Below are 288,358 nucleotides of genomic sequence, written 5' to 3' on the forward strand. Positions count from 1 at the left end.
AAAGGGTCAGTACGCTCATTAGTGTAAACCACCTTTGGCTTATTTATAAATTCCTCCACCCTCCTCCGTTCTCTGCTGGATCTTTGCTGCCTTGTGCCCTAGAGAAACATTGTATTGCCTTGCCGTGTACCAGATCTCCTGCTCTTGTGACTTGAACTTGCTCCTCTGCCGCATGCCTGCTGAACTCCTGCTATGTCCTGACTACGCTACTGTGCCGCTTGGCCTTCTGCTATCCAGACTATGAGTTGCCTCATCCCTCCTGTGCCTCGCATCTCCTCAGCTGCCTGTGTGGTCGAGCCATGCCAGGGGTAGCGACATGGGTGTCACCTGCAGCTGCAAGCCCATCCCGCTTTGCGGCACCTTAGACTCAGCTCCCTGGTACTGTCCAAGTCATCTGCCACACGGGTCCAGTGGATCCACATACACCGGAGTTCCTGTCTTCAGAAACGTGAGTGTTACACTAAGATCCGGCTGAGGTACCCCTGCCTGAAGTTGGGGATCTTTCCTCCATTGTGATACGTCAGTCGCAGCAGTTGGCCCAACAGGCGCAGCCTGTTGGCCTTGCAACAGCAGCAGGTACCACAATCAGGCCCACTCCCACCTTCAGCTCCTGCATTGTCTCCTGGCTCCCAGCTGCACCTGCCTTTGCCTTCCAAGTATGATGGGGATTCCAAGTCATGCAGAGGCTTTGTTACACAGTGCTCCATGCATTTGGAGCTCATGTCTGAACTGTTTCCGACAGAATGTAGTAAGGTGGCCTTTGTCATTAGTCTACTGTCCGGAAAAACCCTCGCTTGGGCTACACCCCTTTGGGACCGTGGTGATCCAGTATCCTCCAAATTGTCGGCATTCTTGGCAGAATTTCGCAGTGTCTTTGAGGAACCCGCACGTGCCTCTTCAGCTTAGACGGCGTTGCTGAACCTCTGTCAAGGGAATTCTACCGTTGGTGACTACGCGGTTCAATTCCGCATTCTAACCTCTGAACTTGCCTGGAGTGAAGAGGCCTTGTGTGCCACATTCAAAAAAGGACTGTCAAGCAGGATTAAAGATGCCCTTGCAGCACGAGATCCTCCATTTTCTTTGACTGAACTTATCCACTTGGCCACACGCATTGATGTGCGTTTTGCTGAAAGACAGGAGGAATTGTGCTTTGAGAGGGAATCTGCCTGCTTGACACCTGTGTTCCAACATCCACCTCTTCTGTCCCTTGCGCCTCTTGCCGAAGCGGTTATACAAGGAGATCATTCTGGTCTTACGCAGCAGGAGAGGTCACAACGACGCAATGAGAATTTGTGTTTGTACTGTGCTAGCCCGGAGCACTTTCTCAAGGACTGTACAGTTCGCCTGCACCTAGGGTACGTGGGAGAGGCATCCCTGGGTGTGAATACTACCTCTTCAGGCTTAACTATTCCTGTAAAAGTCTTCGCTTCAGTCAAGTCTTCCTTCAGCGCTACAGCATTTTTGAATTCCGGATCAGCAGGTGACTTTATTGATGCGGCTTTAGTCCACAAGTATCATCCTCCCCTTACTCGGCTTGCCAAGCCCATGTTCATCTCCTCTGTTAATGGACAAAATCTGGACTGTAAGGTTCACTTCTGTACTGAATCTCTCGTCATGCAAGTGGGAGTATCACATAAAGAAAAGATTGAATTCTATGTTCTGCCACACTGTACTTCTGAGATTCTTCTTGGTCTTCCTTGGCTGCAACGCCATTTCCCGCAACTGCATTGGAGAACGGGAGAAATAATTCGCTGGGGACAATCCTGTCAAAATTTTTGTGCGGCTGATAAGTCATTTGAGGGGGGAGGGGCCCAACCGGTATTGCGGTATGGGAAAAATTCATATCGTGCAGGGAAAAAATGTTGGTATTCGGTAGGAACCGGTATAGCGCCCAGCCCTATTTGAACCCCCACCAGGCAAGATGGTCACTGTTGTTTTCGAGGTTCAACTTCTTCATTCACTTCCGTCCAGCAGACAAGAACATCAGCGCTGATGCTGGTCCTCTGACATCATTGGTTTGGACTTCACGCCTAGGCATATTATTCCTCCTGACCGTTTGATTCCTGCTGCTTCTGCCGAGATTCAGCAAGTTCCTCTGGGAAAATCCTTTTTGCCCACCAGATTGAGACACAAGGTCCTGAAATGGGGTCATTCTTCCTTGACAGCAGGACATCCTCCTTGGTCCCATATCGCCATGGATTTAATCACCGATTTGCCACCTTCTCATAATAACACTGTCATCTGGGTCGTGGTAAATCGGTTTTCCAAGATGGCTCATTTCATTCCTCTACCAGGTCTTCCTTCTGCCCCGCAGCCGGTGAAGTACTTCTTGTTGCATGTCTTTTGTTTACATGGTCTTCCACAGAATATCGTTTCGGATCGAGGTGTGCAGTTTGTCTCTAAGTTCTGGCGAGTCCTTCGTAACCGTCTAGACATCAATCCGGACTTCTCCTTGGCCTACCACCCTCAGTCCAACGGTCAGGTGGAGAGGGTTGATCAAATCCTTGAGACTTATCTTCTGCATATTGTTTCAGCTCGCCAAGATGATTGGGTCAACCTTCTCCCCTGGGCTGAATTCTCATATAATCTTAAGGATTCCGAGTCCACGAGGTTGTCTCCCTCTTTTGTTGTCTACGGACTCCATCTCCATCCTCCTCTTCCTCTCCTAGTCTCCTCCGGTGTGCCTGCTGTTGATGAGCTGGTCCGTGACTTCTCCACCATCTGACAACAGACCCGACAGTCATTGTCCCAGGCTTCTTCACGCATGAAGGCGCAAGCGGATAAAGGTAGAAGACCTCCTCCGTCCTTCTCTCCTGGTGACATGGTGTGGCTTTCATCCAAATACATCCGCTTCAAGATCCCCTGTTACAAGCTCCGTCCCCGCTACCTTGATCCCTTCCAGATTCTACAAAAGATCAATCCTGTCTCCTACAAACTCCGTCTACCTGCTACGTAACGTATTCCCAATTCCGTCCCCGTCTCTCTCCTCAAGCCTCTTGTCGTAAACTGATTCTCTCAAAAAAAAACTTTCCCAACACCTGTCTCCGGCTCATCTGACGTCTACAAAGTTAAACAGATTCTTGCTGCAAAAAACTGTGAAAGGTAAACAATTTTTTTTGGTCGACTGGGAGGGTTACAGTCCTGAGGAGAGATCTTGGGAACCTGAGGAGAATATCCTAGACCGTGACCTTCTCAGGAGTTTTCTCTCTCATAAAAGGAGGGGGAGACCAAAGGGAGGGGGGGGGTACTGTTAGGCCATGTGCTCCTGCCTCACACGCTGGCTGTGAACGCATGGTCCCCTTACCTTCTGCTGCCGACGGGGTTGGGACCCAGTCCGTCACTCTCTGGGTGTTTCTCCTGCCTCTGCCTCCGCCTCTCTGCTCCGCCGCGTGTGTCCCCATCCCCTAGGGCGTGCACGCACCGGAGCTTTAAGATTTAAAGGGCCAGTACACTCATTAGTGTAAACCACTTATTTATAAATTCCTCAACCCTCCTCAGTTCTCTGCCGGATCTTTGTTGTCTTGTGCCCTAGAGAAAGCGTTCCATTGTATTGCCTTGCCGTGTACCAGATCTCCTTCTCTTGTGACTTGACCTTGCTCCTCTGCCACCTGCCTGCTGAACTCCTGCTACGTCCTGACTATGCTACTGTGCCACCTGCCCTGACCTACCGCTATCCAAACTACGAGTTGCCTCATCCCTCCTGTGCCTCACATCTCCTCAGCCGCCTCCTGTGCCTCTCCTGTGGTCGAGCCATGCCAGGGGTAGCGACCTGGGTGTCGCCTGCAGCTGCAAGCCCATCCCGCTTTGCAGCGGGCTCTGGTGGAAATCAGCGGCACCTTAGACTCCGCTCCCTGGTACGGTCCGAGTCATCTGCCACACAGGTCCAGCGGATCCACATACACCGGAGTTCCTGTCTTCCGAAACGTGAGTGTTACATCAGGCATGGTAAATTTCAACCCCTATTTATTTTGTTCTCACTAGAGATAAACTACCAGCAAAGTAGCCTGGATGTAGATTTTTTCCACTCCCCATTCAAAACATAAAGCATGCTCGGCCAAGCTGAGTGTGTAATAAATGGAAGGATCAGAAGAAAAGCTGTCATTAAACAGCGTGCCTATCCACTGGCTAATGGGGGGGAACTTATTATTTTGATATAGAAAGTACTGCAGGCTAGATGCAGCAAGGGACCACACAGTGATATGCATGGGCAGGCAGGTGATACTGAGCACCACAGTGGTTAAGCCTCAGCCAGTGGGATAGCATTGAATTAGACATTGCCCGGACCATTGTTCGTACTATCTCCCTGTACCCCCAACCCTTTGTTTCCATGAGTTTCCAGGAGCTATGTCTGAAATCCCAAGTTGAAGGACCCTCTAATCATGACGTCACACTAACATTAATGGAGACAACAGCAGGGACTGGGATTGCAGCCACTGATCCAACACTATTGACAGGACAGCACAGCTTACTGTAAGTGCACATCAGTGCAAAGTTTTTGAGTTCCAATTGAGATTCTAATGGGATTGGCAAGGGAATACTTTTTAGATTAAAATGTAGGGCTCAAAAAAACATTTACTCATCATGCCCCTTTCCCCTGCCATTCCGATGGAGCGTCATTCTGCTGCGCAGAGTTTACTGTCTTAGTCCTGACACAAGGATGTATCCACTACACAAATCGCATATTGCGCTGTGTGCAAACGAAGTGAAGAGCTTTGGGCTATGTATGATTGTATTATTTTAGCACTGCTAAGGCTATGTTCACATCAGCATTAGGAGCTCTATTTGCTGATTCCATTAAAATAATTGGACTTCAGTTTTTGTTTGTCTGCTAAAATCCTGCAAAATAACACATATCTAACAGAACCATATCTAATATTCAAAGTGAATGGGACCTGTTGGGGTCCATTGGTGTCCTGTGTCACACCCGCCATCCATCCCCATTATCAATGCATGTGATGGAGCTCCATTTTTTCTGTAATGTATTTCGGCACTTCATGGCAAAATCTCATGTTTTTAATTATTATTTAGATGATTTCTTGAAGTACATGAAGACATAGGCCCTGTGTCCTGTTGGGCAAGTGAAGCCATGAGCTCACCCACAGCCACTTTCCCTGCCTACTTGAGTATTTGCCCTAAGCAATGGATCTTCAACTGGATGGCCATCCCTGTTCTGAGTAAGTGCAGGGGCATAGCAAAGTCCACAACAAATAAACAAATGTGGTACCACAGGTGGTGGAGGGAAATACCTTATCATTTCGTGACGCCAGGGCACCATTATCCTACACACGGTCCGAGGTTGGAGACAGCTTCTCCTGGGCCAGACACGGGGAGTAAAGGAACACACCGACATTAGGTTATGGATAACTGTCTTTACTGAGCAGGGTTCACTTGGTATTACACTGAGAGTATGGTGAAGAGTGAGAGGATGCAGCGTAACCCCTTGGGACCCCTGTTGCCTTGCTGAGACTTGTGGTGCTTTCACCCAATAAATTGAAATTGACTTGAAAGAATTGAAGATTGATCCTGGTAGCTAGGTTTCTGTCAAGTTCTTGTAGCTTCCTCCGCCAGGGCATGAACTTCCACCGTGCGGGTGATCCTTGAAAAATGACCGGATAAAGTAGATTTAAACTGGGCCTTCCCTTGAGTCTTCTCCACACACAACACATTTACTGTACTTGTGCTCAGCATGAGCTCTCACAGGAACTGGGGTAACTCTTCCCCCACTACACTATATGAGCAAGAATTTAGAGGTTCTCATTGGCAGGCCATGTCAAATGGGGTGCACTGCTCCTTTATTGAAAGGTACAAGAACACATTTAAATAACACATAGGAACCACATAACAAAATAATTATAAAAATATATTAACTCTTGGTAAAGTGCTGACACATAATTAACACTGCAAGAAGTCAGTGGGCCCAACACCGGTGCTGCAGGTCTCCCCGGGACAGTCTGAAGCCACAGGACAGCCTTTGGTACTGGGACAACACACAAGCACTGTTAGGAATTGAGTCTGGACACAATAAGTATAATACAATAATACAAATTATAATACAAAGCACAAACTAGGGAGCACAATACCACAAACAAACAATAATAAAGGAATTATTCATAGATCAGCTAGACAAGGTTAAATGTGTATAGTCAAAAAGGACCAACTACTTACAGACCATCTTGTGAAGAAAACGTAATATTTCTTTTTTATTTTGTTTCTTGTACGATTTCATCATAACAACATGACATGAAATATTCATATATCAAGATGAGATGAAATGACCCCGGTCAGATGGAGAAACGACCTGAGCTCCAACCTGCTGCGCTACGTTTCAGGGGCGGACCCCCTTAGTCATGCGCGTCAGTCTCACAGGATCCTGCTGACCTTGTTAGAAGGAAGCCAGTGGAACATGTCCTGCATGGAAGTAACGTATTCAAGGCTCGGCCCTATAACCCACCCATACCTCCAGTGCATCATAATTATGCATGCCCCATTCGACCGATTCAGTAATTTGTCAGATAGAAATGAAACACCCCATAACTCCAGAAGGGAAGGGGGGGGGGGTGAATCAACAAAGAGTAAAAAGGTTGGGGATCAGCCTTAGAATGAATCTTAGAATGATGGCTATTAACCATGGCGGATGCCTTCTATTTCTTCATTACGGACTTCATAGCTGTGGGATGACGAGGACAGACATTCTCGGGGTGCTCAGAGGCTGTCTGCACCTGTCTACATCTGTCTGCACCTGTCTGCTCCTGTCTGCACCTGTTTACACCCGTCTATACCTGTCTGCACACTTGTCTACGCACTTCACAGTGAGATAATAAAATACAAGACCATCAGGTTAAACCTTTTCTAATTGTCCAGGAACAGAATCTCAGAACTGATCACTCCTGGATTCTGACCCTTCTCCTGTGTCTGACCTAATCTCCGGAATATGCAGCTCATCAATCCACATCTATAGACATCACTTTATGCGTCTAAAACCCTTCTGAAGTGTCACTGGTCGCATTCTAATAAAATACTGAAGCAACTTATCTGAAGCATGGAGGCTAGAAGTAAATTGTGCACATACATATATTCATGGTATGTACAGACACAGACTATTAGTATATATATATATATATATATATATATATATATATATATATATATATATGTTTCCGCAAGTGGAAATTCTGCCGTGCAAAAAGACTTTGAGGCTATGGTCAGACGGTGGAATCTCTGAGCATAATTCTGCGAAAATATTCTGATTGGAAATTCCACTGCATAAAGGGGTACTCCACTGGAAAATATATATATTTTTAAACCAACTGGTGCCAGAAAGTTAAACAGATTTGTAAATGACTTCTATAAAAAAATTTTTTTAATCCTTCTAGTACTTATCAGCTGCTGTTATGATCCACAAGAAGTTATTTTCTTTTTGAATTTCCTTTCTGCCTGACCACAGTGCTCTCTGCTGCCACCTCTGTCCATTTTAGGAACTGTCCAGAGCAGGATAGGTTTTCTATGGGGATTTGCTCCTACTCTGGACAGTTCCTAACATGGACAGAGGTGGCAGCAGAGAGCACTGTGGTCAGGCAGAAAGAAAATTCAAAAAGAAAAGAACTTCCTGTGGATCATAACAGCAACTGATAAGTAGTGGAAGGATTAAGATTTTTTTTAATAGAAGTAATTTACAAATCTGTAGGAATTAACTTTCTGGCACCAGCTGATAAAAAAATAATAATATTTTTTTCCAGTGGAGCGCCCCTTTCATTTCAATGGGACTCTGCTGCACCGTATACGTAAAATTTCCGTGGCGGAAACATCTGCTGCAGAAAATGATTTCAGCAGAGTCCGCTCAGAAATGCATTGCTGTCTATGGATGCGGTGCATTTCCGAGGGGTTCTAGCGCCGTCAGAACATGCAAATTTGTGGAATTTTTACCCAAATTTTCCGGTCGGACATTCCGTAAATTTTCCGGTGTGAACATTATGGAATTATATGGAATTGTGCCATTATACACTTGACAATTATTATTCTTTTATTTTTATTTTTTTATTGCGTTATACAGTACAAGTGACAGGACAAATGGAAGCTGAGAAGCTAGGTTTCCACACAGGTTTTTTTCTGCTGTTTTTTGGAAAACTGTCAATGCAGTTTTTGAGCTAAAGCCAAAAGTGTATTCAAATAAAATAAAAGGCAAGGATTTCTCCTTCCTACTGGATCCACTTCTGACTTTGGCTCAAATACTGCAGTGGTGGTTTTCCCCAAAAATGCCAGAAAAAAACTGTTTGGAAACCTGGCCTGACTGGACTGGAATTTCTGGATTGCTGTTTTTTCTCATATACAGTGATCCCTCAACTTACAATGGCCTCAACATACAATAGTTGCAACGTACAATGTTTTTTTCTGGACCATTGTAACTTGAAACCAGACTCAACATACAATGTACAGACAGTCCAGATCTGTGAAACGTGTCAATGGCTGGAAGAACTGACCAATCAGAATGGGCATTCACTGGTAAATCACCTGTATTACTGAAGCGTATGCACTGACTGGTGTCTGGTAGCGCCCCCTACAGTACAGAGAGGTATTACATGTTCTGTACTCTTTACCTGTATTACTGAAGTGCATGCACTGACTGGCTATCTGGTAGCGCCCCCTACAGTACAGAGAGGTATTACATGTTCTGTACTCTTTACCTGTATTACTGAAGTGCATGCACTGACTGATGTCTGGTAGCGCCCCCTACAGTACAGAGAGGTATTACATGTTCTGTACTCTTTACCTGTATTACTGAAGTGCATGCACTGACTGGTGTCTGGTAGCGCCCCCTACAGTACAAAAAGGTATTACATGTTCTGTACTCTTTACCTGTATTACTGAAGTGCATGCACTGACTGGTGTCTGGTAGCGCCCCCTACAGTACAGAGAGGTATTACATGTTCTGTACTCTTTACCTGTATTACTGAAGTGCATGCACTGACTGGCTGTCTGGTAGCGCCCTCTACAGTACAGAGAGGTATTACATGTTCTGTACTCTTTACCTGTATTACTGAAGTGCATGCACTGACTGGCTGTCTGGTAGCGCCCCCTACAGTATAGGGAGGAACTACAAGTTCTGTACTCTTTACCTGTGCTGGGGTTAGCTACTCCTTTGGACACCAAGTAAGGGTGGCTCCATTTGGGACACTGTGTGTACTGTATAGGACCCTGAAGAAGCTCCTGTCCTCTACTTAAACCATTGTTTCCCAACCCGGGCGCCTCCAGCTGTTGCAAAACTACAACTCCCAGCATGCCCGGGCAGCCAACGGCTGTCCGGGCATGCTGGGAGTTGTAGTTTTGAAACAGCTGGAGGCACCCTGGTTGGCAAACACTGACTTAGTGATTTACAGTTCCCAGCAGAATTACTTTTATATGTAAGGATTTGTTTTATCTGTATTAGTTATCTACTTATTTTTCTTTATTCCTCGCATTTTCCTATTTTTGGGTGAAATGGGGCTTCAGAACCAATTACCAGGTTTCCATAGAGTTATGGTCTCAACATACAATGGTTTCAACATACAATGGTCGTCCCGGAACCAATTAATATTGTAACTTGAGGGACCACTGTACTTAGGCAACTTTATGATTTTTTATTTTTTATTTTTGTGGTCAGTGGCATCTAAAAAGACAGCATGCTCTAGTATGGTATATTTCTGCAGTTCTCCCCATAGGATACTATCCATAAATGTCATTTTCTTTCTAATTCTGTCCTTTTAACTTGTCAATAAACAAATTTGATAAGTGAGAATATAATATAACATGTAACCATTTAACAAATTATTTTAAGATATTGAATTGCTACTATAGTCACCAATTTCCTCAACTACTCCCCACCCACCCATAGAGACTCCCAGGTGGCATTTAAAAGCAGTATATTACTTTCCCCCTACTATAAATCTTATCCTTGAGAAAAGTCTACCTTGAGGGATATAAAATAGTCATCCTTAAAGGGGTACTCCCATGGAAAACTTTTTTTTTTTTTTTTTAATCAACTGGTGCCAGAAAGTTAAACAGATTTGTAAATTACTTCTATAAAAAAAATCATAATCCTTCCAATACATTTTATGGGCAGTATAGTACAGGAAATGCTTTTCTTTTTGGATTTCTCCGATGTCACGAGCACAGTGCTCTCTGCTGACCTCTGCTGTCCATTTTAGGAACTGTCCAGAGCAGCATATGTTTGCTATGGGGATTTTCTCCTGCTCTGAACAGTTCCAAAAATGGACAGCAGAGGTCAGCAGAGAGCACTGTGGTCGTGACATCAGAGAAATTCAAAAAGTAAAGCATTTCTTCTGTAGTATACAGCCCCTAAAAAGTACTGGAAGGGTTAAGATTTTTTTTTTATAGAAGTAATTTACAAATCTGTTTTAACTTTCTGGCACCAGTTCATTTAAAAAAAAAAAATGTTTTCCACGGGAGTACCCCTTTAAAACCTTTACTGACTAGTTAAGTGACACGGTATTGAGTCATATGCAATGGAACCATGTCCTCCATAAATGTCCTGATATCCTTAAAGGGGTACTTCACTGCTAGACATCTTATCCCCTATCCAAAGGATAGGGGAGAAGATGTCTGATTGCGGGGATCCCACTGCTGGGGGCCCCCGCGATCTCCCGGGGTTCTAAACAAACAGCGGGTTCTTGCGGCAGTGGTCGTGATGTCGAGGCCATGCCCTCTCCATTCATGTCTATGGGAAGGGGCATGTTGAACATGAATGGATGGGGAGTGGCGTTGCGAGGGGTGTGGCCGTGACGTCACGATCACGGCCTCCGGCTCTGAACGTTCTGAACAAAATGTTCAGAATGCTGAAGCACCGGAGTACCCCTTCAAATGTCTTCCAGTACACCTACAACAGTACAAAAAAACTAGTTCACTCCATTATCCCCTTCCTATGGCTTTAATCTGACGGAACTGTTGAAACATGAGCATTAGTGATCCAGGGCGATCTATCTGGCCCACCACAACCATCTGAGATGTCTAAGGGTGCGTCCCCATGGGTCAATTTAAGCTGAATCCCCGCTAGCGGAATTCAGCCTGGCAGCCGCCACCAAAATTCTTCAGCAGTAGGACCATGCAGTCCTGCGCCGTCACCATTGATGGCTATGCAGAACTTGCGGACTTCTGCGCAAAGAGTGAACATATTCCTTCTTTGTGCGGAACAATTTCAGTGGTGGAATTGTCCACCACTGAAATTGCTCAGTGTGAATGGGTCTCGCGGAAGACCCATTCACTGATGTTAACCCCTTAAGGACACATGACGTACTGGAACGTCATGTGTCCACTCCCGATCTATAACGCGGGACCCGTGGCTAATAGCGCACGGCATTGATCGCGGTGCCGTGCGCTATTAACCCTTTAGACGCTGCGTTCAAAGTTGAACGCCGCGTCTAAAGTGAAACTGAAACCATGCTGGTTAGCTCAGTCGGGCTGTTCGGGATAGCCGCGGTGAAATCGTGGCTTCCCGAACAGCTTACAGGACAGCGGGAGGGTCCCTACCTGCCTCCTCGCTGTCCGATCGCTGAATGACTGCTCAGTGCCTGAGATCCAGGCATGAGCAGTCAAGCGGCAGAATCATCGATCAATGGTTTCTTATGAGAAACCAGTGATCAATATAATAGATCAGTGTGTGCAGTGTTATAGGTCCCTATGGGAGCTATAACACTGCAAAAAAAAAAGTAAAAAAAAAAGTGAATAAATATCATTTAACCCCTTCCCTATTAAAAGTTTGAATCACCCCCCTTTTCCCATAAAAAAAAACCAGTGTAAATAAAAATAAAAATAAACATATGTGGTATCACCGCGTGCGGAAATGTCCGAATTATAAAAATATATCGTTAATTAAACCGTACGGTCAATGGCGTGCGTGCAAAAAAATTTCAAAGTCCAAAATAGTGCATTTTTGGTCACTTTTTATATCATGAAAAAATGAATAAGTCCTATCAATGCAAAAATGGTACCGTTAAAAACTTCAGATCACGGCGCAAAAAATTAGCCCTCATACCGCCCCATATGCGCAAAAATAAAAAAGTTATAGGGGTCAGAAATGACAATTTTAAATGTATAAATTTTTCTGCATGAAGTTATGATTTTTTCCAGAAGTATGACAAAATCAAAGCTATATAAGTAGGGGATCATTTTAATCGTATGGACCTACAGAATAAAGATAAGGTGTCATTTTTACTGAAAAATGTACTACGTAGAAACGGAAGCCCCCAAAAGTTACAAAACAGCATTTTTTTTTTCAATTTTGTCTCACAATGATTTTTTTTTCCGTTTCACCGTAGATTTTTGGGCAAAATGACTGATGTCATTACAAAGTAGAATTGGTGGCGCAAAAAAAAAAAATAAGCCATCGTATGGGTTTTTAGGTGCAAAATTGAAAGAGTTATGATTTTTTAAAGGCAAGGAGCAAAAAACGAAAATGCAAAAACGGAAAAAACCCCGGTCCTTAAGGGGTTAAAGTTCACTGAGTTTAATCCTGGGGGCGGAATTCCACAGGAATTACTTCAAAAATCAGACAAAGCCCAGCTTCACACAGTGTTGTTTTATGGCATTTCACACCCTGTGAAAAGCACTTTTATTCCATTTAATTTGTAGATGTAAGGGTATGTTCACATGGGTAAAAACCTCCTCAAAATCCACATGAAATTTGCTGTATGGCTTTTGGTGGTGATTTCGATACAATTTTTCCAGGTGCTTTTTTTCACTCTGATTGGTTGCTATGGGCAACTCAGCAACTTTTCCGGTTTTTATAAATTTCCCCCATCATGTCCATTCACAGACAGTAGCATGATATGGATTGACCAAATATTTCCACATATGATTACCGTATTTTTCGCCCGATAGGACGCACCGGCGTATAAGACGCACCCAATTTATAGGGGCAAAATCTAAAAAATTTAAGATTTTGAACCCAATAGTGGTCTTCAACCTGCGGACCTCCAGATGTTGCAAAACTACAACTCCCAGCATGCCCGGACAGCCGTTGGCTGTCCGGGCATGCTGGGAGTTGTAGTTTTGCAACATCTGGAGGTCCGCAGATTGAAGACCACTGCATAGGAGGTAATAATCAAGTGTCCACGCCGCTCCGGACCCGTCACCGCTGCCCTGGATGTCGCTCCATCGCTGTCGCCGTGTCCCCGTCGCTCCGGAACGTCTCTGCTGCCGGCCGGGTATCCTCGCTCTCCGTCGCCGTCATCACGTCGTTACGCACGCCGACGCACGTACGCGACGACGTGATGACGAGGAAGGAGAGCGCCGGCCATACAGGGGATCCCTGAACGGAGAAAACACCGAGGAGGTAGGTAAGGTCCCTCCCGGTGTCCTGTAAGCACTAACCCGGCTATTCAGTCGGGCTGTTTGGGACCGCCGCGGTGAAATCGCGGCGGTCCCGAACAGCCCGACTGAACAGCCGGGTTAGTGTCACTTTCCCTTCAGACGCGGCGGTCAGCTTTGATCACCGCGTCTGAAGGGTTAATACAGGGCATCACCGCGATCAAAGCTGACACTTTCTTCCCGGTTAATAGTCAAACAATGGTGTCTTAGAGGAAGCTAAAACTCAGACATTGAACCATTTTTTAACTCCTTACATGCTGTAACATTATTATACCCATACAAATATCTATTTGTAGGACTAAAATATTATATGTAATATTATATTTAACCCTTAAGTTTCCCTGTCTTCTAACAGGAGACTCTTTTAAGACAAAATGGTTTCTTATTTAAACATGTCCATACCTACTTTAACAAAGTCAATGGGTAATGTAAACCACGTTTTTGAGGCGTTTTTGGTGTGTTTTTAACCCGTGTGAGCATAACCTAATAAATGTTTTTTGTTTTTTTGTGATGTTTCTTTAACTCACATGGGAAAGCCTATGAAAAAATGATACCGAGAGCATGCAGCATTTTGGGGGGGAAAAAATGTCACAAATACCACAAGACAGGCAAAAGCACTATATATAAAGCATTTTATGTTTCACTAATGGAACCAACATATCAGTATACCCTGTTAGCCAATAAATAGAAATGGTGAAACTTGAGAGATCTTCGTGGTTGATACCTTTTAATGGCTGACTAAAATAGATGATGACAACAGGCGAGCTGTCGAGGCGTGTAACAGCCACAAGCAGCATATCCCGGGGCCATTCAGTACGCAGATTTGTGCTTTTATGGTGGACCTGAGGAAGACATATACGTGAGCACCGAAACATGCTGTCCCTTTTTTTTTTCAATGATATAACCAGTCCTGTGCAACTGTGGCTGCTGAGTTTTCTGTACTACCAGACAGTAGCACTTAGTATGACCTCTTTTTTTTGCTCCCCGTTCATTTACACGTTTTGTGGTTATAATATGTGGTCATGCTGCGGTGGTATTATTTGGCCTTTATAAGGTACTGATCTTACCGTACTGGGTTTTGTTCAGTAACTGTAGGATGATAATATGAATGGTAGTATTATTTGTGTTTTTGTGGCATTATTTGGTAAATGTATGGCTAATTATTGGTGTATAGTGATGAGCGGCATGGGCCATATTGGAATTCGCAATATTTTACGAATATATGGATGAATATTTGTCCTATATTCGCAAATTTTGCATATTTGTTAACTTTTTTTGCATGCAACATTCGTAATGAAATTCGCAAAATGCGCATGCACGATTATATCTTTGAACTAACTACTTTCCTATTGGTTGCTAGGGATGTGGCTAACCTCTGACAACTGTATTTGTATCCTTCTCACTGGCCCACGAGCTAAAAGAAGGGAGGGATCAGTGTCCTTTGGAAGTGCCGATATTCACAAATTTTCGCATAATATTTGCCTTCTTTGGACCACAAGCTGGAAGCAGGGAGGGATGATCACTTTTTTATTTAGACAGTACACATCATTGTGATGTGTACTGTGAAAAAGCAAACCAAAAAAAAAGGAATATTCATCATAACGAATATATTCAACCATATTCTAAATATATGCGAAATCGCGAAGTGCTGATATTCGCGATAAAAATTTGCTATTCGAATTTTCTCGATCAACACTATTGGTGTACATTGCACTTTGCTAATACTTTTATACAATGCAGTTTTTTTTTAATAAAGATTTTATACTATTATACACTGCACTGTAAGCAAACCTGCTCGTAAAATACTCTTGTGTGAACGCTTGGTGCAGATGATTATGGGGTTATCTGCATCTATGTTGTTTATAGTAAAAAAAGTTCTTGCTCACTTCTTCCATCCGCCACCAATCTGGCACAGTTACTTGGGTGACAAGATTGCCAGTAATATCACTAGTACCGGAATGCAGCAACTTTATTGCTTAAGATGAAGAAAGTTGAAAGAGAACAGGTAGCTCAACTCTTTTGAATAAATACATAGGGCCATAGGGAGTCCTGGTGTTGGGTGTGATTGTGTACCCTATATGACCTAGGGAAAGGTTCAGAGATAGAATATACACTGTCCTCCGGTCTGGTCACAATATTATGTGTAGCTTTTCGGTGCTGCCCTCTACCCAAACAATCGTGAGCAGCCACTAACGACTGGCAGTGGATCACACGGTCTTTGGAGTAGATATGGTGGTAATAGGCAGTAAGCGATATGGGAAACAGTCAGTAGAAACTCTTTTAGATGGTACAGAGATGTAAACTTTCTAGACGCATTTCGAAGCACCATCAACTAATCGCTCATGAGTCCCAGGGTGGACTAAACAGAAATTCCAAAACCCTTTGGAGGGCTAACCCTACTCAGGGACTAATACCCTTCTCTAGGGTCTCATTAAAACCACTATTTTATTGGTACACTTTAAAACCATATATTCATGAATGGATTGACAGTATTTAAAACTTTCAGAGACTCTCTATGGTATTGAATATGGAGAATGTTGTACTTGACTACTGGGCACTACTCCTGATTTTTATGACAGTTTCTGCTGGTTTATTAGGGATTAGGGATAATGGGATTTGAAGGCCTCTCACGCCTTCTTAACTGTTCGGGGGTCTTACTTGCCCTCCGTATTATCCCTATTAAAATATCCCTTCCCCATGGACTAGTATCATATTGTTAGAAGCACGTCACACTTCTTTGTGGGGGTCTTGGGGATGTATTTGGCACTTCTTTGCCTTGGGGGTGTAGTAATCAGCTATACAACCCATGTGCAGTTCAGGATTGAAAGTCTAAACTTGGCTTAGGAAATAGGAAAAAAAAACTGAAAAAAATTGCGCCATTACTCAGATAGACAACTGACTGGACCTGATGAAGAGGGGATCCCACCCTTTGAAACGCATAGTCCTAGCGCTGCTTCAATAAATATATTTTCATATTCAACATTCCTTGGTCCAAATCCTCTCATTGATCTGGCTCCAATCTACTATATTATGGGGAAGCGCCCATCGGAGCGTTTTTTTCTCTGTCCACTGCTGTGGATCTTCTACCATAAACTTGCCTTAAAACAGAGACCAGCAGAAGGCAATTCAAAGGAAGCTTAGCACCAGGGTGTAAAAAACTGCATAAAATAAACGCCTGCCCATCTGACGGAGACTTTCTCACCTAAATTCTAACCTATTGCACTATACATTTTCCAGTTAGTCTGTTTACAGCAGCCATCTGTGGCTACCTACAGTCTTCATTACACAGATCTCTCTTTACAACCCAGCAATGTTGTCTGGATTTCACCTGGGCATAAGTCCTGTACTGGAATGAGAAGAAATCAAAGGTCCCACTTTCAACATACCTGCCGTTCCATGACACTCCAGGTCCCACATTCTTAAAGGAGTAGTCCAGTGGTGACTCAGTGGTGAGCAACTTATCCCCTATCCTAAGGATAGGGGATAAGTTGCAGATCGCGGGGGGTCCGACCGCTGGGGCCCCCTGCGATGTCCTGTACGGAGCCCCGACAGCCCGCGGGAAGGGGGCGTGTCGACCTCCGCACGAGGTGGCGGCCGACACGCTCCCTCAATACAACTCTATGGCAGAGCCGAAGCGTTGCCTTCGGCAATCTCCGGCTCTGCCATAGAGATGTATTGAGGGGGGGTGTTGGCCGCCGCTTCGTGCGGGTGTCAACACCCGCTATCTGGGCGGAGAGCCGGGGCCCCTTACAGAGAGATCGCAGGGGGCTCCAGCGGTCGGACCCACCGCGATCTCAAACTTATCCCCTATCCTTAGGATAGGGGATACGTTTTTCACCACTGGACTACCCCTTTAAACTAATGAAAGGCTCAGCAGACAATGGTCAGTTTCCCACAAGATGCACATGCATATTCTAACCTCAGTATCTAAGAAAAGGGATGTTGGGGTCATTATTTCAGAAGATTTAAAGGGGAACTCCAGTGGAAACAAGTAGAAAACAAATGTTTTCAAATCAACTGGTGCGTGAAAGTTAGATTTATAAATTAGTTCTATTAAAACATCTTAATCCTTCCAGCACTTATTAGCTGCTGTATAAAACAGATACATTTGGGAATTTATTTTCTGTCTGACAACAATGCTTTCTGCTGACACCTCTGTCCGTTTCAGGAACTGTCCGGATTAGAAGCAAATCCCCAAAGAAAACCTATCCTGCTCTGGACAGTTCCTGACACGGACAGAAGTGTCAGCAGAGAGCACTGTTGTCAGGCTGGAAAGAACTTCACAAATTTCTCTGTAGTATACAGCAGCTGAAAAGTACTAGAAGGGTTAAGATTTTTAAATAGAAGTAGTTTACAAAATCTGTTTAACTTTCTTGCACCAGTTGATTTGAAAACATTTTTTTCCACTGGAGTTCCCCTTTAAAGGAAGGCAGACAATGTATTAGAGCAGCAGGAAATGCTATCAGAATGCTTGGGTGTATAGGGAGAGGTATTAGCAGTAGAAAGAGGGAAAGGCTCATGGGTGTATATGAAGAGGTATAAGCAGAAGAGAGGGAAGTGCTCATGGGTGTATAAAGAAAGGTATACGCACTAGAGAGGGAAGTGCTCATGTGTTTATAGGGAGAGAATTAGCAGTAGAGAGGCAAATGCTAATGGATGTATAGGGAGAGGTATTAGCAGTAGAGAGGGAAGTGCTCCTGGGTGTATAGGAAGAGGTATTAGCAGTAGAGAGAGAAGTGCTTATGGGTCTACAGTATATAGAGAATATTAGCAGTAGAGAGAAGTGCTCATAGGTGTATAGGGAGATGTATTAGCAATAGAGAGGGTAGTGCTCATACAGTTTAAAGCCTTCCCGGTACTTCTGACCCACAAGCGCCATTCTGATTGGCTCAGCTTCCATAATAATTTAACCAATCATGGATACCTCACGGCAATACGCCATCTGCTTAATAATACACAGCTTCCTTCAAAACATGTTATGTCAATTCGTAACTTGCTGGCATTTCACAGTCTGGAGGAGGCACCAATCTGATTGGCTCACCCTCCATCGTACGCCCACCTATAATGTACATAGCGGGCATATACGTCAACAGTCTCTGAACCTCCCTCCATTGAATTCTATTCTGAAGTAGGCACATCTCTGATTGGCTAGCGGTGAACGCATTTTAGCCAGTCATAGATAACAGAATGCAATCTCCTGATTGGTCTAAATCCCATCACTCGAGAAAATCCTTGAATTCATATTTACCGCCCAATGGGGTTCTTCTAGAATATAAAGAACACGCTTGATTGGCCGTACATGCATTCCACAAGCTTTACTGATTGGTCGCCTCCCAGTATCACGTGACCATATATTTATATGCAAGAATCCTCCTGTACTCCAGCACGTAACGTCACACCTGGCCCGGAATGCTATTGGTTGCTCTCGTCACGGCGAAACCAAGCCTCGTTCTGAGAAAAAAAATCCCACACAGTCATCACGAGAAATATCTCCTTTTTGTCATTTTTATTTAATATATGTATTTTCCTTATATGTTGCACATCACATTACATGTTCCCTCCATATTAGCTTTACGTTATCTATATGACATTCACACAGATGACCATCTATGTAAACTTTGACCTTTTTTGGCGCCTCTCACATCTTTATTTATACTTGTGCCCGATACTACTACACCAGACAGCCTTCTCCTACAATTGAAAAAGGGAGAAGTTGCTCCCGAAACGCGTCTTGTACTCTGTCATACCCTGTCCTAAGTGTTTTTGTATCAATAAACTTGATACTTTTCACCTCTGGACTCCTTGTGAATTTGACCAGAATGAGCAGCGCCACCGCAAAGGTTTTTTTCCTGCCTGAATTCTCTTCATGAACTGCCGACCCGCTCTGAGGACATTGGCCCCGCACCTGCAGGCTGCAGCTCCTGTTCGCACATCTGTACCCCAACATGGAGGGGTTATATCCCTGAACCCAAGGTTCACCTAAAGTGAGCACATTACCACCCCAAGGCCATTGGGAACCCGATTTACCACACAGAATTACACGAGGCGCTGCCCTCCATTTTTTTCCCTATTTTCTCCATTTCCAATTTCCATGTTTACTACACTCAGAGTTAAATGATAAAATTCTAAATTTCAACTTTGACCTTGATTAGGTGTAGATCTGTTTAACTACACATCAGCTGGAATTACAGAGGACATGGCCACTATTTGGGGTCTTGACTTACTACCCTCCCAGGATCTGTTATCACTCAGTTTGGTTTTATCTCTATACAATCTTGGTCTGCAGTTGGCAATGCAGTAGTTTCTTATGGTGGAGGACACTAAATAATTAAACACATGTCTGGGCTGCCTGGTGATAAAAGATCATTGAGTTTAATTTGTATATATTATGCATTAAGTGGCCAGTTTATTATGACCATCTACTTAACCCCTTAAGGACGCAGCCCATTTTGGCTTTGAGAACACTGGAAATTGTTATATTTGTATTTATGTTTTTCCTCCTTGCCTTCTAAGAGCAATAACTGTAATATTTTTTTTTATCCACAGGGCCATATGAAGGCTTGTTTTTTGCGCTACAAATTGTACTTTGTAATGACACCTTTCATTTTACCATAAAATGTAGGGAACAACCAAATAAATATTATATTATGGTATACTTTTGCAACAATACGATTTATTATTGTACAGTGGTCCCTCAACATCGTTTGTCGAATCCATCGTATGAATCCATCGCCATCGTTTGTCGAATCCATCGTATGTTGAGGGATTCATGCAATGTAAAGTATAGGAAGCTGTACTCACCTGTCCCCGCCGCTCGAGATGGTGTCCCCGGGCCTCCGCTGGGCTCTCCGCTGTCTTCTCCGGTCCTCCGCCGTCTTCTCCGGTCCTCTACTGTCTTCTCCGGTCCTCTGCTGTCTTCTCCGGTCCTCTGCTTTCTTCCACAAGGCCTTATTGGGCCTGCGTAGCGACGTCATTACGCCGCTGCGTACGCCATTCCTATTGGATGATGTGCGCAGCAGCGTATTGACGTATTTGGAGAGGGCCGAGAAGACACCGGAAGACCAGCGCTGGACCTGGAGGGCACCCCGGAGCATCGTGGAGGGGTAAGTCATACTTACCGCACCACACGGGGAACATTAAGCTGCTATCCGGCAGCAGCTTAAGCATTTGGCGCTGCCGGATAGCACTTAATGCGATGGCCCCGACATAAAAAAGCATTGTATGTCGATGCTGACATCGACATGCGATGGCCTCTGAGAGGCCATCGTATGTCGATTTCATCATATGTCGGGGCCATCGTAGGTCGGGGGGTCACTGTACTACTTTCTTCCATATACAAGGCTATATGAGGGCTAATTTTTTGTGCGGTGCTAGTTTTTATCAGAAAAACTAAAATAGAGAAGAAAAAAATAACACAGCCGCACATCCACAGTTTGTATTTTGATCTTCTTGCTTCTCAGCATAAATTCAAACAGTAACAGGTTGTCAGTATACATTTTGATCAAAAAGAACAGGCCCACTCGCCACGTTAAGGCCACCTTATCAGAGTGGGTCCCTAACCCAACATTGGCGTAGCGCCGGTGCATTGCCGTGGAATGAGATTTGCCATAGAATGAGATGGTCCGCCTCCATCACATCCTATTGGCTCTCTCTTGTCACGTGACATATTTAAACGTCACGCATCGATGCGCACAGCAGTGTCAGTTTGGCTATCACAGGGAGAGGATCTCCACACCCTGTGATAGCTGAAGGTGTACGGAGCTCTCGTGGCCCGACAGAAGTTCACACATGTACGCAGCTCATACGGCTGCCTCATATACATTTACTGTTGATCCACAGCGCTATCGGGATCCCTATGCCCGATGGCGCTGTCATCAGGATCCCCACGCCCGCAGCTCTACACCCCGTCCCCCGCATCTCTACTCCCCGTCCCCCGCAGCTCTAGTCCCCGTCCCCCGCAGCTCTAGTCCCCGTCCCCCGCATCTCTACTCCCCGTCCCCCGCATCTCTACTCCCCGTCCCCCGCATCTCTACTCCCCGTCCCCCGCAGCTCTACTCCCCGTCCCTCCGTAGCTCTACTCCCCGTCCCGTTAACGCTCAGGGAGCGGGGAACAGAAAGTAGAGCATCGGGCGCAGGTAAAGTAGTACTGCGCATGCGCAGCACTACGCGAATAACTTAACCTGCGCCCGATGCTCTACTTTCTGTCCCCCGCTCCCTGAGCGTCAACGGGACGGGGAGTAGAGCTGCGGGGGGCGGAGGACGGGGAGTACAGCTGCGGGCGTGGGGCGCTCGCGGGGACGCACACTGATGACAGCGCCATCGGGCATAGGGATCCCGATAGCGCTGTGGATCAACAGTAAATGTATATGAGGCAGCCGTATGAGCTGCGTACATGTGTGAACTTCTGTCGGGCCACGAGAGCTCCGTACACCTTCAGCTATCACAGGGTGTGGAGATCCTCTCCCTGTGATAGCCAAACTGACACTGCTGTGCGCATCGATGCGTGACGTTTAAATATGTCACGTGACAAGAGAGAGCCAATAGGATGTGATGGAGGCGGACCATCTCATTCTATGGCAAATCTCATTCCACGGCAATGCACCGGCCACCACCACCGCAACACAAGGGGAGCGTCCCAGTGGCCAGGCAGCTAGTTTTTATCAGTACCACTTTTGCTTATATGTGACTTTTTGATCATTTTTAATTCCTTTTTCTTCTGGGATGCAATGTGACAAAAAATCTGCCATTTTGCTCTTTGGTTACGTTTACGCCACTCACCATTAGGGGTTTCATTAACATTATATTTTAATAGTTTGGACATTTTCGCACGTGGTGATATCAAATATCGTGTTTTATTTTTTTTATTTGTAAAATGGGAAAAGAGGGGAGTTAATTATTTTGTATTTGGGCGGGGGCTTATTCATTTTTATTGAAACTTTTTTAATTTATTTATATTTTTTTATTTTTTAAGTCCTATCATTTATAGCAATCTTTTGATTGCTACTACAGTTCAGTGCTGTGAATTGGCATAGCACTGATCAGTATAAGAAGGCAGACCATAGCAGAAGACCATCTGAGTGGCCCTGAAGGCAAGTGAGGTGGCCTCTGTCCGCCATTTTGACTCACTGCATCCTGGCGATTGCATGTGTTCTCTAGGGATTAATGGGGTTTTCCCACAAATGTAAGTTATTCCCTATTCTCAGGATAGAGAATAACTATCTGATCGCAGGGGGTCCAATGGGGTCCAAAGCTTCATAATTAATTTTTTTTTTACATTTTCTAAGAAAATCAACATATTTCCTGCCTTCTTACGCCAAACATTGATCTGATATCAGCAATGTCTATGTAATAACCACTTGTTATATACAATTTTACTGGTCACAATAAACTGGCCCATGAGAGTATTATACAATGATAAATAAAAGTGAATGAGTAATTATTGTCATATCTAATTGTCAAAGAAACTACGACTTATCAGCAACCAGTGGGTGACAACTAGAAAAACTTTACCTGATATGTGACACCAAAGGCTGTCCTGTGGACTGCGGATCTCCTCGGGCAGACCTGCGACACAGGTGTTGGGCCCCCTGAAAGACTGACTGTTATAGTTAATATGTTTGTGCACTTTACAAAATGTATAGGCTAACGGTGCCCTGGCGTCACAAAGTGATCAGGTATTCCTTGCACCCCGTGGCACCACAGATATACTATAGATCCTTTGGATAATGTAATGAACCAAGGGAGTGAACCCACTTGATGTCTTATAGACTTGGCTGCCTATGTTATTGTGACTATCCATTTTTTACCTTTAATCACTAAAAACAAGTATGACGAGCTTCTAGAATAGTTTCCAAAAGAAAGAGTTGACCAGAAGGTGAGACAGACCGGAACATACTAATAGTAAAATATAGATTTGTGACTGTGATCAGAGTCAAAGTCATGCGCAGCAGAAGGTCAAGACAAGCAGGATTTGTTCAAGGATGGTAGACAGGCACGAGTAAGACCAGATGGTATTGTTGATTCAAGTATGTTGAATCTCATATAAGAGACTGGCTTGACAAGGTCAGACAGGGCACCTGTCCAAATCATAAAGGAATATAATGACATTTGTTTGCTTAGACACCAGAGTGATGTCTGAGCCAAGGTATATAGGGGAAAATTATCTGGATCATCGACCAGTGTATCCGGATTTCCTGTGAGATTTGCCTAATAAGCATTGAAGGTGGAAGAAGGAAGAAAGAGTCAGTGCTGAGCAATGTCTTATAGTTGGAGAACAAAGGTAGCAATTTTTTAGGAAATGGAAGGTGCAAGTGGGTGAATGAAATGGATTACAGGTGGCACCAATACATACATAGATAACACAGGATATACCATTCACAATAGGTGATGGTTACAGCTCCCCTCCTCCACTCCCTGTTTAATGGCCTCTGCACAGATCACAGAGCATGGTTAGAAAACTCTCCCATAAAAGTCAATGAGTCGGCACTAGACTATTGATTCCTATGTCCACGAGGCTGCTGTAAAGCGCATCTCTAAACCCTATAAACAGAACGGAGCAGATGCTCAGGCAATATGGCTGCCCCCATAATAATGTATGAAAAATGAAAATCAGAAAGTAGAAGCAGATTAGAAGAGAGCAAACAAGTTTCAGTATCTAACCAAAAGGAAAAAAATCTAGGGTACAAATTCCCTTTAACCCTTTCCTGCCCCGGATGTATGAACATGTCCTAGCGAAGGTAGAGGTGTTTGGAAACAGATCCTGATGTGATCCCGATCTGTACATTGCGGTCATGTCTCAGATTTCTGAGCGGGCCGTCACTAATCAGCATAAGGAGGCTGTCTCGGAAGGTGGAGGCCGGCATTGTGGGGTGCTCAGTGGGGAGAAGCAGAGTTTAGAGGTGAAAGACAGGACTCTATTTAGGTTTAGATTGGAGGGGGTCACAACAGGTCAGAGAGAGGTCTTGTGTATAGGGGATACCTTTATCTAAAGTGGAGTATGTTTAAAGTTGGGTAAAGTGTCATTATTATTAACTTTTGATATGCCGTTGAGCCAGGTCCTATGACCCACTGCCATTGTGAGTAATAGCCACTAAAGTGTCAAATCCAACTAGCCGGAGATTTCAGCCGGCTATTAAAGGGGTACTCCCGTGGAAAACTTTTTTTTTTAAATCAACTGGTGCCAGAAAGTTAAACAGATTTGTAAATTGCTTCTATTAAAAAATCTTAATCCTTCCAGTACTTTTTAGGGGCTGTATACTACAGAAGAAATGTTTTTCTTTTTGGATTTCTCTGATGTCATGACCACAGTGCTCTCTGTTGACCTCTGCTGTCCATTTTTGGAACTGTCTAGAGCAGGAGAAAATCCCCATAGAAAACATACGCTGCTCTGGACAGTTCCTAAAATGGACAGCAGAGGTCAGCAGAGAGCACTGTGGTCGTGACATCAGAGAAATCCAAAAAGAAAAGCATTTCCTCTGTAGTATACAGCCCATAAAAGTTTTCCACGGGAGTACCCCTTTAACTCACAGTTGAAGCAGGTCTCATACCTGCCATCTTAACTTTTGATACATCTAGAAAACATGTCATAAGTTTATATAAATGACTCTAGGGCCCATTTACACTATGGAGTATCCACAGGAAAAATTCCGGAGAGGACATTGTGTGCAGGAATCAATAAGTGCTAGGACCCATTGACGGCAATGCAGTGCTAACAGAATTACACTGCAAAAATGAACATGTTTAATCTTTCTGCTGCATCCAGAATCTGGAACTTCTGCAGTGTGAATGGTGCAACAGAATCTCATTGAAAAAATGGAGAGGCTGCTGTCTGAGCGAAATTCCACTTGGAAATTCTGTAGTGTGAATAGGCCCTAATGATTTAAATGAGTTGTATAATCGCTTAGGCTATGTTCACACGGCAGAATTTCCGCATAGATCTCCGCATTGAAATCCGCATGGAAATCTGCATGTGTTTAAAGCCTATTCACTTTAATAGGATTCTGCAGTCCCATTCACACAGCAGAATTTTAGCTGGGGACGTTTCACAGCAAAAATTCTGCAATATAATTTATGTCTTATACTTTTGCAGAATTTGGCTGCAGAAGCCCATTAAAGTGAATGGGCCTTTTTTTTTGTCTCCGCTAAATGTGGATTTTGTGTGAATTTTGTCCATAATTTGCGCAGAATTTAACTTTTGCAAGGAATAAAGGCCCATTTTTTAACATGCACGGTGGGTTAATGTGGACATTTTGCATAGATTCCACAAATTATTGAAAGCTGCAGAATTCCGACCAAATGAATGCGGCCAGTGGAATTCATGAATCTATGTTGTGTGAATTTCATGAATTTCTGCTGTGTGAACATAGCCTTATTGGTGCAGTCTTATTTGCTTTTTCAGGACTTTTCCCCCATTTTTTTTTTTTCAATTAGTTTTTTTGTAGCCAATCATTTAGAGGTTTATGTAAAATCATTAAACATTACAAGATAATGGAAGGGTTAATAAAAGGATAAACTGTACTACCGTGTTTGTCCGAAAATAAGACCGGGTCTTATATTAATTTTAGTCACCAAAAACACACTAGGGCTTATTTTCAGGGTAGGGCTTATTTATTTACATGTGATGGGCGCAGCTCTGCCCCCCAACATCATCCCCCCCCCGCCAGTTTATCAGCCCAGCACTGCACCCCACATCGGGGGGCTAATCGTACCCTATGTCAACCGCGAGCGCAGCTTCTCTCCCCCTCTGCCAAATACTTCTAAACACTGGCCAATACCTTTGCGCCAAAAGAGCAGTTAAGTATTCCTGTGCCCGGGCTGCAAATATTAAAAAACAATCTTTAACTTACCTTCGACCTCCGTTCCCGCGTTGCTAAGGAACCGGCCTCATGGTCCCTCCGCTGTTCTTGCTGCGGTCCTGGGGATGGGAACGTCACAGAGCCTCCAGCCTATCACCCACCGGCCGCAGTGATGTCCCGCCTCTGCCGGCCGACTCCTTACATGACAATGCGCTCAGCCTATCATCGGCAGAGGCGGGACATCGCTGCGGCTGGTGATAGGCTGAAGGCTCTGTGACGTCACAACACCAGAAAGCAGCAAGAGCAGCAGAGAACAGTGAGGCCGATTCCTTAGCAACGCGGGAACGGAGGACGAAGGTAAATTAAAGGGGTATTCCAGGCAAAAACTTTTTTTTTTATATATATATATATCAACTGGCTCCGGAAAGTTAAACAGATTTGTAAATTACTTCTATTAAAAAAATCTTAATCCTTCCAATAGTTATTAGCTTCTGAAGTTTTATGTCTAACTGCTCAATGATGATGTCATGTCACGGGAGCTGTGCATGATGGGAGAATATCCCCATAGGAGCTAGACAGCTCCCGGGGCGTGAGTCATCAGAGAGCAGTTAGACAGAAAACAGCAACTCAACTTCAGAAGCTAATAACTATTGGAAGGATTAAGATTTTTTAATAGAAGTAATTTACAAATCTGTTTAACTTTCCGGAGCCAGTTTGATATATATAAAAAAGTTTTTGCCTGGAATACCCCTTTAAAGTTTGTTTTTTAATATTTGCAGCCCGGGAATTGCCTAGATCAGTGGTCTTCAACCTGCAGACCTCCAGATGTTGCAAAACTACAACTCCCAGCATGCCCGGACCGCCAACGGCTGTCCGGGCATGCTGGGAGTTGTAGTTTTACAACATCTGGAGGTCCGCAGATTGAAGACCACTGGCCTAGGTCTTATTTTCGGGGCAGGGCTTACATTGCAGCCCACCCTGATAATCCAGCTAGGGCTTATTTTCGGGGTAGGGTGTATTTTCGGGGAAACACGGTAGAGTCAGTAGTAAATAGCAGAAACCAAGCTCATGTGGTTGTGGTGTATATTTATATCTTAAACCAGATAAAAGAAAGGACTGAGACAAAATTGATCTGTACATTTATTTTATACGTGTGCTTTGACAAGGACATCTCTCGCCATTTATTTATTCATGTTTTGGCAATATCGGACTTTCACCTGAAACACTCGGAGCGTCAATGGAGTCTTGCATCCTAAAATAAATCAGAATACATTGGAAAAGTTGTGACGTTTCCCGTAGAGATGAGCAGATAGGAGAACGATGCTTCTGAGTAGACTGTTCTATGTAAATTCCTGTAATGGTTTGGATGAGTTACCAACTTTCAGCCACCTAAAGTATAAAATAGAAAAAAATTCCGATTAACATATTGGGCCTCATTTACTAAGAGTGTCGGGTTTTTATTAGTGGGAAATGAAGTTTCAGACTTGCAGGAATCCTCTCTATTCACTATGGGGAAAAGTCGGGAACATTTCCTGACCTGCTTTTTCTAGGTGGAAATTTCCGGCCATTTATCCACAGGATTTTCAGTGAATTCAATAGTAAATAAGTTGGGGTGGGGAAACCACGCCCCCTTTTGGCCAGCCACGCCCTTTTGTGACAGACCACGCCCCTTTTTCGGTTTTTCACGGTGCAATGTCGGGTTTGTCGGATCTTACTGGCGCAGATTTTCGCACACTGGCGCAGGCATGTCGCAGACACTCTGCGCCAAAATAACCCGACAAAAACTGGTCGGTTTCAGCTTAGTAAATGAGGCCCATTATGTCAGTAGATATGTAAAAGAGGCGGCACAACCGCAAGGATGCTGCAAATACAATGGCGCTCTATACTTTTTATAACACATACACTGTATGTAACAAGCAAATCTATTGTGGTGGAGCTGTGGGGACACAATACGGGTACAGGAAAACCTTCAGAACAACTAATAGCGAACAATAAAACCATGTGAACTGGGGTTATCATCATGTTTAGAGATGATCGAACTTACAGTAAATTCGTCACGAACTTCTCGGCTCGGCAGTTGATGACTTTTCCTGCATAAATTAGTTCAGCTTTCAGGTGCTCCGGTGGGATGGAAAAGGTGGATACAGTCCTAGGAGACTCTTTCCTAGGACTGTATCCACCTTTTCCAGCCCACCGGAGCACCTGAAGGCTGAACTAATTTATGCAGGATAAGTCATCAACTGCCGAGCCGAGAAGTTCGTGACGAATCGAATTTACTGTAAGTTCGCTCATCTCTAATCATGTTATAAAGCGGATGAAGCTGATATATCATTTTTCGGATAAAGTTCCAGAATAACTTGTTATTTATTCATGTAAATCTCTGTTCTTTCTTTGCTATGTAGTCAAGTGGGCGGTGCTAATCAGTGACCGACAGTTATCTGTACAGTGATCCCTCAACTTACAATGGCCTCAACATACAATAGTTTCAACATACAATGGTCTTTTCTGGACCATTGTAACTTGAAACCAGACTCAACATACAATGTACGGACAATCCAGGCCAGAAGAACTGACCAATTAGAATGGACATTCACAACAGTACTACTGAAGTGCATGCACTGACTGTCTGGTAGCACCTCCCTACAATACAGGGAGGTACTACATGTTCTGTATTACTCTTTACCTGTGCCTTTAGCTCTTTAGCTGCTCCTTTGGACATAGGTAAGGGCAGCTATATTTTGCATGTACTGTACAGGACCCTGAAGAAGCTCCTGTCCTCTATATAGATCAAACTTTCCCAACCAGGGTGCCTCCAGCGGTTGCAAGACTACAACTCCCAGCATGCCTGGACAGCCTTTGGCTGTCCAGGCATGCTGGGAGTTGTAGTTTTGCAACTGCTGGAGGCACCGTGGATGGGAAACACTGACATAGACAGTGATTTACAGCTTCCAGCAGCTCTTTCTTTCTTTTATATGTAAGTATTTGCTTTATCTATATTAGTTATCTACTTATTTCTATTTAATCCTCACATTATCTTATCTTTGGATGACGTTTTGGTGGCTTCAGAACCAATTGCCAGGTTTCCATAGAGTTATGGTCTCAACATACAATGGTTTCAACATACAATGGCCTTCCTGGAACCAATTAATATTGTAACTTGAGGGACCACTGTATAAGTGTGCATATAGCTCGAACTGTTAGTCACTGAGTAGGACCGCTCACTTAAAGGGGTATTCTGGCTTTATACATCTTATCCCCTATCCAAAGGATAGGGGATAAGACGTATGATCGCAGGGGTCCCGCCACTGGGGATCCCTGCGATCTCAGTGCAGCCCCCGGCATTCTGTGCCGGGCGCTGCCTCCGAGATATCACATCACGATCAAGTCCCCTAGTGATGTCACATACCGCTCCTCCATTCATGTCTATGGGAGGGGGCGTGATGGCCATCACGCCCCCTGCCATAGACATGAATGGAGGAGGTGCACAGGGACCCCTGCGATCATACATCTTATCCCCTATCCTTAGGATAGGGATAAGATGTATAAAGCCGGAATACCCCCTTTAAAGCTCAGAATAAGCAGAGATTTAGATTAATACATTTTATGGATATATTCACACATATAGTTTTTTGCACATATTTGTTACGTAGGACTTGAAGCTGCAGATTTATAGCTGTGTTCAGTCATTTAGTTTACATCGAACTCTGCAGCATAAAATCTGCAGCTTCAAATCCTGCACATTTAATAATTGATGCACAGGATTTGTAGCTGTGTTCAGTTATTTAGTTTAAAGGGTACCTCTCATCAAATAAACTTTTGATATATTTTAGATTAATGAATGTTGAATAACTTTCCAATAGCATGTTAATGAAAAATATGCTTCTTTCTATTGTATTTTTCCCGATCAGTCCTGTCAGCAAGCATTTCTGACTCATGCTGGAGTCCTAAACACTCAGAGCTGCCAGCCTGCTTTGTTCACAGCCAAACAGGCTGTGAACAAAGCAGGCTGGCAGCTCTGAGTGTTCTCCTTTGTGAACAAAGCAGACTGGCAGCTCGTAGTGTTTAGGACTCCAGCATGAGTCTGAAATGCTTGCTGCCAGGACTGGTAGGGAGACCCCTAGTGGTCATTTCTTCAAAGTGGAAAATTAAATAGAAAGAAGCATATTTTTTAATAACATGCAATTGTAAAGTTATTCCGCATACATTAATCTATAATATATCAAAAGTTTTTTTGATGAGAGGTACCCTTTAAACTGCTGCACATCATATATGCACAGAATACTGTACATGTACAATAAATAGACCCTAAAAGAAAAGTTATTCTGGAATGCTTGCTATAAAACTATCTATCAATATGCTCAGCTCTTCCTGCTCTATCATATGCCACCTGCAGATCATATGCCGCCTGCATACATATATCTAGTCCAAAATTTTACTTTAGTTCTGTTCAAGATGGAGCCTTCTATATGCAAGTCACTGTCTTGTTTCAGTTGCAAGTTCCCTAATCTAAGATAGATCCTGGTCTTGTGTACGTTGGTCACAAAACTGTATGGAGTTTGATGGATTTTGCCCGAAGGGTCTTCTCCAGTCCATGCTGTGAAGGTAAAGTGCTCAAGTCTTCAGCTCCATGAAGAAGTATTGTCTTAACCAGAGGAGAATAAGCTGAACAAGGGTCCCTCTGCACACACTAAACTCTTCAGGTCATAGTTAGTATTGTGTGGCTCAAACAACACGTGACAGAAGTTTTCTGAGCAAGACCTACATACTGGGTAATGCACCGCAAAAATCCATAAGTAAATAGTATCAGTGTCTGCACCACAGAGAGCCAACCAGAAAGCCCTGGAGGGGAAAGAATTGGATGGGAGGGGCCCCATGACAGAGGGATTCTCTTAGGCAGTGAAGGGGTTAACAGGCAGGCTAGGTCAGGTGGAAGGGGGAGGAGTTACAGGGGGAATATGAGGTCAGGGCGGAAGGGGAGGGGCCAGTTGGCCAGAAAGGCAGTTTCTGCACACACGCCCTGTATGGGGTCTGTCTTGTTTGTTGCAGCAGCGGGGTCAGGAAGGGCATCTGGAGGCACCTGTGGTTATCATGGTGGTGTTAGAATAGAGTGTAGCATGAGCCCCTGGATGGGCTTTGGGCCTCCGGATACCGATGCTCCTGGTGGTAACGCACGGTTAGGAGTAAGTAGGGAGGCCCAATACTTGGATGATGGTGGAGAAAAAGAAATGGTACCTACATGTTCTTCTCCTGCTCTCTCTTGTGTCAAGTCTTCTTTTAGGGGAAGTGGGTAGGGTGGGATGGGAGTTGGTCTTAGGGCCAGCAGTAGAATATCCCCCAGTCATGTGTAGACCTTCCATAGTAATGCATATTTGATTGTTTCATGGCTGTATCTTTTATGCACATTAGGTCATTTACTGATTTTCCACTCAGTATAACTGTGGTAAAAATGTCCTAATTTTTATTGTGCTTTTTAAAAATAGTGGTAAAATTGCGTTTGTGTCGTTTTTGTCGGGGTATTCCAGGCAAAAAAATGTTTTATATATCAACTGGCTCCGGAAAGTTAAACAGATTTGTAAATTACTTCTATTAAAAAATCTTAATCCTTCCAATAGTTATTAGCTTCTGAAGTTTTCTGTCTAACTGCTCAATGATGATGTCACGTCATGGGAGCTGTGCATGATGGGAGAATATCCCCATAGGAACTGCACAGCTCCCGGGACGTGAGTCATCAGAAAGCAGTTAGACAGAAAACAGCAACTCAACTTCAGAAGCTAATAACTATTGGAAGGATTAAGATTATTTAATAGAAGTAATTTACAAATCTGTTTAACTTTCCGGAGCCAGTTGATATATAAAAAAAAAGTTTTTGCCTGGAATACCCCTTTAATGATGTGCCCAGTGTAAATACAGCCTGAGAATGTGACAGATTTATGGAAGAGCCTGATCCACTGTGATAAGCCTGGCACATCTGTAGAATGTCTAGTTAAAGGGGTTGTGCGCTGCCCTGCCTTTCGGAGCTCCGCTCGCAGCGTCCGGAAGTTCATTACTCCGAACGCTGTGTGGAGGCTTCCGTGTTCGCGGGCGCCCCCTCGTGACGTCACGCCCGGCCCTTCCCATAGACTTTCGTTGAGGGGGCGGGCGTGACGTCACGAGGGGCCGGGAGTGACGTCACGAGGGGGCGCCCGCGAACCCTGTCTAAGAATAAGATTAAATCAGAATGAAATCAGAGCTATTGTACACTTATTTTTTTCTTATAACCACTTTTAGTCTATGGACAGTTCCAATAACTCTTTTATATCATCAACTATCACATCCATTTCTTACTTACTTTTCTGGTTATAAACGATCATCAAAGACGCCATCATCCTCCACCTGCGGATCTTCTTCTTTCAGCTCTAAACCACAGAAAAGTCTTTGAGTGATTATCTGCTCCGGAATCCATTCTTGTATAATGAGTTTATGCTCAGGAACAATAATATATGATGCCGCAGCCAAGGTTAACAAGGTTAAAGGGGTTTCCAGTTTCCTCTGTATAAAGGTTATTGACAGCATAGGGAAACTTTTGCAGCTTTCTAATATAGGGCTGGATTTACATGCTGCATTTATATAAAATGTTTATGTTATGTTTTCAGTTCTTAAAGGGGTACTCCGGCCCTGAGACATCTTTTATCCCTATACAAAGGATAGGGGATAAGATGTCTCACCGCGAGGGTCCCCCCGCCCCTGCTATGCAAGTCTAAGGGAGGGGGCGTGACGGCCGTCACGCCCCCTCCCATAGACTTGCATAGCGGGGGATGACGTCACATGGGGGTGGAGTCGTGACGTCACCATACTCCGGCCCCGTGGTCGCCACCCGGCTGTTTGTGAGCTGGCACTGCTGCATGCCGCTCAAACAGGTGGGTGGCGAATACAAGATTGCGGGGGTCCCCAGCGGCCGGACCTCCGCAGTGAGACATCTTATCCCCTATCCTTTGTATAGGGGATAAGATGTCTCAGGGGCGGAGTACCCCTTTAAAGGAGTACTCCGCCCCTCTTATCCCCTATCCAAAAGATAGGAGATTAGATGTCTGATCATGGGGAGGCTCAGCTGCTGGGACCCCCCACAATCTCCAGGCCGGCAACGCAGCATTCTGATCATGGAAGCTTGGAGCTTCCGTGATGGTGACGTCACACAACACCCCCTCCATTCATGTCCAGCTTGATGGTTAGTACATAGCCGTCACGCCTCCTCCCATAGACATGAATGGAGGGGGCATGATGGCTGTGGTTACCAGTCTTCCGGCACGGAGCAGAGTTAGCTCAGTGCACCGGATGACTGGGGTATCGCACCGGAGATCATGGGTGGTCCTTTGGATAAGGGTGTAAGATGTTTGGGGGCAGAGTACCCCTTTAATAAAGCAGCATCTAGATTTTTGCAGCAAGGTTACTACACACGAACATTCTGCCCATTTGAATAATTACACGGGCGTTTGGAAATGCACCATCTCATAGACAGTAATGCATTTTCGAGTCCAGACACCGGAATCAGGATTTCCGCGGCAGAGTAATCTGCCGCAGAAATACTGCAGTGTGCGCAGCACAACAGAATTCTGTTGAAATAACTGCTGCAGCAAAATGTCCGTGCGGAACATTCCTCTGGAATTTTACCAAGTGAACATAGCCTAAGTGGGAATTCACATCACAGATTCATCTTAAAAAAGAGACAAATGGACTTCAAAGGTGCCTGATGAAGCCTGATGAAGCCGCGCATGTGCATTGAAACGCGTTGTATTTTAATAAACCTTTTATACTCACCTGATGTGCCTGTTCCGAGTCAGCGCCGCAAAAGACTCACCGCACCTTTGAAGTCCATTTGTCTCTATCTACTTGGTTGGGAGGCTGCAGACCGGGCTCTAACAATCCTTACACGCTGTCCATTGTTGTGTGTGAGCTCACACAACCACCTGGGGTAAGAGACTTTAAAAAGAATCCTTCTACCAATACCTACCCAGTCGGTTTTACGCTATGGAGCGCTCTTTTATATTTTTAGTCATCTTAAAAAAGACTGTCACGCTGGGGCGCTTTGAGCCTAGAAAGGGAGGTGGAGCGTGCTGCGAATACAAGCTGCTGGGCAAGACATGCAGGATAATAAGAGCCGTACACAGCTTCTGGGGGGGGGGTTGAGTATACTGGTATACAGTTTGAGTTTTTAAAACACAAGAATATTACAATATTAAATAGATTTGGGCATGGGACTTATTTAGCTGTTAATTATTCTCACTGGAATACTCCTTTAGAATGAGGTCACAAGTCGAACATCCGAAGAGATTTTTCCACAGCTAAAATCCTGCAGTATAAATTCTGCAAGCAGAACCCTTTGAATTCTGTGGATGGCAACATAATCCGCTGTGGATTTTCTGCTGCGGATGTGATGCGTGTGACCCTCCCCTAAATGAAGGGATACCAGTGGCATAAAATGATATGGGTTAGGTATGGTGAACTACCTGCCGGTAAAGAGGATCTCTTGAACGATCTTGGAAGAGTGAAGGAAAAATGTCGCCCCTGGTGAGAACTTTCCCGCTTCTCATTGACACTTTTAGTTCTTTTCTTGCACTCTACAGCGAGACGATCCTTACAGTGCTTGTGACAAGTGACCCCACAGGCTGCAAAAGAAAGGAATCACAGGAGTAGATTAGTGTTTTCTTTTGCTAGGCTGCAAACTATTAAGTCACAAACACCCACAAACTCATACCATATCTCTGGATCTGTCGGCCAATGATTAACATAGGAATAAGATGCTCTGTATCCCAATATGACACTATATATGCAGATGAGACACTGTCGAACTTAAAGAGTACCTGTCATATCCCACAAAAAAACAAAATTTTATATATTGCTCAGTACCTAATCCTGATCATGAATTTATAATTTGTATGTGTCTATCACCTATATTTCTTTCACAAATACATTCTCTCTCTTGCTCACTTGGTTTGTCAATCTGTGCTCTGGAGGGGGCGTGTTCTCACTCTGCATGACTCATGTTCCTCCCTGAGTCTGCTGTACTGTGCTGGATCTATTTATCCAAACACTGCAGGCTGCTCTGTAAACCCCTCCTCTTGGATTTTATGCTGCAGTCTGATATGACAGGAGTGAGCACAGAGGAGTGCTAGCCCACCCTCACTTACTGGACTTTGTCTCAGGCTCTGCTTCAGCTTGGACAAAGATTGTGTTGCAGCCAGAAATGATTATGTTCTGGACAGTATAGGAACCCCTAGTGGAGTTTTTCGTATAAGCCATTATTTATCTACAAAAAGGAAATAAATATGTTTTTAAAAAGTATATAAAAAAAAAAGGTTAATGTTTTGCAAAGATGTACAACATATAAAAACTTTTTATATCTGATATTGTCCAGTGATAGGGGTATTCCCATAATGGAATTTACCTATCTTCCCTGCAGTGTTCCCAATGAGGGACGGCCTGATAGACGGATCAGGCAAGCATTTGAATGGTGACATTAACCATTACCCCTCCAATTAAGGTCTATGGAGAAAGGATGGGACCTGAAGAGCACTTCATGACACAGGCACACTAGCTCCGGCCAGGAACACAAGACGGGGCTCTGCACAAGCGCTTCTATCACTGCAAGTTAGCAGCGATGGTCAAAACTCCAGGCAACCAGCAGAAAAAAAGGAAGATGGACTGAGAAAAACTACAGGAGCAGATAAATAGGTTTTTTATTTTTTGAAAAATGTACATCTAAACACTAATATGGGAATACCCCTTTAACAATATACAGTACGGTGCACCTTAGGTAACAATACCAGTCAGGATTTGTTCGTATATTATCATCATAATAAACTCACAATATGAAATAGTCCTAAAAAAAAACCTCTGGGATAGGTCGCAGTAGTAAGTGGGGTTAGAGGTTAGACTTTCATAAGGTTTGTACCGCCAGAAGACACAAATGTCTACTAAAGGTGCTTTATTTTATCTGTGATGCATTGGAGCAATAACAAATTGTTGTGTATGTTGACGTTCCTGACACAAATCTGATTTCTAGAAAGTACAGACCCAAAGCATGGGGCTACACTACTGAGGAATTTTGATGACAAGCCCAGATGAGATTTTTGTCAGGTGCAGCGTTCTCATCCTATGTTAATGGGGTTACCCAGCATAAGGTGACTTAAAGGGGTACTCCACTGCTCAGCGTTTGAAACAAACTGTTCAGAACGGTGGAGCCTGACGTCATAGCCCTGCCCCCTCATTATGTCACGCCTGTCCCCTCAATGCAAGTCTATGGGAGGGGGCATGATGGCTAGTTTTCCCAAGTGAAAACCAATATGGACTAAACCCCTTTGTAAAAACTAGAAATTACTGCTTTTCCCTAGTGAAAACTAGTTTTGACCAAACGTCTTTGTAAAAACTGCTTTTCCCTAGTTCCCTAATTTTTTCTGAACACTTTTGTTTAAACTAGAATGTTACTGCTAAGACAAAAAGCTAGTGTTGTCTTCTATATGTTATACCAAATACTGTTATATCCTCAACAAATGCTACATCATAGAAATGTTTTCAATTCTTTATTAACACTTAATTACGTTTTCACTGATTTGTTTCACTCAAACAGGTTTCCCTAGTTAAAACTTGTTTTAACCCCTTAAGGACCGGAGGTTTTTCCGTTTTTGCATTTTCGTTTTTTGCTCCTTGCCTTTAAAAAATCATAACTCTTTCAAATTTACACCTAAAAATCCATATGATGGCTTATTTTTTGCGCCACCAATTCTACTTTGTAATGACGTCAGTCATTTTGCCCAAAAATCTATGGTGAAGCGGGAAAAAAAATCATTGTGCGACAAAATTGAAAAAAAAAACGCTGTTTTGTAACTTTTGGGGGCTTCCGTTTCTACGTAGTACATTTTTCGGTAAAAATGACACCTGATATGTATTCTGTAGGTCCATACGATTAAAATGATACCCTACTTATATAGGTTTGATTTTGTCGGACTTCTGTAAAAAATCATAACTACATGCAGGAAAATTAATACGTTTAAAATTGTCATCTTCTGACCCCTATAACTTTTTTATTTTTCCGTGTATGGGGCGGTATGAGGGCTCATTTTTTGCGCCGTGATCTGAAGTTTTTAACGGTACCATTTTTGCATTGATAGGACTTATTGATCACTTTTTATTCATTTTTAAATGATATAAAAAGTGACCAAAAATTCACTATTTTGGACTTTGGAATTTTTTTGCGCGCACGCCATTGACCGAGCGGTTTAATTAATGATATATTTTTATAATTCGGACATTTCCGCACGCGGTGATACCACATATGTTTATTTTAATTTTTATTTACACTGTGTTTTTTTTTTTTATTGGAAAAGGGGGGTGATTCAAACTTTTAATAGGGGAGGAGTTAAATGATCTTTATTCACTTTTTTTTTTCACTTTTTTTGTGCAGTGTTATAGGTCCCATAGGGACCTATAACACTGCACACACTGATCTTCTATGTTGATCACTGGTTTCTCATAAGAAACCAGTGATCAGCGATTCTGCCGCATGACTGCTCATGCCTGGATCTCAGGCACTGAGCAGTCATTCGGCGATCGGACAGCGAGGAGGCAGGAAGGGGCCCTCCCGCTGTCCTGTCAGCTGTTCGGGATGCCGCGATTAGCCGCGGCTATCCCGAACAGCCCGACTGAGCTAGCCGGGAACTTTCACTTTCACTTTTAGCCGCGCGGCTCAGCTTTGAGCGCGCGGCTAAAGGGTTAATAGCGCGCGGCGCCGCGATCGGCGCTGCGCGCTATTAGAGGCGGGTCCCGGCTTCACTATGACGCCGGGCCCGCCATGATATGACGCGGGGTTACTGTGTAACCCCGCGTTATATCAGAAGAGCAGGACCAAGGACGTACCGGTACGTCCTTGGTCCTTAAGGGGTTAAAGGGGTACTTTATTGGAAAACTATTTTTCATATCAACTGGCTCCAGAAAGTTATACAGATTTGTAATTCTCTTCTATTAAAAAAAAAATAATTTTTAATCCTTGCAGTACTTATCAGATGCTCTATGCTCCAGAGGAAGTTTAGCATTTTTTTTTCAGTCTGACCACAGTGCTCCCTGCTGCCTCCTCTGTCCATGTCAGAAACTGTTCAGAGTAGGAGCAAATCCCCATAGCAAACCTCTCCTGCTCTGGGCAGTTCCTTATATGGACAGAGGTGTCAGCAGAGAGCACTGTGGTCAAACTGAAAAAAATTAATCACTTCCTCTGGCGCATATAGAAGCTGACAACTACTGGAAGGATTCATATTTTAAATAGAAGTAATTTACAAATCTGTTTAACTTTCTGGCACCAGTTGATTTGAAACCCCCCCAAAAATGTACTCCTTTAAAGGAAAATTGTCAGCCTGTTCACCCACACTAAACCCACACTAGACTGTGCTATAGTGTGGGTGAACAGAAGTCCCAGGAGGGGTCACTTACTTAAATATGTCCAAATATGTTTTTTTTCCTGAAATCGTGGCATTTTTCTCCCATACAAGTCTAACGCCAAGAAAAACAACATGTGGGTTTTAACTTTGGTGTTTTTTCAGACGGTTTTTATTCTTTTTTGGACTTTAGCGATCCAAAAAAGTGATGGAGATACCTTTTTTAATAACATTTTGTAGGGTACAATAAAAAAAATATTTAAAAAGATACAGTAGTGATGGAATTTTTTTTATTTTTATCTTAATTATACATTTTTTTTTAAATTAATTTTTAAACAGGGATCAATTTATGTGGGCGGGCAGGGCACTAAAAATGTAGCGACAATAATAAAAATGTAGTGTGTGTGTGTTTTTCACTTTTTTTTCTTCCATTTGTTAGGTAGTACTACTACTCCTAGCATGGAACACACTGATTCATGATGGGAGTAGTAGTACCTGTACTAGTTGACAGATCACCCGTGTCACTTCTGACACCCACTATGATCCTCCTTTATAATGTTTAGATGTGGGCGGCCACTCTTCTATGGTCCCCTTCACTGACATACATAAACACTTATTAATATTTCCCACAGAGAGTTGTGATTGGCTGGAACCATCTGGCCAATCACAGCTCTATGCGGTAAATATGAATAGGTGTATATATATGTCAGTGCAGAGGACCATAGAAGAGTGGCCGACTGCATCTATACATTATACAGGAGGATCGCAGCGGGTGTCAGAAGTTACACTCGCTGCTATCTGTCTATTAATACAGGTAGTACAGCTCCCAGCATGGAGCAGAGTGTGCTCCATGTTGGGAGCAGTAGTACCTGCAGTTAAGGACAGATCACATCGTGTGTCACTCTTGACACCCGCTGCGATCATCCTTCCTCCCTGAGATGCTGAACCAAATACAGTGTAAAGTATAGGACAGTAATCTTCAACCTGTGGACCTTCAGATGTTGCAAAACTACAACTCCCAGAATGCTGGGAGTTGTATTTTTGCAACATCTGGAGGTCCGCAGGTTGAAGACCACTGGTATAGGAGGTAGTACTAACGTGTCCCTGCCGCTCCGGATCCGTCACCGCTCATCACCGCTGCCCTGGATGTCACCCTCCACCGCTGTCACCGCGTCCCCGGGGTGTCCCTGTCGCTCGGGAACGTCTCTGCTGGCCGGTATCCTCGCTCTCCGTCGCCGCCATGACGTCGCTACGCACGCCGCTACGCATGCCGCTCCTATTGGATGACGGGACGGCGTGCGCGATGACGTGATGACGACGAGGGAGAGCACCGGCCAGGGATCCCGGCACGGAGCAGACACCGAGGAGGCAGGTAAGGTCCCTCCTGGTGTCCTGTAAGCTGTTCGGGATGCCACGATTTCCCCGCGGTGGTCCCGAACAGCCCGACTGAACAGCCGGGTTAGTATTATTTTCGCTTCAGACGCAGCTTTGAACGCCACATCTGAAGGGTTAATACAGGGCATCACCGCGATCGGTGATGTACTGTATTAGCCGCGGGTCCCGGCCGTTGATGGCCGCAGGGACCGCCGTGATAGGTGTGTGTATTCGCCGTATAAGACGCACCAACTTTTCCCGCCCAGTTTTGGGGAAGAAAAAGTGTCTTATACGGAGAAAAATACGGTACTTATTAGAATATAGATCCCCATATGAAAAAATCACCATATTACATATTGTAAATCAATGTTTTATTACTGGATCTGTAAAAAAAAATACAATTAATGATTTCTAATGTATAGAATTCATTTTCATTTTATACTAGTAGTAGCCTGTTAGAATGCGGAGTATAATATTGAACATTTTTACATCTTGAATAAGATTTGTATCAGAATGCTTTGCTGCTGAAAACCAGTTGCCTTTGTGTGATCGTTGTTTTGGTGGCAACATGGATTTCTGCAAGCAAATGAGTTGGACGGCTATGGAAATTTTTCCTATGAATCTGCCTATAATAAAGCACTTTATGACCTGTTATAGCTTCCATGTTGTTAACTAGAGATGAGTGAACTTACAGTAAATTTGATTCGTCACGAACTTCTCGGCTCGGCAGTTGATGACTTATCCTGCATAAATTAGTTCAGCCTTCAGGTGCTCCGGAGGGCTGGAAAAGGTGGATACATTTCTAGGAAAGAGTCTCCTAGGACTGTATCCACCTTTTCCAGCCCACGGGAGCACCTGAAAGCTGAACTAATTTATGCAGGATAAGTCATCAACTGCCGAGCCGAGAAGTTCGTGACAAATCGAATTTACTGTAAGTTCGCTCATCTCTATTGTTTACAAACTCTGGTGCAATAGTTGTTATTTATATAGCAAAACATATTCGGGAAGGAGCCCCTTCCTTCCTCTAGGCATGTCTCCTCTCTCCACTTTTGGGATTGAAAGGGTCAATAGACCACAGTGGGGAGGATATTGTAGTGGGTTTACACTGCGGTTCTTTCACAGTTTCCTTTTTTTTTTTTTCAAAAAAATATTGTGTGAGCTAAAAAAAAAAGTATTCATTATTACTTATTTTTTTTATAATGCAAGGCACGTTATGGCATAGAGCATCATCAATTTTTAGCATCTGTTAACAAACGTTTTTCCCATAAAATGTATGCGTGAAACCGACAGCAATAACAGTGTGAATGCACCCTAACTTAAAGAAGCAGTGTGTGATTTTTTTTTTTATCCGCTTATATTGTGCAGCTTGGGATAGTATTGGAGACTACTGTAGAGGTTCTTGTGCTTACCAGTTTTAGCTGATGTAGCATGCATGGGTTTGCAGCCATACTGATTGCTATTCCCTACTGAAATTATTTCCTAATCCTCGCTACAGTTCTCATGAATCCATTGCCTTTGCACTTTGTCATATAATTAGGCAGTTTTGATGAATGGTCTTACTCAAGGTGCTAAATATTTTTGGGGGGGGGGGGGCGAAATATCTGGTCCGTGAGCAAGCAGGACTGATTTTATCATTTTGTAGTTAACAAGAAGTCAGCTGATCCAGGATTGACTTATTGCTCTGACACATTAAATTAGTACTCTTGCGATAAGTAGCTGATATCACGGGGGGGGGATTGGTAAGATCGCTACCGGTAGACGACACGTGCTCCTCACTAAGAGCACCGGGGTCCCATCCTAGATACCGCAAGCGGTCTAACCGATGCGGCCCTCTGCGATCTCCAGGGCGGGACCCCGGTGTTCTTAGTAACATAGTTTATAAGGTTGAAAAAAGACCAGAGTCCATCAAGTTCAACCTATAATCCTATTGAGTCCCTACTGAGTTGATCCAGAGGAAGGCAAAAAACCCTCATACTAGATGTAAAAATTCCTTCCCGACTCCAAATATGGCATCAGAATAAATCCCTGGATCAACCCTCTGTCCCTATAAATCTAGTATACATAATCAGTAATGTTATTACTCTCCAAAAATGCATCCAGACCCCTTTTGAACTCTTTTACAGAGTTCACCATGACCACCTCCTCCGGGAGAGAATTCCACAGTCTCACTGCTCTTACAGTAAAGAACTCCTATTTGTGCTGGTGTAGAAACCTTCTTTCCTCTAGATGTAGAGGATGCCCCCTTGTTATAGATACAGTCCTGGGTATAAATAGATCATGGGAGAGATCTCTGTACTGCCCCCTGATATATTTATATAAAGTTATTAGGTTGCCCCTAAGCCTTTTGTTTTCTTAACTAAATAACCCTAATTCTGATAATCTTTCTGGGTACTGTAGTCCTCCCATTCCCCGTATTACCCTGGTTTCCCATCTTTGAACCCTCTCCAGCTCCACTATATCTTTCTTGTACACTGGTGGCCAGTACTGTACACAGTATTCTATGTGTGGTCTGACTAGTGATTTGTACAGATGGTAGAATTATTTCCTTGTCGTGGGCATCTATGCCCCTATTGATGCACTCCATGATTTTATTTGCCTTGGCAGCAGCTGCCCGACACTGGTCACTACAGCTAAATTTACTATTAACTAAGACTCCTAAGTCCTTTTCCATGTCAGTCGTCCCAAGTGTACTCCCATTTAATGCATAATACCAGCCTGGATTATTCTTCCCCATGTGCATTACCTTACATGTATCAGTGTTGAACCTCATCTACCACTTCCCAGCCCAAACCTCCAACCTATCCAGATCCATTTGTAACAATGCACTGTCCTCTATTGTGTTCTCTGCTTTACAGAGTTTAGTATCATCTGCAAAGATTGCTACTTTACTATTCAGCCCCTGAACAAGGTCATTAATGAATATATTAAATAGGACAGGACCCAAGACGGACCCCTGTGGTACCCCACTAGTAACAGTCACCCAATCAGAATAAGTACCATTAATAACCACCCTCTGTTTCCTATCACTGAGCCAGTTACTTACCCACTTGCACACATTCTCCCCCTGCCCAATCCCTCTCATTGTATGCACCAACCTTTTATTGGTACCGTATCAAATGCTTTGAAAAATTAAGATATACAACATCCAGCAATTCCCCCTGGTCCAGTCTGGAGCTCACCTCCTCATAAAAGCTGATCAGGTTAGTTTGACAGGACCGATCCCTCATAAAGCCATGCTGATATGGAGTCATACATTTATTTTTATCAAGATATTCCAAAATAGCATTTCTTAAAAAACCCTCAAACAATTTACATACAACGGAGGTTAAACTAACAGGTCTATACTTCCCGGGGTCACCTTTTGACCCCTTTTTAAATATTGGCACCACATTTGCCATGGGCCAGTCCTGGGGAACAGACCCTGTCACTATAGAGTCCTTGAGGGGGGTGAATGCCATCTGGGCCTGGTGATTTGTCTATTTAGATTTTTTGTTGGCGGCACTGTACTTCTTCCTGGGTTAGACAGGTGACCTGTACTGGGGAGTTTACCTTATCTCGCTGTATTTTACCTGGCATTTAGTTTTCCTCTATGAATACAGTGGAGAAGAATTTGTTTAATATATTTGCTTTTTCCTGATCCCCGTCTATAATTTCTTCCTCATCATTTTTTAATGGGCCTACACTTTCAATTCTAACCTTTTTGCTATTTATATAGGTTAAGAACTTTTTGGGGTTAGTTTTACTCTCTTTGGCAATGAGTCTTTCTGTGTCTACTTTTGCGTTTTTTATCAGTTCTTTTACATATTCTAGATATTTCTCTATAATTTTTTAACCCCTTCCCGCTATAGGACGTATGCATACATCCAAGCATCCGACACGTTCGCGCATTTGGACGTATGCATACGCCCCAGCGATCTCCAGCGCTGCCGCAGGCAGCGCAGGAGATCAGCGACGGGACCTGGCTGTTAATCACAGCCGGAGTCCCACCGCAGCTGCCGGAGCCGCGATCACGCCGGTCCCGGCAGCATTAACCCCCTAGATGCCGTGATCAATCCTGATAACGGCATCTATGGTGTTGACAGGGGGAGCGCTCTCCCCGTGTTCACCGACGGTGGCGCCGCGATACGATCGCGGGTCGCCGTTGGTTGCTATGGCAGCAGGAGGTCAGATCATGACCTCCTGTCTGCCTGCTACGAAAGCCTGTGAGATCCAGCCAGATGCTGGATCGCACAGGCTGTAGTGTGTGCAGCTCATCAGGTCATACTGTGCTAAAATAAAAAAAATGCCCCTTTCCCAATAAAAGCCCTGTATTATCACCAAAAAAGATCAAAAACACAAATCAGATACATAATAGGTATTGCCACATCCGTAATGATGTGTACTATAAAACTATAATGTAAATTATCCCGCATGGTGAATGCTAAAAAATTTGCCAATTTTGGTACAAATAGCGGAATAAAAAAGATAAAAAGGAAGCACGTAGCACAGAAATGATATCAATAAAAAGTACAGCTCATCCCACAAAAAATAAGCCCTTACTCAATGGCGTCGGACGGAAAAAAAAAGTTACGGCTGTTGGAAAATGAATGGCAGAAAAAGAATTTTGCTCAGAAAAGGAAAAAGAACATAGAAAGTGATATACAATGGGTATCGCCATAATCGCACTGACCAACAGAATAAATATCACTTTTAGCTCACAGTGTACACCATAAAAAAAAAAGTTTTTCACAAAAAATTCAGCATATGTCAACAAAAAAGCACCACTTATATAAAGTACAATATGTCACGAAAAAACAATCTCTGAATCGCTCCACTCAGAAAAAGTGTTCTAAAGTTATTGCCATTTAAAGAGATACATGTAGTTTTCCTCTATGAATACAGTGGAGAAGAATTTGTTTAATATATTTGCTTTTTCCTGATCCCCGTCTATAATTTCTTCCTCATCATTTTTTAATGGGCCTACACTTTCAATTCTAACCTTTTTGCTATTTATATAGGTTAAGAACTTTTTGGGGTTAGTTTTACTCTCTTTGGCAATGAGTCTTTCTGTGTCTACTTTTGCGTTTTTTATCAGTTCTTTTACATATTCTAGATATTTCTCTATAACTTTTTAACCCCTTCCCGCTATAGGACGTATGCATACATCCAAGCATCCGACACGTTCGCGCATTTGGACGTATGCATACGCCCCAGCGATCTCCAGCGCTGCCGCAGGCAGCGCAAGAGATCAGCGACGGGACCTGGCTGTTAATCACAGCCGGAGTCCCGCCGCAGCTGCCGGAGCCGCGATCACGCCGGTCCCGGCAGCATTAACCCCCTAGATGCCGTGATCAATCCTGATAACGGCATCTATGGTGTTGACCGGGGGAGCGCTCTCCCCGTGTTCACCGACGGTGGCGCCGCGATACGATCGCCGTTGGTTGCTATGGCAGCAGGAGGTCAGATCATGACCTCCTGTCTGCCTGCTACGAAAGCCTGTGAGATCCAGCCAGATGCTGGATCGCACAGGCTGTAGTGTGTGCAGCTCATCAGGTCATACTGTGCTAAAATAAAAAAAATGCCCCTTTCCCAATAAAAGCCCTGTATTATCACCAAAAAAGATCAAAAACACAAATCATATACATAATAGGTATTGCCACATCCGTAATGATGTGTACTATAAAACTATAATGTAAATTATCCCGCATGGTGAATGGCGTAAGAAAAATTGCCAATTTTGGTTCAAATAGCGGAATAAAAAAGATAAAAAGGAAGCACGTAGCACAAAAATGATATCAATAAAAAGTACAGCTCATCCCACAAAAAATAAGCCCTTACTCAATGGCGTCGGACGGAAAAAAAAAGTTACGGCTGTTGGAAAATGAATGGCAGAAAAAGAATTTTGCTCAGAAAAGGAAAAAGAACATAGAAAGTGATATACAATGGGTATCGCCATAATCGCACTGACCAACAGAATAAATATCACTTTTAGCGCACAGTGTACACCATAAAAAAAAAAGTTTTTCACAAAAAATTCAGCATATGTCAACAAAAAAGCACCACTTATATAAAGTACAATATGTCACGAAAAAACAATCTCTGAATCGCTCCACTCAGAAAAAGTGTTCTAAAGTTATTGCCATTTAAAGAGATACATGTAGTTTTCCTCTATGAATACAGTGGAGAAGAATTTGTTTAATATATTTGCTTTTTCCTGATCCCCGTCTATAATTTCTTCCTCATCATTTTTTAATGGGCCTACACTTTCAATTCTAACCTTTTTGCTATTTATATAGGTTAAGAACTTTTTGGGGTTAGTTTTACTCTCTTTGGCAATGAGTCTTTCTGTGTCTACTTTTGCGTTTTTTATCAGTTCTTTTACATATTCTAGATATTTCTCTATAACTTTTTAACCCCTTCCCGCTATAGGACGTATGCATACATCCAAGCATCCGACACGTTCGCGCATTTGGACGTATGCATACGCCCCAGCGATCTCCAGCGCTGCCGCAGGCAGCGCAAGAGATCAGCGACGGGACCTGGCTGTTAATCACAGCCGGAGTCCCGCCGCAGCTGCCGGAGCCGCGATCACGCCGGTCCCGGCAGCATTAACACCCTAGATGCCGTGATCAATCCTGATAACGGCATCTATGGTGTTGACCGGGGGAGCGCTCTCCCCGTGTTCACCGACGGTGGCGCCGCGATACGATCGCCGTTGGTTGCTATGGCAGCAGGAGGTCAGATCATGACCTCCTGTCTGCCTGCTACGAAAGCCTGTGAGATCCAGCCAGATGCTGGATCGCACAGGCTGTAGTGTGTGCAGCTCATCAGGTCATACTGTGCTAAAATAAAAAAAATGCCCCTTTCCCAATAAAAGCCCTGTATTATCACCAAAAAAGATCAAAAACACAAATCATATACATAATAGGTATTGCCACATCCGTAATGATGTGTACTATAAAACTATAATGTAAATTATCCCGCATGGTGAATGCCGTAAGAAAAATTGCCAATTTTGGTTCAAATAGCGGAATAAAAAAGATAAAAAGGAAGCACGTAGCACAAAAATGATATCAATAAAAAGTACAGCTCATCCCACAAAAAATAAGCCCTTACTCAATGGCGTCGGACGGAAAAAAAAAGTTACGGCTGTTGGAAAATGAATGGCAGAAAAAGAATTTTGCTCAGAAAAGGAAAAAGAACATAGAAAGTGATATACAATGGGTATCGCCATAATCGCACTGACCAACAGAATAAATATCACTTTTAGCGCACAGTGTACACCATAAAAAAAAAAGTTTTTCACAAAAAATTCAGCATATGTCAACAAAAAAGCACCACTTATATAAAGTACAATATGTCACGAAAAAACAATCTCTGAATCGCTCCACTCAGAAAAAGTGTTCTAAAGTTATTGCCATTTAAAGAGATACATGTAGTTTTCCTCTATGAATACAGTGGAGAAGAATTTGTTTAATATATTTGCTTTTTCCTGATCCCCGTCTATAATTTCTTCCTCATCATTTTTTAATGGGCCTACACTTTCAATTCTAACCTTTTTGCTATTTATATAGGTTAAGAACTTTTTGGGGTTAGTTTTACTCTCTTTGGCAATGAGTCTTTCTGTGTCTACTTTTGCGTTTTTTATCAGTTCTTTTACATATTCTAGATATTTCTCTATAACTTTTTAACCCCTTCCCGCTATAGGACGTATGCATACATCCAAGCATCCGACACGTTCGCGCATTTGGACGTATGCATACGCCCCAGCGATCTCCAGCGCTGCCGCAGGCAGCGCAAGAGATCAGCGACGGGACCTGGCTGTTAATCACAGCCGGAGTCCCGCCGCAGCTGCCGGAGCCGCGATCACGCCGGTCCCGGCAGCATTAACCCCCTAGATGCCGTGATCAATCCTGATAACGGCATCTATGGTGTTGACCGGGGGAGCGCTCTCCCCGTGTTCACCGACGGTGGCGCCGCGATACGATCGCCGTTGGTTGCTATGGCAGCAGGAGGTCAGATCATGACCTCCTGTCTGCCTGCTACGAAAGCCTGTGAGATCCAGCCAGATGCTGGATCGCACAGGCTGTAGTGTGTGCAGCTCATCAGGTCATACTGTGCTAAAATAAAAAAAATGCCCCTTTCCCAATAAAAGCCCTGTATTATCACCAAAAAAGATCAAAAACACAAATCATATACATAATAGGTATTGCCACATCCGTAATGATGTGTACTATAAAACTATAATGTAAATTATCCCGCATGGTGAATGCCGTAAGAAAAATTGCCAATTTTGGTTCAAATAGCGGAATAAAAAAGATAAAAAGGAAGCACGTAGCACAAAAATGATATCAATAAAAAGTACAGCTCATCCCACAAAAAATAAGCCCTTACTCAATGGCGTCGGACGGAAAAAAAAAGTTACGGCTGTTGGGAAATGAATGGCAGAAAAAGAATTTTGCTCAGAAAAGGAAAAAGAACATAGAAAGTGATATACAATGGGTATCGCCATAATCGCACTGACCAACAGAATAAATATCACTTTTAGCGCACAGTGTACACCATAAAAAAAAAAGTTTTTCACAAAAAATTCAGCATATGTCAACAAAAAAGCACCACTTATATAAAGTACAATATGTCACGAAAAAACAATCTCCGAATCGCTCCGCTCAGAAAAAGTGTTCTAAAGTTATTGCCATTTAAAGAGATACAAGTCAAATAAAAAAAAAAAAGAGCCTGATCATAGAGGTAAAAAATGGGTCCGTCCTTAAAGGACATCTGCAGCGTTACAAACACTTATCCCCTATCCTCAAGATAAGGGATAAGTGTTTGATCGCGGGGGGTCCGATTGCTGGGGCCCCCGGCAATCTCCTGTACAGGGCCGCGGCTCTCCCGTGCAGGGGGCGTGCCAGCCGCAGCATGACGTTGCAGCCGGCACGCCTCCTCCATACACCTCTATGGGAGAGGCGGGGAGGCAGCATTCGTGCCTCCCCGCATCCCCCATAGAACTGTATGGGGACGGGGAGGAGACGGGGCATCACCGTCGACCTCTAGGTCGACGCTACACGCCTTAGCGCTCACCATGAGCGCTTATGGCGGCACCCCGTTAGGGAGATCGGGGGGGGGGGGTTCCCAGCGGTCGGACCCCCCGCGATCAAACACTTATCCCCTATCCTGTGGATAGTGGATAAGTGTCATACCGCTGCAGTTGTCCTTTAAGGGGTTAATGCTTCTTCACTGCCATCCTGTTTTAGTAGTTTAAATGCTTTACTTTTGTCATTTATTGCCCCCTTAACATTTTTATTCCTCCACATTGGTTTTCTTCTATTCCTGACCCTTTTATTCCCATAAGGTAAATACATCTTACAGTGAGAATTTAAGATATTTTTAAAAGTCTCCCATTTAGTGTCAGTATTCTTGTTTTTTAGGACAATATCCCAATTTATATTGTTAAGGGCTTCTCTGAGTTGATCAAACTTTGCCTTCCTAAAGTTAATTGTTTTTGTGGCCCCTCGAGAGATTCCCTTATTGCAGGGAGTGGTAGATGGCACATGCTCCATTCATTTCTAAGGGAGCGCTGTGGATGCCTTAGAGCTGTACTCAGGTCTTTCCGGTGCTCCCACAGTAATACATGGAGCATGTGACAGCTGCCGCAAACGCTCCTTACTGAGCACTGGGTCCCGTCCCGGTGATCGCGAGAGGCCCCAGCGGTCGAACCCCCTGCAATCACCTACTTATCCCCTTTACTGTGGATAGGATATAGGTTAATTTTCACCAGAGATCTCCTTTAAGCACTGTAATCAAATGTGGATCAGACGGCTGATCATGTGACACAGTTACAATAATGATTAGCATGGATGCAGCTGTGCTGGAATAAAACAGATGGTTCTGCAGGACTAGTGATGGTGAATGTGCATGGGCAAAAATAAAAAAAACATGGCATTCTTCTTTAAAAGAGAGCCATTAGATTTCCATCCTGAGTAACAGACATATTATAGGGCTAAACATTATGATATCAATTTAAATGAATAGGTTATATAAGTATTCTTCTTAAAAGAGTGTATATTTTTTTAGTCAATGTACTTAATATGTCTTTGTTGCTGCTTATGCAAATATTGAAACACGTGACTGAGGGCGGTTTTCCTGTCTCAGGTTTAAATATTCACTGCAGCCTCATGCTTCAGGTTAGATAATGAGTAAGGACTATTAAGCCAGAAACCCGTCGATTTAGACTTCTTCTCCCTGTAATCCCTGTGCTCCCTGAGTGCTGGCTACAGTTATTTCATACGACATATTTGGGATTCAAGCCATGTACAGTAAATCAGAGCAGGTGAGCAGATTTCATTTACTTAGTTTTGCCTAAATCTTACCTCGACATTTCAATCCTTTCTTATATATTCCAAGTATCTGAAAGAGAAAAGTTTAATAATAAAATATAACTGGATTCACACCACTATTAATAAACTTCTAAAAAAAAAAATATAATTCAAGGTGAGAATTTCCATGCTAGCATTACTTATAAATAGTAAAAATGATCACATATAGCCAAAACTCTGAGGAATTCACTGGTACCCCCCCGCCCCCCCCCCCCCCCCCCCCCCAGGGCAACCAATTAGATTGCTTCTTTAAAGGGGTACGCTGGTTGAAAAAAAAAATTCATATTACTTCCATTAAAAAAAATCTTAATCATTCCATTACTTATCAGCTGCTGCATGCTACAGAAGAAGTTCAGTTGTTCTTTTCTGTCTGACCACAGTGCTCTCTGCTGACACCTCTGTCCATGTCAGGAACTGTCCGGAGCAGGATAGGTTTGCTATGGGGATTTGCTCCAGCTCTGGACAGTTCCTGACATGAACAGAGGTTTCAGCAGAGAGCACTGTGGTCAGGCTGAAAAGAACAACTCAACTTCCTCTGTAGTATACAGCAGCTGATAAGTACTGGAAGGATTAAGATTATTTTAATAGAAGTAATTTACAAATCGGTTTAACTTTCTAGCGCCAGTTGATTTAAAAATAAAAATTGTTTTCCTTCCACTGGAGTACCCCTTTAATTTTTAAAAAGGCCTTTGAAACATAAAAGAAGCAATCTGATTGGTTGGTATGGGCAACTGGTCAATTCCTCCCCAGCACAGGTATTTTTGAGCGCCCTCCTTTCCCCCTCTATAGATTTGCATTGGCTTGTCTTGCAGACACAGAAGAAACCTGAGCTGATTTTCAGAGTGGAATCCAGTCTCACAGGAGAGGAAAGAAGCTTGATAACAGGAGAAAGAAGCATTTTTGTTAAATAAGATATATCACAAAGTTTCTTATATGCACTTGAACTATTGATCTGTGCAAAGTTTGTTCAAATGACAAAGTGCCTATTTAAATTGTAAGCGGGTGGGGAAGTCATGTTTTGAACAAATAATGAACACAGAAACAAGTTTATGTAAGGGGCATACACATTTAAGGCTATGAGTGGTCCTTACTCTCAGACTTAAAGGGGTACTCCGGTGGATTTTTTTTTTTTTAATCAACTGTTGCCAGAAAGTTAAACAGATTTGTAAATTGCTTCAATTAAAAAATCTTCATTCTTCTAGTACTTATTAGCTGCTGAATACTACAGAGGAAATTCTTTTCTTTTTGGAACACAGAGCTCTCTGCTGACATCACGAGCACTGTGCTCTCTGCTGACATCTCTGTCCATTTTAGGATTTTCTTCTACTCTGGACAGTTCTTAAAATGGACAGAGATGTCAGCAGAGAGCACTGTGGTCATGATGTCAGCAGAGAGCACTGTGTTCCAAAAAGAAAATAATTTCCTCTGTATTCAGAAGCTAATAAGTACTGGAAGGATTAAGATTTTTTAATAGAAGTCATTTACAAATCTGTTTAACTTTCTGGCACCAGGTTATTTAAAAAAAAAAAAAGGTTTTCCAATGGAGTACCCCTTTAAAAAAAAGTCTGTTTTTCTGGAATTTTTGCCGTTTTTCTGCCACTTGCTTTGTTTTCTGTGTAATTTATGAAATGTTTGTCCAATATTTTTGGACATGTTTTTGTTATCCACTTTTCATGCCACCGCCAAAAAAACGAGCTGTTGCAAAACTACAACTCCCAGCATGCCAAGACAGCCAAAGGCTGTCTGGGCATGCTGGGAGTTGTAGTTTTGCAACAGCTGGAGACACACTGTTGGGAAAACACTGCTTTATGGGATGAAAAAAGCCCCTTAAGGACCAATTTTTTTTCTTTGTCATTTCCTAATAATAAACATAAAATCTACAAACATACTAAATATTCTAGGCGAAGAAGTGTTGATTTTCCTTTTTTCCCCCAAAAAAAAAAAAAATAAAAAAAAAAAAGAAGCTGTATCCTGACTGGTTGCTAAAGCCTACACTGACAAATGTATTCGTTTTGAACAGTTTTTATGCATGAGCGCCTTTGTTTGGTCAGAATACTGCTGGAGCTGGAAGGATTTTAACAACCTGTTAGGTTTCCTTTAGTGTGTTACAAATGCAGCAAACCTTCCACGTTTCAATCCTTGCTCATATGTCGAAATTTCTGAGCTGCGCTAGAACTATTGAATTGGAACATAGGATAGAACACTGCCTGCTGCCTTTCGAAGTGTTTTCTAAAGCCATTCTGCACTTAGTCATATGCTTCTGATCCATTTTTTTCTCTCCCTAAGTTGTTTCCTCAACTCACAGAGGTCTTCTGGGAAAGTTACTTCAAAATGAATGAGCATCGTCCCCTCTTTGGATATAAGGTGCTCTTAAAGGGGTAGTCCAGTGGTGAACAACTTATCCCAGGGTCTCCGGCCAGATAGCGGGTGTCGACCACTGCACGAAGCGGCGGCCGACACTCCCCCTCAATACAACTCTATGGCAGAGCCGGAGCGCTGCCTTCGGCAATCTCCGGCTCTGCCATAGCGATCTATTGAGGGGGCGTGTCGGCCGCTGCTTCGTGCAGTGGTCGACACCCGCTATCTGGCCGGAGACCCTGGCCCCCGTACAGAGAGATCGCAGGGGGCCCCAGCGGTCGGACTCCCCACAATCTCAAATTTATCCCCTATCCTTGGGATAGGGGATAAGTTTTTCACCACTGGACTACCCCTTTAAAGGAGAACTTTTTTCAAAAATGAACCTATATCCTATCCAAAAGATGGGGGTCCGACTGCTCAACAACCTCTTTAAAGGGAGTCTGTCAGTAGATTTTTGCTTCCAAAGAGGCTCACTCATCATGAACAACGCTGTGCCGTTTCAGAGAAAAAACTTGTTGGGGCTTGGGGGTTGTTGTCACGATGCCGGCTGGCGGGTAGTGGATCCTCTGTGCCAGAGAGGGATTGGCGTGGACCGTGCTAGTGGATCGGTTCTAAGTCACTACTGGTTTTCACCAGAGCCCGCCGCAAAGCGGGATGGTCTTGCTGCGGCGGTAGTGACCAGGTCGTATCCACTAGCAACGGCTCAACCTCTCTGGCTGCTGAAGATAGGCGCGGTACAAGGGAGTAGACAGAAGCAAGGTCGGACGTAGCAGAAGGTCGGGGCAGGCAGCAAGGATCGTAGTCAGGGGCAACGGCAGGAGGTCTGGAACACAGGCTAGGAACATACAAGGAACGCTTTCACTGGCACAATGGCAACAAGATCCGGCAGGGAAGTGCAGGGGAAGTGAGGTGATATAGGGAAGTGCACAGGTGAAGACACTAATTGGAATCACTGCGCCAATCAGCGGCGCAGTGGCCCTTTAAATCGCAAAGACCCGGCGCGCGCGCGCCCTAGGGAGCGGGGCCGCGCGCGCCGGGACAGGACCGAGGGAGAGCGAGTCAGGTACGGGAGCCGGGGTGCGCATCGCGAGCGGGCGCTACCCGCATCGCGAATCGCATCCCGGCTGGAAGCAGAATCGCAGCGCCCCGGGTCAGTGGATCTGACCGGAGCGCTGCAGCGGAGAGAGTGTAGCGAGCGCTCCGGGGAGGAGCGGGGACCCGGAGTGCTCGGCGTAACAGTACCCCCCCCTTGGGTCTCCCCCTCTTTTTAGGGCCTGAGAACCTGAGGAGCAGACTTTTATCTAGGATGTTGTCCTCAGGTTCCCAGGATCTCTCTTCAGGACCACAACCCTCCCAGTCCACTAGAAAAAAAATTTTCCCTCTGACCTTTTTAGAGGCTAAGATCTCTTTGACAGAGAAGATGTCCGAGGAGCCGGAAACAGGAGTGGGAGGAACAGATTTGGGAGAAAAACGGTTGAGGATGAGTGGTTTAAGAAGAGAGACGTGAAAGGCATTAGGGATACGAAGAGAAGGAGGGAGAAGAAGTTTGTAAGAGACAGGATTAATTTGACACAAAATTTTGAAAGGACCAAGATAGCGTGGTCCCAACTTGTAGCTAGGGACACGGAAGCGGACATATTTAGCGGAGAGCCATACCTTGTCTCCAGGGGAAAAAACGGGAGGAGCTCTTCTTTTCTTATCCGCGAACCTCTTCATGCGTGATGAAGCCTGTAGGAGAGAATTTTGGGTCTCTCTCCATATAATGGAAAGGTCACGAGAAATCTCATCCACAGCGGGCAGACCAGAGGGCAAGGGGGTAGGGAGGGGGGGAAGAGGGTGACGGCCGTACACCACGAAAAATGGGGATTTGGAGGAAGATTCAGAGACTCTGAAGTTATACGAGAATTCGGCCCATGGAAGGAGATCTGCCCAGTCATCCTGGCGGGAGGAAACAAAATGTCGCAAATAATCACCCAAGACTTGGTTAATTCTTTCTACTTGTCCATTGGACTGGGGATGATATGCAGAAGAAAAATTTAATTTAATCTTGAGTTGTTTACAGAGAGCCCTCCAGAATTTAGACACGAATTGGACGCCTCTATCCGAGACGATCTGCGTAGGCAATCCGTGAAGACGAAAAATGTGTACAAAAAATTGTTTAGCCAACTGAGGCGCTGAAGGAAGACCAGGAAGAGGGATGAAATGTGCCATTTTGGAGAATCGATCAACGACCACCCAAATAACAGTGTTGCCACGGGAAGGGGGTAACTCAGTAATAAAATCCATACCAATCAGAGACCAAGGCTGTTCGGGGACAGGCAGGGGATGAAGAAAACCAGCGGGCTTCTGGCGAGGAGTCTTATCCCGGGCACAGATAGTGCAGGCTCGCACAAAGTCCACAACATCCATCTCCAGAGTCGGCCACCAATAGAAGCGGGAGATGAGTTGCACAGATTTCTTGATGCCCACATGACCAGCGAGATGGGAGGAGTGACCCCATTTGAGGATTCCGAGGCGTTGGCGTGGAGAAACAAAGGTCTTTCCTGGAGGAGTTTGCCTGATGGAGGCTGGAGAAGTGGAGATCAGGCAGTCAGGTGGAATGATGTGTTGCGGAGAGAGTTCAACTTCAGAGGCATCCGAGGAACGAGAGAGAGCATCGGCCCTAATGTTCTTATCGGCAGGACGAAAGTGAATCTCAAAATTAAATCGGGCAAAGAACAGAGACCACCGGGCCTGGCGAGGATTCAGCCGTTGGGCAGACTGGAGGTAGGAGAGGTTCTTGTGGTCGGTGTAAATAATAACTGGAAATCTTGATCCCTCCAGCAGATGCCTCCATTCCTCAAGTGCTAATTTAATGGCTAGAAGCTCTCGATCCCCGATGGAGTAGTTCCTCTCCGCCGGAGAGAAGGTCCTAGAAAAGAAGCCACAAGTGACAGCATGCCCGGAAGAATTTTTTTGTAAAAGAACAGCTCCAGCTCCCACTGAGGAGGCATCAACCTCCAATAGGAAGGGTTTGGAAGGGTCAGGTCTGGAGAGCACGGGAGCCGAAGAAAAGGCAGACTTGAGTCGTTTAAAGGCGTCTTCCGCTTGAGGAGGCCACGACTTGGGATCGGCATTTTTTTTGGTTAAAGCCACGATAGGAGCCACAACGGTAGAAAAATGTGGAATAAATTGCCTGTAATAATTGGCGAACCCCAAAAAGCGTTGGATAGCACGGAGTCCGGAGGGGCGTGGCCAATCTAAGACGACAGAGCGTTTGTCTGGATCCATTTGTAGTCCCTGGCCAGAGACCAAATATCCTAGAAAAGGAAGAGATTGGCATTCAAACAGACATTTCTCAATTTTGGCATAGAGTTGATTGTCACGAAGTCTCTGAAGAACCATACGGACATGCTGGCGGTGTTCTTCTAGATTGGCAGAGAAAATTAGGATATCGTCCAGATATACAACAACACAGGAGTATAGCAGATCACGAAAAATTTCATTGACAAAGTCTTGGAAGACAGCAGGGGCGTTGCACAGGCCAAAGGGCATGACCAGATACTCAAAGTGTCCATCTCTGGTGTTAAACGCCGTTTTCCACTCATCCCCCTCTCTGATGCGGATGAGGTTATAGGCGCCTCTTAAGTCCAATTTAGTAAAGATGTGGGCACCTTGGAGGCGATCAAAGAGTTCAGAGATGAGGGGTAGGGGGTAGCGGTTCTTAACCGTGATTTTATTAAGACCGCGGTAGTCAATGCAAGGACGTAGGGAGCCATCTTTTTTGGACACAAAGAAAAATCCAGCTCCGGCAGGAGAGGAGGATTTACGGATAAAGCCCTTTTTTAAATTTTCCTGGACATACTCAGACATGGCAAGAGTCTCTGGGGCAGAGAGAGGATAAATTCTGCCCCGGGGTGGAGTAGTACCCGGGAGGAGGTCGATAGGGCAATCATAAGGCCTGTGAGGAGGTAGAGTCTCAGCTTGTTTTTTGCAGAAAACATCCGCAAAGTCCATATAGGCCTTAGGGAGACCGGTTACTGAGGGAACCACAGAGTCACGGCAAGGGTTACTGGGAACCGGTCTTAGACAGTCCTTGGAACAAGAGGGCCCCCAACTCTTGATCTCCCCAGTGGACCAATCCAGGGTTGGGGAATGAAGTTGAAGCCAGGGAAGTCCAAGGAGAATTTCCGAGGTGCAATTGGGGAGGACCAAAAGTTCAATCCTCTCGTGATGAGATCCGATGCTCATTAGAAGGGGCTCCGTGCGGAAGCGTATGGTACAGTCCAATCTTTCATTGTTTACACAATTGATGTAAAGGGGTCTGGCGAGACTGGTCACTGGGATGTTGAACCTGTTGACGAGAGAGGCCAAAATAAAATTTCCTGCAGATCCAGAGTCCAAGAAGGCCACGGTAGAGAAGGAGAAGGCAGAGGCAGACATCCGCACAGGCACAGTAAGACGTGGAGAAGCAGAGTAGACATCAAGGACTGTCTCACCTTTGTGCGGAGTCAGCGTACGTCTTTCCAGGCGGGGAGGACGGATAGGACAATCCCTCAGGAAGTGTTCGGTACTAGCACAGTACAGGCAGAGGTTCTCCATGCGGCGTCGTGTCCTCTCTTGAGGTGTCAGGCGAGACCGGTCGACCTGCATAGCCTCCACGGCGGGAGGCACAGGAACAGAGTGCAGGGGACCAGAGGAGAGAGGAGCCGAGGAGAAGAAACGCCTCGTGCGAACAGAGTCCATATCTTGGCGGAGCTCCTGACGCCTTTCGGAAAAACGCATGTCAATGCGAGTGGCTAGGTGAATAAGTTCATGTAGATTAGCAGGAATTTCTCGTGCGGCCAGAACATCTTTAATGTTGCTGGATAGGCCTTTTTTAAAGGTCGCGCAGAGGGCCTCATTATTCCAGGACAATTCTGAAGCAAGAGTACGGAATTGTACGGCATACTCGCCAACGGAAGAATTACCCTGGACCAGGTTCAACAGGGCAGTCTCAGCAGAAGAGGCTCGGGCAGGTTCCTCAAAGACACTTCGGATTTCCGAGAAGAAGGAGTGTACAGAGGCAGTGACGGGGTCATTGCGGTCCCAGAGCGGTGTGGCCCATGACAGGGCTTTTCCGGACAGAAGGCTGACTACGAAAGCCACCTTAGACCTTTCAGTGGGAAACAGGTCCGACATCATCTCCAGATGCAGGGAACATTGGGAAAGAAAGCCACGGCAAAACTTAGAGTCCCCATCAAATTTATCCGGCAAGGATAGGCGTAGCCCAGGAGCGGCCACTCGCTGCGGAGGAGGTGCAGGAGCTGGCGGAGGAGATGACTGCTGAAGCTGTGGTAGTAACTGTTGTAGCATAACGGTCAGTTGAGACAGCTGTTGGCCTTGTTGCGCTATCTGTTGTGACTGCTGGGCGACCACCGTGGTGAGGTCAGCGACAACTGGCAGAGGAACTTCAGCGGGATCCATGGCCGGATCTACTGTCACGATGCCGGCTGGCGGGTAGTGGATCCTCTGTGCCAGAGAGGGATTGGCGTGGACCGTGCTAGTGGATCGGTTCTAAGTCACTACTGGTTTTCACCAGAGCCCGCCGCAAAGCGGGATGGTCTTGCTGCGGCGGTAGTGACCAGGTCGTATCCACTAGCAACGGCTCAACCTCTCTGGCTGCTGAAGATAGGCGCGGTACAAGGGAGTAGACAGAAGCAAGGTCGGACGTAGCAGAAGGTCGGGGCAGGCAGCAAGGATCGTAGTCAGGGGCAACGGCAGGAGGTCTGGAACACAGGCTAGGAACATACAAGGAACGCTTTCACTGGCACAATGGCAACAAGATCCGGCAGGGAAGTGCAGGGGAAGTGAGGTGATATAGGGAAGTGCACAGGTGAAGACACTAATTGGAATCACTGCGCCAATCAGCGGCGCAGTGGCCCTTTAAATCGCAAAGACCCGGCCCGCGCGCCCTAGGGAGCGGGGCCGCGCGCGCCGGGACAGGACCGAGGGAGAGCGAGTCAGGTACGGGAGCCGGGGTGCGCATCGCGAGCGGGCGCTACCCGCATCGCGAATCGCATCCCGGCTGGAAGCAGAATCGCAGCGCCCCGGGTCAGTGGATCTGACCGGAGCGCTGCAGCGGAGAGAGTGTAGCGAGCGCTCCGGGGAGGAGCGGGGACCCGGAGTGCTCGGCGTAACAGTTGTTTGAACTCTGCTGCCTATACCTAATGTGGGGGAACTCTGCTGCCTATACCTAATGTAGGGGAACTGCTGTCTATGCCTAATGTGGGGGAACTCTGCTGCCTATACTTAATGTGGGGGAACTGCTGCCTACCGATTCATAACAGTAGCAAAATTGCAGTTATGGTTGGGGGTCACCACAATATGAGGAACTGTATTAAAGGGTCACAGCATTAGGAAGGTTGAGAACCACTGAAACGAACGGAGCTACTGCATGTTTCTGCTGGTTATATCTACAGAGATTGGTCCTCATCATTGAGTCACCCATTGATTTTGGCATCAACATCTGTTTTTTTAAATTGCAGTAACACTTTAAGAGACTGAGCTGTAGCACTTGGTAAGTGTTTTGAAAGCAGTCTTCTCAGCTTCTTCCAGCCTGGCTCGGCATGATGAATATGTTTCTTCTGTCTTTCTGTGTATAGGGAAAGACCTGTCAATCAAGCTGACCCTGTGTGACAAGAAGCCACAAGTCTGATTGGATACCGGATACTTCCCTGAGACCACGACTTGGGACCACAACTTAAGTTTTTTCTCTGAAAGGCTGCAATATTAGCTGTTAATGTTGAGGGACCTATTCAGGATTGGATGCTGCCTGTCATTTGGGCAGGGTAAGTCTACCAACAGACTCTCTTAATGGGGTACTCCGGTGGAATTTTTTTTTATTTTTTTTTTATATCAACTGGTGCCAGAAAGTTAAACAGATTTGTAGATTACTTCTATTAAAAAATCTTAATTCTTCTAGTACTTATTAGCTGCTGAATACTACAGAGGAAATTATTTTCTTTTTGGGACACAGTGCTCTCTGATGACATCATGACCTCAGTGCTCTCTGCTGACATCTCTGTCCATTTTAGGAACTGTCCGGAGCAGCATATGTTTGCTATGGGGATTTTCTTCTACTCTGGACAGTTCTTAAAATGGACAGAGATGTCAGCAGAGAGCACTGTGGTCATGATGTCAGCAGAGAGCGCTGTGTTCCAAAAAGAAAATAATTTCCTCTGTAGTATTCAGCAGCTAATAAGTACTAGAAGGATTAAGATTTTTTAATAGAAATAATTTACAAATCTGTTTAACTTTCTGGCACCAGTTGATAAAAAAAATAAAAAAAAACAGTTTTCCAAAGGAGTACCCCTTTAAGGCTGCAGGGAAATTGTTAAGTATCAGTCATACAAACAAAACTATAGCAACTTTCTAGCTCTTGTACTTGGTCCTGGTTCTTGCAACTTGAATATACAGTGGTCCCTCAAGTTACAATATTCATGGGTTCCAGGACGACCATTGTATTTGGAAACCATTGTATGTTGAAACCATAACTCTATGAAAACCTGGTAATTGGTTTGGAAGCCCCCAAAATGTCATCCAAAGATAGGAAAAAGTTAGGAATAAAGAAAAATAACTAGATAAAGCAAGTCCTTGCATATAAAAGTAAAAAGGAGTTGCTGAAGGCTGCAAATCACTGTCTATGTAGAGGACAGGAGCTTCTTCAGGGTCCTGTACAGTACACAGTGTCCTAAAAAAGTAAAATTGAGCTACCCCCATATAGTGTCCAAAGGAGCAGCTAACCCCGGCACAGGTAAAGAATAGAACATGTAATTCCTCCCTGTAGACAGACACCAGTCAGTGCATACGCTTCAGTAATACAGGGGTTTTACCAGTGAATGCCCATTCTGATTGGTCAGTTCTTCCGGCCATTGACACGTTTCGCAGATCTTGACTGTCCGTAGCATTGTATGGTGAGTCTGGTTTCGAATTACAATGGTCCAGAAAAGACCGAAAATATTGTAACCTGAGACCTTTATAATTTGGGGGACCACTAGATAGGCCCAGATTTATCAATCTTTCTGGGACATAAATGTTTTTTGATATTTGTCTCACATATATCTGAGCTGTGATTGGTTGCTATTATATTTGTTTCACACAGATTCATAAATCTGGGTCATTGGGGGGAGATTTATCAAAATCTGTGTTGAGGACAAGCGGTGCAGTTGCCCATAGCAACCAATCAGATCGCTTCTATCCTTTTTAAAGAGGCCTGTGGAAAATGAAAGCAGCACGCTGATTGGTTGCTATGGGGCAACTGCACCACTCTTCCTCTATAGGGGTTTTGATAACTCTCCATAAAGTATTCCTTAGATGAACGTTTCCTAACCGGGGTGCCTCCGGCTGTTGCAAAACTACAACTCCCAGTATGCCCGGACAGCCTTCGGCTGTCCGGGCATGCTGGGAGTTGTAGTTTTGCAACAGCTGGAGGCGCCTGGGCTGGGAAACACTGCTCTAAATGCAATCTCTGAGTTTTAAAGCTTTTATTGTTCTCGCCGACCTATCTTACGGCACAGACACGCACCAGATTTCCGCAGTGCTGACATGACACAGGCCGAAGGAATGTCCTCTCGCAGAAATTGTGTATAAATCCCATTTTACAATCCAACACCGAGCTGGCTTTCAGAAAATATGAAGTCATCTCCTGTTTACTGATTTTTCCATCCCTGTACACGAAGACACGAGAGATAAAGCATTATTTTTTACAGCGAAAAAGGGCCTGCGGAGAAGTTTCACATTTGTCTAAATACGATGCATGAAAATACATATAGGGTAGAATACTAAGCAGAGGAACAACACAAAAATAATAACAAAACCGCCGTACGTGGTTGAAAATAGAAACGGTGTCTTTTTTTTTTTTTTTTTTTTAAAAGGAGACATTTGTTAGGGGCACCCGAAAAGCCTGTAATGTCATATCTGAGCTGAGATGAACAAAAGAGGGATACACAATAAAATCTGGATGTTATTCCGTTTTTTTCTTACAATAATAATAATAATAATTCTTTATTTATATAGCCCACACAGATTCATCCAAAAATATACTAATGGCGCCAGGGGGAAAAAAAATACATTGTTTTTTTTTAACATAAGTGCTCGATAAATTAGACAATGAACACATGTAAAAAATAAATAAATATATATATATATCTATATATATATATATATATATATATATATATATATATATAAAACCTAACATGTGTATGTATGTGTGTATGTTCCACAAAAACTTTCAAACGGCTAAAGTTACTTATATGTCAACAACAAACATAGGCTAGGTGATTCCAAACGGCTGGAGATATTTCGATAATACTTGGTCACATGTTACTTATATGTCCACTTAAAATATAGGATAGTTAATTTAACCCTTAACTACCCCCATTTGTGAGGGTTGGGGTTTTTGTTTAAAGTACCATGCAAATCAATGGGAAATGTATGTTCCCACTGATTTCCGTAAGGCTGGAGCTATTTCAATACCTGGTACACATATTACGGGTCGGGATATGAGGTCGGGATGGGAGGTCGGGATAGAAGGTCGAGATAGGAGGTCGGGATAGGAGGTCTGAATAGGAGGTCGGGATAGGAGGTCGGGATGTGAGGACGGGATAGGAGGTCTGGATAGGAGGACGGGATAGGAGGTCGAGATAGGAGGACGGGATAGGAGGTCGAGATATGAGGACGGGAAAGGGGGTCGGGATAGGAGGACGGGATAGGAGTTCAAGATAGGAGAATGGGATAGGAGGTCGAGTTATGAGGACGAGAAAGGAGGACGGGAAAGGAGGACGCGATAGGAGGTCGGGATAGGAGGTCGGGATAGGAGGACAGGATAGGAGATTGAGATAGGAGGTTGAGATAGGAGGACGGGATAGGAGGTCGGGATAGGAGGTCGGGATAGGAGGTCGGGATAGGAGGTCAGGATAGGAGGTCGGGATAGGAGCTTGAGATTTGAGGACGGGATAGGAGGTCGGGATAGGAGGTCGAGATAGTAGGTCGGGATAGGAGGATGGGATAGGAGGTCGAGATAGGAGGACGGGATAGGAGGACGGGATAGGAGATCGGGACAGGAGGTCGGGATAGGAGGTCGAGATAGGAGGTCGGGATGTGGGGTTGGGATATGACAACAGCTTCCTCAAAAGCTTCCTCCTTTGTTTATTTTCCTCCCCAACAAGGATTAGGAAGGAAAAACCAGGCAACGCCGGGTACTCAGCTAGTATATATATATATATATATATATATATATATATATATATAAAAAAAGAACATTTATAGATTTAATAAAGACTGATGATAAAGAAAGAAATAGATTAAGTAGATTAGGGCCTAGTGGGAATAGACAGAGTAGGTGGTGCATATTATGGAGTAAATGATGGAGATTTATCAAAACCTGTTCAGAGGCAATGCTGCCCATAGCAACCAATCAGATCGCTTCTTTATTTTTGAAAAGGCCTCTGAAAAATGAAAGCAGCGATCTGATTGGTTGCTATGGGCAACTCAGCAGCTTTTCCTCACGACAGGTTTTGATAACTCTCCCCTAATATCTTTCTAGAGCCATTCGGACATCTTGTAGAGCCGTTTGGCTGATAAGGCTGTAGGTACCTCACAAAGAGGCAGACCACGGCAATTGCTATGAGGGGCTAGACTATGGTTATGTGGGCTACTTCTATAGCGGTGCTGGGAGCCCACTCTCTGCCACCCTCTTCAGGAGTGCTGCTGACAGAATCCCTTGCCACTCCCGGTATACTAAGCCTGGCCTGGCTGAGCTGGGCCTGACAACGGATTTACCAGGGACTGGCTATGGGGACAGCAATGTCTGCTCGGTCCTAGCATCGACTGATTCATTCTGGGTGGCCGCACTCAGAAGCACTGGACGGCAGATTTCCATCCGGAGATTCTCAAATGTGAACCTGGCCTAAGTGGAGTCCTGAAGCATTTCCCGATGCAACCAACACAGTTTTTCAGGGGACTAATCATAGGAAATAGAAGGGGGGAGGGGGCTAAGATCACGCACATAAGGCAAAAGGTGTACCTCTAATGTGTCATGTCACTGGTCCCAGATATTTTGCCCTCAGATAAAGACCCAGGTATAAAGAATAAACTAGTGGTCTATAATAGAGTTGTCTTTTCCATCTCCTTCATATGAATCAAAGATGAGACCTTCAATTCCCCACATCCCAAGATGGAATAAAGAGAGGGGTTTCCCTCTTTACTCCCATTTGTATATAAGAGGCTATTATTGTATTCATTCACTTAGTAAGGGATTTTTTGTAGGAACATAATGATCGTCTATCCCTTTTTGGTTTGTTGTTTGTTTTTGGGACTAACATCAGGCAGGTGTTCTTATGAAGGTGCACAACATAATTTTTACATAAGGGTCAATATATAAGGGCCGTCCTCCTTGTAGCCTTGTCAATCCCTGCCCCCTTGTCAATCACCAAGCAGGACCCCCTACTTGACTACTTAGCCCAGAATGAATAAAGATATTAATGAATAAACATTGAATTATTTTGTTGATTTTATATACGGTATATATCAATCTTCTCGGCATCTCCTACCCAATAACAAGCTGCCTACAGATGCATTTTTTTTATATGAAAGGTTTGCTTTATATTAATGCTTCTTTTGGGCACTTTTCAACAAGCATGCACAATCACTAAATGGGAAGATGTTACATTACATTATCTTCCTTATAAGCATCTCAGCTGCACATGGTTCCTAATTCTACAACTTGTTCCCTATTCTCCAACACAGAATCACCTTGTTCATTTTCATGGCTTTGTTCAATTTCTGCTACCATTTTTATACTTCAGTGGTAAAAAAACAAAAAAGTTAATTTGTTCTTACTGATTTTGGTCTATCTCATCAAAGGCACAAAGGTAAGGGAAGTTGCTCCGAACACTGCAGAACTCTTCTTGGGAGATGTGTCCATCGCCATCTTCATCAAAGAGTCGAAACACAGACTGTTGGAAGAAAATCAGTGGCTTTTGGGGTCACTAAATATTATGTATTCAGCTGACAAACAAATATGTCTCTTTATAAGGTAACAGAATGCAAAATTGTTTTGTTATATTTACAAATTTACCTTTTAGTCAAGACTGTCTTTAGAGACCTGGTCAAAAAGTCTTCTCTGTCTACTGTGGAAGTATGTGTCTAATCTTAACTCCTTAAGGACCAGGCCAATTTTCACTGTAGGACCAGAGTGTTTTTTGAACATCTGACCACTGTCACTTTAAGCCTTAATAACTCTGGGATGCTTTTACCTTTCATTCTGATTCCGAGAATGTTTTTTCATGACATATTCTACTTTATGTTAGTGGTAAAATTTTGTCGATACTTGCATCATTTCTTGGTGAAAAATTCCAAAATTTGATGAAAAAATTGACAATTTTGCGTTTTTCTAACTTTGAAGCTCTCTGCTTGTAAGGAAAATAGACATTCCAAATAAATTATATTTTGATTCACAAATAAAATATGTCTACTTTATGTTTGCATCATAAAGTTGACATGTTTCTATTTTTGGAAGACATCAGAGGGCTTCAAAGTTCAGCAGCAATTTTAAAATTTTTCACAAAATTTTCAAAATCAGAATTTTTCATGGACCAGTTCAGGTTTGAAGTGGATTTGAAGGGCTTTCTTATTAGAAATACCCCACAAATGACCCCATTATAAAAACTACCCCCCTCAAAGTATTCAAAATGACATTCAGTAAGTGTGTTAACCCTTTAGGTGTTTAACAGGAATAGCAGCAAAGTGAAGGAGAAAATTCAAAATCTTCATTTTTTACACTCGCATGTTCTTGTAGACCCAGTTTTTGAATTTTTACAAGGGGTAAAAAGAGAAAAATCCTCTCAAAATTTGTAACCCAATTTCTCTCGAGTAACGAAATACCTCATATGTGTATGTCAAGTGTTCGGCGGGCGCAGTAGAGGGCTCAGAAGTGAAGGAACGACAATGGGATTTTGGAGAGTGAGTTTTTCTGAAATGGTTTTTGGGGGGCATGTCACATTTAGGAAGCCCCTATGGTGCCAGAACAGCAGAAAACCCCCCACATGGCATACCATTTTGGAAACTACACCTCAAGGCAAGTCACAAGGGGTCCAGTGAGCCTTAACACCCCCACAGGTGTTTGACGACTTTTTGTTAAAGTTGGATGTGTAAATGAAAAAAAAAGTTTTTTTCACTAAAATGCAGTTTTTTCCCCAAATTTTACATTTTTACAAGGGGTAATAGGAGAAAATTACCCCCAAAATGTTTCACCCCATTTCTTCTGAGTATGGAAATACCCATGTGTGGACGTCAAGTGCTCTGCGGGCGAACTACAATGCTCAGAAGAGGAGGAGCGCCATTGAGCTTTAAGAAAGAGAATTTGTTTGGAATGGAAGTCAGGGGCCATGTGCGTTTACAAAGCCCCCATGGTGCCAGAACAGTGGACCCCCCACATGTGACCCCTCACAGAATTTAATAAGGGGTGCAGTGAGCATTTTCACCCCACTGGTGTTTTTCAGATCTTTGGAACAGTGGGCTGAGCAAATGAAAAATTTAATTTTTCATTTTCACGGACCACTGTTCCAAAAATCTGTCAGACACATGTGGGGTGTAAATGCTCACTGCACCCCTTAATACATTACATGAGGGGTGTAGTTTCCAAAATGGGGTCATATGTGGGGGGGGTCCAGTGTTCTGGCACTATGGGGGCTTTGTAAACACACGTGTCCTTTAATTCCGGACAAATTTTCTCTTCAAAAGCCCAATGGCGCTCCTTCTCTTCTGAGCATTGTAGTTTGCTTGCAGATCACTTTACATCCACATATGGGGTAGGGTCTTACTCAGAAGAAATGGGGTTACAAATTTTGGTGGGCTTTTTTCTATTTTCCCTTGTGAAAATGAAAAATTTAGGGTAACACCAGCATTTCAGTGAAATTTTTTTTTTCATCTTCCCATCAAACTTTAACGAAAATTTGTCAAACACCTGTGGGGAGTTAAGGCTCACTATACCCCTTGTTACATTCCATGAGGGGTGTAGTTTCCAAAACGGGGTCACATGTAGGTATTTATTGTTTTGCGTTTATGTCAGAACCGCTGTAAATCAGCCACCCTGTGAAAATCACCAATTTAGGCCTCAAATGTACATGGTGTGCTCTCACTCCTGAGCCTTGTTGTGCGGCCACAGAGCATTTTGCACCCACATATGGGGTATTTCCATACTCAGGAGAAACTTTTTTTCCTTTTACCTTTGTGAAAATAAAAAGTATGGGGCAACACCAGCATATTAGTGTAATTTTTTTTTTTTTTTTTTACACTAACAGGCTGGTGTAGCCCCCAACTTATCCTTTTCATAAGGGGTAAAAGGAGAAAAATCCCCCCAAAATTTGCAGTGCAATTTCTCCAGAGTACGGAAATACCCCATATGTGGTCCTAAACTGTTTCCTTGAAATACGACAGGGCTCCGAAAGAAGAGAGCGCCGTGCGCATTTGAGGACTAAATTAGGGATTGCATAGGGGTGGACATAGGGGTATTCTACGCCAGTGATTCCCAAACAGGGTGCCTCCAGCTGTTGCTAAACTCCCAGCATGGCTGGACAGTCAGTGGCTGTCCGGAAATGCTGGGAGTTGTTGTTTTGCAACAGCTGGAGGCTCCGTTTTGGAAACACTGCCGTACAATACCTTTTTCATTTTTATTGGGGGGGACAGTGTAAGGGGTGTATATATAGTGTTTTACCCTTTATTATGTGTTAGCACAGTGTAGTGTTTTTAGGGTACATTCACACGAGTGGAGGTTTACAGTGACTTTCCCGCTAGGAGTTTGCACTACTTACTGTAAACCTGCCTGTGTGAATGTACCCTGTACATTCACATGGGGGGGGGGAACCTCCAGCTGTTTCAAAATTACAACTCCCAGCATGTACTGACAGACCGTGCATGCTGGGAGTTGTACTTTTGCAACAGCTGGAGGCACACTGGTTGGAGAACCTTCAGTTAGGTTCTGTTACCTAACTCAGTATTTTCCAACCAGTGTGCCTCCAGCTGTTGCAAAACTACAACTCCCAGCATGTACTGATCGCCAAATGGAATGCTGGGAGATGTAGTTATGCAACAGCTGGAGGTACGCAACTACAGCTCCCAGCATGCTGAGACAGCTGTTTGCAATATGTAAAGAAAAAACAGAAAAGAACCGATGCGCATCTAAGCGCAATTATCCTTTTAAGGAATACAATATGTATTGTTGAAAAAGGGTTTGCTCACCTGATGGTGTTGTACTTTGAGCACAACACCATAGAAGACTTGATACCACTAGCTGTGGTGTGTAGAGGAGTGCACCCGGCACCGGTCCCGTTCTCAGCTGAAGGAGGACGGTCTTAGAAAGTCACAAATTAGGGGAATTTTTTTTTTCTCCCAACAAAACGGTGTCTGTAATGGTGAAGAGGGGGTCCCGCCCTTCGAAAAGCGTTGTTTTACTGACATGCTCCAAATAAATATTTTTTATTTTCTAAGTCCGTTTTGGTCGGTTAATTGCCCCAATTAAGACGCCGATCTTCTGGAGGAGAGCGCCATCACAGACACTGTTTTATTGGGAGAAAATTTTTTTTTCCCCTAATTTGAGACAGCTGTTTGGGCATGCTGGGATTTGCAGTTTTGCAACATCTGGAGGGCTGCCCAGTGATCTCCAAACTGTAGCCCTCCAGCTGTTGCAAAACTGCAAATCTCAGCTTGCCCACACAGCAAACAGCTGTCTGGGCATGCTGGGAGTTGTAGTTTTGCAACATCTGGAGGGCTACAGTTTAGATACCACTGTATAGTGTTCTCAAACTGTAGCCCTCCAGATGTTGCTAGGCAACTCACAGGCTTCCATAGGATCCAGGGAGCCGCATCGCCGTCCTCTTCTGGGTAAGTGGACTTCGGCGCCGGTCCTTCTCGGTTTCCCCAATCTGGCCTGAATATTGTGGGTGGGCAGAACGGGGAAACCGAAAGTTAACCCCCCCGCCCCCGATCTGCTATTGGTCGTCGCTTCTAGATGACCAATAGCAGGGATAGGAGGGGTGGCACCCCTGCCACCTCACTCCTATCCCTTCAGGGGGATCGTGGGTGTCTTGGACAACCCCGATCCCCCTTATTTTCCGGGTCACTGGGTTACCATAGACCCATATGACCAGGAATCGTCGGAATTCATGACCCCCCTGAGAATTTGCACGGTGTGCCTGCTGATAGATATCAGCAGTGACCCCAGTCCGGTCTACGCCCTTGGTTCTTAAGTACCAGGGAGCAAAGGCGTACCTGTACGCCCTTGGTCCTTAACAGGTTAGAAAGGTACTCTGACAGTAAGCCAAAGGCTGTTTGGGCACGCTGGGAGTTGTAGTTTTGCAAGAGCTGGAGGCACACTGTTTGGAAAACACTGTTTTAGCAGATACTTGGTACTGCATAGATTGCTGCTCACCCAACAGTAGTGATGAGCGGCATTGGCCATATTCGAATTCGCAATATTTTGCGAATATATAGATAAATATTTGTCCTATATTCGCGAATTTCACATATTCGTTATATTCGCATATGTGAAAATTCGTATATTCGCGTATTCGAGGAAGAAAACAGTGAGTTGATAATCTCTGACAAATGTATTTTCATAATTCTAATTTGCCCACAAGTGAAAAGAAGGAATATGCGCATATGCGGAAATAAGTGACTATTTGTAATTTTGCATATATAGCAAAAATATTCGCAATATTCGCGAATTCGCAAATTTGCAATATTCGTGATAAAAATTCGAAATGCGAATATTCGCGCCCAACACTACTGTACAGAACATTTTTCTCGGGCAAGTGCACCCTGCCCAGTAAATGTTGTGGGTGAGCAGAGATGCATACAGCATCGCCACCTCACCTCACATTCGCCAGCCTGCTTTGCATTATATGAGCAATGACATACTATTTTAACACAGTGCAACATCAGCAGACTGTTTTAACACAATGTCACGCAACCATGATAATGCTAGTGTGTGCTGCATCTCTACATATACTGAAATAGAGTGAATAAATGTCACGATGCCGGCTGGCAGGTAGTGGATCCTCTGTGCCAGAGAGGGATTGGCGTGGACCGTGCTAGTGGACCGGTTCTAAGCCACTACTGGTATTCACCAGAGCCCGCCGCAAAGCGGGATGGTCTTGCTGCGGCGGTAGTGACCAGGTCGTATCCACTAGCAACGGCTCACCTCTCTGGCTGCTGAAGATAGGCGCGGTACAAGGGAGTAGGCAAAAGCAAGGTCGGACGTAGCAGAAGGTCGGGGCAGGCAGCAAGGATCGTAGTCAGGGGCAACGGCAGAAGGTCTGGAAACACAGGCAAGGAACACACAAGGAACGCTTTCACTGGCACTAAGGCAACAAGATCCGGCAAGGGAGTGCAGGGGAAGTGAGGTGATATAGGGAAGTGCACAGGTGAACACACTAATTGGAACCACTGCGCCAATCAGCGGCGCAGTGGCCCTTTAAATCGCAGAGACCCGGCGCGCGCGCGCCCTAGGGAGCGGGGCCGCGCGCGCCGGGACAGAACAGACGGAGAGCGAGTAAGGTAGGGGAGCCGGGGTGCGCATCGCGAGCGGGCGCTACCCGCATCGCGAATCGCATCCCGGCTGGCAGCGGAATCGCAGCGCCCCGGGTCAGAGGACGTGACCGGAGCGCTGCCGCGGGGAGAGTGAAGCGAGCGCTCCGGGGAGGAGCGGGGACCCGGAGCGCTCGGCGTAACAATAAATCTAATAAATTGCAATTTTTTACTCTTGAAAGGGATTTCCCTGGGAATTTTCTTTTGTTATATGCCTCTCTGTGGACTGAACATAATAAAGCCTGCATACTTACCCCCCTGCTCATGCTGCGGTCCTGCTCTTCCTCCTTCAGATAACTTTTGTGTTGGCAGGAACTTCTTGCCCAGCCCTGTGATTGGCTTGAGCGGGCACAAAAAGTCATCAGAATGAGGAAGTGGATGACCACACCACAACTGAAAAACTAAATGCCAGCGGCATGGGAGCAACGGAGGTTAGTATGCAACCTTTTTTATTTTCAATGGATAAGCAGGTATATAAAAATGTTTTTTTCCTCCGTAAACCCTGATGGAGAAAGTGCATCACTTGAGGTGATAGGGATGACCCTTATGTTTCTAATGACTGATCAATATACTAATATGCCATTACTGCTTGAAAAATATATTTGTTCCCTAGCCCTTAACCCATATACATCAGAATGCTATCTACTCGTGACTCCGGATTTAGACCTTGCCATGACGCCATGCAGGAGTAGAAAGACAAAATATCTGACGAACAGAAACTTCTGTCAAGAAATTAATGGACACTAGATATGCTAATATATACGGACACAATAATCAAACAACCAATCAAAAAGTAACATGCTAATTGTGATGTCATAACTAACCCTCCTCTTTTTTTGAATGTAAAAACCAAATTTACTTCCTGTATTAAACAGAACTCTTTGGGGAACAGCTGAGTTTCCTGCTAAGAAAGAGTGTATATCAGCATCCTGTGTGGTGTATATTTTCTTGTGTTGACCCTTAGCAAAATATATAGCAGCACAGTCAATCACATTTGAAAGCCTCCCCTCGGACCATCCTTATCAGAGGTACTGCAAAATATACAATGATTTGCAACCCTTCGAAAGAATAAACGTATAACTTCGATAAGCAAATAATCTTCAATCTGCATGAGTCGGTCTATATTAAACAAACTCAAAATCTGAGTGAAATATTTTTTGCAGATCTGTTTACCAATAGTTTACTTACCTCAACCATTTTCTCTATGTGTTGGCAAAGCATGGTCTGGTCTGGTTTTGCTTTTAGTGAAGCCCATTCCTCCATGGGAGGTGAAGGGGATGGAGGTGTCTTGATAGTGGCTTGCTGAAAGACATATAAAGTATCTCATGCATCATTATTAGGTAATTCTCAGATTAATTTTATATATATATATATATATATATATATATATATATATATATATATATCAAGCATAGGGCAGCACTCATTTAGTATATTGATGCAGTGGGTGCACGCAGTCGCACGGCTAGGTCCCCAGCACTAAGCAGCTAGACATTAAAAATACAATATAATGAAGGAGGTCCCAGCACTCACCGATGCAAGCAATTGATATTTTATAGTATATCCAAGTCACGGGACGCGTTTCGGCACTTAGCCTTCCTCTGCGTCCTGTGACTTGGATATACAATAAAATATCAATTACTTGCATCGGTGAGTGCTGGGAACTCCTTTATTATATTGCATTACTTTTTTCCTCGTGCACCACCACCTTTCAGATAGTGCTGACCATTGCTCTACTATAGACAATAGAAAGGAACTGCAGCACTCGAAAATGATGGTGAAATAACAGTGGGTTTATTCCATCCAAACCAAACAGATGCAACGTTTTGGTCGCCCATTGCGGCCATTTTCAAGCATGCTGCATTGGGCGACCAAAACGTTGCATCTGTTTGGATGGAATAAACCCAGTGTTATTTCACCATTATTTTGGAGTGCTGCAGCAGTTCCTTTCTATTGTATATGCATATATGCATATATATATATATATATATATATATTAAGATGAAATTATTTTACTATATAGTAACATAGTTAATAAGGTTGAAAAAAGACCAGAGTCCATCAAGTTCAACCTATAACCCTAATGAGTCCCTACTGATATACTGTATGCATGTCTGCAAGGATGCTCTTGCTTCAGTCCTAAATGTGAGACCATGGGGGTCCACAGAAACATTTTCAGGAGGGAAGGGGCATCATTTTAATGTTATCCTTGCTCCACTTTTTGACAATGTCATGAAGATGAGGGCTATTGTCAGTATCACATAACGCAGGCATGCAAAGGGTGGAGACACGAAATGGAAAAGCTTTGGACGGACCCCTCACGATCAGCTACTTATCCCCTATTAAGTTGATAAGGGAGAAGTTAGTTTTCACTGGATAATCCCTTTAACAATAATGAATGTTCCATATAATTCATCATTGGAAAAGTCTAAGACTGAGTATATAAACACATTTGGGCTCAGGCTGGCAGCATTTTAAAATAATGATTCATGACCATTCATCCAGTTATGTACTTATGACTTCTGAGTCTGAGCACATTTACATACCTGCTGAACTGGCTGCTTGGCTACTTCACGGTTACTGGCAGTGGCAGCAAGTAGATTTGGAGTGGAGACCACTGACCGTGTGTTTTCCTGCTGACCTGCCACTACCCCTGCCCGCCACCGGCGACACTCACTGCCGCCGGCACTGGGCTCTCACGGAGGAAGGAGCTGGAAACTCGTGAATATGAAACCAATAAAATTTTTAAAGGAGCATCTAGATTTCCCCTGTTTACATAGGCAGCAAATGTGTGCATATATATAATATATATAATACTCCAAGAAAGCAGCACTCGCCCGGGTGCCTGCCGCTGTTAATCAGGGTCCGGGATACAAGACTATATTCAAAGAAAAAGCATTGACACTCCAAGTGGTGAAAGAAAGTGTTCTTTATTCACTCCCAAGTGAAGCTACGTTTCGGCAACCTCACGTCGCCATTTTCAAGCCTTCGGCTTGAAAATGGCGACGTGAGGTTGCCGAAACGTAGCTTCACTCGGGAGAGAATAAAGAACACTTTCTTCCACCACTTGGAGTGCCACTGCTTTTTCTGTGATATATATATACAGGGGTCAAGTCCTGAAAAAAAAAAGTGTGGGAACTCACCCAAGATTTCGAATACATCCCACAGTTTGCGGGAAAAAAAAACAAAAAACGAAAATGTCCAAGCTAAAACTTGACATTCTGCACGGGTCAAGGATTCTTACAGGCCACAGGCATACAGCTGCCTACGGAGTATAAGAGTGACACACTGTAACAAACCTACTCCACATGTAATCTCCTTACTACTGGGGTGACATACTGTCACAAACCTCCACTATGGTGTCCATTTTAGGACAGCATCATCCGTCAGCTGTACCTCGCTCATCCTTCAGCCAAAACGGCGTCCCGCCTCCTACATCAGGCGTCAGGCAAAACCTTTGTCAACCTAAACTCTCTCATGCCTCAGACGAAAACGAAAGTGCTGAGTCAGCAGAGCAGAGCTTCGGCAGACCTGCTAGCACAGACAGTGTGTGATTGGCTGCCAGCACAGATACTGTGATTGGTTGATGGTAGCGTAGGGGTGTGCAGTCCCGCTCCACTGTTTAGACACACTTCCTTACAAACCCTAATCCTCTCATGTACCCAGCTTTTCCCGATTCCTGCTAAACAAACCTACGCTCTCAGCTTTTCCCCTATTCCTGCAAAACCTACAGTTGTGTACTCAGCTTTTCCTGATCCTGCAAAAACTACAATTATGTACTCAGCTTTTCCTGATTCCTGCAAAACCTACAGTTATGTACTCAGCTTTTCCCGATTCCTGCAAAACCTACAGTTATGTACTCAGTTTTTCCCGATTCCTGCAAAACCTACAGTTATGTACTCAGTTTTTCCCGATTCCTGCAAAACCTACAGTTATGTACTCAGCTTTTCCCGATTCCTGAAAAACCTACAGTTATGTACTCAGCTTTTAACAATTCCTGATAAACCTACAGCTGAGTACTTAACTGTAGGTTTTGCAGGAATAGGGGAAAAGCTGAGAGCGTAGGTTTGTTTTGCAGGAATCGGGAAAAGCTGGGTACATGAGAGGAGCGGGACTGCACACACCTACGCTCCCATCAACCAATCACAGTATCTGTGCTGGCAGCCAATCGCACACTGTCTGTGCTAGCAGGTCTGCCGAAGCTCTGCTGACTCAGCACTTTCATTTTCATCTGAGATATGACAGACTTAAGGATAACAAAGGTTTTGGCTGATGCCTGAAAGAGGAAAGAGGAGGCAGGACGCCGTATTGGCTGAAGGATGAGCGAGATACAGCTTGACGGCTGATGTTGTCCTAAAATGGACACCGTAGGTGACATGCGACCTCTCCTTCAGCTCAGCCCCACCTCCTCCACAGCATCACACAGGTCCTTCAACCACGATCTTCCCTCTCCTCCACAGCTAAGCTCCGCCCCTAACATATGATGGTGACATCATCACAGGTCCTACATCTCCAGCATCTAGCAGTCCGGGCCAGGGTAGGAGACGGAGGGAGGGTAAGAATAATTCAGAGGCCGGTCCTGCAGGACTAGTGTAATAGGGACGGCATTCCTCCTCTGGAAAAAGCAAAGGAACGCCGTTCCTGTGTGTTCCTGCAGGACTCGAGCCCTGTAAATATATTGTAATGGCAAAAAAACAATTCAATAAGTTTGAACATTCAGGATTCAGAAAACACGAGGCCGCCCACCGCAGGTGAAGAAGATGCCTTGAGACTATGCAGAATAATCTGTTACGAAACCAAGGTACGCACAGCCACAAGATTCGGTACTGGCAAGAACTGCACATGCCTGAATATTTTCCTAACAATACAGACTATAATACAATACAATGTGTTGATCCAAAGATCTGTCCAAGTGCCAGCATGGGATCAGGGTGAAATGTTCTCCTTTTAAGACAAGCTGAACTAAGCTTTGCTTTCTCTATCTTTATCCTCCAGTGGATCAAATAGTGGATTTATTTCAGGATAAAAGATTTCACCTGACAGGCGTATGTCTTTTTAACCTAAAGTACTATGTCATTACAGGCCTAGATGCTTCATGTTTTCATGCAGAATTTCAGCAATTCTTTACACTGTTTGTATTATTTGTGTCATGATGTGAGATATAGATTATACAGAAAATGTTTCATGTTCAGGCCAAATGCTACCTATCAGTAGTGTTGCTCGCGAATATAGCACTATATATTTGTAATTACGAATATTCGTTTTGTTTTTTTTTCACAGTACACATCACAGTGATCATCCCTCTCTGCTTCCAGCTTGTGTGGTGTAAAGAAGACTCTAATACTACTGTGTGAGACTGTCGTGCGAATTTTTTCGCATATGCTAATTTTTCGCATATGCGAATTTTTGTATATGCTAATTTTCGCATATGCTAATTTTCACATGCGCGAATTTTCGCATAGGCGAAAATAATCCTTGAATATTGCGAATATGCGAATTTAGCGAATATATGCCGAATATTCGTCCATATATTCGCGAAATATCGCAAATTCGAATATGGCCTATGCCGCTCAACACTACCTATCAGTGTACCTAAAAAAAGAACAGAGATGTTCTGTCTTCTATACAGAGATGTTCTGTCTTCTAAATTGCTGCAAACTACTGTAGCAGATATGCACCAAGGATCACAGGATAATAGAGGTAGAATGATGTTCTATAGACAAATAGAAATCTGTACTGTGTAAACGTGGGATTTTAAAATAACATTAAAGGGTACCTCTCATCAAAAAAACTTTTGATATATTATAGATTAATGTATGCAGAATAACTTTACAATTTCATGTTATTAAAAAATATGCTTCTTTCTATTTAATTTTCCACTTTGAAGAAAGACCACTAGGGGTCTCCCTACCAGTCCTGGCAGCAAGCATTTCAGACTCATGCTGGAGTCCTAAACACTACGAGCTGCCGGTCTGCTTTGTTCACAAAGGAGAACACTCAGAGCTGCCAGCCTGCTTTGTTCACAGCCTGTTTGACTGTGAACAAAGCAGGCTGGCAGCTCTGAGTGTTTAGGACTCCAGCATGAGTCAGAAATGCTTGCTGACAGGACTGATCGGGAAAAATACAATAGAAAGATGCATATTTTTCATGAACATGCTATTGGAAAGTTATTCAACATTCATTAATCTAAAATATATCAAAAGTTTATTTGATGAGAGGTACCCTTTAAATAAAAGCAACACAGTTGATTGTAATGTAGTTATTCAACACTAGACATAAACCTTACAGCTCTATAACCCTCAAAGTCAGCATGATAGGGTGGCAAGTCTTATGGTTATAATAGCCCATATATGTTGGCTCACATTGCATAATATTCCAGTATAGTCCTAAAGACAAAAAACATATACAGTGGTCCCTCAAGTTACAATATTAGTCGGTTCTGGGACGACCATTGTATGTTGAAACCATTGTATGTTGAGACCAGAACTCTATGGAAACCTGGTAATTGGTTCTAATGGCACCAAAATGTCATCCAAAAATAGGAAAAAGTGAGAATTAAATAAAAATAAGTATATAAATAATATAGAGAAAGCAAGTCATTACATATAAAAGTAATAAAGATCTGCTGGGAGCTGTAAATTACTGTCTATGTCAGTGTTTCCCAAGCAGGGAGCCTACAGCTGTTGAAAAACTACAACTCCCAGCATGCCCGGACAGCCAAAGGCTGTCCGGGCATGCTGGGAGTTGTAGTTTTGCAACAGCTGGGGGCACCCTGCTTGGGAAGCACTGGTCTATGTAGAGGACAGGAGCTTCTTCGGGGTCCTGTACAGAACACACAGTGTCCTAAAAAAGTAACATGGGGCCTCCCTCACCTGGTGTCCAGAGAAGCAGCTAATCCTGGCCCAGGTAGAGTATTATAGAACATGTAATACCTCCCTGTACTGTAGGGGGGCACAGCCAGACACCAGGCAGTGCATACATTTTAGTAATACAGGAGTTTTACCAGTGAATGCCCATTCTGATTGGTCAGTTCAGTTCATTGACACGTTTCACAGATCTGGACTGTCTGTACATTGTATGTTGAGTCTGGTTTCAACTTACAATGGTCCAGAAAAGACCATTGTATGTTGAAACTAATGTATGTTGAGGCCATTGTAAGTTGAGGGATCACTGTATATCTAATTATACTGTGAGCATAGTGTCAATTGATTTCTTCAGCCATAGTTATATAGATGATAAGGTTGAAAAAAGACAAGAGTCTATCAAAGCAATCCATAAATCTACTATGTTGACTCAGAGGAAGGTAAATCCCCTATAAGGTAGATGCCAGGAAAAAAAAATCCTTCCTGACTCCAATAAGACATCAGAATAAATCACTGGATCAAGGTTCTATCCCCAATAAATCTAGTATTCATAACCTGAAATATTATATTTTTCCAGAAAAACATCCAGGCCCCCTTGAACTTGTTTAGTGAGTCTCACTGCTCTTACAGTAAAGAATCTCTGTCTGTGATGATGGTGAAACCTTCTTTCCTCTAGATGTAGAGGATGCCCCCTTGTCATGGTTACCGGTCTAGGTATAAAAAAGATCACTAGAAAGATCTCTATACTGTCCATTCATATATTTGTACATTGTGATCAGATCGTCCCTAAGACGTCTTTTCTCCAAGCTAAAGAACCCCAAACTTGATAACCTGTCTTGGTCCTGTAATCCTCCCATACCATGAATTATCTTTGTCGCCCTCCTCGGCACCCTCTGCAGTTCAGCCATGTCCTTATTTACAGGTGCTTAAAATTGGACACAATACTCCATATGTGGTCTGACTAATGATTTATACAGAGGTAAAACTAAGTCCTTGTCATCATTAGTGTGATGTCCCAGCACAGGATATGCATCTCACAGTCCTGTCAGCTTGAGTCCCTGCACGTCCCCAGAGCTCACCTGCATTGTACCCACATAATGTAATTAATTGTATGTTGTGTGTAAAGGACCTTTGATATGGTCACATGGTTATTGATCGCATGATCATAGTTGTCACATGTTTTGTTACCCAGAGAGCACCAGGTGACCAGATGACCTACAGCTAGCCTATAAGCTCCTTGCTCAGCCCCCTTTTATAAGGAAGGGAGGAGCTGCATTCTCTCTCTTTGATCATTCATTGCTCTCTGCTGAGGTCAAGTCCAGTCCAGATGTCTCAGAGCCAGTGTCCAGCACATCTGGAGGCCTCAAGCCTAAATTACAGCCACAGGTCAGCAAGTCAAGTCCTCTCTGTCTGCTGTCACTATCTTCAGTCAAGTCAAGTCTATTATAGTCAGCGTGGCTTTCCTAAAGTCTGTCAAAGTCACTGCAAGTCCAGGCAAGCTGCGAGGTCCCCTGTGTTACTGGTCACCTCTCTTGGATCCTGGCCTAGCTGTAAAGACTGTAACATCTGTCTACCTCAGTAAAGCTACCGTTAACCCTGACCTGGCCTTGGACTCTAATTTGCCCTGCCTAACAAGGACTAGCGGATGCTACCGTTCAGGTGGTTCCCAGTAAAACCTCGCCCTGGCGTCATGAACATTTAGGGGTTAACACCATCTGCCCCTGGGCTACAACATCTGCCCCATACACCTCACATCGCACCCCCATGGCACACCACATTGGGTTAAAATTTAGTGTCTGTATTACGGCTGCAACAACTGGACCTCATATGGTTCTAATGAACTGTACGTTGACCATCATAGATTTCGAAGGTTATCTAAGGCTAGTTTAGTAAAACAACAGGGGTATAGGTATTTTAGCAGTAATACGAATGCTAAAATGCAACCTCATTATGCCTATCTAAATAGAGGGAACGGGACAATGAATTTAATAGGACCTAATGCTAACATCTTACCGATGTACGTGCCCTTGGTTCTCTTTGAAGAGACAGCTGGTAAATCTCTTCTTCTGATCGATACTGATCCAGTGAAACCTACAGAGGTACAGAAAATACAGAATCAAAAAGGTCAAATATTTCATTTCACAAGAAAAGTTTATTCAACTATTTGAAACTAAGCTCATTAATAAAACCTACAATAATTTTTTTCTGCATTTCCCTCCCATAGTTTCTCCAGATAAGTGAAAATATGGCTGTGAAAGTTCTGCGTTTCAGTCGTTGCCAGTTAGCTTTTGCCAAAGGAAAATATCAAACAGCCGGCTTAATTTATTAGGTGCCAACAGTTATTAACCAATACATTGAAATCCATATTGAGTTTTGGGTGGCTGTCACGTCTTAAGGTTTCCTAATGATGAGTTAATTTAAGGAAGAAGTGTTAGTCCGAAAGAATAATGGGGAAGATGTATTAACACTGGCATTTCACACAAAGGTTTCTAAGAGTTAGGCTGTGTTCACACGTAGAGGTTTTTAATTAAAAGTCAGGAATGGATCAAAAAACACATGGAATCTGTCTTTTCTTTATAAGCAGGGACAAGCACAGACATTTTGGGGGGCAGGGGCTGAACTGAAAAAAAAGGGCACTTCCCATAATTATTTATAGAAACGTCCACATAATAATGCCAGACTGCCAAGGGCACTTTCAGGAGTAACACCAAAGGGCAGGGGCTCAAGCCCTCTTTCTAGTCAACCTGTTCACGTCCCAGTTTAGAAGTGTCCTCCATTTATGATCTGTTCCTGGCTTTGAATTCAATAATTGCAATAAAAAAACTGACTGTGTGAACACAGCCTAAGAGACATGCATAGAGATATTCTGAGGGCACCAGATACTGTATAATGCCTATTGCAGGCACCAGAATGTCATGCACTGGAACACACCGGCCGTAACTATTTATGTTCAAATCCATATTGGCGATGTTTGGCTCCATGAAATACGAGGTATTCAAAGTAACATAAGTTGCAATAGAGCGGGCACTCACCATTCCTGTGGCTATTTTAATTCACAATTTCGTCCCACAGGGAGGCTATCCAGGGCTAGCAGGGGCACTCTGAGCGCCCCTGCTAGCCCTGGATAGCCTCCCTGAAGGATGATCTTCCAGTACGATCTTCCAGTTCTCAATGTGCTCCTGTTCTTCCTCCTTATGATGACGTCTTGCTCCCTGCTCAGCCAACACTGATAGAGCAGTAGTGGGATGTCATCAGAAGCTGATAGAACAGGACCACATTGGGAACCAGTATATCTGACAGCAGGAGTAGGCTGGAGTGGGGGAAGTAAGTATGCTTTCTTTTGTCTTTTATCGCTCAGGAAGGCATAGGGTTAAGTGTTACATTTGCCTGGAAACCCTCTTTAAACAAATGGCCATATCATGTCATCACATTGAATATTTATACATTAATAAAAATCAGCTGCAGAATGTGTCAAATGGGTAATCCAGACTGCAAAATATTTTCGAAAAAAGGGCAAAGATCTTAGGGATAGACCATCCATAGTAGATTTATAGAGGAATAGCTTCAATAGGAACGCCAGTTCCACGTGGCGCAGGACACAGGCAGTAAATGGTAAGTAAAAACAAAGGTACTTTATTTTCCCAGAATGCAACGTGTTTCACTGCTACGGCAGCTTCATCAGGCATGAATGGAAACAGCAGGGTGGCAAATTTATCTTAGTAGCAATTAGCCACGTCAGAGGGAGGACTCACCGGGCCAAAAAAAACCCCCGAATAAATGCTTATGACAATAGAATCTATAGAGATCTAAGAATATGCGGTCTATACTAGTCATACATATTAATGTGCAAACAAAAATAAATATGTAAAGAAACAAAACGAGGGGAGACCGATGATAAAAACATGAGATTAATGATGAAAACAAATAAATAAATATAAATAATAATGATAAAAAGGAAGAAAAAATTTTAATGAGAAAGAAATTATTATAATGTGCACCAATAACAGTATCATGTAATTGTTGATATGCAGATACAGAAGAGTGTGCGCATAAAGATATCATATGTACATGTCATAAATGTAAAAAATACAGACAGAAGCATTGTCTTAGGGAGTGACAATTAAATAAACATGTAGAAAAAATTATAATATAAAGAATAATAATCGAAAATAATAAATAAGATATACATATATACAAGATATAAAATAAATATATATACATATATATACAAGATCTACAATAAATAAATAAGATATACATATATATATATATGAAAAGTAACTATTATGAAGAAAACTGTGTATATAAAGAAAAAAATGCAGGTAGGAACGAGAGGACAGAGAATGGTGGGAAATCATTAGCGGGCATTCTCTATGGTCTCGTTCAGACCATGCAGTGTTTAAGTGGACTCGCGATTAATGAGATATTGAAAGCGGTTAGGTTTATCTACTGGGATGGATTCCAGAACAACTAAGCGTAATGCGGACAGGTCATTCCTATGGATGATGGTGAAGTGTTGTGAGACACTATGTAATGTGAACTGGTTTCTGTTGGACCGGTGTTTGGACATGCGGGAGCGTACAGTCCAACATACTGCAACTTGCAGCTACAGGAAAGTAGGTATATTGCATATTGGGTGTTACAATTTAGGACTTGATTGATAAAGAAGGATTTTTTTGTGTACGTAGAAGAAAAAGTATTAGCAAAGGGATCCATCATGTCCCAACACAAACAGCGGCTTTTGTTGCACAGTGAACAACCAAGGTTAGTCAATGCTAATGATAAATTATCAGTAACGTTATTTTTTAACCTATTGGGGGCTATCAGGTTTTGGAGATTTTTAGACCTTCTATAGGTGATGCCCGGTTTGGTGGGGACTACATCCTTGAGAATGGGGTCATTCCAAATAATATGCCAATTTCGTTTGAAGATGTTATATATTATGGGAGCTGCTCTATTGTGATTAGTAATTAAATTGTATTTAAACTGGTTACGTTATATATATCTGTGGTGACTAAATTGATCTGTTTTTTATTTTTAACTTTATGATATGCTTGTGTTAATAAAGAAATAGGATAGCCTTTAGATAAAAAAAAGGTCTTTAAGAAGAGATGCTTGAGTAGAAAAATCATGATCAGTGGTGCAATTTTTACAGACTCTAAGATATTGTCCATAAGGTACTCCTTTGTGCCAACTAGGGTAGTGAGCGCTATTATAATTTAAGAAGCTATTCACATCTACGGATTTAAAGTGAGTTCTGGTCTGGATACTTCCCGCTTGACTCATGATTTCTAAGTCTAAAAAATTTATACTAACAGGTGAAAAACTTAGAGTAAATTGTAATCCCCATCTATTAGAATTTAAAAAAGAAACAAAATCGTGAGCTTGGTTTTCGGTGCCTATCCATAAAAAGAATAAATCATCAATGTATCGGCGGGAAAAAAATATGTGGGGTGAATAGATCAGATGTGGAGGGCTTCAAATGCCCCCATAAGATGATTTCTTCTTTTTATTGACAGGCACTGAAAACCAAGCTCACAATTTTGTTTCTTTTTTAAATTCTAATACATGGGGATTAAAATTTACTCTAAGTTTTTCATCTGTTAGTATTCATTTTTTAGACTTAGCAATTATGAATCAAGCGGGAAGTATCCAGACCAGAACTCACTTTAAATCCGTAGATGTGAATAGCTTCTTAAATTATAATAGCACTCACTACCCTAGTTGGCTCAAAGGAGTACCTTATGGACAATATCTTAGTCCGTAAAAATTGTACCACTGATCATGATTTTTCTGTACAAGCATCTCTTCTTAAAGACTGTTTTTTATCTAAAGGCTATCCTATTTCTTTATTAACACAAGCATATCATAAAGTAAAAATTCAAAAACAGATCAATTTAGTCACCACAGATATAAATAATGGTAAACCGCAAAACAAAAGAATAAATAAAAAAGGACAGTAACCAGTTTAAATACAATTTCATTACTAATCACAATAGAGCAGCTCCCATAATATATAACATCTTCAAATGAAATTGGTATATTATTTTGAATGACCCCATTCTCAAGGATGTAGTCCCCACCAAACCGGGCATCACCTATAGAAGATCTAAAAATCTCCAACACCTGATAGCCCCCAATAGGTTAAAAAATAACGTTACTGATAATTTTTTATTAGCATTGACTAACCCTGGTTGTTCACCGTGCAACAAAAGCCGCTGTTTGTGTTGTGACATGATGGATCCCTTTGTTAATACTTTTTCTTCTACGTACACAAAAAAATCCTTCTTTATCAATCAAGCTCTAAATTGTAACACCCAATATGCAATATACCTACTTTACTGTAGCTGCAAGTTCCAGTATGTTGGACTGTACGCTCCCGCATGTCCAAACACCGGTCCAACATCAGAAACCAGTTCACATTACATAGTGTCTCACGGCACTTCACCATCATCCACAGGAATGACCTGTTCTCTTTATGCTTGGTTGTTCTGGAATCCATCCCAGTAGATAAACCTAACTGCTTTCAATATCTCATTAATCGCGAATCCTAATGGATTTTCACACTTTCCATGTTAACACTGCATGGTCTGAACAAGACCATAGTGAATGCCCGCGAAGGATTTCCGACCATTTTCTGTCTTCTCGTTCCTGCCTGCATTTTTTTCTTTATATACACAGTTTTCTTCATTATAGTTACTTTTCATATATATATATATATATATATATATATATATATATATCATATTTATTTATTTTAGATCTTGTATATGTGTATATTTAATTATTGTATATCTTGTATATATGTATATCTTATTTATTTATTGTAGATCTTGTATATATATGTATATATATTTATTGTATATCTTATATATATGTATATCTTATTTATCATGTTCAATTATTATTCTTTATATTATTATCTTTTCTACATGTTTATTTAATTGTCACTCCCTAAGACAATGATTCTGTCTGTATTTTTACATTAATGATATGTACATATGATATCTTTATGCACACGCTCTTCTGTATCACCATATCAACAATAACATGATACTGTTATTATTACACATTATAATAATTTCTTTCTCATTAACATTTTTTCTTTCTTTTTTTATCATTATTATTTTTATTTTTTGTTTTCATCATTAATCTCATGTTTTTATCATCAGTGTCCCCTCGTTTTGTTTCTTTACATATCTATTATTGTTTTCACATTAACATCTATGACTAGTATAGACCACACATTCTTAGATCTGTATAGATTCTATTGTCATAAGCATTTCTTTGGTTTTTCTTTGGCCCGTGTGGGTCCTCCCTCTGACGTGGCTAATTGTTACTAAGATAAATTTACCACCCTGCTGTTTCCATTCATGCCTGATGAAGCTGCCGTAGCAGTGAAACGTGTTGCATTCTGGTAAAATAAAGTACCATTGTTTTTACTTACCTGTTACTGCCTGTGTCCTGCGCCACGTGGAACCGACGTTCCTATTGAAGCTATTCCTCTATCTACTATTGTATTACCACAATAGTACATGCTCACCATTGTTGTGTATGTGCTACACAACTATTTCAGGTGAGCGGCTGTGCAGCCTTTGCACTTTATCTTGGTCCCTCTTTTATTACACCATGGAGCTCTGTTTCCTTTCTTTCTATAGATCCATAGTAGATTGGCAGGGATCTGACTCTCAGCAATCCTGATGATCAGCTCTTTGAATAGACCACATTTCTTACACTACTATTAAAAGTTTGGTGACTGCAAGGACAAGCACAGGTAAGTACATAAGTAAACAGCTGATTGGGTAGGGTACCAGGAGTTGAATTCTTCCCAATCCAATATTGATGGCTTATCAAGGGGATAGGCATTCCATTTTTATAGACTGGATAATTCCTTTAAGGGTAGGGTGACACGTGGCATATTTGCTGCGTATTTTCTACTGCATATTTTCTTACCCATTGAAGTCAATGGGTAGTAAAATCAGCTGCAGAAAATATGCAGCAAAATACAGCACGTGTGACCCAACCCTATAGGTACAGTAGCCTAAAAGGGTTTTTGGGGGATTTTTAACTGATGACCTGTCCTCAGTATAGGCCATAAATACCTGACCACTGGTGTGCCAACAACCGGCTCTTCCACTGTACAGCTGTTTGGTAGAGCCACTGCACCCGGATTTACATTGTTGACAGAACCAGAATCCTCGGCCGTGCCAAGTTACTGCAGATCACCCCACCATTAAAGGGGTACTCGGGTGGAAAACTATTTTTTTAAATCAGCTGGTGCCAGAAAGTTAAAATGGTTTGTAAATTACTTCTACTTAAAAATTGTATTCCTTCCAGTACTTATCAGCTGCTGTATACTGCAAATTTTTTAATTTATTTATTTTCTGTCTGACCACAGTGCTCTCTGCTGACACCTCTGTCCATGTCAGGAACTGTCCGGAGTAGAAGCAAATCCCCATTGCAAACCTCTCCTGCTCTGGACAGTTACTGAAATGGACAGAGGTGTCAGCAGAGAGCACTGTGGTCTGACAGAAAATAAATAAATTAAAAAAATGAGGCAGCTTCATCAGGCAGCTTCAAATGAGGAGCATACAGCAGCTGATAAGTACTGAAAGGATTAAGATTTTTAAATAGAAGTAATATCAAATCTGCACAGAAGTACAAATCTGTTTAACTCTCTGGCACCAGCTGATTTAAAAAAAATGTTTTCCACCGGAGTACCCCTTTAATTTCAATTGGAGCTTAGATGCAGTAACCCAGCACAGCCACAACATAGTGACCAGATTCAAAGCTTCTGCCTCCATTCAGTGTGCATCTGAATACAGGGGCTCTGTCAAACAGCTGATCGACATGGGTGCTGTTCGATTCACATTAAACAGTTCGTGATGACCTATTGTAAGGATAAGCCATCAATTAAAAAGTCTAGAAAAAAAATTCTTATTATAAAAAATAATAATTTTTTTAGCAAAACTGGTAATAATTGCAATAATGCTAGATTTTATGTTTGATGGTTAGACCGTATTACCACCATTTTATTCTCTTTTGAATAACTCACCGTTAACAGGTTCAGCAGATCATGGTTTGCTTTCACCGGAGGCTCCAACCTTTGGGCTTCTGTTAGTTCATGAACCACCTTATAGACCTGACGCATTTTGGAGACATTGATAGCACCTTTGGCCTTGTCCGTCCAGTCAGACAGTGCTACATGCAATGCCATGAGGTCTTTTAAGTGCACCCCCAAAGCAGGAAAACGAAAACCTTCACAAAGTGCAAACCTGCGCCTGTATCGGGCATAGTTATCTGATGAGGTAAGAAGCTCCAAAAGAGAATCATAGACCTAGTGATGAGACAAAAGAAGGCAGAGGATTTAGTAAAAAGCAGCTGTTAAGTTACATACCGTATGTATTTTTATAGTGGGGAGCAAATATGTGGAATAATACAGTGGGGATCAAAAGTTTGGGCCTCCCAGGTAAAAATTTGTATTAATGTGCATAAAGAAGCCAAAGAAAGATGGAAAAATCTCCAAGAGGCATCACATTACAGATTAGACATTCTTATAATATGTCAACAAAAGTTAGATTTTATTTCCATCATTTACACTTTCAAAATAACAGAAAACAAAAAAATGGCATCTACAAAAGTTTGGGCACCCTGCAGAGTTAATATCTTGTACTGCTCCCTTTGGCAAGTATCACAACTTGTAAACACTTTTTGTAGCCAGCCAAGAGTCTTTCAAATCTTGTTTGAGGTATCTTTGCCCGTTCTTCCTTACAAAAGTCTTCCAGTTCTTTGAGATTTCTGGGCTGTCTGTCAAGCACTGCTCTTTTAAGGTCTATCCATAGATTTTCAATTATGTTGAGGTCAAGAGATTGTGAAGGCCATGGCAAGACCTTCAGTTTACGCCTCTTGATGTAATCCCCTGTGGATTTCGCGGTGTGTTTAGGATCAATATCCATTTGTAGAAGCCATCCTCTTCAGCTTTTTCACAGATGGCATCAAGTTAGCATCCAAAATTTGCTGAAATTTTATTGAATCAATTTTTCCTTCTACTCGTGAGATGTTCCCTGTGCCACTGGCTACAATACAACCCCAAAGCATGATTGATCCACCCCCCATGCTTAACAGTTGGACAGAGGTTCTTTTCATTAAATTCTGTTCCCCTTCTTCTCCAAACGTACCTTTGCTCATTCCGGCCAAAAAGTTCAATCTTAACCTCATCTGTCCACAGAACTTGTTTTCAAAATGCATCAGGCTTGTTCATTTGCAAAGTTCAAATGCTGATTTTTGTGGTGAGGACGTAGAAGAGATTTTCTTCTGATGACTCTTCCATGAAGACCATATTTGTACAAGTATCTCTTTATAGTAGAATAGTGTACCACAACTCCAGTGTCTGTCAGATCTTTCTGGAGGGATTGTGCAGTCAAACGTGGGTTTTTATTTGTTTTTCTCACAATCCTGCGAGCTGTTCTGTCTGATATTTTTCTTGGTCTTCCAGATCTTGTTTTAACTTCTACTGTTCCTGATGACTGACATTTCTTAATTACATTCCAAACAGAGGATATTGACATCTGAAAATGTTTTGCTATCTTCTTATAGCCTTCTCCAGCTTTGTGAGCGTCAACTATTTTCAGTTTCAGATTTCTAGACAACTGCTTACCCATGGTGCTGATTGTTGGGGCAAAGTCAGATGAGTCTGGGCATTTAAAACCTTTGAGATTGACATTACCCAGATGATGATTGAGAACAATCCATGACACTGGCAGGTCTCAGCTTTGCAAAGGGGGCAGTACCTGCTATAAATTCTGCAGGGTGCCCAAACTTTTGCAGACGCCATTTTTTATTTTCTGTTATTTTGAAAGTGTAAATGATGGAAATAAAATCTAACTTTTGTATACATTATTATAAGAATGTCTAATCTGTAATTTGATGCCCTTTGGAGATGTTTCCATCTTTCCTTGGCTTAGTTATGCACATTAATACAATTTTTTTCCTGGGGTGCCCAAACTTTTGATCCCCACTGTATATAGATATTATATTTATTTCACTGCAATTACATTATTCATGTATAAATGAATAATTGAGCCAAGCAAATATAAACCAATAAAGCAATGAACAGCTCCGCACCTTTCATGCACATCTTTGGGAATTATAGAAATAGAGTAAAACAACCAGCTGTTCATCTTCTCCACCTTGGTCTCCACAACCAGGCGAGGATCAGAATGGGCACTAATCTATAGAGGTAGGTCTCAGAGGTGGTGCCCGTATCTATAAGACATGTCCTGTGGATATGCCATAAATGTCTGAGAGGGTTATACCCCCTAAAAGGGGAACTTCGCTGCTCAGCATTTGGAACAAACTGTTCCAAACGCTGGAGACAGGAGCTCGTGATGTCATAGCCCCGCCCCCCTCATGACATAATACCCGCCCCTCAATGCAAGTCTATGGGAGGGGGCGTGGCAGCCGTCATGCCCCCTCCCATAGACTTGCATTAAGGGGCGGATGTGACGTCATGAGGAGATGGAGCTATGATGTCACTAGCTCCCGCCACCGACTCCAGCATTCGGAACAGTTTGTTCCAAATGCTGAGCAGCGGAGTACCCCTTTAATAATTAAAGTTTAGCTCCCTGCATGAGTCCTTTTCTGATAAACTGGACTCATGCATGGAACTTTGCTGAGCGTGGTATGGCTGCCTTGGCTACTGTATGACCAGCCTGGCCTGTTTTTCCCCACTGAATATCGCGTGGGCCTTAAAGGGGTACTCTAGTGGAAAAGTTGAAATGAACTGGTACCAGAAAGTTATACAGATTTGTAAATTACTTATATTAAAAAATGTTAACCCTTCCAGTACTTATCAAATGCTGTATGTTTCACAGGAAGTTTTCTTCTTTTTGAATTTCCTTTCTGTCTGACCACAGTGCTCTCTGTGTCAGGAACTTTCATGTCAGGAACTGTCCAGAGTACAAGCAAATCCCCATAGAAAACCTATCCTGCTCTGGACAGTTCCTGACATGGACAGAAAGGAAATTCAAAAAGGAAAAAACTTCCTGTTGAGCATACAGCGGATGATAAGTACTGGAAGGATTAAAGGATTAAAGGAGTACTCTGGTGTAGAGTATTCCTGCTTCATTCTGCCCGGGCTGCAAAATAAATTAAAATAAACCATCACTCACCTCCCTGGGTTCCCGCGGAGCGCCACTACAGCTGATCGATCCTCCGGTCCATCCTCTTCATACTTCCGTGTGTAACGAAGCATCACATAGCGCTCAGCCTATTATGGGCCTAGACAGGACATCGCGGCGGCCGGCGATAGGCTGAGCGCCATGTGACATTTCGTTACACATGGAAGTATGAAGAGGATGGACCGGAGGACCGATCAGCTGTAGTGGCGCTCCGCGGGAACCCAGGAAGGTGAGAGATGGTTTATTTTCATTTATTTTGCAGCCCGGGCAGGACGGAGCAGGAATACTCTGCACCAGAGTACTCCTTTAAGATTTTTAAATAGAAGTAATTTATGAACCTGTTTAACTTTCTAGCGTGAGTTGATTTAAAAAAAATAATTCCACCGAAGTATCCCTTTAAACTTGGGACTTGCATTTTAAAGAAAAGAAAATGACGCAGGACGAGATCTGTTCTTGATGTATATTCATATAACAAGAGAAAACACTTTTATTTGGATTCGAAATCTGCTCTATCAGACGCATTTCCTCATAGATTTTATTCAGTTTGCACTGAATTTACACTTGATCTGTTGTTTATCTATTTAATCTTAGTTTAATCCTCATAACTAAAACAGGAGCATGCTCCACCTTGGACATAGACAAAACAGAATATTTTTAACTATGGATGGGAATGGGAAACAACTAAAAAAAGCTAATAAACTAACAAAATAGGCTTGTTTTAGCCGTTAACAGAGGATTCCCAAATTGTATGAATGTTATTTGTTTAGTTAGTTTTGTTCTGCAATTTTACCCCTATTAAGTCAATTGAAATAGGCATTGGGGAAAGCCTTTAATGAGAATCTATTCTTTCCCCTTTTTGTCCCCTCCCCAGAGGAGTATATTACAGTCTTACTTCAGCTATTGTAATGTTGCCATCAACTTCTAATGTTGTGTACAAAAATTTAATGTACAATCTAATGAATGGTCACTACATTGTACATTTAATTTTTGTACACAACATTAGAAGTTGATGGCAGTATTACAATTGCTGAAGTAAGACTGTAATATACTCCTCTGGGGAGGGGACAAAAAGGAGAAAGAATAGATTCTCCTTGGAGAATCTTAATTTGGGCTTCCATTGAGACGTGGTTGGGGGGGGGGTGAGTTCCTTGGGCCCAAGCCCAAGGAACTCACACCCCTAACCATGTCTCAATGTAAGCCCAAAAATGTCCAGTGGTAAATATATTCACATGTACACATCAGAGCAGTAAGTTAATATACAGAACACAGTTTGTTGGTCTTTTGAGGATATGTTTTATAGATAGTAGTCCAACGCCTGGCTCCTCCAACTTATGTCTGCATAGAAGTAAAAAGGTGAAACAGAAGGTCAGATAAGTACAGGGAAGATAGGTCAAAATGGTTCCTACTCATTTAGAGAACACCCACTTAGAGTATGTTCACATGTGCTATATACTGGGGATTTTCTGCTGCAGTTTTTTCATTGACTTAACAGCAGAGAATCTGCAGCATATATATTTAAGCCATGTTATCGGAAAAAGTTAGCGGAAAAAGTCAGCTTGAAAATTCCATTGCATCAGAGTCCTATTGCTTTCAATGGGATTCTGCTGCATGCACACAATGCTGAATTATCTGCTGTAGAAATCCCAATTATAGCCTCCACCAAAATAATTGGCATGATAGTTCTTTCGACAGAATCCGCTTGGACAGGCATTGTCTGGCACCCGCAGAATTTCAGCATTTGTTTTCCGGGAAAACATATCCGCTGTGTGAAGATAGCCTTTGGCTTCTTTCATACATACTGTAGTTGTTTACGGCTTTTTTGTAACTCAAACATTGTTTTGTATTCTGATAATTTTTTTTCCTTTTTTCTGCCATCTTTTATATTCTATAGAGAAACTTATAGAAAACATCTGACAAAAACATCATATGTACAGTATGCTACAATTTGCAAAAAAATTTCAACGTTTCAAAAATCATACCAAAAGTATTGAAGAACACCACAAACAATGAAAGTGTCTCCCTGAACATGGAATAGCCAGGTAGTCAATTCTTTTCCAACAGGGTCTTCGAACAGAAAGTAAACAGACCAGACGCAGTCACAGATTTCAGGGGCTGTCTCAATGTCCTGGGAGGTCTGCTGCTGTCCAGTCTGATTGCCAATTAAAGGAGTAGTCCAGTGGTGACCCAGTGGTAACCAACTTCTCCCCTATCTTAAGGATAGGGGATAAGTTGCAGATCGCGGGGGGTCCGACCGCTGGTGCCCCCTGCGATCTCCTGTACGGAGCCCCGACAGCCCGCGGGAAGGGGGCGTGTCGACCTCCGCACGAAGCGGCGGCCGACACGCCCCCTCAATACAACTCTATGGCAGAGCCGAAGCACTGCCTTCGGCAATCTCCGGCTCTGCCATTGAGATGTATTGAGGGGGTGTGTCGGCCGCCGCTTCGTGCGGGGGTGGACACCCGCTATCTGGCCGGAGAGCCGGGGCCCTGTACAGAGGGATCGCAGGGGGCCCCAGCGGTCGGACCCCCCGTGATCTCAAACTTATCCCCTATCCTTAGGATAGGGGATAAGTTTTTCACCACTGGACTACCCCTTTAAGTGGTACATTAAAGTAGTGGGGGTGGTGCATGTGGTAGTATAAAAAAAAACAATTATCGTAGTATTTATTCACATCAGGTCATAGTACAGTTAAAGGATGGGTTTTGGCACAATGACTTTACTCAACAGTCTTGACAGCTGAGGAAGGCTGCCGAAACACGTCCTGTAACTGAACTGATGTGAACTAATACTAGGTTTATTACATTGTTCAGCAATGGGTCCCTCACTGCACCATAGCCACGCCACCTGGAGTAACAGTAACAGACATCACATAGGGCGGAGCCGTGACGTCACAACGCTCTGTCCCCGTGATCGCCAGTAATCAGACCCGGAGCAAACACGCTCCGGGGACTGATTCTAATGGGGTGCTGCGTGCAAGATCACGGGGGACCCCCGCGATCAGGCATCTTATCCCCTATACTTAGGATAGGGGATAGGATGTCTTAGCGCCGGAGTACCCCTTTAAATAAATGATTCAATTGTTGAGTTGTTTTCTTTTAAAGCCTTATTACAATTATTTCTTTATAATATTACTTTTTATTGTGTTTGATAGGTAATTATACTCTGATACAGTATTCAGAGATTTTTGAGCCTTTTTTCCCCAATAGCTGATACTTTTAGGAAAAAGAAAAAGTGTCCACTATTGGGAGAGTCTACTATTATTAACATTTTCACTTTGTAATGGAATCACAATAATAGAAAACCGCTATGATTTTGATGGTGATTGTGGACAATACAAAACCCTTCCGAATTTGTAGGTTAGGAAACAAATCATCTTTGTTCTCCTGGTTGCACAATCCAATGTGATGGTCTAGTACATCCAAAAGATGTTCATTTGGATTTAGATCACGTGACTGACAGGGTCATTGCACAACTCACACTCAGTTATTGTCTATCCACTTTGTCGGCAGCTAAGATCAATGCTTTAGGTCATTATCCATGTAATTAATTCCCAATGATTTGGCCGGATAAGCATAGTCTCCTCTGCAATGTTTTTTTACATTGTTATACAGAGCTATACTAAAGATGCTATAAACATTTGGAGTAGTTCATGTAAATAAATAAATATATCTTATGCTATGAGCTCCAAAAACTGAACCTTACGGCATTCAAATGGGTCCGAAAGGGTACGTTCCCACACGGCGTATTTTGCTGCGTATTTGCTGCGTATTTGGTGCTGCGTATTTTCCTACCCATTGACTTCAACAGAGAAAATAAAATACGCAGCAGCAAATACGCAGCAAATACGCCATGTGGGAATGTACCCAAAAGGTGTAAATTTTCGAGAGGTAAATCCACAGTGGTGAACATTTTTGGTGCAGGTGGTGTATTTTAAATAAAGTGTTCTAAACATACTGTTTTCCGGGTGCTGCACAGAGATCTTATCTACTATCCTTTAAGTGCAGAAGATGTAAATATTTTTTTTTTTTTAAATGTGCTAAAATTGGCAGCAATTTTGCAGCAAAATTCCCATTCATGAAATTTTTTTTTGGGTGGATTTGTTGCTGATTTTGACTCATTTATTGAAGTCAGTGGGGAAAATCTGTGATAAATTCTGAGCATATGCGCAACATTCATTGGGATGCTGAATGTTTTATCGGGAATTCACAGACTTTGAGAATAAGGCTAGGACTCCGTTGAGATTTTTGCCCTCTTATTTTTTTGGCTTAAAAATGCCAGAAAAAACGCCAGAAAAACTACCACAGTTTTTCCCTGCATTTTGGCGTTTTTTCTTGCGTTTTTACCTTTGTGTGGAATTTGCCTTTCTTGGCCCCTTTGGCGTTTTTTTTTTTACAAAATAGTTGAAAGAATGCAGTAGGGATGTAAAAATGTATTTAACTAAATGTTTATTTTTTCTAACAAAATTTTTATATTTTATATAAGTGTGTGTGTTTAACTTGTTTTTCTCTTCCCCCCCCCCCCACATTTTTTATGTAGTACTACTACTCCCAGCATGGAACACACTGTTCCATGATGGGAGTAGTAGTACCTGTACTATAGACATATCGCCCCGGGTGTCAGTCCTGACACCCGATGCGATCGTCCATTATATAGCAAAGATGGAGCGGCTCTATACAGCGCTCGCCCCTCTGCTCTGTACTCTGAGTGATGTTCTATTCACATCACTGGCCGTTCATATTTTCCGTCTGCCCAGAGCTGTGATTGGCCGGATGGTTGCAGCCAATCACAGCTCTGAGGAAACTATGAATGAGTGGCCGGAGTACAGAGCAGGTATGCGAGCCATGTATACAGCCGCTCCATCTCTGCTATAGACAGGACGATTGCAGCGGGTGTCAGTAGTGATACCCACTGTGATCTCTTCTTACGTGCAGGTACTTCTTCTCCCAACATGCAGTACACTCTGCTCCATGCTGGAAGCTGTATTACCTGCATTAATAGATTGCAGCGAGTGTAATTTCTGACACCCGCTGCGATCTGTCTATTAATGCAGGTACTACAGCTCCCAGCATGGAGCAGAGTGTACTGCATGTTGGGAGTAGTAGTACTTGTAATTAAGGAAATATCACAGCAGGTATCACTACTGACACCCGCTGTGATCCTCCTGTATAATGTATGGATGCAGCGGCCGCTCTTCTATGGTCCCCTGCACTGCCGTATATATACACATATTCCTAGAGCTGTGATAGGCTGGAACCATCTGGCCAATCACAGCTCTCTGCGGGAAATATGAATATGTGTATATATACGTCAGTGCAGGGGACCATAGAAGAGCGGCTGCCGAATCTATACATTATACAGGAGGATCGCAACGGGCGATCTGTCAATTAGTACAGGTAACTACTACTCCCATCATGGAACAGTGTGTTCCATGCTGGGAGTAGTAGTACTACCTTAGAAATTTTTTTTTTTTTAAAGTGAAAAACACACACACACTACATTTTTATTGCTTTACCCGCACACATAAATTGATCCCTGTTTAAAAATGAATAAACATTTCGTAATAAAAAAGATAAATTTCGTAAGATACAATTTTTTCCATCACTACTGTATCTTTTTTATTATTTATTTATTTTTATTTTTTTTATGGTACCCTACGAAATAAAAAAAAAAAAAGGTATCTCCATCATTTTTTTGGATCGCTAAAGTCCAAAAAAGAATAAAAACCACCGGCAAAAACACAAAATTTAAAACCAACATGGCGTTTTTCTTGGCGTTTTTGCTCTCCCATAGACTTCTATGGGAGGAAAACGCCACGAATTTTAAGGCAAAAAACGCCGGGCGATTTGTCGGGCGATTTAAAAATTTAGCTTCTGAGCCCGAAATTGCTGAAAAACGCCAAAAGGATAAAAAAAAAAACGCCAAGTGAATCTGGCATTTTGCAGTTTACTATTGACTTGCAGCTAACATCTGGACGCTGCGTTTTTTCACTGAAAAAACAGTGCGGGAAAATTGGCGTTTTTGATGGCATTTTTGCAACAAAAAAAACCTCTGTGGAGTTCCAGCCTAAATAGGTTCACACACAAAAGCTAAGTAAATAGAGATGGTCTACTTCATTAACCCCTTAAGGACACGAAGGGTTTTGGCCATTTTAATTTTTACACTACAGTTTTTTCCCTCCACGCCTTTAAAGAGACGTATCTCTTTTTATTTCTCCATCCGCAGAGCTACACAAGGTTTTGTTTTTTTATTTGCGTGACCCATTGTAGTTTGTAATACCAGTTTACCATAGAATGTACGGTGAAACCCAAAAAAATATTATTTGTGTATGTGTGTGTGTGTGGGGGGGGGGGGGGGGGTCCATTTATGATAAAACTGACCTGTGTATTCTGAGGGTCAATACAATTAAAAAGATACCTATATTTACATAGATTTTGTATTACTGTACTACTTTAAAAAAAAAGTCAAAGTTTTTTTAAACAAAATCAGTATGCTTAAATTTGCCTTATTCTGCCCCTTATAATTTTTTTTCCCTCATATACAGGGCTGTATCAGGGCTCATGTTTTATCAGTACCATCTTTATGGTAGTTTTTATCTGTACCATTTTTGTTTTTAATTCATATTTGGTCTGATATATGATATCACCAAAAATCTGCAATTCTGGCATTTGTTTTAGTTTTTTTTAGTTTTTTATAGTTTGGACAATTCCACATGTCATAATAATACTAAATATATTTACTTATTTTTTTATTTTATTTTTACATTTTCTTATTTGTGAAATGGGAAAATGGGGTTACCGTATTCAAATTTTTATTAGTGGAGGTACTTTTTCATAATTATTTAGTTTCCTTTTATTTTAGGTAGGGGACTATTATATGGAATCATTGGACTGCATTTATTGTACAGTCCAGTAGACTGTATTAGAGGAGCAACAATTGGGCATCCAGGAGCAGACCTCTGGCCACCATTTTAGATCATTGGACCCCCATGGTGCACCGCTAACCCACTAGCAACTTCATTTTCCTACTTTAGATGCCATGATTGCCAATGCTGATTGCAGACATTGCTTACGTTATATAAAGAGAGTGCCACTCCTGCGCTTACTTCATAGACACTAAACCCTCCAGGGCGTCAAGCACGCCGTAGTGCATTTAGGACCAGACAGTAAGGGCATACATGTGTCCTCTAGGGGTTAATAAAGAATATAGCAACAAGATACAAAGAAGTAAACATTTAGCTTATGTAATAGCTTATGTAATCTAGGGCAGCGCATTGTTGGTCACCCAAATTTGAGAGTAGCTTAAGATCAGAACACTTGCACTGTTCCAATGGGTTCCCCCAATGATGATGTGTATCTATATCTATATTTATTCACTAGGTTATTGTGTGAACATATTTATTTGCTCAATAAGTTACTCAATTTGCACACACACATTATTTTTAAATCTCATTCACATTGCTGATACTGTGATAAGCTGCATGCAATTCACCAAGCAGAATCCGCATAGTGACCTGTGTGAAAGCACCTTCAAGGGGTACTCTGCTGCCCCAAAATGTTTTGAACACTTGGAGCGGGCGGCAGGGGTCATGACTTCATGGCCGAGCCCCTCATGATGTCACGCCACACCCACTCAATGCAAGTCTATGGGAGGGGGTGTGACGGCCGCCACGCCCCCTCCCATAGACTTGCATTGAGTGGACGTGGTGTGAAATCACGAGGGCCGTGGCCATAACATCACAGCCCCTTCTGCCCTCACCCAATGTTCTAAATAAATGCCGGGTGCTGCACAGAGAACATAGGGGTCCCAGCGGCGGGAACCCCGCAATCAGACATCTTATCCCCTATCCTTTGGATAGGGGATAAGATGTCTAGGGGCAGAGTACCCTTTTAAAACATCAAGCTGAAAGAAAATGCACTTTAAACCAAGCTTTTGCTCTCCACTCTCCATTAAGGAATGTTTACTATTTACCTTTGTAGTCTCTGCACTGACGTGTGATTGAGTTTCTTTCAGGCGAGAGATAGAACTGTGGCTGAGACCCCCAACAACAGACATAAGTGTGTTGAAGTTTTGCAGCTCGAGAAGCCTCTGTAGAAAAGACATATTTTTCAGGATTTGCATTACTTTGTGTAAAATGGCATATCACTTTTCAGATGATTCTAAAACATTACTTTCAGAAATATTTTTAATGTTCACATATAGCATATTATCCATACTTGTTATATCCATACTAAATCAATACCCAATTAATATGATGTAAAGCAATCTATAAAATTCAATTGAGTCAAGAAACTATCATAAACGATAGATGATGCTATTGTAAGTCACTCCAGAGATACATACCTCTGCCACCTGAACAAATTGCTTTATCACTGCTGCCCTTTGTGGTGGAGTAGGCTTGCTGAGCACCATGAGTTGAATCCACTGAGAAACACCATTGAAAAGGGCTATGAATCTTTCCAACACAGGGTTTCCAACAGTGCAGCCGTGAAGGACAAAGCTGTGATAATCTTGAAACTGCAAAGGAAGAAATGGGCAACAGTAAAGATCAAAAAAGGCTGGAGTCTATGGAAAATTATCAAATTATTAGATTTTTTTATTGTGTCTTTCTATTAGACTTTATAGAAACAGGAGCACAAATAACAATAGCAATAAACATAACATCATTTCTTGCTGTACAGCCACTGCTTTGAGCAGAGAAAGCTGTTCTTCAAAAAGGTAGACAGACCGTCTACAGGAAGAGGCCTCGAGTATCTGTCAAAGGAGTACTCTGGCATAGAAAAAACGTATTCCCATCTTTAGGATAGATGATAAGTGTCACTGACTGAGCTAGTTTTTCTTCTGCCTGCGCTTTAGAAGTTCTTATAACTTGCTTGGCCTCTTTCTGCCTAATCTTGTAGATTTCCCTATCTTCCCTTTCTAATTACTAAATGCTAGATTTAGTTTTTTTATTATTTTGGCCACTTCTGCTGAGTACCACAGTGGTCTCTTCCTTTTTCTGCTTTAACTGACAAGTCTAATGCTATTTTCGGTTGCCTTTAATAATGCATCTTTTAAGTAGTCCAATTTCTTCTGGACTCATTTATGATTAATCTAATTTTTGAAAAGTCATTTTTTCTAAAATCTAAAACTTTAGTTTTTGTTCTTATATTAAACCACACTTACTTGTGATCACTAAATCCCAAGCTTTCATCTACAGTAACATCATATACCAAATCCCCAATTGCCCCCCCAATGGCCTCCCTCCGGGTTGGCTCCTCAACCACTTGTTGTAGAGATAATCCCAATAGTGAATTTAGAATATCTGGCAGAACTAGCTATTTTGGTTTTCCCATTTATATCCAGAAGATTGAAGTCTCCCATAATGATAACTTCTCCTTTCATTGTTATTTTAGCTATTTTCTCACCTAGTAGGTCATATATAGTGTTAGGCGTGAATATTTTCATTTCAAATTTTTATTGCGAATATCGCAAATTAGCGAATTCGCAAATATTGCGAATATATTCGCTATATATTCGAAATTACGAATATGCATATGTGCATATTCGCATATGTGAATATTCGCATATGTGAATATTTGCATATTCCTTCTTTTCACTTGTGGGCCAATTAGAAATATGCAAATACACTTGTCAGCAACATCCCTAGCAACCAATAGTAAAGTTGCCCACCCCCTCACTGTTTTCATCCTCGAATATAACGAATACCCGAAATTCGCAAATATAGGACGAATATTCGTCTATATATTTGCGAAATATCGCGAATTTGAATATGGCCAATGCCGCTCATCACTAGTCATATAATTCTTTAACTTGGCCAGGTGGTCTATATATCACACCTACACGAGTTACTGCATGATTACCAAACTACAACATAACTCAAACTGACTCTATGTTTGCCTCACTAACTTGTATTAGGTTAGATTTCATGCTATTTCTCACATACGGGGCCACTCCTCCCCCTTTCTTGCCTTCTCTGTCTCTTCTGTATAAAGAGCACCCTGGTGTGGTTATGTCCCAATCATTACTTTCATCAAACCATGTCTCAGTAACAGCCACTAAATCTACAGTCTCAGATGCCATTATTGACCCAAGTTCATTGATTTTATTACCTAAACTGTGGGCACTTGTAGACAGGGCTCTGAACTTGTCATTTCTTAACCTCTGTGCTACTGACACAGTTCTGGCATTGTTTCGGGGGGGCAATTGAACTCATTGATTATCACTCCCCCCCCCCCCCCCCCTCCTAGTTTGAATACTCCTTGACAAATTCTTCGAATTATTCATATTCGTTCCCTTGAGAGAAAGATGCAAACCATCTTTTTTATACTGTTCCTTTCCATTCCAACTACAGCTATCATGAGACACAAAATTAAATCCTTGCTCTTGACACCATTAACTAAGCCATAAGTTGAATTCCTTAATGCGCATCAGGGTATCATTCTAAACATAATGCACAGGCAGAACTTCAGAAAATGAATGATAGAATGAAGGAGCAAACGTCATCTCCTTTTTTTTTTTCAAAAGCAGAACAGTGGATTCCATAAAAATCTCATACACTTAAAGTCTCATATGTAATGGCATAGCCCTAATCGGTAATATCAGCACTCTGCTTATACAGTCTGCCTGAGGCAGACTGTACAAGTAGAGCAACAGGGATCGGCACAGAGGTGAATAGGAGACTTCCAACCAATTTTCAGGAGGTCCTATGAGTGCCTCAAAATGCCGGAAAATGTATTTTTGTGCCCTAGATGTGATCAGTATTAATCTCAGCATCCAAAGGATTAAATGGCGGAAATCAGCGTGATCACTAATGTTTGGCATAAGCGGTGAGACTCGGCTACTCACCAGGTACGAAGCAAGCTCAGCTCCATAATAATTTAACTGAATTGTGTAGGTAGAAAAAATGACTGCGTTTTTTTTTGTATTATAAATTTTAAGTTAATAGTTTGTTTAAACCCAATTGGAGCTAATGTGCTACTTTTTATCTGTGTGTCCCAATTTCCCTGAAACCTGCACCAAATTACAAAAGCTAGTGAAAAAAAATCCAAAGAAAGAAAAACCCTACAACAATTGTGTATCTTACACTAGTCTAAGTAAAGGAGATAGCTTAATTATCATTATTATTATTATTGCTAAATGTATTAAAAAGTGCATGCCTCTTAATAAATAAATAGAGGTAGAAAACATATCTATGCTAATTATAAGTTGATGCTGATTGTTGCCAAAGTTTGTGTATTTCTTAGTGTCCCTTTCCATAAAAAAGTTTAACATGTCACGGAAACATGTTAAAAGTTTTGATCGGTGGGACCCACCGATCATTGGAACAAGTGGGGAGAAGAGAGCACATTAAGTGCTTCACTCCCTGACTTGCTGTGATCTTTTTTCAGCTTCTTTGGATGGCCCCATAAACTTATAATGAGGCTGTCCGGAGTGACTGGATGGAGATCACTGCGAAGCGGGGAGTGAAGCACTTAAGAGAATGCTTCTGCCTACAGCTCATTGGAGACCACGTCCCCACATCCACTTTTCTTGACACCTTTTAAATGTATAAGTAACAAGAATAGTCCACAATTTTTTTGCAAATTTAAACACATATTGATTTTCTACTTTTTTAAAGTAGTTTTTTTTTTAATTTGTAGGAAAATTAGCAGATCTACAGATCCATGGTTGCAGGCCAAGAACTATGCAAATCTTTCTTAAAGGGGTACTCTGGCGCTAAGACATATTATCCCCTATCCAAAGGATAGGGGATAAGATGCCTTACCGCGTGGGTCCCGCCACTGGGAACCCCGTGATCTTGCACGCAGCACCCCGTTATAATCAGTCCTCGGAGCATGTTCGCGCCGGGTCTGATTACTGGCGATCACGGGGGCTGGAGCATTGTGATGTCATGGCCCCGCTCCTGTGTGACGTCATGCTCTGCCCCCTCAATGCAAGCCTATGGGAGGGGTGTGACCTTACTCCACAAGCTCCGCTCTGCATCTTCTGGTGAATGCGTCAGTCCAGCTGGCAAGCCACACCCTCCCCGCATTCCATGCACCATCTTTCAAAGACATGCCCATCCTTTAAGCCACACCCCTTTTATTTTCAGTTTATAATATCTTCATCACAACTCAGCCCTACCTGAGGACTGGAGATGAGGATTAGAAATGGCGATTAGATATGAAAACAGGATATTAGGACGGGATATGAGGCCGGGATATGAGGTGGGGATGTGAGGTTGGGATATGAGGTCGGGATATGAGGTCAGGATTTGAGGTCAGGATATGAGGTGGGGATATGGGAATGGGATATGAAGATGGTATATGAGGTCAGGATATGGGGATGGGATATGGGGATGAGATATGAGGTCAGGATAGGAGAATGGAAAATGAGGACGAGATATGAGGGCAGGATATGAGGACGGGATATGAGGTCGGGATATGAGGTCGGGATATTAGGATGGGATATGAGGTCGGAATATGAGGAGGGGATTTGGAGTAGGGATATGAGGAGTGGATTTTTGGTCGGGATATGAGGACGGGATATAAGGACAAAAGCTTCCTCCTTTGTTGCTTTTCCTCCCCCGCAAGGATTAGGTAGGAAAAACCGGGCAGGACCAGGTACTCAGCTAGTAATCTATATATATATAAAACTCAATGTGTGTGTGTATGTGTGTGTGTGTGTGTGTATGTTCCAGCATCACTTCCAAACCACTAAAGATATTAATATAAAACTTGGTACACATGTTACTTATATGTCAACAATAAACATAGGATAGGTAATTTAACCCTTACCCCCCACCATTTGTGAGAGACAGGGTTTTCATTTAGATATTATTTAGTTTTTATTTTATATTGTTTAGAAACCCTAATAAAATTATTTGAAAGCAAATCTATGTATGTTCTAGCATAACTTCCATGCGGCTGGAGATATTTCGCTAATATGTGGTCACATGTTACTTATATGTCAAATAAAAATATATAATAGTTAAATTAACCCTAACCTACCCCATATGTGCAGGATGGGATTTTTGTTTCATGTCCGATGCAAGTATATAGGACTTCTGGTACCATACTCCACAAGCTCCGCTCTGCATCTCCTGGTGAATGAATACCCCATCTTGCAAAGACACGCCCACCCTTTAAACCACACCCCTTTAATTTCAGCTTACAATATCTTTACCACAACTCAGCCCCACCTGAGGACGGGATATGAGGATTAGATATGAGGAGATGATATTGGCATAGGATATGAGGATGGAATATGAGGTTGGCATATGAGGACAGGATATGAGGACGATATATGGGGACAAATATGGGGACAGGATATGGGTTCAGGATATGAGATTGGAATATGAGGTTGGCATATGAGGACAGGATATGAGGACGGGATATGGGGACAAATATGGGGACGGGATATGGGTTCAGGATATGAGGTCGAGATATGAGGACAAAATATGAGAACAGGATATGAGGTCGGAATATGAGGAGGGGATTTTGGGTCGGGATATGAGGAGGGGATATTGGGTCAGGATTTAAGGACAGGTTATGAGGACAAAAGCTTCCTCCTTTGTTGCTTTTCCTCCCCCACAAGGATAAGGTAGGAAAAACCGGGCAGCGCCGGGTACTCAGCTAATAATTGTGGTAACCTATATATGTACAGTGATTTTGATGCTCCAACCTTATCTACTAGATATATAACTGATTATCAACTGTGGCTTGAATATATATAATGTGTTGTTTGCCGGCTTCCTGTGTGCTTCATACATACATTTTAAGAGGGTTTTTGTGGCACCTAAGTAAGCTTGTTTTGCATCCAAAACCCAAGGTCCTATGATTGTAATGAATTAGTTAGCTACATCTGACATGCCAGGCAGACATGTGTAAATGGATCAGAGCCCCTCCATCCCAGAAACGGATAGATCTGCCAACAGACCAGGGAGTGGAGCCAATACCACCCGCTTCCCCGGCTAATAACTCACAGCGATCTGATCGGCATGTAAAAAGTTGTTTTTAATGACAGTAACGCTTTAAGAGACAGTTTAATGAAGATAATCCCCTCTCTAAAGTAGGTTGATGACCAACTGACCAACTCTGGACCACCAGCTAGAATGGTGGTCCAGAGTGGGAGGTCCCATGTTATAATGACCATATGCCAATAGACAACAACTTAAAGGGGAATTTGTTGTCTGAACATTACCTATTGTTCAAGTCAACTTTTTATGTTTTTTGTTTGTTTTTTAGGAATTTGTTGATTTGTTTCTAATTTTCCATTTTACTATCTATATTTTAAAATAACCTGCACATCTTGCAGTTTACATTCTGACCACTAAGCCTAATAATAGGCTGACACTTCCTGTTGTGCAGAAAAAACTGTTCGGCTGACTCCTCCTTATCACGGACAAGATTGCACTGAAAGGTGATACCAGTATATAAATAAGACAGGATCAGGCCATTCACGATAGGTGATGGTCACAGCTATCCTCCTCTTCCTTGCACAATGACCTCTCTACAGCTCACAGAGCATGCCTAGAAAACTATCCCATAGAAGTCAACTTGTCCCCTCAAGTCTGTTGTTTATGATCTTTTAATAATCTCTAAATGCAAAATACAAAAAAATGACATAAAAAATGAACTAATAGAAAAAATAAACATAAAAAAAGAACTGTTTCTGGCTTTACTCAAAAAAAAATCTAGGTGACATATTCTGCTTAAAGGGGTACTCGCCCCATAGACATCTTACTCCCTATCCAAAGGATAGGGTTAAGATGTCTGATCGCGGGGGGCCCCAGTGGTGGATCTCGGCTGCGGCACCCCAGACATCTGATGCACGGAACGAACTTGGATGACTGGTAATGCAGGGTGGAGGCTCGTGATGTAATGGTCACACCCTGCTCGTGACCTCACGGCCATGCCCCCTCAATGCAAGTCTATGGGAGGGGGCATGGTGCCCGTCATGCCCCCTTCCATAGACTTGTACTGAGGGGGCGTGGCCGTGACATCACGAACGGGGTGCGGCCGTGATGTCACAAGCCTCCGGCGTTGCACCCAGCGCTCTAAACGAATGCTGGGTGCAGCAGGGAGATCGCAGGGTTCCACTGTGGCAGATCTCTGCTGCGGCACTCCAGACATCCGGTGCATGAAGTGAACTTCGCTCCATGCCAGATGACTGGCGATGTGCGGTGGAGGCTTGTGATGTCATGGTCATGCCCCGCTCGTGAAGTCACGGGCCCCGCCCCCTCAATGCAAGTCGATGGCCGTCACGCCCCCTCCCATAGACTTGCATTGAGGGAGCATGGCCATGATGTCACGAGTGGGGTGCGGCCATGACGTCACGAGCCTCCGACACTGCACCTGACACTCCAAAGAACACCAAGTGCAGCAGGGAGATCGCGGGGACCTCAGTAGTGGGACCCCCGCTATCAGATTTCTTATCCACTATCCTTTGGATAGGGGATAAAATGTATAGGGGCAGAATACCCCTTTAATAAATAACCAATAAAAATTAACAATTTGTGCCATCAACATAATAAGCAAAAAATCTAGGTGACATATCCTCCTTAAGGGCTTGAGTAGGTGTCATTATCTGTTTTACCTATAGTGTACCATGAATTGGAAGTATTTGAGTAATACACACCGCACACCGTTATTACCAATGTAAATCAAAAGAACATGAAAAGCCAGAGTAATAAAGTAGAAAATGCCAGGCAAGAAAGATGTATTATAAGGCTGCCTTTAAATGAATGCAAAAAATACAAGACAGCTTGCAATTGACTACAGTTGGTTATTTTCTTAAACAGATTGTTCTATCAAGTAAAGCTGTTTACACATCGTGTACATTCCAGGAAAAAAATCTGATTAGTACAGCAACAAGAGAGGATAGCTGGGGAAAAAAGAAAAGCAAATGTGCTTCTGTCTGAGCGAATACATCCTGTCCTGTATGCTGTACATAGAGCAACGGTGAATTATTGTTCTACAGTAAAAACGTCTAATAATACATACAATAAAAATATGCTGAAAACTACTATAACTGTAGAAAAAAATGCATAAACACTAGAAAAATGTAATATCAAAGCATAAAACCTGAGCAAATATCATCACCATAACTAATAACTGAGGTATGGATTATCAATCATTGTTAACCCCTTTAGGACACAGCCCATTTTTTTCTTAGGATACAGCGTATTTCCTTTTCTGCATTTTCGTTTTTCCTCCATGTCTATGTAACTCTTTTACATTTCCATCTACAGACCTATTGTACTTTGTAATGACACCTTTCATTTTACCATAAAAAGGACACAACACAATTGTGGGGCGAAACTGAAAAGAAAACTGCAATTTCACAACTTGAGGGGGGGCGGGGGTGGCGGTTAAGGAGCACACTTTATGGTTAAAATTAGATGCTCTCTTTATTCTGTCGGTCGATATGATTAAAATGATAGCCATAGTTACATGCTTTCTATTACTGTACTGCTTTTATATAAAAAATTAAAAAAATTGACCCATTATTTTCTTATTTTTTCTGTATGAGGGTTACTTTTTTGCACTGCCAGCTGTAGTTTTTGTCATACCACTTTTATGTGACTTTGTGATGACTTTTTATACTCTTTTCTGAGATTTGATGTGACTAAAAATCTGCAATTTTAGATTTTTTTTTTATCGTATGGGATCATTAAAGGGGTCATCCAGGAAAAAACTTTTTTATATATATTAACTGGCTCCAGAAAGTTAAATAGATTTGTAAATTACTTCTAGTAAAAAATCTTAATCCTTTCAGTACTTATGAGCTGCTGAAGTTGAGTTGTTCTTTTCCATCTAAGTGCTCTCTGATGACACCTGTCTCGGGAACCGCCCAGTTTAGAAGCAAATCCCCATAGCAAACCTCTTCTACTCTGTGCAGTTCCCGAGACAGACATAGATGTCAGCAGAGAGCACTGTTTCCAGACAGAAAACAACAACTCAACTTCAGCAGCTGATAATTATTGAAAGGATTAAGATTTTTTAATATTAGTAATTTACAAATCTGTTTAACTTTCTGGAGCCAGTTGATATAAGAAAAAAAGTGTTTCCTGTAATACCCCTTTAACATTACATACTAAATATGTTTTATTTATGTATTCATTTATTTATTTTTTCCTATTTTTTTATAAATGGGAAAAAAGGTGTGATTTATATTTTTATTGGTGGGGGGGCTTATTTACAATTAAAAAAAACCTTTTTTTTAATACAAATTTTTAAATGAGAATTATAATGATAATAATAATGCTAATAATTATTATTAATAATAATAATAATAATGATAATAATAACAATTAATAATACAAATAATAATAATGAATAATATTAAATTTGTGTACCATGTTAGCTAGTAGATAGAAATGAATAAACATTGAGACTTCACAGTAGTTGATATCTTTTAATTGCTGACCGAAAAAGATGATGACATTGTGGGGCTGGAGAGTGTTATGGGGTACATAATGTATTCCATGGTAAACATGCAATTACACTTAGTATTTCTCCCATTAGCGGTAAAGAGAGTACAAAAATGGGGGGTTCTTGAGAGCGCTACTGTGTGCAGAGATAAATGAAGTTCAACGTATACCAGCAGTTACACAGGACTAGCTTTTATTTGAAAAGAAGTCAAATAGATACAGGACACCGCGTTTTGGCGCACACTCGGACCTTCATCAGGGAGAGGGAGGGGGGAAGGAGTGAGGGGGGGAAGGAACAGGCTGTGGTGGGGGGGGAGAGAGGATAGACTAATATCATAATTCTATACATTTGTTTAAACCGTCAGGAACAAGGCATTTTAGTTTGTAGATTCAATAAGCTTCCTGTTTGTTTAGGCTGCTTGTCTGTTGTCCAGGTCTGTTGGAATGTGTTCGATGGGAGTTATCTTCAAGCATAAGAAGTCTTTATTATGGTCTTCTGTTAGGTGTCTTAATACACTGTGTTTCAAATAGCCTGTTTGACAATTATGTCTGTGGCCATTGAGCCATTTTCTCAAAGTCTGGGTTGTCCTTCGAATGCAGTAGGTGCCACAGAAACAGTCAATCAAATAGATGATAAATGAGGATCCACAGTACATTTGTGTTTGTATTTTGAAGGTTGTGGAGGTGGAAGATTTTTTTGCTTTTCCTTTTCTCAGACGGCTTGGGCAAGTATGTTTTTAACGGTTCCACACACCCTCCACACAATTCCAAAACGCGTGTTGGAATACAGAAAACTAACCACCAGAAGAACCCAAACAACTTAGAAATCCCATATGATCGTCATGAATCCAACAACCCCACACCCAGAGACAGAGACCTGGAACTCCGGTTCTACCCCATACAGAAGATATAGAACCGGCAATCCAGGAAAGTATCTGCTACTGTCTACACAGTGACTATCCTACGTGTTCACTCATCCGGAGAGAACTATTAGAACTTTGTGAATCTCCCCATGATCCATTCTGCATTGGGGAAACCACTATCATTCCATCCGGTCAACATGCGTAGCCACTAGAAGAAGCCGCTGAGTCACCCTACAACTTTGGCTCACCACAGAGCAGCATCTCCCAGGTTTCTTTTTTTAGGCTTTCCTCCTCTAAGAACCCACAGTCCGCCGACCAAGCAAGTCCTACATCCATGTCGGACAAACAAGATCACGCATTATTTTCAACCGACGGCTTCAGGCACTCCCATCCACAAATCATCACAAAAAAGAAAAGAAGGACCACCCAGATGGCTCAATGGCCACAGACATAATTGTCATACAGGCTATTTAAAACACAGTGTATCAAGATACCTAACAGAAGAACATAATAAAGACTTCTCAGGCTTGAAGATAACTCCCATCTAACACATTCCAACAGACCTGGACAACAGACAAATAGCCCTTAACAAACGGGAAGCTTATTGGATCTACAAACTAAAATGCCTGATGGTTTAAACGAACGTACAGAATTATGATATAGGTCTATCTTCTCTCTCCCCCCACCACAGCCTGTTCACCACCATTCCACACGAGTCATACTGGCCTTGTTGCACATCCACAAAAGGTCAGTGCGACACCTTGGGTGTTGGTGGTGGGTATTTGTAGTGCTCATTCATTTGTTTTAAATACTACACAAGGGAGCGCCCCGCCTTTCCCCCCCCCCTTATTTTCCCTGTTATAACTTGTGATTTCCTTGTTGCATGATTCATTGTGAATGTGATTTTAGGATACTCGATCACTACTGTAATGGCAGTAGCCAACCCCCAGCGCGTGATCAGACATCGTATCCCCTATTCTTTGGATAGGAGATAAGATGTCTATGGACAGAGTACCCCTTTAAATCATGCCTAATGCAGGGACTGTAGATAGCCTCGAAAGCTTGCATTGTGTCTTCATCTTTTTACGTCAGCCATTAATAGGTATCAAATACTGAGAACTGTAATTTTTTTTTACTATTCCTAATAGTTGTTAGAAATTATATATTTTTTTATCATTCCCAATAGTTTTTAAAAATGATATATATTTTTTTCTAATACGTTTTACATAACTTAGCATTTATGTAGTGATTTTTTATATCCGCATTTAAAAAATAAATTTAGATTGGGTACCGAACGAGGTTGTGTGATTTCTACCCGCTAGCCATGTTATTTATGTAAATGTGTTCACCAATGGTAAAATGCCTTCAGTCTGTCAGTGCTGACAGTGGAATTAGATATGTCTGGGACCCAAAGTAAAATGACAGAATCTCCGACCTCAGAGCAGTGTTATAACATCAGATGCTCCGCACGATCACAGGGCTAATTGTATTAACAGAAGTCTTGAATTTTATTTGAATGAAATATATTCTTCATCTGTCAACTCACATAACTATCTGAATAAATCCGCACACATTTGTATATTTGTAAATTCATGTAAACCCTTTTGAGCCTGTTTAAAATGCAGTCCAATCTGCAGGCATCATGTTACAGAGCAGGAGGGGCTGAGCAGATTGATATATAGTTTTTTTTTTTTTAATTTCAGGATAACTTGTTATTTATTCATGTAAACCTCTGTTCATTCTGGACTAAGTAGTCAAGGAGGCAGTCCTAATCAGTGACTGACCGCTCTATATGTGCACAAATAGCTGTCAGTCACTAACTTGGACCCCCCACTTAACTACTTATCCAAGAAAGATCAGAGGTTTGCATAAATAAATGCAAAGTATCCTGATATTTGATCCACAAAACTATGCATTATATTAATCCGCTCAGATTATCTTGATCTATAACTGTCATGAATGGGGCAGGGAAAAGTGAGCCCCAAAGCTGTCCCTATAAACCACTCTCCCTGCCTACTTGCCCATCCGCCCTAAATGATGGATCAACAACTTGGAGCCGGTCCCTTCCCAGCGCTAAAGTGCATGGGCATCAAAGTTTACAAAACAAACAGAAATGTACACGTCGCGAACAAGTCAGGAACATAACAGAACCAAACAAACAGATAAATAAAAATGTATAAAAAATATATATATATATATATTTAAAAAATAAATAAATACAAACAAGGCAGGATATAGCATACTAACATACAGTTCAGAAACCGGAATCAAGATTAACGGCAGATATGATAATATGAACAAGACTAGATATGAGGATAAGTATACAGCAGACAAAACCAGGGGATGCAGGAGATGAAAGGGTTAATTTGTGGGGTGAAATTGAAGACAAAAAAAAATAAATAAATGCAACTTTGCAACTTTTGGGGGTTTTAGGTTTCTTTACAGTATACTTAGAGTTATGATTTATTTTACTACTTAAAAAAGAAAAATTTTAACCAAAAATAAAAAAAAGTTATACGCTTGAAATCACCCTGTTCTCACCCAATAAAGTTTTTATTTTTCTTCCTATGGAGCTGTTTTGGGGCAAATTTTTTGCTTTATGTGCTGTAGTTTTAATCGGTATAAATCTGGCATAGATCTGACTTTTTGATTTCTTTTTATAATAAAAAAAAAATATCTGAGATGTGACATAAAAAAAATTCAGATTTTTTTTTTACGCCATTCATTGTGCATAATTAATAATCAAGCTCTGTTCAGAGAAACACTTCCTGAGTTCGTTCTCCTGCCAGGCCGGGAGGAGACCAAACTCATTGTATTAATTGCGGCAGGGAGCAGAACCTAGTGGCCGTTTTTAATATTACATTTTAAACATATTTATGTTGATAATTATAGAAGCAGGTGCATGGTAAAGTGTCTGCTAATTACACAAGGAACACTATATTAAAAGTTTTATTTTGGTGACAGGTACTCTTTAATAGTTTGGGCAATTTTGCATGTGGGGATATACAGTCACAGCATGCGGTTCCAGTCATACTCCCCACACCTGGCTACGTTTCTGTTTACTGTTTCATTATTAAGCTTCATACACATAAATGCAGTAGACAGAATGTCAACATTTCATAGGGTCAATTAATAAACGGGTACTCCGGTGGAAAACTTTTTTTTTTTTTTTTTTTTTTTAAATCAACTGGTGCCAGAAATGTAAACAGATTTGTAAATTACTTCAATTAAAAAATATTAATCCTTCCAGTATTTATTAGCTGCTGAATATTACAGAGGAAATTCTTTTCTTTTTGGAACATAGTGCTCTCTGCTGAATCACGAGCACAGTGCTCTCTGCTGACATCTCTGTCCATTTTAGGAACTGTCCAGAGCAGCATATGTTTGCTATGGGGATTTTCTCCTACTCTGGACAGTTCTTAAAATGGACAGAGATGTCAGCAGAGAGCACTGTGTTCCAAAAAAAAAATTATTGCTTCTGTAGCATTCAGTACTGGAAGGATTAAGATTTTTTAATAGAAATTATTTAAAAATCTGTTTAACTTTCTGGCCCCATTTGATTAAAAAAAAAAAAAAGTTTTCCACCGGAGTACCCCTTTAAAATATGGGTAAGGTCACAAACAGCATTTATTCTGTGCAGGGGAAAATATGCTGCATATTCTTCTGTTAGCTGATACAAAGGACTATCTGGCAGCAGCCCTGTCTGTTTGGAGGTGGGGCAGTGCGCCAATGTAACTGTGATGTGCAGCCCCGCCTCCAAATCAATACGTAGTAAATGAATGCAAAACAAGCGGGGATTGCGTATATTCAACAACTTTATCCATACATTCTTCAACTGTCATACAAAAAAAGACATAGAATGGATACAACGAGGATAGTTACCCAGTGATAAAGTAGCAAAAATCAATCCGGCACTTTTAGGATTTCACCAGCCTCTCCGAGGTTTTCTGTTCCTGGCCGTGATTCATTGTATCTCCTGCGGGCTGAAGGTGGAGCTGCTCAGAAGATCCGAGCGCTGACCATAGATCAGATGGGGACGTGCGATCGGCCCGAGGTTATCTAGAGTCGCCAAGGAGGCCGGGGAGAGCGGACGGGGGGGGGGGGGGGGAGGAGGCTTTTGGGGCGTGTGGGCGGAGGAAGTCCCCTTCTGATCTATGGTCAGCGCTCGGATCTTCTGAGCAGCTCCACCTTCAGCCCGCAGGAGATGCAATGAATCACGGCCAGGAACAGAAAACCTTGTAGAGGCTGGTGAAATCCTAAAAGTGCAGGATTGATTTTTGCTACTTTATCACTGGGTGACTATCCTTGTTGTATCCATTCTATGCCCGTTTTTGTATGACCGTTGAAGAATTTATGTATAAAGTTATTGGATATACGCAATCCCCGCTTGTTTTGCATTCATTTACTAAGTATTGTGTTGGACAATACTAAGTATTATGCTTGGGAGTAAGGAGCCCCTGGCTTGAATGATAGGGAGCCGCCTGGTTTTTAATCAGTGGTCCATTGACAATTACCAGAGGCCCCGCCTCCAAATCTCACTAACACACAGGGCTGCTGTCGGGTAACCCTGTGTCAGCTAACAGAAGAATACGCAGCAGTTTTCCCACTGCACAGTGGATTTTGCGCAGTGTATATGTTGTGTGTGACCCTACCCTAAAAGCTATCCCTGATCATGTGTATATGGGAGGGTCCAACTGCTGGGACTCCCATTGATCAAGAGAATAGAGGTCAATTGTCCTTCAAGTGAATAAAGATGCAGCTTACACGCTCAACTGCTTCGCTACATTCATTCTCTATGGGTCTTGCATTACCAAGCTCTGAGCTCAGCTATGTTCAGAACAATTAGAGACAGTGACTGGAGTGAGGACTGAGCGTGCGCGCTGCTGCTCCTCTCACTTGGGTTACAGTTGACCTCTGTTCTCGTGTTTGGTGGGGATTCCAGAGGTCAGATCCTTACAAATCCCTTAATTATCTGTCAGGCTATATATACATACTTTAGGCAGTAGAGGAAAGACAGGGTGGCTCTACTGAATCTCACATAACCACATAAAACAAAAATAACTACTAGGCGCTGTCACTGATGGGAGTGATGGTACCGGGAAACAGGGGTGCGTGATGCCAGAGTGAAGATATCCACATTGAAATCCAGCATAAGAGAAATTCACATCGGCACTCTGAGGCCAGAGAAAGCGGGTAGACTGCGAAACGAGCTTGGTGAGTGCCAATGTGAATTTCTCTTATGCTGGACTATATATACATACATCTGCAATTCCCAAAGCCAATCTTCTTACCAAGATCTTAGAAAACGAGTGAAATTCTAGATGTGTTAGATGTTCTGCTAGTTCACCTGGATCCAAATGATCAAACAGCAGAGAAGTTTTCCTTATTCTGCCACAGTTTTGTCCTCGCTGCGTCACTTGTCTTTTCCAGCCATAAGATGGGCTGTAACACACAATGGCATGAGTTAATTCACACAAGAATGCACCTATACAAGATTTTACATCAAATACAAATTCCTCAAAAAAGTGTAAAGCTACCAGATATGTGTTTAGGATTATGTACTTGGTCCCTGCATTTATTTTTATACAAAGGACACAGACACGTAAAAAAGGTCCATGGTCACAGGTGTATGTATAGAATTCATATCCCGCTATAGTATTATTCACAACACACAAAAGCTACTACAAAGGTTTGCAAAAAATGGTAGGGCATCGGCAATGATAGGTTAGCCTCCCAAGAATTTCAATAAAAATTTTAAGATTCTTTTATTTTTTTTAGTGGGTGCACTTTTTTGTTCTGTTACATTTTTTGAACACATCAGTTTTGAATACGGAAAAAAAAATCAGGGACGTATTTTCTTTTCTAGTCTGACGGCAGCATCAACATCTACAATTTTTTATTGCAAATGTAAGATAGAAGACAACAAAATAGAGGCTCTGCAGGATCAAAGATAGGTCTCTGAATTCTACACAATGACTTAGTTTTCAGGGAAAGAAAATCACTGATAACCTCAGTGTGGCCCTATATCAGGGGCAGATAGAGCAGCACTAGAAGTATAAGAATGTGTGTTAATAACTACGAAGAAAAGATACTTTTTATTTACTATTCACATACTAATAGAGTACTACTAACATATTTTTATTACCAGAATAGGGCACCCCATACCCTGTACTCAACGGCGGTAAGATTAAAGCTAAGAGGAGTTTGGATTAGTGGTGGAATGTGTGCCCTGCCACTCTATTCAAGTGTATGGGGCTGAAGTGTCAGGCATGGCGCATCGTATATCCATATGTAATGTCCCAGAACAGGTATATGGTCCTATACTACCTGTAGGTCCTGTGAGGTTCATTCCATCAGTGACCTGGGGGCTCCCCCTGCAGGGTCTCCCTTTGTTTTCTCCCTGTTGTTTTATATGGTGTATATATCCCTTTAATGCATAGACAGGATCCCTATGTCTAGATAGTATAAAGGACCTGTAGGAGGTCTCAAGGACCTGTGAGTAAGCCTATCACATGTTATGCAGTCACATGATCTGTTGTCACATGTACTCCCAGAGAGCACCAGCTTTAACCTATGACTCACAGCTTGACCAATGGGCTTAAGTCCAGCCCTCCACTATATAAGGGGGCGGCCATTGCAATTGGCTCTCTTCCCTCAGACTCTTCTGAGAGTAACATCTAAGTCTTTGCTGAGGCAGCTGTTCAGCGTCTGGAAGGCCACAAAGCTAAAGTTTATCCAGTAAGTCTCAAGTCTATGCCTGCTGTCACTACAAATGGTCAGGTCCTGCACATAGTCAAGTCGAGTCGTCAAGTCAAGTCAAATTAAAAGTAACGTTTATTACAAGTATTGGTCCAGCAAGCTGCGATGTCCTCTGGGTACTGGTCACATCTCTGGGAATTCTGGCCTTAGCTGTGAAGAGAATTACACCTGTCTTCGACTCAGTAAAGCCTCCGTTCGACCCAAACTGGTTGTGGACTCTTTACTAGCCCGTGGGATTGCGGAGAATCTGGGCGTGTGGTGTTCCGGAACCCGAGAACCACACTGATGTCACAAACACATAGGGGTTAATACCATCCAACCCCCGGGGTTAATAACATCTGATCCCCCACTCACACCGCAACACCCGTGGTCACGCCATTTACACGGGGGGTTACCACATATATAAAAGATAAAACAGCTTTACAGTGAGGTCCATGCTAAACTTCTCATGTCACAATTTCAATGAACCAGTGAATGTGACAAGTACAGGGTGGGCCATTTATATGGATACACCTTAATAAAATGGGAATGGTTGGTGATATTAACTTGCGTTTGTGGCACATTAGTATATGTGAGGGGGGAAACTTTTCAAGATGGGTGGTGACCATGGTGGCCATTTTGAAGAGCCATTTTGAATCCAACTTTAGTTTTTTTCAATAGGAAGAGGGTCATGTGACACATCAAACTTATTGGGAATTTCACAAGAAAAACAATGATGTGCTTGGTTTTAACGTAACTTTATTCTTTCATGAGTTATTTACAAGTTTCTGACCACTTATAAAATGTGTTCAATGTGCTGCCCATTGTGTTGGATTGTCAATGCAACCCTCTTCTCCCACTCTTCACACACTGATAGCAACACCGCAGGAGAAATGCTAGCACAGGATTCCGGTATCCGTAGTTTCAGGTGCTGCAGAATGGGCAAAACAAAAATTGGAACAGGACCCTCAGTTTACGCAGAAGATTTTGTTCATTGATGAGGCAAACCTTATGTTAAGGTTTTATGTTAAGTTAGGCAGTAATTTCTAGCCCTCCACTGCCCATTCCTGAGATATAGAGACTTAACTATTTTTCCAAAGAACGCCAGAAAAAAAATCTGTGTGAAAACCTAGCATAAGATTGTGTTTCCACTTGGCCGTTTTTAATTTTAAATTTTTTGGAAAATGTCAAATATAAAGTAAGAACCTATACCTTGTATTCTTCCTGTTGGATCCACTTAAGTCTTTGGCTGAAAATCTGCAGTGGAAATCCAAACTTAGGCTATGTTTACATGGTGGAATCCCACAATCCCACACAGAATTCTGCTGAAATTCAAAGCCCCGTTGGCTTCAATGGGATTCCACATTCCACCGTAGACTTTCACATAACTAAAGGTAGATCTTAAAATTTTGCAAAATGTTGAATCTTCGTGGCAAAAATTCCGCTGTGTGAATGGGACAGCGGATTCCCATTTAAGGGGTAGTCCAGGTATTTTTTTTTTTATTTGACTGTGCTACAGGGGTTGTAAAATTAGTGTAGTTCATAATATAGTGTCTGTACCTGGGTTTCATGGTGGTCTTGCAATTCTTATGTGATCTTTGGCCCAATGTTTATGTTTAACAGCACAGAAAATTAGTGGCCCAAGACATTACATCACTTGTCAGGTGGGGGACAGAGGGACCCTTTCTGTTCCAATGGGTGAAGCGACCATTGGATGGGGAGGGGGATCATTCTCCACAGGGCTGCAGGGAATTGTCTCAGGTGTGCTTCAAGGGGTAGAGTGGCTGATGTGTGGGAGGGAGAAAAGTGACCTCACACTTACAAACAAGGGATCCTGGGGCTTTTAGTTGGAGGGAGGGAACTCCAACAGGAAATAACCATTTCACAAAAAGAAAGCAGCAGCACTATGATGGACTCACAACACTCACTACAGCCATTTAGCATCAAGACAAACACAGATCCTTCCTAAGTACGTCCATTACTGCCCGACAGGTAATTTCCGGCAGAATTCTTTAGCGGAATTCTTCAGCAGAAATAGGCACAGAAATTCCACCATGTGAACATAGCCTTACATGTTAACAGGGGACATAGAAACAAAATAAACACTATTGTTATCTATTGTTATCAGGGCACCAGGGGCCATGAATAAATACCGTATTTTTCGCCCTATAGGACGCACTGACATATAAGAGGCACCCTATTTTAAAGGTGCAAAATCTAGAAAAAAAAGATTCTGCACCCAACAGTGATCTTCAACCTGCGGACCTCCAGATGTTGCAAAACTACAACTCCCAGCATGCCCGGACAGCCAGCATGCTGGGAGTTGTAGTTTTGCAACATCTGGAGGTCCGCAGGTTGAAGACCACTGGATAGGAGGAAGTACTCACCCTTCACCGCTGCCCTGGATGTCGCTCCATCGCTGTCGCCGCGTCCCTGTGGTGTCCCCGACGCTCCGGACATCTTCTTCCCTGGGATCCATGCTGTCTGTCACTGTCATCACGTCGCTACGACGTGATGACATCGAAGGAGAGCGACGGCCATACAGGGGATGCCAACACGGAGCAGACACCGAGGAGGCAGGTAAGGTCCCTCCCGGTGTCCTGTAATCTGTTCGGGACGCCGCGATTTCTTTTCGCTTCAGACGCGGCGGTCAGCTTTGATCGCCGCGTCTGAAGGGTTAATACAGGGCATCACCGCGATCGGTGATGTAATGTATTAGCCGTGGGTCCCGGCCGTTGATGGCCGCAGGGACCACCGCGATAGGTGTGTATTCGCCGTATAAGACGCACCAACTTTTCCCCCCCAGTTTTGGGGAAGAAAAAGTGCGTACGGCGAAAAATACGGTATTTTTTAACTGTCCAAAGGTCTTTTTTAAGCAACAGAAAAGGAAGAGAAAGCACAACTGAGAACTTGTGATAAAGGCTGAAGGCTTATGAGAAGTTTCAGAGGAAGTCTTGGAGACACTAGCACATTGTACCAGGGACATCTTTGGCTTCTACCATTGACATGTCATAGATCTTGTTAGTGAAGCTTTGACATTTATGCCATGTAATGCTTCAGGAAGGTGGACTTAATCCAGTAAATGATTTAGTGATGGTGAGATCCTTTGACTGACAACTTCTGCCCTTTTAAAGAATTATCTTCTTCACGGTGGGGCTATCTTCACTGACCAGTACAGTGATCTGTCAATAAGCATCGAATACAGATATACGGAATCAGCTTGATTTCCATTACGTAGATCACTGTTTAGACTAGAAAACGTGAGTGAATGTTTAAATGTTGCTCCATACAGGGCGATGCCTGTAGCTCACCCACTTCTTTGACTGTGACTATGAATAGAGCCTTCTATATAAAGGATTCTGCCACTAACCTTTCCCAGAGTTCAGATACTGCCTTCTAAAAATGTCTTGAGACAAATCCCAAGTGAAACATGACTTATTTATTTATTTATTTATTTATTTATTTATTAAAGAATGCTAAGGAAACAACCGTATCACATTGTCTCTCGTCAGTTACACTGGGCTTTCTTCAAAGGATTCATTGTCAGCCATTAACTATGAGGCACCAAAAATCCGGCTTAAAAAAACATGGACCAAAATATTTTTCTTGCACCAAATTTACATATAACATTGTACATATGACCCTGCTACAACTTTGTGTGAGGAACCTTCATCCTTATCTGTTACAGTCTTCACAATTGCCGATTCTACCTAGTATAGCTAGGGGTTGGGTTTGTTTGAGTTCTTTAGGATCTGCGCTTATTGGCTTTTTCTGCTTTCTGTTGGGAATCCCAGTATTTAGACAGACAAGAAAACTGTAGCCTGAAGTCCTTTTATTTCTGATAAGAATACAGTATAGGAACCCAGCCAGACCCCATTATATACCTATCAGTCCATAAGGATCATCTAAAGAAGTACTCCAAGTTTTCTTCACTACTCCTAGTCCTGCAGTGCCATTTTTTTTATTCCAGCACAGCTGCATCTATACATTTCATCACAGTAACTTGGTCATGTGATCACAAGTCTGACTCTCAAAACCTTCCAGTGCCTAATGTATCACACAGGATGTCAGCACCTCCTATAAGCTCTCAGATCCCTCCCTGTCCCTAGGACAGAACTGTAGCTAGCTGCTTTTGCGCCCGAGACAAGCCCAGAAAATTGTTAGAGAGGTGGGTGGGGAGATGATTAGGTAGGTAGGTGAGTTGGTTGGTTAGGTATAGGGGGGTAGGCAGATGGGGGGCAGGTTGGTAGGGGTCGGAAGAAGTAGGTAGGTAGGTGGGTTAGGTATAGAGGTGCAGCTCTGGGGTATAATATAGATTGTAACTCAGGATCAGTACGGGATAAGTAATGTAATGTATGCGCACAGTGACCCCACCAGCAGAGTAGTGAGTACAGCTCTGGAGTGATCTATTTACATTCAACTGGAGCATAACTCATGCCTGCCACATCAACTAAAACTGGTAAGCACAAGACATACACAAAAACCTCTACATTATTCTCTCATAATAGCCCTTTCTGCACTATATAATTAAAACAAATCCTAAAGTGCTTCTTTAAATAGAGGTTAGCAAGAACAAAATAAACACTTTTGTTGATATTACATTAATCCTCAATTTTTTGGGTTATTTTTCCCAAAATACTTGTCACAAACAGTCATTATTTAGTCTGTCTGATGTCAGTAGTGTGAAGGGCTAACTTGACTAAAATGGTGCTCATGCCTCAGATTTTGTACATCTCCCTTCTGGATCGTCACGTCCCACTTTTCTAGGATACAGCACCTTTTTGCCAACTGGAATGGGTGGGGGAGGGGGGGGTTATATGCTTTGAATTAGATTGCAAACCCAGCAGAGGAGTAATACTGTTGTCTTTTCTAACACTTCACTTTACTTCTTGGACTCTTAACCGCAGCAACTGAGAGGATGGGTGGACCACTTTAAGTCGGGGCCTACTGGTTGCTTATTTCTTCCTAAACAAGGGGGAATGGGTCCCTTTGCACATTTTGAAGATTGTCTCTTTTACACTGCCTCTAGACCAGACCCCGGCAACTCTTTTTACAGGGTGGGTGTGAGGGGATTAGATATATATATATATATATATATATATATATATATATACACAGTGCTCCCTCAACTTACAATGGCCTCAACATACAATAGTTTCAACATACAATGATCTTTTCTGGACCATTGTAAGTTGAAACCAGACTCAACATACAATGTACTGACAGTATAGATCTGCATAACCTGTCAATGGCTGGAAGAACTGACCAATTAGAATGGGGCATTCACTGGTAAAACCCCTGTATTACTGAAGCGTATGCACTGACTGGGTGTCTGGTAGCGCCTCCCTACACTACAGGGAGATATTACATGTTCTGTACTCTTTACCTGGGCCAGGGTTAGCTGCTCCTTTGGACATCAGGTGCGGGTGGCTCCATGTTACTTTTTTAGGACACTGTGTACTGTACAGGACCCTGAAGAAGCTTCTGTCCTCTACATAGACCAGTGTTTCCCAACTAGGGTGCCTCCAGCTGTTGCAAAACTACAACTCCCAGGAGTTGTGGTTTTGCAACAGCTGTAGGCACCCTAGTTGGGAAACACTGACATAGACAGTGATTCACAGCTTCCAGCAGATATTTCCTACTTTTATATGTAAGGACTTGCTTTATCTATATTAGTTATCTACTTATTTTTCTTTAATCCTGACTTTTTCCTATTTTTGGATGACATTTTGGTGCCTTCAGAACCAATTACCAGGTTTCCATAGAGTTCTGGTCTCAACATACAATGGTTTCAACATACAATGGTCGTCCCGGAACCAATTAATATTGTAACTTGAGGGACTACTGTATATATATATATATATATATATATATATATATATATATATATATGTGTGTGTGTGTATATGTGTGTGTAAAAATGTTTAAATGTTCAGGTTTAGCCATTTTTGCAATGATGAAGAGACACATAAGCCTCAAAATGCGTTTGTAATTGGTGTGTAAATTCACAATAGTCATTTGAATGAGTCTGGCTGACTATAGTCTTTTTTTCAGCTTCAAGTCCTCAAGAGTATACGAAGAATAGTGTAATTGAGAGAAAAAAACATCCAACATGAGAGGCTTCCTCTGGCTGTAAATAACTCATCAACAAAAGAGGTCAGAGGGGGTCCAAGAATTGTTCCGATGAACAGGCGGTGAACAGTCAAGGAAACTGCAGCCAAACATAACAGTGGTGTGCAACTAATGTATCCGAACACACAGAATAGGATTGTTTCCAGGAACATTACATTGAGTTTTCCTGGCTTCACCGGCCTTCATTGTCCCAAGATCTTAATCCTATAGAGCCTATAAGGCCTACAAACCATCAAAGATTAAAAATTTTCCCTGTAGAATTCCAAAGGCCCTGAGGACTGAGTTGGAGACCACTGCGATAAAGCATCTCCGTGACAAGGCATTACAGACTGTTCAGCGCATCCCTGCAGAATGATTTCAACACCTAGAAGAATCTATGTCACAATGAAGAGCTGCAAAGCTGAAGGCCATGGGTGCAATGCGCTACTAGATATGTGTTTCTAATAAAGTGGCATATATATATATATATATATATATATATACCACCCATCTAGTAGCGCATTGCACCCATGGCATTCAGAACTGCAGCTGTTCATATTTTTATATTTATATATATATATATATATATATATATATATATATATATACCATGTACAGCACTTCAGTGTCCTTAAATCTGAGTTGCAGAACATTAGAACATTGTTGTGCAAAGAAATTATTACTGCTGTGCCAGACTATTATTCTGCATAACCCATGTTTTTAGCCCCAGTAACCTCTCTGCCATCCATTTTTAAAATCCCCCTTAAATGACATGAGTTGATTTTCTTAATCCAGAGCCCGGTCATTTTCACACCAGGCAGTAAGAACAGCCTTTCCACTTTAGCAAAAATATCTCGGCACTCGGCCTTTTGATGGGGTTTTAGCCATAAGGTACGAAGCACTTGTATAAATATATATATTAAAGTGGCCGGCACAAACGTAACCTTCACACTTTCACGCCACAAGTTTCCGGAGCGTAGGACAACCATTACATACACACTCTCAATGTCGATGAGGCTGCTCTCCCTGCGGTTCCCTTTGTTTTCCAGCGCCCTCTTCAGGTCTCGAATCTGTTCTCCCAGTTCTGGATTTAAGTCAAACTCAGCTGGGTATTCTCCTATCCAGAACCTGCGGACACAAGAGATGAATACTGATATGTGACTGGGTGAGGGTCACAAAACAACCACTGACAGGTTTAATTAATTCATCCTAATATCGGTAAAAGCGTGGTACTACCTTACAAGGTGACAGATCCGTTCTCGCTTTGCATTATCACCAGCTTCGGAAGTAGAAAATTGTTAAGGAAAATAGGTTTTACAGGGGCGTTCGTATGAAAGTGTGAAAGCTAACACTTTAGATACTGTACATGTTATATCTGTGTAGTGCAACTTCATTAAACACATTTTGCCCTCTCCCTCTCTCTCTCTCTCTCTCTCTCTCTCTCTCTCTCTCTCTCTCTCTCTCTCTCTCTCTCTCTCTCTCTCTCTCTCTCTCTCTCTCTCTCTCTCTCTCTCTCTCTCTCTCTCTCTCTCTCTCTCTCTCTCTATATATATATATATATATATATACATATATATCAGTATAAATAGACAGGGAAACAAATGACTTGCAATTATAGGGAAAAAGTCTTAATAGAAATTAGACTAAAAACATATAAAATTGATAGATCCAGGAAACCTCTTGGCATTGGAATACTTCCCTTCTTTTAGCCCTTTGACATTAAAGCGTATTTGTCATATCAAAGATAACTGTTACGCCGAGCGCTCCGGGTCCCCGCTCCTCCCCGGAGCGCTCGCTTCTCTCTCCCCGCGGCAGCGCTCCGGTCACGTCCTCTGACCCGGGGCGCTGCGATTCCGCTGCCAGCCGGGATGCGATCAAGACCATCCCGCTTTGCGGCGGGCCCTGGTGAAAACCAGTAGTGGCTTAGAACCGGTCCACTAGCACGGTCCACGCCAATCCCTCTCTGGCACAGAGGATCCACTACCTGCCAGCCGGCATCGTGACAGTAGATCCGGCCATGGATCCCGCTGAAGTTCCTCTGCCAGTTGTCGCTGACCTCACCACGGTGGTCGCCCAGCAGTCACAACAGATAGCGCAACAAGGCCAACAGCTGTCTCAACTGACCGTTATGCTACAACAGTTACTACCACAGCTTCAGCAGTCATCTCCTCCGCCAGCTCCTGCACCTCCTCCGCAGCGAGTGGCCGCTCCTGGGATACGCTTATCCTTGCCGGATAAATTTGATGGGGACTCTAAGTTTTGCCGTGGCTTTCTTTCCCAATGTTCCCTGCATCTGGAGATGATGTCGGACCTGTTTCCCACTGAAAGGTCTAAGGTGGCTTTCGTAGTCAGCCTTCTGTCCGGAAAAGCCCTGTCATGGGCCACACCGCTCTGGGACCGCAATGACCCCGTCACTGCCTCTGTACACTCCTTCTTCTCGGAAATCCGAAGTGTCTTTGAGGAACCTGCCCGAGCCTCTTCTGCTGAGACTGCCCTGTTGAACCTGGTCCAGGGTAATTCTTCCGTTGGCGAGTATGCCGTACAATTCCGTACTCTTGCTTCAGAATTGTCCTGGAATAATGAGGCCCTCTGCGCGACCTTCAAAAAAGGCCTATCCAGCAACATTAAAGATGTTCTGGCCGCACGAGAAATTCCTGCTAATCTACATGAACTTATTCACCTAGCCACTCGCATTGACATGCGTTTTTCCGAAAGGCGTCAGGAACTCCGCCAAGATATGGACTCTGTTCGCACGAGGCGTTTCTTCTCCTCGGCTCCTCTCTCCTCTGGTCCCCTGCAATCTGTTCCTGTGCCTCCCGCCGTGGAGGCTATGCAGGTCGACCGGTCTCGCCTGACACCTCAAGAGAGGACACGACGCCGTATGGAGAACCTCTGCCTGTACTGTGCTAGTACCGAACACTTCCTGAGAGATTGTCCTATCCGTCCTCCCCGCCTGGAAAGACGTATGCTGACTCCGCACAAAGGTGAGACAGTCCTTGATGTCTACTCTGCTTCTCCACGTCTTACTGTGCCTGTGCGGATGTCTGCCTCTGCCTTCTCCTTCTCTACAGTGGCCTTCTTGGACTCAGGATCTGCAGGAAATTTTATTTTGGCCTCTCTCGTCAACAGGTTCAACATCCCGGTGACCAGTCTCGCCAGACCCCTCTACATCAATTGTGTAAATAATTGGACTGTACCATACGTTTCCGCACGGAGCCCCTTCTTATGAGCATCGGATCTCATCATGAGAGGATTGAACTTTTGGTCCTCCCCAATTGCACCTCGGAAATTCTCCTTGGACTTCCCTGGCTTCAACTTCATTCCCCTACCCTGGATTGGTCCACTGGGGAGATCAAGAGTTGGGGGTCCTCTTGTTCCAAGAACTGTCTAAAACCGGTTCCCAGTAACCCTTGCCGTAACTCTGTGGTTCCTCCAGTAACCGGTCTCCCTAAGGCCTATATGGACTTCGCGGATGTTTTCTGCAAAAAACAAGCTGAGACTCTACCTCCTCACAGGCCTTATGATTGCCCTATCGACCTCCTCCCGGGCACTACTCCACCCCGGGGCAGAATTTATCCTCTCTCTGCCCCAGAGACTCTTGCCATGTCCGAATACGTCCAGGAGAATCTAAAAAAGGGCTTTATCCGTAAATCCTCCTCTCCTGCCGGAGCCGGATTTTTCTTTGTGTCCAAAAAAGATGGCTCCCTACGTCCTTGCATTGACTACCGCGGTCTTAATAAAATCACGGTTAAGAACCGCTACCCCTTACCCCTCATCTCTGAACTCTTTGATCGCCTCCAAGGTGCCCACATCTTCACTAAATTGGACTTAAGAGGCGCCTATAACCTCATCCGCATCAGAGAGGGGGACGAGTGGAAAACGGCATTTAACACCAGAGATGGACACTTTGAGTATCTGGTCATGCCCTTTGGACTGTGCAACGCCCCTGCCGTCTTCCAAGACTTTGTCAATGAAATTTTTCGTGATCTGTTATACTCCTGTGTTGTTGTATATCTGGACGATATCCTAATTTTTTCTGCCAATCTAGAAGAACACCGCCAGCATGTCCGTATGGTTCTTCAGAGACTTCGTGACAACCAACTCTATGCCAAAATTGAGAAATGTCTGTTTGAATGCCAATCTCTTCCTTTTCTAGGATATTTGGTCTCTGGCCAGGGACTACAGATGGATCCAGACAAACTCTCTGCCGTCTTAGATTGGCCACGCCCCTCCGGACTCCGTGCTATCCAACGCTTTTTGGGGTTCGCCAATTATTACAGGCAATTTATTCCACATTTTTCTACCATTGTGGCTCCTATCGTGGCTTTAACCAAAAAAAATGCTGATCCCAAGTCCTGGCCTCCTCAAGCAGAAGACGCCTTTAAACGACTCAAGTCTGCCTTTTCTTCGGCTCCCGTCCTCTCCAGACCTGACCCTTCCAAACCCTTCCTATTGGAGGTTGATGCCTCCTCAGTGGGAGCTGGAGCTGTTCTTCTACAAAAAAATTCTTCCGGGCATGCTGTCACTTGTGGTTTTTTCTCTAGGACCTTCTCTCCAGCGGAGAGGAACTACTCCATCGGGGATCGAGAGCTTCTAGCCATTAAATTAGCACTTGAGGAATGGAGGCATCTGCTGGAGGGATCAAGTTCTCCTGTTATTATCTACACCGACCACAAGAACCTCTCCTACCTCCAGTCTGCCCAACGGCTGAATCCTCGCCAGGCCCGGTGGTCTCTGTTCTTTGCCCGATTTAATTTTGAGATTCACTTTCGTCCTGCCGATAAGAACATTAGGGCCGATGCTCTCTCTCGTTCCTCGGATGCCTCTGAAGTTGAACTCTCTCCGCAACACATCATTCCACCTGACTGCCTGATCTCCACTTCTCCTGCCTCCATCAGGCAGACTCCTCCAGGAAAGACCTTTGTTTCTCCTCGCCAACACCTCGGAATCCTCAAATGGGGTCACTCCTCCCATCTCGCAGGTCATGCGGGTATCAAGAAATCTGTGCAACTCATCTCCCGCTTCTATTGGTGGCCGACTCTGGAGACGGATGTTGTGGACTTTGTGCGAGCCTGCACTATCTGTGCCCGGGATAAGACTCCTCGCCAGAAGCCCGCTGGTTTTCTTCATCCTCTGCCTGTCCCCGAACAGCCTTGGTCTCTGATTGGTATGGATTTTATTACTGATTTACCCCCTTCCCGTGGCAACACTGTTATTTGGGTGGTCGTTGATCGATTCTCCAAAATGGCACATTTCATCCCTCTTCCTGGTCTTCCTTCTGCGCCTCAGTTGGCTAAACAATTTTTTGTACACATTTTTCGTCTTCACGGGTTGCCTACGCAGATTGTCTCGGATAGAGGCGTCCAATTCGTGTCTAAATTCTGGAGGGCTCTCTGTAAACAACTCAAGATTAAATTAAATTTTTCTTCTGCATATCATCCCCAGTCCAATGGACAAGTAGAAAGGATTAACCAGATCTTGGGTGATTATTTGCGACATTTTGTTTCCTCCCGCCAGGATGACTGGGCAGATCTCCTCCCATGGGCCGAATTCTCGTATAACTTCAGGGTCTCTGAGTCTTCCTCCAAATCCCCATTTTTCGTGGTGTACGGCCGTCACCCTCTTCCCCCCCTCCCTACTCCCTTGCCCTCTGGTCTGCCCGCTGTGGATGAAATTTCTCGTGACCTTTCCATCATATGGAGAGAGACCCAAAATTCTCTCTTACAGGCTTCATCACGCATGAAGAAGTTCGCGGATAAGAAAAGAAGAGCTCCCCCCGTTTTTTCCCCTGGAGACAAGGTATGGCTCTCCGCTAAATATGTCCGCTTCCGTGTCCCTAGCTACAAGTTGGGACCACGCTATCTTGGTCCTTTCAAAATTTTGTGTCAAATTAATCCTGTCTCTTATAAACTTCTTCTTCCTCCCTCTCTTCGTATCCCTAATGCCTTTCACGTCTCTCTTCTCAAACCACTCATCCTCAACCGTTTTTCTCCCAAATCTGTTCCTCCCACTCCTGTTTCTGGCTCCTCGGACATCTTCTCGGTCAAAGAAATTTTAGCTGCCAAAAAGGTCAGAGGGAAAAATTTTTTTTTAGTGGACTGGGAGGGTTGTGGTCCTGAAGAGAGATCCTGGGAACCTGAGGACAACATCCTAGACAAAAGTCTGCTCCTCAGGTTCTCAGGCTCTAAGAAGAGGGGGAGACCCAAGGGGGGGGGTACTGTTACGCCGAGCGCTCCGGGTCCCCGCTCCTCCCCGGAGCGCTCGCTTCTCTCTCCCCGCGGCAGCGCTCCGGTCACGTCCTCTGACCCGGGGCGCTGCGATTCCGCTGCCAGCCGGGATGCGATTCGCGATGCGGGTAGCGCCCGCTCGCGATGCGCACCCCGGCTCCCCTACCTGACTCGCTCTCCGTCTGTTCTGTCCCGGCGCGCGCGGCCCCGCTCCCTAGGGCGCGCGCGCGCCGGGTCTCTGCGATTTAAAGGGCCACTGCGCCGCTGATTGGCGCAGTGGTCCCAATTAGTGTGTTCACCTGTGCACTTCCCTATATCACCTCACTTCCCCTGCACTCCCTTGCCGGATCTTGTTGCCTTAGTGCCAGTGAAAGCGTTCCTTGTGTGTTCCTTGCCTGTGTTTCCAGACCTTCTGCCGTTGCCCCTGACTACGATCCTTGCTGCCTGCCCCGACCTTCTGCTACGTCCGACCTTGCTTTTGCCTACTCCCTTGTACCGCGCCTATCTTCAGCAGCCAGAGAGGTGAGCCGTTGCTAGTGGATACGACCTGGTCACTACCGCCGCAGCAAGACCATCCCGCTTTGCGGCGGGCCCTGGTGAAAACCAGTAGTGGCTTAGAACCGGTCCACTAGCACGGTCCACGCCAATCCCTCTCTGGCACAGAGGATCCACTACCTGCCAGCCGGCATCGTGACAATAACAATGATATATGTTACTCACTAGGTCATGCAGAGGCTATACGTGTCTTTTTTATGTGTGTAGCATGTGTTTTTGGCTCACAGATCCCTTTGTTCTTTTTCTCACTCATTCTGATATCCACTGCTCAGGAAGGGGTGTGTCCAGGACAAGCAGTGAGCCCGCCCTCACTCCCTACGCATTCAGTCCCTCCCTAATTTTGCTGTGCTGTGTCTCTTCATCCATTCACTGCAGGCTGCTCTCTAACCCCATCCTCTCTGTTTTCTGACAGGAGTCTGATAAACAGGACAGGAGTGAGCACAGACAAGTGCTAGTCCTGCCCCCACTTACTAGACTTTGTGCTAGCTTGGACAAAGATGATGCTGCAGCTGGACAGGATTGTGTTTTGGATGGTATGGGGGCCCCTGGCAGTCTTTTTTTTGTAAGCCAGGATTTCAATAAAAAAGGAGATAAAACATTTTTTAAGAAGTATATTAGAAGGGTTAATGTTTTGGCAAGATGTACAACATATAAAAAGTTTTTGATTCTCACAGGGCCCATTTAAAAGGACAGATGGCTCTCTAAATTGTCTGTCACTTGCCTTCCTTTAGATTAACATTTAGATACAGTAGAATTGCATGTGTCACCTTAAAGGGGTTTGCCAACAAATGGAAAAGACAGTTTCCTAGCCATATCTTAGTTTTCTAAGATCCAGATAAAATATAATATAATCACTCCTCAAAGATTTCAAAAGGTGCATAATGATAATTCAAGAATTGCAAAATGTATTATAAATTTAGATTTATTTGAAATGGCAATGTAAAAAATATATAAAAAATATATAAAAAATATATAAAAAATATATATGCTGGCACTAATGCAAGAATATACCACTATTGGGCCCTAGTGGGGATATTCACACGATATATAAAATTTAGAACATTATTCACATTTCTAGGAATAGAGATTCCTACAGAAGAAAGGGTCGAGCTATTACTGGCTATAGCACCCTGAAACGCGTCTAGGCTACAGATTTTAATTTTATAAGGCACTATAGCATCATATGGACTCACATCCAATGTGAATACGGCACAGCGGCATTTGCTGGTTCAGACAAACTGATCTAGACATGTGTCTTTTACTATTGGTCCGGTCCGAGTCTTTGGACTGTCTCACTGGCCTGCCGAGAGCAAACTATCCCCGCCAGGATTTCATCCACCACGAGGGACACCACGATATACCAACACTGCATCTGCCCTTCCATCATAGAGGGGGAGTACTGCCGGTACATAACGAGCTACGCCAAGCGCACCCCTGAATCAACGACAGCTCCAACATTGCTGCCTGCACCATCACAGCAGACTACTACAGCAGTATTCATCTGGCAGTCCCAGGATTTGGTGAGATCGTAACAATTACGACAGTGATACATGTATTGAAGTCAGTGACAGTTTAATTTATTGGACTCATAGCAGTCTTTTTTATGTCCAGCTGAGATCGAACCATATATTTATAAATAGATCATACAGACTGCCGTTACATTGCATGCCGTAGTATTAGACTGATGCTAATTTAGTAATTCCTAGAAATGTGAATAATGTTCTAAATTTTATATATCGTGTGAATATCCCCACTAGGGCCCAGTGGTGATATATTCTTGCATTAGTGCCAGCATATATATTTTTTATATATTTTTTACATTGCCATTTCAAATAAATCTAAATTTATAATACATTTTGCAATTCTTGAATTATCATTATGCACCTTTTGTAGGTGAAATCTTCGAGGAGTGAATATACTATATTTTACCTTGATATTATTTTGGCCGGTGGGTTCCGGTACTTAATCACACTATCCTCAGATTTTTGGTTGTGAGCTGCACCAATTTTTTAGTTTTCTAAGATCCGCCAGAGGTAGTCGGTGCACAGTTTCACAACAGGAGGTCTCGATGGCACAGTTTCACAACAGGAGGTCTCAATGGCACAGTTTCACAACAGGAGGTCTCAATGGCACAGTTTCACAACAGGAGGTCTCGATGGCACTGTTTCACAACAGGAAGGCTGCATGAGTAGTTCTAGTGTACCTGAGGATGGTTCATGGTAGTGCCGAAACGTGTTGTCCAGCTATTCATCTAATAAAGTCTATGTCGTCCTGTGCATCGCCCGTGGTCGTGTTTATGTTTATGTCAGCATTGAGCAGCGCCTCTAAGATTGATTTTGTTTGCTTATCTCCTATCACTCTGATAAAATGAAAGCTGAGGAATAATTGGTTGCTACAGGTAAACTGGCAGATACATCCTGGCTCATACAGTATGTAAAACCACCCATGTCCATTTATAGGCAAGTTACGTTAAATGTTTTAAAAGGATATAGTGAAAAGAACTTTTTGGCAAGATCCCCAGATGTTATGTACCAAGGATGCATCATAAGAAACATCTGAACCAGTTCACGATCCTTGGGATTCCCATCTGAGTCTAAAAAAAAAAGAAGAAAAAAAAGGAATATAAAGTTAAGATTGCTGAAAAAAACACAAGAACAGTTAAAAATTGGGAGAATTGTAAAATTATATGCTTAATCTGAAGCTTGGTGTATAATTCTGCTGTTCAATCCAGACACTAATATGGCAGCTGCAAGGATTTAGGGGGAAATTTATTAGAGGAAGAGTGGTGCAGTTGCCCATTGCAACCAATCAGATTGCTGCTTTCATTTCTAAAGAGGCTTATGAAAAAGAAAGAAGCAATCTGATTGGTTGCCATGGACAACTGCACCATTGTCCAGGAGGAGGTGCTGAGCTGCTTAAAGGGCCACAGCTTGACACACCTCCTTGTTCCATTCTGCTTCCCTTCCTCTATTGCCGAATAGGGTTTGGCTTATAGCACTAGGCCCTGACTGCGAATCCTACTCTTGTTCTGTACCTATAGCAGAGCATGCCCCATGGGGTTCCCTGCTGTGAGCAAGGGCCTTAGAGATTTAACATGCATGTGCCGTTATTGGTGTCCACAGCTCCCATGCAAAGCTTGCAGACAGGGCCTGGTGCTATACGTTAAGCCCTATTTGTCAATCAAGGAAGAGCAGGGAGGGGAGGGGGAGCAAAGAGGGGTGTAAGGCTGTGGCACTTCAGCAGCTTGGCACCACCTCCTGGACACTTGGAATGGAATTAAAAAAGCAAATGTAAAAATTTGGGAATAAATTGGGAATAAGCAAAACGTAATACAATGGCATGGTTGGGTTTGTTGCCTGTTCACCTATACAATACTGTTGCAGCTCTATGCATGCATTGGAGCTGCCAAATTCCCTTTAAATAGTAGAGATAGTTGCAGAACTCACTGAATACAGACACTGCAATGGCTCTGTTCATACAAGAGTTGAAGGCTGCTAGGAACCTCTGTCACAGATTCTCTCGATCAAGATGGGGAAGAATGGAAAACTGCCAAGCTACGGCAAATGAGCAGCTCAGCACCACCTCCTGGACAATTGAAGCAGAGAAAAACCAGTGAATCCTAGATGTCTTATTCCCTCTCCTAGGGGATTAGATGTCTGATCACTGGGTCATGCTGCTGGGAACCCCCTGGATCTCTCCTGCAGCACTCCCTGTCATCTGGTGCACGGAGATAAAGTGACCATAAAAGCAGGAGTTTTGACCAGCGCAGAAAGGAACCGTCAGCAGGCAGGATAAAATCAAGGGATTTATTAAATGCAACGTGTTTCGCTGCGCATGCGCAGCTTCTTCAGGCATGTCAAAATGAGGCTAGTGGAGGGTATATATACCCCCAACAATTAACCATTTACAAGCTTTTGAATGTTGCCACATAATAGTATATGCGTAAATATACATACAATACAAATAAAAAAATATAAAATTATATATATATATATATATATATACAAAGGGCATATAAATAACATGAATACAGATAAATATAATTATAAATAAATGAATGATATAGAATTTTTTTTATATAACTAGTGTGAATAGACATATCGTATGACTCAAAAGGGTCATACGATATGTCTATTCACACTAGTTATATAAAAATGTTTTCTATGTCATTCATTTATTTATAATTATATTTATCTGTATTCATGTTATTTATATGCCCTTTGTATATATATATATAATTTTATATTTTTTTATTTGTATTGTATGTATATTTACGCATATACTATTATGTGGCAACATTCAAAAGCTTGTAAATGGTTAATTGTTGGGGGTATATATACCTGCCACTAGCCTCATTTTGACATGCCTGAAGAAGCTGCGCATGCGCAGCGAAACACGTTGCATTTAATAAATCCCTTGATTTTATCCTGCCTGCTGACGGTTCCTTTCTGCGCCGGTCAAAACTCCTGCTTTTATGGTCACTTTATCCTCGTTTTTACTCTACTAAGGAGGACTGCAGTGGACCGACTTGTACACTTCACGCTAAACCTTGTTGTGTGTGGGCGCACAACCAACCTTGGTAAGCAGTTTGGGATTACCTCCCTTCCCCCCACTCACAAGATCTGCTGATCCCGCACATGAGGCGCCTTCTTCCTTTTCTCTAGATCTGGTGCACGGAGCCAACTTTGCTCCATGCTGGATGACTGGCGGGGTGGAGGCTTGTGATGTTATGGCCACGCCCCCTCAATGCAAGTGTATGGGAGGGGGCGTGGTGCCCATCACCCCTCCCATAGATTGGCATTGAGGGGGCATGGCTGTGATGGCACAAGCGGGGTGTGGCCATGACATCACGAGCCTCCGGCGCTGTACCCGACACTCTAGACGAATGCTGGGTGCAGCAGGAAGATTGCGGGGGTCCCCAGCGTCAGAACCCCGCGATCAGACATCTTATTCCCTTTCCTTTGGATAGGGGATAAGGTGTCTAGGGGCGGAGTACCCCTTTAACTTTGCGAACAAGCAAAAGGTAATAAACTAGCATGGTTGGGTTTGTTGCCCGTTCACCTATACAGACTTGTCAACAGATTATCCTTAAAGTGTAGTGACAAAGCACACAAACACTATGAGAATTGCCAATTCATTTTCAATGTTTTATGCCTGCAGTGCATCAAGAGAATATAATTTAGGACTGTCTCACACAAATAACCCCATTTTGTATTGAAGCCAGGCCGGCAATCATCTTATCGCTGTGGGTCCAGCAATCTCTAAACAATTATCAAAAGGCCATCCATGTACTATAGGAAGTGTAAGTATGCGGCCTGTTTTCACATTCATGTTTGTCAATGGTACAAATAAGCATTCCTCTCTGTAAAATAATCCTTCCAGTGTCTCAAAACACTGTAATCCCGGTCAATGATAGCGCTCACTAAATACGGCCAGTCAATACTGTTAGCACATATGCTTTCCCACATTGTCCACATAATAAAAAATCAATGTTATATTTCAGCCAAACAATTACATCACTAGCAAAACATGTCCACCACGCTCTCTACTACTCTGCTGCAGCAGAAGGAAAGTTTAGAAGAAAAAAAAAAGGCTTCTCCAACTAAGCAGAACAATTTCACTGCGGGCTATGGAGAGTTTCAGTAAATAAATTTAATGAAGGGACTAATGATATCATATCAGCCCATTCTCCTCCACTTCCCTTCTGACGGATCCCATCACGACACTGACTGTCTGGAGAGGAGCACGGAAGAAATCTACTTTCAAGGGTGCATGCACACCATGTTTTTGCTATACAGTTCCCGTATACGATTTCAAGTTAAAAACCGTACGGAACCGTATAGAAAACCGCATGCATTGACTTAATATTGTAAACCGTATGTCAAACGTATCATCCGGTTTAGTCCGTTTTGCGTCTTATACGGTTTTGTCTGTTTTTTTTTTACCTGTCCCCAAAACCGCAGACTACCATGTTTTTTGGCCGGGTGAAAAACAGTATACGGTTTTTATTTCACATGGGAGTCAATGGGAACTGTACAGAACTGTATGTGCGTACGGTTCCCTCCGGTTTGCACCATATGGTTTTTGACTTTGCACAGTTTTTTTTTCTTGGAATTTCAATCAAACAAGTGAAACTTTAAAAACATATACGTTTTTTCTTAAAAAACGGATGCAACCGGACATCATTTTTCAAACCATATACGGTTTTTAACCGTATATGGGTTGAAATTTGTACACACGTTTTGATACAGTTTAGTCGGGTTTTGAGGAATCCGTTTTTCATCAAAAACCTGATACGGGAACTGTATTGAAAAAACGTGGTGTGCATGCACTCTTACAGAGATGCAGTTTAAAGCATGGTTAAAAGCTTATTCCATATGAACAATGTCTGATAGATGCTACCTATCTTGAGATTAAGGGCCCTCCTGCCCCCTCCAGGCCTAGTTGTGGCCAAAGGAGGGGGGGTCAGAAAGCAGAAAACAGACTAGCAGGCTGTTTTATGCAATTTGCCTAACATCCATTAAATCTAATAGGAGTTGCATAAACAACATAGCACTGCGGGCAACAGTTGCATAAACAGTGTAACTTGCAGTGCTATGCATTTTATGCAGTGCCTAGTAACATCAAAGGGAGTTACACACATTTCATAAAATATCTGGCTTACCTGTCACAGGCAGATGCACGGGAACAAAGAGCAGATCGATCTTGAGCTAGGTAAGTGTCCCAGAGTTGAAATCATCTATTATGAATCATAGACTTATTCTGTGGATATTTAATGAACGTCCACATTGGAAGACCCCATTTATCACTGGTGGTCACTTTTGGTTTGGACTCGATTTATATTAACATGGCTAGTTTTGAATCAAATGGAGTAACTAACAATCCGCATCCATAAATCTGACTTATTGTAAGTTTCTTAGAGATGATCAGGCATGCACAGCCAGCCCTGAGCTAAAAGGAGACCAAAAATAGCTAATTAATTGGTTTGGTGGGGGTCTCAATGTGTAGACCCATACCAATTACATTTTTATGTCAAACCTCAATTATCATTTTCAGGCTACTTCCTTTATAGAGGTATTTCCATCTTCAACACTAAAGGCTTATACACAGGAAGCCTGATAGGTGCTAGTCCCATATCCTTTGAAACCATTTCTCAATATCTGCATGCTGCATTGAGGAGGCGGCTATGGTAGCATAAAGACCTCTGCATTGAAGCTATGCTACGCCCCCTAAAGAACAAGTGAGTAAAACGTACGTGGGGGTATGTAACTGGTGGGTCTCAGGCATTATTACATGGAAAGTGGCATCCTTATGTTTTCTGCTCTCTGGATTATTGGCTTTTATTCCCCCCATTTCCAGTGTTGCTGAGTAAAAAGCACGAGTGTACGACAAAAATTGTGCCAGAAAGTGTACGGGACTTTGTCAGTGAAATCTCTTTATTGCAAGGCACTTGTTAATTAGAGGGGGAGGTGAAGAAAAGTCTGCTATCTGCCATTGTGAACCGTAAAAGAATTGTGCTGGCCTGCGTACCTGAAAGAGTTAATCTGGTCCAGCGTTTCCCGCGCGAGTGGCCACAGCTCCACTCAAGTCAGTCCCCAGCAATGACGCCTCTTCCATCCAGCGAGGAGGAACCAAAGAACCGCCCTGTGTTGCACAGGGGAAGGTTTTTCTGACTGGACCCAAAGAGGAAGTTCCCTGGGCACAGCCATCTTTGTAGTTCCAGCTTCTGCGCTCATCTCCAGCTGTCACCCACAAAGTCAGCGCTGCATCGCAGGTTCTGCAAACACCACCGATCATACACCAATAAAAAGTCTCCGGTACCTGAGTTTGTTACTACTGTTCCATTATTGTCTGCAAGTCTTGTCGCTGAGCCGCTTATCACCGGGTACCTGCAAAATAGTGGGGGAGTGTTTGCTGTTGTTACCTCCATCATCAAAACCGGATCCGCTGCAGCACCTCATCAGCTCTCTTAAAGGGGAACGCACCTCAATCTTCTTAAAGCGACAACGCACTCAAAAAACGACAAGATGTCTGAACCCAGCACCACAGATGACCTGCTCCAGCAGCCAGGATCCTGCCCCCCTGCCTCCACCAAGCATCAACAGTCTTGGTGTTTCAACATCTGCACGGATATTCATGGGGAACCCTGTCCTTCCTACCTACAATGGAGAATCCTTTACCCTAAGGGATTTCAAAGAGAGGATCCAGAGCTTGTTTATCTTTTACTCTTTCCCGCTTAATCAACAGGTGCAACTATTAACAGGATAACTCCAGGGACCGGCACTAGAGGAAGTCCGCACTTGGCCAGCATCAGAGAAGGCGGCGGTGGAGCAGATCTTTGAAGGACTGTACTAGGTATTTGAGTCACATTTTCCATCAGAGGTTTGTCTCCGGCTGTATGAATGGCCACAAAAGCCAGGTGAGACCTTGAGAGCATATGCTGTAGCCTTACAGAATGTCCTAGAGACTGTCCAGAAGTAAGATGGTATAACTCCATCAGGGCCACAAAGTGTTAATGGACAGATTAATTGATGGAGCCCATAACAAATGGGAGCCCATAACAAAAGGCCCAATTTAGAATGTTAGCAGTCCAAAACCCCAATATATAATTTTCTGCTTTTAAAAGACTGGCTATCCAGAGATTGAGTACGGGACTGAGTTAGAGGAAGTTTGTACTCCCCTTACACCTGCTCAGGAACCACTAGGGGCGGCAGCCAAGCCTATACCATCACCGTCCTTTGTCCCTGCCCAAGTGCAATCTACTTTGCCAGTCACCACAGTCTCGGATCTACAGAGTTAGGCAGGACATTGAGCAATTGACTAAGGCCATTAAGGAGCTGGCCACCTGGCCTGCTTCACCTGACCTTGAACCGTCCTTGCCAAGGAAACCTGCCTCTGCTCCCCGCAATCCCAATTAACATAATCCTCCACCCAATAGTTACTCGGGGACTCAGAGACTTTTTTGCACCTATTGTAACAAGCCCGGCCATTGGAAAATGCAGTACTGGGACTAAAACAGATTCCCCCTGAGGTCGAGGACCAGCCCTCAGGAAAACAGTCACCAGGTCCAACCCACCAATGACCAAAATCAGGACTCTCATTTTATGTTGCCTCCTGCCCCCTTGTAACAGTTACTGGATACTGGGTCACAAGTGTCTACCATATCTAAACTTGTTTTTTACCAGCATTGGGATGCTAGTCTATTATGTTAGGCTGAGGATGTTAATTTCAGAGTAGTTGCAGGTAATGGGCAACCAGTCCCCAGACATGGACACTGGGAGCCAACCATTCAATTGGGTGAACATGTACTTAAAGGGCAGGGAGTGATTGTAACCAATGTGACAGATAAGGGGTCAGCTGAATTTATATTGGGGATGAACATTATGAAGAATTGTTTTACAGAAATTGTTGATGCCTTGTATGCCTATATTTCCAATATGCCAGGCAGGCTGTGAAACAGTAGTTTGCCAACAAGCAAGGCGAGATCTGCAGAGTACGAGTTCAAGACATCAGGTCGGTGACCTTACAACCCAACACTGAAACCATCTTATGGTGCCGTGCACGGCCCGGAGTTAAGTATCAGGATTATCAGGCCCTGCTGGAACCCCTGCAGCTAGAAGATCTTCCTTTAGCCCGAGTTGCGAGGAGCCTCGTCACTGTCTCCAATGGAAGAGTCCCAGTACGGTTAGTGAACCTGTCTGATTCTGCTACTGTTCTACCCAAGTATACTCCAGTGGCTCAGTTGTACCTCGTAGAGTTGAAGGCCTCGTGACAGAGCGTCTGGTGGCCCGACAGCGTGCAGCTCAAGGTACCGGTGGATCCAGTAGTAATCCCCCAGAGCCCTGGTGGACACAGCTCCAGGTTGGGGACAACACTTCTCCACAGGACCAGGTCAACGGAGTTATCAATGTTACCAAAAGGTATCATGAAGCTTTCAACAAACACCCCACAGACTTCGGAAAAACTTAATCCAGCACTGAATCCTCACAGGCGACAGCCCGCCTATTAAGGAGAGACACCGTCCGGTCACGCCAGGTATGTATTAGACTGTCAAGAAGATGCTGGCCAACATAAAAGTGGCGGACGTGATACAAGAAAGTCAGAGTACCTGGGTGGCGCCACTTGTCCTGGTCAAGAAGAAAGACGGAACCATCCGCTTCTGTGTCGACTACAGGAAATTGAACTATGTCATATATAAGGATGCTTATCCTTTGCCAAGAGTTGAAGAGTCGCTTATGGCCCTCAGGTTTGCTGCTTACTTCTCCACCCTGGATTTGACCAGCAGGTACTGGCAAGTGCCCATGGAAGACCGGGAGAAGACTGTCTTCGTGACACCCATGGCGTTGTTCGAGTTTAACAGTATGCCGTTTGGGCTATGTAATGCCCCTGCTACGTTCCAGCGTCTGATGAAAAGGTGCCTGGGCCATCTGAATTTCCAAAGTGTCTTATTGTACCTGGATGATGTCATTGTGTATTCCAAGTCTTACCAGGAACACCTCAGCCATCTGTCAGACGTCTTTCAAGTCCTGATCAAGCATGGGTTGAAGATCAAACAATCAAAGTGTCACTTGCTCAAACCTCAAGTCCATTACCTGGGCCACGTTTTCAGTGCAGAGGGAGTTCAGCCAAATCCTGAAAAGGTGGATGCTGTCAAGAACTGGCCTACACCGTGCACGGTTAAGGATGTCATGAGCTTCCTGGGATTCGCTGCCAACTGCCTAAATACTGGACATTTGGGTTGCAAGCCCCAATCAACAATTCCCCACAAGCATCCCTCGAGTGGGTTTCCGATCATTAAAGGAGGATTCAAGAGGCCAATGATTTTGTCTGTAAGAAAATGGGTGAAGCCCGACAAAGGCAAAAAGATGACTACAACCGCCATGCCTCAGCATGGTGATGGCTATACCCTATTCCGAGTCCGATGTGTACGGAGTTCAGAAGCCAGGGTACGAGCCGCTAGTCGTCCACTGAAATCGCATCAAGATTTGCCTAAAGGAAGATCTACCAGTACTTTCACCACCGCCTCCTCCAGATGTCAGACCTACAACGGAATATGTTCCTGGCGAAGGGATTCATCCATCCATGGATTTCCCTATGTTTTCTCCAAGTCAGCCAGCATTCATCTGTTTGCCTCTGGCACTGGGACTGGTCCAACCAACATTAGTCAACACCCCAGTTTCTGCTCTACCTCTGTTGGCTCCAGTTTATATACCTGATTCGAGAGTGCCAGCAATAGCTCCAACTTCTCCAATTCAAGTACCAGCGGTCCCGATTCCAGCAACTCCTGAACAAGTTCCAGTTTCTGTGATTGCTGAAGAAGAGCCTGATGAAATTTCAGAAGTTCTGTCAGTTCCAGATTCTCCAGAGGTGGTGCTGCGCAGATCCCAAAGGTCCACACAAGGCCAAATACCAGCAAGGTATAGAGAGTAAAAGTACCTTTATGTATAAAAGTTATCCGTCTACAGTATAGTAATGTCTAGTCAGTATAGAATGATTAATTGTAACTCATTTCGTGTACAGATAGTAATGTACATAGTATATCTTATGTAACTACTATAGTCAAATGTCATATAATTAGTCAGGACTGTTACTAACTAGTCTATATATTCCATCCATATCAGTCAACAAATGTCAAATGTCTACTGTTTCCTGTCCATCGTGTACAGGATTCTCTTGTGGCCAGAGAGTTCTCCTAGAGGTGTACGTAACACGTACAGTGACAGAGCTACTGTGTATATAGGTAACTTTCTCAAGTTGCTGTGTGTACGCTCACCTGCAGACAGGATCCAGCTTAAGAGGCGGCTCATCTTCACAGGTGGTGTGGTGCTGACTGCCCCTCTCACTCATGGGGTTATGGGGAGAAGTAGCTAAAAGCCAAAGGGCCCCATTAGCACAGGCATCAGGGTAGAGAGCTGCAGGCAGCCCGATCCAAACTCATCTTTATTCACCAAGAAGCAGTTACAAGACTAAAAGGATCTCATATATTTTGCTCTCAGTTATCCCAGTTTTCAAAACCCTCAAAAGAATTGAGCATGTAAGGACGTTAATTGTAATGCCACATGGACTCTTCCCCAGTTCATCAGCTCTGAGAAGGACATTGGCTCAATGCCCTAGGAACTGTCTCTATTGTTATTACATGGCCTCAGTGGCCACCTTATTTTCATCCACCCTCTAGGACTGGGCACCAAGGACGGCTGTTGTTAAGAGGGGGAGTTTGTGGTGGCCCAGTATAGGAGTTGCACCCCTGTAGCCTTGCTGTCCTGTCAGGCAGACTCTATTGCTAAGTTCCTCTTTAATCTATGTAATGAAAATGGTTAATTATACCTTGTGTTATCTATTATAATGTCTTTATACTGTTATGTGCCTTAAAATACTGTTACCAAGTGTTGTAACCAAAGAATGTACCAGTCATCACGTGACAAATAGGGTGACCTATAGGATCCCTCCCAAGTCTCCCCCATATAAAGCCTGGGAGGAGCTAGTTCAGTCTCTGCTCTTAAATTCTGAGGTCAGTGAAGTCAAGTCCTGAGAGTGTCTGGTGTCCTGAAGAGACCCAAGGCCTACCACGCAGCCATGCTTCTACTAACCAAGTGCCCCACAGGTAACATCAAAACTTGGCAAGCTACATATGGGGTGAAATCTGTCTAGTCAGTCCTAGTCAAGTCAGTCAAGATCAGTCTGTATAAAGTCAGCGTGGACCTGCAGCAAATGGTCCAAATCCTCTACAAGTCCCAGCGAGCCCTAAAGTCTCTGAAGTCACTGATCACCTCCTTGGGCCTAACTGAGCTGTCAAGACTATTCAACCTTTCTACCTCACTAAAGCTTCCATTGTTCTGTAACTTGGCGCCGGAGTCATTATTTGCCGCGTACCTAGCAAAGGATCCAGCGGCATACCTTCGTTTGGGGTAGAGGTTAAACCCCGGTCTGGCGTCACGAATACAAGGGGTTAATGCCATCTGGCCCTAGGGTAATAACATCTGCCCTAATCACACCTTCACCACAATTGCATACTATTCTTGTTGGTGCCTTAAATTTGTGGATTTTATATTTTTTTTATCTAACTTCCCAATTTCTTTTTGAGTAATATACACAGGATGCCTGTAGGTGCTAGTCTCACTTCCTGTAGACTGCTTACCCAAAAGTCAGCATTCATTGAAGTTATGGAAAATGAATGCACCTGTCAGGCCCAAGGCCTAATTATTAAAATCCTATATGTGTATTATAAGTTATGACTGTGTGTGATGGATTGTCCAGGACATGGGTGAGAGGTCATTCGGACGGTGTGTCCTTTTGTGTATTGCGTTTTATTGGGGGGTCTGGCTGTCATGCACTCTGGTCCCATCCTATAATCAAACAGATAAGGGCCCAGGAAGAGAGAAGATCCCCTGGTGGGATCAGAGGGGAGGGGGGAATGGAGTCTCCCTTCCAAGAAAGCAGATATGATATTTAAAACAATGCTAGACTCAGGGTGTTCAAGGCTGTGCAACAAGCTGACAAGACCATCCTAAGAACAGCACTCTCACTCATAGACTGCTATATCATCATGCTGTAAGAACTTCATCTTTTGTTTTCTGAACTTGTCTTGCTAAACTCTTTTATATATTGTTATACCTGTATTTCATTTGTTCCTGTATTTTTATATATTTAGCACTGTGATACCTTTTATCAGATTAAATGTTTAATTAATCAGCTCTGGTCTTTGATCTCTAAATATATGAGCTCACCTTTCTGAAGGCAGCGCTGGTGGAAACACGTTTATCTAAGGGTTAATTTGGTGACTTGCTGGGACTAGTAGTGGATACCCAGAGGTCTGGCGGCTTTAACCCTTGCACCATCACACTCTCTCTAGCATCTCGGCTGGACTGATAGGGTGTGATCGTGACAGCACCTATCTGACATTTATGGCATATATAGTGAACATGCCAAAAATGTTAAGTACTACATAAAGGAGTTGTCTGGTGAAAAATAACTTATCCCCTATCCAAGGATAGGGGTTAAGTTATAGATCGCGGGGGTCTAAGCGATGTGGCCCCCGTGATCTCCTGAATGGGATCCCAGCAGTCGGCTGGAAGGAGGGCGTGCCGTTCCCCGCCTGGAGCGCCGGCCGACACGCCCCTGCTTTTCTCCCATAGCGATACACGGAGGGGGTGTGCCGGCCGCGGCTTCTTGCGCGGTGTGGACGTCAGCTTCTGGCAAACTGCTGGGGGCCAATGTGCAGGGGATCATGGGGGATCACAGCGCTTGGACCCCCTGCAATCTATAACTTATCCCCTATCCTTGGATAGGGGATAAGTTCTTTTTCATCAGACTACTCCTTTAAAGGGGTACTCTATAAACTATATATATATATATATATATATATATATATAGGTAAGACTTTAAAGGGGTATTCCGGTGAAGACATTTTTTTTTTATAAATCAGCTGGTGCCAGAACGTTAAACAAATTTGTAAATTACTTCTATTTAAAAATCTTAATCCTTACAGTACTTATCAGCAGCTGTATGTTCCAGAGGTAGTTCTTTTCTTTTTAAATTTATTTTCTGTCTGACCACCGTGCTCTCTGCTGACACCTCTGTCTGTCTCAGGAACAGTCAAGAGTAGGAGCAAATCCCCATAGCAAACCTAACCTGCTCTGGACAGTTTCTGAGACAGACAGAAGTGTTAGCAGCACAGAGCACTGTGATCAGACACAAAATAAATTCAAAAAGAAAAGAACTTCCTCTGGAGCATACAGTAGCTGAAAAGTACTGGAGGGATTAAGATTTTTAAATAGAGGTAATTTACAAATCTGTTTAACGTTCTGACACCAGCTGATTTATAAAAAAAAAAAAAATTCTTCACCGGAATACCCCTTTAAAGTCTTACCAATATATACATTTTGTTAAAACAGCAAATCAATGATCTGAACAGGATAACATTGGATTCAGGGATCTATACAAACAGTCAAACAGAGATTAATACTACAGAGCCAAAGGTTCTCCATGTGCTGTAATAGTAAAGGAGAATGAGAAAAAGGCTAATCTACTAAATCCAATATCAAACGACATGACTAGGGTTAATGAAAATTTTCCAGCAAATCTCACCTGTTTAAACCATTAAAATATATACCGTATATACTCGAGTATAAGCCGAGTTTTTCAGCATGATTTTTCGTGCTGAAAACGCTCCCCTCGGCTTATACTCTATTGAACACAAAAACGTTTCTGGCTTAGCTGTGAGGGGATGGTCCGGCCCGTCCATCTCCGCCAGTCAATTCCTTCTCAGTGGTCTTCAACCTGCGGACCTCCAGATGCTGCAAATCTACAACTTCCAGCATGCCCAGACAGCCATCGGCTGTCCGGGCATGATGGGAGTTGTAGTTTTGAAACATTTGGAAGTCCGCAGGTTGAAGACCACTGCGGCCTTTGTCATCATCCAGACCCCCCTTTTGTTTTCTACTCACCTCCCCTTGGTGGGAAGGAAGGGTGAGCTGGTCCGGGTCATCCATCTTCGGCCATCTATGCCGCATGGACTGTCCGGTGGAGAGGGTTAATCGTTTCGGGCTGTCCATCTGCATCGCTAGTGACGCTGCATTAACGCCACTGCGCAGGGACATTCAAGCGCAGGGACGTCACGGACGTCTGCTGCGCACGGACCTCCCTGCGTGTCGTCGTCAACGCAACATCATTAGTGTGGGGCCACTGCCACTGATGTTCTATCCTGAGAATAGGCCATCAATGATGTTAGCCTGGAAAACCTTAATCATCTGCAGCAAAAGGTTAACAAGAACAACAGCAGCCATTAAAAAAAAAAAAGGCAAAAAAAAATCGGATTTGTTAAATAACTTAATTTATTTGGTAATTTGAAACTTACTCAATTTATGGCAAATCAATTTATTTATCTCAATTTAGAATAGATTCTACTATGCAGTCAGTCCTCTGGCTGAAGATGCCCCCTCCTATGCCAACTTTACTATTATTTGCTTTATTTTTTAGGTGGAGTTGAGGGTACCTAGCATTGGCAGGCAGGGCAGGGAGATCGGATTTAAAGAAATAAACATAATTGCCCAGACATACTATCCAGGAGATCACACATGCAATGTTCTTACCAAAGTTTTGGATGCATAATTCTATCATCTCATCAATGGTATGGCCTTTCTCCAGATCCAAGCTATCCATTTCTGCCTTTTCATTGACTGTCGCAAAAGTGCCGTAAGATGAATTCCCAGGTGGTTTGTAAGAAGCACTGTCAATCTATAAGATTAAAATATGTAGGTATTGTTACTTAAAATTTTTATTTGAAATCCAAAAAATGTGTAAAATACAGAAAGCAATGAGACCCAAGCATCAAAGATAGGAGATCCCCCATTACTGTCTGAATCAGAATGTGTTATTTTTCCTTCAGAAAGGTGAAGTGATCTGTAAACACGCTGTAAAACTACCCCTCCCAAATTTTGGGTAACCTCTTCCTCTGTCAGTTGCGATCTCTCTGATGTGTCTTCCTGTTTTCATAGCTTACTTCCTCTGGCAAGAGAAAGCCCACATGTTTTGTCCCATGGGGCCTCTTGGAGCATCAGTAGTATTTCGAAGTTATTGATAAGTGTATTACTAGTAATAATAGTAATAATAATAATAAAAATTGCATTTCCCATCACATACATTTTATAGCATGCTCTCCATAACATAGTAAGGATTAAAAAAAAGTCCTTTACGTTTACACAAGAATCCTACAGTGTTGATCCAGAGGAAGACAAAAAAAACCTATATGGCCAGTTTCCCCTATAAGGACAGAAAAAAATAATCAGAAAAAATATTTCCCCTTGTGACAACTAGCAGAATAAATCCCTGGTTTATTCCCAACTACCTTTTAAACTTAAATTGTAACATATATATATAACTCAAGGTGTGTAGTGGCTGGAGATGTTTCGATGAAACTTGGTATCCGTGTCAGTTATATGTCAACTAATAATATAGGATAGTTATAGTAACCCTAACCCACCCCCATCCCATTCATGAGGGTTGGGTTTTTGTCTAAAGTCTCAGCGGTCTTGGTGAGTACCTTAATCCACAAGCTATTCACCTCCTGGTGAGTGTGTGGGTCCAGCTTGTTTTGGGTAAAGGCCAACAACATAATTTTTGCCCGATACGCCCATATCACAGGTCCATGAAGCACAATCTCTTCATCACAGCTCAACCCCACCTAAAACACGCACAAGCTCCGCATCCCCAGGTGAAGGAGTCAGACACGCTTGTAAGCCACGCCCACTACCACAAGCACAGTAAAGCCACACCCCTTCTATTTTCATCGTACAATCTCTTACAAATCTAAGCCCCACCTAAGGACGGAATATGAGGTTTGATATGACAACGGATATGAGGTTGGGATATGAGTACAGGCTATGAGGACAGGATATCAGTTTGAGAACAGGATATGAGGTTAGGATATGAGGATGGGATGTGAGGTTGAGGTTCCACTGCACGGAAGGAAAACTGTACATAAAAGTATGCGATTCTATTGAACTAAAGATCCTAAATATCCTTGAAAGATCACAGGTAGCACTCAGCACACCCCATGCCGCAGAGCGCATATTCAAACCTTATGGGAAAGAGTAATGCAGCATAAAGAGGTATAGGTAATAAAGGTGGTGCTTCATATATGGATTTCAGGAGATAGTTCAATTAAAGCAGAGCAAAGAACAGAGCACTCACCATCATAGGCGTGCGCACGGGCTGTGCCTGGTGTGCCTGGGCACAACCTAATCAATCCTCAAACTTGAGGCTCTATCAACTCCGTGCTGCACTGCCTTGCCGTGCATTTGTTTCCCTGCCGATCCAATCCTCCTACACTATGCGAGCGATATCGCCGCACAGAGTAGGATGGTCATGCTCCTCCTCCAGACCTCCCCTGTAGCATGCGTGGCGCATTCCGTGACATCACACAGAGGCGAAGTCACCGCAACGCAAGGGTGAGGCACGGCCAGGTGGTTACTGCGCAATACCAGCGGCATTACTCTCGGCATCCCACTCTCCCAGAATCGCTTACAGCGGCCAATTTTAAATCATCAATTTGTAATAAATTGTGTAATTTATTGGTTATATATTTATTATTATGATAGTGTACGCTAGCACTATCATCTTTCTATGGATTCTCTAGTTAGTTAGTCACCCTAATGTTTTAGTTTAACAGCTTTAATGATAACAGCTATTATTTATTTATTTTATATATATTTTCCAGATTTAAATTTTTTTTCCCTCAGCCATGTACACTAAGGGGGAGATTTATCAAAACCTGTGCAGAGTAAGAGTGGTGCAGTTGCCCATAGCAACCAATCAGATTGCTTCTTTCATTTTCCACAGGCCTCTTTAGAGGCCTGTGGAAAATGAAAGAAGCAATCTGATTGGTTGCTATGGGCAACTGCACCACTCTTCCTCTGCACAGGTTTTGATCAATCTCCCCCTAAGAGTTTATTTCTTCTTCCTTCATGCTGCATTTTTATTTCATTTACTCATTCGTTCAGCCTCAGTTAGACCCATCTGTGTCACATATTAAAGGGGCAAATGGCTGCCTACTGATAGTCTAGATTCCAATAGAGATTGTTCTGAATTATTGTTTTAAACTTGCATGATACTACATATTGTTGACCTGATCTGGTTTACTGAGTGCAATCCACATAGAGACCATGGGAGAGATTTATCAAAATCTGTACAGAGGAAAAGTTGCTCACTTCTTTCATTTTTAACAAGGCCTCTGCAAAATGAAAGAAGCAATCTGATTGGTTGCTATGGGCAACTGGCCAACTTTTCCTTTGCACAGGTTTTGATAAATCTCCCCCATGAGCAAATTGTGCAGGTCTGTTTATGTATGTGTGCATGCAAGCAAGAGTGTATTTGTGTGTGTATATGTGTGTGTGTATGTGTATATGTATTTGTGTGTATATATATATATATATATATATATATATATATGTGGTGTCCCGGTACCGTACGTTGTACCGTACCTTGCGTGCTAAGTCCCCAAAGTCAGAGGTCCTGCGTACCGGTAGGATCCTCCTAGTGGGATAACCCCTTGTCACCTCTTCCTTCTTTAATTTTATATGTTTCATGTATATAATTGTATATAATTTATATATATATATATATGTATAGTACTTCCAGGACATTAAGTCACATGACTACTAAGCCTACTGTTAGGTTAAGCTTAAGGACCTTCCAGGTCACACGAGTGGGTCACATGATGTACCATAATGCTTTGTGAAAGGACTGACAGTTGGTGGAACCAATAAGCTATTAGCCTGTCCCCTTGCCATATAAGGGCGCTGTATCCAATCCTCGCTCTCTTGGGTTCCGGACTATCAGAGAGAGAGAAGCTCTGTGTATACCTGCAAGACAAATCTAGGCCTGAAGCCTGCTAACTTCAGCCGAATACAAAACCGTGAGTTCAACTAAACTCAGTCCTAAATCTACGTGACTATTGAACCTAAACCCAAACCCTAAATTCAGTGAAACAGCGTAAAGCAAGCCTCAGAGCTTATATTCCCTACAAGGTCCCAACTAACTGTGAGAAACTAAAGTCCGGTCCTCTGTAAAGACTGTTACTACTGTTAACCTGCGTAAAAGTTGCAGTAAAGTTATTTCCAGTTTACTAAACCTCCGGTTGTGGACAATCCTTTATTCCTCCCTATCGTTCCTGGGACGGGTGGCGGTAGGATATATATATATATATATATACTGAGAAAGAACCCACACCCTCGTGTCACGACAGTTAAGGGTTAATCCAGCACCCTTTCATCACTGCACAGCTACACCCTTCTTACCCTACATCCCCACAAGCTTACCACACATATATATATATATATATATATATATATATATGAACGCGGTGTGAGTTTGTGCTTTAGGGTGCACACCCTAATGCAATAGGCTGCGCACGCCTATGCTCACCATAAATAATCTAGCAAAACACTTTTATTCCAACTGGAAAATTCAAGCAGAAAACACCTCCGTGCAGATACGTGCAGGGCAGATTGTGCTGGGGTGTCACCCCTGGACGACAGCAGCTGTTTCACACCAATGGACGTTTCTTCACGGTCTAGGTGAACCTGGTGAGTGCTCCGTTTTTTTGCTCTGCTTTGATTGACCTAAAGATCCTGGGTTCATCCACAGACTTCTAGGAGACTACTCTATCATGGACAGTCATTGCTATAGAATAATATACAATATTATAGTATAGCAGAAAGGCTCTGATCATATGCATTAGTTCTTTTCCATTGCTTTTTAATGGTCACCATAGTATATCAAGCCACTACAAGAAAAAAAAAAGACACCTAATAGACACGTCCCAAAGGGGGAGTCCTGGAAGCAGAAAAGGTCAAACCAGTTATCTTCCCTAGCACTTACTTCCACCCCTGTCTTGTCTTAGAAGTATACCATGCCAGATAGGACTTTTTCTGTTCCTCGGACAACCTCTTTAAGTCAACGGGGGTAATGTACCAGATCTGTCACCCATAGGCTAAGTTTACACTTGGTTTATTTCTGGCAGTTTTTAGAAGAGCAGTTTTTGAGCCAATGTCAGAAGTGGATCCATTTGGGAGGAGAAGTATAAGTCCTTCCTTTATATGTCCTATACCTTTTGAATACACTTCTGGCTTTGGCTCAAAAACTGCAGTGGCAGTATTCCAAAAACTGCTAGAAAAAAAACCAAGTGGAAACTTAGCCTTATGATAACAGATTATACTGATTATGAAAAGAAAAAAGCCATGATGCCATAATTATAAGAAAAGAGAGCGCTCCAAAGCGCCCGGGTGAGGGTGACAATTGATTGGAAGAAACCCTTACCATAGGCGGTTGTGTGAGCTCACACACAACAATGGTCAGCGTGAGGGAGTATAAGACTCAGTCTGCAGCCTCCCAACCAAACGAGTAGTAGTGGGTGAAGACTTCCAGAGGATGGTGGGTTACCGCAGCGCTGACCAGGGATTGGCACGTCAGGTAAGTAGAAAGGAAGGATTTTATTTTAAAACAATGCAATGCGTTTCACCTATGCATCTAAGCCTGATGAAGCCACGCAAGCACGGTGAAACGCGTTGCATTGTTTTAAAATAAAATCCTTCCTTTCTACTTACCTGACGTGCCTATCCCCGGTCAGCGCCACGGTAACCCACCGTCCTCTGGAAGTCTTCACCCACATGATGCCATAATATCAGGATCGGTGATAACTAATTGGTTGATGTGGTTTGACGGCTAGAACCCCCACTAATCAAAATAACAGAAGTCAATTGTCCCCTTGACTATATGAAGCAGCAGTGCACATGCTTTCTATTACAGGAGTAGTCCAGTGGTGACTCAGTGGTTTACAACTTATCCCCTATCTTAAGGATAGGGGATAAGTTGCAGATCGCGGGGGGTCCGACCCCTGGGGCCCCCCGCGATCTCCTGTACGGAGCCCCGACAGCCCGCGGGAAGGGGGCGTGTCGACCTCCGCACGAAGCGGCGGCCGACACGCCCCCTCCATACAACTCTATGGCAGAGCCGAAGCGCTGCCTTCGGCAATCTCCGGCTCTGCCATTGAGATGTATTGAGGGGGCGTGTCGGCCGCCGCCTCGTGCGGGGGTCGACACCCGCTATCTCGGCGGAGAGCCGGGGCCCCGTACAGAGAGATAGCAGGGGGCCCCAGCAGTCGGACCCCCGCGATCTCAAATTTATCCCCTATCCTTAGGATAGGGGATACATTTTTCACCACTGGACTACCCCTTTAACTCTCTATGGGACTTCAGGACATTGCCAAGAGCTGAAATCTATTATGTTCGTAAGTCCCATACTGAGTGAATGCAGCGGCAGCCAAGCATGGCCGCTGTGTTCTCATGATCGGTGGGGGTCCCAGCAGTCAGATCCGCACCTATCAGCTAGTTATCAAATATTCACCTATACTGTAGATAGGGGATGAATTTAATCCCAGATTAACCCATTTAATGTGTTACCAAAAATATTTGGTTAAAAGGTTACTCCACTGGAAAACATTTTTTTTTTATCAACTGGTGCCAGAAAGTTAAACAGATTTGTAAATTACTTCTATAAAAAAAATCTTAACCCTTCCAGTACTTATCAGCTGCTGTATGTTCCAGAGGAAGTTCTTTTCTTTTTAAATTTCCTTTCTGTCTGACCACTGTGCTCTCTGCTGACACCTCTGTCCATGTCAGGAACTGTCCAGAGTAGGAGCAAATCACCATAGCAAACCTATCCTGCTTTGGATAGTTCCTAAAATGGACAGAGGTGTCAGCAGAGAGCACTGTGGTCAGACAGAAAGAAAATTCAAAAAGAAAAGAACTTCCTGTGGAGCATCCACCAGCTGATAAGTACTGGAAGGATTAGGATTTTTAAATAGAAGTAAATTACAAATCTGTTTAGCTTTCTGCCACCAGTTGATTTAAAAGAAATGTTTACCAGGGGAGTACCCTTTTAAAGCAAATGCTTGACTACATGTTCTTTGCCAATAGCTTAGAATAGCATTCCGCAAGGATTATTTATAGGGATACAGGGACAAACAAAGGGCATGGCACAACAGGTCCATGTTTTCTTGTATGGAAATAACTTTGCACTGAAAGTCACCTAAATTTTTCCCACCCCTTCTCTTAGATACCGTAACTTTTCCTTCCTCTTTCAGGAAAGTACTGACATGTAAGCAGAAACACTGAAAAGGTCACAACATGTTGCCAAATGTTTCAGATATTGCAGTGTATCATGATAATAATAAAAAATTTAATCCAGTGGTCTCCAAACTATGGCCCTCCAGATGTTGTAAAACTACAACACCCAGCATGCCCGGACAGCCAACGGCTGTCCGGGCATGCTGGGGGTTGTAGTTTTGCAATATTATGAGGGCCACAATTTGTAGACCACAGAGGAAAGATGCAGATGTATAGGCATACAGTAACATACGAGGGACATTCAAAAAGTTTCCGCCATTTCATACTCTGTTAATTACCAAAATAAATAAAAAATAAAATAAAATTATTAAAAATTAATAAAAAACGAATTTAATGAATTAAATTAAAATTAAATTAATTAAAACTAATTAAAAATTAATTACGTGACTTTTGCGATGCAGGTCACATGACACACTAAAACACGCCCTATTATTACTCTTCTCAACTTAACAATTTTCAACAGACATATAAAAAAAAAGAGTGTGAAAACTTTTAGAATGTTCCTTATACATAATTAAAATAAAATAACCTACACATAAATGTAGAGCGCTTCACTACCATACAGTAGGCTCACTTATTTCCGGTGTTAGGAAGAAAACTGTGTCCCCGTAGCTGAATGTAACTCGTGTAGTGATTGGCTGAGGCACGCGCACACCCTCCGCACATCTTCAATTACAGGGACACAATTTTCCTCTTTACAGCGAGACACAGTTTTCACCATCCACACTCCCTCTCACTCCATCACTGCTACCCTCTCTCACCAGGACAGGGACACCGTTTTTCTGCACATCTACCAGTCTTTCTCCAGCTGTAAGGGCATGCTGTGAGCTGTAGTCTTGCAACAGGTAGCTGGCGGATGGAAAATGTGTGGCGCAGGAGGGTGAGGGAAAAGCTGGGAGATGTGTGGAGAAACTGTGTCTCTGTCCCGGTGAGAGAGGGTATAATCAAAACAGGATGACCGTGAAATCAGGAGTTCGTCCGGCGCAGAGAGGAAGCATCAGGAAGCCAAATAAAATCAATGGATTTATTGAATGCAACGCGTTTCGCTGCGCATGCGCTGCTTCATCAGGCATCAGGCGCATGCGCAGCGAAACGCGTTGCATTTAATAAATCTATTGATTTTATTTGGCTTCCTGATGGTTCCTCTCTGCGCCGGACGAACTCCTGATTTCACAGTCATCCTGTTTTGATTATACTTCTACCCAGGAGGGCTGCACTGGACCTTTATTTACATTTATTCTGCATTTTACCTTGTTGTGTGTGGGCGCACAACCAACTTTGGTAAGCGGCCTGGGAAATACCGTCCCCCACCCCCACTAACAAAATCTGCTGATCCCGCACATGAGGCGCCTTCCTCCCTCTCTCTAGGTGAGAGAGGGTAGCAGGGATGGAGTGAGAGGGAAAGTGGATGGGGAAAAGGGTGTCCGCGTGCCTCAGCCAATCATTGCACTATTCACATTCGGCCAGAGGGACACATTTTTATTTTTTACACTGGCCTAAAACTTGTCTCAACTGATGCCACAATTGATGACAAAAGTGCATAATTTGTTTTGGATCCAGTGTTCATTAAAAATGCATGTCAGAGAGGGGAAGGCAGCAGGATGCGTTCCTCTGTCCACCACCATGCGGAGTGTTCCACTATTCGGCGTCCAACCTGATCCACCAGATGAATGTGATTCAAATGAATGTGATAATTTCCACAATAAGTTTCCCTCTGGTGCTTTTCTACAACGGCAAAGGGAAAGGCCGCCGGACAAAGCACCGATGTGCAGGGGGCCATACAGAGGTTTAACATCTCAATGGATAGGATCCCTTTTTCCCCTGGCGCATGTGCCAGAAGAACGTATTCGCTTAACAGTATGTGAACAGTAGTAAACTGAATTCTAATAGCATTGTGGATCTATAGTAATGGTTTCCACTGTAAGAACTAAATGGGCAAGCAGGAGATGGTGTAAATAGTAGGTTGTCATCTCAATTGTCATCTGCGGAAAATAGAACAAAATAACTAGTGATATAAAGGAATCACAAAGCGTCCCTATGACAACATAACTAAGAAAAATCAGTCTTTTCTCCATGTTCTACGTCCTGTGTTCAGTGCGCTTCATCTACTTTCTCATTTCCCACCCTTACCGGATACATTGAGAACACATTTACACTTTTAGGCTCTGTTCAGATGTTCAGGATTCTGTCAGTATTTCGGTGTGGTTTTGAGCTTTGAATGAAGACATACTGCGAACAATGTTGTTGTTTGCCCCATTGACACAAATAATACAGTGCATTGTAGAACTTAAAATCCTAAACATTATTTTTGGCAACTCGTGTGCAGTAAGTTGTCATGTCAGCTCCGCTGAATGACAATGGGGACAATTAATCCACCTGTGGATCCGCTGGCACACCCGTGGCAGAAGTCCGAGTTTCAGCCTCAGCTTTTTTTTTTTACACATTCTTTTAAAAGTTTGAGTAGGATTTATAATAGGAAAATTCTGAATTGGTAAACACAGCCTAATATTTAGGTGACTGGAAGAAGAGGAAGATGTGATACTACTGCATTGGTAGTTAGAACCATAAATGTAAGGGTAAGTTCTTATAGTTGCAAAACACTGCACAAAAAACTATAATAATTCCATAAACATGTTGCTGTGGTGGCCTGGTACAGGATGATGTTTCCCTGTACTTCTCCTGCCCTGTCAGGCAGAGTCTCTCCATGTCCCCAGGGCCCCCTTTATGTATTATCCCCTGTGTATAGAAGTTGTGAGATTAATTACGTACTGTTTCTTTAATTGTTATACCATGTTATTGTTACCCAGCTGTATTACGTTCGGGTGGTTAAGGCTAAACCACGCCCTGGCGTCACGAATACAAGGGGTTAATGCCATCTGCCCCAGGCTAACAACATCTGCCCTACATTGCACGCCACATTGACTATAAAGAATAGGTAAACTGCACTGTGGATAGCACAAAGGAGACAGTAAGCTTTCACAGCTGGAAAACGGAGACAGAGGCAAGATTGGTCATCTGGGATCACTATGTTGTCCCAAGGTACCAGGTTTCAGGATGTGCATATCCCATCAGGGAAAAGCTGGGTGAGATATGGGAAATCCTGTTAAAATCCCTGGTGAAACTTAGATTGCTAGGGATGTTGTTCAAACCTGTTATCAGGCCTTGAGATGAAAGACAGGTATGGTAGTTGGGTCTTTCATCCCCAACCTCGGCTGCTGGTCACTGGATTTTAAAACTAGGAGAGATTCAGTTTGCTAGTAAGGATGTGAGGATCCTGCCTTACTGATGAGAGTTTGAATCCGGAGGTTTGTAGCCTCAAAAGGGGACATTGTAACCTGTGTGAGTAACATGTATATTAAGTGTTGTGCTGGGTGGCTGGTAGTAAGCCACCTATATAGACAGGAGAAACCCTGTTCAAATGTGCTACTTCTGTGTCCCTGTCTCTGGCTACTATGTTGCTGCTATTTGAGTGTTCCTAAGGAGTTAATCTCCCACAATATCCAAAAAGTTGGAAAAAGTTAAAACTAATTAAAGGTAAATCTTGACAAGATATTATGATCAAAGGGGAGTATATAGGGGGAGTATATATGATTTCTTTCCCCAGATATGGCTCAGTGTGACAGTCCAGCTGCAGACCATTCCAGCTCCATGGCCGAAGTCACCTCTACTGTCTTTTCACATTTCAGTTCCTAATTACAGAATTGTATCACAGGAAGCCGCACATGCAGAAGAATGCAAACCTAAACACACGGTAGGAGAACACACAAATGAATGAAATTGCTATAATAAAATGGCTTTCAATATAAAACAATGTGCAGAACATTGTATAAGCAGAAAGCCACTAACAGCAAGAGAATGGTTTCAAATCAAAAGTGCAATGGTAGAGGTAGACTGTGGTAAGCGATGAATTATTCATTTTTCCCGAGTTTTGCAATTTGGACAATGAGTCACTTATCAGATCTCTCTGGTAATCCTGCTGTATTCGCTCACACCTATCTCATTACAGACAGTCATGGAGTGCCCCCCATTTATTGTAAAACACAATAATCAAGTTCGTCTTTGTTTCTTGGTGTCACTTTATTCAGGTAAACCTTCAATGTCTGATCAAAGTTTTACTGAACCATTTTCTGTAGATTATAGGACACACAGTGCCTAAACTACTCCAGCAGGATATTTTACGCAAACCTCTATCGACATTACAGGGTACCGGTCATCATCCAAACAAATTTATATAGTGTAGATTAATACATGTTTACTAATTCCCTAATATTATTTTGTAACATTTTTTTTACTTTTATATATTTAAATTGGCAGTAAAGTTTTTGCCACTAGGATGTCCTGTCATGACCATTTTATCTCTCGGCGGCCTGGGTTGTTGGTAAAATTATATTTTGTTATCTATATTGTCTATATTCTTATATACAGTATCTATATATATATTGTCTAACTAAAAATGGCGCCGGCTTATTTCTCTTGTCTTAGTTAACTTTTATCTTAGTTCTGGCCAGCGCCCAGTGATGCTTGAAACTATGCAACTGACCTTGGGTAGTAGAATACTGAGCTTTTGTAGAATAATGAGAATTTGCTACAGTAAGAAAGATTTGTAAAAGGGGCATTGTGATTGGCAATAAAGCTATTTATGCACTATGAGCCACCAGTGTTCCTTAGCCAATCAGCTCACACTCACACTTAGCTAATAAGCTGTAATCTCTTTTTGGGTATGTTTTCTTCTGCGGAGCTGTTTTTTCTGCATGTAAGGGAAAATCCACCTGTATCGATCTTTGTGCATTAAATCTGTCTGCTAATCAACACGGCTGGAGTTGACTGATCACAGGGAGAAATAGATCCTAACAGGCAGGGACAAAAGTCAGGAAGCAGATGTGGCACCACGGGTCTGCGCAGTGCTTGCTCTCTGCCTGTCAATCAATCAGACGACAAGTGCAACTGCTGTGCGCGGCAGGTCGGCTCCAATCTCTCTGTGTTGCTAGTGCAGTGTAAAACAGAGAGGAGGGGATTCAGAAGCAGCCTGCCGTGATTGGCACCATGTTCTATGCGTGCACCCGAGCCCAGCATAGAACGTTCTCTCCGTCAGGGCTTCATGAGGAACGCCCCCGCCAGCGCTTTGGAGATGACTAAAAGTGAGCAGAAGAAAAAGGCCAAAATGTAAGTGAAAAAAAGCTATAAATAAAAAAAATTGAGGCAGGGGGGAAAAACACAGAGGAGAAACTATTTGTATAACAGATTTGTATAATGCATAATGTATAAAACTACGGGCATTCAGTAATGGAGTAGTTGCATGTGCCATATTATATAATCAAGCATTTAGATGGCTGTAAACCAAGCGTGTAATCTTCTCATCTTCACCTGACACTATCACAGTCTTCCGGATGGATGCTCTTGAGTACCTCTAATGTAGACTTTTGTGGTGGACTGTAAATCTTTGTACTGTTAGTGCATTATAGTAGATCACTACTACACTGCATTATAGTAGATCACAAGTCAATTTTTAAAGTTCATCCAAGAAGATAATTTTTTTTTTAAATCTGGACCACTGTTTGTTATCTCTAGTCCTCAGGTTAACCCATCAATTCATCTAATGAAAACAAGGAACTCCAACATATGATCCGCAACTATATGTGCTTTCACCATCTCAGCTACTTACTAGAACCTCCTGTATGAAGAATAAGGAACTCCAACATTTGATCCGCAATTACATGTGCTTTCACCATCTCAGCTACTTACTAGAACCTCCTGTATGATGAAACTGCATGTACTGTCCCACAAAAGTTCACCTCTACTGCTGCAACACTCCTATTGCGGTAACTGGTGATCATTATACAGGACATAAGAAGCTGGGGCCATAACTATCTCTGCCTGCTGAGAGGACAGTGTAATAATCCTTACCTTTATATTCTCCTAAATAAGCTAGGATGCCATAAGTATACGGTTAAGGATGCTTCATTGCCATCTGAATTGCCATCTTGCCAATGTAATGTCCATTTATTTGTCTTTTGGCATTTTCTGTTCCAGGGCCTGTTCAGACATGCAGTTTATGTCTAAACAGTTTCTGTGTTAAAGGGTATTCACAGATTTTTTTTTATTTAACTATCATACAGGGGCTGTAAAGTTAGTGGAGTTCATAATATAGTGTCTGTACCTGTGTGTGACAGTGGTCTCACAGTTCTTAACAGCATACAAAATGACTGCTGTCTCAGGTTTTTTCCAGGTTGCAGTGCGGCCGAGACCTGACATCACTAGTCAGCTGATGACAGGGAGCCTACCTGCTTTAATGGGTGGAGCGACCGCTGGATGGGAGAGAGATCAATCTGCAACTAATTGTATTTTGCAACAGCTGTGGGCACCCTGATTGGAAAACACAGGTCTTTTGAATGGATGCAGCTCATTTATGTTTCAATGGGTGGGGTGGCTGATGTGTGGAAGGGAATGGTATTATGAGATTTGTAGGCAAAGACGGATACTCAAACAGGAAACAACAGTTCACAAAAAGATAGCAACAGTGTTATGGTAATCTCACAACATAACTATATAGCCCCAAGACAAGCGAAGATCCTTCCTAAGCATGTCCATTACTGTCTGCCAGGTACATACTAAAATCACCTTATGGTGGATAACCCCTTTAATTTCTCTTTGTTTTTGTGAGAGTTAAAGCTTTAAGCCCTTCAGCACTGGGAGGGTATATAGGGCCTCTTCAGGTGCTTCTCTGGGCTGGTAATTTCCCGTTACTCTGACCATGTTTCTTTATGCACCTTTGTCTGTGTGAGCACATTGCCTGAGTTTGACCATTGTTATCTTTCCAGACTCTTATGTATTTGATAATTAGATTTTAGCCTGCTATGTTTGATGTAGTTGTCGGTTTTAGAGTTTGGCTTTATATACATTGCTCAAAAAAATTAAGGGAAATATTATCAATGGAAATCAAATTTATTAACCCATGGAGGTCTGGATATGGAGTCACACTCAAAATCAAAGTGGAAAACTTTGATGTAATGTCCTTAAAACAAGTCAAAATGAGGCTCAGTAGTGTGTGTGGCCTTCACTTGTCCGTGTGACCTCCCTACAATGCCTGGGCATGCTCCTGATGAGGTGGCGGGCCAACTCCTGGACAGTCTACGGTGCAATGGAGCGAGGTGGATGGAGCGATGGAGCGAGACATGATGTCCCAGATGTGCTCAATCTGATTCAAGTCTGGGGAAAGGGCAGGCCAGTCCATAGCATCAATGCCTTCCTCTTGCAGGAACTGCTGACACACCTCAGCCACGTGAGGTCTAGCATTGTCTTGCAGTAGGAGGAACCCAGGGCCAACCACACCAGCATATGGTCTCCCAAGGGGTCTGAGGATCTCATCTCGGTACCTAACGGCAGTCAGGCTACTTCTGGCAAGCACATGGAGGGCTGTGCGGCCACCCAAAGAAATGCCACCCCACATCATTACTGACCCACCGCCAAACTGGTCATGCTGGAGGATGTTGCAGGCAGCAGAACGTTCTCCACGGGGTCTCCAGATTTTGTCATGTCTGTCACATGTGCTCAGTGTGAACCTGCTTTCATCTGTGAAGAACACAGGGCACCAGTGGCGAATTAGCCAATTGTGGTGTTCTATGGCAAATGCCAAACGTCCTGCACGGTGTTGGGCTGTAAGCACAACCCCCACCTGTGGATGTCGGGCCCTCATACCACCCTCATGGAGTCTGTTTCTGACCGTTTAGTGGATACGTGCACATTTGTGGCCTGCTGGAGGTCATTTTGCAGGGCTCTGGCCGTGTTCCTCCTTGCACAAAGGCAGAGGTAGCAGTCCTGCTGCTGGGTTGTTGCCCTCCTACGGCCTCCTCCACATCTACTGATGTACTGGCCTGTCTCCTGGTAGCGCCTACATGCTCTGGACACTACGCTGACTGACATAGCAAACCTTCTTGCCATAGCTCGCATTGATGTGCCATCCTGGATGAACTGCACTACCTGAGCCACTTGTGTGGGTTTTAGACTCCGTCTCATGCTACCACTAGAGTGAAAGCACCGCCAGCATTCAAAAGGGACCAAAACATCAGCCAGGAAGCATAGGAACTGAGAAGTGGTCTGTGGTCACCACCTTCAAAACCACTCCTTTATTAAGGGGGGTTCTTGCTAATTGCCTATAATTTCCACCTGTTGTCTGTTCCATTTGCACAACAGCATGTGAAATTAATTGTCAATCAGTGTTGCTTCCTGAGTGGACAGTGTGATTTCACAGAAGTGTGATTGACTTGGAGTTACATTGTGTTGTTTAACCCCTTAACGACGCAGGACGTATATTTACGTCCTGCGCCGGCTCCCGCGATATGAAGCGGGATCGCGCCGCGATCCTGCATCATATCGCGTCGGTCCCGGCGCTCATCAACGGCCGGGACCCGCGGCTAATACCACACATCGCCGATCGCGACGATGTGCGGTATTAACCCTTTAGAAGTGGTGGTCAAAGCTGACCGCCGCTTCTAAAGTGAAACTGAAAGTGACCCGGCTCAGTCGGGCTGTTCGGGACCGCCGCGGTGAAATCGCGGCGTCCCGAACAGCTGACCGGACACCGGGAGGGCCCTTACCTGCCTCCTTGGTGTCCGATCGACGAATGACTGCTCCGTGCCTGAGATCCAGGCAGGAGCAGTCAAGCGCCGATAATGCTGATCACAGGCGTGTTAATACACGCCAGTGATCAGCATAGAAGATCAGTGTGTGCAGTGTTATAGGTCCCTATGGGACCTATAACACTGCAAAAAAAATGTAAAAAAAAAGTGTTAATAAAGGTCATTTAACCCCTTCCCTAATAAAAGTTTGAATCACCCCCCTTTTCCCATAAAAAAATAAAACAGTGTAAAAAACAATAAATAAATAAACATATGTGGTATTGCCATGTGCGTAAATGTCCGAACTATAAAAATATCTCATTAATTAAACCGCACGGTCAATGGCGTACGCGCAAAAAAATTCCAAAGTCCAAAAAAGCGTATTTTGGTCACTTTTTATACCATTAAAAAAATGAATAAAAAGTGATCAAAAAGTCCGATCAAAACAAAAATCATACCGATAAAAACTTCAGATCACAGCGCAAAAAATGAGTCCTCATACCGCCCTGTACATGGAAAAATAAAAAAGTTATAGGGGTCAGAAGATGACATTTATAAACGTATAAATTTTCCTGCATGTAGTTATGATTTTTTCCAGAAGTGCGACAAAATCAAACCTATATAAGTAGAGTATCATTTTAACCATATGGACCTACAGAATAATGATAAGGTGTAATTTTTACCAACATATGCACTGCGTAGAAACGGAAGCCCCCAAAAGTTACAAAATGGCGTTTTTTTTTCCGATTTTGTTGCACAATGATTTTTTTTTCCGTTTCGCCATGCATTTTTGGGTAAAATGACTAATGTCATTGCAAAGAAGAATTGGCGACGCAAAAAATAAGCCACAATATGGCTTTTTAGGTGGAAAATTGAAAGGGTTATGATTTTTAAAAGGTAAGGAGGAAAAAACGAAAGTGCAAAAACGGAAAAACCCTGAGTCCTTAAGGGGTTAAGTGTTCCCTTTATTTTTTGAGCAGCGTACATTTAGTGTTCCTTATTTAGACCCGTGTTCAGATTGTATTCTGTTTTGCCTGAGTTTTGTGTATTTTTGTCCGTGTTCGCATTATGCCTGTCATGTTTGACCTTGTTGAAGCTTGGATTTCCTAGGATGGAATTCTGTTCCGAGTTTTGTGCTAATCCATCTATCTAGGAGTATGTTGGAGTCTGTCCCCGTGTTTCATGTATTTTTATTTATGTTTCCTTCTTGGCTAGTATCCGTTCCACACTGTTTAGCGTGCCGCCAGCAAGAAGTCCATTTGGAGTTATTATTCCTTTTATGGAGTGGGGTGTCTTTTTGTCTAGTGTCCAGCTCTTGTTATCCTGTCCTGTTTAAGTATGCTATCCTGCTTTTTTATATGTTTGTTGCTTTGTAGCATTCCTTTTGTTCCTAACTTGTTCCCTGACATACACTGTTTCGTCTGTTTTGTTTGACTTGACGCCCATGCACTTTAACGCAGTATAGGGACTGTCTTCGTGGTTGTCGATCCGTCACTTAGGGCAGATGGGCAATAGGAAGGATCAGCGGTTTTAGGGACAGTTGGGGATCTCTAACTCCCTGCTTCCCCCATTCATCACACTTTTATCTCAGGAACGGAAGGGAGTATCAAGTAACTGTAAAAAGGTGTGTGATCAGGGCACCCTAAGCTATTGCTGATAATTCAATCCCATTTTATGGGGGAATGGCCAATGGGTCCTCTTTAAAAATCTACACGTTTATACAGTGTTAGGCTGGGTTCACATATGTCCTACATCCGGCATAGATGAACTCAGCCTAGACCTCGATGCAACTGATGCCACAACTGATGACAAGTTGTCATCAGTTGTATGGCATTCGGCATCCATTGTTTCTGGATGGCAAGCTGTGTTTCCCTGTCTGGTGTCCTCCGGCGTGTCCAAACATTCAGCGTAAAAATTGAGACGCTGGATGATTGTGAACTCTCCCATTCAAATGAATGGGATCAGTTTCCCTCTGGTGCACGCGTGATACATGTGAACCCAGCCTTAGTACTATATACAAAGATGGACTATAGAAAATGAAAAGCTACAAAAACTCACACCAGCTGTAATTACGCAAAGGAACACATGGCAAAATCATTCAGTCTCGAGTAACTGGCAATAGACATTGAATGAAAATCTGCTATCGTAAATGAGTTTGGCGGTTTTTGCCAACTTTCGGGCTACATTTTTACATGAATAATTGTTTCAATGAACTACACCTTTGAAGTACCATGTCAGTCGTTTCCACTGGTATTCCGTAGGGTCTGGGATAATGGTGGAAAATATGTCACTTTGCCACTCAGTATCTAGGCCAGTGTTCCCCAACCAGTGTGCCTCCAGCTGTTGCAAAACTACAACTCCCAACATGCCAGGACAGCCTTTGGAATGTAGGAAGGTGAGTTAAAATTTATTTTGTTTATTTTTGCAGCCCGAGCACATAAATATGTAAAATTCATGCACTACAGATGTCCTTTAAGCTGCTTTATAACGATTGATCATCTTATTTATCATTCTATATGAATTTTATATATGAGTGTATAATTTCCTACAGATAAAGCAACGTGGGTGAACCACCGCCTACTTTCTTTCATGGTGCCCAAAGGTGTCCCAGATGTAATATATAAATATATTACAAAAAAAAGGTTGCAGCAGCATTCTTGGTCCAAAAATTGAGGCTCTTAGTGCACTTTTTAAGCAAAACATGTACCACATCCACCATATATGATATGATTATATGATGTAATATACAGTGGGGCAAAAAAAATATTTAGCCAGCCACCATTTGTGCAAGTTCTCCCACTTAAAAAGAAGAGAGAGGCCTGTAATTTCCATAGAAATATGAGAGACATAATGAGAAAAAAAGGATTTATTTGCAAATTATGGTGGAAAATAAGTATTTGGTCAGCTGCAAACAAGCATGATTTCTGGCTCTCACAGACCTGTAACTTCTTCTTTAACCTTAAGGACTCAGCCCATTTGGGCCTTAAGGACACAGACAATTTTATTTTTACGTTTTTGTTTTTTCCTCCTCGCCTTCAAAAAATCATAACTCTTTTTTATTTTCAACCACAGACTAGTATGAGAGCTTGTTTTTTGCACGACCAGTTGTCCGTTGTAATGCCATCACTCACTTTACCATAAAATGTATGGTGCAACCAAAAAAATACTATTTGTGTGGGGAAATTAAAAAGAAAACCGCAATTTTGCTAGTTTTGGAAGGTTTTGTTTTTACGTCGTACAATTTATGGTAAAAATGACATGTGTTCTTTATTCTTTGGGTCAATATGATTAAAATGATACACATGATAACATACTTTTCTATTACTGTTGTGCTTAAAAAAATCGCTAACTTTTTAACCAAATTAAAATCCCCTTATTTTGAAGACCTATAACTTTTTCATTTTTCCGTATAAGCGGCAGTATGAGGGCTCATTTTTTGCGCCGCAATCTTTACTTTTTATTGATACCATATTTGCTTATATAAAACTTTTATTAAATTTTTTATAAATTTTTTGGGGAATAAAATGTTATGAAAAAAAAGCAGCTATTTTGACTTTTTTTTTTTTACTTTCACGCCGTTCACCGTACAGTATCATTAACATTTTATTTTAATAGTTCAGATATTTACGCACGTGGCAATACCAAATATGTATATAAAATATTTTTTTAACACTTTTTGGGGGTGAAATAGGGAAAATGGGACAATTTACGTTTTTATTGGGGGAGGGGGTTTTTCACATTTTTTTTTTACTTTATTTTTTTACTTTTTTTACTTTTATTTTTACACTTTAATGGTCCCATAGGGGACTATATATAGCAATCATTCGATTGCTAATACTGTTCAGTGCTATGTATAGGACATAGCACTGATCAGTGTTATCGGTCATCTTCTGCTCTGGTCTGCGGGAAGGCAGATCAGAGCAGAAGACGCCAGGAAGGCAGCAGAGGCAGGTGAGGGGACCTCCGTCTGCCGTGCTGGATGATCGGATCACCGTGGCAGCGCTGCAGGCGATCCAATCATCCATTTTAGTGACCACGATGCTGCAGGTGCCGTGATCTTTATTGATCACGGCATCTGAGGGATTAATGGCGGACATCCGCGGGATCACTGGGGTCCCTGGCTGTGATCAGCAGCTGGGACCTGCCGCGCATGATCCGGGTATCGCTCAGATTCTTGCGGTTATGCATAGGACGTAAATGTAAGTCCTGGTGCGTTAAGTACCAGCTCACCAGGACATACATTTACGTCCTGCGTCATTAAGGCGTTAAGAGTCTGCTCTGTCCTCCACTCGTTACCTGTATTAATGGAACCTGTTTGAACTTGTTATTAGTATAAAAGACACCTGTCCACAACCTCAAACATTCACACTCCAACTCCACTATGGCCAAGACCAAAGAGCTGTCGAAAGACACCAGAAACAAAACTATAGACCTGCACCAGGCTGGGAAGACTGAATCTGCAATAGGCAATTAGCTTGGTGTGAAGAAATCAACTGTGGGAGCAGATATTAGAAAATGGAAGACATACAAGACCACTGATAATCTTCCTCGATCTGGGGCTCCACGCAAGATCTCACCCCGTGGTGTCAAAATGATCACAAGAACAGTGAGCAAAAATCCCAGACCCACACGGGGGGTCCTAGAGTGAATGAACTGCAGAGAGCTGGGACCAAAGTAACAAAGGCTACCATCAGTAAAACACTACGCCGCCAGGGACTCAAATCATACAGTGCCAGACGTGTCCCCCTTCTTAAGCCAGTACATGTCCGGGCCCGTCTGAAGTTTGCTGAAGAGCATTTGGATGATCCAGAAGAGGATTGGGAGAATGTCATATGGTCAGATGAAACAAAGTAGAACTTTATGGTAAAAACTCAACTCGTCGTGTTTGGAGGATAAAGAATGCTGAGTTGTATCCAAAGAACACCATACCTACTGTGAAGCTTGGGAGTGGAAAAAACATGCTTTGCGGCTAGTTTTCTGCTAAGGGACCAGGATGACTGTCACGATGCCGGCTGGCAGGTAGACTGTCACGATGCCGGCTGGCAGGTAGTGGATCCTCTGTGCCAGAGAGGGATGGCGAGGACCGCGCTAGTGGACCGGTTCTAAGCCACTACAGGTTTTCACCAGAGCCCGCCGCAAAGCGGGATGGTCTTGCTGCGGCGGTAGTGACCAGGTCGTATCCACTAGCAACGGCTCACCTCTCTGGCTGCTGAAGATACTGAAGAAAGGCGAGGTACAAGGGAGTAGGCAGTAGCAAGGTCGGACGTAGCAGAAGGTCGGGGGCAGGCGGCAAGGTTCGTAGTCAGGGGAGATAGCAAAAGTACTGGTACACAGGCTATTAAACACACAGGAACGCTTTCACTGGCACTAAGGCAACAAGATCCGGCAAGGAAGTGCAAGGGAGGAGACTAGATATAGCCAGGGAACAGGTGGGAACCAATTAAGCTAATTGGGCCAGGCACCAATCATTGGTGCACTGGCCCTTTAAGTCTCAGGGAGCTGGCGCGCGCGCGCCCTAGAGAGCGGAGCCGCGCGCGCCAGCACATGACAGCAGGGGACGGGAACGGGTAAGTGACCTGGGATGCGATTCGCGAGCGGGCGCGTCCCGCTGTGCGAATCGCATCCCCAACGGCCATGACAGAGCAGCGCTCCCGGTCAGCGGGACTGACCGGGGAGCTGCAGGGAAAGAGACGCCGTGAGCGCTCCGGGGAGGAGCGGGGACCCGGAGCGCTAGGCGTAACAGTACCCCCCCCCTTAGGTCTCCCCTTCTCTTTATCGGGTAACTGCCTCCCCTGGGATGAGGACACCGGGAAAGGATGGAGGGATTCCTCAACGGCAGGCAGAACCGCAGGAGTAGGAATGGGGAGAGAGGGCAGAGGGCGGGACCTGGCACGGGGCAGTGTGACACCAGGACGAGGGCCATGAGGGGACACAGAAGCTTGCCTGATGGAACTGGGAGGGGGGGAGGGGCATTTCCTGTGGCAGGCAGAGTCCTTAATGACCTTAGGGGGACCAGATACAGGAGGAACCACAGAGTTACGGCAAGGGTTACTGGGAACCGGTTTTAGACAGTTCTTGGAACAAGAGGACCCCCAACTCTTGATCTCCCCAGTGGACCAATCCAGGGTTGGGGAATGAAGTTGAAGCCAGGGAAGTCCAAGGAGAATTTCCGAGGTGCAATTGGGGAGGACCAAAAGTTCAATCCTCTCGTGGTGAGATCCGATGCTCATAAGAAGGGGCTCCGTGCGGAAACGTATGGTACAGTCCAACCTGGCTCCGTTGACCGCGGAAATGTGGAGTGGCTTGACAAGACGGGTCACCGGAATACGGAATTTATTCACAAAGGAGTCCCGAATAAAATTCCCAGAAGCTCCAGAGTCCAGGCAGGCCACGGCTGAGAGGGGAGAGCTGGCTGAAGTGGAAATCCGAACAGGTACCGTGAGACGTGGAGAAGCTGACTTGGCATCAAGAGACGCCACACCCACGAGAGCTGAGTGCGAGCGTGCGTTTCCCAGACGTGGAGGACGGATTGGGCAATCCACCAGAAAATGTTCAGTACTGGCACAGTACAGACAAAGATTCTCTTCCTTACGGCGATTCCTCTCTTCCAGGGTCAGGCGAGACCGATCCACTTGCATGGCCTCCTCGGCGGGAGGCCTAGGCGCAGATTGCAGTGGAGACTGTGGGAGAGGTGGCCAGAGATCTAAGTCTTTTTCCTGGCGGAGCTCTTGATGCCTCTCAGAAAAACGCATGTCAATGCGAGTGGCTAGATGAATGAGTTCATGCAGGCTAGCAGGAGTCTCTCGTGCGGCCAGAACATCTTTAATGTTGCTGGATAGGCCTTTTTTAAAGGTCGCGCAGAGAGCCTCATTATTCCAGGATAGTTCAGAAGCAAGAGTACGGAATTGTATGGCGTACTCGCCAACGGAGGAATTACCCTGGACCAGGTTCAGCAGGGCAGTCTCAGCAGAAGAGGCTCGGGCAGGTTCCTCAAAGACACTTCGAATTTCCGAGAAGAAGGAGTGAACAGAGGCAGTGACGGGGTCATTGCGGTCCCAGAGCGGTGTGGCCCATGACAGGGCTTTTCCAGACAGAAGGCTGACTACGAAAGCCACCTTAGACCTTTCAGTAGGAAACAGGTCCGACATCATCTCCAAGTGCAGAGAACATTGCGAAAGGAAGCCACGGCAAAACTTAGAGTCCCCATTAAATTTGTCCGGCAAAGACAGGCGGAGGCTAGGAGTGGCCACTCGCTGCGGAAGGGGTGCAGGAGCTGGCGGAGGAGATGATTGCTGAAGAAGTTGCGACTGAAGTTGGTGCACAATGGTGGACATTTCTGACATCTGGTGGGTTAGATGGGCGATCTGTCGGGCTTGCTGGGCGACCACCGTGGTGATATCAGAGGCAACTGGCAGGGGAACCTCAGCGGGATCCATGGCCGGATCTACTGTCACGATGCCGGCTGGCAGGTAGACTGTCACGATGCCGGCTGGCAGGTAGTGGATCCTCTGTGCCAGAGAGGGATGGCGAGGACCGCGCTAGTGGACCGGTTCTAAGCCACTACAGGTTTTCACCAGAGCCCGCCGCAAAGCGGGATGGTCTTGCTGCGGCGGTAGTGACCAGGTCGTATCCACTAGCAACGGCTCACCTCTCTGGCTGCTGAAGATACTGAAGAAAGGCGAGGTACAAGGGAGTAGGCAGTAGCAAGGTCGGACGTAGCAGAAGGTCGGGGGCAGGCGGCAAGGTTCGTAGTCAGGGGAGATAGCAAAAGTACTGGTACACAGGCTATTAAACACACAGAAACGCTTTCACTGGCACTAAGGCAACAAGATCCGGCAAGGAAGTGCAAGGGAGGAGACTAGATATAGCCAGGGAACAGGTGGGAACCAATTAAGCTAATTGGGCCAGGCACCAATCATTGGTGCACTGGCCCTTTAAGTCTCAGGGAGCTGGCGCGCGCGCGCCCTAGAGAGCGGAGCCGCGCGCGCCAGCACATGACAGCAGGGGACGGGAACGGGTAAGTGACCTGGGATGCGATTCGCGAGCGGGCGCGTCCCGCTGTGCGAATCGCATCCCCAACGGCCATGACAGAGCAGCGCTCCCGGTCAGCGGGACTGACCGGGGAGCTGCAGGGAAAGAGACGCCGTGAGCGCTCCGGGGAGGAGCGGGGACCCGGAGCGCTAGGCGTAACAATGACTTATCCGTGTAAAGGAAAGAATGAACGTGGCCATGAATTGTGAGATTTTGAGTGAAAACCTCCTTCCATTAGCAAGGGCATTGAAGATGAAACATGGCTGGGTATTTCAGCATGACAAAGATCCCAAACACACCGCCCGGGCAATGAAGGAGTGGCTTCATAAGGAGCATTTCAAGGTTCTGAAGTGGCCTAGCCAGTCTCCAGATCTCAACCCAATAGAAAACCTTTGGAGTTGAAAGTCCATGTTGCCCAGCGACAGCCCCAAAACATCACTGCTCTAGAGGAGATCTGCATGGAGGAATGGGCCAAAACACCAGCAACGGTGTGTGAAAACCTTGTGAAGACTTACAGAAAATGTTTGACCTCTGTCATTGCCAACAAAGATTACATAACAAAGTATTTGGATGAACTTTTGTTATTGACCAAATACTTATTTTTCACCATCATTTTCAAATAAATTCTTTAAAAATCAGACAATGGGATTTTATGAATTTTTTTCTCATGGGATTTTATGGATGTCTCTCATAGTTGTGGTATACCTATGATGATAATTACAGGCCTCTCTCATCTTTTTAAGTGGGAGAACTTGCACAATTCGTGGCTGACTAAATACTTTTTTGTCCCACTGTATGTATATACAGTATATATCAGTAGGAAACAGCTATATATAATATGATATCTTGATACCAGAATTCTATAGAAACCTGGTAATGATTTCTGAACCCCAAAATGTCATGAGAGCGCCACAGGTCCTGGCTGTCTGTAGCATTGTATGTAGAGTATGGTTCCAAGTTACAATGGTCCAGAAAATACAACTGTATATAAAAAATATTGTACCTTGAGGCCACTGTAGGTTGAGGGAACATATATTTGTCTCAGTGGCATATAAAACACCAAGCACTTTTTTTAAATAAATTACATAAGACTGAATAAAACAGTAAATAGTACATTTAGTACAATCCATTTTCATGTAATGCTTCTGTTACTTTCTACACTTACTGCCAAGTACTAATCCTTCACTTGGATAAGTTTTTTCTGTAGTGTGGCAAAATGTGTATTTCAAACCTTAAGAATACCAACTGCTTAATGACATATAATATATTATTATCATTATTATCATTATTATTATGGCTCATCACTCCTATGGAGCACACAGTCACTCGCCGGTGGTAAGTATTGATTACGTGCTATTAGATCGTCAAGACTGAGACTAGACTTTAACACTAGAAAGAAAAACATGGCAAATATTTAAAAGGAATCTGTCAGTTCTATATCATGCTCAAGTGTCAAGGATGTGTTGCCGAGCTCCAGCATGCACACTTCCTCCCTCAAATAACTCTGCCCTGCATGATTGATGTACAAGAGTCAGTGTTGAAATCCAAGTAGGGAGGAGTGGGGGAGGGAGGAGGCATGCATGTTTCAGCTCAGGCTGGCCTCTTGAGCTTGAAAGAAAAACAATATGTTATAATTTTGCACTCTGGCAGGGTGTACGGCAGAGCGCTGAGCTAACTGATCAATGCTGTGCAATAGCATAGCGTTCATCAGTATTAGCAATCTAATAATTGCATCAGAAAACCCACCAAAAAGTCTATCTATTTGCAAAGCGTGGGGATGTCCCGATACCAATACTAGTATCGGTATCGGGGCCGATACCTGGCATTTGCATGTGTTATACTGTGTCCGATATCTGCTGCAGTGCGCCCCGGCTCCGCTGCCCCGTCCGCATCATGGTGTCCCATGGAGGAGCATGTGATACACGTAACTCCACCTCCTCCCCTGCGCTACAGAGGAAGCAGAGTGAGCGCTGTCTACAAGGCGGGGAGCCAGCTGTCTACAAGGGGGGGTGCTTTCTACAAGGGGGGCTGTCTACAAGGGGGGCCTGCTGTCTACAAGGGGGCTGTCTACAAGGGAGGGGACCTGCTGTCTACAAGGGAGGAACCTGCTGTCTACAAGGGGGGGGGGGCTGCTGTCTACAAGGGGGGCCTGCTGCCTACAAGGGGGACTGCTGTCTACAAGGGGGAGGGTGCTGTCTACAAGGGAGGCCTGCTGTCTACAAGGGGGACAAGAGGGAGCACTGTCTACAGGGGGGGTGCCTGTCTACAAGGGGGGCCTGCTGTCTACAAGGGGGGCCTGCTGTCTACAAGGGGGACAAGGGGGGACCTGCTGTCTACAAGGGGGACAAGAGGGAGTGCTGTATAGAAGGGAGGGCCTGCTGTCTACAAAGAGGGGCCTGCTGTCTACAGGGGGGGGGGGGGGCTACTGTCTACAAGGGGGGCTGCCTGCTGTCTACAAGGGGGGGGGTCCCTGTCTACAAGGGGGGCCTGCTGTCTACAAGGGGGCCTGCTGTCTACAAGGGGGGCTGCTGTCTACAAGGGGGGGCTGCTGTCTACAAGGGGGGCCTGCTGTCTACAAGGGGGGGGCTGCTGTCTACAAGGGGGGCAAGGGGGGGACCTGCTGTCTACAAGGGGGACAAGAGGGAGTGCTGTATACAAGGGGGGGCCTGCTGTCTACAGGGGGGGGGGCTACTGTCTACAAGGGGGGCGGCCTGCTGTCTACAAGGGGGGTCCCCGTCTACAAGGGGGGGGGGCCTGCTGTCTACAATGGGGACAAGAGGGAGCGCTGTCTACAAGGGTGGGCCTGCTGTCTACAAGAGGGGGTGCTGTCTACAAGCGGGGGCTGTGGTATACAGGGGGACTGCTACTAATGTCTGCAGGGGGGCTGCTGCTAAAGTCTGCAACTATCTGTACTACCTACAAGGTGATACTTATTACCTATTATTAAAGGCAATCTTAAAGGGTACCTCTCATCAAAAAAACTTTTGATATATTATAGATTAATGTATGCAGAATAACTTTACAATTGCATGTTATTAAAAAATATGCTTCTTTCTATTTAATTTTCCACTTTGAAGAAATGACCACTAGGGGTCTCCCTACCAGTCCTGGCAGCAAGCATTTCAGACTCATGCTGGAGTCCTAAACACTACAAGCTGCCAGTCTGCTTTGTTCACAAAAGAGAACAATCAGAGCTGCCAGCCTGCTTTGTTCACAGCCTGTTTGGCTGTGAACAAAGCAGGCTGGCAGCTCTGAGTGTTTAGGACTCCAGCATGAGTCAGAAATGCTTGCTGACAGGACTGATCGGGAAAAATACAATAGAAAGAAGCATATTTTTCATTAACATGCTATTGGAAAGTTATTCAACATTCATTAATCTAAAATATATCAAAAGTTTATTTGATGAGAGGTACCCTTTAAAGCAGAGTCACCTGCACGATCTTCAATTTATAGGTAGTGCAGGTGACCCGGTTTCTACCGCTGCTCACCATGTGAACGTCGCTCCGGAGACATCGTTTTCACCGCCAAAGCAAATTTCCTGTTCTGTCCAATGGATAAGAGAACAAGAAGAAAAAATGTGGTCTCAAAAAGCAGGAGGTGCATTTATGCTGGGGGAGCAGATCCTGAGCTTGTGGTCTGTTGCTAGGGGCAATCCCCAGCATAAAAATGCATACAATGGGGGATGCCTGCAGCAGACTACAAGTGCCACAATGGCATCCTGCACCAGATGAAAGGTGTGGATGTGTAATATAAGGAGTAATACATAAATTTAGGTGCACTACCAGGGTTAGATGTATACAGTGACATATGGCTAACCCTCAAACTGATGTTAAAATTGAGACATTAGCCAGTATATCTTTATATGAAGGACATACCTAAGCCCGCACACCAACGCCAAGGTTTCTCAAGTGGCAAGGGACCTAACACTTAACCTACCTGTGCCGTACGGGCAATACCAGGGGCCAGTGGGCAATTACAGCAGCATTAGGTCCGACTCACAGCCTCCTAACAGTTACCTCCAGTGTGACTGAGCACACATACAATGGGAGGAGGGAGGCAGACTATATAAGCCCCACCCAAGTTGGCTAATGTGTGTGCTCAGTCACACTGGAGGTAACTGGGAACAGGCTGGGAGTCGGACCTAATGCTGCTATAATTGCCCACTGGCCCCTGGTATTGCCCATACAGCACAGGTAGGTTAGTTTTCGGTCCCGAGCCACTTGAGAAACCTTGGCGTTAGTGTGCGGGCTCAGGTATGCCCTTCATATAAGGATATTGCTGGCTAATGTCTCCATCAGTTTGAGGGTTAGCCATATGTCACTGTTTACATCTACCACAGTAGTGCACCTAAATTTCTGTATTAGGGTATGTTCACACTGAGGAATGAAATGATGCTGAAGATTTCCACCCCAAAATACATTTTCTTTTCCGCTCAGAATTAGCAGCGATTTCGCGCGGAACGTGCAATTCGTGCGGAATTCCACGCGGAAATGCAGGTTTCATGCGGATCAATACTCCTCTTTCAAATACTCCTCTTTTTTTTTCATGCGTGAATTCCGTGCGGATTCCACGTGGCAATGCTTCTGACTGAAAAAAAAAATAACATTGATCTCTAAGGGAGAACGACGCTGATTCTGCCTGAAAGAAAGAACATGTTCTTTCTTCAAGCGGAACATAATTCCTCGTTCCCCCACATTAGGTGCCGCAGAGTTCTCCCCACAGTAGGCTGGCAGAGTTCCCCCACATTAGGCTGGCAGAGTTCCCCCCACATTAGACTGGCAGTGTTCCCCCCACATTAGGCTGGCAGTGTTCCCCCCAGATTGGGTGCAGCATGGTTCTCCCCACATTAGGCTGGCAGTGTTCTCCCCACATTAGGTGCAGCAGTGTTCCCCCCACATTAGGTGCAGCAGTGTTCCCCCCACATTAGGTGCAGCAGTGTTCCCCCCACATTGGGTGCAGCATAGTTCTCCCCACATTAGGTGCAGCAGTGTTCTCCCCACATTAGGCTGGCAGTGTTCCCCCACATTAGGTGCAGCATAGTTCTCTCCACATTAGGATGGCAGTGTTCCCCCACATTAGGTGCAGCATAGTTCTCTCCACATTAGGATGGCAGTGTTCCCCCACATTAGGTGCAGCATAGTTCTCCCCACATTAGGTTGGCAGTGTTCCCCCCCACATTAGGTGCAGCATAGTTCTCCCCACATTAGGTTGGCAGTGTTCCCCCCACATTAGATAGGTAGTGTTCCCCCCACATCAGGCTGGCAGTGTTCCCCCCACATTAGGCTGGCAGTGTTCCCCCCACATTAGACTGGCAGTGTTCCCCCCACATTAGGCTGGCAGTGTTCCCCCACATTAAGCTGTTATGGATAAAGGACCTTTAAGGACCTTTGAGTTGTCACATGATAATGTGTTTACATGATGTGTTTGTTACCCAGAGAGCACCAGCTAACCAGGTGACCTGCAGCTTGACCTATGGGCTTCTGGCTCAGCCCCCTTATATAAGAGGGGGAGCCATTGGAATCTGCTTTTTCTCTTCCACCACTCTTGATCCTGAGGCACAGTAAAAACCAAATGTTTTAGAGCCAGTGTCCAGCACATCTGGAGGCCTTAAGCCTAACCTACAGCCACATGCCAGTAAGTTAAGTCTTCTATGTCTGCTGTCACTACCTACAGTCAAGTTAAGTCTATAGTCAAGTCTATTATAGTCAAAACCATGGGAAAACCATGCAGAGGCATCACGAATATTTAGGGGTTAATACCATCCGCGCCTGGGCTACAGCATCTGCCCCATACACCTCATCTTCGCACCCCCAGACAATACATATGTATTACAATGGAGGAGAGAGAAATCTTGGCTCATCCTACAGCAGCCGCCTCTATTGCACACAACAAGGCAACTACATATCATACGGTAAGTAGCGCCAGAAACCGGGTCACCCTGGTGTCAGATTCCCTTTAAAATAAAAGTACTCGTAATTGGTATCAGCGAGTACTAGAATTAAAGTATCGGTACTTGTACTTGGTCTTAAAAAAAATGGTATCGGAACATCCCTAGAAAATGGTATCAATAAAAACTACAGGTTGTGGTCTCAAAAATAATACAGCTCTGTGGACAGAAAGGGCTCAGAATTGGGCAATTTTTTTGTCCCATGCCACAGTGCTCCTTTAAAAGTCCCAATTTTTTTTAGTTGGTCACTAGGATTTTTTTTGTGGAAAATAAATAAAGTTTGTCAATGATCAACAACTTAAATCAAATAAACCAAAAGACAAGGGCACTATAGTATAGATTTTTGGAAACAAGCTCTCCAGTGTCGTATATTACCATGCATGGAATAACCAAAGAAATAACAGAGACAAAAGATAGAGTACAAAAAGGTGTATAAGCTTTATTATTGGTGATGATAAAATCAAGTAAAATGCAACAACAGCAGACAGACTACTATGGCAACTGGAGGGGGGGCCAGGTAAAAGATGGGACTGCAATATATAAGAGAAGGTGGGTTTACCACAGAAACCTCAAATCTGTTGTATACATACTGAAAGGAGTATAGCTGTACAAATATATACTAGCAACGTGAGCCTATTCCCTGAGGAAGCTTGTTGCGAAACAACGTTGTTGGGGTTGGCGTTCTGGACGAGGGTAAGATGTCCACAACATGCACTTATGATGGGTGATGGGGGGTTTTGGAGCCTTTTGAGCCTTTTTTCCAGGACCAAGGGGTTTGCTGTCTTTTTTATCAGCACTTTTATTCCGACTCCTGGGGCTGTGGTCCCGCTCCTCCCACAACTCCCACTATCATAACTGCTTATATGATCTTTTGTTGTGTGGTTACATCTCTTTAGGGCAGTGTGCAATATCTTGATCTATTATATTTTTTTATTATCTTCTGTGTGTATACGTTCACATGTATAGGCTTAAGTTGCTAGTATATATTTGTACAGCTATACTCCTTTCAGTATGTATACAACACATTTGAGGTTTCTGGGGTACACCACCTTCTCTTATATATTGCAGTCCCATCTTTTACCTGCCCCCCCCCCTCCAGTTGCCATAATAGTCTGTCTGCTGTTGTACCATTTTACTTGATTTTATCATCGCCAAGAATAAAGCTTATATACCTTTTTGTACTATATATTTTGTCTGCGTGTTATTTCTTTGGTTAAACTTAAATCAAATGTTAAACAGGCAAATGACCTTCCTTAATTATCTAATATTTCAGCTTATTCGAAATAATAGCTGTGTTCATTCATGATATTTACCCTTCCCCCTCAGTTCCTTAGCACAATATACTTCCCCTACAGGAACTGTCCAGGTGAAAACATCAGATCTGCAAAACTTCCTGAATTAGTGTAGTATCATGACGGGTATATTGTTCCCTGATAGATAGATATGAGATAGATAGATAGATAGAGCAACAGAAGAATACAGCAGCACACTGCTAGCACAAAGATATAGATGAAACATGAGTATATAGATAAAACATGAGTATATAGATAGAACATGAGTATATAGATACAACATGAAAAGCTATACAGCTATAGTATAATAAATGGAAATATAAAATTATGAAGTTATGAAATAGTGAGGTACTTAGCTTGCAATTTGTCGGCCAAATAGCTTGGACCGTCCCACCGCGATAAGGTGAGATATAAAACTTTTAATGAGTTTTTTTATCAATTTAAAAAAAATAAAAGCAGCAATTTGGGATTTTTTTATTCTTTACGGTCACGTCATTCATGTACGGTATCAATAATATTTTATTTTAATAGTTTTGATATTTACGCATTCGGCGATACTAAATATGTTTATACAATTTTTTTTACACTTTTTGGACGTGAAATGGGGGAAATGGGACAATTTTCATTTTTATTGGGGGAGGGGATTTGTTTTGTTTTTTTTACTTTTTTTTTTTACTTTTTTTTTTACACTTTAATAGTCACCCATAGGGGACTATCTATAGCAATCATTCGATTGCTAATACTGTTCAGTGCTATGTATAGGGCATAGCACTGATCAGTATTATCGGTCATCTTCTGCTCTGGTCTGCTCGATCTCAGACCAGAGCAGAAGACCTGTAGAAGGCCGCGGAGGCAGGTGAGGAGACCTCCGTCTGCCGTTCTGGATGATCGATCATCCATTTTAGTGACCGCAGCGCTGCAGATGCTGTCATCTGTATTAATCACGGCATCTGAGGAGTTAATGGCGGACATCCACACGATCGCGGATCTTAATCTTAATCCTTCCAGTGCTTATTAACTGCTGAATACTACAGAGGAAAATATTTTATTTTTGGAACACAGAGCTCTCTTCTGACATCACGAGAACAGTGCTCTCTGCTGACACTTCTGTCCATTTTAGGAACTGTCCAGAGCAGCATATGTTTTCTATGGGGATTTTCTCCTACTCTGGACAGTTCTTAAATTGGAGGTGTCAGCAGAGAGCACTGTGGTCATGATGTTAGCAGAGAGCTCTGCATCCAAAAAGAAAATAATTTCCTCTGTAGTATTCAGCAGCTAATAAATACAGAAGTAATTCTGGCACCAGTTGATAAAAAAAAAAAAAAGGTTTTCACTGGAGTACCCCTTAAAGTACCACAGCACCAGGACGTACATTTATGTCCTGCCTTGTTAAAGGGATACTCCGGTGGGGTTAAAGGGATACTCCGGTGGGAAAAAAAAAATTCCAAATCAACTGGTTCCAGAAAGTTAAACAGATCAGTAAATTACTTTTATTAAAAAAAAATCTTAATCCTTCCAGCACTTATCAGATGCTGTATACTACAGAGGAAGTTGTGTAATTCTATTCAATCCACAGTGCTCTTATACCTCTGTACATGTCAGGAACAGTCAGGAGCAGGAGAGGTTTGCTATGGGGATTTGCTTCTGCTCAAGACAGTTCCTGACACTGACAGAGATGTCAGCAGAGAGCACTGAGGTCACAATGGAAAGAACAAAGTACTTCCTCTGGAGCGTACAGCAGCTGATAAGTACTGAGAGACAAGCACTGTAACCTAACCTGATCACAATGTACAAATATATAAATGGACAGTATAGAGATCTTTCTAGTGATCTTTTTATACCTAGGCCGGTTACCATGACAAGGGGGCATCCTCTATGTCTAGGGGAAAGAAGGTTTCACCATCATCACAGACAGGGAATCTTTACTGTAAGAGCAGTGAGACTATCGAACTCTCTGCCAAATGATTTAGGATGGTTGTTTCGATTACCAAATTCACAAAAGGTCTGAAAACTTTTGTTTAATAATATACATTTTCTGGACATGGGACATTGATCAAGGGATTTATTTAGAGTCAGTAAAGAATTATTCCCTATTTCTAGGGCAATTGGCACCAGCCTTATAAGGAATCATAACAAAAAGGCCTATTAAAAGGCTTATTAAAAGCTCAGACACCTAGCACCCCTGACATGTTTCGCTCCTCAGAGCTTCATCACAGGTCTGGGATAATAGGCCCTTGATCTTGATGGACACTTGTATTTTTTTCAATCTTCACTACTATGTAACTTTGCAACAGCACTCTCATATATTTCACAGTGTCCATTCAGCAGAGCCTGCCAGGGTATGTTCCCTGGATTTCAAAACCACCAGAAGATGTATCCCTGCTGCACCCTATTCAATCCAATGAGAAGAACTGAGTAAGCTAGTGACTCTGGTTGAGACATTTTCCGACTGTATCCAGATTTCAGCCTGGACTGAAAACCCCAGCAGACCATGGTTTTCAGTCACAAGCTGACTCTGTTTGGCTCATTGAAATAAATGGGGAATGGCAGGGATACGGATTCAGACTCTGGAGGCACAAAATGTTGTGTAATTGCACCCTAAGGGTAGGGTCACACAAAGCACATCCATAGGGTATGTCACACTGTGGATGTGACCATTCCTAGAGTGAGCTTCCTGCTGAGCCCGTGTCCTGTGTGTCTGCTCATAGAAACAATCCACCGCTACGAGCAGATGCACAGAGATCTGCGAGTCTGTATTAAACTGTGCGCGCCTGCGCAGTTTACTCTCAGACATCGCGGCCACTCTTTGCCTAGCTCAGAGAGCAGGGGGAGCGACCACGATGTCTGTGAGTAAACTGCGCATGGGCGAGCAGTTTAACACAGACTGGTGGATCCCTGTGTGTCTGCTCGTAGCGGCAGATTGTTGCTATGAGCAGACATGCAGGACACACGTGCACAGCAGGGAGCTCACTCTATGGACGGTCATTGGCGCATCTGCAGCATAAAATATGTGACTCTACCCTAAGACAAATGCACTGTCCCATAACAATTCAAGTTACAATATAGAGCCACTAAAACCGCAACAGATTATGCATCCTTTTTTTTTTTTACATCTCCGGTTTGCCCCTTCGCGACTAAAAAAAAGTTCCAAGTGAGCAGCCAATCGGTAACTTTCACTTCCTGTGTGAGACCTGAGGTTAGCAGAAGCAATGTATTGAAACATATGTTTAAATTTATTTATTTATTTATGAATTTATTTCTTTTTTTCTACAATGCTTCAGAACAGTAACCTGTTGTTTAGCTCAGGAAAGGCTATTTGCATTTTACAGCTTCACACAAGTCGCTTATGAATGATTGGGCTGCTGCCAGGCAAGAACATGTTTACAAAGATAATCCACCTTTGTGCCAACCCCAGGTTCCTACATTGTAAGTACACTGCCTTTCATATATTAGTCAGGGAAACAGAATTGGAATTACCACTCTTGGCTACCAGTGAATATTTGTTTCTATTACGCTTTGTATAAATGCATATTTAATATAATATTCCACTCTTCACCTTTATACTACTTAAAGCTGGCAGATTTGTTTCACTGATCAGTTCGACTTTAAACAACTAAAGGCCGCCCATGCCAAAGATAACCCCCATTTTACTCTATGAAACAGTGAAAACAATTCAAAAACTGGCAAGTACTGGGCTACTCAATAGAGCAAAATAAAAGGAAATCCACTCCACAAATACATAATATCACAGGACCCCTCCAAGGACAGACAGGACCTGCACTTGTCCAGCTTCCCTTTCCACTCTTTGTTGAGAAATGGGATATGGAACCCTCTACCTCATATTCTCTTGTTTGCTAATGTTGTGGGTGTCCATGTTGTTTCGATACAACTTTATGCTACTAGAGTCAATGAATGACACCTGCAACAGTTACTCCCATCAGGGGCATAAGTTAAGTATGCACAGAGACTATGGCCATTTTGAGGGACGTCTGATAAAATCTAAGCAAATTGCATAATTAATCACTTATATAAGTGATATGCAGTGGCATAGCTATAAAGGTAGCAAAGGTAGCAGTCGAACCGGGCCCCTGGTGCCTAAGGGGCCCAAAGCACATCTGCCCCATAATAGACCATTATTATAATTGGCATATGGTGCCCTGTTGCAGATTTTGCATCGGGGCCCAGAAGCTACAAGCTAGGCCTCTGCTGATATGGTGAATTTATTTATATATTAATGTAGAATTATATTTTACTTAGTCTCTGTCACTTATTTCCCTCCAAAAAGTTTCTTTGTCAGTTTCCAACCTGACTAGTTATTGGGTCCAGATGTTGTCTGTATAAAGTTACTTGCATACATATAGAATAGACAACCCTTATTGGAGGTGACACCCTGAAGGTATCCTTCCATTGGGTGAAAGGATGTATTGGGACGTTCTTGTGTATGTATGTATATATATATATATATATATATATATATATATATATATATACATATATATATATATATATATATATATATATATATACAGTGTTAAAGAATTTCCTACAAAATCCAGATACAGCAAATACCTGGCACAGCTGTCTCGTTCAAGCCATTTATATTACTGTGTCCATTCAACAGATCAGGCATCTCCAATAGACATTCTGGGCGGTGCTCGTGTATCAAGAATAGCAAAAAGTTTATCTTAAATGGTCAATTTACCGAATTGATGGCTTCAATATATTTTATTCTTAATCCATAAATCGGTACATGAATAGCTGGAAGAAGAACAAATAGTGCGGGGAGCTTGTGACAAATCGTTCCATGCCCTATGGTACTTTAATGGTCCTCCACTTTATTTACCAATTTATAGATTGAGAGTAAAATATATTGAAGCCGTCAACTACATACAAAATAATTTGAAAAGGTTTGAACAGAAGGCTTTCACATGCCACAGTGTTGTGTCTGTTCTTCACCGGTCGTTGTATTTTTTCCTGTCCCCTTCAGAAGGGTATTGACAAATCTGGTAGTACATAGATATCTAGGTAGGATACCTGGTTTTACGGATCATTACCAAATATTACCACAAAATATAAGGATACATTCAGATCCCATTTTTGATACGTTTAGGAAATGGACCAAAATTTAGTCACAATTAGACTACATTCGGCCCATTTAAAGGAAAGCTGTCATCAGAGTCATCTGCTCTAACCTGTCGGTACAGACAGGTAGTGCAGGTGTCACTGATGACAATGATACTTACCTAGACCCGTTCCGTGCTGTAGCTCTCTCTCTATTCTCTTCGGTATCTTCTGCTCCGGGCCCGACTTGGAACATGGGTGGAGCTTAGTGATGTCACCGCTATTTGTTAGCAGCAAAGAACCCAGCAAAGAACAGTAGCAGTGATATCACTATGCTCCGCCCATGCTCCAAGTCGGGCCGTAGCGGAAGATACCGAAGAGGATAGCCGGAGAACGACAGTACGGAACGGGACCAGGTAAGTATCGTCATCAGTTTCACCTGCACTACCTGTGGGTGTGGACAGGTTAGTGCAAGTGACACTGATGACAGATTTCCTTTAAGTCTTGGGGACTGTTGGCAACATGTCGGGCCGCCCTTCGGCATCCCTGTTTGACCAGATATTGCCGGACACCCAGACCTTGAGGTATAAACCTGATCTGAATGCAGCCTAAAGGAACAGTACTGTAGTTTGGGAATATATCTGAACTCCTGAGATTCCATCAACCATCTTCAGAATTCTGTTGAAAAAGTTGACGCACTCCTGTTGAATTAGAATTGGAAATAGTTTTTTTTGTTTTTTTTTTTGGACGCCTGATACTTTTTTGAACAATTCTGTTAATAACAAAATATTAAGGCAACGCTGATAAAGCAGTTTCCTAATATTTTATCAGAAGTACCAAATTGTGAACTGCATACTCTCAATTTATCGCTTCCTGTTTTGAAAGCCGAAAAGTCTGCATCTCATATGACTTAGGATGTTCTGTAGAAACAGTTCGTATCTATCAGGCAAATATTACTTTGTATCAATGGGCACGACAGGAACCTCATTTACAGAGTCTCCTGTAGGAACACGTGGCATATGGAACCAGTCAAGAGGATCCTATATACATTAAGATCACTGGCCGATGGTGCCGAAATTGGTGGGTTCAGATTACTTTTATGTGTGACCACTTTGCTTCAACCACATTGCTATTATAGATGTTCTACATGCGGGAAAGAATCTAGATTTTCATGAACAGATTTCACCAAATTTGGTGAAATCTTCTTTGAATCTAAGAGCCAAATTACATGGTCCGAGCCGCAGGTAATGGCTAAATCATTCGCGTGGTCCTTTACTGGAATCAATTGGCCACAAATCTCCCCGAGTAATAGCGGATGTGCGGCCATTGGCCGCACATCCACTATTACTCGGGGAGATGTTTGGTTAAAGCCGATGTTTTCTTCGCAGGTCAAAACGACCCGAACAGCCGACGAACAAGTGTTTGTAATAGGGTCCTAACCCTTTGCCAGATCATTGATATCAGATTGTCAGTAGAAAATATAAACCCACCCTTCAATAAGAGAAAACCCATCACAACCCTACTGTATAGCATTGGGAGACTTGCATTTAAGAGATGGTTAGTTTTGTATCTTAACCTATATTTAGATGGCAATACAGTTCGATTTGCATTTGTCCATCACTGACTTCCATTATAAAAATAGAAAACATATGTTAAGATATATATGTGTTCCTTTTATTCTAAAAATATAGCAGTTTCCGTAAAAAAATATAGTGGTTTACGTCCTTCAGTACCATAAGCAAGATATCCAAATGGAAGCCTTACCAAGCATATGACAAAAAGACACATTATATGGGGTGCTCAGTATACAGCTGTACACATGTTTATTGCAATGTTGTTGGAAAGAAACCAAATATTAGCAAAAGTAGCAAAGGGAAGAACACCCCAAAACTTTCCAAGAATATAGTTCAAGCAGATTTCTAAATATTGGAAGACTTTGGAAGAGATCGTACTTTCTGTCTCCAAAAAATAGTGAACATGCATCACTAAATGTGCACACCGGGACTTATTTTCTAAGGCTATGTTCACACGGGTGAATGTCTGCACGAAAAATCTCCATTTACCCGGCCGTAAATATGTCAAAACTTCACAAAACACTTCAACTGTGATTATAGGTCAAATCACTTTTGTGTAATCACTTAGGTGTAATGATCAAATGCCACACCCTCAGCAAGAGGATTCAAGAAAAATATAGGCATTACAGAACCATTCTTTGATGGATTTAAACCCAAAATTGAGCCTAATTCATGATTGCCAAATTAGCTAAAACAGGTAAGCTCAAGGTATACACAAGAACCTCTACATTATTCTTTAATAATAGTCTGTGCGATTCCACTGGTTGCATTACATTGAGCTGCCGCTGTGTACATGGGCTCTGCAATCCAGAAATATTTGCAGCTAAGTTGATTCCGCAACTTTGAAAGGTGTATAAAAAATGGGTCACATACCACAGTATATGTATGAAGTCACCATAGGTAACACATAATTATACTGTGGTGTGTGACCTTAACCAAATAGAGACCACAAATGTTACATAGTTCACAAGGTTGAAAAAAGATAAGAGTCCATCACGTTCAACCTATATCCTCATTGTGTCCCTTCTGTGTTGTTCCAGAGGAAGGCAAAAAACCCTTAAAGGGGTACTGCACTGCCCCAGCATCCGAAACATTTTGTTCCGAACGCTGGGTGCAGTCAGCGAGGGTCGTGATGTCATGCACATGCCCCCTAGGGACGTCACGCCATGCCCCCTCAATGCAAGTCCCTCCCATAGACTTGCATTGAGGGGGCGTGGCGTGATGTCACTTGGGGGCGTGGTAGTGACGTCATGACCCCAGTAGCCCGCACCCAGCGTTCAGAACAAAATGTTTTGGACACTGGGCCAGTGGAGGGCCCCTTTAATGAGGCTGATGTCAATTAACCCATATCAAGGGGAAAATTCCTTCACAACTTCAAATACAGTGGTCCATCAACATACGATGGTAATCTGTTCCAAATTAACCATCGTTTGTTGAAACCATCGTATGTTGAGGGATCCGTGTTGTACTCACGTGTCCCCGCCGCTCTGGACCGTCACCGCTCATCACCGCTGCCCTGGATGTCGCCCTCCATCGCTGTCGCCGCATCCCCTTGATGTCCCCGCCGGTCCGGAACGTCTCTGCTGCCCGAGATCGTCGCTCTCACATTGCCGCCATCATGTCACTACGCACGCCGCTCCTATTGGATGACGGGACGGCGACGTGATGACGACGATGGAGAGCGCCGGCGATGGAGGGGATCCCAAAGAGGACACGCCGGAGCCCCGAGGACAGGTAGGAGACCATCACCGGACCACACGGGGCACCGTAAACGGCTATTCGGCGGCAGCTGAAGCAGTCAGCGCTGCCGGATAGCCGTTTATGCGATGGCCCCGACATACAAAAGCATCATATGTTGATGCTGCCTTCAACATGCGATGGCCTCTGAGAGGCCATCGCATGTTGAAATTATCGTATGTCGGGGCCATCGTAGGTCGGGGGGGTCACTGTTCCTGTATAGCATCAGAATAAATCCCTGGATCAGTGTTCTATCTGCAGAAATTCAGTATCTATAACCTGTAATGTTATTACTCTTCATAAATGCATCCAGGCCTATTTAGATCTCTTTTACAGATTTCACCATGACCACCTCCTCTGGCAGAGAATTCCATAGTCTCACTGCTCTTACAGTAAAGAACCCTCGTCTGTGCTGGTGTCAAAAATGTATTTCCTCTAAACGTAGAGGATGCCCCCTTGTTATAGATACAGTCCTGGGTATAAATAGATCATGTGAGAGATCTCTGTACTGTCCTCTTATATATTTATACATAGTTATTAGGTCGCGCCTTGGTCGTCTTTTTTCTAAACTAAATAAAAGTGTGAATTATATCACCAAAAATAGATACTGACAAACTGCAAATGTCTAATCTCCCATCCAACACAAAAGCAAGTGTTATAAAACATAAAGCTTATTTGCTAACCTAGATTATATCCACACAACTCAAGGGACCTGCAGAAAATAATGATGAGGTTTAAAGGGATACTCCGCTGCTCAGCATTTGGAACAAGCCGTTTAAAATGCTGGAGCCAGGAGCTCGTGACGCCATAACCCCCCTTTTATGCAAGTCTATGGGAGGGGGCGTCATGGCTGGCATGCCACTTCCCATAGACTTGCATTGGGGGGGGGGGGGGGAATTATGTCATGAAGGACGGGGCTATAATGTCACGAGCTCCCAGCATCAGCTCGTGCGTTCGGGACATTTTGTTCCAAACACTGAGCAGCGGAGTACCCCTTTAAGAAGTTTCCATGTGGGACACCAGACCCATAAGAAACCCACCCCTTCCACTATTCCAGTCCAATTAGCCATTAACCATACAGGCTACATGGGGCCAAGCATGCCGATTCCGCACATACACATGACGTGACTCTTACACATACACATATGACGTGACTACATGTCGTCTTTAACCCCCTAAGGACACAGCCTATTTTGTCCCTGAGGACACAGCCAATTAGAATGTTTGCGTTTTCATTTTTTTTCTCCGTCTTCAAAGAATCATAACAGATAAATTTTTCCATCCTCAGACCCATATGAGGGCTTGTTTTTTGTGCGACCAATTGACCTTTGTATTGACATCATTCATTTTAACATAAAATGTGACAAAAATACAATATTTTGGGGGGGGGGGGGTATTAGAAATAAACGCAATTTTGTTGGGGGGGGGGGATTCATTTTGAATACTGTTCTTTACTGTGCTTAAAACTGCCATGTGTCCTGTATACTGTGGATGTATACTGCAAGAGCACGGTTGTTAGTCACTGCCTGATGTATAGGTAGCAACCAGGCTCGAATACTGTGCTTTCCTGATCACCAAGATATATATACATCCTAGTGCCAAAACAACCTCCTGCACAATACATATATATAATGCGACAATGTGCATCAAGAGGAGTTACATAAGTCAGAGCTGTAGATTTTGTATGTGGTAACAATGAGGCTTTCTGCTGCCCCAATACTGGGGTAAAACATACCCGTATACACTTTAACCATCTCTAAGATGCCAGATTACAATAGAGATGAAAATTGAGTCATGGGAACTGGCATAGACACTGGCATGTTTACAAATCTGAAAATCCCTGTGACTACTTGGAAATGAAGGGAATGTATCTGGACTGCCAGTACTTTATTTTCCAGTATCAGGTTTTCGACGTTACATCTCATCGTGTCAGACGACATATAAATATTAGTGAGCCTCAGTAAATCTCCACTCATTATATGGACTTCTGTCATCCATTACATGTAACCTATGGCAAGACGATACTGAAGATAATACAGCAAAGCTGGTCTTACACTCTAGACATGTGTAGCCTTAAAGGTCCACCCCTAGAAATCTTATCCCCTATCCCAAAAATAGGGGATACGTTGTCTGATCGCGGGAGTCCCGCTGCTGGGGACCCCCATGATCTCGGCTGCGGCATCCCAGACATCCGGTGCATGGAGCGATCTTCGTTCCATGCCAGATGACTGGAGATGTGGGGTGGAGGCTTGTAACATCATGGACACGCCCAACTCGTGACCTCACAACCATGCCCCCTCAATGCAAGTCTATGGGAGGGGGCGTCACGCCCCCTCCCATAGACTTGCATTGAGGGGGCATGGCCGTGACGTCACGGGCCGGGCGCGGCCGTGGCGTCACAAGCCTCCGGTGCTGCACCCGATGCTCTAAACAGGGTGCAGCAGGGAGATCGCGGGGGTTTTCAGGGGTGGGACCCCAGCGATCAGACATCTTATCCCCTATCCTTTGGATAGGGGATAAGATGTCTGGGGCTGAGTACAACCCATAGATTTCGGCGGATCCAGCCAACCGTATTGGGGCTACTAAACTGTGAGATTACAACTGCCAGATCATTTAGTTCTCAAGGAGACAAGCCACTTCCAGAGGAGTCTGGCAGCAGCTTTCTAAGCACTCTCCATTCAGAACACATGCAAACTCGGCCAAGCCAAGCATTCACATGTATGCGGTCAATCGCGATAGACGCCTGTTGGCCAACCGTTATTGTATGGATGATAAAAAAAATTTTTTTTTAAATATTTTTGGGGTGTAATGTAACAAAGAAATAGAAAAATGCAAAATGTAAACTTTCAGAGTTATGTAAACGAAGACCTTCCTCTAATAGTCAGCACAAAATCCTCCCTGCAGGAAGGTGAACTAAAGAAAGCACAAGGTCTTATCCGGTCGGCACAACTTGGTCTATGCTTTGTCATTTGTAGTAGATGGACAAACTACTGGATAGGGATAAGAAACAAAGTATAATGATGACTCACATGGGGGACTGTGTGAAGAGGGAGATGAAAATCCTCTATACTGCACTAAGCCAACCGTAATCCTACATTTCCCCTTAAAGGGGTACTCCGCCCCTAGACATCTTATCCCCTATCCAAAGGATAGGGGATAAGATGTCAGATCGCCGCGGTCCCGCTGCTGGGGAGCCCTGGGATCCCCGCTGCGGCACCGCGCTCTCATTACAGCACAGAGCGAGTTCGCTCTGTGCATAATGACGGGCGATACGGGGGACGGAGCAGCGTGATGTCCTGGCTCCGCCCCTCATGACATCACGGCCCGTCCCATTAATGCAAGTCTATGGGAGGGGGCGTGACGAGCGCCGCGCCACCTCCCATAGACTTGTATTGAAAGGGGCGGGCCATGACATCATGAGGGGCGGAGCCGTGATGTAACGATGCTCCGGCCCCTGTACTGCCTGTCATTACGATCTGACATCTTATCCCCTCTCCTTTGGATAGGGGATAAAATGTCTAGGGGCGGAGTACCCCTTTAAGGCTACATTCACACTGCCGGCTGTCTCTGGCAGTGTGAAGACGGTTATTTTAGGTTCGAGAAAAAATAGTGCTTTCACCGTCTTTTTGTCCCGCTATTCTCCCTGAAAATAGTGGCGCCCGACGAACCACATTGACTATAATGGGGTCCATCGGGACCCGTTATTGGCCATTAAGACCCGTAAAACTGACAGCCGTCAAACTAAAAAAAAAGAGAGTTTGGAGGCCGTAATTGACGGGGCATAACGGCAGTGTGAAAGGGGCCTTAGGTATTGATAAACTGAAGTTCAAGCTGAAATAAGGTCTGGCAACATTTACCTTCAAGACCGCGTTCACACGGCAGAAGTTATGCATTGAATTCTGCATGAAAATTCTGCAAAGGGATGTGTCATGACCACAGTGCTCTATGCTGACCTCTGCTGTCCATTTTATTAACGGTCCAGAGCAGGAGAAAATCTTCATAGCAAACATATGCTGCTCTGAACAGTTCCTAAAATGGACAGCAGAGGTCAGCAGAGAGCACTGTGGTCATGACATCAGAGAAATCTAAAAAGTAATTTCCATTTCCTCTGTAGTATATAGCCCCTAAAAGTACTGGAAGGATTAGGATTTTTTAATAGAAGTAATTTACAAATTTGTTTAACTTTCTGGCACCAGTTGATTTAAAAAAAAAGTACCCCTTTAATGTCTTTCACAAAGCAGAATTTCTGCTGACAAATGTTTGATGCGCTTTCCGCGCTCCAGGAAAATATAAGTCTGGTGTTATATTTTTCTACACTTCGGCTGCTGAATCCTATTGAAGTCGATAAGCCTTGAATTAATGCGCAAAATGCAGAATTCGTACTGAATGCATGCAGAATTTTGTGTGGAATTCGTGCAGAATTTAAACTTAGTTAAAAAGCTATGCTGCAGAATCATGCAGAAAGCATCAATTCTGCACCAATTCTGCAAATGCTGGATAGATGCGGAATTGAAGACGGAAATTAATGCGGACGCGGAATCGATGCTGACATTCGGAATTTCTGCCATTTGAACACGGCCTAACAGTCCTTGCACAACATGGAAATTCAACTGCAGAATCATCCTGCAGTTGATGTTAGGCAGTATTGGCCCTTAATGGCCGCTGGGCGAAATTCTGACGACATAATAAACATGTTCATTCTTTTAGTGGAATCTGGATCTGCCTTGGAAGTTCCACTCCACAGTGCAGCAATATCCCATTAAGATCAATGGTATTCTGCTGTAAGTGTAATTCTGCTTAGAATATGTTCCGTGCAGACATCCCATACGCGGCAGGTACCCACTCGGTACTAGGTCCCCCTCGAACATGCACGGTCTCCATTGCAGGCAGTGCATGTCTGAGTGGATTCCACTGAAAGAATCAACATGTTCATTCTTTTAGTGGAGTCTGGAGTTTGAAATTCTGAGGCAGAATTTTCCGCCGCAGAAATTCTGCCATTTGCGCGGTGTAGCCAATTGAAAAAAAGTCCAATTGAATGGAGTCCAATTGAAAACAATGGGAGGCTGCTGCAACATAATTTAGCGACCAGAAGAATTTTTACACTGGATTCATTGCGGAAATTCCGCTATATGAATGGGACCTAACTCTCCCAAACCATAGAGACCATTTAAACTACTGAGCCAGTTAGATAGGTGTTTTCAATGTGCAAAATGTGGTAAAATGTTTAGTTCAACAATTCAGCAACAATTTTAGGCAACTTGAACAAAACAGCAAGTTAAAGGGGTTATCCAGGAAAAAACCTTTTTTATATATCAACTGGCTGCAGAAAGTTAAACAGATTTGTAAATTACTTCGATTAAAAAAATCTTAATCCTTTCAGTACTTATGAGCTTCTGAAGTTTAGGTTGTTCTTTTCTGTCTAAGTAATCTCTAATGACACCTGTCTCGGGAAACGCCCAGTTTAGAAGAGGTTTGCTATGGGAATTTGCTTCTAAACTGGGCGTTTCCCGAGACACGTGTCATCAGAGATTACTTTGACAGAAAAGAACAACCTTAACTTCAGAAGCTCATAAGTACTGAAAGGATTAAGATTTTTTTAATAGAAGTAATTTACAAATCTGTTTAACTTTCTGGAACCAGTTGATATATAAAAAAAGTTTTTTCCTGGAATACCCCTTTAATGTTTTTTTATGCTCAATTTTAGATGTTAACTGAGGCTTACAGAGGAACTTTCATGTCCTGTGCCTGTGTTTCTGAGTGGCACAAAAGATTTAAGGAAGGTTGAGCGGTCGTAGATGATGAAAGGAAAGGATGCTCATCCGCAATAAAAGATTTATGGAGGGTCAAGAGGTCAAGATGATGAAAGGGTAGAATGCTCATTCACATCAAAAACAGTTTTAAAAAAAAGTACAAGACATTAAAAAAAAAAATCCTCTCCCCCTTATCAGAATGATGACAGACATGGTGACTATTGATAAAGAAGTGTGTAGGCAACTCATAACCAGAGAGAAAATCATAGGCAGATATTTGTAGACACATTTTGGAGCTTATTGTCATGAAACCGGGATCTTTCGGTACAATCCTAAAACCAAACTTTTGTCGATGCAATGGAAAACCCAACCTTTCTCAAAGCTGAAGAAAACACATCACAGTAGGTCCAAGTCTAAAGTGTACCTGTCGTTTCCAAAAACTTTTTATATAATGTAGATAATACCATTATATGTATATTTGTAATATACATTGGTTTAAAAAAAAAAATTATATTGTTGAGTGAAAAATGCTGTCCCTGCAGCTATTTCCTGTGTGTCTCTGTTAGGGAACCAAATACAGGAAGCATAGGCTCCTGGCTTGTCAATCATCCTGTTATGTGAGCCGGGGCGTTTCACAGAACCTCAGTGCACAGAGCCCTGCTTGTCCTCAGCATAAAGAGCCCTGCTTGTCCTCAGCATACAGAGCCCTGCTGCTTGCCCTTAGTTTAGAGCCCTGCTTGTCCTCAGTGTACACAGCCTGGCTTGTCCTTAGTGTACAGAGGCCTGCTTGTCCTCAGTGTACAGAGCCCTGCTTGTCCTCAGTGTACAGAGCCCTGCTTTTCCTCAGTGTACAGAGCCCTGCTTGTCCTCAGTGTACAGAGCCCTGCTTGTCCTCAGTGTACAGAGCCCTGCTTGTCCTCAGTGTGCAGAGCCCTGCTTGTCCTCACTGCACAGAGCCCTGCTTGTCCTTACTGCACAGAGCCCTGTTTCTCCTCAGTGTGCAGAGCCCTGCTTGTCCTCACTGCGCAGAGCCCTGCTTGTCCTCACTGCACAGAGCCCTGCTTGTCCTCAGTGTTCAGAGCCCTGCTTGTCCTCAGTGTGCAGAGCCCTGCTTGTCCTCACTGCACAGAGCTCTGCTTGTCCTCAGTGTACAGAGCCCTGTTTGTCTTCACTGCACAGAGCCCTGCTTGTCCTTAGTAAACAGAGCCCTGCTTGTCCTCAGTACAAAGAGCCCTGCTTATCCTCAGTGTACAGAGCCCAGCTTGTCCTCAGTGTATAGAGCCCTGCTTGTATCAGTGTACAGAGCCCTGCTTGTCCTCAGTGCCTCAGTGTACAGAGCCATGCTTGTCCTCAGTGTACAGAGCCCTGCTTGTCCTCAGTGTACAGAGCCCTGCTTGTCCTCAGTGTACAAAGCCCCGCTTGTCTTCACAGCACAGAGCCCTGTTTTTTTCTTAATTGCAGTGACCTGCTTGTCCTCACTGCAGAGAGCCCTGCTTGTCCTCAGTGAACAGAGCCCTGCTTGTACTCACTGCCCAGAGCCCTGCTTGTCTTCACAGCACAGAGCTCTGTTTTTTCTTCACTGCACAGAGACCTGCTTGTTCTCACTGCAGATAGTCCTGCTTTTCCTCAGTGCACAGAGCCCTGCTTGTCATCAGTGTACATAGCCCTGTTTGTCCTAAGTGTACAGAGGCCTGCTTGCCCTCACTGCACAGAGCCCTGCTTGTCCTCAACGCACATAGCCCTGCTTGTCCTCACTGCACAGAGCCCTGCTTGTCCTCACTGCACAGAGCCCTGCTTGTCCTCAGTGTAGAGAGCCCTGTTTGTCTTCAGTGCACAGAGCCCTGCTTGTCCTCAGCGCACAGAGCCCAGCTTGTCTTCAGTGTATAGAGCCCTGCTTGTCCTCAGTGCACAGAGCCCTGCCTGGACAGAGCACTGCTTGTCCTCAATGTACAGAGCCCTGCTTGTTCTCACTGCCCAGAGCGATGTTAGTAAACCCTGGAATGCAGAGGATCGCAATGGAGGGGAACATGACAGGGGGATTATGGCCAGGCAAGGAAGGGTTAATAGAAGGCTAAAGGAATGTGAGGGGAATAATGTGAGGGAAAGGTAGGAGGAGTCAAAGGGTATAAAACAAGGGAGGAAGAAGAGGAGTCAGGCAGTTAGTCTGCACAGACGAAGAGGATTCCCGCCCACCCTCCCTTGTGGTATCCTTTTATATCGCAGCAGTGGATGGGGCAGGAGAAGTATCTGGAGGCATCAGGTACTGTGGATCGGGAGTAAAGTGGGGCGTGGAGGATATACGCCCCGGTGGTATGGTTCCTGTGGCCATGGGGGGCCCAGGGAGGGATACAGGGCTCTGAAGGTGGTGCTCCCAGGCCAGGTGTTTGTCGGCCGGGAGTAAGAGTAGGAGGCCCCAGAGATTCATGTTGGTGAAACAAAGTGGACGGTGCCTCTGGGTCTTCTGTTAACGTTTTGGGTTCTAAAGAGTTATATGTTATATATGGTTGTTTTTGTATGATGTTCATACAAGTTATATTCATGGCACAATGTTTTAATTGTTATTTAATAAAAATAGGGCTGCTGTGGCCTTTGCACCATCCAGACATGTCTGTCATTATTGGTTGAGTTGGGTTGTATGGTCGGGGACAGGCAGCTAGAATCTCCCCTAGTCATGTCTTCACAGCACAGAGCCCCACTTTCCCTCAATGCACAGAGCCCTGTTTGTCTTCAGTGTACAGAGCCCTGCTTGTCCTCAGTGCAAATAGCCCTGCCTGTCCTCAGTGTACAGAGCCCCGCTTGTCCTCAGTGTACAGGGCCCTGCTTGTCCTGATTGTACAGAGCCCTGCTTGTCCTCAGTGTACATAGCCCTGCTTGTCCTGATTGTACAGAGCCCTGCCTGTCCTCAGTGTACAGAGCCCCGCTTGCCCTCAGTGTATAGGGCCCTGCTTGTCCTCAGTGCACAGAGCCCTGCTTGTCCTGATTGTACAGAGCCCTGCTTGTCCTCAGTGTACAGAGCCCTGCTTGCCCTCAGTGAACAGAGCCCTGCTTGTCCTCAGTGTATAGAGCCCTGCTTGTCCTCAGTGTACAGAGCCCTGCTTGTCCTCAGTGTACAGAGCCCTGCTTTTCCTCAGTGTACAGAGCCCTGCTTTTCCTCAGTGTACAGAGCCCTGCTTTTCCTCAGTGTACAGAGCCCTGCTTTTCCTCAGTGTACAGAGCCCTGCTTTTCCTCAGTGTACAGAGCCCTGCTTTTCCTGTGTACAGAGCCCTACTTGTCCTCAGTGTACAGAGCCCTGCTTGTCCTCAGTGCACAGAGCCCTGCTTGTCCTCAGTGAACAGAGCCCTACTTGTCCACCCAATCTTTTTGTATTTTGTCTGCTCAGAGACACAGCTGCAGGAACAAGCCAGGATTTTTTCACCCAAAAATATATAACATTTTTAAACCAATGTTTATTACAAATATACATTACTGTATATTATAGTAATTTAAAAAACGTTTGATGTGTCATAGAAACACGTAAGAAGTTTTACTGATTTACTGATCAGTAAAAGGAGTTGGGAGAAGCGCTCAACGTGTTTGTATTATCGTCTCTGTCCTCTATGCAGATGACAGGCGCCATACACTTTCTATAGTCCCCTGCAGCAAGGAGTGAGATGGGGAGAGAAGCCTAGCTGAGCTTGTTCTAGCGACCAGTGAGGGTCTCAGCACCCAGGCCCGACCGATCAAAACATTTACCATAACAGTATCTCTTCAAACAGTATGCGTGCAGAGGGGCTCCAAGCTTGCCTCTCCGTGGGTAAAAAAATGGAGGCCTTTTTGCACCTTGGAGGGTTGGATGGCCGAATCTCTAGGCAAAGGGTTTCAGTGAAGTATACAGAATTCCGAGTGTATTTTTAAAAACACACTATTTTATTGGTTAGCAGTGATATAGACAACGCGTTTTGCAAGGGGGCCCTCGCTTCATCAGGTCATATTTCTTTAGCTCCAAGACAAGCTCGGATCCTTCTTCACATGTCCATTACTGTCTGGCAGGTAAGTACTAAACTCAATTAATGGATATGGATAACCCCTTTAAAAAATACGGCAGTTTTTGCTATTTAACTTCAGTTCTTTGTTTTTTATTACACAATGTGTGAACTCTGCCTAAATGTCCTTTATATGGAATTTTAGTCAATATTGAACAAATTTGAGCTTTTTTGTTCTATGATACATATGGCTTTATTTTTATGTAATATTTAGTTTTTGTATTATTGGAGAAAATTTTTAATGAAAAAGATATAACAGTTTTTCACTTTAAACGGGTACTCCACAGAAGAAGTAAAAAAAAAAAAAAAATGCCCAGGCTCCTTGCTTAACCCCTTAAGGACCAAGTGTTTTTCTGTTTTTGCTCTTTCGTTTTTTCCTCCTTACCTTTTAAAAATCATAACCCTTTCAATTTTGCAAAACCATATGAGGGCTTTTTTTTTTGGCGCCACCAATTCTACTTTGTAATGACGTCAGTCATTTTAGTCAAAAATCTACAGTGAAACGGGAAGAAAAAATCATTGTACGACAAAATTGAAGAAAATACGCCATTTTGTAAATTTTGGGGGCTTCTGTTTCTACGCAGTACATTTTTCAGTAAAAAAATATCTTTATTCTGTAGGTCCATACGATTAAATTGATACCCTACTTATATAGGTGTGATTTTGTCATACTTCTGGAAAAAATCATAACTACATGCACGAAAATGTATACATTTAAAATTGTCATCTTCTGACCCCTATAACTTTTTTATTTTTTTGCATACTGGGCTGAGGGCTCATATTTTGTGCCGTGATCTGATTTTTTATCGGTACCATTTTTGTTTTGATGGACTTTTTGATCGCTTTTTATTCATTTTTTATGGTATAGAAAGTGACCAAAAATACGCTATTTTGGACTTTGGAATTTTTTTGCGCCATTGACCGTGCGGTTTCCGTGCATATTTGTGCGGATATATTTTTATAGTTCGGACATTTATGCATGCAGCGCTACCACATATGTTTAATTTTATTATGTTTATATGGAGTTTGGGAAAAGGGGGGGATTTAAACATTTAAGGAAGGGTTAAGGTGTGTGTTTTGAAACTTTTTTTTTTATACTTTTACTCCTCTTAGGGGACTTCTGGGAGGTATTATTTGATTCCTCAAACAGATCAATGTGGTTTCATAAAACCACATTGATCTGTGTGCTCTGCGCTCGATTGATAAAGCCTTGCCCTGCCAGGCTTTATCCTTCTCAGGACTGGAGCCAGCAGTGAAGGAGAGGTAAGCCCTCAGGTTATCTCAGAAGTAAATTGCCCATCCAACCCCCGCCCCCCACCCCCGCTCGATCGCACTGTGGGGGAGCGATCCCCTCCAGGGACGGGATAAAGGCACCTAAAGTGGCGATCTAAAGGGTTAAGAGCCGCATGTCGGCTATTAACGCCGGCCCCCAGCTACAGAAATCAGCTGGGGGCCAGCCGGTATGACGCGGGCTAGAGTCGGCAGCCCGCGTCATACCCTGTTAACGGCATATGGATAAGTATAGACGTCCACAGTTGTTAACAGGTTAAACAAAAAAAAAAAAGCCTATACCTTCATCTGCACTTCCCTGCTGCCTCTGGTATCATTGGACCCAATATTCAGCACTCTCCTCTTCCTGTGCTGGGACCCAATACGTCACATTGCTGCTGAGTCAATCAATGGTCGAATCAGTGTCCTACCTCAACAGGTGATTGGTTGACCTATTGGGCCTCAGTACCAGGAGGAAGAGCATGGTAGAGGTCATAAGAAGGGATACTGGAGGCAGTGGAGGAGCTTGGTAGAAAGTACCAACTTTCTTTCTTTCAAGCAGACAGTTTGGGCATGTTATTAAAAAATGCTTATTACCAGAGTGCCCCTTTAGGGCAAAAAGTGCATCCAAAAGCTTTGGGTTGGCTAATTATTGGTAGCTATGTTCTTCTTCTGTTTGTTTTTTTGTTTTTTTCTTTTTACTTTACTTTTTTTTTTATTTTACACATTGTGCCACCATAAGGTCATAACACATAAACACCTTTGTGGAGCATTTTGACATGACTTTACCCCTGTACAGGATTTGGACTGCAGAGGACTGGGGTAAAATTATTTTCTCTGATGAGGCCCCCTTCAGACTGTTTGGGACATGTAGAAGAATCAATGTCTGGAGAAGAAAAGGTGAACGTTATCATGAGCCCTATGTCATGCTTACATTAAAGCATCACCATCATGTGTGGGGTGGCTCTTCGTCAATAGGAGTGGGCTCGCTCACAATTTTGCCTAAGGATACAGCCATGAATGAAGAATGGGATCTAAACAATCTTCAAGATCATCTCCTATCCATCCAGGAGCAGTTTGGTGATGAACAATGCTTTCTTTAGCATAATGGAGCACAATGTCACAAGGAAAACGTCATAACTAAGTGGCTCGATTAACAAAATATTGAAATTTTGGGTCCATAGCAGAGAAACTCCACAGATCCCCCAGTCCCATTGAGAACCTTTAGTCAATCCTCAGAAAGCAGGTGGACAAACAAAAATGCAGAAATTGTGATAAATCTCAAGCAGTGACTAAAGGGGTAGTCCAGGGAACTGAACTTTTTAGTCATTTATCCCCTATTCACAGGATCAGAGATAAGTGATCGCAAGAGGTTCGACTCCCGGGGCTCTCTGAAATCTCCAGGCTGCTTAAAGGGGTACTCCAACCCTAGACATCTTATCCCCTATCCAAAGGATAGGGGATAAGATGTCTGATCGCGGGGGTCCCGCCACTGGGGACCCCCGCAATATTGCATGCGGCACCCACCTGTTTCTTGTCCGGAAGCGTTGGAGGCGGCCCAGTACAGGAGGTGTTACCCCGTACCCTTGCTGCCCTGTCAGGCAGCCTCCCTACAGTGTCCCCTGGCCCCCTTGTATCTGTTTCCCAATGTAAATATATTTCTAATGTATTATACCATGTAATGTGTTCAGAAAGCGTTGTCATTTTAAGACTGTTTACCATGTGACTTGTCATGTGATTGTTACCCCGGAGGTACTATTGACCAGGTGATCCCAGGGGTGACCTATGGGCTTTCCTGCTAGTCTCCCCCATATAAGCCCTGGGTGGAGCTTCTCTCTTTCCTTACAAGTCTCTGCTGAGGTCAAGTCTAGTCCTAGAGAGTGTCCAGAGTCACAGGAGGCCTCAAGTCCAGTCTGCAGCCACAACTAACCACAGTCTCAGTATTGTCAGTCATCAGTCAAGTCAAGTCAGTCACAGTCATAATTTGTCAAGTCAACGTGTCCTGCATTAAATTGACCCCATCTACTACAAGTCCCAACAAGCCCAGTCTCTGAGTCACTGGTCACCTCCATGGGCCCTGGCTGAACTGTATAGACTTTACCATCTGTCTAGCCTCAGTAAAGATACTGTTATCCATAACTTGGATTCAGAGTCATTATTGCCCCCGTGCCCAGCCCAGGATCCAGCGGTATACCTTCGGGTGGTATCGAGGATAAACCACGCCCTGACATCATGCATACAAGGGGTTAATGCCATCTGTCCCTAGGGTAACAACATCTGCCCTTATCACACCCTGTTACCCAGGGCCGGCCTTAGGTGTTCAGGAGCCCTGTGCGAGCTAACCTTGTGGCGCCACCCCCCCCCCCCCTATTACCACATAAACATATTAGGTGCAGTATAGCTCCCCGCATTAGGTGCAGTATAGTTCCCCACATTAGGTGCAGTATAGTTCCCCACATTAGGTGCAGTATAGTTCTACACATTAGGTGCAGTATAGTTCCCCACATTAGGTGCAGTATAGTTCTACACATTAGGTGCAGTATAGCTCTCCACATTAGGTGCAGTATAGTTCTACACATTAGGTGCAGTATAGCTCCCCACATTAGGTGCAGTATAGTTCTCCACATTAGGTGCAGTATAGTTCTACACATTAGGTGCAGTATAGCTCCCCACATTATGTGCAGTATAGTTCTACACATCAGGTGCAGTATAGCTCCTGTCACGATGCCGGCTGGCAGGTAGTGGATCCTCTGTGCCAGAGAGGGATGGCGAGGACCGCGCTAGTGGACCGGTTCTAAGCCACTACAGGTTTTCACCAGAGCCCGCCGCAAAGCGGGATGGTCTTACTGCGGCGGTAGTGACCAGGTCGTATCCACTAGCAACGGCTCACCTCTCTGACTGCTGAAGATAGGCGAGGTACAAGGGAGTAGGCAGAAGCAAAGTCGGACATAGCAGAAGGTCGGGGGCAGGCGGCAAGGTTCGTAGTCAGGGGAGATAGCAGAAGTTCTGGTACACAGGCTTTAAACACACAAAACGCTTTCACTAGGCACAAGGGCAACAAGATCCGGCAAGGGAGTGCATGGGAGGAGGTTAGATATAGTCAGGGACCAGGTGGAATCCAATTAAGCTAATTGGGCCAGGCACCAATCATTGGTGCACTGGCCCTTTAAGTCTCAGGGAGCTGGCGCGCGCGCGCCCTAGAGAGCGGAGCCGCGCGCGCCAGCACATGACACCAGGGGACGGGAACGGGTAAGTGACCTGGGACGCGATTCGCGAGCGGGCGCGTCCCGCTGTGCGAATCGCGTCCCCAACGGCCATGACAGTGCAGCGCTCCCGGTCAGCGGGACTGACCGGGGAGCTGCAGGGAGAAAGACGCCGTGAGCGCTCCGGGGAGGAGCGGGGACCCGGAGCGCTAGGCGTAACAGTACCCCCCCCCTTAGGTCTCCCCTTTTTTTTGTCCGGTGACTGCCTCCCCTGGGATGAGGACACCGGGAAGGAATGGATGGTTTCCTCAATGGCAGGCAGTACAGCAGGAGTAGGAATGGGGAGGGAGGGCAGAGGGTGAAGCTTGGCACGGGGCAGGGAGACACAAGGACGGGAGCCATGAGGGACCACAGAGGCTTGCCTGAAGGGACTGGGAGGGGGGGAGAGGCATTTTCTGTGGCAGGCAGAGTCCCTAACGACTTTAGGGGGACCGGATACAGGAGGAACCACAGGGTCACGGCAGGGAGTACTGGGAACTGGTTTAAGGCAGTCCTTGGAACAAGAGGGACCCCAACTCTTGATCCCCCCAGTGGACCAGTCCAGGGTTGGGGAATGGTGTAGAAGCCAGGGTAGTCCAAGGAGAACTTCGGAAGTGCAATTGGGAAGGACAAAAAATTCAATTTTCTCGTGATGAGATCCGATGCACATTAGGAGGGGCTCCGTACGGTAACGCACGGTGCAATCCAACCTGGCTCCGTTGACCGCGGAAATGTGGAGTGGCTTGACAAGACGGGTCACCGGAATGCAGAATTTATTCAACAAGGACTCCCGAATAAAATTCCCAGAAGCACCAGAGTCCAGGCAGGCCACGGCTGAGAGGGAAGAGCTGGCTGAAGTAGAAATCCGTACAGGCACCGTGAGACGTGGAGAAGCCGACTTAGCATCCAGAGACGCCACACCCACGAGAGCTGGGTGCGAGCGTGCGTTTCCCAGACGTGGAGGACGGATAGGGCAATCCACCAAAAAATGTTCGGTACTGGCACAGTACAGACAAAGATTCTCTTGCTTACGGCGATTCCTCTCTTCCAGGGTCAGGCGAGACCGATCCACTTGCATGGCTTCCTCGGCGGGAGGCCTAGGCGCAGATTGCAGTGGAGACTGTGGGAGAGGTGTCCAGAGATCTAAGTCTTTTTCCTGGCGGAGCTCTTGATGTCTCTCAGAAAAACGCATGTCAATGCGAGTGGCTAGATGAATGAGTTCATGTAGATTAGCAGGAGTTTCTCGTGCGGCCAGAACATCTTTAATGTTGCTGGATAGGCCTTTTTTAAAGGTCGCGCAGAGGGCCTCATTATTCCAGGAAAGTTCAGAAGCAAGAGTACGGAATTGTATGGCGTACTCGCCAACGGAAGAATTACCCTGGACCAGGTTCAGCAGGGCAGTCTCAGCAGAAGAGGCTCGGGCAGGTTCCTCAAAGACACTTCGAATTTCCGAGAAGAAGGAGTGTACAGAGGCAGTGACGGGGTCATTGCGGTCCCAGAGCGGTGTGGCCCATGACAGAGCTTTTCCAGACAGAAGGCTGACTACGAAAGCCACCTTAGACCTTTCAGTAGGAAACTGGTCCGACATCATCTCCAAGTGCAGAGAACATTGCGAAAGGAAGCCACGGCAAAACTTAGAGTCCCCATTAAATTTGTCCGGCAAGGACAGGCGGAGGCTAGGAGTGGCCACTCGCTGCGGAAGGGGTGCAGGAGCTGGCGGAGGAGATGATTGCTGCTGAAGTTGCGACTGAAGTTGCTGCACAATGGTGAATACTTCCGACAGCTGGTGGGTTAGATGGGCGATCTGTCGGGATTGCTGGGCGACCACCGTGGTGATATCAGAGATATAAGGCAGAGGGACGTCAGCGGGATCCATGGCCGGATCTACTGTCACGATGCCGGCTGGCATGTACTGGATCCTCTGTGCCAGAGAGGGATGGCGAGGACCGCGCTAGTGGACCGGTTCTAAGCCACTACAGGTTTTCACCAGAGCCCGCCGCAAAGCGGGATGGTCTTGCTGCGGCGGTAGTGACCAGGTCGTATCCACTAGCAACGGCTCACCTCTCTGACTGCTGAAGATAGGCGAGGTACAAGGGAGTAGGCAGAAGCAAAGTCGGACGTAGCAGAAGGTCGGGGGCAGGCGGCAAGGTTCGTAGTCAGGGGAGATAGCAGAAGTTCTGGTACACAGGCTTTAAACACACAAAACGCTTTCACTAGGCACAAGGGCAACAAGATCCGGCAAGGGAGTGCATGGGAGGAGGTTAGATATAGTCAGGGACCAGGTGGAATCCAATTAAGCTAATTGGGCCAGGCACCAATCATTGGTGCACTGGCCCTTTAAGTCTCAGGGAGCTGGCGCGCGCGCGCCCTAGAGAGCGGAGCCGCGCGCGCCAGCACATGACACCAGGGGACGGGAACGGGTAAGTGACCTGGGACGCGATTCGCGAGCGGGCGCGTCCCGCTGTGCGAATCGCGTCCCCAACGGCCATGACAGTGCAGCGCTCCCGGTCAGCGGGACTGACCGGGGAGCTGCAGGGAGAAAGACGCCGTGAGCGCTCCGGGGAGGAGCGGGGACCCGGAGCGCTAGGCGTAACAGCTCCCCACATTAGGTGCAGTATAGTTCTACACATTAGGTGCAGTATAGCTCCCCACATTAGGTGCAGTATAGTTCCCCACATTAGGTGCAGTATAGCTCCCCACATTAGGTGCAGTATAGTTCTACACATTAGGTGCAGTATAGGTCCCCACATTATGTGCAGTATAGTTCCCCACATTAGGTGCAGTATAGTTCTCCACATTAGGTGCAGTATAGCTACCCACATTAGGTGCAGTACAGTTCCCCCACATTAGGTACGCAGTACAGTTCCCCCACATTAGGTACGCAGTACAGTTCCCCCACATTAGATGCAGTATAGTTCCCCCACAGACATACAGCCTCCAGCCATATACAGTGTATGGCTGGAGGCTGTATGTCTGTGTACTGCCCCACTTCAGTGTTCCGACCACCACTTCGGGGTCACGATCTGCTATGGCCTATAGACCATAGCAGTAGGTCCTGGGACTGGAGGAGTGGTGCTCGGAACACTGAAGATGACATACAACATACAGGTAACTTACCATGCGAGCGCGCGTCCTCTTCCTCGCTGCTCCGCTTTTCTGTTGCTATGGGCGCACGCAGAATTTTGTAGAGAAGCTTTTGGGATTCCTCCCTTTATCAAGTTAAAAGCAAATCTAAGCTCACAAGCAGAAGATACAGGTTACATCTCACAAATATGCAGGGGTTAAGACGATAGATGTATAGGGAGAGGTATAAGCAGTAGAAAGAGAGAAGTGCTCATGCCGCTGTACAGAACACTGATGAGACCTCACTTGGAGTATTGTGCGCAGTACTGGAGGCCGTATCTCCAGAAGGATATAGATACTCTAGAGAGAGTTCAGAGAAGATACTAAACTAGTACATGGATTGCAGGATAAAACTTACCAGGAAAAGTTAAAGGACCTTAACATGTATAGAAGAAAGAAGAGACAGAGGGGATATGATAGAGACTTTTAAATACATAAAGGGAATCAACACGGTAAAGGAGGAGAGCATATTTAAAAGAAGAAAAACTACCACAAGAGGACATACTTTAGATTAGAGGGGCAAAGGTTTAAAAGTAATATCTGGAAGTATTACTTTACTGAGAGAGTAGTGGATGCATGGAATAGCCTTCCTGTAGAAGTGGTCGCTGCAAATACAGTGAAGGAGATTAAGCATGCATGGGATAAGTATAAGGCTATTCTTCATATAAGATAGAGATAAGCATAAGGCTATCCTTCATATAAGATAGAGATAGGCATAATGCTATCCTTCATATAAGATAGAGATAGGTATAAGGCCATCCTTCATATAAGATAGAGATAGGCATAAAGCTATCCTTCATATAAGATAGAGATAGGCATAAGGCTGTCCTTCATATAAGATAGGGATAGGCATAAGGCTATCCTTCATATAAGATAGAGATAAGCATAAGGCTATCCTTCATATAAGATAGAGATAGGCATAAGGCTATCCTTCATATAAGATAGGGCCAGGGACTATTGATAGTATTCAGATTATTGGGCAGACTAGATGGGCCAAATGGTTCTTATCTGCAGACACATTCTATGTTTCTATAGATGTGGAGAATTCACACTAAGATGGGCCATAAATTATCCTGCTATAGGAACATAGACTAAATAGATAAGGATGAGAAAAAGGGGAAGGGAGGGGGGAGCAGGGGGGAGACTGATAATTAAGCAGGACACATTGAGACGCAAAAGAGAATCCAGTCTATAGCACAGGTTATAAGAAATTTTGATAATGAGATAAGAAGCTCAAATTCACATTTGTCTTAACCCCTGCATATTTGTGAGCTGTAACCTGTGCCTTCTGCTTGTAAGCTTAGATTTGGCTTTGGACTTGATAAAGGGAGGAATCCCAAAAGCTTGTCCACAAAATTCTGTTAAAATTCCAATAAAAAAGGTATTACAAGATACTGCAACATTTTTTGATTTGCATCTGCATCACCGGACTAATACGGCTACTCAAATTTACTATATATATATATATATATATATATATATATATATATATATATATATATATATAAATGCAAAGTATTATACAGTGCACAATGAAATCAATAGGCTGTCCTTGTAATAATGGCACCCTCAGGGTGAATAGTCATGAGATTGTGACTAGTCATTGACTACACAGGACACCTTGTGTCATTTCGTACTCATAACAATGTTAAATGTGCTATATAACTATAAACGACACGAAAATCTCAAAGAGAGGCAAAAGCGGTCTTATGAGGCGCTGCTTAGGAGATCACAAAACGAAGAGACTCAAGCCAGCACAGGACAAAGTAGTTTTTATTTGCAAAAAGGACAACGCGTTTCGGCACACACAAAGTGCCTTCCTCAGGTCCAAACGTGTAACAGCTGACCACGCCAGCGCCACAACACACAGGACTCCTTACAAGTATCTCTTCAGCAATTGACGAGTGCTGTTACACGTTTGGAACTGAGGAAGGCACTTTGTACGTGCCGAAACGCGTTGTCCTTTTTGCAAATAAAAACTACTTGTCCTGTGCTGGCTTGAGTCTCTTCGTTTTGTGATCTCCTAAGCAGCACCTAATAAGACCGCTTTTGCCTCTCTTTGAGATTTTCGTGTCGTAAATACTGGTTCTTCCTGCTAAGAGTCCAGTCCCGGTCTGAGTGCAGCAGCTTTCTTATATCTCGACCCATTGATCCTCCACAGAGACTTGGACCAACGGGTAATTTCACCTAGTTGCGGTGGAGGGCTCTATAGATCTTTTACCTATTATAAAGGGAGCGCCCCCTGTCTCTCGTTTTTATCCTCTTTTATTTCTGATATAACTATAAAAACATTTAGGTGACGCTCAACGTTTATGTGTGTGTTATATGGTCCGTAAATAACAACCAATCCTGCCCTCCACAGTACAGGGGACCCCACGGTCAGCACCTAGGGTGTCAATACAATGTCATAACATTATCACAACGTGGGCTGCTTACGCAATGTGTTAACCCCCGTTATAGCGACTATATCCAGGAAGAACACATCAGTAATTCCCCAGTATGTTATCACACATTTACAGCTGTCTATGCCTCGTATCAGTAATATCCCAATAAGTCCTTGCAAATTCAGAATCATATGACAAATCGGAAAGTCCTAAGACCTACGGGATCTCCGTGCAGAAATCCGATCAGAAATTCCGTTCGGAGATCACGCTGCACCAGTCTAGCATTGGTGTGAATGGGTCTTTAAAGGGTAGCTCCCACCATCCTATTTTTTTTCTGTCCCTGCCTATTGCAAATCTATCCCTAACCCCCTCCCTGCTTTAAATTTTTACTATATTAAAAATGCCTTTTGTCTGCCTGGCAGTGTGCTCACTACCAGGCAGACTTCCCCAGCAGGCACCACGTCACTGATGCCTGCTAGGGGGGGACTTCCGCCCTTAGTTCATCTACACAGGGTGCCTCCAGCTGTTTCACCACTACAACTCCCAGCTTGCCCTGACATCTACTGGCTGTCAGGGCATGCTGGGAGTTGTAATATTGAAACAGCTGGAGGCACCCTGTGTAGATAAACTATTAGTTACATGCTGCGCTAGCCCGTTCCCTCCGTCTCCCTCCCCCCTCATACCCCGTTCCCTCCATCACAAACCCCCCTCCCGCATACCCCGTTCCCTCATCACACTTACTGCAGAGTCCGGCAGCGGGAGTGCAGGGACAGCGGCGGCGACGAGGCGGCGACGATGTGCGGGAGGAGTGGCCTCCCAGCCAGTGGCCGGGGAGCCAATGCGCTCGCTTCCTGCCTGTCTGATTGACAGGCAGGGAGCGAGCGCAGGCTGAATGAAAAGGGACCGATGCCCGGCCGCATCAGTCCTTTTTCAGGCGTGACGTCACGCCAGGCTGCAGCCGGCCACTAGGAGGGAGACCCCTAGTGGCCGGTTTTCAAATGTAAATTAAAGCATTTTAATAAAAAAAATAATAATAATAATAAAAGTATATTAGAGATATGTTGTAGTACATATGTACTACAACATATCAAAAAATAAAGTTGGTGACAGTGCCCATTTAACTACAATTCTGCGGCAGAAATTCAAATGGCGACAGAAAGATCATGTTTTATGATCCGTATGGCAAGTCTGTATTGGTGTCAATGGTGACGACGCAGGTCTGAAGGATTTCGGTGGCCGCTCGGACCGATACTCCAACCCTGAATATCTCCGAGCGGATATTCCGCAGTGTAAACATAAGGGTGCATTCGCACATACCAGATCCGCTTCAGACGCGAGGGTGCGGGTCCCGTTGCAGACTTTATTGACATGTCCATCAAAAATACGAAGCGCTTTGTAATATAATATAATTTTACAACTTCGGATCTGCAACTTTAAATCTGTGGCAGATTTGGCATGTGTGAATGCGCCCTTTATTTTTTTATTTTTTTTATTTTTTTAAATAAGAAATTACGCACACTACCCCCAAATAGATGTAGCAGAGCTTAGTCTATCATTTGTGATCCTCATTTAAATGCAACCATACAAAAGTGACAATAACAAAAAGACCATGGGGGGCATTTATCACTGTCTTTAGAGCTGTTTTTGTGTGTGGATTTGTCTTTATTTTGGCGCAGCACTGTATCTCAGGCTATTTTTTGCGAATTTTTAGGGTTTACACCTTTTTTTTTTAAAAAGAGTGTACAGACCAGCTGTTAAAGGGGTACTCCACCCCTAGACATCTTATCGGCTGGAGGGTCTGGGTCGTGACCACGGGAACGGAATTCCGTGACGTCACGACTCTGCCCCCGTGTGACATCACGCCCCGTCCCCTCAATGCAAGTCTATGGGAGGGGGCGTGACGGCTGTCACGCCCCCTCCCATAGACTTGCATTGAGGGGACGGGGCGTGACGTCACGGACTTTCGTTCCCGTGGTCGCGACCCAGACCCTCCAGCGCTTCCGGACAAGAGACAGGTGGGTGCCGCATGCAATATTGCGGGGGTCCCAAGCGGCGGGACCCCCGCGATCAGACATCTTATCCCCTAACATATCATGTCTAGGGGTGGAGTACCCCTTTAAGGTCAGTCTTGTGCAGTAGTAATACATTTATCGACTGCGACTTTTTTTTTTTTTTTTTTTAAAGTCGCAAAAACCACCAAAAAGTGGCAAAACTACACCAGTCCAGAGAGCTTAGATGACACATTTCTTAGTAAATGCCCCCCGCCCATGATCTTGACTTTCTTTATGTTACTATAAATGGAGCTGTGTGTTTGTACTATACCAGTGTTTCCCAACCAGGTTGCCCACAGCCTTTGTAAAACTTTGTCTGTCCGTCTGTCATCTGTCCATGTGCATTACCTTACATTTATCAGTGTTGAACCTCATCTGCCACTTCCCAGCCCAAACCTCCAACCTATCCAGATCCATTTGTAACAGTGCACTGTCCTCTATAGTGTTTACCGCTTTACAGAGTTTAGTATCATCTGCAAAGATTGTTACTTTACTATTCAACCCCTCTACGAGGTCATTAATAAATATATTAAACCAAAACCACCAAAAAGTGGCAAAACTACACCAGTCCAGAGAGCTTAGATCACACATATCTTAGTAAATGCCCCCCGCCCATGATCTTGACTTTCCTTATGTTACTATAAATGGAGCTGTGTGTTTTATACTATACCAGTGTTTCCCAACCAGGATGCCCACAGCCTTTGTAAAACTTCGTCTGTCCGGAGCATGCTGGGAGTTGCAGTTTCGCCACAGCTGGAGGCACCCTGGATGGGAAACGCTGTATAAGGGTCAGTTCACACGCGAGTATTTTCTTCTGCAGATTTACCGTAGCTGATTGTGCTGCCCATTGAAGTCAATGGGCAGCATAAATCTGCAGCAAAAATTTGTGCGTGTGAACTCCCCCTTATACCGCACGTGCACCAAATGTCACTACGTCCCTACTGTAAAAAACCTTCAGCCAATAGAATGAACACAAATACTCTATTATTGTATCGAATACAAGCAATACAGACGGCCATATATCCACATGTTATAAACATAGTAGATACCGTAACACCATAGAATTGTGTTTCCCAACCGGGGTGCCTCCAGCTGTTGCAAAACTACAACTCTACAACTACAACTATTTAGAATGAACACAAATACTCTATTTTTGTATGGAACACAATACAGACGGCCATATATCCACCTGTTATAAACATAGTAGATATTGTAACACCATAGAACTGTGTTTCCCAATCGGGGTGCCTCCAGCTGTTGCAAAACTACAACTCTACAACTACAACTATTTAGAATGAGCACAAATATGCTATTTTTGTATCAAACACAATACAGATGGCCATATATCCACCTGTTATAAACATAGTAGATATTGTAACTCCATAGAACTGTGTTTCTCAACCGGGGTGCCTCCAGCTGTTGCAAAACTACAACTCTACAACTATTTAGAATGAACACAAATACACTATTTTTGTATAGAACACAAGCAATACAGACGGCCATATATAGACATGTTATAAACATAGTAGATATTGTAACACCATAGAACTGTGTTTCCCAACCGGGGTGCCTCCAGCTGTTGCAAAACTACAACTCTATAACTATTTAGAATGAACACAAATACGCTATTTTTGTATCGAACACAAGCAATACAGACGGCCATATATCCACATGTCATAAACATCGTAGATAACGTGACACCTTAGAACAGTGTTTCCCAACCAGAGTGCCTCCAGCTGTTGCAAAACTACAACTCCCAGCATGCCCGGACAGCCTTCGGCTGTCCGGGCATGCTGGGAGTTGTAGTTTTGCAATAGGTAAAGGCACCCCGGTTGGGAAACACTGCGGTGGAAAGTAGTGGTAATTGGATGTATAGGGAAAAAGCAACCTATAGATATACAACCGGCACATAGCACAGCGACTACAACCCCCAGCATCTCCTGAGAGCAGCAGCTGGCAGAGCAGTGCCATGTCCCTGAGGCTGGTGATGGGTGCAGCTGGCACAGCTGGCAGGGCAGTGCCATATCCAGTGTATAGAGTGCAGAGCAGCATTGCACCTACCTCAGTCCAGAGCTTGTGACAGGACTCAGCCCCTCTGTGTCACTTTTCACCGCCCAGACCCCCCCTCCTGTGGTAGAATGTGAGTTACACTTCCTCCCTCAGCATCTGGGCAGGAAACAGCAACAGATAATGAACATATTGCGTTTAACCCCCAACAAAACAACATCCTCTGCTGGCATGTGAGGAGTGATCCCAGGAGGTGCCCAGCCTGGTGACACCCTTCACGCTGCCCGTCATACTGAGACTGCCAGGGGGCACAACCACCACCAAGTTCTGTGCAGGTCCCAGCCCTTCATTGTGGTGTCCTCTGCCTAGAACTCAATAGAACTAATGTAAGCTTCATTACAACTCTCACCCATCTGTCCCAGATCCCTGAATGGCTGCCTCCTAGTACCGGCAGAAGTCAGCAATGTTAGGTGATTATTGGTTAGGTTACAGTCAGTAAAATCATCATGAATAGTAGTTGTACTAGGGGCATAACCAGGGGTCAAGTCCTGGGTAAAAAAGTGAGGGAACTCACCCAAGATTTCCACTCAAGAGTTGGTCCTACAGGACTCCTGCTAATGGGAATGGTGTTCCTGCTGTGAAAAAAGTGCAGGAACTCAGTTCCAACAGGTTCCTGCAGGACTTGAGCCCTGGGCATAACAAGTAATTATGAGGGGGCATAGCAAAACATGGAGAGAGACATGTCCCCGCAACCCCCTTCACCACCTTTACCAGCAGCTTCACACATGAAAAAGCTTATTTTTGACTCCCTAAAGTAGATGGATAATGTGCACAGTGATGTCACAGTACAGGGACGATATACACTATGAGGTCATAATAAAGAGATAAGGCACATTGTTATGTCACACTACAGGCATAATGTTCACAGTGATGTAACAGTACAGGAATAATAAACACAGTGATGTCACAGTACAGGGATAATGCACATAGTGATGTCACAGTACAGGGATAATGCACATAGTGATGTCACAGTACAGGGATAATGAACACAGTGATGTCACAGTACAGGGGTAATGAACACAGTGGTGTCACAGTACAGGGATAATACACAGTGATGTCACAGTACAGGGATAATGCACATAGTGATGTCACAGTACAGGGATAATGCACACAGTGATGTCACAGTACAGGGATAATGCACATAGTGATGTCACAGTACAGGGATAATGAACACAGTGATGTTACAGTACAGGGATAATGCACACAGTGATGTCACAGTACAGGGATAATGTGCATTTTCTCTGTACTGTGACATCGCTGCGTGTATTAGGTGATTATCAGTTAGTTTACAGTCAGTAAAATCATCATAAATAGTAGTTGTACTAGGGGCACAACAAGTAATTATGGGGGGGGGGGGGCCGTTTGAAGGAATTTGGGGGCCCCAAGCAAAATGGACATGGAGGCCCCCCCCCCCCTTTGATGTTCACGCACGTCACACTCTAGGGCCGGCGTCAGGACTTAGTAACGCCGGCCCTTGAATTCTGGGAGCGCAACGTGAACGAACGTCGATACGACGCACATTAGGTGCAGCAGAGTTCCCCCCACATTAGGTGCAGCAGAGTTCCCCCCACATTAGGTAGGCAGTGTTCCCCCCACATTAGGTGCAGCAGTGTTCCCTACCCATACCCCCTGTCCAGACCCCCCCCCCCCCCCCGGGCCATTTTTTTGGTGGGGGTTTGACTACTGAGACCCCCACCGATCACCTCGGTTAAAGTGGTTCTCCAGCTGTTGGAAAGCTAAAACTCCCATCATGTCTGGGGAGCCTCTGGCAATGAGAGTAGTTTTGTAACAGCTGGAGAGACACAGATTGGACACAGTTTTACCCATCATCACTGCAGAACTTACAAGTGACTACAGCTCTGATGGGTCAGTCAGGAGAATACACAATGATATCAGTGACCTCAGTGACGTCTTCTGACCTGAGTGATATCTTCTCTGTTATCTTTTCTTCTTCATCTGGTCCAGAGACCAGGTCTTCCTCCAGCTCCATCTTCTCTGCAGAGTCTGACATCCAGACATCATTGGCTCCTCACTGTCAGCAGATCCTCATCCTCTGCATGAAGGCAGTAATCATTATAACCTTGCCAGAAAGTGTACCCTAAATAAAATACTGCCCCACACTGAACCCTGAATATAGTACTGCCATACACTGTACCCACTAAATATAATACTGCTACACACTGTACCCTGAATATAATCCTGACACACACTGTACCCTGAATATAATACTGCCCCACACTGTACCCTAAATAAAATACTGCCCCACACTGTACCCTAAATAAAATACTGCCCCAAACTGTACCCTGAATATAATACTGCGCCACACTGTACCCTGAATATAATGCTGCTCCACACTGTATCCACTGAATACAATACTGCCACACATGCATACACATCATATATACATAAGCACCCCTCTTTACCTGTGTCTTCATCACCCCCATAACCCCCCCCCCCGCTAAACCTCTCCTCATCATTACAATAACTCCCCCCCCCCCACCTCTCCTCATCACTATTATAACCAGGGGGGGGGGTTATTGGGGGGTGATGAGGAGAGGTTCAGGGGGGGCACCTCTCCTCACCCCCATAACACCCCCCCTGCACCTCTCATCACCCCCATAACACCCCCTGCACCTCTCATGACCCCCATAACACCCCCCTGCACCTCTCATGACCCCCATAACACCCCCCTGCACCTCTTATGACCCCCATAACACCCCCCCTGCACCTCTCATGACCCCCATAACACCCCCCCTGCACCTCTCATGACCCCCATAACACCCCCCCTGCACCTCTCATGACCCCCATAACACCCCCCCTGCACCTCTCATGACCCCCATAACAACCCCCCTGCACCTCTCATGACCCCCATAACACCCCCCCTGCACCTCTCATGACCCCCATAACACCCCCCCCCTGCACCTCTCATGACCCCCATAACACCCCCCCCTGCACCTCTCATGACCCCCATAACACCCCCCTGCACCTCTCATGACCCCCATAACACTCCCCCTGCACCTCTCATGACCCCCATAACACCCCCCCTGCACCTCTCATGACCCCCATAACACCCCCCCTGCACCTCTCATGACCCCCATAACACCCCCCCCTGCACCTCTCATGACCCCCATAACACCCCCCCTGCACCTCTCATGACCCCCATAACACCCCCCCTGCACCTCTCATGACCCCCATAACACCCCCTGCACCTCTCATGACCCCCATAACACCCCCCCTGCACCTCTCATGACCCCCATAACACCCCCCTGCACCTCTCATGACCCCCATAACACCCCCTGCACCTCTCATGATCCCCATAACACCCCCCCTGCACCTCTCATGACCCCCATAACACCCCCTGCACCTCTCATGACCCCCATAACACCCCCCCCCCTGCACTTCTTATGACCCCCATAATACCCCCCCCACACACACACACCTCTTATCCCCATTGCAGTCCCCTAACCACCATACAATCCGCCCCCCCCCCCCGCGCCAGTTTACTTACCCTGCCAGGGATCGTTGCAGCGGTGTGAGTCTGCTGCTGCTCCTGTCACTGCACGGAGGATGCTGGAGGTTTGCGTGGGGACGTAAGCAGGGACAGGTCAGGTGATTGGCGTAGACGTGCGTGCCTGCGCGGGGCACGTGACGTCTCTACTCCCATCAGCCCCTGACCTGTCCGGTGCCGGCCCTGCTTCGTTTCTTAACGACGGAGCACTTCGGGGGGGCCCGCACATTTCAATTACCTTTTTGTAGGGCGCGGGCCCCCCCGAAGTGCTCCGTCGCTACAGGATGGGCAAGCACCGGCTCTGCTCGGGGCCCCCAGCCAGCTCGGGGCCCCAAGCAATTGCTTGGTTTGCTGGTCCGGTAGCGACGGGCCTGCCCGCAACCCCCTTCACCACCTTTACCAGCAGCTTCACGACATGAAAAGCTTATTTTTGACTCCCTAAAGTAGATGGATAATGTGCACAGTGATGTCACTGTGCAGGGATGATATACGCTATGAGGTCATAATAAAGAGATAATGCCCATTGTTATGTCACACTATAGGCATACTGTACACAGTGATGTAACAGTACAGGAATAATAAACACAGTGATGTCACAGTACAGGGAAAATGCACATAGTGATTTCACAGTACAGTGATAATACACACAGTGATGTCACAGTACAGGGAAAATGCACATAGTGATGTCACAGTACAGGGAAAATGCACATAGTGATTTCACAGTACAGGGATAATGCACACAGTGATGTCACAGTACAGGGATGATAAACAGTGATTTCACAGTACAGGGATAATACACACAGCGATGTCACAGTACAGGGATAATACACACAGTGATGTCACAGTACAGAGAAAATGCACATAGTGATGTCACAGTACAGGGATAATACACTGCGATGTCACAGTACAGGGATAATACACACAGTTATGCAACAGTACAGGGAGAATGTACACAGTGATGTCACAGTACAGGGATAACGTACACAGCTATGTTACAGTACAGAGACAATACACAGTGATGTAACAGTACAGGGATAATGCACACAGTGATGTGACAGTACAGGGATAATGCACATAGTGATGTCACAGTACAGGGATAATGCACAGTGATGTCAAAGCACAGGGATAATAAACACAGTGATGTCACAGTACAGGGAAAATGCACATAGTGATGTCACAGTACAGGGATAATGCACACAGTGATGTCACAGTACAGGGATGATAAGCACAGTGATGTCACAGTACAGGGATAATACACACAGTGATGTCACAGTACAGGGATAATAAACACAGCGATGTCACAGTACAGGGATAATACACACAGTGATGTTACAAATATGACTCCAAATATGGCATCAGAATAAATCCCTGGATCAACATTCTGTCCCTATAAATCTAGTATCAATAACCTGTAATGTTATTACTCTCCAAGAATGCATCCAGACCCGTTTTGAACTCTTTTACAGAGTTCACCATGACCATCTCCCTCGGGAGAGAATTCCACAGTCTCAATGCTCTTATAGTAAAGAACCCCCGTCTGTGCTGGTGTAGAAACCTTCTTTCCTCTAAACGTAGAGGATGCCCCCTTGTTAAAGATACAGTCCTGGGTATAAAGAGATCATGGGAGAGATCTCTGTACTGCCCCTTGATATATTTATACATAGTTATTAGGTCTCCCCTAAGCCTTCTTGTTTTCTAAACTAAATAACCCTAATTCTGATAATCTTTCTGGGTACTGTAGTCCTCCCATTCCCCGTATTACCCTGGTTGCCCGTCTTTAAACCCTCTCCAGCTCCACTATATCTTTCTTGTACACTGGTGCCCAGTACTGTACACAGTATTCTATGTGTGGTCTGACTAGTGATTTCTACAGCGGTAGAATTATTTCCTTGTCATGGGCATCTATGCCCCTATTGATGCACCCCATGATTTTATTTGCCTTGGCAGCAGCTGCCTGACACTGGTCACTACAGCTAAATTTACTGTTAACTAAAACTCCAAAGTCCTTTTCCACATCAGTCGTCCCAAGTGTTCTCCCATTTAATACATAACCCCAGCCCGGATTTTTCCTCCCCATGTGCATTACCTTACATTTATCAGTGTTGAACCTCATCTGCCACTTCCCAGCCCAAACCTCCAACCTATCCAGATCCATTTGTAACAGTGCACTGTCCTCTATAGTGTTTACCACTTTACAGAGTTTAGTATCATCTGCAAAGATTGTTACTTTACTATTCAACCCCTCTACGAGGTCATTAATAAATATGTTAAACAGAACAGGACCTAAGATGGACCCCTGTGGTCCCCACTAGTAACAGTTACCCAATCAGAATAAGTACCATTAATAACCACCCTCTATTTCTTATCACTGAGCCAGTTACTTACCCACTTACACAAATTCTCCCCCAGCCCAATACTTTTCATTTAATGCACCAACCTTTTATGAGGCACCGTATCAAATGCTTTGGAAAAATCCAGATATACCACATCCAGTGATTCCCCCTGGTCCAGTCTGGAGCTCACCTCCTCATAAAAGCTGATCAGGTTAGTTTGACAGGACCGATCCCTCATAAAGCAATGCTGACATGGGGTCATACGTTCCAAAATAGCTGTTACACCGAGCGCTCCGAGTCCCCGCTCCTCCCCGGATCGCTCGCAGCATTCTCCTGTTCGCAGCGCCCCCGGTCAGACCTGCTGACCGGATGCGCTGCGATAATGTCCCCAGCAGGGATGCGATTCGCGATGCGGGACGCGCCCGCTCGCGATGCGCTTCCCGACCCGCTTGCCAGACTCGTTCCCTGTCTGTGCTGTCCCGGCGCGCGCGGCCTGGCTCCCTAGGGCGCGCGCTCGCCGGGTCTTTGCGATTTAAAGGGCCGGTGCGCCACTGATTGGCGCATGGGTTTTAATCAGTATCTTCACCTGTGCACTTCCCTATTTATACCTCACTTCCCCTGGACTTCCTTGCCGGATCTTGTTGCCATTGTGCCAGTGAAAGCGTTTCCCTTGTGTGTTCCTAGCCTGTGTTCCAGACCTCCTGCCGTTGCCCCTGACTACGATCCTTGCTGCCTGCCCTGACCTTCTGCTACGTCCGACCTTGCTCTTGTCTACTCCCTTGTACCGCGCTTATCTCAGCAGTCAGAGAGGTTGAGCCGTTGCCGGTGGATACGACCTGGTTGCTACCGCCGCTGCAAGACCATCCCGCTTTGCGGCGGGCTCTGGTGAAAACCAGTAGCAACTTAGAACCGGTCCACCGACACGGTCCACGCCAATCCCTCTTTGGCACAGAGGATCCACCTCCAGCCAGCCGAATCGTGACAATAGCATCCCTTAGAAAACCCTCAAACAATTTACATACAACGGAGGTTAAATTAACAGGCCTATAATTCCCTGGGTCACCTTTTGTTCCCTTTTTAAATATTGGTACCACATTTGCTATGCGCCAGTCCTGGGGAACAGTCCCTGTTACTATAGAGTCCCAGAATATTAAAAATAGGGGTCTGTCTATAACATTACTTAATTCCTTTAGAACACTGGGGTGAATGCCATCTGGACCTGGTGGTTTGTCTGTTTTGATTTTTTGTAGGCGGCACTGTACTTCTTCCTGGGTTAGATAGGTGACCTGTACTGGGGAGTTTACCTTATCTCACTGTATTTCACCTGGCATTTCATTTTCCTCAGTGAATACAGTGGAGAAGAATTTGTTTAATATATTTGCTTTTTCCTGATGCTCGTTTATAATTTCTTCCTCATCATTTTTTAAGGGGCCCACACTTTCATTTTTGACCTTTTTGCTATTTATATAGTTAAAGGAAGTCTGTCATCAGAATAGCCCGCACTAAACCTGTTACACAGGCTTGAAATGGGTAGCGCCGCGCATCGTACACCCAGAAGCGGCATTCTCCAGCATATCTATCTATGCAGGAGAACGCCGCTTCCGGGTGTACGGCATGTGGCGCATGCGCGGCGCTACCCACGTGACCTACACCAGGAGGAAGACTGCGATGAGGCAGCCATGAACATTCATGAGCCGGGCAGCCACTCCACCCCGCGAAAATGACGTAAGCCTGGGAATACCATATAACTAAAAATGAAGATATCTGGGGAACCGCTGCACAGTTTTTAATGAGGTAAGAAGCGTTTTAATCAGGATCACCCGCACTACAAGCCTGTGTAATAGGTTTAGTGCGGGTGATTGTGATGACAGATTTCCTTTAAATAACATTTTGGGGTTAGTTTTACTCTCTTTGGCGATGAGTCTTTCTGTCTCTATTTTTGCGGCTTTTATCTTTTTTTTTACATATTTTACATTTTTCTCTATAGCTTTTTAATGCTTCTTCACTGCTGTCCTGTTTTAGGATTATAAATGCTTTATTTTTGTTCTTTATTGCCCCTTTAATGTTTTCATTCATCCATATTGGTTTTCTTTTATTTCTGACCCTTTTATTCCCATAAGGTATATATTTATTACAGTGATAATTTAAGATATCTTTAAAAGTCTCCCATTTAGTGTCAGTATTCTTGTTTTTGAGGACATTATCCCAATTTATATTGTTATATTGGCTTCTCTGAGCTGATCAAACTTTGCCTTCCTAAAGTTCATTGCTTTTGTGGCCCCTCGAGAGATTCCCTTATTGAAGAACAAGTTATAATGTATTATATTATGATCACTATTTCCTAGGTGTCCTTTTACCTGCACATTAGTTACTCTGTCAGGTCTGTTGGTTAATATTAAGTCTAGTAGAGCGCCCCCTCTGGTCGGGCCCTGCACCCTTTGGGACAGATAATTGTCTTTAGTTATAGTCAGAAACCTGTTTCTTTTATGAGATTCACAGGTCTCAGTCTCCCAGTTTATATCAGGATAATACACACAGTGATGTCACAGTACAGAGATAAACAAAGATAGAGTAAAGACTCGGCACTCCTGTCAGTTTGCTTTTATCGAATACAGATATGTTAAGGCAGAGTAAGGAGAAGTGTTGTGGCTTCTCGGGGGTGCAAAAAATCCTACTGTAGCAAAAAGGCAAAAATGGAAACATGCAAATGATTGCAAGGAATGCACTCACCCGTATTAGAAGTTTCAGGAAGACTTTATTCCATTATGGGGTACAAAAAGCAGTGCGGGAGGGAGAAGAGAGGAACTCCATGGAGCTCGTGGTCCGACGGTCCCGTTTTGCGGTCAAACACCGCTTGGTCACAGTACAGAGATAATACACAGTGATGTCACAGTACAGGGATGATAAACACAGTGATGTCACAGTACAGGGATAATAAACACAGCAAAGTCACAGTACAGGGATAATACACACAGTGATGTCACAGTACAGGGATAATACACACAGTGATGTAACAGTACAGGGATGATGTACACAGTGATGTCACAGTACAGGGATAACGTACACAGCTATGTCACAGTACAGGGATAATAAACACAGTGACAATACACAGTGATGTCACAGTACAGGGATAATAAACACAGTGATGTCATAGTACAGGAATAATGCACACAGCGATGTCACAGTACAGGGATAATACACAAAGTGATGTCACAGTACAGGGACAAAATACACAGCTATGTCTCAGTACAGAGACAATACACAGTGACAATAAACAGTGATGTAACAGTACAGGGAAAATGCACATAGTGATGTCACAGTACAGGGATAATGCACACAGTGATGTCACAGTACAGGGATAATACACACAGCGATGTCACAGTACAGGGATGATAAACACAGTGATGTCACAGTAGAGGGATAATAAACACAGCGATGTCACAGTACAGGGATAATACACACAGTGATGTCACAGTACAGGGATAATACACACAGTGATGTCACAGTATAGGGATGATAAACACAGTGATGTCACAGTACAGGGATAATAAACACAGCGATGTCACAGTACAGGGATAATACACACAGTGATGTCACAGTACAGGGATAATACACACAGTGATGTCACAGTACAGGGATAATGTACACAGCTATGTCCCAGTACAGAGATAATACACAGTGACAACACACAGTGATGTAACAGTACAGGGATAATGCACACAGTGATGTCACAGTACAGGGATAATACACAAAGTGATGTCACAGTACAGGGATAATACACACAGTGATGTCACAGTACAGGTTTAATACACACAGTGATGTCACAGTACAGGAATAATACACACAGTGATGTCACAGTACAGGGATAATACACACAGTGATGTCACAGTACAGGGATTATACACACAGTGATGTCACAGTACAGGGATAATACACACAGTGATGTCACAGTACAGCGATAATGTACACAGCTATTTCCCAGTACAGAGACAAAACACAGTGACAACACACAGTGATGTAACAGTACAGGGATAATGCACACAGTGATGTCACAGTACAGGGATAATACACAAAGTGATGTCACAGTACAGGGATAATGTACACAGCTATGTCACAGTACAGGGATAATAAACACAGTGACAATACACAGTGATGTCACAGTACAGGGATAATAAACACAGTGATGTCACAGTACAGAAATAATGCACACTGTGATGCCACAGTACAGGGATAATGCACACAGTGATGTCACCTTACAGGGATAAGGTACACAGCTATCTCAGAGTACAGGGATAATAAACACAGTGGGGGAGATTTATCATTAGGTGTCTATTGTAGACACAAATCTGCCCCTTTACACTACTTGTTTAATTGACACTCTTGCTCAAGATTTACTAAAGTTGTGCACTCCTTTGATAAATTTTGTGCAAATATAGAAATGCCCCCCCCCCTCGCTCTACCGTGCACTCCTTCTCTACCTCCCGCTGTACACTGCTTACATAACTAGAAGTGCTGGAGCAGCAGTGTGCGCCAAACAAAACTCTGCACAATAGTAAAATCATAAATCTTTATAAAGTACACAAAGGGGGAGATTCTCAAAGAATTTTGCACCAAAACAAAAAAATATATATATTTTGGCGCGAAAAGTATCAACCACATTTTCAAAGAGATATGTGCCGCGGTTTACACTGTTCACGTCAGTTTTGTAAAAGTGGGCGTGTCCACGTATCTTGTCTACTTTACATGATATTTTCAAAGGGGTGAGAGTCCAGTTTACATAAAAAAATTCACACCAGCTATTTGTGTAGAAATCACAGAAATGGTTATAGTTTTATTGGGTTTTTTTTCTTCTCATTTTAGATACGTGAATGCGGAGGACTACATCAGATTTGGCGGATTGCGATGATGAACAGCGTTATTTTAAATGTAAATAAAAAGGTTAAAGAGGGCTGTGGGAAAGTGTTTTTTTAAATAAAATTTTTTTCAATGTGTTGTGTTTTTTATAATTGAAATTTTAGGCTTAGCAGTGGAAGCCGTCTTGTAGACAGAATCCATTACTATGCCAGGGCTTAGCATTAGCCCCAAAATCAGCTAACGCTAACCACCAATTATTGCTCCTCGGTACCCAACGCCGCAGGGGTGCCGAGAACAGCCAATACCAACAGGACCAAAGCATCAAAAATGGTGCTCCTGGGCCTAGGCGATAACAGGCTGGCATTATTTAGGCTGGGGAGGGCCAGTAATAATGGTAACGTTAGGCTGTTGCTGCTTGGTTGGTATCTGGCTGATAATGAAAAAAATGGGGAACCACACACGTTTTTTTATTTAATTTTTTTGAAATAATAATTAAAAAAATGCATAAGGTTCCCCCTATTTTCAGAATCAACCAGATACCAACCAAGCAGCAACAGCCTGACATTACAATGGTGGGTGGGGACCATTGTTACTGGCCCTCCCCAGCCTAAATAACGCCAGCCTGTTACCGCCTAGGCCCAGGAGTGCCACTTTTGACGCTCCGGGCCTGTTGGTACCAGCTCTTCCCGGCACCCCTGTGGTGGTGGGTACCGGGGTAATAATTGGAGGTTAGCGTTAGCTGATTTGTGGGCTAACGCTAAGCCTTGGCATAGTAATGGATTTCGTCTATAAGACGGCTTCCACTACTAAGCCTGAACATTCAATTGTAAAAAAACATGACACATTGAAAAAAAAAATGTATATAAAAAAACACTCCCCCACAGCCCTCATTAACCCTTTTATTGAAATTTTAAAAAAAAATGCTGGTCATCGTTGCAATCCACCGAATCTGACGTAGTCCTCTGCATTCACATATCTGAAATGAGAAGAAAATAAAATAAAGGTTAGAACATTTTTGGCGCACATAATGCTGTGTGTTCCTAAAGCCTCAAATTATTGATAAATTACAACTCCCTTCATGGGGGGGGCTGTAGTTAAACAACAGCTGGAGTCTCCCGGTTTGGGAACACACTGGCAGAAAGGCTCTGTTCCCATTATGCAAAACGGATAATGAGAACATAGTCAGGTCTGGACTGTGTAGCTCCGCCCCTAATGACATCATCACTAGGAGGCAGAGTAGTTAAGATCGCAGGAGTGAGCCCCCCTTTCGATCTGCCCCCGCTGTGATCCGCATTTATTAACTTTCCAAGACGGCGGCACTGCACTGCCCGACGGCTCCAGGCTACTGTATACATTTTTTATTGGCGTATAACATGCACCCTCATTTTTACAGGAATTTTTTTTTATATAAAATAAATTACTTGGAAGCTCTGAACTATACGCCTCATCATACCCCCAACTTTGATTCGCCCTGCTCCTCAGTTTGCCCCCCCTCTGACTCATCATTCCCCCTGCTCATAATCCCCCTGCACATTATTTCCCCCCTTGCTCATTGTTCCCCCCTTGCTCATTGTTCCCCCCCCCCCTGTCCCCCTACTTTTTCTATTTTTCATATTTCCTTACCTGGCTGCACTCCGGCAGGCTCAGGTAATGGGGCGGGTCTTGTGGGCTGTGTGGATAGTATGACGAGTGACGTCTCCTGCCGTCTCCTCTGCGTGGTGTCAGGGACGTCACTCCTCATTCTCTGCAGTCGCCACTGGTCAGAGTGGCTTGTTTAAGTTTAGCAGCCCGACCGCGGCCACTTTAGAACAGCCACCCGTGGCGGCTGCAGTAAATGAGGAGTGGAGTGACGTCCCTGATGCCGTGCAGAGGAGCCGGCAGGAAACGTCACTCGTCATACTATCCAAACAGCCCACAAGACCTGCCGCATTACCTAAGCCTGCCTAAGTGCGGCCAGGCAAGGAAATATAAAAAATAGTAAAATCAGGAAGAGAAGTGTCCGGGCCCGCAAGAGCCGCCACTGGTCACTGTTTTAAAGTGGCCGCAGCCGGGTTGCTGATCTTTAACAAGCAGCCGGAGCTGCGGAAACTTTAAATCAGTGACCAGAACATTTATCGCCAATTCATTATCCCCGTGAAAAGCTATGCACCAATCAGAGCTCCCGGCGGCAGCGATTAGGAATTATGAGAGCTGTATACAGGAGCCTAGAACCGGCGGGGAGCTCAGTGTAGCCGCATGTGCCGCCAGCTTGTTAACTTAATAAATGCGCATCTTAGCAGGTCTCTGGAGAATGACTTGCTGCGATCTGCACCTCAGGCCCTGGACTATAACTCCCATCATGGACAGAGTCTGTCCATGATGGGAGCAGTAGTCCTAAAAGTCCCGCACCTGGGGAATGTGCAAGTGCCATCCCTCAGCGCTGCAGTACTACAACTACTCTCATCAATCTCATCAGACTCTGCCCATGATGGGAGTTGTAGTCCAGGGGCTGAGGTGCAGATTGCACCGGGTCATTCTCCAGAGACGTGCTGCGATCCGCATTTATTATCTGTAAAAGCCGGCGGTACATGCGGCTTCACTGCACTGTCCGCCGGCTCCTGTATGCACATTTCATAATTGCCACTGCCGGGAGACAGGAGCTCTGATTGGTGAATAACTATTCACCAATCAGAGCTCCCATCTCCCGGGCAGGGATTATGAAATGTGATACAGTATACAGGAGCCGGCGGGCAGCGCAGTGTAGCCGCATGTGCTGCCGGCTTTTACAGTTAATAAATACAGATTGCAGGGGGTCTCTGGAGAATGACCAGGGTGTGATCTGCACCTCAGCCCCTGGACTACTACTACCATCATGGGCAGAGTCTGTCCATAATGGGAGTAGTAGTACTAAATGTCCAAAAATAGTTAATACAATTCTCAAATGCTTTAGAACACTTTGGTACGTGTCCTCCGAGGTGGTATATATTTGCGCAAGAAAAGTGCATTTGTGCATTTTTTATTGCGTTTAAAAAACACACACACAGTTAATAAATTCGATTCTACAGTAGAAAGTGCTCTACGGTAAACTTAACTGCAGACATGGCTATGAAGAATTTTGCGCAAAAAAAAAAGACGCAAAAAAACTCTTGCACAAATTTTTGCGTTAAAGAATAGACAAAAAAAAAGCTCTATATACAATGATAAATTCCCCCCAGTGACTATACAAAGTGATGTCACAGTACAGGATAATACACAGCTATATCACTGTACAGGGATAATGCACACAGCGATGTCATAGCACAGGGATAACATATACTATGAGGTCACAATACAGGAATAATGCACACAGGGATAGTATACTACATTTTGAAGTTACAATACAGAAATAATGCATGCAGTACAGGGATAATATACAGTATTAGATCATAATGCAGGGAATACACGCAGTGACTTAAAGGGGTACTCCGGTGGAAATCTTTTTTTTTTTTTAATCAACTGGTGCCAGAAAGTTAACTAGGTTTGTAAATTACTTCTATTAAAAATTTTTTAATCCTTCCAGTACTTCTTAGATGCTGAATACTACAGAGGAAATTCTTTTATTTTTGGAACACAGAGCTCTCTGCTGACATCATGACCACAGTGCTCTCTGCTGACATCTCTGTCCATTTTAGGAGCTGTCCAGAGTAGGAGAAAATCCCCATAGCAAACATATGCTGCTCTGAACAGTTCCTAAAATGGACAGAGACGTCAGCAGAGAGCATTGTGCTCGTGATGTCAGCAGAGAGCTCTGTGTTCCAAAAAGAAAATAATTTCCTCTGTAGTATTCAGCAGCTAATAGGTACTGGAAGGATTAAGATTTTTTTTTAATAGAAGTAATTTACAAATCTGTTTAACTTTCTGGCACCAGTTCATTTAAATAAAAAAAATAAAAAAAGTTTTCCACCGGAGTACCCCTTTAAAGGGAACCAATCATCAGATTTTACCCTATATAATGCTTGGCAAAGCGTTATATAGGGTAAAATTGTTGTCCTCACTATCCCTGGGGGATGCTCCTGCCCCCAGGGATGGTGAAGATATGAAGTTATAGACTAGTCACCGCCATAAGTAGTCACCTGGGCGGGGAGCTCTTCTCATCTACTCCTGTTCTTCGTCCGGGAGCGACGCCCCCTCCGCTTGATTGATGGGCCGCGTCATTGTTCCGCTCACTGAACAGATGGAGCAGAGCGATGACGCGGCCCATCAATCAAGCGGAGGGGGCGTCGCTCCCGGCAGAAGAACAGGAGTAGATGAGAAGAGCTCCCCGCCCAGGTGACTACTTACGGCGGCGGCAGTGACTAGTTTATAACTTCATATCGTCACCATCCCTGGGGGCAGGAGCATCCCCTGGGAATGGCAAAAAATAAAGATTTTACCCTATATAACGCTTTGCCAAGCATTATATAGGGTAAAATCTGATGAATGGTTCCCTTTAAAGTACAGGGATAATGTACACTATCATAATACAAGTATAATGCACACAGTAATGACACAGTATGGGTAAAATGCACATTTAGTGTAACAGCAAAGGTTACAGCACAGGGATAATGTATGCTGTAAGGTGACATTACAGGGGTAACTGTCACGATTCGGCTTACGGGTTGTGGATCCGCTGTGTCAGCGAGGGATTGGCGTGGACCGTGCTAGTGGACCGGTTCTAAGAGGCTACTGGTTTTCACCAGAGCCCGCCGCAAAGCGGGATGGTCTTGCTGCGGCAGTAGCAACCAGGTCGTATCCACTAGCAACGGCTCAACCTCACTGACTGCTGAGAAGGCGTGGGACAGAAGGACTAGGCAGAGGCAAGGTCAGACGTAGCAGAAGGTCGGGGGCAGGCGGCAAGGTTCGTAGTCAGGATGGATAGCAGAAGTTCAGGTAACACAGGCTTTGGACACACTAAACGCTTTCACTGGCACAAGGCAACAAGATCCGGCAAGGGAGTGCAGGGGCAGTGAGCAGATATAGTCTGGGAGCAGGTGGGAGCCAATTAAGCTAATTGGGCCAGGCACCAATCATTGGTGCACTGGCCCTTTAAGTCTCAGAGAGCTGGCGCGCGCGCGCCCTAGAGAGCGGAGCCGCGCGCGCCAGCACATGACAGCAGGGGACCGGGACGGGTAAGTGACCTGGGATGCGATTCGCGAGCGGGCGCGTCCCGCTGTGCGAATCGCATCCCCGACGGCCATGACAGTGCAGCGCTCCCGGTCAGCGGGACTGACCGGGGCGCTGCAGGGAGAAAGACGCCGTGAGCGCTCCGGGGAGGAGCGGGGACCCGGAGCGCTAGGCGTAACAGTACCCCCCCCCTTAGGTCTCCCCTTTTTTTTGTCCGGTGACTGCCTCCCCTGGGATGAGGACACCGGGAAAGAATGGAGGGTTTCCTCAACGGCAGGCAGTACAGCAGGAGTTGGAATGGGGAGGGAGGGCAGAGGGTGAAGCTTGGCACGGGGCAGGGAGACACAAGGACGGGAGCCATGAGGAGGCACAGAGGCTTGCCTGACGGGACTGGGAGGGGGGGAGAGGCACTTCCTGTGGCAGGCAGAGTCCCAGTTCTTGATCTCCCCGGTAGTCCAATCAAGGGTGGGAGAATGAAGCCGGAGCCATGGCAGACCGAGGAGGACCTCAGAGGTACAGTTGGGGAGAACGAAGAGCTCAATCCTTTCGTGGTGGGGTCCAATAGACATCAGGAGGGGTTCTGTGCGGTAACGCACGGTGCAATCCAATCTGACTCCGTTGACCGCGGAAATGTAGAGCGGCTTGACGAGACGGGTCACCGGGATGCTGAATTTATTCACAAAGGACTCCAAAATAAAATTCCCAGAGGCACCAGAGTCCAAGCAGGCCACGGCTGAAAGGGAGGAGTTGGCTGAAGGAGAAATCCGCACGGGCACCGTGAGACGTGAAGAAGCAGACTTAGAACCAAGAGACGCCACACCCACGTGAGCTGGGTGCGTGCGTGCGTTTCCCAGGCGTGGAGGACGGATAGGGCAATCCACCAAGAAATGCTCGGTACTGGCACAGTACAGACAGAGATTTTCTTCTCTACGGCGATTCCTCTCTTCCTGGGTCAGGCGAGACCGATCCACTTGCATGGCCTCCTCGGCGGGAGGCCCAGGCGTAGACTGCAAAGGATGCTGTGGGAGAGGTGCCCAGAGATCTAAGTCTTTTTCCTGGCGGAGCTCTTGGTGTCGCTCAGAAAAACGCATGTCAATGCGGGTAGCCAAATGGATGAGTTCTTGGAGGTTGGCAGGAATCTCTCGTGTGGCCAGCACATCCTTGATGCGACTGGATAGGCCTTTTTTAAAGGTCGCGCAGAGAGCTTCGTTATTCCATGATAACTCGGAAGCAAGAGTACGAAATTGGATGGCGTACTCGCCCACTGAAGAATCACCCTGGACCAGGTTCAACAGGGCAGTCTCGGCAGAAGAAGCTCGGGCTGGCTCCTCGAAGACACTCCGGACTTCAACGAAGAAGGACTGGACTGTGGCTGTGGCAGGATCATTGCGGTCCCAGAGCGGTGTGGCCCAAGACAAAGCCTTTCCTGAAAGAAGGCTCACTACGAACGCCACCTTAGACCGTTCTGTAGGAAACAAGTCCGACAACATCTCCATATGCAGGGAACACTGAGACAAAAATCCACGGCAGAGTTTAGAGTCCCCATCAAATTTGTCCGGCAGGGACAAGCGGAGGTTAGGAGCGGCCACTCGCTGCGGAGGAGGTGCAGGAGCTGGCGGAGGAGATGGTTGCTGCTGTAGCAGAGGCAGAAGTTGCTGTAACATGGCAGTCAACTGCGACAGCTGCTGTCCTTGTTGGGCAATCTGCTGCTATTGCTGAGCGACCACCGTGGGAAGATCAGCGAGACTTGTCAGCGGCACCTCAGCGGGATCCATGGCCGGATCTACTGTCACGATTCGGCTTACGGGTTGTGGATCCGCTGTGTCAGCGAGGGATTGGCGTGGACCGTGCTAGTGGACCGGTTCTAAGAGGCTACTGGTTTTCACCAGAGCCCGCCGCAAAGCGGGATGGTCTTGCTGCGGCAGTAGCAACCAGGTCGTATCCACTAGCAACGGCTCAACCTCACTGACTGCTGAGAAGGCGTGGGACAGAAGGACTAGGCAGAGGCAAGGTCAGACGTAGCAGAAGGTCGGGGGCAGGCGGCAAGGTTCGTAGTCAGGATGGATAGCAGAAGTTCAGGTAACACAGGCTTTGGACACACTAAACGCTTTCACTGGCACAAGGCAACAAGATCCGGCAAGGGAGTGCAGGGGCAGTGAGCAGATATAGTCTGGGAGCAGGTGGGAGCCAATTAAGCTAATTGGGCCAGGCACCAATCATTGGTGCACTGGCCCTTTAAGTCTCAGAGAGCTGGCGCGCGCGCGCCCTAGAGAGCGGAGCCGCGCGCGCCAGCACATGACAGCAGGGGACCGGGACGGGTAAGTGACCTGGGATGCGATTCGCGAGCGGGCGCGTCCCGCTGTGCGAATCGCATCCCCGACGGCCATGACAGTGCAGCGCTCCCGGTCAGCGGGACTGACCGGGGCGCTGCAGGGAGAAAGACGCCGTGAGCGCTCCGGGGAGGAGCGGGGACCCGGAGCGCTAGGCGTAACAGTAACACACAGTAAAGATCACCTAGTACACTGACATCCCAACATAGAAATAACACAATGACATCATATATGGATATAACTGACCTTTTAATGGCTGATGACACTTTAATCCGTCAGCTGGATTTGCTGCTAAGAGCTGCAGACATGGTTGGATAGCTGTTAGTGTATACAAGCAAACTGTACCGTTCCTGAAGCTGGTGGTGGTGGCCAAACTTATAAAAGTGCATTTATTTCTAAGCCAAGTGTCAAGAAGGCAGGGCCAAGAAGCTCAAATGCCGCAATCTGCAAAACAGAGGTTCGGTATAACCGGTTTCCCAAAAATGGACGTGAGTTGCGGCGCCTAACCCCGATGTAGAATAGCCGATGCCAAAAAGTTAATACAATAACGTATTTATTTTAGTAAGGTGCACCTTACTAAAATAAATGTTTAAAATTTTGACCATAGTCCTCTAATTTTTCCATATATGAGGGCTAATTTTTTGCACTGTGATCTGTAGTTTTTACATTATATATATATAGAGAGAGAGAGAGAGAGAGAGAGAGAGAGAGAGAGAGAGAGAGAGAGAGAGAGAGAGAGAGAGAGAGAGAGAGAGAGAGAGAGACTTCATAGAGAGAGAGAGAGAGAGAGAGAGAGAGAGAGAGAGACTTTTTAAAGGTTTTTTTATTAATTGTTTCTGGAATGTGACTTGATAAAAAAAAGCAGCAATTTTGGATTTTTTCTTTTTTATTTTTTTTACGTTTACGCCATTGACCATATGGGATTAATAAAAAGTAAAGTGATTCTTCTGCACTATATAAAAAAAAAAAGGAGCAACAAAGGGGCTAAAATAACTAACCAGCTCCAAGGCAATATACGCAACGCAATTTCCGACCTGAATTTTAAGGTTCAAGTGGAGAAAATCCTCACTAAACTTATCAGTAAGTAGTACAGTCTGTCTTCACCACAAACTATTGAATGCATATTATCTCCATTTGGGAACCTATCGCGGGATCTGTTTTCTTAGCGGGACCTGTGCATAAGCGTTGCATGCAGTCATTTTTTGTCTGGTCAGCTCAGGCTACATAAATGAACACCAGACGGACCCCATTAAAGGGGTACTCCATTGGAAAACATTTTCTTTTAAATCAACTGGTGCCAGAAAGTTAAACAGATTTGTAAATTACTTCTATTAACCCCTTAAGAACTCAGGGTTTTATCATTTTTGCACTTTCATTTTTTTCTCCTTACCTTTAAAAAAATCATAATTCTTTCAATTTTGCACCTACAAATCCATATGATGGCTTATTTTTTGCACCACTAATTCTACTTTGTAATGACATCAGTCATTTTACCCCAAAATCTACGGCGAAATGGAAAAATATCATTGTGCGACAAAATTTAAGAAAAAACGCCGTTTTGTAACATTGTGGGGCTTCTGTTTCTACGTAGTACATTTTTCAATAAAAATGACACCTTCTCTTTATTCTGTAGGTCCATATGATTAAAATGATACCCTACTTATATAGGTTTGATTTTGTCGTACTTCTGGAAAAAAATCATAACTACATGCACGAAAATGAATACGTTTAAAATTGTCATCTTCTGACCCCTATAACTTTTTTTTTCCGTGTACGGGGCGGTATGAGGGCTCATTTTTTGTGAAAAATGATCTGAAGTTTTTACCATAATTGTATGAGGTACCATATTTGTATTGATCTGACTTTTTGATCGCTTTTTATTCATTTTTTCATGATATAAAAAATGACCAAAAATATGCTATTTTGGACTTTGGAATTTTTTTGCGTGTACGCCATTGACCGAAGTTTACTTTCACTTTAGACGTGGCAATAAACTTTGAATGCCGCGTCTAAGGGGTTAATAGCACTGATGGCGGTTCCGCACGCTATTAGCCATTAGCTATTAGCCGTTGTTAGAGGCCAGGCCCGACCCACTATGACGTGGGGCAACGCCGTGGCCCTGTGTTATAGAAAGGGAGCAGACTCAAGAGGTAAAAAAAAATCCCAATTCTTCCAGTACTTATCAGCTGCTGTATAATACACAGGTAGTTCTTTTCTTTTTTAATTCATTTTCTGCCTGACCACAGTGCTCTCTGCTGACAATAGTTTTAGTCTTAGTTTATATGTTGGGGAACCTATTCCCATATGTCAGTGGTCTCCAAACTGCGGACCTCCTGCTGTTGTAAAACTACAACTTCCAGCATGCCCGGACAGCCAACGGCTGTCCAGGCATGCTAGGAGTTGTAGTTTTGCAACAGCAGGAGGTCCACAGTTAGAAGAGTGAATCAGAACGACAGCTCACCTCCTCCTCCCTGCACCTGTGCGCGGGCCTGATCAGCAGCGTCCCTGACCAGATGTATGCACAAAGTAAGAAAACGGTCCAGCACAGGTTTGCAGGTAAAAAACAGCTTCCTCTTTTATTGGGTCAGTTCCGACAAGACAAATAAGCCACAGTTAGAAGACCACAGTCTTATGTTACATTCCATTTGCCTAATTCTCTTCTCATTTTATTTTACCGTCTTTTCGATGTTGTACTCTGGTGGAAAATATTTTTTTTTTATATTGGAGAAGACAAAGGGTATGTGTAGCTCACTTAGGTATACTATTCTGAGGTTAATGGTCTAAATCCCAAAAAGACCTCGTAAAGTGTATAGGTATATATAATAAATGATATAAAACCAGTCCTCAAGGATAGTGAAATAAAGAGATAAAAAGAGATAAAATAAACGAGAAAAAGTGATGTGGAAGCAATAGATGTAAAAACAGTTAATTGAATGTCATAAAGTGAATACTAAATAAATAATGATAATTAATAAATAATAAAATGATGAGATAAAAGACCTGAATCAAAGACAATAATGCAATAAAATAATAATATAATAAAATATAACATTTATTCACACGATAATAGCCTACATCTGGGCAGGGCCCTTGCACCAGATGTTAATTAGATGTTAGTATTGAAATAGATGTGATATTAAAAAGTCATTTATAAAGCAACCACCTAAAATTGGGCTAAATTTTTTTTGGAAATGTCCAGGAATAAAATGGTCCAGTAATATAGTTCAGAAATAAAATGGTCCGGCAATACAGTTCATGGAATTATATAATGGAGCAGTTCAGGGAGGGATTTGCAAATAATATAGGTTTGATAATATTAGGTAATACCTGTATGCCGATTTGAGTGGTATCACTTACTGGCGACGTGCAGCTGGCATCCTCAGGAGCATCGGTCTCGCGGTGAGGGTTTCTGTCGCCGCTGGCACGGTGTGGCGTCCGGCCTTTGTGACCATTTGTGATCCCAGTAAAGTGGAATGAATAGGTCTGGCAAAGACAGGTTGGCACGGGATTGCGTCCGGCCACAAGTGGAGTATCATGGATGAAGAGGTGATCGCCGTCCTTGTGTCCTAAAGAGAGAGGATCGCGCGCGCGATCCACAGAGGTCCCAGAATAGGGGGTCTACAGCGCTGCCAAAGCCGAAGGTGGGATTTAAAGCCATACAAGGTGGTTGCTGTAGGTAATAGGTATAAGACCGAGGCTATATGCGTTTCAAGACGACTGTCTTATTCTTCAGTAGCCATAGACAATGAATATCCTTTTTTATCTCTTTATTTCACTATCCTTGAGGACTGGTTTTATATAATTTATTATATATACCTATACATTTTATTTTATAAATCAACTGGTGCCAGAAAGTTAAACAGATTTGTAATTTACTTCTATTTAATAATCTTAATCCTTTGAGTACTTATCAGCTGCTATATGCTCCTCAGGAAGTTCTTTTCTTTTTGAATTTCCCTTCTGTCTGACCACAGTGCTCTCTGCTGACACCTCTGTCCATATTAGGAACTGTCCAGAGCAGGAGAGGTTTGCTATGGGGATTTGCTCCTACTCTGGACAGTTCCTAAAGTGGACAGAGGTGTCAGCAGAGAGCACTGGGGACAGACAGAAAGGAAATTCAAAAAGAAAAGAACTTCCTGTGGAGCATGCAGAAGCTGATAAGTACTGAAAGGATTTTCAAATAGAAGTAATTTACAAATCTGTTTAACTTTCCGGCACCAGTTGATTAAAACAACATGTTTTCCAGCGGAGTATCCCTTTAAGCAGTGGTAAGGGTATGCTGGGAGTTGTAGTTTCACTCATCATAACTGTAGAATTTACAAGTGACTCCAGCTCTGATAGGATATAGTGAGGAGAATGTACAATTATATCAGTGACTATAGGTGACGTCTTCTCTATAGTGAGGAGAATACACAATGATATCAGTGATTACAGGTGACGTCTTCTCTATAGTCTTTCCTTATCTAATTCAGATGGTAAATACCGCCTGTTCCAGCTAAATGTTCACTCAGCAGAACTTGATGCCCAGACGTCTCCTCACTATGTCAGCGGATTCTCATCCTCTATATTAAAACAATAATTATTATAATACTGCCAAACACTGTATCCTTTGAATATAATACTGGCACACACCATACCCGCTGAATATAATACTACCACACATCTGTACATTCTGAATATAATACCAACACACACCGTACCCTCTGTATATGTCACGATTCGGCTGGCAGGAGGTGGATCCTCTGTGCCAGAGAGGGATTGGCGTGGACCGTGCTAGTGGACCGGTTCTAAGCTGCTACTGGTTTTCACCAGAGCCCGCCGCAAAGCGGGATGGTCTTGCAGCGGCGGTAGCAACCAGGTCGTATCCACTAGCAACGGCTCAACCTCTCTGACTGCTGAAGATAGGCGCGGTACAAGGGAGTAGACAAGAGCAAGGTCGGACGTAGCAGAAGGTCGGGGCAGGCAGCAAGGATCGTAGTCAGGGGCAACGGCAGGAGGTCTGGAACACAGGCTAGGAACACACTGGGAAACGCTTTCACTGGCACGATGGCAACAAGATCCGGCAAGGAAGGGAAGGGGAAGTGAGGTTATATAGGGAAGTGCACAGGTGAATACACTAATTAAACCAACTGCGCCAATCAGCGGCGCAGTGGCCCTTTAAATCGTAGAGACCCGGCGCGCGCGCGCCCTAAGGAGCGGGGCCGCGCGCGCCGGGACAGGACCGACGGAGAGCGAGTCAGGTACGGGAGCCGGGGTGCGCATCGCGAGCGGGCGCCACCCGCATCGCGAATCGCATCCCGGCTGGAAGAGGTATCGCAGCGCACCCGGTCAGCAGGTCTGACCGGGGCGCTGCGATTGCGAGGATGTTGCGAGCGCTCCGGGGAGGAGCGGGGACCCGGAGCGCTCGGCGTAACAGTACCCCCCCCTTGGGTCTCCCCCTCTTCTTGGAGCCTGAGAACCTGAGGACCAGACTTTTGTCTAGGATATTGTCCTCAGGTTCCCAGGATCTCTCTTCAGGACCACAGCCCTCCCAATCTACTAAAAAAAATCTTTTTCCTCTGACCGTCTTGGAGGCCAGTATCTCCTTTACGGAGAAGATGTCAGAAGAACCGGAAACAGGAGTGGGAGAAACAAGTTTGGGAGAGAAACGGTTGATGATGAGTGGTTTAAGGAGAGAGACATGGAAGGCATTGGGAATACGAAGAGAAGGAGGAAGAAGGAGTTTGTAAGAGACAGGATTAATCTGGCACAAGACTTTGAAAGGACCAAGATAGCGTGGTCCCAGTTTGTAACTGGGGACACGAAAGCGGACATATTTAGCGGAGAGCCATACCTTGTCTCCGGGAGCAAAAATGGGGGGGGTTCTTCTTTTCTTATCCGCAAACCTTTTCATGCGGGATGAAGCCTGTAAAAGAGAATTTTGGGTCTCTTTCCATATGGTGGAAAGATCACGAGTTACTTCATCCACAGCGGGCAAACCAGAGGGCAAGGGAGTAGGGAGGGGGGGAAGAGGGTGACAGCCGTACACCACGAAAAATGGGGACTTAGCAGAAGATTCAGAGACTCTGAAGTTGTATGAGAATTCGGCCCATGGTAGAAGATCTGCCCAGTCATCCTGGCGGGAGGAAACAAAATGCCGTAAATAGTCACCCAGGACCTGGTTAATTCTTTCTACTTGCCCATTGGATTGGGGATGATAAGAAGAAGAGAAGTTTAATTTAATCTTGAGCTGTTTACAGAGGGCCCTCCAGAATTTAGACACGAATTGGACGCCTCTATCCGAGACGATCTGCGTGGGCAAACCGTGAAGACGAAAAATGTGTACAAAAAATTGTTTTGCCAACTGAGGCGCTGAAGGAAGACCAGGAAGAGGAATAAAATGTGCCATCTTGGAAAATCGATCAACGACCACCCAAACAACAGTGTTGCCACGGGATGGGGGTAGGTCAGTAATAAAGTCCATACCAATCAGTGACCAAGGCTGTTCGGGGACAGGCAGAGGATGAAGGAGACCAGCAGGCTTCTGGCGAGGAGTCTTATCCCGGGCACAGACAGTACAGGCCCGCACAAAATCAACAACATCCGTCTCCAGAGTCGGCCACCAATAGAAACGAGAGATGAGTTGCAGGGACTTTTTGATGCCCCCATGGCCTGCGAGGTGGGAGGAGTGACCCCATCTGAGAATCCCGAGACGTTGGCGTGGAGAAACAAAGGTCTTCCCTGGAGGAGTTTGCCTGATGGAGGCTGGGGAAGTGGAGATCAGACAGTCAGGAGGAATGATGTGTTGCGGAGAGACCTCTGCTTCCGAGGCATCCGAGGAACGAGAGAGGGCATCGGCCCTAATGTTCTTGTCGGCAGGGCGAAAATGAATTTCAAAGTTAAAACGGGCAAAGAACAACGACCACCTGGCCTGGCGAGGGTTCAGCCGTTGGGCAGACTGGAGATAGGAGAGATTCTTGTGATCGGTGTAAATGATAACTGGAAATTTTGATCCCTCCAGCAGATGTCTCCATTCCTCAAGTGCCAATTTAATGGCCAGTAGTTCTCGATCCCCGATGGAGTAGTTTCTCTCCGCCGGAGAGAAGGTCCTAGATAAAAAACCACAAGTAACAGCATGCCCGGAAGAATTTTTTTGTAAAAGGACCGCTCCAGCTCCCACTGAGGAGGCATCTACCTCCAATAGGAAGGGTTTAGATGGGTCAGGTCTGGAGAGCACGGGAGCAGAAGAAAAGGCAGACTTGAGCCGTTTAAATGTGTCTTCCGCTTGGGGAGACCAGGACTTGGGATTGGCATTTTTCTTGGTTAAAGCCACGATAGGAGCTACAATGGTGGAAAAGTGTGGAATAAATTGTCTGTAATAATTGGCGAACCCCAAAAAACGTTGGATAGCACGGAGTCCGGAGGGGCGTGGCCAATCCAAGACGGCAGAGAGTTTATCCGGGTCCATTTGTAATCCCTGGCCAGAGACCAAGTATCCTAGGAAAGGAAGAGATTGACATTCAAACAGACATTTCTCCATTTTGGCATAAAGTTGATTGTCTCGAAGTCTCTGAAGAACCATGCGGACATGCTGGCGGTGTTCTTCTAAGTTGGCAGAAAAAATCAGAATATCGTCCAGATACACAACAACACAGGAATATAAGAGATCACGAAAAATTTCATTAACAAAGTCTTGGAAGACGGCAGGGGCGTTGCACAGGCCAAAGGGCATGACCAGATACTCAAAGTGTCCATCTCTGGTGTTAAATGCAGTCTTCCATTCGTCCCCCTCCCTGATGCGGATGAGATTATAAGCACCTCTTAAGTCCAGTTTGGTAAAGATGTGGGCACCTTGAAGGCGATCAAAGAGTTCTGAGATAAGAGGTAGAGGGTAGCGGTTCTTTACCGTGATTTTATTAAGTCCGCGGTAATCAATGCAAGGACGCAGGGAGCCATCTTTTTTGGACACAAAAAAAAATCCAGCTCCGGCAGGAGAGGAGGATTTGCGGATAAACCCCTTTTTTAAATTTTCCTGGATGTATTCAGACATAGCAAGAGTCTCTGGAGCGGACAGAGGATAAATTCTGCCCCGGGGTGGAGTAGTGCCCGGGAGGAGGTCAATAGGACAGTCATAAGGCCTGTGAGGAGGTAAAGTCTCAGCTTGCTTTTTGCAAAATACGTCAGCATAGTCCATATAAGCCTTAGGGAGACCGGTTACAGGGGGAACCACAGGGTCACGGCAGGGAGTACTGGGAACCGGTTTAAGACAGTCCTTGAAACAAGAAGTACCCCAGCTCTTGATTTCTCCTGTGGACCAATGAAGGGTTGGGGAATGGCGTTGAAGCCACGGTAATCCAAGGAGAATTTCGGAAGTGCAATTGGAGAGGACCAAAAACTCAATTTTTTCGTGATGAGGTCCGATGCACATTAGGAGGGGTTCCGTGCGGTAACGCACGGTACAGTCCAATCTTTGATTGTTAACACAATCGATGTAGAGGGGTCTGGCGAGACTGGTCACCGGGATGTTGAACCTGTTGATGAGAGAGGCCAAAATAAAATTTCCTGCAGATCCGGAGTCCAAGAAGGCCATAGTAGAGAAGGAGAAGATGGAGGAAGATATCCGCACAGGCACAGTAAGGCGTGGAGAAGCAGAGTAGACATCAAGAACTGTCTCCCCTTTGTGCGGAGTCAGCGTACGTCTTTCCAGGCGGGGAGGACGGATAGGACAATCCTTCAGGAAGTGTTCGGTACCGGCACAGTACAGGCACAGATTCTCCATGCGGCGTCGTGTCCTCTCTTGAGGTGTCAAGCGAGACCGGTCAACTTGCATAGCCTCCACGGCGGGAGGCACAGGAACGGATTGCAGAGGACCAGAGGAGAGAGGAGCCGGGGAGAAAAAACGCCTCGTACGAACAAAGTCCATATCCTGGCGGAGCTCCTGACGCCTTTCGGAAAAACGCATGTCAATGCGAGTGGCTAGATGAATAAGTTCATGCAGGTTAGCAGGAATTTCTCGTGCGGCCAGAACATCTTTAATGTTGCTGGATAGGCCTTTTTTAAAGGTCGCGCAGAGGGCCTCATTATTCCAAGATAATTCGGAAGCAAGAGTACGGAATTGGATGGCGTACTCGCCAACGGAAGAATTACCCTTGGCCAGGTTCAGCAGGGCAGTCTCAGCAGAAGAGGCTCGGGCAGGTTCCTCAAAGACACTTCGAATCTCCGTGAAGAAGGAGTGTACAGAGGCAGTGATGGGGTCATTGCGGTCCCAGAGCGGTGTGGCCCATGACAGAGCTTTTCCGGACAGAAGGCTGACTACGAAAGCCACCTTAGACCTTTCAGTAGGAAACTGGTCCGACATCATCTCCAAGTGCAGGGAACATTGTGAAAGAAAGCCACGGCAAAACTTAGAGTCCCCATCAAATTTATCCGGCAAGGATAGTCGTAGGCCGGAAGCGGCCACTCGCTGTGGAGGAGGTGCAGGAGCTGGCGGAGGAGATGATTGCTGGAGCTGTGGTAGTAGCTGCTGTAGCATCACGGTCAGTTGAGACAGCTGGTGGCCTTGTTGCGCTATCTGTTGCGACTGCTGGGCGACCACCGTGGTGAGGTCGGCGACAACTGGCAGTGGAACTTCAGCGGGATCCATGGCCGGATCTACTGTCACGATTCGGCTGGCAGGAGGTGGATCCTCTGTGCCAGAGAGGGATTGGCGTGGACCGTGCTAGTGGACCGGTTCTAAGCTGCTACTGGTTTTCACCAGAGCCCGCCGCAAAGCGGGATGGTCTTGCAGCGGCGGTAGCAACCAGGTCGTATCCACTAGCAACGGCTCAACCTCTCTGACTGCTGAAGATAGGCGCGGTACAAGGGAGTAGACAAGAGCAAGGTCGGACGTAGCAGAAGGTCGGGGCAGGCAGCAAGGATCGTAGTCAGGGGCAACGGCAGGAGGTCTGGAACACAGGCTAGGAACACACTGGGAAACGCTTTCACTGGCACGATGGCAACAAGATCCGGCAAGGAAGGGAAGGGGAAGTGAGGTTATATAGGGAAGTGCACAGGTGAATACACTAATTAAACCAACTGCGCCAATCAGCGGCGCAGTGGCCCTTTAAATCGTAGAGACCCGGCGCGCGCGCGCCCTAAGGAGCGGGGCCGCGCGCGCCGGGACAGGACCGACGGAGAGCGAGTCAGGTACGGGAGCCGGGGTGCGCATCGCGAGCGGGCGCCACCCGCATCGCGAATCGCATCCCGGCTGGAAGAGGTATCGCAGCGCACCCGGTCAGCAGGTCTGACCGGGGCGCTGCGATTGCGAGGATGTTGCGAGCGCTCCGGGGAGGAGCGGGGACCCGGAGCGCTCGGCGTAACAGTATATAATACCACCACACACCGTACCCTCTGTATATAAAACCGTCACACACCGTACCCTCTGTATATAAAACCGCCACACACCGTAACACCTGTATATAAAACCGCCACACACCGTAACCTCTGAATATAAAACCACCACACTGTACCTCTGTATATAAAACCGCCACACACCGTAACCTCTGAATATAAAACCGCCACACACCATAACCTCTGTATATAAAACCGCCACACACCGTAACCTCTGAATATAAAACCACCACACCGTACCTCTGTATATAAAACTGCCACACACCATGACCTATGAATATAAAACCACCACACATCGTATCCTCTGTATATAAAACCGCCACACACCGTAACCTCTGAATATATTACTAGAACACACTGTACCCTCTGAATATAATACTACCACATACTGTGCTCTCTGAATATAACCTTGCCATGCACCCTCTGAATACAATACCGTAATGTATTGTGGCCCATAAAAATCATACCACCCCAAAAATTCCTTATAATATACACTATAGCCGACATGTATAATTGTCTTTAGACTGTTTTTTGTGTCTAAAAATGGTGCAAAAAAGGCGCAAGCAGGGTTTATTTGCGCCTTTTTTCCGCTTCAGTTGCCTTCCACTGATTTTGGCAATACACGTGATATGGACAGGTTTTATGAACTGCACCTTTTTGTGAAAAGGCGCAAAAATGGCGCAATGCCACTGAAAAGTCTCTAAAACTACACCAGCCCAGACTTAGCTTATTTTAGTGTATGTGAAAAGAGAGATTTCAGAAAATGTGACCTTCACAAAATGTATCAAATAGTCTGCTAACTTTTAATAAATGTGGCGCTCCTACAGATTACCAGCACACAAAGAAAGGTGTAGAAAAATACTTCACTTACACCTACAATGATAAATGCCGGCCTATACCTCTGAAATGCAAAACACTCTGTGCCCCTCACATATAATGCCCCCTGTCCTGTGCCCCTCACATATAATGCCCCCCTGTCCTGTGCCCCTCACTTATAATGCACCCTGTCCTGTGCCCCTCACATATAAAGCACCCTGTCCTGTGCCCATCACATATACTGCCTCTGTCCTGTGCCCCTCACATATAATGCCCCCCTGTCCTGTGCCCCTCACATATAATGCCCCCCTGTCCTGTGCCCCTCACATATAATGCACCCTGTCCTGTGCCCCTCACATATAAAGCACCCTGTCCTGTGCCCCTCACATATAATACCCCTGTCCCGTGCCCCTCACATATAATGCACCCTGTCCTGTGCCCCTCATGTATAATGCACCCTGTCCTGTGCCCCTCACATATAATGCACCCTGTCCTGTGCCCCTTGTTACGCCGAGCGCTCCGGGTCCCCGCTCCTCCCCGGAGCGCTCGCTTCACTCCCTCCGCTGCAGCGCTCCGGTCACGTCCTCTGACCCGGGGCGCTGCGATCCCGCTGCCAGCCGGGATGCGATTCGCGATGCGGGTAGCGCCCGCTCGCGATGCGCACCCCGGCTCCCCTACCTGACTCGCTCCCCGTCTGTTCTGTCCCGGCGCGCGCGGCCCCGCTCCCTAGGGCGCGCGCGCGCCGGGTCTCTGCGATTTAAAGGGCCACTGCGCCGCTGATTGGCGCAGTGGTTCCAATTAGGGTTTTCACCTGTGCACTTCCCTATATTACCTCACTTCCCTTGCACTCCCTTGCCGGATCTTGTTGCCTTAGTGCCAGTGAAAGCGTTCCTTGTGTGTTCCTTGCCTGTGTTTCCAGACCTTCTGCCGTTGCCCCTGACTACGATCCTTGCTGCCTGCCCCGACCTTCTGCTACGTCCGACCTTGCTTCTGCCTACTCCCTTGTACCGCGCCTATCTTCAGCAGCCAGAGAGGTGAGCCGTTGCTAGTGGATACGACCTGGTCACTACCGCCGCAGCAAGACCATCCCGCTTTGCGGCGGGCTCTGGTGAAAACCAGTAGTGGCTTAGAACCGGTCCACTAGCACGGTCCACGCCAATCCCTCTCTGGCACAGAGGGTCCACTACCTGCCAGCCGGCATCGTGACAGTAGATCCGGCCATGGATCCCGCTGAAGTTCCTCTGCCAGTTGTCGCTGACCTCACCACGGTGGTCGCCCAGCAGTCACAACAGATAGCGCAACAAGGCCAACAGCTGTCTCAACTGACCGTTATGCTACAACAGTTGCTACCACAGCTTCAGCAGTCATCTCCTCCGCCAGCTCCTGCACCTCCTCCGCAGCGAGTGGCCGCTCCTGGGATACGCTTATCCTTGCCGGATAAATTTGATGGGGACTCTAAGTTTTGCCGTGGCTTTCTTTCCCAATGTTCCCTGCATCTGGAGATGATGTCGGACCTGTTTCCCACTGAAAGGTCTAAGGTGGCTTTCGTAGTCAGTCTTCTGTCCGGAAAAGCCCTGTCATGGGCCACACCGCTCTGGGACCGCAATGACCCCGTCACTGCCTCTGTACACTCCTTCTTCTCGGAAATCCGAAGTGTCTTTGAGGAACCTGCCCGAGCCTCTTCTGCTGAGACTGCCCTGTTGAACCTGGTCCAGGGTAATTCTTCCGTTGGCGAGTATGCCGTACAATTCCGTACACTTGCTTCAGAATTGTCCTGGAATAATGAGGCCCTCTGCGCGACCTTCAAAAAAGGCCTATCCAGCAACATTAAAGATGTTCTGGCCGCACGAGAAATTCCTGCTAATCTACATGAACTTATTCACCTAGCCACTCGCATTGACATGCGTTTTTCTGAAAGGCGTCAGGAACTCCGCCAAGATATGGACTCTGTTCGCACGAGGCGTTTCGTCTCCTCGGCTCCTCTCTCCTCTGGTCCCCTGCAATCTGTTCCTGTGCCTCCCGCCGTGGAGGCTATGCAGGTCGACCGGTCTCGCCTGACACCTCAAGAGAGGACACGACGCCGTATGGAGAACCTCTGCCTGTACTGTGCTAGTACCGAACACTTCCTGAGGGATTGTCCTATCCGTCCTCCCCGCCTGGAAAGACGTACGCTGACTCCGCACAAAGGTGAGACAGTCCTTGATGTCTACTCTGCTTCTCCACGTCTTACTGTGCCTGTGCGGATGTCTGCCTCTGCCTTCTCCTTCTCTACAGTGGCCTTCTTGGACTCTGGATCTGCAGGAAATTTTATTTTGGCCTCTCTCGTCAACAGGTTCAACATCCCGGTGACCAGTCTCGCCAGACCCCTCTACATCAATTGTGTAAATAATGAAAGATTGGACTGTACCATACGTTTCCGCACGGAGCCCCTTCTTATGAGCATCGGATCTCATCATGAGAGGATTGAACTTTTGGTCCTCCCCAATTGCACCTCGGAGATTCTCCTTGGACTTCCCTGGCTTCAACTTCATTCCCCAACCCTGGATTGGTCCACTGGGGAGATCAAGAGTTGGGGGTCCTCTTGTTCCAAGAACTGTCTAAAACCGGTTCCCAGTAACCCTTGCCGTAACTCTGTGGTTCCTCCAGTAACCGGTCTCCCTAAGGCCTATATGGACTTCGCGGATGTTTTCTGCAAAAAACAAGCTGAGACTCTACCTCCTCACAGGCCTTATGATTGCCCTATCGACCTCCTCCCGGGTACTACTCCACCCCGGGGCAGAATTTATCCTCTCTCTGCCCCAGAGACTCTTGCCATGTCCGAATACGTCCAGGAGAATCTAAAAAAGGGCTTTATCCGTAAATCCTCCTCTCCTGCCGGAGCCGGATTTTTCTTTGTGTCCAAAAAAGATGGCTCCCTACGTCCTTGCATTGACTACCGCGGTCTTAATAAAATCACGGTTAAGAACCGCTACCCCTTACCCCTCATCTCTGAACTCTTTGATCGCCTCCAAGGTGCCCACATCTTCACTAAATTGGACTTAAGAGGCGCCTATAACCTCATCCGCATCAGAGAGGGGGACGAGTGGAAAACGGCATTTAACACCAGAGATGGACACTTTGAGTATCTGGTCATGCCCTTTGGACTGTGCAATGCCCCTGCCGTCTTCCAAGACTTTGTCAATGAAATTTTTCGTGATCTGTTATACTCCTGTGTTGTTGTATATCTGGACGATATCCTAATTTTTTCTGCCAATCTAGAAGAACACCGCCAGCATGTCCGTATGGTTCTTCAGAGACTTCGTGACAACCAACTCTATGCCAAAATTGAGAAATGTCTGTTTGAATGCCAATCTCTTCCTTTTCTAGGATATTTGGTCTCTGGCCAGGGACTACAGATGGATCCAGACAAACTCTCTGCCGTCTTAGATTGGCCACGCCCCTCCGGACTCCGTGCTATCCAACGCTTTTTGGGGTTCGCCAATTATTACAGGCAATTTATTCCACATTTTTCTACCATTGTGGCTCCTATCGTGGCTTTAACCAAAAAAAATGCTGATCCCAAGTCCTGGCCTCCTCAAGCAGAAGACTCCTTTAAACGACTCAAGTCTGCCTTTTCTTCGGCTCCCGTGCTCTCCAGACCTGACCCTTCCAAACCCTTCCTATTGGAGGTTGATGCCTCCTCAGTGGGAGCTGGAGCTGTTCTTCTACAAAAAAATTCTTCCGGGCATGCTGTCACTTGTGGTTTTTTCTCTAGGACCTTCTCTCCAGCGGAGAGGAACTACTCCATCGGGGATCGAGAGCTTCTAGCCATTAAATTAGCACTTGAGGAATGGAGGCATCTGCTGGAGGGATCAAGATTTCCTGTTATTATCTACACCGACCACAAGAACCTCTCCTACCTCCAGTCTGCCCAACGGCTGAATCCTCGCCAGGCCCGGTGGTCTCTGTTCTTTGCCCGATTTAATTTTGAGATTCACTTTCGTCCTGCCGATAAGAACATTAGGGCCGATGCTCTCTCTCGTTCCTCGGATGCCTCAGAAGTTGATCTCCCTCCGCAACACATCATTCCACCTGACTGCCTGATCTCCACTTCTCCTGCCTCCATCAGGCAGACTCCTCCAGGAAAGACCTTTGTTTCTCCACGCCAACGCCTCGGAATCCTCAAATGGGGTCACTCCTCCCATCTCGCAGGTCATGCGGGCATCAAGAAATCTGTGCAACTCATCTCCCGCTTCTATTGGTGGCCGACTCTGGAGACGGATGTTGGGGACTTTGTGCGAGCCTGCACTATCTGTGCCCGGGATAAGACTCCTCGCCAGAAGCCCGCTGGTTTTCTTCATCCTCTGCCTGTCCCCGAACAGCCTTGGTCTCTGATTGGTATGGATTTTATTACTGATTTACCCCCTTCCCGTGGCAACACCGTTATTTGGGTGGTCGTTGATCGATTCTCCAAAATGGCACATTTCATCCCTCTTCCTGGTCTTCCTTCTGCGCCTCAGTTGGCTAAACAATTTTTTGTACACATTTTTCGTCTTCACGGGTTGCCTACGCAGATTGTCTCGGATAGAGGGGTCCAATTCGTGTCTAAATTCTGGAGGGCTCTCTGTAAACAACTCAAGATTAAATTAAATTTTTCCTCTGCATATCATCCCCAGTCCAATGGACAAGTAGAAAGAATTAACCAGATCCTGGGTGATTATTTGCGACATTTTGTTTCCTCCCGCCAGGATGACTGGGCAGATCTCCTTCCATGGGCCGAATTCTCGTATAACTTCAGGGTCTCTGAATCTTCCTCCAAATCCCCATTTTTCGTGGTGTACGGCCGTCACCCTCTCCCCCCCCTCCCTACCCCCTTGCCCTCTGGTCTGCCCGCTGTGGATGAAATTTCTCGTGACCTTTCCATTATATGGAGAGAGACCCAAAATTCTCTCTTACAGGCTTCTTCACGCATGAAGAGGTTCGCGGATAAGAAAAGAAGAGCTCCCCCCGTTTTTTCCCCTGGAGACAAGGTATGGCTCTCCGCTAAATATGTCCGCTTCCGTGTCCCTAGCTACAAGTTGGGACCACGCTATCTTGGTCCTTTCAAAATTTTGTGTCAAATTAATCCTGTCTCTTATAAACTTCTTCTTCCTCCTTCTCTTCGTATCCCTAATGCCTTTCACGTCTCTCTTCTCAAACCACTCATCCTCAACCGTTTTTCTCCCAAATCTGTTCCTCCCACTCCTGTTTCCGGCTCCTCGGACGTCTTCTCGGTCAAGGAAATTTTGGCTGCCAAAAAGGTCAGAGGGAAAAATTTTTTTTTTAGTAGACTGGGAGGGTTGTGGTCCTGAAGAGAGATCCTGGGAACCTGAGGACAACATCCTTGACAAAAGTCTGCTCCTCAGGTTCTCAGGCTCCAAGAAGAGGGGGAGACCCAAGGGGGGGGGTACTGTTACGCCGAGCGCTCCGGGTCCCCGCTCCTCCCCGGAGCGCTCGCTTCACTCCCTCCGCTGCAGCGCTCCGGTCACGTCCTCTGACCCGGGGCGCTGCGATCCCGCTGCCAGCCGGGATGCGATTCGCGATGCGGGTAGCGCCCGCTCGCGATGCGCACCCCGGCTCCCCTACCTGACTCGCTCCCCGTCTGTTCTGTCCCGGCGCGCGCGGCCCCGCTCCCTAGGGCGCGCGCGCGCCGGGTCTCTGCGATTTAAAGGGCCACTGCGCCGCTGATTGGCGCAGTGGTTCCAATTAGGGTTTTCACCTGTGCACTTCCCTATATTACCTCACTTCCCTTGCACTCCCTTGCCGGATCTTGTTGCCTTAGTGCCAGTGAAAGCGTTCCTTGTGTGTTCCTTGCCTGTGTTTCCAGACCTTCTGCCGTTGCCCCTGACTACGATCCTTGCTGCCTGCCCCGACCTTCTGCTACGTCCGACCTTGCTTCTGCCTACTCCCTTGTACCGCGCCTATCTTCAGCAGCCAGAGAGGTGAGCCGTTGCTAGTGGATACGACCTGGTCACTACCGCCGCAGCAAGACCATCCCGCTTTGCGGCGGGCTCTGGTGAAAACCAGTAGTGGCTTAGAACCGGTCCACTAGCACGGTCCACGCCAATCCCTCTCTGGCACAGAGGGTCCACTACCTGCCAGCCGGCATCGTGACACCCCTCATGTATAATGCACCCTGTCCTGTGCCCCTCACATATAATGCACCCTATCCTGTGCCCCTCACATATAATGCACCCTGTCCTGGGCCCCTCACATATAATGCCCTCTGTCCTGTGCCCCTCACATATAATGCCACATGTCCTGTGCCCCTCGCATATAATGCACCCTGAGTGGGCAGGACAGGGGGCATTATATGTGAGGGGCACAGGACATGGGGCATTATATATGAGGGGCACATGACAGGGGGCATTATATGTGAGGGGCACATGTCAGAGGGCATTATATGTGGGGCACATGACAGGGGGCATTATAAGTGAGGGGCACATGTCAGAGGGGCATTATAACTGAGGGGCACATGTCAAGGGGGCATTATATTGTGAGGGGCACAGGACACGGGGTATTATATATAAGGGGCACATGTCAGGGGGGCATTATATATAAGGGGCACATGACAGGGGGCCATTATATGGGCATATGACAGGGGGGGGTCCTGTCATTTGCTCCCACATATAATGCCCCCCTGCCATGTACCCCTCATAAATAATTTCCCCCTGACATATGCCCCTCACTTATCATTTGCTTCCCCCCTTCTCACACCCGTCACCTTTCTCACACGCTGCGGGCTGCGGCTGCTCCGTTCTTGAAGTGTCAGTAACAGCCGCGGGGACGTGATTTCCGGGCACCGGCGCGATCATGTGATGTCATCACGCCGGCCTGCCGTGGATGGCATCCCTGCTGCGGCTGTCACTGAAGCTTCAAGAACGGAGCAGCCACAGCCCGCAGCGTGTGAGAAAGGTGACGGAGTGGTGGAGCGGGACAGCTGACAGCTCCCACTCCACCATGCTAGCCGGAGCTTATAGCTTCTTCACTATGTGGCCGCTGCTGCTCTGCATACAAGGGCCTGATACTAGTATCAGGCCCTTGTATGCTAGTGTAGTGTACTGTGCATGGGCTGCTGCCGTGGCCCGACCGCACTGTGCTGCAGCTCGACCGCACTGCGCCGCAGCTGCGCTGAATATTTAAAAACGGGTCAGTCTGATGGTGCCTGAGCAATTGCCGGACCCAGGGAGAGCGACCCATCGGGAATTTTCCCGATATCCCGCCAAGCCAGTCCGGCCCTGGTCTCGTCTCGGTCTCTGAGGCAGCGCCCGGCTTTCTAAGCAGTATGTAGGAGATAAGATGTCTAGGGTTGGAGTACCCCTTTAACATTGTGGTGAATGGAATTTCTGCTGTCCCACAGTAGATTTACAGCTGCAGAACTTCCGCTGCGGAAATTGCCAATGGGCTACAGAAGAAGCACCTTCCTCTTGTCATCCCAATAGCTGTGAAAAGGAAATGTCGCCAGGCTGGAGAAAAAAAGTGTACTTACCTTTGCAATTCCAATGGAGCCCAATCCAGCTGTGTAGCCTTTAGTTGTTGCGGTCGAGGAGGTTCTGCTCAGATAATCAGTGGCAGTAGCGGTAACCTACCTTTTCCTATGGGCAGGCCCAGGAGTGACAGGAAAGAAAAAAAGAGCATGGACCGGACACTATGCTGAGATGGGAATGTGAGAGCCATGCTGGCCAGGAGGATAAGTGATACGCTGTTGGGCATGGACTGCCACATTACAGTACCTTCATCTACACCCTCTGTTTTAGGCTCCCTTAAGGACCAAGCCCATTTTGACCTTAAGGACCAGGCCAATTTTATTTTTGCATTTTTGTTTTTTCCTCCTCGCCTTCTAAAATCCATAATTCTTTTATATTTCCATCTACAGACCCATATAAGGGATTGTTTTTTTGCGTGACCAATTGTACTTTGTAATGAAACCTCTCATTTTACCATAAAATGTACGACGAACCAAAAAACATTTTTTTTTTAGGGAGGAAATGTAAATGAAAACCACAATTTTGCACATTTTGCTGGGTTTTGTTTTCACACTGTATACTTTACGGTAAAAATTACGTGTTCTTTATTCTGTGGGTCAATACAATTAAAATGATACCCATGGCTAGATACTTTTATATTTTTGTACTGCTTAAAAAAAAGCCAAAACTTTTTGTACAAAATCAGTAATCTAAAATTGCCCTATTTTGACCATTTATTGATTTTTCATTTTTCTGTATATAGATCGCTATGAAGGCTCATTTTTTGCACCGTCATCTATACTTTTTAATCGATACCACATTTACATATATAAAACTTTTAGATAATTTTTTATAAAATTTTTTGGAATAAAATGTACCAAAAAAAGCAGCATTTTTGGACTTTTTAAAAAAATGTTACGCTCACGCCGTTCACCGTACGGGACCATTAATATTATATTTTGATGGTTCGGACATTTATGCATGCGGCTATACCAAATATGTTTATATAACAAATTACGCTTTTTGGGGGTAAAATGGGAAAAAGGGACAATTTTCATTTTTATTGGGGGAGGGGATTTTACACTTTTTTTTTCTTTTTCTTTTTACATTTTTCAACTTTTTTTTAAAGACTTTTTATGTCCCCATAGGGGACTATCTATAGCAATCATATGATTGCTAATACTGTTCAGTGCTCTGCATAGGACATAGCACTGATCAGTATTATCGGCGATCTTCTGCTCTAGTCTGCTCGATCTCAGACCAGAGCAGGAGATGGACAGAGGCAGGTGAGGGGACCTCGGTCCACCATTACAGATGATCGTATCCTGCAGGAGGGCTGCGGGCGATCCGATTATCTATTTTAACATGCGCATTGCCACAGATGCTGTGATTTGTACTGATCACGGCATCTGAGGGGTTAATGGCGGACATCCGCGCGATCGTGGATGTCGGCCATTACCGGCGGGTCCCTGGCTGCTATGCCGTGTATGACGCAAGCACCGCTCCGATGCTCGCAGTCATACACAGGACACAAATGTATGTCCTGATGCGCAAAGTACCTTCAAACCAGGACGTACATTTACATCCGTGGTCGTTAAGGGGTTAAAGGGGCACTCCGGTGGAAAACACATTTTTTTTATCAACTGATGCCAGAAAGTTAAACAGATTTGTAAATTACTTCTACTTAAAAATCTTAATCCTTCCAGTACTTATCAGCTGCTATATACTACAGATGAATAGAAGAAGAAGCTGCTCACTAGGAGCGATGGTCCCCCATCACTTCCAGACACAAAAATATGTAAAACACAAACTTTTCTTTCTTTCTTATTAAAAACATCGAGGTAGCAAAAATAAATAAGAACAAAGACCGACGCGTTTAGGCTATATAGCCTTTTTCAAGGTCTGATTGAGCACATGCATGATGCCGAAGAATACTACAGAGGAAGTTGTATAGTTCTTTTCTGTCTGATCACAGTGCTCTCTGCTGACACTCTTTTTTTTATTATAAAAGTACAAAACTTATACAAAAACACAAAACAAGCTTAACCAGCTATAACATAAATAAGAAGTACAAAACACAAAAACAAAACCCTGCCTAACCGGCCAGCCCAGCTTTACAAAATCCTAAAATATGCCAACCCACCTAACCAAACCAAACAAAACACTCACACGCATACCAAAATGAACATAAAAATAGCACAACTTGGCTTATCAAAATATGAAAATAAAATTTAGCACTACCTGGCTACAACTCAAAAACATCCATACTCGGGAAACACAACGAGAAAACAAGACAGAAAATATAACAAGCACACCACTACAAAAAAAAAAAAAAAAAATAGCACAACTTGGCTTCGCAAAATATAAACATAAACATAAAATTTAGCACTGCCTGCCTAAAAACAAAACAAAATAAATAAAAAAATAAAAAAAAATAAACTGAAATAAACCAAATAAACCACGTAACAACATAATAACTGGTCCAACTGCCATAACTGCTGTAATGCTATAATGTAAAAAAATAAAATAAAAACAATATACATACAAAATCACATGAACATAATAATACAGTATTTAACTAAAAATAAATATTTACACTACAGAGAACATACAAAAACAATAGAAAACCCTTCCAAAATCCCTACACTAAAACTGTACCCTCTCCCACACCACCCCTCCTGCACATGGGTCAGAGTGCATACTGTTCATACACAAAGTCCTGTCCCTAACTGACCCATGTCAGGTCCTCAAAAGAAAAGCAAAACACCACCACCCACAAATACACCCTCCCCACCTAGCACTCCTCCCAACCAACTTACACACAAACTTATACATACTAACATATACACACTGAATCAAAACCACCTTAGGCCCAAGTTTGGTCACCTGTAAGCCCTTCTTACCATATCAACTTTAAACAAAACAAAAAGCTAGCGTGCACATGCATTAACCCACCACCAGGAAGAAGGATGGTGGACTTGATACATCATTTTTAAATAATTTTAAACTCTTTCCCTAACTCCCCCCTACAATTTTCCCTAATTCTATTCCTCCATTAAAACTGACCCTGCTCTCACCCTATCACTATCCCTATAACACTGCCCCTAACCAAAATAAAGATACTCTACCTAAAAGGTCTAGTACCTAGGGCACATCAAAAGAAAAACCTCTCCACAAGAGAGAAGCCCTACTGGTACCAAGATTGCCATACTCCAAAGACCTGATCTTCCCGAGGTCACCGGTGATATTCCTACAGACCTCCACCTCGGAGAGGATTTTCTGTTGAGTCGATACTAAACACCGTGCATTCCACGTGTAGTACCTAACCACTAAGCTAACTAAGAATAAAGTGCCCCAATCTTGGCCACCCAGGTTCCTAAATGCCCCATAAGCCCACTCCGGGTAGGTAAGGCCAGCAAGTTGACTCCAGCCGATGGAAGCGCCCACCCAGTTGTAAACCCCTATATTAAAGGGACAATGAAGCAGGAAGTGGTCCATGCTTTCCAGCGTGTCCCCACACTCTTCTCGGGGACATCCCCGATCATCAGAGTTCCTACACTTCAAATTGTCCCTTACACATAGCTTCCCCTGAAAGCAGCGCCAGGCCAAGTCCCAAAACTTCTGGGGGATCCTTTTCATGTTTAAAAGATACAACCCCACCCTCAGATCCCGACATGGGCAGTCCCTGAGCACCAGAGGCTTCTGGAAGTGGGTCAACAGAACCCGTTTGTCAAGGAACTGCCTTGACTGGGTCCTGATCTCCCACACTCCCAGACCCCACCGACATATCGCCTTCAGAGTCGGGGTAGCGTAAGCCGGAAAATATCCATGGGGCGTATGGAGGTCCTTCACTTGCCCTCCTCTCTCCCATTCCTGGAAGAAAGGCCGAAACCATTCCCTGCAGGAGATTACCCACGGAGGAGCCCTCTCTTTCCTGAGGTTTGCGATGTTAGCTTTCAAGAAGGTGTTCGTAAAGAACACCACAGGGTTTACCATAGATAAACCCCCTAGTCTCCTCGTGCGGTACGTAACCTCTCTCTTGACTAGGTTCATCCTGTTCCCCCATAACAGTTGAAAAAACAGGCTGTAGACCCTAGTGTAGTAGGCCTCTGGCAAGATACATACACTGCCCAGATAGATAAACAAAGGGAGCAGGTACGATTTGATCAGGTGTACCCTTTCCTTGAGGGTCATAGACCAACCCTTCCACTGGTCCACCTTTTGAGCGGCATCCTGGAGCTTACCGTCCCAGTTTTTGGTGGGATAATCATCCTGGCCGAATGTGATGCCTAAGACTTTTGCTGATTCTTGGGGCCCAGGAAGGGTGTCCGGGAGATCAAACGTGGGATCCCCCCCTCCAGCCAGAGACTCTCACACTTATCCCGGTTGATCTTAGACCCGGATGCCTCCGAGTAGTGGTCCACCTCCGACATCACCACATCGACCTCCTCTCTCTCGAAAATAGTGACATCGTCAGCGTACGCCACCACTCTCTGGGTGACATCCAGCTCCGCCAGACTCATCCCGACTCCCGCCAATGGTCCACGACTCACCCTCCTAAGGAAGGGATCGATCGCGAACACATATAAGAGCGGGCTCAAAGGACAACCCTGACGGACTCTGGACCCCACCTCAAAAGAGCGGCCAGACCACCCGTTCACCAGCGGGAAACTCTCTGCCCCTGCATACAAGATATTAAGCCAATTAGCAAAAGTACTCGGTAAGCCATATCTCAGGAGGACGGACCAGAGGTACTCGTGGTTCACCCGATCAAATGCTTTGGCCTGATCCAAGGAAAGCAAGTACCCCTTCCAGAGACCTGCACTACTCCGCTCCACTGCCTCCCTGACACTAAGGACAGCACTTAAGGTGCTTCGGCCTGGAACAGTGCAGTGCTGGGCCTCCGAAAGGAGCCGGGGTGCAAACTTCACCAGCCGATTAATCAGTATCTTAGCCAGAAGCTTCCTGTCCGTATTGAGAAGAGCTATGGGCCTCCAATTCTCAATACGGCTGGGATCTTTACCCTTTGAGAGAAGAATCAGGGCGGACCTCCTCATTGACTTCGGCAGAGTGCCCGAGGAGAGACACTCATTGAATACCTCAGTCAAGAGGGGAGCTAAAGACTCCTTAAAGGTCCTGTACCACTCGGACGTTAAGCCATCCGGACCTGGCGACTTCTCAGGGGCAAGCCCCTCGATCGCCAGTCTCACTTCCTCTTCCCTGATTTCTTCTGCCAAAACATCAAGAGAAGGGTCTACCCCTGGCTCAGGAATGGGTTCAGCCAGGAAAGCCGAAATCCTGTCTCGATCTAGATCCTTCCTTCCCAAGAGGTGTGAGTAGAAGGATCTGACGACCTCCAAGATCCCTGATCTGGACCGATTCAGAGATCCTGTACTATCAATCAGTCCTGAAATGATTTTACTACTCACTGACATCTTACAGTTTCTGTAAGGGTCGGGCGAGCGGTACTTCCTGAAATCCCTCTCAAAAACCAAAGATGTGTGCCTATCGTACTGACACCTCATCAGCAAGGATTTCACTCTGGAGATATACTCACGGCTACCTCCAGTCGAGACACGGAGCTCGAGTTTCCTCCTCAGACCCTGATACAGGCGATACCTGTTCAGGGACCTGAGGCTCGAGAGCTGGCGGAAGAACCCCGCAACCCGCTTCTTGAATATCTCCCACCACTCTGACTTACTACTACATAGGTCCAGTAAAGGTATCTGACTCTGAAGAAAATCCTCAAAGGACTGTCTTATCTTCGCTTCCTCCAGGAGGGATGAATTCAGCTTCCAATAACCTTTTCCCATCCGGGGGGGGGTCTCTGAAACATTCAGGGAAAACAAAAATCATACAGTGATCGGAGAACTCCACCTCAACCACGGACACTGCGGAAGAGACGGCGTCCTCCTCTAAATAAAACCTATCTTAGACCTGTGACTACCTTGATGATAGGTGAAACCCGCGTGGCCTGAGGGGCTCCGGATGTGGGCGTCCTCTAGGCGAGCTTCTCTAGCTATGCTAATCAGTGCCACACTATCGCAAGTCAGCGGACCATTGGAGCCTCTCCTATCTTGGGACCTCGTAACATTGTTGAAGTCCCCTCCAAAGATCATTTGCCGATTTGTAAAAAGAAATGGCTTAATCCTCATAAAGAGATCTTTACGGCCCTGCTTAGTTTGCGGGGCGTAGATGTTAATGAGCCGGAGCTCCTGTCCCTTCATGAGGACATCTAAAATCAGGCACCTCCCCATTTCTAATTCAATAACCCGTTGGCATTCAACAGGAGCGGTAAAAAGGACCGCCACCCCACTATACGGCTCAGCCGCAAGAGACCAGTGGGAGGGACCGCGCCTCCACTCTCTTCTGGCTTTTACCAGAGAGGCTAGATCTGACAACCTGGTCTCTTGTAAAAAAGAAAATGTCGGCTTCAACACAGCCGAGAAAATCAAAGGCTGCAAATCTAGCCATATCAGACTTTATGCTGGCACAATTAATAGATGCCAGTGTCATTGGAGTGAGTGCCGCCATACAGGGTGATTAAATTAGACGGCCACACATTTTACTTTTTCTTTCCTTTCTCTTTAGTCCCCTCATACCCTGAAGAAGATGAGGGGGCAGGACCACTCTTTGATTTTTTTTTGGACTCTGATAGATCCATATTGTCCCCGTCTCCTTCCAGCCCGGTTTAGCCCTGCCCTCCGAGGAAAGTGCCTCAACAGGACAGGGCCCAGGTTCCCCCAGAGGCTCTTTCTCCCTAGGCACCTCGCCCTCACCTTCCCCCTCCAAGGAGGGGGAGGAGATGGTATCGAGGACGAGGTACCGGTTTGACAGGTCAATCAGAGGGGGGGCAGCCAGGCTTCCGCTTTGGACCTGGCCCGTAGTACCAGGAGCTTCTTTCTCCCTTTCCTTTTGCCCTTAACTTTCTTTTTGGGCCTCACCCCACTCTCCTCATCCACTCTTTCACAGTGGGAGGAATCGGAAGGGTCGGCCATATTGCCATCCTCTCTGTGAAGTCTCCTGATCTCCTCATCCAGCACATTCTCCTCCAGGGCTTCAGCAGTTACAGGGCCAGCTTCAGGAGCAGGGACTGAAGCTACCCCCGCCACCTGGGCACTCTCCAGCTCCCTACTCCTCCTCCGATTTTCCTCCTGCCTTAGTTTGGCAGGGCCCTTTTTCCTCCTCACTAGCCCTGTTGCGCCCCCATCCCTACCCGTACCCTCCCCAGCCGAGGCAACTTCACAGCTCTCCTCAGCTGGAGCGGCCGCTGCACGGGCGAAGGCGCTAGAACAACGGCTGAAAGGGTGCCCGAGGACACCACACAGATGGCACCGGATCTGCCTACAAGATGCGGCCAGATGACCCACCCCACCACACAAAGCACAGAGCTGCACAGTACAGGCCGCGCTAAAGTGGGTGGGGCTGCCACACTTGTGACAGACCTTAGGCTGCCCCTGGTAGAAAATCTGGATCCTATCACGTCCTAGGAAGGCGGCTGACTGAATGTGGGCAACCGTACTCCCTGAACGCTTGAGTTTGACGGAAAACGTCCAGGCCCCGGACCAGATCGCGTGCTCATCAAAGTTTTTCTTGGGCATGTCCGTCACATCCCCATACCGTCCGAGCCAGGTCATGATGTCATAACAAGAAAGTGACTCGTTACGGGTCAAAACGGTCACCTTCTTGACCCTCGGGCCGAACGAAACTGACATCAAACTCGGACGAACCGTAGGGGTGAATCAGGGCAAAGATGTCACTCGCCCTGAATTCCATCTGAAGGAGGAGCTCAATCACTTTAGTGCGAGGTGGGCACGCATCCTCGCCCCTCCAAATCAGATGGACCACGTTCCTACGGTTATTGTCCTGCCCGGCTGTCGGGAGGGACCAGACCACCTCCCCATTCCGCTCTCGGAAAGCCCCCAAACCATGCCTCTCTATCCAGAAAGACAGGTCGACCTCACCCCTTCCCTCTACCTGGATTGACCTGTCGCCCCTGCGTAGAGCCTCCAGGAAGCGCTGTTGCAAGTGGCCTCCAGAGCCGGACGGGGACGCCCCTGAACCCCCGGCAGCGACATTAGCATAGCTCCTAGGAGCAGTCACTACCGGGGGGCAGCCGGACCAGACCCAGACCTAGACCCAGAACTACTAACGTTACCATTCACACCATTACTCTCATCATCTTTATTTTCATTCATGCTAGACTTCCCATTCATACCACTACTACTACCACCAACATTTACTCCACTGACACTCCCACATACACCCCTCTCATCCACAACACTACTACACCCATCAATCTCACACCCTGCACTCTTATCCTTACTAATAGTTTCTGGGCTGGCTGGGACTTGTAGTATGGCTGGCTTCAGTAGAGTCTTTACTGCAGGCTTAGCTGCTCCTGGGGTCGACGATGATGGCTTCACCTCCATGACTGAGGCAACTCCCTGAGTCTGAGGCTGCCCCACCGGGCGTACCCCAGCTCCTCCCACAATGCCAGCATCGGCTTTGCATGACCGCACAGGCTCTGCAGGTGATTCCGGCACCTGGACACTCCCCCCCCCTCACAGAGGAGTGCCCGGCAGCGCCCGCAGAACACACTATACTCGGAGGACCGCCCCCCGAGCATATAGATCCAACGCTCTCTGCCACCTGCACCCGAACACTCCCCCCCTCATAGGGGAGTGCCCCGCAGCGCCGGTAATGCCCACAGCACTCGGGGAACCGCCCCCCGAGCACAAGGCGGTATAGCTTGCCTCGCCACTGCCCACCATGAGCCCATCCTGCCCCTCCCTACCGGCAGGATGGGTGGGCTTCACATCTATTGTGCCTGCAGGCTTTTCTGACTCCATGCTGTACCCCCCTTGCTGGCCCCGGTCCATGACAGGAAGGGGGTCTGGCAGTTTGGGGGGCCCAGCAGCCTGAACCAACTTCACAGCTGGCCCAGACTGCTTGAATGGATGAAACACAAACGATACAGTTTCCTGAACTTTCTGCTTCCTTTTCCGTTTCCGTACTAAATCATCCTTTCCAAGATCTTCACCAAAGGCAAAATCCTCAAAGTGGGTGGGTGACTCTTGCTGCACAATAGCGGTCCTCTTCACCGCTATCCTCCATCTCACCATCACTGGATGGCAACGCCACTTGATAGGGCTCAGGGTAGCTATCATGGGGGGACTGGGGGTCACATGCACCAGGGGCAGCACCCCCCTCACTCTCCACAGCTTCACCTGACTCTCCGTCACCTTCCTCCCCTCCATCTTCCTCCTCACTGCTGTTCACATGGCTGTCTGCACATGCATGCGGGTCTTTAAATCTTTCATCATTACAAAGTTTTTCTTCAAAGAACCCTGCTTCCTCAGCAATCCTCCTTCTGGCCTCCTCCACCTCAGCCACCTCTACCTTCAGAGCCCGCAGCTGGGCAGTAAACTTCTGCCTCTTACCTGCAGAGGCATTGTCAGCCTGGTAACTTGTGAACTTGAGACCTTCTCTCAGGCTCCGAAGTCTCCTGCCCATAGGTCTCCAGAGACTCTCTTGGACCCCGTACCCCCCATTGCTGGGGTTCTGGGGTAGCAGATGGTCCGCTGCTCTTCCCTGTAGCCTTGCTTCCCTCAGGTTTGGACGGGGGAGTGGGCTCCACATTTCTGCGGGCCCTGCTGGATCGTCTCACCCGACCTTGGAACCGGCTGTAGACACTGTCTCCCCCCCCCCCCCCCCCCCTCACCAGCCGGGAACGAGAGGTAGAAGGCCAAGATTCCATGCAGGAAAGCCCTCCCTAGGAGCCTTCCACACTCCTGGGAAGGCTGGTGAAAAAAATCTGCCTCTCTGCCTGGAAGTCTGCAGAGCACAAAGGGACACACCCGACAGCTGCTCACACCAAACTGCTCTGGACTGCTGTGTTCACAGGAATTGCTCTCTGCTGTCACCTCTGTCCATGTCAGGAACTGTCCAGAGTACAAGCAAATCCCCATAGCAAACCTCTCCTGCTCTGGACAGTTCCTGATATGGACAGAGGTCCATAGTCAGGAAATGTCAGCAGAGAACACTGTGGTCAGACAGAAAAGGATTCCAAAAATAAATACAACTTCCTGTGGCGCATACAGCAGTTGATGAGTACTGGAAGCATTAAGATTTTTAAATAGAAGTAATTTACAAAACTGATGTTAGTACGATGCAGGACTTAAATGTACGTCCTGGTGCAGTGGTAATTAACGCACCAGGATGTACATTTACATCCTGTACACAGTGGCGTTGCGACCCGGGTGCGGGGGGTGCGGCCCGCACCGGGTGACACCAACCTAATGGGGTGACACCAGGACGCTCCGCAGCACCCCCCCCCCCCCCTCCCCAGCTACAACGACACTCTCCGCCTGTACCCGACCGGCAGCACCCCCCCCCCTTTACCTGCGCTGCTGTGCGCCCGGCCTACAGCACCCCCCCCCCCCCCAGCCTTCATCGCCGCTGTGCGCCCGTCCGTCCGCACCACCGCATGGGACGTCAGTGACGTCACTCGCAGGGCGCCAGGAGAGAAGGAGCGCTGCGCTGGATGGGTGAGTGTGTGTGTCTGTCTGTCGCTATCTCTGTCTGTGTGTGTACTGTGTCTGTGTGTGACTGTATGTGTGTGACACTTTGTGTGTGTGTGTGCATGTATGTGACTGTGTGTGACTCTGTGTGTGTGTGTGTGTGACTCTGTGTGTGTGTGTGACTCTGTGTGTGTGTGTGTGACTCTGTGTGTGTGTGTGTGTGACTCTGTGTGTGTGTGTGCATGTATGTGACTGTGTGTGAGTCTGTGTGTGTGTGTGTGACTCTGTGTGTGTGTGTGACACTTTGTGTGTGTGTGTGCATGTATGTGACTGTGTGTGACTCTGTGTGTGTGTGTGTGACTCTGTGTGTGTGTGTGTGACTCTGTGTGTGTGTGACTTTGTGTGTGTGTGTGTGTGACTCTGTGTGTGTGTGACTTTGTGTGTGTGTGTGTGTGACTCTGTGTGTGTGTGACTCTGTGTGTGTGTGTGACTCTGTGTGTGTGTGACTTTGTGTGTGTGTGTGTGTGACTCTGTGTGTGTGTGACTTTGTGTGTGTGACTCTGTGTGTGTGTGACTCTGTGTGTGTGTGACTCTGTGTGTGTGTGTGACTGTGTGACTCTGTGTGTGTGACTGTGGCTCTGTGTGTGTGTGTGACTGTGTGACTCCTTGTGTGTGACTGTGGCTCTGTGTGTGTCTGTCTGTGTTGTATGTGTTTTTTTTTTTTTTTTGTGAGGGGGGTTAAACAGCGATCTAATGTGGGGAGACTTTGACCCATTGTGGGGAACCTGCAAGGGAACCTGCGGCCTAATGTGGGGTAACTACTACCAAAAGTCTATGCTACCTAATGTGGGGATTCTATGCTACCTAATGTGAGGAGTTTATGCTACCTAATGTGGGGAAACTGCTACCTAATGTGGGGAATCTGTGCTACCAAATGTGGGGAGTCTATACTACCTAATGTGGGGAAACTGCTACCTAATGTGGGGAATCTGTGCTACCTAATGTGGGGAAATTGCTACCTAATGTGGGGGAACACATACCAAATGTGGGGAATCTATGCTGCCTAATGTGGGGAAAATATGCTAACTAATGTGGGGGAACTGCTGCCTACCTAAAGTGGGGGAACTGCTGCCTACCTAATGCTCCCCCCCTGGCAGTAGCACCCTCATCATCCACCAGCAATCCCCCCCCCAGCAGTAGCACCTCCATCAGCAGATCCTGATGGTGGATGATGGCGGTGCTCCTGCCAGGAGGATGATCCTGCCGATGGATGATGGGGGTGATACTGCCAGGGGGGGGATGGCCAGTTGCACCCTCCTCATCCTCCAGCAACACCCCCCCCCCCCAGTAGTAGCACCCCCATCATCCACTAGCAACACCAACAAAAAAACCCTCCCGTGGTAATAGCATCAGCTAACGGATGTTGAGGGGTGTTACTGCGGATGTGGTATTATATTCAGAGGGTGCACTGTATGGCAACGTTAAATTCAGAGGGCGCAGTTTGTGGTAGTATTATATTCAGAGGGTACAGTGGGTGGTAGTATTATATTCAGGGGTACAGTGTGTGGCGGTATTATATTCAGGGGTACAGTATGTGGCAGATTTATATTCAGAGTGTACAGTATGTGTTGGTATAATATTCAGAATGTACAGTGTGTGGTAGCATTATATTCAGTGGGTATGGTGTATGGAATGTTTATAATCAAAGAGTATAGTGTATAGTAGTATTATATTTAAAGGATACAGTGTCTGGCAGGTTTATAATAATACTTGTTTTCATATAGAGGATGAGAATGCGCTGACATAGTGAGGAGACGTCTGGGCGTCACATTCTACAGACAGAAGTTTTAGCTGGACCAGGCGGTATGTACCATCTGAATTAGATAAGGGAAGACTATAGAGAAGACGTCACCTGTAGTCACTGATATGATTGTGTATTCTCCTCACTATAGAGAAGACGTCACCTGTAGTCACTGATATCATTGTGTATTCTCCTCACTATAGAGAAGACGTCACCTGTAGTCACTGATATCATTGTGTATTCTCCGCACTATAGAGAAGACGTCACCTGTAGTCACTGATATTGTGTATTCTCCTCACTATAGAGAAGACGTCACCTGTAATCACTGATATCATTCTGTATTCTCCTCACTATAAAAAAGACGTCACCTGTAGTCACTGATATCATTGTGTATTCTCCTCACTATAGAGAAGACGTCACCTGTAATCACTGATATCATTGTGTATTCTCCTTACTATAGAGAAGACGTCACCTGTAGTCACTGATATTGTGTATTCTCCTCACTATAGAGAAGACGTCACCTGTAGTCACTGATATCATTGTACATTCTCCTCACTATAGAGAAGACGTCACCTGTAGTCACTGATATCATTGTACATTCTCCTCACTATAGAGAAGACGTCAACTGTAATCACTGATATCATTGTGTATTCTCCTCTCTGTGTCCTATCAGAGCTGTAGTCACTTGTAAGTTCTACAGTTATGGTGAGTAAAACTACAACTCCCAGCATAACCTCACCACTGCTCAAAGGGGTACTCTACTGGAAAACATTTTTTTTTATCAATTGGTGCTACAAAGTTAAACAGATTTGTAAATTACTTCTATTTAAAAATATTAATCCTTCCAGTACTTATTAGCTGCTGTATAAGTGATTCACAGGAAGTTCTTTTCTTTTTAATTTATTTTCTGTCTGACCACAGTGCTCTGTGCTGACACTTCTGTCCATGTCAAGAACTGTCCATAGTAGGAGCAAATCCCCATAGCAAACGTATCCTGCTCTGGACAGTTCTTGACATGGACAGAGGTGTCAGCAAATAGCACTGTGGTCAGACTGGAAAGAACTACACAACTTCCTGTGGAGCATACAGCAGCTGATAAGTACTGTAAGGATTAAGATTTTAAATAGAAGTAATTTAAAAATCTGTTTAACTTTCTGGCACCAGTTGATATAAAAGTAAATGTTTTCCAGTGGAGTACCCCTTTAAGTAATTCTGGGAGCTGTATATTTAAATGGTGAAAACTTCTTTAACACTTTCCTATTCTGTGGCAACTGGTATATCTGATTATTATACTGGAATTTCTCACAATGCGCTACAACAGTGGTGTCTGTCACAACAGGCTAAAAACTTACTGGGGGGAGGGGGTAGGTATGGGGGTGACACCATTTTCTACCGCACCGGGTGACACCAACCCTAGCAACGCCACTGCCTGTACATGACCACGAGCACCGGAGTGGTGCACGCGTCATGAACGGCAGGTCTCGGCTGCTATCAGCAGCCAGGTACCCACAGGTAATGGCGAACATGAGTGATTGCGCTTATGTTCACCATTAACCCCCCAGATGCTGTAATCAATACAGATCACGGCATCTGCGGCAGTGCAGACGGTAAAATTGATGATTGGATTGCAAGTCTGTGGATATATGCAGTAATATATGCACTCCAGGCCAACTTGACCCTTCTTCAGTGATGTATATGTCATATTGGTCTGGAACGCATCTGATGCTTATGTTGACCATAGGATATTACTGCATATATCCACAGACTTGGCGATCAGCAAATATCCTCTCAATACGGAACTACAGTTTGAATTAACACCCGTTCGCGCGCTCCCCCCACGAGGACCTCACGGCATCCCGATAGCAGCTCCAAGCCACAGTGTCCTACTGAGGCAGGGGAGACCAAGAGAACAGTGACTTCCACCAGCAAAAAAACTACGGACGACAGCGGCCAGAACTCTGTCAGTGATACACAGTAACAATCGATCTACACTCACATTGAGGAGGGAGCCGGAACGTCTGCAACGGCATAGCCGCGGACCTCCGAGCTGTTACATTACATACAGCAGAGATCGCACGGTGCGCGATCACGAACTTTATACAGTAGAACTCTGCTAAAGACTAAATAACTAAATAATTGCCTGCATTTAATATTCTAAACAGAAAAGACAGAGCGCTCCATAGTGTAATAACGCAGGTACAGGGTCCAGAGGTAGAATAGGAAATACCCTTACCGAATGTGGTTGTGTAAGCTCACACACAACAGTGGTCAGCGTGAGTGAGAGGTGGATCCGGTCTGCAGCCTTCCCATCTGAACGAGACAATTGCGAGAGGAGACTTCTGAAAATGGTGGAATTCAACGGCGCTGACCGGGAGCAGACACATCAGGTAGGTAGGAAAGTAGCTTTATTAAAACAATGCAATGCGTTTCACCGCAGGTGCAGCTTCATCATTGTTTTAATAAAACTACTTTCCTACCTGACGTGTCTGCTCCCGGTCAGCGCCGTTGAATTCCACCACTTTCAGAAGTCTCCTTTCGCTATAGCATTTAATATTGGAACATTGGCATATTTGATTCTGAATGGCTGCAACTACATCTGCAAGTGCCCATCGTGACGACGGTGGAGACTCGCTATCAGCGTGTATTCCTAGCACATACAGGACAGAACTTGATTACATTACCTTATTATTTTGTGCCATAAACCACTAAGGGCCCAGTGGTTCTTATAATATCAATGTATTAATGTTTTACATTTTATTCTTTAATAAACTGTATGTTTAACACTACTGGCATTATTTGTTATATGCACAATTCTGGCAAGAACTTCAGGCTCATATGATTTTCTTTCTTTCTTTCTTTCTTTCTTTCTTTATCTTTTCTTTTTTTTTCCTTTCTTCTTTCTTTCTTTCTTTCTTTCCTACTCCCCATTGTTTCTTCATATTTTCATTGAGATCCATTATCACAACCACAAACATTTGTGGTCGTTGCTACATGACTGATATGCGTACAACCCTAATACTAACCTAACAACCAACTGTAACCAATAACCTAATCGACCTCAACTAAGCAGTCTGAGGTGTGCCATAACTGCGGCGTAAAGAATATGCCTGGAAAAGAGGGCATACCCTGTGGTAAGTGTGATGGAATGAAAAGAAGGGGGGGCTGGTGGGAGCGAAGAACCCACGGCGTCAATGAAGGGGGGAGAGCCGTGGGTTTTATGGTCATCCCGCTCCTCCCACAATTACAGGCCAGCTGTGCAGGCCTTTCCATTTGTGGTCGTTGCTACATGACTGATATGCGTACAACCCTAATACTAACCTAACAACCAACTGTAACCAATAACCTAATCGACCTCAACTAAGCAGTCTGAGGTGTGCCATAACTGCGGCGTAAAGAATATGCCTGGAAAAGAGGGCAAAACCCGGATTTAAACAAACATTTGTTTATTGCAGATTACAACACAAGAGACTGGAATGCGCTAGCCATTTCTTTGCGAGGGTTAGGGAAATACTGCATGTAGCATCCGCATTTCCAACATCCTAATTTCATGATTACGTGGGTCGGGACCCCGTGCTTAGAAGTGGCTGTAGCTGCGCCAATACGGAAGGAGTGACCGGATAATGAAGTCGGGACTCCTCCCAGCGACCTGACCGAAATGCGTAAATGTTTGATGAATTGAGAAGTAGTTAGCGGGTTGGATCTGAAATGGAGTAAAGGGTCGTCAGCTGATAGGTTAACACAGGCATTCAACAATTCACGGAGGATTGTGACAGGACACCATTTGTGCACGGTGGGAAAAACCGGACAACCACCGTATGACCCGGAGACGAGGTCTTGGTCTGACTGAGGGACAGCTGGAAATGATCAGAGACATGTGACAGCTTACTGACCTAAGGAAAGGGCGCGTTAATGGTCCGAGTAGTACACTCACCCGGTCTGAGAAACCCATAACAGGCAAGGTACATGGCCGCTTTTAATGTGAGGCTATCACGAATACCCAATGGTGTGGAGTCTAACAAGTCGGACAACAGCCTGAACATGTTGCCTGCGATTGGTTGTCTGACTGGGCTGCGAGGGACTTCCTTCTCAAGGATGCCCTTCAGAGCGGACTTCACCAAGCGAGAAGAGAGTATAGAGTAACTACGGGTATTGGTCAAGGATAGATGGTGTTGGATACCGGCTAGATAACTCTTAATAGTATTGTGGGATAAATGCAGTGTGATATGGCAAAACCCGACATATGCAAATAGGAAGGGAACTGAAATCTTGTCGCCCTCGGCGTGCTTGGATCTGAATTTGGAAATGAGTTCCACGCCGTACCATAAATTTTTTGCGTATTTGCTGACAAGGCATCTGCTGCAATATTCTGGACTCCTTCAACGTGAGCACATGTGAGAGTAAATGTATGTAGTAGGGACAGCCAAACTAATCGTCTAGCCAAGCTCATTTATCTATAACATAGCTGACCGTCTAACACCAGGACAGAGAGAGAGTATCCGAAGACGTGACGGATGAGAATTGTATACGTGACTGGACCTAGACAAGTATGTGCCCGGTGACAAGAGCGAAACGTTATACAAGTACCTTAACAACCTAGAACACCCTGAAGAGCATCTTTAGGAACGAGACTACACAGAGAAAGGAATGCACCGACAACGCAAGCAATCACAACCTGAAAACGTGTCAGGTTCATGAGGTGATTACTTGGACAACAATAAACAACTCTTTAAACCAGGACAGAGGGAAAGTATCCGAAGACGTGTCGGACGAGAACCGTATGCGTAACCGGGCCTAGACGAGTATGCGCCCGGTGACAAGTGCGAAACGCTAAACGAGTATCATATCAACCTAGAACACCATGAAGTACACTTTTGGACATGACTACACAGAGAAAAGGAGCGCATCGACAACGCAAGCAATCACAACCTGAAAGCGTGTCAGGTTCATGAGGTGATTACTTGGACAATAATAATCAACTCTTTAAACCAGGGCAGAGGGAAAGTATCTGAAGACGTGTCGGACGAGAATCGTATGCGTAACCGGGCCTAGACGAGTATGCGCCCGGTGACAAGGGCGAAACGTTATACGAGTATCATATCAACCTAGAACAGCATGAAGTACATTTTTGGGACATAACTACACAGAGAAAGGAGCGCATCGCCAACGCAAGTAATCACAACCTGAAAGCGTGTCAAGTTCATGAGGTGATTACTTTGAGAACAATGTACGACACTTTAAACCAGAACAGAGGGAAAGTATCCGAAGACGTGTCGGACGAGAATCGTATGCGTAACCGGGTCTAGACGAGTATGCGCCCGGTGACAAGTGCGAAACGTTATACGAGTACCAAATCAACCTAGAACACCATGAAGTACATTTTTGGGACATAACTACACAGAGAAAGGAGCGCATCGACAACGCAAGTAATCACAACCTGAAAGCGTGTCAAGTTCATGAGGTGATTACTTTGAGAACAACGTACGACACTTTAAACCAGGACAGAGGGAAAGTATCCGAAGACGTGTCGGACGAGAATTGTATGCGTAACTGAGTCTAGATAAGCGTGTGCCCAGTGGTAAGTGCGAAAGTTTATACGAGTACCATGACAACCCAAAACATTGTGAATTACGTTTTTTGAGAACGTGACTATATCGTAAAAGAGGTGCACCGACGACACAAGTAAACACAACCTGAAGACGTGTCAGGTTCATGAGGTGATTACTTGGATAATAAAACAAATCTTATCACCTATGTGTGGCGTTATTGCTGCTCTGAAGGCGTGTCAGTAACAACCGTGCGATGTACTCCCTGCAGGCATGGCAGGCATGATGGGTATACATCACCTATGTGTGGCGTGTCAGTCATAAGAACTATGCGACGTACCCTTTCTGTAACATGACAGGCTTAACAGGTAAATACCACCTATGAGTAATGTCAGTGTCGTTCAGAAGGCATGTCAGTACCAACGATAATGAGACATACCCCGTCTCCAACGGTTTACTGGGTAAGCCCCGCCTGTGCGTCGTGTAATTGTCGTTCTGAATATGTGTCAGCAGCGACAACTGCTATGTATCACTCTGTCTATATAAAGATGCGTGCAGAACGACTACGTGTGAAACTGTCGTGAACCGCTATGCATGGCTGTACCACCAACTTGATGAACCTATACTCGGGCCAACCATATACGCGTATAGACCACCAGTGAATGCCTGAAGCTAACCACGACCTGATGGCAGAGAATATGCCGGCAAGTAGTAACTATAATAACCACATACCTGCGTACAGGGCCACACCCCATGTGCTGTATGAGCATGTGCGCTGCACTAAACTGCGGGCGTACAAACTTCACAAATAGCGCAAGTGCATGTACAGAACACATGCCACGGGTGCACACGCAGCCTGATTCCCGCGTGCACCCGAGTAATATAACCCTACAAACACGCGTGATACAGGTCCTGCGAGCGGGAGTGCAGCACAAACCTTATTAGCGCATATTGAGTAGTAATCCTACGAGCGTGGACCATGTAATACTATAAACGTGCGAACAGTGTGACTTGTATGAGCGTGTACAAGGTATGAATCCTATGAGTGTGTACAACATGACTGCTACAAGAGTGTGTGTAGTATGAACCCTGCAAGCGAGTACAAGCGTGTATACTACGTAAACCTACGAGCAAGTGTACAGTATGGATGCTACAATGGTATGTACCGCATGAACTTTATGAATTATGCGAGCAAGTGAACCGTATAAATGCTACCGGCGAATGTGCTGGATAATCCTAACGCGTGTAAGTAAGAATCCAACAAGCGTGTGTACAGGATATCCTACCAGTGTGTACTGTGTACGGCATGAATCTTATAAGTGTGTACGCAGCATAATGCTACAAGTATGTACAAGCGTGTGTATGAACCCTACGGCATGATTCCTATAAGTGAGAATCGTAGCTCCACAACAGCTGGAGGCACACCGCCCGGAAACACAGAAGTATAAATATAAAATAAATGAAAAGAAAACTGTGAGGAAGTTAGTTAAGAGACAAAGGTTGGAGGTGAGCGCAGCTGTTGGTGTAGCGTGCCTAAGACTGACCAGATTGGCAGCTGTGGGGGTGAAGCATAAGCCCAAGGGTGGGGCGGAGCGGTGAGTCCGATTGAGTGTAAAGGTGTGCGAGTCTCAGTATACGGGAGACACATATAGATCCTCCCAGTGGCACAGAACTACAAAATGTGATAATGATATACATGTGCAGGAGGCTGTTACATAGAGCGGTAATGTTATACATGTGCAGGAGACTGTTCACAGTGCGGAAATGATAAAATAAGTAGGAGACTGTTCATATAGTGCGGTAATGATATACATGTGCAAGAAGCCTATCACGTAGTGCGGTAATGATATACATGTGCAAGAAGCCTATAACGTAGTGCGGTAATGATATACATGTGCAAGAAGCCTCTCACGTGGTGCGGTAAAGATAAGCATGTGCAGGAGACTGTTCACACAGTGCGGTAATGATATGCATCAGCAAGAAGCCTATCACACAGAGCGGTAATGATATGCATGTGCAGGAGACTGTTCACACAATGCAGCAATCAAATACATGTGCAAGAGGCCTAACACATAATGCGGTAATGACATGCATGTGCAGGAGACTGTTCTCACAATGCAGTAATCATATACATGCGTAGCAAGCCGTTCACATAGTGCGGTAATGATATGCACGTGCAGGAGGCTATTCACATAACAAAGTAATGGTATACATGCGCAGCAAGTCGTTCACATAGTGCGGTAATGATATGCACGTGCAGGAGACTGTTCAAATGGTGCGGTAATGATATGCACGTGCAGGAGGCTGATCACATAACAAAGTAATGGTATACATGCGCAGCAAGTCGTTCACATAGAGCGGTAATGATATGCATGTGCAGGAGACTGTTCACAGTGCAGTAATGATATGCATGTGCAGGAGACTGTTCACATAGTGCGGTAATGATATGCATGTGCAGGAGACTGTTCACATAGTGCGGTAATGATATGCATGTGCAGGAGACTGTTCACATAGTGCGGTAATGATATACATGTGCAGGAGACTGTTCACATAGTGCAGTAATGATATGCACGTGCAGGAGACTGATCACATAGTGCGGTAATGATATGCACGTGCAGGAGACTGATCACATAGTGCGGTAATGATATGCACGTGCAGGAGACTGATCACATAGTGCGGTAATGATATGCACGTGCAGGAGACTGATCACATAGTGCAGTAATGAAATACATGTGCAGGAGACTGTTCGCATAACAAAGTAATCATCACATAATAAAGCAAGCCATAAGTAAACACATACATGCGCAGCAAGCCGTTCACATAGTGCGGTAATGATATGCTTGTGTAGGAGGCTGTTCGCATAACAAAGTAATCATCACATAATAAAGCAAGCCATAAGTAAACACAAACATGCGCAGCAAGCCGTTCACCTAGTGCGGTAATGATATGCTTGTGTAGGAGGCTGTTCGCATAACAAAGTATCCATATACATGCGCAGCAAGCCGTAAGTAAATATATGTAGCCGAAAACTGTATAATGCTACCGGCGAATGCCGAATGCCGACATGTAATACGATAACCTGGGGCCGGGCTGACCAAGGGTTTCCCTGAACTCCGGCTCACCTCCGGAGTCCGGGAACCGCCAGCGTTACCCCCGGTCAGCCACGGCCACTTACCCCCACCATGCCGGCTGAAGCGAGGTTCCTGTCAGCTGACTCGTGCAGTCAGCTGACTGGTGGGAACGTGACTCCACTTCCTGCCGACATCACGTGACAACCCTCAAGCGAAGAACCCACGGCGTCAATGAAGGGGGGAGAGCCGTGGGTTTTATGGTCATCCCGCTCCTCCCACAATTACAGGCCAGCTGCGCAGGCCTTTCCATTTATACCATCTAAATCCATATATTATTTCTCATTGCTTGCACTATCCCACTCTAAGATACACACCAGATCCTTGAGAGCATAGTCCACTTTTCTACATTTTTTGTTTGCATTTCCAAATCCTTGGTGTTAGAAGTTGGGGTCTACACCGTACTATAGCTCTTGGACAAATCCAAACAGATAGAGCACAACTGCCATTTTTTTCTTGAATCCTTAAGGCCAAAATATCCTTAAAGGGGTACTCTGGCGCTAAGACATCTTATCCCCTATCCGCTGGGGACCCCCGTGATCTTGCAGGCAGCACCCTGTTAGAATCAGAACCGGAGCGAAACGGCTCTGGGGACTGATTCTAACGGGTTGCTGCATGCAAGATGACAGGGGTCCCCCGCGATCAGGCATCTTATCCCCTATCCTTTTGATAGGGGATAAGATGTCTTAGCGCGAGAGTACCCCTTTAAGGAGTTAAGCACACAACCAAGACTACACATAAATGGCTTAGGGACAACTCTGTGAATATCCTTGAGTGACCCAGCCAGAGTACCTCTCATGATCTTGTTAAATTTTATAATCCTCCCAGTTCACTGCCCCCATCATGATAAACCACCCCCTGCCTTTATTTTTTATTATTTGTTAGTTTTCTACCTTGATATTGCTTTGTATTTTCTGCTCAGTCTCAGTCAGCTCCACAGACTGGGAAGGGGGCGTTACCCAGCAGGCGTGACATCATCTGAAGCCATACAGGGGAGAACTTCCTCCCTCACTCTGCTACACACAGCCCAGTGTGAGCTGATCTCTGATTCGATTGGTGCCAGAAAGTTAAACAGATTTGTAAATTACATCTATTAAATAATATTTACCCTTCCAGTACTTTTTAGCAGCTGTATGCTACAGAGGAAATTCTTTTCTTTTTGAGTTTCTTTTTTATCTTGTCCACAGTGCTCTCTGCTGACACCTAATGCCAGCATCAGGAACTGTCCAGAGCAGGAGAAAATCCCCATAGCAAACCTATGCTGCTCTGGACAGTTCCTGACACGGACAGAGGTGTCAGCAGAGAGCACTGTGGACAAGATAAAAAATAAATTAAAAAGAAAACAATTTCCTCTGTAGCATACAGCCGCTAAAAAGTACTGGAAGGCTAAAGATTTTTTTAATAGAAGTCATTTACATATCTGTTTAACTTTCTGACACCAGTTGATTTAAAAAAAAAAAGTTTTCCACTGGATTACCCCTTTAACGACGCAGGACGTATATTTACGCCCTGTGCTGGCTCCCGCGATATGAAGCGGGGTCGCGCTGCGGCCCCGCATCACATCGCGTCGGTCCCGGCGCTCATCGAAGGCCGGGACCCGCGGCTAATACCATACATCGCCGATCGCGGCGATGTGCAGTATTAACCCTTTAGAAGCGGCGGTCAAAGCTGAACAGCTTGCAGGACACCGGGAGGGCCCTTAGCTGCCTCCTCGGTGTCCCTATGGGACCTATAACACTGCAAAAAAAAAGTTTAAAAAAAGTGTTAATAAAGGTCATTTAACCCCTTCCATAATAAAAGTTTGAATCACCCCCCTTTTCCCATAAAAAAAATAAAACAGTGTAAATAAAAATAAACATATGTGGTATCGCCACGTGCGTAAATGTCCGAACTATAAAAATATATCATTAATTAAACCGCACGGTCAATGGCGTATGCGCAAAAAAATTCCAAAGTCCAAAAAAGCGTATTTTGGTAACTTTTTATACCATTAAAAAAAACTTCAGATCACGGCGCAAAAAATGAGCCCTCATACCGCCCTGTACATGGAAAAATAAAAAAGTTATAGGGGTCAGAAGATGAAATTTTTAAACATATAAATTTTCCTGCATGTAGTTATGATTTTTTCCAGAAGTACGACAAAATCAAGCCTATATAAGTAGGGTATCATTTTAACCGTATGGACCTACAGAATAATGATAAGGTGTCATTTTTACCGAAATATGCACTGTGTAGAAATGGAAGCCCCCAAAAGTTACAAAATGGCATTTTTTTCTTCGATTTTGTCGCACAATGATTTTTTTTTCCGTTTCGTCGTGAATTTTTGGGTAAAATGATTGATGTCACTGCAATGTAGAATTGGTGACGCAAAAAATAAGCCATAATATGGATTTTTAGGTGGAAAATTGAAAGGGTTATGATTTTTAAAAGGTAAGGAGGAAAAAGCGAAAGTGCAAAAGCGGAAAAACCCTGAGTCCTTAAGGGGTTAATGGTGATTAGCATGTTTGAAGTTGTGCACACAGATAAGTATATGTTTTTATTGGTGATCAGTACTAAGACAAGAAAAAACACCACAAGAAGGAGGAAAGATGGGTTGTTATGTTCATTTTGATTGGATGATTCAAAGGAGCGGAAGAGAGCATCTGCATTTTGTCTAAAGGACCGAAATGCGGGAGAAAATCAAACAGGGCAGAGGCTCCACTTGGATGGATATGGGTTTTTATGATCTTTGTAGATGAACATGGAATGCAAGTACTTCTTCTAGAAGATATCTCCACTTTTTAAGAGCCAGTTTGGTGGAAACAACATCCCCTGTAGTGGAGCTCTTTGTAAGGGAACCTTCACATCGGCAGATTTTCTACGGCAAATTACATTGACTTCAAAAGAGCAGAAAGTTTTATAAAACATAAAGAGTCTTTTCTCGTAATCAATGTAGTACTTGAAAAGCATGCCTGCAGTGCACAGACAGTAGATTAAAGGGTTTATCCAGGATTAAAAAAAACAGCTGATTTCTTCCAAAAACAGCACCACATCTGCCCTTAGGTTACGAGTAGTTTTGCAGCCCAGTTCCATTGAAGTGAATAGAGCCATGCTGTAATGCCACGCACAACCTGAAGACAGGTGTATTGCTGTTTTTAAAAGAAACTAGCTCTGTTTTTCTGTTAAAGGGGTTATCCAGCATAAAGTGATTTTAGTACGTACCTGGCAGACAGTAATGGGCATGCTTAGGAAGGATCTGCGCTTGTCTTGGGCTAAATGGCTATGCTGTGAGACTACCAGAACACTGTGGCTAGCTTTTTGTGAATTTGTATTTCCTGTTTTCAGTTTTATTGTTTGCCTACAAATCCCATGATACCATTTTCCTCCTTCCCACACATCAGCTACCCCACCCATTGAAACATAAATGAGCTGCAGACCTGTGGTTTTCAATCAGAGTGCCTCCAGCTGTTGCATTAGTTGCAGATTGCTCCCTCCACCCATTGAAGCAGACAGGCTCCCTGTCATCAGTTGACTAGTGAGTCAAGTCTCGGCCGCATTGCAAGCTGGGAAAATTCTGAGACAGCAGTCATTTTGTATGCTGGTAAAAATCACATAAGAATTGTGAGAAAACCGTCACTATATTATGAACTACACTTACTTTACAGCCCCTTTAGCATAGTCAAATAAGAAAAATTCCTGGAATAAAGACCCAGCCAATTTTCACTGTAGGACCCGGCCATTTTTTGCACATCTGACCACTGTCATTTTAAACATTAATAACTCTGGGATGTTTTTACCTTTCATTCTGATTCCGAGATAGTTTTTTCGTGACATATTCTACATTATGTTAGTGGTAAAATTTTGTCGATACTTGCATCATTTCTTGGTGAAAAATTCAAAAATTTGATGCTCTCTGCTTATAAGAAAAATGAATATTCCAAATAAATTATATATTGATTCACATATACAATATGTCTACTTTATGTTTGCATCATAAAGTTGACATGTTTTTACTTTTGGAAGACATCAGAGGGCTTCAAAGTTCAGCAGCAATTTTCCACAAAATTTTCAAAATCGAAATTTTTCAGGGACCAGTTCAGTTTTAAAGTGGATTTGAAGGGCCTTCATATTAGAAATACCCCACAAATGACCCCATTATAAAAACTAAACCCCTCAAAGTATTCAAAATGACATTCAAAAGGTTTGTTAACCCTTTAGGTGTTTCACAGGAAAAGCAGCAAATTGAAGGAGAAAATTCAAAATCTTCATTTTTTACACTGGCATGTTCTTGTAGACCCAGTTATTGAATTTTTACAAGGGGTAAAAGGAGAGAAATCTTCCTAAATTGTGTAACCCAATTTCTCTCGAGTAAGAAAATACCTCATATGTGTATGTCAAGTGTTCGGCGGGCGCAGTAGAGGGCTCAGAAGAGAACAAGCGACAGTGGGATTTTGGAGAGTGAGTTTTTCTGAAATGGTTTTTTGGGGGCATGTCCCATTTAGGAAGCCACTATGGTGCCAGGACAGCAAAAAAAAAAAAAAAAAAAAAAAAACACATGGCATACTATTTTGGAAACTACACCCCTCAAGGCACGTAACAAGGGGTCCAGTGAGCCTTAACACCCCACAGGTGTTTGACGACTTTTCGTTAAAGTTGGATGTGTAAATGATTTTTTTTTTTCACTAAAATGCTAGCTTTTCCTCAAATAATTTTTTTTTACAAGGGGTAACAGGACAAAATATCCCCCAAAATTTGTAACCCCATCTCTTTTGAGTATGGAAATACCCCATGTGTGGACGTCAAGTGCTCTGCTGGCGCACTACAATGCTCAGAAGAGAAGGAGCGCTATTGAGCTTTTGGGGAAAAAAATTGTTTGGAATGGAAGTCAGGGGCCATGTGCTTTTACAAAGCCCCCCGTGGTGCCAGAACAGTGGACCCCCCACATGCATGTGACCCCATTTTGGAAACTACACCCCTCACAGAATTTAATAAGGGGTGCAGTGAGTATTTACACCCCACTGGCGTTTGACAGATCTTTGGAACAATGGGCTGTGCAAATTAAAAATTACATTTTTCATTTTCACGGACCACTGTTCCAAAGATCTGTCAAACGCCAGTGGGGAGTAAATGCTCACTGCACCCCTTATTACATTACATGAGGGGTGTAGTTTCCAAAATGGGGTCACATGTGGGTATTTCTTTTTTTGCGTTTATGTCAGAACCGCTGTAAAATCAGCCACCCCTGTGCAAATCACCAATTTAGGCCTCAAATGTATATGGTGCACTCTCACTCCTGAGCCTTGTTGGGCGTCCGCAGAGCATTTTACACCTAGATATGGGGTATTTCCGTACTCAGAAGAAATTGTGTTACAAATTTTGGGGGTGTTTTTTTTCCTTTTACCGCTTGTGAAAATAAAAAGTATGGGGCAACACCAGCATGTTAGTGTACATTTTTAAATTTTTTTACACTAACAAGCTGGTGTAGCCCCCAACTTTTCCTTTTCATAAGGGGTAAAAGGAGAAAAAGCCCCCCAAAATTTGTAGTGCAATTTCTCCCAAGTACGGAAATACCCCGTATGTGGCCCTAAACTGTTTTCTTGAAATACGACAGGGCTCCGAAGTGAGAGAGTGCCATGCGCATTTGAGGACTAAATTAGGGATCGCATAGGGGTGGACATAGGGGTATTCTACGCCAGTGATTCCCAAACAGAGTGCCTCCAGCTGTTGCTAAATTTCCAGCATGCCTGGACAGTCAGTGGCTGTCCGGAAATGCTGGGAGTTGTTGTTTTGCATCAGCTGGAGGCTCCGTTTTGGAAACACTGCCATACAATACGTTTTTAATTTTTATTGGGGGGGACAATGTACGGGGGTGTATATGTAGTGTTTTACCCTTTATTATGTGTTAGTGTAGTGTAGTGTTTTTAGGGTACATTCGCACTGGCGGGTTACGATGAGTTTCCCGCTAGGAGTTTGCGCTGCGGCGAAAAATTTGCCGTAGCCTAAACTTGAAGCTGGAAACTTACTGTAAACCTGCCCATGTGAATGTACCCTGTACGTTCACCTGGGGGGCAAACCTCCAGCTGTTTCAAAACTACAACTCCCAGCATGTACTGACAGACCGTGCATGCTGGGAGTTGTACTTTTGAAACAGCTGGAGGCACACTGGTTGGAAAACCTTCAGTTAGGTTCTGTTACCTAACTCAGTATTTTCCAACCAGTGTGCTTCCAGCTGTTGCAAAACTACAACTCCCAGCATGTACTGATCGCCGAAGGGCATGGTGGGAGATGTAGTTATGCAATAGCTGGAGGTACATAACTACAACTCCCAGCATGCCGAGACAGCTGTTTGGCCATGCTGGGATTTGCAGTTTTGCAACATCTGGAGGGCTACAGTTTTAGAGAACATTGCAAAGTGATCTCCAAACTGTGGTCCTCCAGCTGTTGCAAAACTACAAATCCCAGCATGCCCAAACAGTAAACAGCTGTTTGGGCATGCTAGGAGTTGTAGTTTTACTACACCAAAAGAAGAAGATACCAGTGAACTTATTTGAATACAAAAAATAGTGGATAAGCTTTATTGAAGTGCATTATAAAATCATACATAAAATACAAGGTACTATACAGATGAAGGCTACAGAAAGCAGGTAGTGATACTAAATCCACGTTGGTAGAAAATACAGACAGCAGGGATACAGTCCACAGATGTCAAATTGCAACATGCCCATAGGTAATAAAAAATAAATAATAAATAGTATAACATACATATTATAGATATATAAAGCTGATATATGTCCTCAAAGGGGCTATGGGTAAAGTGCAAATAACAAATAGTAAGGCACCTAGCCCTATTCAGAGGTTAGTCAGCAGCAATAGATAAGAGCATAAAGGACAGCATAAAATAACAGATACCTGCCATACACCAAAAGGGGAGATCACTACCTGTACCCCAACGCGCGTTTCGCGTATGGGCTTCGTCAGGGGGCGTGTCTAATGTTAAAGAGCGTCCCTATTTATAGTGGTCCTCTGAACGTAATTGGTTAGGGTAAGGTTGAGGGGCGGCTATTGCAGCCAATGGTGGTGGGTGTATTATAAGATAACCTACTTAAAGATGCGCATCAGTTCCGACAGCCTAAGTGATAGGGCAGGTACCGCATGTGGCGCTGGTGCCCGCCGTCTCGGCGGGTGACGTCACTTCCTCCAGCGCCACATCCGGTCCGGCTCCCGATCACCTGACCCACACGTCATCGAGCCGGGATCACATGACCGATGCACCACAGCGTCCCATGGCGCACCAAACCCATGAGATCCCGCTACTGCCCGACGATGGATGAGTCAGTCGATCACGTGATGTGCACAACTCACGCGATCGTTGTCGGCGCCAGCCATGCTACCAGGGAAAAGATAGCTAATGCGATCACATGATAGTAGTCACATGACTAATATCGCGGAGCGATAAAAATGAAATAAGTAAATATTAAGTAAATAGATCGTCACCAAAAAGTGAAAAAAATCAGTGAAAGGTGTTCAAAGTGCAAAAAAACCAAACGTGATAATGGTGCAAAATCAATGAGAGTATATACTTACCAAGTAAGATAATAGTAATAGATATGAATTTAGTCACATGAAAAATAAATAAGATAAAAAAACAACTCATAGAAGCATATAAAGACCCACAAATAAAAACCACAAAGTGATTAGAAAAAATCAAGATATATCATTGCAGTGGAGGGATTATATATAAATAAATAATAAATAGACACAAATAAAGCCACAAAGTGATTAAAATAAAAAAATCAAAATGCATAATTACAGTAGAGAGATTATAAATAAGTGAATAGTGTGTGAAAAATATATATGTAAAAAATATATCTATGGGTATAGGCACACATGCCCATATGTATACCCATATACATGCATATATGTATGTATAGCCCCTGTGAGGGTGTATATAAGACAGGAGATGAAGTGCAATGGTGAACTTATACTAAAATTCATGTTATAGTGCATCAGGAAAAGGATCATATATTAAAAATAAAAAATTAAATTAAGGCCCAAGATATAGGTACATCATAGTCAATGGAGTGAAACAGCTACTAAATCAGAGTGAAGATACAATAATTCTATCAGTGTGTACAATCATGTGATAATGAGCTCAATATATAATTAATATGAATAAAAGGAAAAACCAAATAAAGTAACCAATAAATAAAACCAAATAAAGTAACCCGATGACGTGTGGGTCAGGTGATCGGGAGCCGGACCGGATGTGGCGCTGGAGGAAGTGACGTCACCCGCCGAGACGGCGGGCACCAGCGCCACATGCGGTACCTGCCCTATCACTTAGGCTGTCGGAACTGATGCGCATCTTTAAGTAGGTTATCTTATAATACACCCACCACCATTGGCTGCAATAGCCGCCCCTCAACCTTACCCTAACCAATTACGTTCAGAGGACCACTATAAATAGGGACGCTCTTTAACATTAGACACGCCCCCTGACGAAGCCCATACGCGAAACGCGCGTTGGGGTACAGGTAGTGATCTCCCCTTTTGGTGTATGGCAGGTATCTGTTATTTTATGCTGTCCTTTATGCTCTTATCTATTGCTGCTGACTAACCTCTGAATAGGGCTAGGTGCCTTACTATTTGTTATTTGCACTTTACCCATAGCCCCTTTGAGGACATATATCAGCTTTATATATCTATAATATGTATGTTATACTATTTATTATTTATTTTTTATTACCTATGGGCATGTTGCAATTTGACATCTGTGGACTGTATCCCTGCTGTCTGTATTTTCTACCAACGTGGATTTAGTATCACTACCTGCTTTCTGTAGCCTTCATCTGTATAGTACCTTGTATTTTATGTATGATTTTATAATGCACTTCAATAAAGCTTATCCACTATTTTTTGTATTCAAATAAGTTCACTGGTATCTTCTTCTTTTGGTGTAGTTAGGTTATGATAGGATCCAGTTTACGCAATTGCCTGTTAGCCAATTGTGTTTGTTCAGTGACAGAGTTGTAGTTTTGCAAGATCTGGAGGAATACAGTTTAGAGATCACTGTATAGTGGTATCTAACTGTAGCCCTCCAGCTGTTGCAAAACTACATATTTCAGCATGCCCAAACAGCTGTCTCAAACTGTACCCTCCAGATGTTGCTAGGCAACTCAGCGACTTCCGTCGGATCCAGCCGCACGTCATCGCCGCCCGCCGATCTCCGTCGCCCGCTGCCTCTGACGCCCGCCCAGATCGGTAAGTGGATCTTCGGCGCCGGTCCCCGTCATTTCCCCGTTCTGCCCCGCCTATTGTGGGTGGGCAGGACGGGGAAAACGAAAGTTAACCCCCCCGCCCCCAATCTGCTATTGGTGGTCGCGTCTAGACCACCAATAGCAGGGAAAGGAGGGGTGGCACCCCTGCCACCTCACTCCTTTCCCTTCAGGGGGATCGTGGGTGTCTTAGACAACCGCGATCCCCCTTATATTCCGGGTCACCGGGTCACCATAGACCCGTAATGACCCGGAATCGCGCAAATCGCAAGTGTGAATTCACTTGCGATTTTCCGCGATCCCTGACATGGGGGGGTTTAATGACCCCCCTGAGCGTTTGCACGGGATGCCTGCTGAATGATTTCAGCAGGCATCCCGGTCCGATCAGCGCCCCATGCCCGGCGGGGACCGGAATTCTCCATGACGTACGCGTACGTCATGGGTCCTTAAGTACCAGGGTGTCATGACGTACGCATACGTCAAGGGTCCTTAAGGGGTTAAAAGAGAACTCCAGAATACAAAAATTGTCCCCCATACTGCTCCCCCGGCAACCCGCTCCGGTATCCGCCGCGATCCTCTTCCTGGTTGCCGGGGGTCGGCGAGTCATTCTGCGCTCAGCCAATCACCGGCCGCAGTGAAGTCCCGACTTGGCCGGCGATAGGCTAGCTGCTCAGTGTTTGGAACAAACTGCTCCGAACGCTGAAGCCAGTGCCGGAAGCTCGTGACGTCATAGCCCCGCTCCATCATGCCGTCACGCCCCGCCCCCTCAATGCAAGTCTATGGGAGGGGGTGTGACGGCTGTCACTCCCCCTCCCACAGACTTGCATTGAGGGGGTGGGGCTATGACGTCACAAGCTCTTGGCGCGGGCTCCAGCATTCAGAACAGTTTGTTCCAAACGCTGAGCAGCGGATTACCCCTTTAGGTGCATATCCAATTGAAAACTGTGGCAGTGCGTGGATTCCTACCTCATCAATTGGGATACAGGGGCCAGAGCATCGTTACATCACGGCTCCGTCCCCTCGTGAAGTCACGGCCCACACCCTCAATACAAGTCTATGGGAGGGGGCATGGCGGCCATCACGCCCCCTTCAATACACTTGCATTAAGGGGGCGGGCCATGACGTCACGAGGGGGTGGAGATGTGACGTAACTTTGCTCCTGCCCCTGTATCGCTGGTCATTACGCACACAGCGCGTGTGCTCTGGGCAGTAATGATAGCAGGCTGCCGCAGCGGAGATCCCGGGGGTCCTTTGGATAGGGGATAAGATGTCTAGGGGCGGAGTACTCCTATTAGGCTATGTTCAGACGGTGGAATGTCCGCACAGAATATTTCCGTGCAGACATTCCACTGACAGTGGAGTGCTGGCAGAACATGCCGGCACTAGGACTGTTCGGAAATGTGCCATCTCGTAGATGGCAATGCATTTCTGTGTGGACTCCACAGAAAGAATAGACATTTCTATCTGCGGACTACGGAATTGGGAGACATCTGCCAAGGAATCCCATTGAAATCAATGGAACTCTGCTGCTGCGGAATGACCGCGCAGAAGTCTAATGTGAAATTCTGCATGGAAATTCCATCATGTAAACATAGCCTAAGCAGTGCTCACCAGCTGTGTTGCTGCTGACAGGCTCCCCTTGCACCCTATGTTGAATGTGATTGTTATGCCCCAGTGGTGTGTATGTAGATGGTACGTGTCCACATTAATGGTTGGACCCAAGATTTTCCAACACAATAGTGCATCCTAAATCCATCTCTTCCTCTGGTAAACTATAAAGAAATGGAAGAGCGCTCCATAGCGTAAAACCGCCAATGTGTAGATCAATGGTAAATTTAGGAACTCTAACCAAAGGCGGTTGTGTCAGTGTCAGTAAGTACAAAGCCCGGTGTGCAGCCTCCCCAATCATACAAGCAATACCAGGTGAAGACTTCCAAGGGGCGATGGATTTCAGCGGCGCTGACCAGGGATGGACACGTCAGGTCAGACATCCTGATACCTGATGAAGCGGCGCAAGCGCGGTGAAACACGTTGCATTTTTTTAAATAAACCTTTTCCACTCACCTGACGTGTCCATCCCAGCCCGATGTTCACGTTTCTATTGTAGTCGGCTTTAGTGGTGGACAGCTGTGGCATTATCCTGTGTGATCTAACTTCTTTTTCTCATAGCCAACATGTGCAATTTGAGCGATAGCAGCTCTTTTGTAGAATCAGATCTATATACAGTAAATACAGCAGGATTCAAAAAGGATGGAGCTAAATTATAGCCACGGTATTCATAACCGAAAGAACATGACATTTATTAACAGGACACACTATTAAAGGGGTACTCCACTGCCCCAGTGTTTGGAACATTTAGTTCCGAATGCTGGGTACGGGCTGCTGGGGTCGTGACGTTACACCACGCCCCCTCAATGCAAGTTTGTGGGACGTCCGTCACGCCCCCTCCCATAGACTTGAATTGAGGGCGTGTGACGTCATGAGGGGGCGTGGCCGTGATGTCACGACCTCCGCACCCAGCGTTCTGAACGAAAAGTTCTGGACGCTGGGGCAGTGGAATACCCCTTTAATCCCAGTAGTCCAATCTATACACTTCAAATGCTGAAAGTGATTTCCATTTGCAACAAGGCAGATGTCTAGACGGTAGTCTAATTCTGTCCTGACTCGTGCCAGCCTATTGTCACATAAAGTGGGGATCAAAAGTTTGGGCACCTTAGGTAAAAATTTGTATTAATGTGCATAAAGAAGCCATGGATAGATGGAAAAATCTCCAAAAGGCATCAAATTACAGAATAGACATTCTTATAATATGTCAACAAAAGTTAGATTTTATTTCCATCATTTACACTTTCAAAATAACAGAAAACAAAAAAAATGGCGTCTGAAAAATGTGTGGGCACCCTGCAGAGTTAATATCTTGTACTGCCCTCTTTGGCAAGTATCACAGCTTGTAAACGCTTTTTGTAGCCAGCCAAGAGTCTTTCAATTCTTGTATGAGGTATCTTTGCCCATTCTTCCTTACAAATGTCTTCCAGTTCTTTGAGATTTCTGGGCTGTCTGTCACACACTGCTCTTAAGGGCTATTCATAGATTTTCAATTATTTTGAGGTCAGGAGATTGTGAAGGCCATGGCAAAACCTTCAGTTTATGCCTCCTGATGTAATCTCCTGTGGATTTTGAGGTGTGTTTAGGTTCATTACCCATTTGTAGAAGCCATCCTCTCTTTAACTTCAGCTTTTTCACAGATGGCATCAAGTTAGCATCCAAAATTTGCTGAAATTTTATTGAATCCATTTTTCCTTCTACTCGTGAGATGTTCCCTGTGCCACTGGCCGCAATACAACCCCAAAGCATGATTGATCCACCCCCATGCTTAACAGTTGGACAGAGGTTCTTTTCATTAAATTCTGTTCCCCTTCTTCTCCAAACGTACCTTTGCTCATTCTGGCCAAAAAGTTCAATTTTAACTTCATCGGTCCACAGAACTTGTTTCCAAAATGCATCAGGTTTGTCTATATGTTCATTTGCAAAGTTCAAACGCTGATTTTTGTGGTGAGTACGTAGAAGAGGTTTTCTTCTGATGACTTTTCCATGAAGACCATATTTGTACAAGTATCTCTTTATAGTGGAATAGTGTACCACAACTCCAGTGTCTGCCAGATCTTTCTGGAGGGATTGTGCAGTCAAACATGGGTTTTGAATAGTTTTTCTTGCGAGCTGTTCTGTCTGATATTTTTCTTGGTCTTCCAGATCTTGCTTTAACTTCCACTGTTCCTGATGACTGCCATTTCTTAATTACATTTCGAACAGAGGATATTGACATCTGAAAACATTTTGCTATCTTCTTATAACCTTCTCCAGCTTTATGAGCGTCAACTATTTTCAGTTTCAGATTTCGAGACAACTGCTTAGAAGAACCCATGGTGCCGATTGTTGGGGCCAGGTCAGAAGAGTCTGGGCATTTAAAACCTTTGAGATTGACATCACCTGATCTTCCCAGATGATGATTGAGAACAATCCATGACCCTGGCAGGTCTCAGCTTTGCAAAGGGGGCAGTGCATGCTATAAATTCTGCAGGGTGCCCAAACTTTTGCAGACACCATTTTTTTTGTTTTCTATTATTTTGAAAGTATAAATGATGGAAATAAAATCTAACTTTTGTTGACATATTATAAGAATGTCTAATCTGTAATTTGATGCCTTTTGGAGATTTTTCCATCTTTCCTTGGCTTCTTTATGCACATCAATACAATTTTTTACCTGGGGTGCCCAAACGTTTGATCCCCACTGTATGGACTCAGTCATGTGTAGGTGATGGCAGATACACTGAGTTATTGATGTAGCCTCACAAAGAGAAGTCTCAGAGTGTTAGATCTGGCAATCATGGAAGACAAAAATTCACTGAAAGTAATATAAGATAGCTTAATTTTGAATCGAGCTAAATGGACAAAGGTATCACAGAAGGGCAATGGTTAGCTCGCTTAAGACTTAACTTTTAATAATATTTAATCTAAGATAATATGTCCTCAATTGAAAGATAACAATAAGTGTAGGTGAAGAAGGAGCTCAGATAGATGTAATGAGACTCAATTCTCCCCTTAGAAAAACAAAAAATTCCTACAGAATATAAACCGTGTCAAAGTACACAATTGAAATATAAATAATCCCAACGCGTTTCCCCCCCCCCCCCCTCCTAAATAGATAGTAGGAGCTATGCGTGGTTCATCAGGGGGACAAAGATGTAGGAAAAAACTTAAACTAAAGATATGCAGCTGTGTTACAAAACCGCCAGTTAGTATAAAAATAAGATGTTCGGTTCAGTGGGGACCACTCACTCAGACCCTAAGATACCGTCCTTGATGTGGCATAAACGACCTGGGTGGCCATATGACGGCTAATCCCCTCCTGGCAGCAGCAGCATGGAAGACAGCATAACATGGAAGACAGCATAACATCAGTCAACCACAAAACACGGCCTAACCAACGTTCCAGAAACAATGGTTCAACGTGGACTTTCATTCAGGTATCGGTGAACATCCAAATGGAAATGACGGCCATTGACAGGATCTTTAGCAAAAACAGAAGGGACCGTAGCCTTATCAGCTGCTTATTGCTATATATATATATATATATATATATATATATATATATATATATATATATATATATATATACACATATATATATATATATACACATATGAACAGATAGGCCTAGTATTATCTTTCTTTCTTTTTTCCAGCATCCTAACCAAGTTTATTTTATTGCACTTATTCTCTTTCTCAATTCTATTTCTATTTTAGTTCTTTTATTTCTGTAGATTTTTATATATCTATATATATAAATATATATATTGTTCTGTTCTATGATGTGCCTTATGCATTAATTGGTACATACCACCCAGGAGGCAATTACTACAGTTTGAAGGGGCATCAACAATGGGGAGGAAACACTATGACTTCTCCCTCCTTCACTGTGTGGGAAGTGACTGTATTAATAGCTCATGGGAAAGGTCAGAGCTGGAATCTGCTTCTCTGATCTTTAACTTAGTCTTTTTTATGAAGCCCCAGGCTTTTGGTTGGAGATGGGTTAAATAAGCTGAGCATGGATCCAGACGAAGAGAGGGACTGCGCAGAATGCAGGTCAAGTGTAGTGTTGTTGCAGTAAAGCGGTTAAAGTGCAGAAATCCATGAAGAAATAAGAGATTAAAGGGGTACTCCGGTGAAAACCTTTTTTCTTTCAAATCAACTGGTGGCAGAAAGATAAACATATTTGTAAATTACTTCTATTAAAAAATCTTAATCCTTCCAGTACTTATTAGCTGCTGAATGCTACAGAGGAAATTCCTTTCTTTTTGGAACACTGATGACATCACGAGCACAGTGCTCTCTGCTGACATCTCTGTCCATTTTAGCAACCGTGCATAGCAGATGTATGCTAAGGGCATCATGGTGGCTCAGTGCTTAGCACTGCTGCCTTTCAGTGCTGGGGACTTGGGTTCAAATCCCCCTAAGGACAACAATAAATAAAGCGTTATTATTTTTATAGTAACGTCAGCAGAGAGAACTGTGCTCGTGATGTCATCAGAGAGCATTCCAAAAAGAAAAGAATTTCCTCTGTAGTATTCAGTAGCTAATAAGTACAGGAAGTATTAAGATTTTTTAATAGAAATAATTTACAAATATGTTTAACTTTCTGCCACCAGTTGATTTAAAAGAAAAAAGGTTTTCACCGGAGTGCCCCTTTAAGAGGTGATATCTGCACTTCTGCCTGCAGGACAGGAATAGGGTTGCCACCTTTCTTGGAAAAAAAATACCGGCCATGCTAATTTCCATAATTACATATATATGCATAACATCACAAGATACACACATGCGGGGGAAATTTTGTCCTATTCTGACCCCCTATAACTTTTTTTATTTCTCCTTATATGGGACTGTATGGGGCTCATTTTTTGCGCCTCGATCTGTATTTTTTTTAACAGTAGCATTTTTGTTTTGATGTGTCTTTTTGATGGCTTTTTTTTAAATTAAATTCGGCAGTTGCAGTTGGTTACTAACTACAACTCCCAGCATGCCCTGATACAGAGCTGCCCCAAACGAAAACTCCCAGGATGTTGGACTATATAATAGTATATAGTATAGGTCATGTTTCCCAACCAGGGGTGCGCCTCCAGCTATTACAAAACTACAACTCCCAGCATGCCCGGACAGCCATCGGCTGTCCGGGCATGCTGGGAGTTGTAGTTTTGCAACAGCTGGAGGCACTCTGGTTGGGAAACACTGGTATAGGTTATGGTGCAAGATTCCGGGAGTTGGAGGATTGGTCGGATAAATACCGGCCATTACATGGCCGGTATTTTTAATATAAAAATACTGGAAGGGTGGGCAAAATACCAGCTGTGCCGGTAAAATACCGGCCAGGTGGCAACCCTAGACGGGAAGCAGTAGCAATGTTTAGATGGAAAGAAAACTACTGGAAGTTATGGCGTTTGAGGCTCAGACAGAAGGGGTTAATTGATGTTCTTTAGACTAAAATAGAAAGAAAAAAAGGCAAAATCGGATATACATTTCTGTCCCAGAGGAAGCGGGAGGGCAGGCCTGTGCAAGAGTGATAAGTGAAGCATAAGAGGAGAAGGATAAGGAAAGTGGGCAGGAAGGAGCAGGATAAGTACATTGTTTTTTTTTTTATAGTTTTTTTTCTATCATGTTAGATGCATTACAGACACAAGGCAGGATTATACTACAACTTTATTACATAAGACACAAGACATCGCAAACTGCTATCCAAAAAAAAAAAATTCGACATCAATCCTTAAAAGATCACATTGGTGTCAATGCAGCAGAAGATGCCAAAGCTCTTGTGATAGATGGTAAGGTCTATGGGGGGAGATTTATCAAAACCCGTCCAGAGGTAAAGTTGCCCAGTTGCCCATAGCAACCAATCAGCTCGCTTCTTTCATTTTTAACAAGGCCTCTGCAAAATGAAAGAAGCGATCTGATTGGTTGCTATGGGCAACTGGACAACTTTTCCTTTGCACAGGTTTTGATAAATCTCCCCCTATAAGGCTTCTTTTTTACCAAGCCCATAAAACATGTATCCAAGCTTAGAATTCTGTATTAATTTACTTGGTTGATAGAAAACTCGGCTATAACCTATTACATCTAAATACTGGAAGGTGGGGCGCAAGTGCCACAGCATGGCTGTCTATGGAGCACAGGGTCAGGAGGGACGGCATCCAATTCAGGGTAGCAGGCATTGGTTCAGAACACTAGTCTCTTGTTTGGTGGTGACAATGGTTCGAATTTTAAGTAAACATGGCCAGAGAGCTAACTTAGTGCTTTCTACAACTCGGGATAGAAAGTTGTTTACTTTACTGTAGGGCGTCCGATAGGATGATTGACGGAAGTTATTCACGTGGAACATCGGGTGGAGGAATTACTAGGCTGCTAGGCTCTACACCCCATATTTCCCGGGCATACTGTGCAATTGTCCGGTCACTGGAGAATTTTCCTGATCCAGCGATGTTGTGAATCACCTTGCGAGTCCATTCTCTGGTGTTCTGCAGAAGACAGAAAGTAGGCATAAGCTGATGTATCCGATGTCGCAGCAGACAATGCAAGACATGACGTGAAAAACACAACCTCGTGTCATGCATTAAAGGGAAGGTATAGAAGTCAGGGAGACTGTATCGGTCTCCTGGTCACCCGAACTATAATCCAGTGTATTGGGTTTAGTGTGGGTGAACGGGATGACTGTTTTCCTTTAAAGGGGTACTCCCGTGGAAAACTTTTTTTTTTTTTTTTAAATCAACTGGTGCCAGAAAGTTAAACAGATTTGTAATTTAGGCAAAGTGAAGATGTGATATTCGGCACTGCTACTACTGGCTAAGCTGGACTGTAAGACGGACGTTCGACTAGGACCAACCTGTAGAGATGTGGTGGTGCTCTGATGTAGTGGCAAAGTTCAAATCTTCAATACAGTGGAGAATTAGAAAAACATTGGCACTCACCGGTCTTCTCTTAAAAAGCTTCTTTATTGATACATACTCACAACATGAAATGCAGTCAGGGAGAGGGATCTGTGCAGGGAGGGTAAGTAGTAGGCTTTAGCCTACTACTTACTTACCCCCCCCCCCCCCCCCCCTGCACAGATCCCTCTCCCTGACTGCATTTCATGTTGTGAGTATTTATCAATAAAGAAGCTTTTTAAGAGAAGACCGGTGAGTGCCGATGTTTTTCTAATTCTCCACTGTATTGAAGATTTGTAATTTACTTCTATTAAAAAATCTTAATCCTTCCAGTACTTATTAGCCGCTGAATACTACAGAGGAAATGGTTTTCTTTTTGGAACACAGAGCTCTCTGCTGACATCACGAGCACAGTGCTCTCTGCTGACATCTCTGTCCATTTTAGGAACTGTCCAGAGCAGCATGTGTTTGCTATGGGGATTTTCTCCTATTCTGGACAGTTCTTACAATAGACAGAGATGTCGGCAGAGAGCACTGTGCTCGTGATGTCAGCAGAGAGCTCTGTGTTCCAAAAAGAAAAGAATTTCCTCTGCAGTATTCAGTAGCTAATAAGTACTGGAAGGATTAAGATTTTTTAATAGAAGTAATTTACAAATCTGTTTAACTTTCTGGCACCAGTTGATTTAAAAAAAAAAAAAAAAAGTTTTCCACGGGAGTACCCCTTTAAAGGAAAACAGTCATCCCGTTCACCCACACTAAACCCAATACACTGGATTATAGTTCGGGTGAACAGGAGACCGATGCGGGTTCTCTGACTTATATAAGTACCTTCGGTCCGGCATCCGGTCCCTCTGAAGATCGGCTTCTATATGCGCTGAATTGCGTGCTGTAGGGGGGCCTGCCGGCTGGATTTGAATATTCATGGTCGCTGTTCACATGAGCGCTTGTGCCTACTGATCGCTCACGTGACAAGTGACCATGAATATTCAAATCCAGCCTGCGGGCCCGCCTCCGGCAGGTAATTCAGCGCAGATTAGAAGCCGAACTTCAGAGGGACCAGGCGCCGGACTGAAGGTAGGTATATAAGTCAGAGAGCCCGCATCGGTCTCCTGTTCCCCCGCACTATAACCCGGTGGGTTTAGTGTGCGTGAATGGGGGACCGTTTTCCTTTAAAGGGGTACTCCGGTGCTCAGCGTTTGGAACAAACTGTTCCGAATGCTGGAGCCGGTGCCGGGAGTTCGTGACGTCATAGCCCGCCCCCTCATGATGTCACGCCCCACCCCCTCAATGCAAGTCTATTGGAGGGGGGGGCGTGACAGCCGTCATGCCCCCTCCCATTGACTTGCATTGAGGGGGCATGGCGTGTTATCATGAAGGGGCGGCCAAGAAAACACGAGCTCCCGGCCCCAGCTCCAGCGTTCGGAACAGTTTGTTCCAAACGCTGAGCAGCGGAGTACCCCTTTAAGAGGGAAATATAAACATGTGCAAATTTCATTGGCCATCCAAGCTGTCTCTACCATTATTAGCTCAATGAATGTACTGTGACAAGACCACCCTATCAGGACAGTATTTGAGGGCATGCCAACCCTTCTTTACTTTATTTTACACTGAATCCCTATGTGGAAGGAGGATGTAGGCCTTTGGCTGTCCAGGCATGCTGGAAGTTGTACTTTTGAAACAGCTGGAGGCACACTGGTTGGAAACACTGTATATGGGTGTATATACAATAAGTACCTGGATCCCCTGTACTCCCTCAAAATAAAATTGCTATGAGAACACTTGGAGCATTCCTGTGTTTTTACTAATACAGGATGACTTTATTGGTTATTATTAAAGTGCAAAACTTAAAGGGGTACTCCGGTGCTCCAGCGTTCTGAACATTTTGTTCAGAACGCTCGGAGCCGGAGGCCGTGATCGTGACATCACAGCCACGCCCCCTTGTAACGTCACACCATGCCCCCTTGTGACGTCACACCATGCCCCCTCCATTTATGTATATGGGAGGGGGCGTGTCGGCCGACATGCTCCCCTCCATAGACATGAATGAAGGAGGCGTGGTGTGACGTCACAATTGGGCGTGGCCATGACATCACAACCACTGCCGCAGGAACCAGGCATTTGTTTAGAACATCAGGTGTTGCAGGAGATCTCGGATTAGATGTCTGGCAGCGGAGTACCCCTTCAGATCTGTATGTGAGCGATTGTTAAATCTGTTTGTGAGAGACTGTTCCCTGTATGCAGCCATTGCAGACAAGTACGAAGCAAATTTTTTCCTAGGGGAAAAGTACACTGCAAAATGGACTGCAGAAATTTTTGACATTTTTGGGATGCAGAAGTGTGTCCTGCCCCTTCAGATGTGTGTCCTGCCCCTTCAGATGTGTGTCCTGCCCCTTCAGATGTGTGTCCTGCCCCTTCAGATGTGTGTCCTGCCCCTTCAGATGTGTGTCCTGCTCACACCTGTTACACTCGGAATAAAGTGATATGTGAGTGTATTTATACTGCATAACTTTTAAAAACAATGGGCGCCTATTGCATAATAGTGTTTTTGGTAAGTATTTTGGCAGATATTATTTACTATGTGTGAACATAGCCATAGAGACAATACACATAATTTAGGCTGGGATTCCACTTGGCTTTTTGGGGGGAAAACATTCCCCAAATAACGCCATACTTTTTTTGGTTTTTTACCCTTTTCTAGCGTTTTTAGGCACAGGGCTGGTTTTCCAAAATGGCATCATGCTAAAGGTATAAGGGGAAGATTTATCAAAACCCGTCCAGAGGAAAAGTTGCTAAGTTGCCCATAGCAACCAATCAGATCGCTTCTTTCATTTTTAAAAAGGCCTCTGCAAAATGAAAGAAGCGATCTGATTGGTTGCTATGGGCAACTCAGCAATTTTTCCACTGGACAGGTTTTGATAAATCTCCCCCATTGTGTTTATTAGGAAATCTTGGTGTTTTTCCTCCCATACATTTTTATAAGAGAAAGAAAAAAAGCGGAAATTTTTTTTTTCTGTCATACCCAATATGTGTTGTGAGTGCACCCTTAAAGGGGTATTCCAGGAAAAAAAAAAATTTTATATATCAACTGGCTCCAGAAAGTTAAACAGATTTGTATATTACTTCTATTAAAAAATCTTAATCCTTCTAATAATTATCAGCTGCTGAAGTTGAGTTGTTCTTTTCTGTCTGACAACAATGCTCTCTGATGACACCTCCGCTATGGGGACTTGCTTCAGCTCTGGACAGTTTCCGAGACACGTATCATCAGAGAGTACTTAGACAGAAAAGAACAACTTAACTTCAGCAGCTCATAAGTACTGAATGGATTAAGATTTTCTAATAGAAGTAATTTACAAATCTGTTTAACTTTCCGTAGCCAGTTGATATATAATTTTTTTTCCTGGATAACCCCTTTAAAGGAGAAGTATTATGCAGGACAACTTCAAAGGATCGGGGATAAGTGTCCGATTACACTGAGACACAACCCGGCAACCCGCCCCTCCCCCCTCCCCTGCATGAAGTGCTGACCGACATGCCCCCTCCATGAATCTCTATGGGAGTGCCGGAGGTACAGTGTTTGGGCATCTCTGGCTTTCCCATAGAGATACAAGTCGGGGTTAACACGCTCCATTGCTGGGGATTGCCGTGTTGCCGTGCAGGAGATCACATGAGGTCTCAGTGGTCAGACCCCCTGCAATCAGACACTTATCCTCTATTGCAGTGGTCTCCAACCAGCAGACCAACGGCTGTCCGGGCATGCTGGGAGTTGTAGTATGCTAAATATCTGGAGGTCCGCAGGTTGGAGACCAATGCTCTATTGGATAGGGGATACATTTTCCTACATAGTTCTCCTTCAAAGGGGTACTCCCCTGGAAAACATTTTTTTTTTTTTTTTAATCAACTGGTGCAAGAAAGTTAAAACAGATTTGTAAATTACTTTCTAATTAAAAATCTTAATCCTTCCAGTACTTATCAGCTTCTATTTGCTCCACAGGAAGTTCTTTTCTTTTTTGAATTTTCTTTCTATCTGACCACACTGCTCTCTGCTGACATCTCTGTTCCTTTTAGGAACTGTCCAGAGTAGGAGCAAATCCCCATAGCAAACCTCTCCTGCTCCGAACAGTTCCTAAAATGGACAGAGGTGTCAGCAGAGAGCACTGTGGTCAGACAGAAAGGAAATTCAAAAAGTAAACAACTTCCTGTGGTGCAAATAGAAGCTGATAAGATAAGTACTAGAAAGATTAAGATTTTTTTAATTGAAGTCATTTACAAATCTGTTTTAACTTTCTGGCATCAGTTGATAAAAACAAAAACAAACAAAAAAAAAAGTTTCCAGGAGAGTACCCCTTTAAATAAACATTTACTATTATAAGCTTTGGTGTTCCTTTAACAGATGTAATGTCATTGCTCCTGTCATCCTGCAGGGGGCGTACGGAGACATAACCATTTATGTGTCATCCTGCTGCTCTTATCTCTGTGCGATGTGACAGTCTGGACGGTGACGGTTCACCTTGTAAAGAGCGCTGACAGCTTCTTGACTTCTGATATAATCTTCATAATCTGCAAACACTTTAAACCTGGAGAGAAGAACACAAATATTCCTGAGCGGGCGAGATAGGATAAAGGTGGAACAAGTGAAGGGAAAGGGAATAAAATATGATGAGCAGGAAAGACGGAGGGGAAAAATGTATAGTGGAAGGGAAGAGACGGAGCGAAAGAAAGAGAAATTGTTACCTGTCATGATTCATCAGCATGTTGACAATGTCCTTGAAGAGGTCAGGTTGTTTTGGGGAGAAATATCCAGAATTAAGCTGATCAATCACCTGCCTGAGCTCCGGAATCCTCTCGTAATACGACCGAGCGTTGTATCTGAGCAGAAATCACATATATCTTACTGTTATATGAGGCATTAAAGGGCTACTCCGGTGGAAAACAAATGTTTTCAAATCAACCGGTGGCAGAAAGTTATACAGATTTGTATTATTTCTATTTACAAATCTTAATCCTTCCAGTACTTATCAGCTGCTGTATTCTACAGAGGAAGTTGGGTTGTCCTTTCCAACCTTCTGGCACCTCTGTCTGTGTCAGGAACTGTCCAGAGTAGGAGCAAATCCCCATAGCAAACCTCACCTGCTCTGGCACAGACAGAGGGGGCAGCAGAGAGCACTGGAAAGAACTACACAACTTCCTCTGGAGCATACATCAGCTGATAAGTACTGGAAGGATTAATTTTTTTTATACAGAATTCATTTACAAATCTGTTTAACTTTTTGGCACCAATTGATTTGAAAACATTTGTTTTCTACCGGAATACCCCTTTAAGCATCCATGTGCTTACTGATACATAGAAACGCAATATACTATCCACAGGGCCCAAATTGTAAAAATGCAGAGGTTCCCATTACAGTACACAATGAACCTAAAGCAGTCCTCTCCAAACTGTGGACTTCCAACATGCCTAGACAGCCGTTTGTGGGCCACCACGCACCCCGCTCCATTCACAACTATTGGAAGAGGCATGGTGGCTATGTACCAGTCGTCACGCCCCCTCCCATAGACATGAATGGTGGGCGCGTGACGTGACATCATGAACGCAGAAGCTGAAAGTTTCTGTGTGCCGGACGCCGCCACTGCCGAATAGACCCTAAGTGGGGTATTCCAGCTTTTAAAAAAGACTTGGAGTCGGAGGTCATGATTGTGATGTCACGGCCACACACCCTCCATTCATGTCTATGGGAGAGGGCGTGTCGACCGACACGCCCCCTGCCATAGACATGAATGGAGGGGGCTTGGCCGTGACATCACAATCTTGGCCTCGGACTCCAAACGCTCTGGACAAAATGTTCAGAATGCTGGATCACCGGAGTACCCCTTTAAGTGTCCATCCTCTGGTGCGCTCTTCTTATTGTGTTCCCTCACTGTTAAGCCTTACACAGTAGTTCCCATCCTCTACTATTACATAGGTTATTTGCTCTCCCTCCAGTGACTCCTAGTAGTCTCCAGATTTATTGCCAAGTAAGCATTTATGGGATCAGCTGGGATGCCACCTTGGAGTGTGCAGGATCTACAGGCCCATCTAAAATTGTAATCACATATATCGTCATTACATTCACACATATAGGCCCAGATTTATCAAAGAATGTCTACGGTAGAACAATTTTTTCACATTTATTTGGGTGGTGGGTTTGACTAGCGTGCATCTTATTTATCAAGAAGGTGGAGCAGGAAGATGAATTTTGCCCAGCTCTGCTGTGGCAGGAAAAGCTCTACCACATACACTTTTTCTAGACGCTTGTGAGGGAGGGGAGTAGACACTTTCCCGGGTCCTGAATTTGGCAGGTTAGGTGTTTTTTACTTACTTTCACAGAGCTGCCGGGATATTTTTACTTGCATTTTAGACGCTACAATCAAATTTGATTGTGGTGTCTAAGGGGTTAAAGCAAGGCATCACCGTGATCGGTGATGTCTGGCATTAGAGATGGGTCCTGGTGGCAGATAGCCGCCAGGACCACCCAGCTATGACCCGCGTTCAGCTCCTGAGAGAATGTCATAGGGGGAGATTTTACAAAACCTGTGCAGAGGAAAACCTGCCCAGTTGCCCATAGCAACCAATCAGCTTGCTGCTTTCATTTTTATGAAGGCCTGTGAAAAATGAAAGAAGCGATCTGATTGGTTGCTATGGGCAACTGGGCAAGTTTTCCTCTGCACAGGTTTTGATAAATCTCCCCCATAGAAGGGGAGTGGGACGCTGTCATCCACAAGAGGTTAAAGGTTGAAGG

The 288,358-nt window shown here is 44.5% G+C and overlaps 2 protein-coding genes and 1 long non-coding RNA gene across 13 annotated transcripts in view; all 3 read right to left on the reverse strand.

The window, feature by feature from the left end:
* Positions 1-18,678: 18,678 nt before the first annotated feature.
* LOC130275500 (uncharacterized) lies at positions 18,679-26,312 on the reverse strand. The gene is made up of 3 exons (XR_008844801.1): positions 26,205-26,312; positions 22,870-22,958; positions 18,679-18,810 (listed from the first exon to the last, which is right to left on the reverse strand). It is a non-coding gene; the product is annotated as an uncharacterized LOC130275500 (long non-coding RNA).
* Positions 26,313-27,287: 975 nt separating this feature from the next.
* Positions 27,288-206,430, reverse strand: RASGRP2 (RAS guanyl releasing protein 2). 9 transcript variants are annotated; one of them, XM_056527439.1, is made up of 17 exons: positions 206,395-206,430; positions 143,286-143,430; positions 129,688-129,790; positions 121,652-121,702; positions 121,412-121,543; positions 112,858-113,008; positions 97,631-97,804; positions 97,259-97,375; positions 86,167-86,448; positions 79,125-79,202; positions 71,437-71,550; positions 64,504-64,619; positions 61,187-61,328; positions 50,278-50,314; positions 34,637-34,795; positions 32,482-32,548; positions 27,288-27,542 (listed from the first exon to the last, which is right to left on the reverse strand). In XM_056527439.1, exons 2-16 carry the CDS (start codon positions 143,353-143,355, stop codon positions 32,490-32,492), a joined length of 1,785 nt encoding a protein of 594 aa, XP_056383414.1. In that variant the 5' UTR covers positions 143,356-143,430; positions 206,395-206,430; the 3' UTR covers positions 27,288-27,542; positions 32,482-32,489. The 9 variants fall into 9 exon arrangements, with proteins under 9 accessions (XP_056383414.1, XP_056383411.1, XP_056383408.1 ...); XM_056527436.1 differs by lacking the exon at positions 206,395-206,430 and adding an exon at positions 206,040-206,064; XM_056527433.1 differs by lacking the exon at positions 206,395-206,430 and adding an exon at positions 194,898-194,946.
* Positions 206,431-280,323: 73,893 nt separating this feature from the next.
* The window catches only part of PYGM (glycogen phosphorylase, muscle associated), a 111,410-nt gene continuing 103,375 nt past the window's right edge, over positions 280,324-288,358 (reverse strand). For all 3 annotated transcript variants that reach the window (XM_056527442.1, XM_056527441.1, XM_056527440.1), the window contains exons 18-20: positions 286,314-286,448; positions 286,090-286,156; positions 280,324-281,171 (exon numbers count right to left, since the gene is read on the reverse strand). In XM_056527442.1, coding sequence (XP_056383417.1) covers positions 281,019-281,171; positions 286,090-286,156; positions 286,314-286,448 — 355 coding nt within the window. In that variant the 3' untranslated portion in view covers positions 280,324-281,018. The remainder of the gene's footprint in view (positions 281,172-286,089; positions 286,157-286,313; positions 286,449-288,358) is intronic.

Source organism: Hyla sarda, chromosome 6 (assembly GCF_029499605.1).
Source record: "Hyla sarda isolate aHylSar1 chromosome 6, aHylSar1.hap1, whole genome shotgun sequence".
Lineage (NCBI taxonomy): Eukaryota > Metazoa > Chordata > Amphibia > Anura > Hylidae > Hyla > Hyla sarda.

Coding starts and splice junctions, on each gene's coding strand:
- RASGRP2 (XM_056527431.1), bottom strand. CDS start 144,307: ATGTTGTTGGCCTTTACCCAAAACAAGCTGGACCCACACACTCACCAG. Junction 143,431..144,235: donor TGAATAGCTTGTGGATTAAG/GTACTCACCAAG, acceptor TTAATCTTATAG/ATTGACAGTGCTTCTTACAA. Junction 32,549..34,636: donor GAGATCCTCTTTACCGGCAG/GTAGTTCACCAT, acceptor TCTGTGGTTTAG/AGCTGAAAGAAGAAGATCCG.